The 271,716-nt window shown below is 44.6% G+C and overlaps 5 protein-coding genes, 1 non-coding gene and 1 pseudogene across 11 annotated transcripts; 2 read left to right on the forward strand and 5 right to left on the reverse strand.

The window, feature by feature from the left end:
• Window positions 1-19,175: 19,175 nt before the first annotated feature.
• Window positions 19,176-57,576, forward strand: SLC25A14 (solute carrier family 25 member 14). Of its 4 annotated transcripts, none has more exons than XM_023553827.2 (11): window positions 19,241-19,291; window positions 19,422-19,667; window positions 25,031-25,124; window positions 27,029-27,176; window positions 29,483-29,577; window positions 30,893-30,978; window positions 37,392-37,487; window positions 44,198-44,322; window positions 45,078-45,213; window positions 55,477-55,557; window positions 56,847-57,576. In XM_023553827.2, the coding sequence occupies exons 2-11, from the start codon at window positions 19,593-19,595 to the stop codon at window positions 56,886-56,888; spliced, it is 978 nt and encodes a 325-aa protein (XP_023409595.1). In that variant the 5' UTR covers window positions 19,241-19,291; window positions 19,422-19,592; the 3' UTR covers window positions 56,889-57,576. The 4 variants fall into 4 exon arrangements, with proteins under 4 accessions (XP_010592947.1, XP_023409595.1, XP_064133652.1 ...); XM_064277582.1 differs by lacking the exon at window positions 19,422-19,667 and adding an exon at window positions 24,368-24,481 and having other exon boundaries at window positions 19,276-19,291; window positions 56,847-57,573; XM_010594645.3 differs by lacking the exon at window positions 19,422-19,667 and having other exon boundaries at window positions 19,176-19,291; window positions 56,847-57,572.
• Window positions 47,886-49,491, reverse strand: LOC104846311 (pre-mRNA-splicing factor SPF27-like; annotated as a pseudogene).
• Window positions 57,577-69,630: 12,054 nt separating the features above from the next.
• GPR119 (G protein-coupled receptor 119) lies at window positions 69,631-71,291 on the reverse strand. Its single transcript, XM_003414834.4, has one exon. The coding sequence runs from the start codon at window positions 70,636-70,638 to the stop codon at window positions 69,631-69,633; it is 1,008 nt and encodes a 335-aa protein (XP_003414882.1). The 5' UTR covers window positions 70,639-71,291.
• A 16,366-nt stretch (window positions 71,292-87,657) lies between these two features.
• RBMX2 (RNA binding motif protein X-linked 2) lies at window positions 87,658-107,402 on the forward strand. Of its 3 annotated transcripts, XM_064277585.1 has the most exons (7): window positions 87,658-87,708; window positions 87,905-88,020; window positions 89,175-89,226; window positions 91,343-91,472; window positions 93,770-93,947; window positions 103,093-103,133; window positions 104,733-107,402. In XM_064277585.1, the coding sequence occupies exons 1-7, from the start codon at window positions 87,704-87,706 to the stop codon at window positions 104,751-104,753; spliced, it is 543 nt and encodes a 180-aa protein (XP_064133655.1). In that variant the 5' UTR covers window positions 87,658-87,703; the 3' UTR covers window positions 104,754-107,402. The 3 variants fall into 3 exon arrangements, with proteins under 3 accessions (XP_064133655.1, XP_003414881.3, XP_023409594.1); XM_003414833.4 differs by having other exon boundaries at window positions 95,519-107,402; XM_023553826.2 differs by having other exon boundaries at window positions 103,093-107,402.
• On the reverse strand, window positions 107,396-156,220 carry LOC100666784 (fibrous sheath-interacting protein 2-like). Its single transcript, XM_064277583.1, has 8 exons — window positions 147,262-156,220; window positions 136,778-146,178; window positions 134,450-134,947; window positions 133,354-133,454; window positions 132,274-132,323; window positions 130,034-130,077; window positions 109,421-109,487; window positions 107,396-107,592 (listed from the first exon to the last, which is right to left on the reverse strand). The coding sequence occupies exons 1-8, from the start codon at window positions 156,218-156,220 to the stop codon at window positions 107,411-107,413; spliced, it is 19,302 nt and encodes a 6,433-aa protein (XP_064133653.1). The 3' UTR covers window positions 107,396-107,410.
• On the reverse strand, window positions 156,008-207,168 carry LOC111748067 (fibrous sheath-interacting protein 2-like). Its single transcript, XM_064277584.1, has 15 exons — window positions 204,952-207,168; window positions 204,429-204,554; window positions 201,736-201,897; window positions 200,721-200,810; window positions 200,214-200,353; window positions 198,979-199,120; window positions 198,169-198,279; window positions 197,646-197,766; window positions 170,121-170,195; window positions 167,292-167,389; window positions 163,180-163,271; window positions 161,270-161,330; window positions 159,392-159,428; window positions 158,276-158,312; window positions 156,008-156,259 (listed from the first exon to the last, which is right to left on the reverse strand). The coding sequence occupies exons 1-12, from the start codon at window positions 205,048-205,050 to the stop codon at window positions 161,327-161,329; spliced, it is 1,260 nt and encodes a 419-aa protein (XP_064133654.1). The 5' UTR covers window positions 205,051-207,168; the 3' UTR covers window positions 156,008-156,259; window positions 158,276-158,312; window positions 159,392-159,428; window positions 161,270-161,326.
• TRNAG-UCC (transfer RNA glycine (anticodon UCC)) lies at window positions 169,856-169,926 on the reverse strand. Its single transcript has one exon. It is a non-coding gene; the product is annotated as a tRNA-Gly (tRNA).
• Window positions 207,169-271,716: the final 64,548 nt, after the last annotated feature.

The following is a 271,716-nucleotide window of genomic DNA, read 5'->3' on the forward strand; positions in this document are numbered from 1 at the left end:
AAGATACACACAGGAACATGGAACAGAGAGATGATTATTCATTTTACTTGGTTAGGTATACTGAGTTTTTAAAAAGTGTTCTCTGTAATCTTTAGCTCTTTGGTTTTGATGTTTTACGGTGTTTGACAGTTCTTTTTTCCTTTTTCTTCTGGCCTCTGAATTTGGGTTGATTTTAGTATAAATGCATGTTTTTATAAAAGATGGAATTGTAAAAAGGGAAAAAGTTGTTAAGTATAGGAAGAACCATTAGGGGATATCTCTTTGAATCTGAAAGTAGTATTCGTTTAACCCATCTAAATGGCTTAAGTTCTTAGGATAAAAATACTAGGGAGGAGTAGAGAACTCTTTGTATCTACCAGTGTTCAGAGAAAAAAGGTAAATAAATTTTCTACCAGGAAATCCCAGAGGTGGGATATTCTTGCTGGCTGAGAGAAGAGAATGGGGAGAGTAGACTGTTGGGAATTGGTAAAACCTGGCTTATGATAGCATGGAAGATCCCCATCTTGAGTTTCAGTTCACAGGGGCTTGAGGGGTACAGAGAGGGGCACTTGTCCCTGGGCAGAAGTGCAAGGGGGTGCCAGAAGAGGCACAGAATGACATTCCGAGGCGCCACAAATATGAAAGGCGCCTGAGGCAGCCGGACAAAAAGCAGGCAGGCGTTTCTGCTGAAGCCTTGCGGCTATCAATGCCTATTCGGCTTGAAATTGGGGGGGGGGGGGAGGACACAATTTAGAGATGGCCTCTGGACGCCCTCACCCTTGCTACACCCCTGTCAGTTGAACCATGATGCAGATGCCATAAACTGAAGGTACTGGTTCTTATTAAACGAATTTTCAATCAAATTGTTCCCATTAGTCCCAAGGGGACCACTGTGGGAAAGAAATGCTGACTCCCGCCGCCCTCCTCCGGAGCAGAGAGCTACCAGGGAGTGCTTTAACCATACGCCTTGGCTCTTTATACTAGGAAGCCAGTCATTTCACCCAGATAGTAAGTCCGGGGGGGAGTTGGGCTGTGTGACCTAGGCAGCGGATCCAGATGAGTTCTTAGGTGTGTCTCCCTCTTGCTTCGCTTCAGGCCGGAGGCAGAGTAGGACAAGCGGAAGAAGCACAACGGTGCCCTCTGCCCCTTGCTTTGCTCTCCGGGGAGCCTGGCCTGAGCAACCCTGGGGGGCGTCTGGTCCAGTACTGCTTCTTGGAGTGCCTGTACTCCTCTCCCTGTTCACCATAACTTCAGCCTGCCTAAGTCCACTGGGGTTTTGTCCTCTGGCAGCTCAGCACCCCCACCTGGTACCGCCGTTTCCTCTGCAATCCCCACTTCCTGGGTGCATATGCCAGGTGTGGGCTGGGGGACCAGGGGTTAACTCGAGGATGTCCTTGTGGTGGTGGGTATGGGTTAGGAGTAGGGCCAAACACTGTGTTAGAGCACTGAGCGTTGGGGATGGAGTGGGAGCCGGGGCCGATGGTGAGGCGCATCATTGAAAAAATTGTCCGAGAGGCCAGGCTGGCGGAGAGCTGCCTCTCCCCCGGGATCCAAGAGCCCATACCGGACAAAGTGACCCGAGGCCCTGGGTGGCGTAAGGGGCAGCCCTAGCCCGCTCTCCCAGCCAGAGTGAATTTTAAACCGGGTGCTTGGAGTCGGAATCAACTCCACAGCGAGGGTTCAACGGGTTTGGCTGTAGAGATGGAGCGGCAGGTAATTGCAGGCGGCCAAAAGTGAAAGGGGTGGCCGGGCTAGGGTCTGTGGGGTACCAACCTGCCCCGACACCCATGCCACTTTGCACAGCGTAGAACCTAGGGTCCTCTCCAAGGCGAGGCACAGAATGGGAGTGCAGGTTTGAGTCCAGGGTCCCGAGACCGCAGGACGCGCTCTCGGCCTGTGAATCTACTCTGGGACTCAGCAGCGGGCAGGGCAGTAAAAGTATGAAGAGGCCGAGCGGGGAGAGGAGGACGCTAGGTGAGATGGGAACTAAGTTTTGTTTTCTTTCCAACAACGCATCTTGGACATGCAGAAAGGTGCCTTCTGATACCCCGCGCCCGACTCCGGGCCCTGCTAGGGGCGCTCTGGAGCTGGAAGCCATGGACACGTCCCTGCCAGAGGCATGTGTCCTGTAGCTTGTCAATTCTTTAATTGCCCAGCGAGTGGGTCGCGTCACGTCACTGTTCGCGGCCTCCGCCGCCGCCCTGCTGGATGGTCATGGAATTGCCCGGGGTTGGGGCCCTGTGCTCTGTACAGTGGAGGACATGCCGGAAGAAGGCGGAGACTCGGCAAGGATATTTGGGGGAGGGGCGGTGGCAAGTTGCTGAAAATGCGGAATCTTCTCCAGGCAGCAAGAGAATGGCTTACATTCTCAGTCTGGCACGGGCACTGCGTGCACTATCACACCACTTGTCTTTACCGCTTTGGGAACAAGTGGGGGGTATTGAAAGGTAGCCCTGCGACTCTAATCTTCTTCCCTAACGCCCACCCTCATCCTTCCACACACTTTGGGCCTTCTTGATCTCTCGCCGAGCTCATCTCCTGTGCCTTACAGTCGGCCAGAGGTGGCTGGAGATAAATCCAGCAGAGACTCCCTGGCAGCAACGTATGGCTGCTATAGGGATCGACAAGGAGCTGAGCGACCTGCTGGACGTCAGGGAGGTATGAAAGCTTTCCGCGGGATCTAAGGGTTCTTCTGAGGTTTACAAAAAAGAAAGGAAAGAGAAGGGGTGGGGGGGGGAGGGCAATGTGGGGATTCGGCAGTGTGAACTCTGCCTGCGTGGAGCAGTAGCTCGGGGCTGGAGTCCATCTCTCCTGAGTGAACTTTGATGTGATGGCTGTTATTGTTAGGTGCCATCCCTTCGATTTCCACTTCGAGCGACCCCATGTGACAGAGTAGAACTGCCCCATAGGGTTTTCTTGGCTGTAATCTTTACGGGAGCAGATCGCCACGTCTTTCTCCCGCGGAGCCGCTGGGTGGGTTCAAACCGCCAAGCTTTAGCAGCCCAGTGCTTAACCATTGCGCCACCAGGGCTCTTTGTGCTTACTTTAAATAGGTTGAATTTCTTACTAACTGCTGTTAGGAGGCAGGACCACCACCTACTCTATAGAAGAACTGTGTTATAATGAATTTTTCTCTAGTAGTTCATCGGAATGCAATTTTGTATGTAGATGCAATGTAAATGTAAGGTGTGGAAATGAAATGCAGTTCACTAGTTCCAAAGTGAAGATCATGGGCAAAAACTGATAGTTTAAATTTAATAATCCTGGAGTCTGTCATGTAAATGGCTAGTTTTCCAGAACAGTACATAACTAATACTTCCAAGTATTGTTAGGAAATAGTTTCACTTATTGTATTTGCCTTATACTTATAGACTATTATGTAAAATGTTAATGGAATAAATGTCACAAATAGAAACTTAGATTTATCTTCCATTGTGACCTATTAGATGACTGAATTCTGTCCCATATTCAGATTACATTCTGAAAACATTTAGAATAAAATTAGACTCCTATTTCTAGAGTAGTGCTGTCTTCTTTAAATTTACTTTCTGTATATTTATGACTCCACCACTCATCTGTCAGCTTGTCTTACTGTGGTGGCTTGTGTGTTGCTGTGATGCTGGAAGTTATGCCACTGGTATTTCAAATACCAGCAGGGTCACCCATGGAGGACAGGTTTCAGCAGAGCTTCCAGACTACTACGCACTAGGAAGAAGGGCCTGAAGATCTACTTCTTTAAAAATGAGCCAGTGAAAAACTTGTGAACAGCAGTTAAACATTGTCTGATATAGTGCTGGAAGATGAGCCCCTCAGGTTGGAAGGTACTCAAAATACAACTGGGCAAGAGCTGCCACCTCAAAATAGAGTTGACCTTAATGGCGTGAATGGAGTCAAGCTTTGGGGGCCTTTACATTTGCTGAATGAAGGAACAAATCTGTCTCGGAAGGAGTACAGCCAGCGTGCTCCTTAGAAGCGAGGATGACGAGACTTTGTCTCACATACTTTGGACATGTTATGAGGAGGGACCTGTCCCTGGAGAAGGGCATCATGCTTAGTAGAGGGTCAGTGAAAAAGAGGAAGACCTTCATTGAGATGGATTGACACAGTGGCTGTAGCAGTGGGCTCAAACATAGCAGGGATTGTGAGGATGGTGCAGGACTGGGCAGTGTTTCCTTGTGTTATACATGGGGTTGCTATGAGTCGGAAGTGACTGGATGGCACCTGTTATGGATTGAATTGTGTCCCCCCAAAAATGTGTATCCATTTGGCTAGGCTGTGATTCCCAGTATTGTGTGATTGTTCACTATTTTGTCATCTGATGTAATTTGCCTATGTGTTGCAAATCTACACCTATGATGTTAATGAGACAAGATTAGAGGCAGTTATGTTAATGAAGCAGGACTCAATTTACGAGATGTAGGTTGTATCATAAACCAGTCTCTTTTGAGATACAAAAGAGAGAAGCAAGCAGAGAGATGTGGGACTTTATACCACCAAGAAACAAGACTCGGGAGAATAGCATGTCCTTTGGACCCCTGCCAGCTGAGAAGCTCCTCGACCGGGGAAAAATTCATGACAAGGACCTTCCCCCAGAGCCAGCAGAGAGAGAAAGCCATCCCCTAGAGCTGACACCCTGAATTTGGACTTGTAACCTACTAGATTATGAGAGAATAAATTTCTCTGTGTTAAAGCCGTGCACTTATGTTATTTCCATTGTAGCAGCACTAGATAACTAAGACTGCACCTAACAACAACATTTATGACTGATTTGCTCTGTTAAATGAAAACTGAACCAAACCCGTTGCCGTCGAGTCGATTCTGACTCATAGTGACCCTATAGGACAGAGTAGAACTGCCCCACAGAGTTTCCAAGGAGCGCCTGGTGGATTCAAACTACCGACTCTTTGGTTCAGCAGCCATGGCACTTAACTACTATGCCACCAGGGTTTGCTTTGCTTCATTACTGAATGTTTATCTCATTTACATATTCTTGTTTTTGAACTTTTCAAAACTCATAATTTTTATAAACATTCCAGAATCAAGGTCCATATTGAACGTTTATCTCATTTAAAATATTCTTGTTTTCTAACTTTTCAAAACTCATAGTTTTTATAAACATTCCAGAATCCAGGCCATTTTATCTCTTAAGGAGGATGTGAGGATTAAATAGTGTAATATTAATATTTAATAGTATAAAACCCAACCCAGTGCCGTCGAGTTGATTCCGACTCATAGCGACCCTATAGGACACAGTAGAACTGCCCCATAGAGTTTCCAAGAAGCGCCTGGTGGATTCAAACTGCCCACTCTTTGGTTCGCAGCCGTAGCACTTAACCACTACACCACCAGGGTTTCCATTTAATAGTACAGTGGCTGGAATTTATAAGCATGCTATGTGTTTGTTCCTCTTTTTACTTCTGGTTCCGTGAAAAGTTACAAATCCATTCTGATAGGGAACAATCTTAGGAATTCTTACAAGCTTTGGGTGCTCTTTGAAAAGGCAGCTGCTTTGAATTCTTAGCATATGTACTGAATAAAATGATGGATCCTTTAGAGTTTTTAAATGCTTTTTTAACAGGGGGTTCTGTAAAAAAAATTTTTTTCTGTAAGACAGGAAAATTAAATTCTGTATACAAATGCAGTAGGGATACAAATGGGAGTCATTGGAAAAGTTCACAACATTAAAAAAAACCTTGGAATTTGGAGATGATTGGGAAAAAGAAATGGTGCAACCCAGATTCTTATTACAGAATGCAGCAGAGTCTCAGAAGAGAGTATCCTTGAGTCATGATGAATTATCCTTTTTATACATTGTTGGATTCAATTTGCTGTGATTTTTGTCAAGAATTTTTGCATCTAAGTTCTTGAGGGATACTAGTCTTTGGTTTTCTTGTAATGTCTATCTGATTTTCGTATCAGGGTAATGCCAGCCTCATAAAATGAGCTGGGGAGTATTCTATTCTCTTCTGTTTTCCGGAAGGGTTTGTGTAGAATTACCATTTCTTCCTTAAAGGTATGGGAGAATTTACCAGTGAAGCCGTCTTTACCTAATGTTTTCTTCGTGGGAATGTTTTTCTTTCTTTTTTCAAACTGTACTTTAAATGAAGGTTTACAGAACAAACTAGTTTCTCGCTAAACAGTTAGTACATGTATTGTTTTATGACATTGGTTAACAACCCCATGACATGTCAGCACTCTCCCTTCTTGACGTTAGGTTCCCTATTACCAGCTTTCCTGTCCCCTCCTGCCTTCTAGTCCTTGCCCCTGGGCTGGTGTGCCCCTTTAGTCGCATTTTGTTTTATGGGCTTGTCTAATCTTTGGCTGAAGGGTGAACCTCACGAGTGACTTCATTACTGAGCTAAAAGAGTGTCCAGGGCCCATACTCTCGGGATTTCTCCAGTCTCTGTCAGGCCAGTAAGTCTGGTTTTTTGTGAGTTAGAATTTTGTTCTATATTTTTCTCCAGCTCTGTCCGGGACCCTCTGTTGTGATCCCTGTCAGAGCAGTCAGTGGTGGTAGTCAGGCACCATCTAGATGTACTGGACTCAGTCTGGTGGAGGCCGTGGTAGTTGTGGTCCATTAGTCCTTTGGACTGATCTTTCCTTTGTGTCTTTAGTTTTTTTCATTCTCCCTTGCTCCTGAAGGGGTGAGACTAGTGGAGTATCTTACATGGCTGCTCACAGGCTTTTAAGACTCCAGATGCTACTCACCGAAGTAGAATGTAGAACATTTTCTTTATAAATTCTGTTATGCCAATTGAGCTGGATGTTCCCCGAGACCATGGTTCCCACAGCCCTCAGCCCAGCAATTCGGTCCCTCAGGGAGCTTGAATGTGTCTGTGGAGCTTCCATGACTTTGCCTTGTACAAGGTGTGCTGGCTTCTGTGGGAATGTTTTTTAACTACAAATTCAATTTATGTGATAGTTAAAGAGGTATTCAGGTTATTAATTTTTTTTGTGAGTGAGCTTTGGTAGTTTACATGTTTTAAGAAATGTGTCCTTTTCATCTAAGTTGTCAAATTTATTCACATAAAATATTATCATTTTCATATTTACATTAGGTACCTTTTGCTGTATAACAAATTATCACAAACTTAAGTGGCTTAAAACAACACACATTTATTATCTCACCGATTTTTTGGGTCAAGGATCCAGGCTGGGTTTTCAGCTTCTGGGTTTCTCACAAGGCTGCAAACAAGTTGTTAGCCAGGACTGGGGCCTCATCTGAGGGCCTGACTTCTAAGGTCCACTTCTAAGATCACGTGGTTGTTGGCAGGATTCAGTTTCTTGCAGGTTGTTGGACTGAGGGCCTCAGTGCCCTGTTGCCAGTTGGCTAGAAGCTGCCCTCAGTTCCTTTCCACATGGGCCTCTCCAACATGGCAGCTTGCTTCATTAAAGCCAGTAATAGAGAGTATAGCAAGATGACAGTTACAATATTATGTAGCTTAATCATGGAAGTGACATCCTGTCACCTTTGCCATATTGTGTTGATTAGAAGCAAGTCACTAGGTCAGTTCACCTTCAAGGACAGAGGATTACACAGGGGCTCAGATACCAGGGGCTGGGGATAAGTGGTGGTGCAGAGGTCAATAAAGCACTTGGCTCCTAACCAAAAGGTTTGCAGTTCAAACCCACCAGCTGCTCCATAGGAGAAAGATGTAGCAGTGTGCTTTCATAAAGATATTCAGCTTTGGAAACCCTATGGAGCAGTTGTACTTTGTCCTATAGGGCTGCGATGAGCAGGAATCAACTCAATGGGGATGGGTTTTTTTTTTTTCCTTTGAATCTATCTGCCACAATATTTATAAGATATTGATGACCCCTTTTTCATTCCTGTTAGTGATTAATTGTGTCCTTTTTTTCCTGAGTAGTCTGGCTAGAGGTTTGTCTATTTTATTGATATTATCAAAGAAACACCTTTTTTCTATTGTTTTTGTTTTCAATGTGTTTGCTTTCTGCTGTTATCTTTACTTTGGTTTTAAATTTACCTACTTTAGGTTTGATTTGTTCTGTGTTTTCTCGTTTCTTAAGGTGGAAGTTGAGGTCACTGTTTTGAAATCTTTAATCTTTTCTAATCTAGGTATTTCCGTGCTATAAATTTTCTTCTGACCATGGTTCGCGGCATCCCACAAATTCTGCTGTGCGGTGTTTTCATTTTCATTCAGCTTAAAATATTTTCTAGTTTTCCTTTAGATTTTTTCCTTGACTCATGGGTTATTTAGAAGTGTTATTCAGGTTCCAAATATTTGGGAATTTTTCGGAAATCTAATTTAATTTCCTTGTGTTCAAGAACATCTTTAGATGATTTTCATGCTTTTAAATTTGATGTGAATTGTTTTATGGTCCAGAATATGGCCTATTTTGGTAAATGTTCCCTGTGCAGTGAAAAGAATGTTTATTCTGTTGTTGAGTGGAGTCCATTACCAATGTCAGTAAGGTCAGGTTGATAGATAGTGTAGTACATATAAGTCTCTTATATCTTTACTGATTTTTGATCTACTTTTTATATCAATTATAGGGAAAGGAGTGTTGAAATCTGTAATTGCGTATTTGTCTTTTTCCATCCAAATTCTATCAATTTTTTGTTTCGTGTATTTTGAAGCTCAGTTATTAGGTTCATAAATATTTAGAATTGTATGACTTCTTGTAATATGTACTCTTTTATAATTACATAATGCCCCTCTCTGTCTCTGGTAATATTCATCTTTTAATTGGGTTGTTAATGTTTTGTTGTTGAGTTGTGAGAGTAATGGGTACTAGAACTTAACAGGCGTATGCTTTGCAATGTTTTCTCCCATTTTGTGGGTTGTCTTTTCACTTTCTTTTTTTAAAAAATTTTTATTGTGCTTTAAGTGAAAGTTTACAAACCAAGTCAGTCTCTCATACAAAAACTTATATACACTTTGCTATATACTCCTAATTGCTCTCCCCCTATTGAGACAGCATACTCCTTCCCTCCACTATTTTCGTGTCCATTTGGCCAGCTTCTGACCCCCTCTACCCTCTCATCTCTTCTTCAGACAGGAGCTGCCCACATAGTCTCATGTGTCTACTTGATACAAGGAGCTCACTCTTCACCAGTATCATTTTCTATCCCATAGTCCAGTCCAATCCCTGTCTGAAGAGTTGGCTTTGGGAATGGTTCCTGTCTTGGGCTAACAGAAGGTCTGGGCACCATAACCTCTGGGGTCCTTCTAGTCTCTGTCAGACCATTAAGTGTGGTCTCTTTACGAGAATTTGAGGTCTGTATCCTCTCTCATCCCACTGCTCTCTTGCTCCCTCCAGGGTTCTCTGTTGTGTTCCCTGTCAGGGCAGTCATCGGTTGTGGCCAGGCACCATCTAGTTCTTCTGGTCTCAAGCTGATGCAGTCTCTGGTTTATGAGGCCCTTTCTGTCTCTTGGGCTCATAATTACCTTGTGTCTTTGGTGTTCTTGTCTTTTCACTTTCTCGATAGTGTTCTTTGAGGTACAAATTTTTTAAAATTTGCTGAAGCCTAATTTATCCACTTCTTCTTTTTGTTGTTTGTTGTTCATAGTATTTCCTTATTGTCCTTTTGATTCCTGGAGAATCTGTGGTGATATCACCTCTCTCATTTCTGGTACTGGTAATTTGGGTCTTTTTTATCCTGATCAGGCTGATCAGGCTGGCTACAGTTTTATAAATTGTATTGATCCTCTCAAAGAACCAGCTTTGGTTTTATTTATTGCCTCTATTTTATCTTATTTTCTATTTCATTCATTTCTTTTCTTTATTATTTCCTGTTTTCTGCTTATATTGGGTTAAATTTATCCTTCTTTTCTAGTTCTCTAAGATCAAACTGAGGTCATTGGTTTAAGGCCTTTCTGTTTTTCTTCTTTTTTTTTTTTAATTGTGCCTTAGGTGAAAGTTTACAGCTCAAGTTAGTTTCTCATACAAAAATTTATATATACATTGTTATGTGACCCTAGTTGCTATCCCTATAACATGTCAACACATTCCTCCTCTCCACCCTCTATTCCACATGGCCATTCAGCCAGCTCCTGTCCTTTTCTGCCTTCTCATCTTGCCTCCGGACAGGAGCTGCCCATTTAGTCTCATGTATCTACTTGAACTAAGAAGCATACTTTTCACGAGCTGCTTTTCTAATAAAAGGGATTTAGTACCTCTAAGGACTGCTTGAGGTGCATCCTACAGATGTTTAATGTTTTTTGCTTTTCATTCAGTTCAAAATATTTTCTAATTTCCCTTTTGATTTATTCTAGCAGCAAACTACAGGGATATGTATGGAATGTCTCAGCCCTGTTTTATGTCTCAGGTTCTGAAGCTCAGATGAGGGATGGTCACATGTGCACATCCTGGTAACAACTGGCCATGGCACCTGCAACTTGGGACCTTGACAATGAAACCAGGTTCACGTAAACAGTCTTGATGTTTGTGCAAAGCGACCCTGACAAGATGGTATGGAATGATTTATTGCTTCAGATGTACACAGCAAGGTCATCAATCCATTAGTTAAAAAAAGACATCTGAGGGTCACATTCCTAGGGGTTAGCTAAGAGTCAGTCATGGTTCTCTTGGAGACATGCAAGGGATAAGCAACCAGACCTGATGCTTTAACTCTTTCCTTACAACATGCAGACATGAGATTTCCCTTTTGCTAGCCCCTCACCACTGACGTGAGGAGCCCTGGTGGTGCAATGCTTAAGTGCTCGGCTGCTCACCACAAGGTTGGCAGTTCGAACCCACCAGCTGCTCCGAAGGAGGAAGATGTGGCAGTCTGCTCCCATAAAGATTTTAAAAAAAGCCTTGAAAACCCTATGGGACAGTTCTGCTCTGTCCTGTAGGGTTGCTATGAGTTGGGATTGACTTAGTGGCACACAACAACAACCACTGAGGTGCAAATTGGAGTTGAGGAACAGGTTGCAGGGATGGGGCAGTGAGGGATGCTTAGGGATTGGGCACCATAGGGTCTACAACCACGTATACCCAGGAGTCATTTTTTTTAAAGGAAATTACTTTGTCATTTAAAAAATATAAAAAGAAAAAACACCTTTTTTTTTTGGTAATCTTTCTTTCTGATAATGACAACTTTCCCAGTCTCTTAGAATAAATTTCAAATCTTTACCATGGCGTATACACAACCCTACACAATCTGCCCCCACCTCTGTTACCTCTCCAACCCTGTCTCCTACTGCTCTCTCCATTAATCCCTCTGCTCCAGCCACCCTGGTGGCCTCAAACACACCAACCTCAAACACATTCCTGCTGAAGGGCCTTTGCTGTTGTTGATCACTTTGCCTGGTGTGTCCTCAGCCTCATTGCTCAACCCCTCACTTCCTTGATGCCTAAGTATTGCCTCATTAGAGAGGCCTTCCTTGGCCATTTTATCTAAAACAGTAGCCCCCGTCATTCACTATGCCCTTTCCCTGCTTCATTTTTCTTTATACCTGACATTATATGATTGACCAGAAAATTGATTTATTTTTTTGCTGGCTCCTTGTTTATGGAGGCAGGAACTGTTCCTGGTTCACTGCTAGATTCCCATACCTAGCACAATGCCTGGCACACAGTAGGTGCTCAGTAAGTACTTGTCAAATAAATGAATGAGTTGGATATACAACGCCACTGGGTGGAGGTGGAGAAAGAAGATATTTGGAATACAGTAAGATTCTTTATTCTCATTTCCAGACTATAGAGGAAATACTCAACTAAATTCTTAACATTTCGCTTGGGATTCAAGTGCGCAAATATTATATTTAATATCAGAGCATTTATAAGATGATTTTGATTTCCCTTAAAGGCTAACCCTGTCTAACAGATTTTTATATTTAAAAAAATTTTTATTGTGATTTAGGTGAAAGTTTACAGCTCAAGTTAATTTCTCATTCAAAAATTTGTATACATATTGTGTGTGACCTCAGTTGCAATCCCAGCTATGTGACAGCACTCTCTCCCTTTCCACCCTGGGCTCTCCGTATCCATTCGTCCAGTTTTCTTGTCCCTTCCTGCCTGCTCATCTTGCTTTTGGGGCAGGAGTTGCTCATTTGGTATATCTTTATTTTTTTCTGATCACAAGTAAACATACTTGTAAAAGAAAATTTAAACAACACAGAAAGGAATAAAGTGGAAGCTGAAAATTCTCTGAACTGGAGGTTAAGGGCAGGGGAAGGGCCAGGGTTTACCCATTTTGATAAGACAGTGCGGCTGTAACTCGTTGGCTGCTGTATCATCACAGCTGTGTCAATAGTGCCCATCCAAATGCCCCCGTGGAAAAATTGGCCCCAGCAAACTGTCTTGCTCTGCTGCTTATGTCCTTTGTCTGTTTTTCAAGAAAAAGAGCTTTAAGCGTATTTTTTTTATTTGTAAAGCTCTTTGCATATTAAAGAAAAATCTTTTGTCTGTCAAATATGTTTCCATTTTTTTTTGTCTCCAAATTATCGCTTATCTTCCAATTTTGTGATATCTTCTGCCATTCAGGAGGGATATTTATTGTGTAGTCAATTCTATCAACCCTTTGCTTTTATTGTCTCTGCCTTTGATGTCATGCTTAGAAAGTTCCTCCCCACCCCAGGATTATAAAAGTGTTTACTAGTGTTTTTTTCTAGTACTGTCATAAACCAAAAACCAAACCCACTGTCATCGAGTCAATTCCGACTCATAGCAACCCTATAGCACAGAGTAGAACTGCCCCACAGAGTTTCCAAGGAGCGCCTGGTGGATTCGAACTGCTGACCTTTTGGTTAGCAGCCATAGCCCTTAACCACTATGCCACCAGGGTTTCCAGTACTGTCATACTTTGATTTTATTTTTGTTATGTTTAAATTTTCAAGGGATCTGGAATTTGGTGATAGAAGAAATTTACTGAGTGTCTGCTGTGTGCCAAGTTCTGTTCCAAGCTCCTTGCATTGATCATATCATTTGAATATTTAGTAACTATAGAAGGTAGGGAAACCCTGGTGGTGTAGTGGTTAAGTGCTACGGCTGCTAACCAAGAAGTCGGCGGTTCGAATCTGCCAGGCACTTCTTGGAAACCCTATGGGGCAGTTCTGCTCTGTCCTATGGGGTCGCTGTGAGTTGGAATCGACTTGACGGCAGTGGGTTTTGGTGGGATAGGAGGTAGGTGCTAGTAGGACCTTGTTTTCACAGATGAGGAAACTTAGGGACAGGGAAGTTTGGTATTTATCCAAGACCACATAGCTGGTGAAACCTGGTCTGTCCAATGGTACAATTGTATATGTAAAGTATCTAGAACATACGAGACAGTCAAAGGATGGTTAGGCTTTTTATTACTGGTAGTCCCCAACTTACACAATATATTCGAGTTAACAATGAACTGCACTTAATGACTGTCTGTTTTGTTTTTTGTACGTCTTATCAGTACATCTTCATTGGAGGAAGTTACAGGAAAATGCATGCAGGGGATATGGAAAAAATTGCTGAGTTATGTGAACATGCTCCAAGCGTTTAATCAGGATGGTATGATGGAAGAGATCAGTGGAAAGATTGTCCATATGGCAAGAGTGCTGAGTTTATAACTTGATATCACCTATAGGGTCACTATGCATTGAAATCAACTCAGTGGCAACTGGTTTGGTTACAGGTTTATCACCAGTGTGAAACAGCTCATAGATCACAAAGAACGGGAGTTGACAGATCAGGACTTAATGGATTCTGAAGAAGAAAGTAATAATGAGGAAGAGGAAGGAGAGAAGTTAAAACATTTTACAGCGAAAGGATTAGCTGGAGTTTTTTTTAAAAACTAAATCAGGGGCTTCAGTTGCTTGAAAACATGCACCCAAATGCTAATCTCTTTGCTAAAGTTGATACGCAGATTTGGGAAGCAGTGAGATGTCACTACAAAATATATGAAGAAAAAAAGAGAAGGACCATGCAGACAACTCTCACTAATTTTCTGACTGGAAGCACTATCCCCATTCCCAGGGATAATCCAGATGATCCAGCACTTTCCACAAGTGGAATTATTACCACAACTGACAAAATGCCAGTGTTGTCCAACTCTTCTTCATTGTCAGCATAAATTTTTATGGTTTGTGTGTTTTTTATGTATGTATTAAAATATATCTGTAGGTTTATATGTAATGTTTCTAACCCCCAAAGACAAATAGAGATTGGATTTATAATGATACTGATAAAATAATAAAAGACAACAGTAATGAAAACTAAAAAAAAGAAAATAAGGTATTCAACTTCAGAACTGTTGTCTTATGATGGAGTCATTGGAATGGAACCCTTTCATAAGTCGGAGACTACCTGTATTATTGCATAATTTCTAATGGCTGCATTTACCTGAAAAAAAATGCTAAGTACATTTCTAAAATATTATTCATCACAAATATGTTTAGAATTCCATAGGAACAAGCAAAACCTTTATTTGAAGAAACAATGGCCATTAAAAAAATTCTGGAAGGTCGTACGCTTAACATGTGAAGAATTTCATTGGATAATGGGATCGTTGCTGTTGTTGTTAGGTGCTGTCGAGTTGGTTCCGATTCGTAGTGACCCACGCACAACAGAATGAAACATGGCCCGGTTCTGCGCCATCCTCACGGTGGTTATGCTTGAGCCCATTGTTTCAGCCACTGTGACAATCCATCTCATTGAGGGTCTTCCTCTTTTTCACTGACCCTCTACTTTACCAAGCATGATATCCTTCTCCAGGGACTGGTGATTACAGGGTTTTTTTTTTAATCTTCTTTATCTCTATATTTTATATAAAAGCATTTAAGAAAAAAAATTCCTGATCAGAAAAGTAGGCACAATAATTCTATATTAAAAAAGGGGTATGAATGGAAGGAAATCAGGCAATATCTAGAGGGTGACAGAGGGTTAGAAGAGGGTTTGTCATTTTTGGTAACCTAGGAAGAACATGAAGTTGACAGAAAGGATAAATTGAGAGGGAGAGGTGGGCTGTTTAGGACCAGCAAGGGGAACTGGGTGAGAGAGCAAGTTCGGTGAGGAGGAGGAGGAGGAGGAGGTAAGAGAATGTTTATGCAGCATATATATGATTATACAAAAGATTGAAAGACTGGAAGGAGACACATGAAAATGTCAGTGGTGGTATCTGGGTAGTGGGAATGATGGTTGCATCTTATTTTTATTTTATATTCTTGTGTATGTTTTTTGAAATTTCTTTTGTATTTTTCTTTTCCTTCCATAAAGATGCATAACTTTTAAAATCAGAGAAAAAATGTTATTTCTCATAAAATCAAAAACATAAGATCTGTTTTCCAATGTAGGAAGTTCATGAGTTGGCAGTAGTTGGGGGCATGGACTCCAGTGCATAAGGCCACCCCGCAGGAGCATGTGGCAGGGACATACACATCACAAAACTTAGAGTATAAGCGTGTGTGTATGCATCGAGAGAGGACTGGGAGGCTGTCCAGACTGTTGAGAGAAGTACTCTTTGCATGTCTGGATTTGAGGTACTCTTTATCTTCTTCATGCTTTTGTGTACACTGTAAATGTTTTATAATGACTATGTATTTCTTTATAATCAGAAAAAAAGAATAAAGCTATTGTGATTTTGAAAAATAAGTATCATCTTCATCACAGGAAACAATAGTCCCACTATATTTGTGTTGATAAAACCACATCTTAGGCCCCCGCTCTCCTGCTGGTCTGGAGGAAGCAGGTGGCCATGTTATGAACTGCTTGTGGAGGAGGCCACATGCCTGGGAACCATGGGCAGCTTCAGGACAGCCAAAAAGACGCTGACTGAAGCCCTCAGTTTTACAGGAGAGCGGCACAGAAATGAATTCTGCAATAATCCAAGTGACCTTTGAAGCAGTTTCTTCTCCAGTCAATCTCAAGATAAACACAGTCCTTGATAATAGCCTTGTAAGACCCTGAGCACAGGACCCAGATAAGTCCTGCCTGAACTCCTGACCCTCAGAAACTGTGAGATAGCAGATGTTTTAAGCTGCTAAATTTGTGGTAATTTTTTGTACAACAATAGAAAACTAATACATATGCCCACCAGAATTGAACAAGAGTTTGGGATGCTTTGCGTTCTTGCCAACCCGTGGTCTTGTTAGTCCTTTTAACTTTGGTCATCTGGTGGGTGTGTAGTGGCATCTCATTGTGATTTTATTTCCCTGGTGACTAACATTGAGCACCTTTTTATATACTTATTTTTAATTTGGATATACTCTTTTGTGAAGTGTCAAACCCATTGCTGTTGAGTTGATTCTGACTCACAGTGATCCTGTGGGGCAGAGTAGAACTGCCCCAGAGGGTTTCCAAGGAACGGCTGGTGGATTCAAACTGCCGACCTTTTGGTTAGCAGCTGTAGCTCTTAACCACTGCGCCACCAGGGCTCCTTATGAAGTGCCTTTCAAGTTTTTTTTTTCCCCATAAAAAATTGAGTTGCTTGTCTTTTTATTATTGAATTTTGGAAGTTCTTTATATATACTAGATATGAGATTTTGTAGAACACATTAATTAAAAATCTCTTCTCCCAGTCTAGGGCTTGTTTTTTCACTGTCTTATTAGTGCCTTTTAAAAAGGAAAATGAGAATGTCTTCAATTTTAAATTAAAAAAAAATCATGTCAGGTTTAGTGTCCAATCCGGGACATCTAATAGATTCCTCCCCCTCCCCTCCCCATCTTCAACGTTAATGAAATATTCACAAATGTGCTTTAATTTGTCTTCTTCTTGAAGCAGGGTAATAAGATGGTGGGAAATGTGGAAAGCAGGCCAAATGAAGATTGAATGAGGGGATGTCAAGCTTGTGGAAGAAAACATTGCTGGGGTGGAGGATATATGGAAGGGCTGTTAAGAAGAAGAAAGGAAGGCAGGTAACATTGGCTAGGCATATGTTAAGGGCCTGCCACTGTGCTGGAAGTATGGTCATACTTAATCTTTAGATAAGGAAACTGAGGCTCAGAAAAATTAAGGGACTTATCCAAAGTCACAGAGCTAGAGAGTGATGGAATTTGGCCTCAGAAAGGTCTTCTGGTTTCAAGTACAGTGCTCTTCTCATTTTTTATGGTCAACTGTTTCTCTGGGGCATGTAGAAAGTGGAAGGCACATTTGGTTTGATATAAATGAGAACTTTCTAACAGAGCTATCCAGTAGTGTAATTGGCTGACTCCTGATGTATACTCACACTGGAAATATTTAAGCAGACACTGCGCAACAGTCTATCCTGACTGTTATAAAAAAAAATTTTTTTTATAGAAAGGACTTTTTCATTTGGACTAGCCTCAGTGACCTCTAAGTGTCCTTCTAACTAGAAGATTCCATGATTCGGTCCTCTTGAAGAGCTAATCACTTGGAGATCAGAATTCAAGGATAGCACAAGATAGCATAAGGAAATACTAATCTGTGTGGTAGAGACTACAAACAGAAAGAGATTACAAAATGAAATGACCTATTTTAATAGTGAGGATTAGACTTTCTTCTGTTGTAGTTTTGGAAAATGTTGAAAACTAAATAAGCAATCAAACTGCAAATGTGTTAAAAAAGTGGTAGGTTTTATAATTTTGTTGTGACAAAGCTAGTTTGCTATTAATTTACTGTAGAACTTTTAAAATAAATCATTTGAAAACAAAGGCCTTTTTAACAAAGTTTACCTAGTGGTCAGTGGAATTAGCTGGTGGTCGCAGCAGTAGCTGAGGAAGCAAAGTGCAGTCTTGTAAAAAAATTAAGATAATGATTTGCTCAAGGGGAGAGCCATGGTTCTACAAGGCTGAGGACCTGGAATGTGGGGGACATGCACAGGCCACACATATGTGCATAGAATCCATGTCATTGAAGAGCAAATTTTTCCAAATGAGAACTGAGCGCTACAGCTTGGCTTCCGTGAGATGTGAATTGAATTCACATTTTGGGATGCATGCGTGTATTTTTTATCACTTTTTTTAGTAAGGAAGTTTCTGAAATTAAGGATATTATTAAAGTTGAGAGGCACTATAGCATAGCAGTTACGACTGTGGGCTCTAAGTCAGTCAGACCCGTGTTTGAATCCCAGCTCTGCCACTCACCAGATTACTATTTTAACCTCTTAAGGCCTCAGTTTTCTCATCTGTCAAAAGGGGAAAATAATAGTACCTGTTTTATAGGGTACATGTGAGCACATAAAACTCCTGGCACCACTCTTGGCACGTGGCAAGTATTCCATAATGTGAGTGAAATATTCTTATGTATGTGGCCTGAAGAAATTTTTAAATGAAAGAAAAAAGATATGAAATAAAATGAGAAGGATCTGTTTGGAGCAAAGGTATTCTGAGTATTTATTCATTCAGCAAATAATTATTTAAGGCCATGTGCCTTGCACTGTTTTCGTCACAGCAAACACTAACAATTATTGTAACTCCTGGGTGAGTCCAGAGCCTTCACGCGAGAGGCTTAACAGCCAGATGTAACCCAGAGGCTAACAGGATCACCCAGGGGGCTTTGTGGCACTCCTTCCTCAAGCCAGAAGCAGGCCGCCCCGCTAGCTCATCATTTTTTGGCTGAATGTGAGGCAGAATCACTCGGACTCCTCCCCGGAACGTTTCACTCTTCTGTTTTTCTCGCTCTTTCTCAACTGAAGTCCTAAGCTTTGAGGACAGGGCCTGAGTCTACCTCTTAAGTCACTAACTTAGATGCCCACTAGGTGCTGAGGTTTATTTGCTTCATTGATCTTTATTTCCACCCTCAGGCACCTCACTAAATACTGCTTACCCTCTTTCCCTCATTCTCCTACTTGGGTCTTAAGCTCTTCGCCCCACCCCGCTCGCTTTCCCTCCTTTTTCGTGCTCTGTGCGTGCGGGGGGGCTCACGCCATCACTCCATCACAGCACTTGCCCCACCCGTCGTAGCTCTCTAGCCACGCCCCTGGTACCTCTCGCCCCGCCCCACCACTCAGTTTGCCCCGCCCCCGCCCCGCTAGCCCCTCTCTTCTTACCCCGCCCCTCTGGTCCCCCAATCCTAGTGCGTGCGGGCCGGGTGGGAAAAGCCGTGCCCAAGCGACACGTCTGCCCCCCGCCGGCGAGCATGTTAACTGCAGATGCCGCCAAACCCTCACGCCTTAGCTCCCTCTCCGTCCACCTCTCGAAAGTCAGGTGCCCCCTTTGGGCATTTCCACCATCAGCCGGCACTACCCTCCTCTTCGGGCACTGTCGTTTCCACCTCCCACTTCGCGTCTTTTTAAAAAAAAAAAAATTTTTTTTTTTTTTTTTTTAGAGAAGGTGGAGTTGGCACGGCTGCGCCAGTGTTGCCCGGGCGACGCCTTGTTACTTCCGCTGGTCTCAATGCTTCCGGGTTGGCATTGCGGTGGCGTTTCCGACTGTGGGAGCCTCGGCTTCCCAGTCATCCGATGAGGCCGAGCAGGTGAGGGGGAGCTCCTGGATTTCCAGGCCGGGGAGCGGGGCTGGGCCGCGCCAAGCCGCGCGGGGCCGGGCTGGCCTGGTTCCCGGCCTGGGAGGGGCTTAACGGTCCTCTGGTCTCTCTCTCCCCTCAGCTGAGTCCCTTCCCTGTCTTTCACTCTCCTGGCATCGGTGGTTTTACTTCTTCGATTGAACCCTGCTTCTCGACCCCCCTGGGAGGCCGCCTCCTTCAGGCGCCTCCCTTCTCTCCACGAACTCGCTCTGACAGCTGAGGAACTGGCAAGATCCGGCTACCCAGAGGGTGAATGGGTATCTTTCCCGGAATAATCCTAATTTTTCTAAGGGTGAAGTTTGCAACGGCGGCGGTGATTGCAAGCGGAGTAAGCAAACACCTCCATTGTATTAGTGTGAGGGATGCTGTTGAAAGATGATGCCCCCTTCGGTTTCTCCCTCCTGCCACTCCTTGAGGTTGAGGCATTGAAGGCATCTATTAAAATGCAGTTCAGTTACTTAATTGGGATGACAGCCATTACCAAAGATGAATTAGTTTTTCATGCAAGGAAACGGCAGACATTTGTAGTTGTCTGTCAGTGATTCCTTGTGTTTTTCCAGGCTAGGGATGCGTAGAATCTTCAAGAACTCTTCCCTGGCTTTCATCCCCTACATCATCAAGTTCCTTTCTGTCTCCATTTAAGAAGTTTAAATCAAACCTCACCGCCTGCAAACATCCCTGTCTGCTTTACTTCCCACCATCTTAAGCCGTCCCGGCCTTTCCCATGTGTAATCCACTGTGCTTGCTGCAGTCCTCCTAGGCTAACTAAAATGTGAATTTCCTCGAGCCACTTTCCTGTTCAGCCACTTACAGTGGCCTCCCCCCCCCCTTGGTTTCAAGCCTTTCAACATAAGCTGTTTCTTAGATATTTCTTGTCTCGTATTGTTTCAGTCAGTCAAGGGAATTCTCTGTACCTCTTAGGTTGCTTTCTTCCTTCTCAGCACAAACCGTGTTGACACCTGCCTCCACATGCTATGCATGTTCCCACATTCTTGTCCTTGTTTATCCTGTTGCCCTCCCCTCTCCCCTCCCTTATCTATACCTGTCCATATCCTGCCTGCCCTCTGTCAAGGCCCTTTTTCAGTTCCATCATCTCCATAAGCCGGTTCAAAATATTCAAGGCCATACTGATTGTCTCTTTTTCTCTAATGAACTACTTTGATTTCTTCCACCAGCTTATAAGCTCTTGAAAGGCAAGTACTATATTTCATACGACTTTTATCCCCACCACCCCCATCTCCTTGATTATCCAGGAAAGACAGGTTGAATGGTAAATATTGTCATGGTGTTAGAACATTTGTTCTGAGTTTGTTTGTTTGTTTGTTTTGACATGATGGTTATACCCATTGCAGGTTTGGGCATTTCATGAACCTTCAATAAATGTTTGGCTCTCCTTTGTTACCTCCTAAATCTGAGAATCTGTAATGTTTACCCTTTCTTAAGGAGAAAGCCAGAAAGGCACCCAGGTTTTCCTGAGCAGATCTTTGGAGTAGTGTCCAAAACCAAACCAAACCCTTTGCCGTCGAGTTGATTCCAACTTATAGCAACCCTATATGACAGAATAGAACCGTCCCATAGGGTTTCCAAGAAGTGGCTGGTGGATTCAAACTGCTGACCCTTTGGTTAGCAGCCTGAGCTCTTAACCACTGCACCACTAGAACTCCTAGAGTAGTGTAAAAACTGTTGCCATCAAGTCGATGCCAACTCATAGCGACCGAATAAGACCCTGTAGGAGTAGCGTAGGGCTATGTAATTTGTATTCTAGGACATTCTTATTCTCATTTTTAGGCTATCATTTTGTTTATTCAGATATTCAGAATACATATCTGCATTTTGAAAACAATCTTCATTGGCTTCTTTATATAATAAAAATATTTAAGTACTCTATTTCTGTTTTAACTCAGATATGACTTCTTTCCTTTGATCCATATCTGGGTATAGCCCCCACAAGTCACAATCGTTTTTAGAGGGATTGGGCTATTTTACACAAGTAATTCTCTGCAACAAAAGCAAGGGAAGGGGATAAACAGAGAACCCCTGGGGATGAGGAGCCTGTCCTGTTTAACACAGTGTATAGTGTCATTCAGGTCCAGCAAGTTAGCTTTGTGGTTTCCCCTATAGTCTTTTACATATAGGCTGTATGCACGGATAAAGGATGTCACCGTGGAACACCAACCACTTACTTAATGTGTACTCAATTCCGTGCAAACTATTCTGAGGGTTATAAAAAGTACTGTGAGACATGGTGTCTGCCTTCAAGGATCTTACATAATTAGGAGAGGAAATAACATGGGGCAAATAGGGGATAAATCTCATTCTGGTCTTTTTTTTATGGCTGGGATTAAGATAAGGGATAACTGAAGGTTTAGAAAACCATTGCACAATTGTAGAATAGGTGAGACGTTAACATCATGCGTGCATATAGCCGTATGTAAAAGACTTGGCAGTTTTAGCTGACAGCTTAATGATTCAACAGTGTGATACGGTCCCCCAAAATCTGCTTCAGATTCCAGTTGTAGTCATTGGAATATAATAGGATGAAGAACATGATTGTGGATATTTAGCCCGAGAAAGATAAGACATGATAAAAAAGAAAAAATCTTTTTTTTTAAGACATGATAAAAAAAAAAAAAAGACATGATAGCTGTCTTTAAATATTTGAAGGATTCCCATAGGAAAAAAGAATAAATTTGTTCAATATTGCCTCCCAAGAATGAAGGAAAACTAGAGAAAGGCAGATTTTTGGCTCATAGCAACCCTATAGGACAGAGTAGAACTTCCCCATATGGTTTCCAAGGAGCGTCTGGTGTATTTGAGCTGCCGACCTTTTGGTTAGCAGCCATATCTCTTAACCACTGCACCACCAGGGTTTCCCAGAATGAGGAAGGACTGTCTGAATCAGACCTACTGTATGATACAGAGCTGCTTCATAAGATGGTTCTTTCCTAGCGTTGGAGGGCAAGGGATTTTACTTCTACTATCAGATGGGGGTAAGGAGGTGGTGGTAGTGGTGGTAGCAATGTTAGGTTTAGCCAGTGGTCCCCAGACTTTTGGATATTATGGACTAATAAAATTTAAATGTAAGTGTGGGGAGGGGGTGCAAATATAGTGTAGTCAATCTTATTTTGCCAAGTAAGGCACTAACCTGCATCAACTGCCAGCTACTATTACCATCATTTCATACAGAAACGTAATATTTTTTAATGCTCGAGGAATAGGAAGAACATAATTTCATAATAATACTCCTTTAAATTAAATACATTTAACTGATAAAAAGGCACCGGATGCCTTTATTTTTTTCCATTTTGCCCCAGAATTGTGAAAACTTTACTAGGGAACCACTTGGCTGGCTTACCTAAGATTCAGTGACTAGTCTTTGTGCTCCCTGCCATGGTCCAGCCCCCTGCCTTCCTCTGGTTCATTATTGCTCCCTGAACCCTGAGCACATCTTCCTTATTATAAGGCTGGTACCAAACCAAAAAACCCACTGCCGACGAGTGGATTCCAACCTGTAGCAACCCTATAGGACAGAGTAGAATTGTCATATAGGGTTTTCAAGGCTGTAAATTTTTACAGAAGCGGAAGCTCTGATAGAGGCTTTCTCTGTAATGAGAAGAGTTGAAAGAAGACGTAAAGAGAAAGCTTTGGAGAGAAACACAGCAGCAGTCCGAAACATTTAAGACTTTGGGAGAATCTCTAAATTGGTGAATGAAGAGTGCATTTTCTCCCTCAAACTCAAAGAGGGCATACGCTATGACCCTTGCTTTATCATGGCTACTTTCTTATGTGTCACGTTTTACTATTGATCCTAATGTTAGTATGTGGACATGGCTGAAAAGTTGAGAAGATAGCAGTTATTACTCAAGACCATTTCAAGCTGCAGCTGATATTGACGCAGTGGTTAAGATGTTTTCCCCCCCTTTTGGCTTTATTCCTATTTTGCTTTTTAGAGTTTCTTTCAACAACTTTCCTCCAAAAGGGCTATGTATTCCACACTCTGTATGTCAAATGGACTGGCCGATGACACTATTGAAAGCAAATTTCCTTAATTATTTTTGTGCCCTGTAACTAAGGCATTAGCCTGCATGTTTGCTGATCTTTCTGGAAAATTGTTCTGTGCTTAGTTACAGAGAATTCCTTATTTGGAAAGAAAGCGAAATACTGTGTCTCCCCTAAAAAGAGACTGTGACTCAACGGCACTAACCCCTAGATTGGGCGGCGGCGGTGGGAGGGAGTGTAGGCAGCCAGTAAGATGTTAAGATGTAAATTTGGGCACTTAAATTTTCAAAAATGTAGTAATAATAGCCAAGATTATTGAGCAAGATGTCAGGTACACTTTTCTAGGTGTTTCACATATATATTATTTAATTTTCAAAATAACCCTATAATTTTTATTATTATTCTCATTTTACAGTTGGAAAACAGAGGCACAAAGAGGTTAAGTAACTTGCCCAAGGTCACAGAGCTAGTAAGTGGTAGAGTCAGTATTTGAACCCAGCCAGTTTGACTTCACAGTCTCTATTCCTGACCATGAGCCACTTGAAGTTGCTTTTGAAATTCAGAAGTATGCATATTGTGAAGCTGTGAAGGAGGAATATTTAAAAGAAATCTGAGAGTCCATCCCAAGAAAAGAGATTACTTTTAGCTGGACCAGGATTCAGTCGGCGTACCTGCAGCAGTGGTTCTTAACAGTGTAGAAGCGGCAGCATTATTTGGGAACTTCCCAATTATCAGGGCAAGACCCAAACCACCAATCAGAAACTCTGGAGGTGCGGCCCAGCAGTCTCTGTTTTGATAAGCCTTCTAGGTGTTTCTGGTGCACACGAAAATTTGAAAACACACTGGCCTAGAGGCTAGAGCTGTGGGAAAAATAAAATCCACCAGAGAAAGAGCTGGGAGTGGCAGGAACAGAGGAAACTACTGAAAAGATGGAACATGATAAGTCTAATGGGGAAGGGGAGCAGAATATAGTGTTAAAGAACCAGAACAAAAAAGAAAAACAGGATTTGTACGTATGTGTTTTAAAAGGCCACGGAGACGGACAAGGACATCCACTAGATGCATTATGTTAAATGTTGGAGAGAAGAGAGACATCATCCATATCGCTGTCATTTCTGTTGGGCCAAGAAGGAAGATGGAAAGGTGCTTAGCTCAGCCTGGGCCTAGTGGGGACAGGTGGGGTATAGCTAGAAGTTGCTGGAAGAAACTAAAACCCTAAAGTTTAGTGGAGAGTCGAGAAGGCTAAGAATGAAAGGGTACGTGCAAGCTAGTGCTTCGCACCGGATTCAAGCTAACTGAATACTATGAACTGCTTTTATGAGATGCCTCAGCCTGTATAATTTGAACTCCTGGTTCATTCACTTGTAATTGTCTGGTTGAATGTCTAAGTTCAGTGTGTTGGATGGACTGAGCCTCATCTGTGGGTGGGAATGGGGTAACTGAAAGTAGAGAGAATGAAGGGCAAAGGGTTTGAGTGAAATCTCACGCCTGTCCCTGTAGAATGGCAGTAAAGACAAATTCATCATTATCTAGCACATAAAACAGGACGCGCCATTTTGTGTCATCACAATTGGTGAGCTTTTTGCTCTTCATCTGTTTTATTTGCCAATTTTGTTGATATAAATTATACGATCAGACACTAACAAATGCTCCTTGCTCTTGTGCCTTGTTCTGATGTATGTTTATTTTTAGCACCAGAAAAGTACCACTGTAAGCCATGAGATGTCTGGTCTGAATTGGAAACCCTTTGTATATGGCGGCCTTGCCTCTATCGTTGCTGAGTTTGGTAAGAATTGGAAAAATGACAAATCTGCCCCTTGTGGTATAAATGGTAGCTAACAGTGACAGTTATCTTTTGTGAAAACTAAAGAAAAAGTAAGAAGTTCACCCTATTTGTTTCAAAAGTTATTGTCTCAAATATTTTCTGAGAAAATACTACTAATGATAATAACAAGTGAAGCAAGAAAAGTCAAATGTAGGGAGCTTTTTTATTATTCTAATGATTGGTTAATTTGCCAGGCTTAAGTAATATGCATGAAGATATAGAAGGAGTTGGACACAATAAGGAGTTCTGCTGTATTCCTGTACTAATAATCTCTCTTTGAAGTTGTTTATAAGCTCCTTAGTAATTATCCAAACTCCTTTTTTTCAAACCTCTGCCCCATTTTAGAAGAAAAATGAATTATGAGCCCCTTCTCTGTTTTATTTTAGTTTCAAAATATTTTAAGGATTTTTTTCCCCCATCTCCCAAATTGTCTCTTTCCTGGATTATTGAGAAATGACTATAAGCCATCAATCTTTGTGGACTTTCTTGGCATATGCTCTGGTGTTGGGATACCAGGGTTATCAGTGACCAGAGCTACGTAATCATCTTGTTAGCTTGTAGACCCTGAAATACTCCTTGAAACATATTTTGACAATGTAATGACCATTCTGTGTGGTGACATAATGAGAGAAATACATTTTAAGAATGTATTTTAAAAAATACCTCAAAAAATGCATGCTGAATTGAGTCACCTCAGATTCATGGAGGCCTTATTTATAACAGAATGAGATGTTGCCCAGTCCTGCAAAAACATGCTGAGTGAAATAGTGCTGACTGTCTCAGTAATACATAAAAGAACAAATATCGTAGGATCCCACTTGCATGAAATATCTAAAACGGAAATGCATAGCAACAAATGTTTATTAGTGGCTACTAGGGGCTGTGGGAAGAGGGAAATGGGGAATTATTGCTGAAGGGGTGTTGAGTTTCTGTTTAGGGTAATAAAAATTTTGGAAATGGATAGCGGTGATGGTTGTACAAAATGGTACATGTAATTAATGTCACTGAATTGTATATTTAAAAATAGCTAAAATAGAAAATATTATGTTATATATATTTTACCACAATATAATTTTTTTAAAGGGAAAAAAGCTACATACTAAAGAGATACATTTTTTTCCACAAGCGCTCTGCCAGTATTAGTTCTGAATTACCTAAGGAACCAGGATGAGTGGAGCCAAATAGAACTTTACTATTATCTTTCATAGTATTAGGGACCTGTTTGTTTCTTATTAATGGATAAAACAAAACTTTGTAATACTGTATAAGAGCAGCTGGGGCAGCAATTCATTGCTTTCCTATCCTTGTGAAAATTTTGGGAGATTTTATGAGGGAAAGGTGGAGGGGGTTAAGGTTGGGGGTGGCAGAAGAGACAGAATAAATGCCAGATTGTACATTACAGGAAAACACTAGTGGTGTAGTGGTTAAGAGCTATGGCTGCTAATCAAAAGGTCAGCAGTTCAAATCTACCAGGTGCTCCTTGGAAACTCTATGGGGGCAGTTCTACTCTGTCTTATAGGGTCGCTATGAGTCTGAATCGACTCGACAGCAACGGGTTTTTGGTACATTACAGATGAAATTAAAACAAAATTGAAATGATTTTGAATTATATTAGGACCATCTTAACTGAAACTATACCAGTTTCAGTTATATTGTGTGTCAAATCATGCTGATGGGTACAGTATGGTACATTTCACTTTACCGTGTATGACTCTTGTTCTTTGACAGTGATATTCTAGTCGGTATCTTCTGTTTGTTACAAAAAGGACTTTGTCTTACCTTTCAAAAATTGTCTTTGGCTTAAATTCAGCCAAAATTTAACTGTTACTCTTTGGAAATACTTCTAAAAGAGTGTTTTTAAATAGGAACTTTTCCTGTGGACCTTACTAAGACAAGACTTCAAGTTCAAGGTCAAAGCATTGATGTCCGCTTCAAAGAGATAAAATACAGAGGGATGTTTCATGCTTTATTCCGAATTTATAAAGAAGAAGGTGTGTTGGCTCTGTATTCAGGGTAAGATTGGATTCTTTCCTTACATCATGAATAGAAATTTTTAAAAAATCTATTAGATGAGTTTTTTTGGGGAAGGATTTTCATGAAAGCAGGTAGCACCAAACCACATGGAGAAAGGTACCCCACCAAGTATCAACAGTAATTGGAATAGAAATTTTTTTTAGAAGCCATTATCCAGTCTGTGTCCTTCATATTCACCATCTGAACTTGTAATTCAGTATCGATGTGCCAGTTTATATTTTACCTGCTTGCAAGTTGTGAGCTTTGGATTTTACGTTTATCTGGGCTGTAAGTGATACACGTAAAATGAGTGTATCGGTGTAGCCTGAAGGTCATTGATAGCCACTGTTAATAGCAGCACCGGTTAACTGTTTATGTTTTTTTTGGTATTGTTCCTGAGTTGGCAGATACTGAACTTCTTATGAAATTTTCCTTTTTAAATAAATACAGTTTTGGCAGTTTAAACAGAAAATGTAGAATGAGAGAGACCCTTTTTTTCCTGAGGGCCAACTTTTGCTTGGCCATCAGTTTGTGGCTTGTTGTCCAGTCTGTAGTTTACCTGCTGCCAGATTCCCAGGCTACCAGTTTATGTGCTCAGAGAGTGAACATCAGTTTCATTATTAGCTTGTGATACTTGTGAGGAAAAAAAAAATCAAATAATACATCCTGAAGCTAAAAGTAAGTGATTCATGGATCGTCTGTTTTACCTTTCTTTCATAGGCATAGGTAATCACAAGATATTTTTTTTTTTCTGATAGCAAGTAATAAAATCAGAAACACGCATATTTAGTCATCATTTTTTAGTCCCAACTATCTGAGCTGCCACTGTCTTCCTATTTATAACTCCTAAAGTATAGTTCTGCAGTTTGGAGGAATCTCAAAGAAGGTATCAGGGAGAATGCCTCCAGTTTATAAGCAGAACTTAAATAGGGTGAGATCTTGGCTCCAATACCTCCTTATTGTTGGCTTGAAGATGCATCTGTAACTGTTAGGAAGTAGAGGTTGATTTAAAAAAAAAATCTCTATGAGGTGGTGTATAATTCTTTTTATGTATCTCTGGATCCAATTTGCTAATATTTTGTTGGGGATTTTTGCATCTAAGGTCATGAGAGATATTGTTCTGTAATTTTCTTTTTTTCTAGTCTTTGTCTGGATTTGGCATCAGGGTTCCCTCTTCTGTTTCTGGAAGAGATTATGTGAGAGTGGTGTTAATCTTGAAATGTTTAGTAGAATTGTCTAGTAAAGTGAGCTGGGCCTGGAGATTTCTTTTTTAGGAGCTTTTAAATTATGGATTCGATTTCTTTAATGGTTGTGAGACGATTCAGATTGTCTATTTCATCCTTGAGCTTTGGTAGTTGGTGCTTTTTGAGAAATTAGTCTATTTTATCTAAGTTGTTGACAGTTTATGAGCGTAAAATTATTTATAATATTCCCTTATCCTTTTTAATAGCTGCCCCATAGTTTTTCCAAGGAGCATCTGGTGGATTGAAACTGCTGCCCTTTTGGTTAGCAGCCGAGCTCTTAACCACTGAGCCACCAGGGGTCCTTAATAGCTGCAGGATTTATGATTATATCCTCTGTTACATCCTGATATTGGTGATTTGTGTCTTCTCTCTTTTTATCATTATGAGACTTGTTAGAGGTTTATCAATTTATCGATTTGTTTCAGAGAGTCAGCTTTTTGTTTCACTGATTTTTCATTGTTTTCTTGTTTCCAGTTTTATTGATTTATGCTCTTCATTATATCCTTCCTCTGCTTGCTTTGGGTTTATTTTGTCCTTTTTTCTAATTTCTTGAGGTAGGAACTTAGATTATTGATTCGAGATTTTTCTTCTTTTCTAATGTAAGCATTTCATGCTATAAATTTCCCTCTCAGCCCTGCTTTGATTGCATCCCACGTGTTTTAATATGTTGCGTTTTCATTTTCATTTGTTTTTTTTTTTTTTAATTTGAGACTTTCTCTTTGACCCATGGATTGTTTAGAAGTGTGTTGTTTAATTTCCGAGTGTTCGATGATCTTCTTGTTCCCTTTCTTACTGATTCCTAGTTTGATTCCATTATGGTTGGAGAACATACTGTATATGATTTCAGTTTTTTTCAATTTATTGAGGTTTGTTTTATGAGCTAGGATATGGTCTATCTTGGTGAATGTTCCATGAGTGCTTGAAAAATTGCATATTCTGCTGTTGTTGGGTGGAGTGAGGTGGGTAATGGAGTGAGGTGGGTAATGAGTAAGCTGTCTAGATATGTGTATTCTTCAAATGTGTATTGAATATAACTGACTTTCCTTTCTTTCTTTTTGGCAGAATTGCCCCTGCTTTACTAAGACAGGCATCATATGGCACCATTAAAATTGGCATTTACCAAAGCTTGAAACGATTATTTGTAGAACGTTTGGAAGGTCAGTATAGACCCCTCCCTCTCTTTTGGAGTGATACTCAAAGGGATTATTGAAATCATGCTTAGATTCAATTATGGGGTGCCTGAGGATGGCTGGCAGTCATTGTAAAGACAAAGTGTGCTTGTGCTGACTTGAGAGAAATCCTTGCAGAAGTGATGTATCGGTTAGAGGGACCTATTCTTCAAGTTTGTCCCTTTTCCCAGCATTAAAAAAAAAAACGGTTCTGGCCACTCCAGAGGGAACATGGAATAACCTTGTCCAGAAAAATTAATGCTGTCTTCATGAGCAAGAGGATTTCAACTATAGCAAATTCTCTAGCTGCCAATTTTGATAAGCTTTACTTGAGTGAAATCATTTTAGGCGGTTATATGCTAGATTCTGATGTACCTGTGGCCACCCTACCCACACTCAGCATTATCATATGCCTATTTGCTGCCGCAGCATTTCCAGCCTGATACTATACTAAATGCTCATCTTACCGCAGGCCTGGGGCTGCTGGATGGTTGGGAACAGCTGGAGAGCCTTTTGGTTAGTAATGTTCTTTGCATCACTTTACTGTCCTAAATCAACTTTTCCTGGAGCCTCTTCTTTGAGGAGCCTGAAGGGTTCCCCTCCAAATCTCTCTAAAATAATTTCCTTTCACAGATTCTTCACTTGTGTTTACCTGGTTTCTATTTGTAGGCTCCTCATGGTAAGAAGTAGTGAAGATTTAATTTTCACTTTAGAACAGTATGCTCTGTGGTTTCTTTGTTCTTTTTTCTGAGGAGATTTAGTTCCAAATGACTGCTTTGTCACATTTGACTACAGAAGCCTCCTGTAAATCAACAGAGGCTTGGATAGACTTACGGCAGTCAGAATTAATATTTAAATTGTTCTGTTTAGACATAAGAATTTATCTCTTCAACATTCAGTTCCTGAGTCTTTAGAGTTGATGTTTCTGCAGAAAAAGACAGAAAAGGTGTTTTTTTAGATGTTTGAAATGGTTGAAGGGGAAATACCAAATTCTAAGTTTATGGAGGGTATTAGCAGTTACATGGATGACTAGGACAAGTTCCAGTGACCTTTAGAAATAATGGTATTTTTTTTTGAAATAATGAGTTATATTTTACCATTTTTATATATTTCAGTGCTGATTTGGGGTCTGAAAATAATTGGGTTTCTTTATTTTCGTAAACTTTGTAGTTCATTTCTAAAGCTTTCTCTATGCCTAAGATTTCCTTCCTCTGATAGCTCAGTACTCTGTTCTCAGAAACTGGTACCGAACACAAACAGACCTTTCGTGCTTGTTTTTTTTTTCCCCCTTTCCTTTTTACAGATGAAACGCTTCTAATTAATATGATCTGTGGGGTAGTGTCAGGAGTGATATCTTCCACTATAGCTAACCCCACCGATGTACTAAAGGTAAGAAAGATATGGTGGTGGGTGTATGGAGTGTGATGTGAAAAGGACAAGAGCTCTGATTCAGATTTGAGTTCATCTCCCCACTCTTTCACCTGCCAGCTGTAAAGCCTTGGGCAAATCATTTAACCCCTAAAGCCTTCCTCATTTGTAAAATGAAGATAATGCCAGTCACATAGGATTGTTAAGGGTTACGGATAGTATATGTAAACTGCCTGTTATTCACTTGGTGCATAGTAGATAATCAATAGTAGTCAATCTATTAAGTTATGCATTTATCCGGTGGTCTTCATCCCTATAGGTTCTTAAAGACTTGCCAAGGTGTATGCAGTTTTAAGGGAATCGATTTGCAGATCCCCTACTTCAGTTTGTACTGCAGTAAAACCTGCAAAAGCCAGAACTTGTGTAAGGCGGAACCCTGTCAGAAAAGGAAAACTCAAATGTTTTCTCCTAAAAGAGAGCAATAGAAAAGTGGTGAGACTGCACTCTGCCAAAGGTGGAAAACACCCAGGTGTCAAATAAGGGGGTAAATCGAAATAATAGTTTTGGAAGAAGCCTCTTTTAATAATTAATTGATTATAACCAATGTCATGGAACAGTTTGTGTAAGAATCGTTGATTGGAAAACTAATTTGCTATATAAGCTTTCACCTAAAAAGCACACTAAAATGTTCAACACATAATAATAAATTGATGCTGTTAAGTGCTGTTGAGTTGGTTCCAACTCATAGCGACCCTATGTACAACAGAATGAAACAATGCCCGGTCCTGCACCATGCTCACGATCATTGTTAAGCTTGGGCCCATTGTTGCAGCCACTGTGTGAATCCATCTTGTTGACGGTCTTCTGCTTTTTCGCTGACCCTCTACTTTACCACGCATGATGTCCTTCTCCGGGGACTGGTCCCTCCTGATAACATGTCCAAAGTATGTGAAACATAGTCTTGCCATCCTTGCCACTAAGGAGCATTCTGGTTGTATTTCTTCCAAGACACACTTGTTTGTTCTTTTTAGCAGTCCGTGGTATATTCGATATTCTTCACCAACACCACAGTAGAAAGGCGTCAATTCTTCTTTAGTCTTTCGTATTCATCCTCCAGCTTTCACATGCATATGAGGTGATTGAAAACACCATGGCTTGGGTCAGGTGCACCTTAGTCTTCAAGGTGACATCTTTGCTTTTTAACACTTTTAAAAGAGGTCTTTTGCAGCAGATTTGCCCAATGCAATATGTTGTTTGATTTCTTGACCGCTACTTCCATGGGTGTTGATTGTGGATCCAAGTAAAATGAAATCCTTGACAACTTCAATCTTTTCTCCATTTGTCATAATGTTGCTTATTGGTCCAGTTGTGAGGATTTTTGTGTTTTTTTTATGTTGAGGTATAATCCATACTGAAGGCTGTGGTCTTTGATCTTCATCAGTAAGTGCTTCAAGTCCTCTTCACTTTCAGCAAGCAAGGTTGTGTCATCTGCATATTGCAGGTTGTTAATGAGTCTTCCTCCAACCCTGTTGCCCCATTCCTCTTCACATAGTCCAGCTTCTCGTATTATTTGCTCAGCATGCAGATTGAATACATATGGTGAAAGGATACAACCCCGACGCACACCTTTCCTGACTTCAAACCATATAATATCCCCTTGTTCTGTTTGAATGACTGCCTCTTGATGTATGTACAGGTTCCTCATGAGTACAATTAAATGTTCTGGAATTCCCGTTCTTTGAAATGTTATCCATAATTTGTTATGATCCGCACAGCTGAAAGCCTTTGCATAAAGCATAAAAAAAGCATAGTCAGTAATTAATTGAGGTACCTTAAATCCATAGTGCCTCTGTCTTTCCCTGTCTTGGCTTTAGAAATGGTATTTTTTGGTCTGTATTGGGATGTTCTGAATTCAGAATAGCCAGAACAGTATAGGTTAGTGGCTCTGATTCTTTTGAATATAAGTGGAATGTTTTATGGGGCTACCAGATTTCTGAAGTTACAATGGGTAAAAACTCATGGATAGAAGTTTTATATGATTTCTTTCAGATTTTATTGAATTATAAAATGAAACATTTATTTTAATAATATAAATCTTTATCTTTTATCTCAGTGGTATTTTGTTTTTATTAACTTACTTAAACTTATGATTAAGTAAAGCATTAAATATATAATTAAAATGTAGGAGAGGATCCAGGTTTTTAAAAATTATTTTAGGGGGAATGTGAGAAAACAGTAAGAGGACAAACGCTTTATTTATTTGAGCACTGTAGAAACCACAGGCGACTAGGTTAGTGGAAGAGATTTATTTCAGTTCAGAGAGTTTTGAGAACTGAGAGAATGACTTAATAAACAACATAAATGAAAGAAACCAGTGGTGGTTGATGGAGAACAGATAGGAAATGATCTTTTTGGGCTAAAGTGAGAGTATTTGGCTACAGAATGTATCACTCTAGATTTACAGAATAAGCATTTATGAAGAGAGTTGACGGTATCCTAAAATGCTAGAATATCTGCAATACTTAGACTTGTTTAACTGTGCTTTTTAAAGAATAATAATACTTAACTCCCTAAAACTTTCTTTTCCATCTGGATCCTAGACTTACTCACCTAAAGTACTCTTTTATCATTCATTTTAATTTTCTGTCCATTTGACTTGTTGGCAAAATTACAACCATTGACTAATGCTACCGTCTGCTTTTTACTTTCTTATACCTATGTAGGATTGAGTGCTGCTAGGGGGAAAAGTCACAATCTTAGACTGTGACAGTACAGATAGAAGATTTCTAATCTCAACTGGGCTTTTTGATCCTTTTATTTCTACTTGGGCGGCTCCTTTTCCTATCCTCAGTGATATTTAAACCTTCAAGTTTTCTTTTAGGTCCTCGTTCTTCTTACTCTCAGCAGACAGCTCCATTTCCTATGACCTCATCTTCCACTCTCAACTTCCCGTCCTTACTACCCTTCACCTCTAAACTTAAACGTCTGTATCTGTCCTTACTTTGTCTCCCCTGTAGTGGCTCTTCAGGAGTGGTACCCCAGGCCAGCAGCATCAGCATTACTAGGAACTTGTTAGAAATGCAAAATCTCAGGCCCCGTCCCATACCTACTGAATCAGAAGCTGTGGGATGGGGCCCAGCAGTCTGGTTTGACAAGCCCTCCAGGTGATTCTGATGCACTATCAAGTTTAAGAACTGTGGCTTGACTCTGGTCTCATGCCCTTCTGTTTCATTAGGGACATTTCTCTATCATTTACCCTCTTTCTTTCCTGTCTTTAGCCTCTTCCTCTCTACTGGTTTGTTGTTGTTAGCTGCTGTTGAGTCAGCCTCCAACTCATGGCGACCCCATGCACAGTGGAACAAAATGGTGCCTGGTCCTGTGCCATCCCCATGATCTGTTGTGGATCAGACCGTTGTGTTCCATAGGGCTTTCATTGGCTGATTTTTGGAAGTGGATTGCTAGGCCTTTCTTCCTAGTCCGTCTTAGTGTGGAAGCTCTGCTGAAACCTGTTCAACAGTATAGCAACAAGCATGCCTCTACTGACACAGGGTGGTGGCTGCGCGTGAGATGCGTTGGCAGGGAATTGCACCCAGGTTTCCCGCAGGGAAGGCAAGAATTCTACCACTGAACCACCAGTGCTCCCTCTACTGGTTATAAAGAACCCAAACCTACTGCTGTCGAGTCGATCTGACTCTTAATGACCCTGTAGGACAAGGTAGAACTGCCCCATAGGGTTCCCAAGGCGGTAGGTAATCTTTAAGGGAGCAGACGGCCACATCTTTCTTCCAGGGAGTGGCTGGTGGATTCAAACTGCTGATCTCTCAATTAGCAGCCAAGTGCTTAACTACTGCACCATGAGGGCTCCTCTCTACTGGTTAAAAAAACCTGTTTCCATCAAGTCAATTTTGACTTAGAGCGACCCTATAGGACAGAATAGAACTGTCCCATAGGGTTTCCAAGGAGCAGCTGGTGGATTCAAATTGCTCACCTTTTGGTAGCAACTGAACTCTTAACCACTACGCCAGAGTTTCCCTCTACTGGTTACCTCCTGTCAGATTATAAATATGTTCACGTCTCCCTATCCTAAAATAACTTCAGCTGACCTTCTTGCTTCCTCAAAACACCACCTTTATTCTTTTCTTAAGAAGGAACTAGATTTCACAAAAGTAGTTCTGACCTTTCATTCCCTCCGTAATCTGCTGCAATCTCCCCTGCTACTTGATTGAAACTACGCTGCCCAGCGTCAACAGCAATGTCCACGTTATCCAATCCAACAGATACTTTGGTTCTCATCTTAACCTATTGTGAATAATTCCTCCTGCTTAAAGCCCTCCTTTAGTTTTTTTTTTTAATAATTTTTATTGAGCTTTAAGTGAACGTTTACAAATCAAGTCAGTCTGTCACATATAAGCTTATCTACACCTTACTCCATACTCCCACTTACTCTCCCCCAAATGAGTCAGCCCTTCCAGTCTCTCCTTTCGTGACAATTTTGCCAGTTTCTAACCCTCTCTACCCTCCTATCTCCCCTCCAGACATCTCCTTTAGTTTTGACACCACAATATTTAGATTCTTCTCTTACATTTCATACTTCTTGGTTTCATTTGTGGGCTCTATGCCTGAAATGTTTCTGTCCTCCCACCCAAGATTCCATCTTTAGCTCTTTTCTGCTTTTCAGTCTCATGATAAACAAAATAAAAATTTTGTGTGACTCAGCTTACTCACCTCGCCCTAATCCTGGCCCTGCTGGATCCTGTCTTCAGTTAAAATTTTGATATATAGTTCTTCATGGATTTTTTTTTTTACATTAATTTTGATTTTTTTTTTTAAGGACGATTTTCATCAGCCTCACATTCCTCATACTAAGGTCATTATTTGCGGAGTTGGAAGAAAATTTGGGGAAAAGGAAAAATAAGTACTGCTTGGGCATAGAAAGGAGCCCTGATGTCTCAGTGGTTAAGAGCCCGACTGCTATCTCACTCCAACAAGGCTGGCATTAATCCAAAAAAACACAAAATAATAAATGTTGGAGAGGTTGTGGAGACACTGGAGCACTTATACACTGCTGGTGGGAAGGTAAAATGGTACAACCACTTTGGAAATCGATTTGGCGCTTCCTTTAAAAACTAGAAATAGAACTACCATACGATCCAGCAATCCCACTCCTTGGAATATATCCTAGAGAAATAAGAGCCTTTACACGAACAGATATATACACACCCGTGTTCATTGCAGCGCTGTTTACCATAGCAAAAAGGTGAAAGCAGCCAAGGTGCCCATCAACGGATGGATAAATAAATTATGGTATATTCACATAATAGAATACTACGCATCGATAAAGAACAATGATGAATCCGTGAAACATTTCATAACATGGAGGAATCTGGAAGGCATTATGCTGAGTGAAATTAGTCAGTCCCAAAGCCAACTCTTCAGACAGGAATTGGACTGGACTACAGGATAGAAAATGATACTGATGAAGAATGAGCTCAAGTAGACACATGAGACTATGTGGGCAGCTCCTCTCTGGAGGAGAGATGAGAGGGCAGAGAGGGTCAAAAGCTGGCCAGATGGCCACGAAAAGAAATAGAGGAGGGAAGGAGTGTGCTGTCTCATTAGAGGGAGAGCAATTAGGAGTATATAGCAAGGTGTTTATAAATTTTTGTATGAGAGACTGACTTGATTTGTAAACTTTCACTTAAAGCACAATAAAAATTAAAAAAAAAAGAATTAAGCAGAAAAAAAAAAGAGCCTTGCTGCTAACCAAAAGGTTGGCAGTTCAAATCCACAGCCATTCCTTGGAAACCCTATGAGGCAGTTCTACTCTACCCTATAGGGGCGCTATGAGTTGGAATTGACTTGATGGCAATGAGTTTGGTTTTTTTGGGAGGTAGAAAATAATTCATTTAAGACATGATTCCCCCACCCACTGCTGTCGAGTTGATTCCAACTCATAGTAACCCTATAGGACAGAGTAGAACTGCCCCCATAGGATTTCCAATGAGTGGCTGGTGGATTTGTACTGCCGACCTTTTGGTTAGCAGCCATAGCTCTTAACCACTGCACCACCAGGGCTCTAAAATTTGATAAGCTTCATGAAAAATTAGAAAGAATCTAAATGTCCAAGAACAACAAAGGATTGGTTACATAAATTGTTACACCCATCTAATGAAAACTATGCAGCCATTAAAATTTTTTCTAATAGGATATTTGTTGACATTGGAAAATGTCAAAAATTAATTTCTCCGTAGAAATATACTGTGTCAGAAATTACGTTTTTAATATATATACAGTTTAACTCATTAATTTTGTCATAGTGGCAGGTCAGTTTTTCTGATAGTTCTCAAATAGTATCTTCTTAACTTTGAGCGAGTTGAAGCATCTCATTTTGGTTCTCTCTGTCAAAACAAAATATTCACCATTTCTTACCTTAGATTCGAATGCAGGCCCAAGGAAGCTTGTTCCAAGGGAGCATGATCGGCAGTTTCATCGATATATACCAACAAGAAGGCACCAGGGGTCTGTGGAGGGTGAGTACTCTTTTGTTATATTGTTCTGTACTCTTCAGTTCCTAGAATTTGCGAAGAATAATTTTTATAGAAAGCCATACCATTGTGAATTGTCACCTTATGCTATGTAAGATTCTTGCAGAACCCAAAAAATAAGGTAAGGAGCTCCTCATCACTTGTGTTATTATTGTTAGTTGCTGTCAAGTCGATTCTGACTCCTGGCGACCACATGTGTGCAGAGTAGAACTGCTCCATAGGGTTTTCAAGGCTGTGACCTTTCGGAAGCAGATGGCCAGGCCTGTCTTCCAAGGTGACTCAGGGTGGGTTTTAACCACCAATCTTTTGGCTAGTAGTCGAGCACTTAACCATTTACGCCACCTAGGGACTCCCTATCACCTGTGAAAGAACCAAATTTATAAGTGGTCTTTGTCTCTGCTTAATATTCAGGGATTGTATGTGTGGGAGAAGTAATTAAATTATTTGACATAGCCGTCTTGATTTGTTCAAATTCACAGTGGATTTAGTTCTTCAATATGTTTTTGCCAGTTTTATACTAGCACAGCAATGCGTGACTATGATAGCCTCTGTAGTTCTTATGTAGTTACCTAAAACTACTTTTTTACCTCATAAAAAGTAGAAGATATACTATAAAATATTGAGAAAATAGAGAAAAGAAAAAAATCCGGTAGTCCCACTACCTAGAGATAATAACTTTTAACATTTTGTCACATTATCGTTCAGTCTTCTGTCTATTCTTTCCTTTTTGTAGGAAAACTTTTTATCTTGATTTAATCACTTAACATAATATTAAATGAGAGTACTAGGAGAATATGCAGACAGAATGGAATGGGAAATCCTTTAATAGACTTGTAAATATAGGAGACTGTCTTAGTCATCCAGTGCTGCCGTAACAGAAATACCACAAGTTGATGGCTTTAACAAAGAGAAATTTATTTCTTCACAGTAAAGTAGGCTAAAAGTCCAAATTCAGGGCATCATCTCCAGGGGAAGGCTTTTGCTGTCTGTCGGCCTTCTCATCAGTCTTCTCCTGGACTAGGAGCTTCTTCGCCCAGGGACCCTGGGTCCAAAGGATGCGCTCTGCTCCCGGCACTACTTTCTTGGTGGTGTGAGGTCCCCCTGTGCCTCTGCTAGCTTCTCTCTTTTATATTTCAAAGTGATTGCCTCAAGACACAATCCAATCTTGTAGATTGAGTCCTGCCTCACTAACGCAACTGCTGCCCATCCTCCCTCATTAACATCATAGAGGCAGGATTTACAACATATAGGAAAATCACACACTACTGGGAATCATGGCACAGTGATATTGATAAACACATTTTTGGGGGGACATAATTAATGCATGACAGAGGCCTTTTTTTTCTTCTAATTTCCCCCAGCTTCTTATTATGAAAATTTTCTAACATACAGAAAAGTTGAAAGAACAGAGCAATGAACACCTATATACCACATCACCTGGATTAAATAACTATTAAAGTTTTGTCGTATTTGCTTTATCTATCTGTTTTTTTTCCCTCTCCGTCTCTCTTTTGCTAAATCATTTGAAAGTTGCAGGCATCACAACACTTCCCTAAAAAAAAAAACCAAACCAAACCCACTGCCGTCAATTCCAACTCATAGTGACCCTCTAGGACAGAGTAGAACTGCCCCATAGAGTTTCCAAGGAGCGCCTGGTGGACTCGAACTGCCGATCTTTTGGTTAGCAGCCGTAGCACTTAACCACTAAGCCATTTCCTAAGAATAAAGACATTCTTCCTCATAATCACAATGCCATTATCACACCTAAGAAAATTAATGATAAATACCTGATAATTAATATCCACTCCATATTCAAATTTCCACTATAGATGAGAGCAGGCCAGTTGTCTTATAGAATGTTTCTTACAGTATTTAACTTGTTCCTTTATTCCCTCTATTTCCTGTAATCTGGGAGTTAAGTTTGTTGACTTAGACTCATGTTAAACATTTTCGGTAAGAGAGTTTCACGGGTGATATTGTGGACTTCATATTGCATCACAGGAAGAGGCACGTGAAGTTAGGTTGTCCCATGATTATTGATGAGATGATGCCCACTAGATCTCTCCGTTGTGACAGGTATGTTTTTTCTTTTCGAATTAGCAAGTAATCTGTGGGGTGATATTCTAGCAACATGCGTATATCCTATTCCCTAATAACTTTTCACCTAATGGTCTTAGCATCCCTTAGTTGCTTTTTGATAACAGCAGAGTGCAGTTTCTTAATTACTCTAATTTAAAACCAGAAAATGGAACTAACTAGGACATTTTTACAGACTGATGTCAAGGAAAAGACAAAAAGCAATAAATAGAGTTGGAGATTTCATCAGGGGAACACAGCTGTTTTATACTTGGCTGCTGCTATGATCCAGGCATGTAACATAAAGAATTGAAGTGTATTGTACTATGTGTTCTTTTAACACACATTTTGTTTGCATATTAAAAATACAAGGAAATATGTTACATTTCTTTCTTCCAACACATGGTCCTCTCAGTCTGTATTTTATTTTCCTGCTTTGATTATAACATGGGTACTGAAAACCTTTCACTTTTTTCCTAACTCCATTGTAAGAAAAACAGCACAAGTATGAGGACAAAGCATAAAGTGACACTTGTCTCAGAATTGGGAATACAATAGAGTAGCAGGGACCGTGGCGAACTGGAAAGCAGATGTTCTTTTTAAAGGGGACAGCTCCAGCCTATAGCTCCAGCCTATAGCTGCCACACACTGAATGAGCCCATCGTTGCCAAATTTTCTGGACTCTCAAGAGAAGCTAGAAATCTGCATTTCTGTATGAAATACCCAGATTTTTTTTATATGTTCACAACAAATTCGGCCTTCTGCAAACACTATGTGAGCCACACAAAATATGTCTGAGGCCTGAATTTGACCTATGGGCCAAAGCTTGTGCCCTTACTGTTCACCAGAGTACAGCCTTCTGTGACTGACAGTCATCATTTTTAACAGAGTGAAGCAGGTGGAGGACTTGGGGAGGAAGGGACTGTTCGGCTGGCCGGCCAGCCATATCAGCGGAATCAAGCATTTCTTGATGATCAGGGTGATGACAACACGGCTACATCACCTTCCCTTTATAAATTGGGAATTTAGAGACAATTGAACACCTTAATATAAGTTATCTCAGGAAGCAGTTGTCCCCATGGCATATTATTTTCAATTTTAAAAGACTTTTAAACAGAATTATAAAAATAAAATCTTCGTTGTGAAAAAAATTTTTTAAATATACAAAGATATAAAAATGAAAATGAACTTATATGCTATCCTAACCCCAGATGAAGAAAAATATTTCAATGTGTTTCTTCTAATCCTTTTTAAAAGTTTGCATGTATGTGTATATATGTAGTATGTGTATATATACACATACATGCATATTCATATAATATACATATATATTGTATTTTTTATTGTATTTTTTATGCAAATAATGCACACGTTATACATTATACATTTTTTGCGAACCGCACAACCCCCTCATCTGTTATTTTCCTAAACGCACTGTACACATCACATGCGTGGGCACATTACTTACGTGGGTGCGTTATTTGTGAAAAATATGTTATATATGTACATACACACATATATGTGCATTTCCACTAAACTTAGAATAATACTACATATAATTTTATGTCTTGCCTTATTTAACATTATAGCATAAGTATTTTCTTGTGTCGTTAATACTCTTCAAAAACATTTTAATACCCTAACAAACCTGTGTTGTAATGTAAGCAGTGATTGTGATATTGTGCTATTGAGTGAAACACTGCTAATGTTACTACACGAGGTCATGTAAGAGAAGGACCACTTTGTCTTGACCTTTTCCCTAGCAGCTTCATACCTTTGCTGCCATCCTAGTGTATGTCCTTTCAGGACATCCTAAAATTCTGTGAGATAAACCTGGAAGCTCTCTTCTCCCCACTTTTTGTTTCTTGATTTTATATTTTTAATAACAACTTTACTGAGATATAATTCACTTACCATAAGATTTACTTTGTTTTTTAAAAAAGCATCTCAAAGTGTATAATTCAGTGGGGTTTAGTATAATCACAGAGTTGTGCAACCACTAAGTTTAGACCATTTTCATCATCCCAAAAGGAAACCCTATACCTATACCCATTTGCAGTCCTCATTTTCCCCCAGCCATCCCATCCCTAGGCAACTACTAATCTACTTTCTGACTCTAGATTTGCCTGTTCTGAACATTTCATATACATGGAGCCATACAGTATGTGACCTTTTATATCTTGTTTCCCTCACTTAGTATAATGTTTTCAAGGTTCATCGATGTGGTAGCATGTATCAGTATTTCATTCCTTCTTATGGCTGAATAATATTCCATTCTATGGATATACCACAGTTTATCCATTCATCTGTTGATAGACATTTGGGTTGTTTACACTTTTTGGTTATGATGAATAATGCTGCTGTGAACATTGACGTACAAGTTTTTTTGTGAATATATGTTTTCAACTCTCTTGGGTGTGGAATTGCTGGGTCATATGATAATTCTGTGTGGTGAAATGAGTTTCTTTAGGTGGCCTTTTGCCTTGATTTTCTGGAAAAATAGCTTTTGAGAGACTTTTCCCCAAATTCTGAGGAGTTACCTTCGCTCTAGTTTTCTACCCTAAAGAGTTTGTTACTTTTGTTCAGGTTGATTGACATTTCCTGGGTAAGTTGTAAACAACTGGGTTTGATTTTTGATTTTGTCTGGTCCTGGGCTAATTTTTTTTTTTTTTGGGCTATAGCCTGCCCTGTGATCGGTATGCACCTTGCAGGGAGTTGTCAATAGACTATGCAAATGAGGTGAGTTGTAGCCTGGGTACGCCTAACTATGCAAATGAAGTATCTGTGCCTACCATCAGGGGATTGGTCAGTTTGTGGCCCCCACTGCGAGGGGCCGTGCCTTGAAACTTATAAGGGGTTGTGTATATATATGCAGTCAGTCCCACAGAAGTTGGAGTAGACAGAAAGAAGCGAGAAGCAGAGAGAGAGAAGAGGCAAGGAACGTCCTAAAAGAGCTGTAACACTGGTCAAGGGCTGTTACACTGAAGACAGTGAGAGGCCTGGGAGGGGCCCAGTGGCAGAGCCAGTAGCAACAAGCCTGGAAGGGACCCAGTAGCAGAGTTAGTGGTGACACGCAGCAGGACCTAGAGGAGCCTAAGGGGGGTCTAGAGGGGCCTGTCCTCAGGGGACTGAGAGGAGCAGAGAGAGCTATCCTGCACTGAAAAGGGGAGACTTTGCCTACATACTTCCTGATCCTGATCCCTGAGTTGTAGCCTGTTGATCCTGATCCCAAGTTGTACCATGTTCCTTAATAAACCACTTAACTGTAAATATGGCCTGTGAATTGTGTGTGGCCATTGCAATGGGTTATCGTACCCAGCAGAGAAGTAGAGAATGCCAACGGAGGGATGGCTGGTGTCAGAATTGGCAAAAAGGTTGGAGAGTGGAGGTATGTCCGATCTCCACCTCATAGGAATCAGCCTTGGGCTGATCTTAATTCTCATCATCCCCCCTCGTGAAGTTAGACAAGTTCAGATGCCACCACTATGCCTCCCACCATTTTACACTCTGTTTAACATTCTGAGAAACAACCACAGTCACTGCCTGCACCATTTTACATTCCTGCTAGAAGTGTATGAGGGTTCCGATTTCTCCGCATCCTGACCAACCAATGCTTGTTTTTTATTACAGCTGTCCTAGTGTGTGTAAAAGGAGTCCTGGTGACACAGTGGTTAAGCCCTCAGCTGCTAACTGATAGATTGATGGTTCAAACCCACTAGCCACTCTGAGGGAGAAAGATGTGGCAGTCTGTTCCCATAAAGATTATAGCCTGTGAAACCCTATGGTGCAGTTCTACTCTGTCCTATAGGGTTGCCATGAGTTGAAATCAACTAGATGGCAATGGGTTTTTGGTGAGTGTGTATGAAGCGGGATTTCATTGTGGTTTTGATTTGCATTTGCCTAGCGACTAATGATGTTGAGCATCTTTTCATATTGACCATTTGTGTGTCTTCTTTGGGGTAATGTCTATTCAGATCCTCTGCCCATTTTTTAATTGAATGTTTATCTTCTTTATTGTTGAGTTGCAAGGGTTTTTTTTTAGTGCATTCTGGATACTAGACACTTACCAGATAGATGATTCGCACATATTTTCTCCCATTCTGTGGGTTGTCTTTTCACTTTCTCGATGTTATTCTTTGAATCACAAAGGTTTTTTTATTCTGATGAAGCCCAGTTGATCAATTTTTTTCCGTCTATCACTTGTGCTGTGGGTGTCAAATCCATGATTTTATTTTTAGTACAGTAAGTTTGTGCTTGACTACCAAAAGGTTGGTGGTTCGAATCCAACCAGTGGTGCCTCAGAAGAAAGGCCTGGCAATCTACTTCCATAAGATTAAAGCCATTGAAAAGCCTATGGAGTGCAGTTCTACTCTAATACACCAGGAGTTGCCATGAGTGCCAAAAGGCAACATTAAAGAATCTACTTGACAGCAACAGATTAAGTGAACTGAGGATTTGTAAGTGTCCCAGTATTAACCATTGATTTGAAAAAGTGACCTCAGTACTTCACACTTGGATTTTTCTAGTGATTTTCAACTTCTGACCTATGTTTTTGACTTTCAGGTTTATGTTAGTACATGTGTATTTCCTTGGTGTCTATTGTCAATTGTGTTTTGTAGGGTGTGGTCCCAACTGCGCAGCGTGCTGCCATCGTTGTGGGAGTAGAGCTTCCAGTCTATGATATTACCAAAAAGCACTTAATATTGTCAGGGATGATGGGAGACACAATTTTAACCCACTTTGTGTAAGTATGATAGGTGGCGCCCGTTCTGTATTTTCAGCATTTTGAGCAGAAAAAGCCTCTTCCTGTGGAATTAATAAGTGATACATATGGCCTAGATACCGCGTCTCTCCCATTAGCAGCACGGCAAGCCTCTGATAAACGTGTACTTCAGAGGTCCCGGATGCTGTGGGCACTTTTGTACTTGGGGGCACCATGTAATGCAGCAGCCTACCAGACATCTATAGTATTTGTACCTATTCATTCACAGTCTCTATATATCTAATAAACACACCTTTTATTTGCTTTGGCCTAATTTTGGATCTGGAAATAAACTTTTCTCAATGAGAATCAGAAAAAAGGGTGAAACTTTATAGGGCCTGTGGAATGAAACCATAGTTTTCAATTGAAAACTGACACTAGTCTCATCCTACATTTTATTTGTTTTGTGACCTTAATGGTGTTTTGCTTCTCAAATGCATTTGGCATATGGTGCTGTGGTTTGAAAAATGTGTGCATCTAATAGATGTCTGATACTTGCTGCTTGGAGATCTTGTTAGGCTCATAAACTGAGTTTCATATTGAAAAGTGAAGGAGACAGCTTTTTAATAGTGTCTCTTTAGAAAAGACTTCCTTTGTCTTTAGATTGTAACGAAGAGAAAGTGTCAGGTTTTATCTGATGGGCCAGAGCTACTGTACATTTATTTATGTTTGGCCTAATTTCTGTTTAAGTGGGCAGTGGGAAGAAGTGGGGGAAATCTAAATGTTTTCATCTTTAGTTCCAGCTTTACGTGCGGTTTGGCTGGGGCTCTGGCCTCCAATCCAGTTGATGTGGTGAGAACTCGCATGATGAACCAGAGGGCGATCGTGGGACACGTGGACCTCTACAAGGGCACTTTGGATGGAATTTTAAAGGTACGCACACTGCGGCCTTGGGTTGGATTTTTGTTATCTTCTATGTCTCAGACCTTCTTTCAGTCCTTAGTTGCTACATATCATCCTGAAGATGGAAGAATCATCTTGTATATTTTTAGTAGCCTCTTAGAGTCATTCCCAGGCAGAAAAGCTGTCTCCTTGGCAATTTGCTGATGCACAGTGGTCCTTAATATCGTTATTGCAATTTGAATGCCTGAGAATGTAAGATACTTTTATTAATAGGACCATGTAGCTTTATTGACAGAATAGACGTAGCATACCCTGCGGTTGCCCACTCAGACCAGAGGCCCTGGGATAGAAAACCCAGTACTTGTTTTCGGCTCAGGGTTGTGCTATTGTTCATACCTTGGCTTTGAAAGTTTCTGTTTGTAGGATGCCTGAGTATCTTAAATATATTAAATAATCACTGCTGATATTACTGCTGAAAAAAATGGAGGTTAAAAATATATCATTTCCATATGGTTTCTCTGCTGTTACCAGTTTATTTTAACAATTATTTATCATATACCAGGCACCAGTCTAGTAGGTACAGAGAAATCATAGGTATATAAACAGATCATCAATACAGCCTGGTGAGTGATAAACTCAAGGTGCTATGGAAGGAAACTTTAGCCCAATTTGGGAATATGGGATAGGCTTCCTATAGATGTGGCATTTTGAATATCAATAAAAAAACAATAGCATATATATTTTACATGCTTTGCTGTGTATCGAGAACTCTCCTACTGAGACTTACATTTAATCCTTACCATTTCCTTGTAAGGTGGACAGTAGAAGCACTGAGAGATGAACTTGCCCTAGGTTTCACAGCTATTAAGTGGCAGAGCTGGGATTTAAACTCAGACCATTGGCTTCACACTACATTCTTAACCTCTACACTATGGCATCTTCCTCACATTGGTGGCTAAGGGTTAGTTAGGTTATAAAGGGTATTTGTAAGCACTTGGACCCTTTTTTTTTTAATTGATGGGGAGCTAATGAAAGACTTTAATCAGGTCAGATTTGTATTTTAAATGGATCAGTCTGGTGTTATGGAGAATGGAGCTGAGGCAGTGGTTCTCAGCCTTGGGTGCACATTGGAACCACTTGGGGAACTTTCATAGCGCCTTTGTCTGCTTTTGACCTATTAACTGAGAACCTCTTGGCCAGTTATCGGTATTTTTAAAGCTCCCCAGGCAATTGCAGTGTTCACTCGAGGTTGAAAACCACCAATCTAAAGGGATAGACCCACAGCAGTGGTTCTTAAACTTTAACATGTATCAGAATCATTTGAGGGCTTGTTAAAATGCAAATGGCTGGGCCCCATCTCCAGAGATTTTGATTAAGTAGGTCAGGGTTGGAATCTGAGAATTTGCATCAATATGCTTCTAATCTGGGGACTACACTTTGAGAACCACTGACCTTGAAAGTAATTCTCTGTTCTCTGAGACAATTTACACAATGGCTTTGCCCTCTAAACTCTAGGTATTGGCCACACTCTCTGGATTCTAAGTAGAGGCCACTTGGCCCTGGGCTTCAGCTCTGCCTTCCAGGCCCACTGGGACGGCACTTTGGCTTTCGGCCCACCATTCTCCTAGTTCATCTGAGTGGTGACTCACCCTTAGAAACACCGGAGACCGTGGACACACCCTTTGAAACCCCAGAGGTCCTGGCCATACCTTTTGAGATTGAGGCAGCTCGTCTTCTTGTGTTCCTTGTCTCTTCAACTTCTGCTTCCTGGTTTCTTGGCCTCTGAGCTCCTCGGGCCTCACACCCACATCTGCCCTGCTAGGGCAAGTGTTCCAAAGCTCAGTAGCTCCACTGATAAGTGCCCAGAGGCACTCCACTCCGCCAGGAAACCTCCTGCTCACAGGCACTCAGCTCTCTCACTCCGTGGGTCGGCTCCAGTGCTGTGTTGCACTGGTCTCCTGGTTCTGCTGCTGCTGCTTTTCTGCCACTGCTGGTTCTCTGTCCATCCACAGCTTCCAAACCACTTCCACATTGTAGGTATCTGTTAAAGCAGCACCCCATTCCTGGTACCAAATTCTGTCTTGATTATCTAGTGCTGCTATAACAGAAATACCACAAGTGGACAGATTTAACAAAGAGAAGTTTATCTTCTCACAGTAAAATAGGCTGAAAGTCCAAATTCAGGGTGTCAGCTCCAGGGGAAGGCTTTCTCTCTCTGTCAGCCTTCTCATCAATCTTCCCCCAGACTAGGAGCTTCTCTATGCAGGGACCCCGGGTCCAAAGGACGCGCTCTCTGCTCCCAGCACTGCTTTCTTGGTGGTATGAGGTCCTCCACTCTCTCTGCTCACTTCTCCCTTTTATATCTCAAGAGATTCCCTCAAGACACAATCCAATCTTGTAGATTGAGTCCTGCCTCGCTAACACAACTGCTGCCGCCCATCCTCCCTCATTAACATTATAGAGGCAAGATTTACAATATGGAGGAAAATCACACAATACCAGGAATCATGGCCCAGCCAAATTGATACACACATTTTTGAGGGGACATAATTCAATCCACGACAAGGGGGTTGACCAAGCAGAGCAGGTAGAGGAGTTCACAACCTTTTTGTCTTCCCAGCACACTAGAGTGGTATAAAACTCCTTCCGATAATAGTGTTCACAAAGGCAGTGGTTCTCAGGCCCTGGGGAGTATAGTTTGGCAAAAGCCCCCCCGGTGTTTCTGATATGCACATCCTTCCCAGAGCAGTGGGCCAAGGAAAAACACTGGGGAACACTAATTTTTAAGAGATGGGCAGGTGAGGAACCCAGAAAAGGGATAGTTCAAAAGACATGAGGGAACTTTGAAAAGAGTGTTATCCTAGAAGCCAGGGGAGTAATGAGTTTTTTTTTTTTGGTAATCAAAAATTTGTTTAGAATTACCTCTGTATTAGACAAAGGTATAACCCAAAAGCTTCCAAATTCTTGTATGTGTTGAAAGTTTTTCATAAAGATCTCTTGGATGCAAAATCAGACCCAAGTGGTTAAAATGAATTCTGTGTCAGAGTATTATTCTAAAGTCATTTATCCGAAAAGCCTAAAGTTTTTTCTAAAGGCTATAAAAATACCAAGTTGAAATTTTTTATTTTGCTAAAATATACAGATAGAGAAATAATACAACAGTTCACACATTCTGTACATTTAACTACAAGATGCTGTCACCCTTCACAGTTCAGAAGTACTTCAGGTGCCTGATATTCTATGAAAGTTCAACTCTCCCTTCTTTTTACTCACCAAATTCATTTTTCTTTTCAGAAGTTTCATCAAATGTTTTCTGTTTGCCTCTCCATGTTGCTGCTTAATTTGATAGATTTCATTTTCTAGTTGTACAATAGTCTGTTCAATCTCAATTCTTACTAACCAGGGATACCTGAGTTGACTCCATTTCTCTCAATTTAGACCTAGCTGTTAGTTGCGTGTTCTTGCGCTGCCAGTTTAAATCATAAATATGTTTTTTTTTTAACTTCTGGAGCTCTTTCTGGGCGTGTTCAATCATGTGAACTAGATTTTCATTATACGCTTTCCAGGCATTGCATCCGTGCTCTGACATGAGTTCCAGATTATCAATTTGAACCACTTGATGTTCTAACTGGGCCATAGAATTGTTTACACATTCTTGTCACACAGTAATATCATTTTTCTGACCTGAGGAAGGCGCTGGAGCTCATATCATTTCATACTGAGTAGTTCAATTGGTTGTCAAGCAGCCAGTCTTTCAGATTCATTTCTCATTATGTCAGTTTCAAAAGAAGAATAATCTGGTGCTGTCAGGTAGCTCAGGTAGTTCTTTGTAGGTCAGTATCTGTAAGTTTCCTCCTCCACCAGTGCCATAGCCACTTCCTGCACACCAGCGCTTCATAACCTTGGTCAAAATAGGGCAGAACATCCACCACAGCCTCCCCAGCCACCAAACCTGTGCCCGCCATTCCGAGGACCTTAGGTTCAACTCGGGAGTAATGAATTTTAAGAAGGAATGAGTGGTTATTTAATATCACATGCGATAAAGAGGTCGAGTATGATAAAAACTGAAATACATATGTTGGATTTAACATTTTCTGGAAGAAGTTTCGTGGATTGATGTTCACAAAAGCCAGATTGTTGTGCGTTGAGGAATGTGTTTGTTCATTCATTGAATAAAAAAATATAAGTGTCCTATGTTCCAGGCAGTGTTCTAAGTTGTGTTCCACCTATACACTAATGGTTCCCCAAGATCTTATCTGTATCTCTGAATTCTCCACTGAGTTAAGATTAGCATATCCACCACATAAACCAGAGACTACATCATCCTGAGACCAGAAGAACTAGATGGTGCCTGGCTACAACCGTTGACTGCCCTGACAGGGAACACAACAGAGAACCCCTGAGGGAGCAGGAGAGTAGTGGGATGCAGACCCCAAATTCTCATAAAAAAGACCAGACTTAATGGTCTGACTGAGACTAGAAGGACCCCGGTGGTCATGGCCCCAGGCCTTATGTTAGCCCAGGACAGGAACCATTCCCGAAGCCAACTCTTCAGACATGGATTGGGCTGGACAATGGGTTGGAGAGGGATGCTGGTGAGGAGTGAGCTTCTTGGATCAGGTGGACGCTTGAGACTATGTGGGCATCTTCTGCCTGGAGGGAGATGAGAGGGTGGAGGGGGTTAGAAGCTGGCGAAATGGACACGAAAAGAGAGTGGAGGGAGAGAGCGGGCTGTCTCATTAGGGAGAGAGCAATTAGGAGTATATAGCAGCAAGGTTGGGTTAGCAGCAAGGTGTATATAAATTTTTATATGAGAGACTGACTTGATTTGTAAACTTTTACTTAAAGCACAATAAAAATAAAAAAGAAAAAGTTAGCATATCCAACTACGTCCACTGTTCTAACTTGGCGAGGATGCATTGGTAAACAAAAAGTTCCCTTGAAAGAGGTCCTTTGCAGCAGATTTGCTGAACGCGATACATTGTTCGATTTCACGACAGCTGCATCCATGGGCGTTGATTGTGGATCCAAGTAAAATGCAATCCTCATAATATAGCGATAGCATTTACTGAAGGCTTATTATGTGCCAGGCACTATCCTTTAACTGTCATGGCAATCCTATGGAGTAGGTATTATCTTAAAAATGAGGAAACCTAGTTTCAGAGCAGCTAAGTAATTTACCCAAGATTATACCGCTACTAAGTGGCAGACCTGCAATCTGTCTGATTCTAAAGTTCTTCTAACCACTGTGCTGTGTTGTATCTGCAGAAACATCTTTTAATGTTGGCCAAAAAAATCCATTGCCATCTAGTCGATTCCGACTCATAGCGACCCTATAGGACAGAGTAGAACTGCCCCATAGAGTTTCCAAGGAGTGCTTGGTGGATTCGAACTTCTAGACCTTTTGGTTAGCAGCCATAGCACTTAACCACTACACTACAAGGGTTAACCAGGTTAAACCAGATTTAACTGCCTGGTTTCCGTAATGTAGTGATTATCACGTTTGCTTCACATTCGAAAGGTCCCAGGTTTGAAACCAGGCAGAAACAGTTTAATGTTGGCAGTAACCTTTAATTAATTGCATGATAACATGAATTCATTGCTGTACTTTTAAAAAATTGTACCATTTATTGATTTGTTTATGTTGTTTCCGTTCTTCAGAGCTACATTGTGGGTGATTTTCTTATCCCCGTTTTATACATAAAGGAACTGAAGATCAGAGAGGTTAAGTAATTTTTCCGAAGTCACTTAGTTGGTTCATGACAGAGCCAGGATTCAAACCTAAGGTGGCCTTCTTTCCAAGATCCCTCCATTCTGCTTCCTCTTGACTACTCCTGTTGGTTGCGCTACCCATGGATAGTTAAGGTTTCTTGGCAGCAGCTGGAAACCCTGGTGGCTAGTGGTTAATTGCTATGGCTGCTAACCAAAGGGTTAGCAGTTCAGCTCCACCAGGCGCTCCTTGGAAACTCTATGGGGCAGCTCTATTCTGTTCTGTGGGGTCGCTATGAGTCAGAATCGACTCAAAGGCAATGGGTTTGGTTTTTGGCAGCAGCTTATTATAGTTGGTTCATTCAGCAGTGGTATCCATTATCTTCCTGAGGCCCTTGACAGTTCCGAGGGATAGTAGTTCTCAGTGGCCAGTCCCAGTGATTCGAGGGTCAACTTTATTCCAGTGACAGAAACTTTCAAGAATGGTGACTTCTAGCAGAAGTTTCTGATTACAATTATAGTAGATGTTCTCTGTTTATTCAAATGGCTCTTGAATCCCTTAACTACTGCTACTAAAGGATTACCTTTCTCAGCACCATCTCTTCGTAGTCGAATTCTTGTTGAACCTTCAGTAACTGTTATCATTGCTAAGATTTGTTTCTGTGAACACTGAGGTGAATGTAGATGTTTTGAAGAGAATAAGGTTCAGAAATATGTGACATGCCCGAGATCCTGAAAGTATTTCCAAAAGATTACTGTATAAAGATTTGGTAAAAGGGGAGTCATTTAAAATAAAAAAAAGTTTTGAAATTAGGTATGGGCGAGACAGGTATAAAAATTGGGGGAAATTGTAATCATCTAAAAGCATTCTGTACTTGTATTATTATGCATGTGTCTCTAAGTTCTCTCTCCACTGAAATAAACTGGAAATCATAAAGGATATACCTGTGGGTGTGTGGTTTATGCAAGAAAGACAATACTGAAATTCAGTCAGCAGACCTATTTGCAAAGAAGTCTTTAGCCCGCCATCAAAAGGTTTTCAAATTGATGTGCGTAGATGTTTTAAGTTAAAATATTTAAGATACATGTGACTCATGTTTATATTCTGTGCATTGATTAATTTTTCAAATAAATAACTAACTGCGTACCCTTATCACATTAAATAAAGTCTTCTATGTCATTGATTTATTCACACATTCACTTACCTGCTTTTAAAGTTCTTCAAAACTACTTTGCTCTATATGTCATAATATATAATGGCATTATAGTTTATTATTTTGCATTTCATCTTTAAGAGTCCCAGAATAGGTTGGTAAATGATGTCTGAAGCATGACCCAAAGGAGTCTATGGGTGTCATGGATGGTTTATCAGGTGTGGCATGAGAGATTGAGGCTCACTCAGGGAGACCGGAGAACAAGTAGAATTTAGAACTCACAGGTCCTAGAGAGAGAGCCATAGCACTCCCGGACTCAGGCCCACACAGGGGGTTGCACTCAGGGACAAGGTGACAGCAAGTTGGAACTGTGGGACAGGGCTTAGGTATGGCAAGCAGGGTTGGGTTCGAGGTTAGTATGTGCTGAAGTCTTATTGGTCAGTTTACAAGTTTCTAGTGTATTAGCATGGGAAAAGGGAGGCATTCTTCTCATGGGAAACCATATAGGGCATGGCCAGGAGGGGGAGGCAGTAACCACAGTTGTTGAGAGGCTATGTGACAAAATAGGAGTGGCCGTGTTGGATACGGTGAAAGGGCTATACTAGGCAGAATTAGCAGATGCCAAGGCAGCAAGCTATGCAGGCTGAAAATTGGCTGTATGACAAATGGGGATCATGTATCCATCTCTAACGTAGAAAAGAACAGCTGGAAATCTCATCTTGTCCTCTCATCTAAAAACTCCTTAATGGTTTCTCTTTGCCCCAAGGCTTTATATGATTTGATCCCTATTTACTTCTACAACCTTATCTCTGCCACCCTTATTTTTTATTCCAGGCATACTGAATGATTTCGGTGCTGGGCATTGTTTTATCCCCAAGCTTTCACCCACACTGTATACTTTGTTGTAGCCCTCTCCCCACCCCAAAGACACCTGTCGGTTGGCTAGCTCCTGCTCATTCTTCAGATCTCTGATTGAATGTTACATTTTTACCAAAGTCTTCATGACCACTGAACTAGGTTATGTGTTCATAGTTTTTTGGGTACTTTGTCATAGCATTTATTTAAAAAACATTTTTATTGAGGAATAGTTCACATATCGTAAAATTCATCCGTTTAAGGTGTCGTACAATTCAGTGATCTTAGTTTACCCACAGGGTTGTGCAGTTATCACCATGATCTAAGTTTAGAACGTTTGTGTCTATCACCCCAAAAAGAAATACACCCTTTAGCTATCACCTCACTGTGCCCCCAGCCCTAAGCAACCACTGATCTGCTTTCTGTCTCTGTAGATTTGCCTCTCCTGGACATTTTATATAAATGGAATCATACACTATGTGACCTTTTATGACTGGCTGCTCTCACTTAGCATGATGTTTTCAAGATTCATCCATGTTGTAGCGTGTATCAGTACTTCATGCGACATGCTGTATGGCTGAATGATATTCCCGTCGCATGGATATAACCATTGGGAAGCCATTGGAGGGCTTTAAGCAGGGAAGTGACACAATCCATTTATAATTTTAAAAGATTGTCTGGCTTCCAGGTGGAGATTTTAGACCAGTTAGAAGGCTATTGCGGTAGTCCGGGTGAGAGGCGATGGGGTTGAATTGTATCTCTGAGGTCTCTCGTAGTCTATGATTCTGTGTTGTTTATCTACATCTTGGTTTTATTTTGGCTGATTTTCACAATTTTCCTACAACAGTTTGGTCTAAGATCTTTAGTATTTGTTGAAGATCCATTGGGGGAAGCATATTACCACTGTTGTTGTTAGGTCCTGTCGAGTAGGTTCCGACTCATAGTGACCCAATAGGACAGAGAATTGCCCCATAGGGTTTCCAAGGAGCAGCTGGGGGACTTGAACTGGCGACCTTTTAGTTAGCAGCCGAGCTCTTAACTACTACGCAACCAGGGTTCCAATATTACCACTACCTATGTTTTGTATAAATATTGCCCTTATTGCTGTTTGCTTCAAAGAAATGGTGAATAAGGATAATTAATCTCTAGTGTTCCCAATTTGGAGAATGAGATAAGGGATATTTTCAAGTATTTAGGATAAGGGATATTTAACAAGCCTGGCTTTTCATATTATTATCTTATCCAAATATATCCAGTTTCTGGTATTGTGGTGAGTTTCACTTCACCAGCAGAAACTCAAAATAACATTTTTCAGTGCCTAACACAATGCCTGACATGTAGTAGTTACTTAATGGATATCTGTCCATTACGTATGAACTGTTTCTGCCGGTTGAATTCAGCACATGCCACCAGTTTATGATCTTTGGTTTACATAATTTATCATTTAACTCTCATAACCACTCAGTTGGTGTGTGCAGCATCCCCATTGTATAAAGGAGGGCACCAAAATTCAAAACAGTTCACATTGTTCCTCACTTAATCCTCAAAGCATTCCCATGAGGTAGGCCAAGACGCTATGCAGAATTTACAGTGATGAGACAGAATGATAGTAACTTGCCCAACTCCCTGTTCCCTTACCCTTCTTTAGTTTTCCTCATAGCACTTATTAATATCTATTTGTATATCTGTTGATTGTTTGTCAGCCCCACTAGAATGTATACTCCATGAGGACAGGTACTGTATGAGTTATCTGTCGCTGTGTAACAAATTACCCTAGAACTCAGTGCCATAAAACAAACATTTGTTATCTCAAACTTTCTGTGGATTAGGAATTCAGGAGCAGCTTAGCTGGGTGGGTCTGGCTTGGGCTGTCCTGTGAGGTTGCAGTCCAGAGGTCAGGCAGGGTTGCAGTCATCTGCAGGCTTGACTGGGGCTGGGAGATACGCTTCTAAGCTCACTCATGTGACTGTTAGTAGAAGGACTCAGCTCCTCACCGGCTGCTTGCTGGAGACCTCGGTTCACCACATGGGCCTCTTCTCATGACATGACAGCTGGCTTTCTCCAGAGCAAGTAATCTAGGAGAGAACAAGTCAAAAGCCTTATTATATATAAAATGTCTTTTATGATCTTGCATTGGAAGTGGCTTATGTTCACTACCACCATAATCTATTGGTCACACAGACAAATCCTGTTATATTGTGAGAGGGGCAACATAAGGGCATGAATTACTGGAGGTGGGGGTCATTGGGGGTCATCTTGGAGGCTGGCTACCACAGACACTTTCTCTGTCTTGTTCACTGTTACCTTTCCAGCATTCGGAAGGGTGCCTTCATATAGTAGGTGCTCAGTAAATATTTGTTGAATGAACGAGTGGATGGATTTAGATTACATATGAATTTAAAACGTGTATCTATAAAAACAAAAAGACCATTCATAGAGCTATAAATTGCTGGAGTGGGGGCTAGGGGTAGTGGTGGTGGGGTGAGGGTGGAAGATAAGTACTAAAATAAAAATGGTTGTCTGATGTAAAAAGAAAGGGGACTCACTCAATTTTCTGGTTGTCTCTTTCCCTCAGATGTGGAAGCATGAGGGGTTTTTTGCACTGTATAAAGGATTTTGGCCAAACTGGCTTCGACTTGGACCCTGGAACATCATTGTATCCTTTTCGAACATGAGAATGAAGGAAATGTTTTAAGCTCTCAGGTAATTCTAGGCCACGGGAAGGAGATTTTGATAATACGCAGCCCTGGCAACCCCCCCCCCCCGCCACCTTGGTTACAAACTCATACTTGCCCTTTAATTTTATATAATTTGCCCTCACTTTGAAAGGATTGAACCAGCAACCCCTACTCCAACAAAGTCTTCATCACAATCACCCTCACTTGCTGTTCATAGAACTCATCGAAAAGGCAAAGGCTTCGAGCCTTTTCTTGCACTAAAAAAAAAAAAAGTAAGGCTAAATGAGAACCAAATGCACCTGTTCCGACTTACCTACAAATTCGACTTAAAGACACGGTTAGGAACAGATCTTGTTCATAACCCGAGGACTGCCTGTATTGAATCTTTAGGCAAGTGAGAAACTCAGCATCCTAATGGTGACCACTGAAGATGAAAGTAGAGAAACAGCTTTCAGTTTGAAGCTAATACAAACTAAAGGGAGTAGAAAAGATGTGCCAGACTTTCCTCTTTAAAATAAAAGAACAACAAACATAGGCAGTCTAGAAGGGGCTATTAAGTTTTTGGAAGGTGTGATGGGGGAAGTGCCAATAGGAAAGTTCATGCTGGGGTGATCCTTATTTCCTACCTCTAACTTGGGACTCAAATAACTGAGAAATAATAACGGGGCAGGAAACATTCACAGAGTGAAGGAATCCAGAGCAAATTAGGGCTCCTTCCTGGTGGGAGACTCTCTCCCCTTTGTGTTTGAGTGCCCCCTATGTGCAGAGCCGTGTATTGGATGCTGCGTGTGGCTATGTGTATAGTGGTGAGCATTGCAGGGCTGAAAAGCAGTGAAACACAAGTTCCCTGCCCTGTAGGCTGAGAGATAGTGTCTCCTCTCCTTGGAATTGCTCTGATCACCTAATTCCTGTAACAATTATTCTAGCAGTAAGTTATATGGTGTCATTGATGTTCTGGGTTATTTTTGTGTGTATATGTCCTCTTTGCCCCTGAAGACTGTAAGTGTATTAGAGTTCCAATCTGTTGATATTGCTAAATGCCAATGATCATTATGGGCACATGGTGAGTACTCAATGCATGATGGATTTCACAGATATTTTTTCTTTTTTATTGTTGTAAGACAGATGTTGTTTTAAAGGACTTTTAAACAAGAGCACAGAATAAAAAAAAAACTAAGTACCTATTTAAGAGAATGCAGTATACAATTTTAGAACTGAGTTTGGCTTTTGGTATCAATCCAGTGATTTTCCATGACTTACTCCTCAGTTTTTTATTACATATGAGCAGCTCAAGAGGCTTCAGATCTAAGGACTGAATTATGTGTGAGCCCAGCCCTGGCAACCTGTCTATCCTTCCCCCCTCCCTGTTTTTTCTGTGTTCTAATGTATTTTGAAAATGTTTTAAGTGTTTGCCGAACCTGTGATCCCCCAAGGGCTTCCTGATCGAAGAAGGATACAGTGGTTCAAAAATGTTGATGTGTTTGTGTTACCATGGTAACTTTTCCCTGAGGAAGTGTTAACGTTGAGACTCTGGCCCCAGATCGGTATCTTCTGTGAAGATGGATGCTGATGGATAATTTTCAAGGTGGTTGTCTTTCAAATGTGGGTTAAATGTAGTTGGTAGCCCCAGATGTGGGCTAGAGCAGAAGGCGTAGGCCAGAGCAGTTACAGCTGTGGAGGTTACAGACCTCGGTTCTCATTAAAGTATTTATTGGCAAAATCACTTCGGCTTTGTTTTCTTTTACTATTCGCTCGTTTGCCAGCTTTTTAAATTCTAATCTCCAGAAAGTGATAAAGAAAAGGTGACTATGAAATTGAGAAATAGGCACAAAGCAGAGTTAGGGGTTTCATATCTGGACTTTTAAAGTGTACATTATGGGAATAGAATAAGTGCCTCGCGCTTTACCACTGCCATTCATTGTCATACTGCCATTCACTTCCAAACATCAGGCAAGTGGCTCTTTCCTGTTCCAGGGTTCTTCCCTGTTCTCTTTTTACCACCCCACAAAGATTTTCTACTTTTATCAGTCTTAAGTACTACCTTATTTATTTTTTAAACATTTACTACGCCAGTCATACTCATCCCCAAATAGATGAGCAAAAGGAAAGCCATTTTGTCACAGTGGCACAGGTTGGAAGATAGTTCCTTGAAGGGCTTATCTATATTGGAAACTGGCTCTCATTTACCTCAGCTTAAGTGTTGTTCTTTTCAGAGAAACCTCTCATTGAGTCCCTCTCCCCCAATCTAAATAACGTTCTTATACCATGTATCACAATTTATAACTGCATGTTATATTTATGTGATTATCTGCTTGATACCTATATCTCCTACCAGTCTGTAAGCTCCATAAAAATAGGGATTCTGTTGATTTTATTCACTGCTATGTGCACAGTGCCTAGCCCAGTTATATATACTCAGTAAATATTTGCTAAATGAATTGCTCTGTGTCCCAAGTATCTGGAAAAATGCCTAAAACATAGTAAAGGTTCATCAAGTACTGTGGGATTTAAATGGAATGAAATGAAATTTGAATTACTGGAAAAATTATGGGATGATAGATAAAAGAATAGATTATTAAGCGAAAATAGAGGTGTTTAGAGAGATATACCTTATCTTTTAGACTGTTATTTATTCATTCATTGAACAAATATTTATCGAGCTTTTATACAGGCACTGGGGATACAGCAGTAAACAAAACAGATAAATATCACTGCCCTCATGGAGCTTATATTCTACAAAAGGGAGACATGATAAAAGATTAATAAGTAAAATGTGTATTTGTTATTGTTGTGTGCCTTTGAGTTGATTCTAACTCATAGGGACCCTATAGGACAGGATAGAACTGCCCCGTAGGGTTTCCAAGGAGTGGCTGGTGGATTTGAACCACCAACCTTTTGGTTAGCAGCCTGAGTCCTTAAGCACTTTGCCACCAAGTTTCCGTATAGTATATTATTAGATGGTAATAAATGCTTTGTAGAAAAATAAAGTAGGGAAGAGGGTTGAGGAATGCCAGGGCAGGGTCATAGTCTTAAACAGAGAGGTCAGGAAAAGTCAGCATGGAGAAAGCAACATTTGATTGAGGTCTCTAGGGGATGAGAAAGCCCATCTAGGGTTAAAGCAAGTGCAAAGGCCCTGAGGTGAGAGTGTGTCTGGAGTCTAATGCCATGATTCAGGCAAGAAGTATTGGTGGCTTGCGTGAGGGTAGTAGTAATGGAGGTTGTGAGAAGGGGTTGGAATTCTAGATATATTTTGGAGAAGAACAGATATGATTTGCTGGAGGATAGGATGTGGGTTGTGAGAGAGAGGAAGTAGAATTAAGGATTACTCCAAGGTTTTTAGCCTGAACCACTGAAAGGGTAGCATTGCCATAGAGATGGGGAAGACTGTGGAAGGAACAGAGCTATTTGGGGGGAAATTAGGAGTTTTGTTTTGTGCACGTTAAGTCTGAAGAGCCTACTAGACTTTAACAGAGATGTGGAGTGAGCACTGGGGCAGAGAAATACGGTGCTCAGGAGGGAGGTATGAGTTGGGGAATGTACATTTGGAAGTCATCAGCATATCTGTGGCACTTAAAGATGAATGAGATCACCAAGGAAGTGAGTGTAAATAGACAAGAGTCCAATAACTGAGGCTGGGTCACTCCAACATAAAGCAGTTGGGGAGAAAATCAGCAGAGGACACTGCCAATGACTAAACACCCAGCCCGAAGTCATCTAAAAAAAAAAAAGAGACTACTATGTTCTGGCAATGGGAAAAAGAGTAAAGGAGGCAGTGAGGGTTAATTATTTTCCATATAAAATTTGGAGAACAATAGTTTGAAGCTATGAAATCTTTACCCAGATTACCAAAGACGTAAGGATTGCCACTTTTATTGTAGCTTTTTTTATAGTCATGGACAAAGTCCAAATTAAAGAACTTGACTTTTACTATTTTTATTTTTGGTATAGTAGTGCTGGTGGGCACAATGGTTAGGTATTCAGTTGCTAACCGAAAGGCTGGTGGTTTGAACTCACCCAAGCGGCTCTGCAGGAGAAAGACCTGGCGATCTGCTTCCATAAGGATTAGAGCCTAAGAAACCCTATGGGGCAGTTCTACCCTGTCACATCGGGTCGCTGTGAATTGGAATCAACTGGATGGCACCTAACAACAGCAACTACAACATCCTATCCTTACTCACGGGTTAATACAGCATCCCCTCAGGTAACCTATATGGTGAGTAGAATAGTTTGATTGAACACTAAGGGTTAACTGCAGTCCAATAATGAAATAGGCCACAGTAAGAGTGCCCCAGGCGGGAAATAAGGATCTACCTCTAAACACATGACATTTGAAGGGAATTATTTCACATGTCTTAAGAATTCACTGCTTCACAAAAGTATTCACCATAGGGTTCTCTTAGGCAACAAGCTCTCTATTATGCATTTGATTTGCAGGATTTTTAGATGAAATTACATAACATAAAATTAGCCATTTTAAAGTGAAAAATTCATTGGCATCTGGTACATTCACAATGTTGTGCAACTACCACCTCTCTCTAGTTTCAAATAATTTTCATCACCCTAAGAAAACCCCGTGCCCAGCAAGCAGTTGCTGTCTATTCCCTTCTCCACCCGCCCCCGCCCCCAGTCCCTGGCAACCAGCAATCTGCATTCTGTCTCTATGAATCTGCCTACTTTGGTTATTTCATATAAATGGAGTTATACAGTATTTGCCCTTTTTAAACTGGCTTCTTTCACTTAGCTTAATATCTTCAAGTTTCACCCATGTTGCAGCATCTATCAGTACTTCATTCCTTTTGATGGCTGAATAATTGTGGTATGTAGATACATAATTGTGATATGTGTATACCACAATTTGTTTATTCATTCCTCTGTTTCTGGATTGATTTGCCATTTTTGATTGAAAAATAACCTTTTAGGGGCACATCAGATATGAAATAGATCCACCTGTGTCTTTTAAAGGTAGGTTGGAAGAGATCTTTCAGAATCAATGAGCACAAGCAAACAAGTTTTAAAGGGATGAAGGACCTTGGTTGAACTCTTGTTTGTCAAAACAAAACAAAACAAGATGAGGTGAACTCTCTGTATAACCTGCTCAATTTATCTATAAACCTAAAACTTCTAAAATATAAAGTCTAGTAATTAAAAAAAGAAAACTGCTCACAAAGATAAACAGGCATCACTAATTGGGAAGAGAAATAATTCTTTCCCCAGTTAAAAAGCCCAGCATCTCAAAAAGACGGACAATAGCAAGTGTTGGTGAGGATGTGAAGAAACTGGAACTCCCATACATTGCTGGTGGAAATGCAAAATGCTGCAGCTACTTTGGAAAACAGTTTGGCAGTTCCTCAAAAATTTAAACAGTGTTACTATATGACCCAGCAATTCCACTCCTAGGTATATCGCCAAGAGAGTTGAAAATACATGTTCGCACAAACACTTGTACATGAATATTCATAGCAGCATTACACATAATAGCCAAAAGGGGGAAATAACCCAAATATCTATCAAATGATGAATGGATAAACAAATTGTCATATATCCATATAATGGAATATTATTTACCCATTAAATGAAATGAAGTCCCTATACATGCTACCACATGGGTGAACCTCAAAAACATTGTACTAAATAAAAAGCCAGGCACGAAAGGCCACATATTGTACAATCCCATTCATGAGAAGTATCCAGAAGAGGCAAACCTGTAGAGGCAGAAAGTAGATTAGTAGTTGGTTAGGCTTTGGGGGGAGATGGGGAGGGACTGCTAATGAGTACTAGGTTTCTTTTTGGGATGATGAAAACGTTCTAAAATTAGATCTGGTGTTGCTTGCGCAGCTCTGTAAATATACGAAAAACCATTAAATCGTATGCTTTAAATCGGTGAACTTTATGGTATGTAAATTATGTCTGTAAAGCTGTTCTTTTGTTTTTAAAGCCAGCATGTGGTTTGAATTGATTACACTGGTAACCTTAAGATGGCTAGTGAGGGATTTCAGTGAAGCTGCTTGGTAATAAAATACAGTTTGGTTCATATTAACTCCAGATTATTATTTGGATATTTTCCTTTGGAATGAGTAAATCCACCATGTTACCAGCAACCTGAAGATTAAACAACTGACATTTCTAGTCAGGAGAGCCTTGTGTATTATTCCAGGTTTGAAGGAATAAATGATTATCAAAGTCTGTAGGCTATAAGATGGGGAAACCCTGGTAGTATAGTGGTTAAGCGCTACGGCCGCCAACCAAGAGGTCAGCAGTTCGAATCCACCAGGCGCTCCTTGGAAACTGTATGGAGCAGTTCTACTCGGTCCTAAAGGGTTGCTATGAGTCGGGATTGACTCAACGGCAATGGGTTTTTTGGGTAGGTTATAAGAGGAAGAAACTTTTGATTTTTTTTAATAAGATGGAACATGAGACAAGTCAGTAATAATAGCTAACATATGACTTTCATTATGTACCAGGTTCTGTTCTAAGTGTTTTTATGTTTATAAATCTGTTTACATCCTTATAATCAGTCTATGAGGTAGGGATTATTATTCCCGCTTTCAAATGAGAAGCTGAGGTATAGAGAGGTGAAGTACTTTGCCATTAGGAAATGGCAGAGCCAGGTTCTAACCCAGGCAGTCTGGCTCATGAGCTCATGCTTATAACCACTAAGCTAGAGGTATGCTGACTTAGCCTTGCCCAGTAAAGAATATTGATTTCATTAATTCCCCTATCTTTATAGTACCCTGGGAGAGAAGGTCAATGGTTTTTGCGTTGGTCCTACTCTTTGACACTTACCTGTAATTCTGGATTTAGAGTCTTTTCCTGGAGAATGGCAACTGCGACTATATTGTTTTCCCCTTGCCCCTCTTCCTTCCGTGACCTCCTTCATCACTACTCCACTACCTTCATTACTCCTTCCTCCAGTCTTAAGTGAGCACAGTTGACCAGGGATCACACAGCAGGGTTCAGAAAGAGGGTCCTGCTCTGGGAGATGGCACACCAGAACAACACAAACATATTCCTATGGTACATTCTACCATTTACTGAATAACTTGAAATCATTGGTAGAGATGCCACTAGTGGAAATTTTAATAATTTGGACATGGGGCTAGACTTGGGGTAACCTCTTCTCACCCTCTCTTCTCCAATGCAAAGACGTGTTTTGTTGTGCTTGTGAACAAATTTATAGGAGGAATGATTAAATTATTACTAAGAACCTGATTGTAAATAATTCTCTATTCACTAAAGCCTATCACTTAAGGGATAATATTTTTGTCAGCCTAGCCCAGTTGGATATTACATGTAAGTTAAAGTAATAAAATTGCATTTTTAAAAAATGAGTATCTTCTCAGAGTGGCCACATTAATCTTAAATCCTGAGGTTTCACTATAAAGGATATTTCTTCTATTCAGTGTCTCAGCATCAGAAGACAGCCGTATTTTGGGCTGTGCCTTACTCACTACGAACACTCAATACATCCTTGTCTCCCCCATTTATTTAGGAAAAAAAATTAACAAGTTCATTGTCTAAGATTCCTAAAGGACCTGGTCATCTTAAAGTAGTGGTTGGAATTTTCTATAAGAAATGTTTGAATCGTGAGTCTTATTTTCACACTGGAAATAACCTGTTAGCCATTCAGCTCTAATTTCTGGGTTTAGTTTTCTCGCTTTTCTTCTTCTTCTTTTTTTAATCACCTCCGAGGTGAGATGACACCAGTTTGCATTTCTGTAGGAAATGCTTTTGTATTTGTTGACTGGCTCAGTGGGCAAGTCTGCAAAAATACTACAGGCGGTAAAAGCGCATCGAACGGGTCTGTAAGATAACATGACATTTTATGGGGCCAGTGACTGTGGTATCTCAGCGAGTTTATCAGCTTTTTGGTGCCTTAATGTCAACACAATTGAGACAGAACTGGAACAGATGTGGGTTTATTATAGTAAATGGGAAATATGATCCAATTGTGGGATTGTTGGGCAACATACCCCAAATGAGAATGAACCTGAGCAGTTAGATGAGGGGACGAGCTCAGGCTCTTGGCCCTGCATGATTTGAGGCCCTCCAGTGTGCTGGGGCAGATGAATCCCGCCTGTCCTACTGTGTAGAAGGGGTTTTTAAAGAAACAGGAACTGCATTATATACTAAAGCAGACTCTGAGACCCTTAGCAGCTGCACTGGTCGTTTCTAAGACTCCTCATGAGAGGGCCCTTGGAGCCTTGTGGCTGGTTATGGTCCCAACAGCTTGTAAACCCAGTGAACATATGGCTCCTTTGTAGCACGTTAAGCTCCCGTGCACTTTACCCTGCCACGATTGAGCCATTAGGTGGAGCCCATTTTCCCCTTCCAACAAGGCTTCAGCTGCATCAAGACCTGCCTCCTAGCTCCACGGGAAAATGTTTTCATAGTCTCGTGCCTACCTAGCATTTTGTGGTATTGCACAAAGCAACCACATCGGGGAATTTTAAGAGTAAAAATGGATACCTGGATATTACCGTGGTGTAGTGGTGATACAGTTGTACTGTGAGTGGTACTTTTAAATGACCGTGGCCCATTTGCCCAGATTTCTGTTTGCAGGAGGCAGATTTACCCAAGCAGCTGGACATATCAAGAGGTTTCCTTTTGTAACAAAACAGCCAGTTCACCCCCTCAGAGTGATTTATGCTTTCAGGAAGCCGTGCTCATGGACAGTGGTGGTCCTTTTTATTTCTCTGAGATATTCATATCAGTGTGGTCTGTTCATTTATGGCTGTCTTATGACTTCTTTTAGCAGATAGCCTAGGAAACATCACACTTCTAGAAATGCCAGCAAAAATATGAACCAAAATTCCTATAATGCTTAATACTCCTTGACCTAGTAATACTGCTTTGGAGAATTTATCCTAAGGAGTTAAACAGAGATGTGTCAAAGATTTACACCAGGGTATTTACAGTGCTGTTATAATGGTGAAAAATTGGAAATGACATAAATGCACAACTGTAGGTTAAAATATTATCTACTCATATATTGAAAAAACATGCAACCATTACAAGTTGTGTTTTTGAAGAAGACTTAACGGTATGGGAAAATGGGCACAATATAATGCTAAGTGAAAATAAATCAGATAAAGGAGACTAAAAGTCATCTCTGGATGGTATTACTGTGTTGTTAAGTGCTGTCGAGTTGATTCCAACTCATAGTGACCCTGTGTACAACAGAATGAAACACTGCCCAGTTCTACACCATCCAAAACAATCGTTATGTTTGAACCCATTGTCGCAGCCACTGTGTTAATCTATCTCATCGAGGGTCTTCCTCTTTTTCACTGACCCTCTACTTCACCAGGCATGATGTCCTTCTCCAGGGACCAGTCCCTCCTGATAACATGTCCAGAGTATGTGAGACGAAGTCTCACCACCCTTGCTTCCAAGGAGCACTCTGGCTGTATTTCTTCCAAGACAGATTGTTCGTTCTCCTGGCAATCCATGATATATTCAGTATTCTTTGCCAACACCATAATTCAAAGGCATTATTATAGGTACCTTTATGATTTTCTGCATTTTCAAAAATTTCTATAATGAACAAAAATTGCTTTATAATCATAAAAGAATAATACATATCATATGTGTATCTATGTCTATCTCAAAAAGAAATCCCAGTAAAGCTGGGGCAATTTTATCACCTGGCTCTCAATAAATTTTTGTAGGGTAGGTAGATGAATGGATAGATGAATGCATGACTGAATGAATGAATGACAGTTGACATTTGTAGACACCACCATTGAGTTTATAGGACTGCAGAAATAACAAATGTAGATTTGTTAGTTAAAAGGACATTCCAGACCAGTCATCAGTCTGAAGGATGGCATGGAAGTTACTGAGAGATTACAAAATAAGTGAGTGGCTGACAGTAGCCAAGGAGTTGTGGTCTGCCCTTGGGTTCCTTGCTGCTCGTTACCCAGCTCCTGACACCATGGCTCCTCTTGTTCTATGTGTGTTCTTGAAGTATTTCTTGTGCCTCTGTTCAGGTTAGCCAGTGACTGACCCAAACATGGTGAGGATGAAATCAGAGTCATGAGTCCAGTTTCCATTTGAACCAGTTAATACTTCTCCACATAGGGAGAAGGTATTCTAAGGCTAACTCTGGCTGGCCAGGTCTCAGAGAGGTGCTTATTGGTCATGTGGATAAGCAAGAGTGTGTTGGTAGGTCAGGGAACCCTGCCTCTAACACTTGCGAAACCATGCAAAGTACCCCTGTACAGAGGGGTACGTGTTCTTATATTTTACATAAGACTAGTTTTAGGGGCAGTTTTACTCTGTCCTATAGGGTCATCATGAGTCGGAATCACCTTGATGGCAATGGGTTTGTTTTGGTTTTGTTTTTTTTTTTAGTCCTCTGAAACAGGTATAATACGTCTAACTCTAGCTACCCAAGGAATTAATATAAAACTTAATCATGTCACAATTTTTATAACAAACTTCACTGTAAGCTGTTCATGAAAACTATAAATGGGATTGATTGACCTACATTCTATCATACAGGGTCTTAATATTGTTTGTATATCTTCATCAAATTGCTGAACCAAATCTGGCTTCTTTGCAAGTTCATTAGGAGACAACATTGAATGAAATCTAAGTGTTTCCCCACCAGTGCATTCTCTTATCTGTAAAGGAGCCTGCATCCAAGAAAGCCAATAGCATTTTGCATAACAGTCTGTATTTCTGCTCTTGGTAGCTTATTAAATGCAGCGTTCTTAATTATGGCTGCTCTTAAAGTCACCTGTATGATAATGGTGACTTGTTTGGTCTAGCTTGATGTTGGGTATTACGTTTACTGTTTGTCTTTTTCAACTTGAGTCACCTCTCATCACTCATTTTCCAAAATCCCAATTGTGGTTGAGTAATTCAGAGTTCTGGGCCTAATTGTTTTTGTCCTGAAGGTCTTAATACCTGAACGTGATAGACTCCCTGAAATTGGTCAGTTGGCCGTTTCATTCTTCAGGTTTTTCAAGGAAGAGAAAGAAAAGAGAACTAACATTTTCTGAGCACTGACAATGTGCTGTACTTTACTAGGTATGTTCACATACATTATCTGAGTAAATTCTCACTGTAATCATACATGGTAGGCATTACTACCCCACTTTTGTAAGTGAGGAAATGGTTAGGTTTGAGAACTTAAATGACTGACTCATAATTTGAACACTGGTCTGTTGGACTTCAAAGCCTGTGATTTTTTCCACTACACACACTGAACCCCAGGGATTAGAGGATTTCTTAGTCAGACTGAAACTAATAACACACTGATCAATCACGTAGCCTCCCCTCAGCACCTGCCTTTCTCCTGTAACCTAACTAATTTTCATTCCACTTTGCGTATGTTACCTTGGCAAGTCCCTTGCAGCAAAGCCAGGAAATTAAGCCCCCTTTGAGCTACCAATAAGGAGAACATTGGTTTGAGCCTGTTTTCAATTTTGTCTGAAACACAGTTACTATTTGTATTTTACCTAGTTTCCAGTGACTCAAAACCCAATTCAAGAGTGTTTCTTTTTCCTGGCATAATTGTTACTTGCTGGATGTTCAGCACTTCAAGGCATTGAGTTCCATCATCCACGTGAGAGCCAAGAAGTCTTCAGTTGTAGGAACATAAAGCATACTATGGCGAAGGCAAGCATGTTCTTCCTCTGGGCCAGAGTGGTAAGCAGAGCAGCTGCAAAAAGATCTACCAAAGGAGGGTGATGTATATTAGAATAGATCAGTGAGAAACAGGCCACTTGGGCTGAAGGTTCAGGGTGAAGAATAGTGAGAAGGGAATTTTTGAGAGTACGGACATTGAAAAGAAGGACCATTACCCCCTGAACAACTGACGAAAGAAAGCTGGCACTTAAGCTAAGACTAAAGGGAAATTAACAAAACCCAAGCTCAGAGTATCATGATGTAGTGACAATCCTTTGAGAAGAGATGGCTGGATTCCATCCAGTTTCTGAACATTATAGTTTGAGATTTGAATGAAATCTTTCAAGGGTCTCTTGGAATTAGCCATTACACGTTGGACTCAAATGCATCCTCAGGCCATCACTTTAGAACCTTGTTTTCTGCTTCTCGTCCTGTCACAGCAGCTCTGAGACCCCAGGGTCTGTAGCAGAAGCCTGGCTTTCCCTGAAGTTAATTACCAGCTTACTGTTTGCATCTCTCAGCTTAGCTTGGCCAATTCTACCAACGTTGTTTTAGCACCAAATCCCAGACAAATTAATCCATACTGTTTCTGTTTCTTCTTGCCCTCTTTTGTTGTCAACTCAGCAGCTTTCTAGGGAGATAATCCAGTGTAGGGCCTTGAGAGCCCAACTTGCTAGGGGTCTGTGAGGAGATCAGGGGGTTAGGGAAAGGGTTCCAGGGAAGCTCTGGAAGGCAGAGAGTGGTTCCCCGATTTCCTCCCCATTCTGTTCTCAAGTTTCTGCCGCCAGAGTTGCCCAGAGGGAGCCTGAGCATAGTTCTCAGCTGCCAACATCATCAGTTTCTGTACCCCACAGAAAGCAGAATGAGGCATCTGCTCCTCAGCTTATCTGTGGTGGCATCCTCCTGTGGGACAGTTTCTTAGGAAAATGCAAATTTATGAGTAAATGGAAGAAGGTCTAGCTCTGAGGAGCGAAGTGGGCCCAGTGTGGAGAACACAGCAGCACCTGTGTTGGTGCCTCCTACCCCTTCCGCCTTTTCCTTCCCTCCCCCGGTGTCTCAGGATTTGTGGTTGAACATTGTTATTAGCAAGTAGCTACAAAGGGTATATTAGGCCAACTGAGGGGAAGGAGCACCACTGAGTTAAAAAAAGTTGGTGGATTGGGAGGGGTAATCTAAAAACCAAACCCACTGCCGCTGAGTCGGAAGCGACTCAGTGACTCTATACGACAGAGTAGAACTGCCCCATTGGGTTTCTGAGCAGCGACTGGTGGATTTGAACTGCCAGCCTTTTAGTTAGCAGCCGAATGCTTAATCACTGTGCCACCAGGGCTCCAGGAGGGGTAACAGCAGAAATAATTGCAAGGTAGGATATTTCCCAAAGAAACACTGTTTTGAATACCATGAGGTGTGGGAGGAGACAAGCTTTGGAATCTAATTTGGGTTCCTACACTTTATGCAAACTCGCTATATAAAATCCCGATTTATACCACAGATAAATGGTGGAGGGCAGGAGGTACAGGAATCCCTCACTTTACCAAGGCAATCAGTAAACAGTTAAAAAGAGTCCGTCTCATTTCTCTAGTGCCGTGTGGTCCAGTACAGTAGCCACTAGCCACACGTGGCTATTAGCATTTGAAATATGGCTAGTTTGAACTGAAATGTGCTGTAAGGGTAAAATACACACTGGATTTCAAAGACTTAGTATGAAAAATAGGATAATTATACTGACTACATGTTGAAGTGATAATATTTTGGATATATTGGGTTAAAAAAATTAAACTCAAAAGATTAGATAGGAAACTTAGGGGGCAGCGAGCTTATGTTAATGAGGGAGGAACAGTTCAGAAAAGGAGGGTGAGCATGGTTGTACAACTCGAAGAACGTAATCAATGTCACTGAATTGTACATGCGGAAACTGTTGAATTGGTATATGTTCTGCTGTGTATATTCTCAACAACAAAAATTATTAAAAAAAAAACAACAACATTATTTTCACCTTTTTAATGTGGCCACTAGAACATTTAAAATTATGCATGTGGCTTGCATTATATTTGTATTGGACGGTGCTTCCCTAGTGTATTCTAAAATAGGATTTGACATAGAAGCATCATTTCAGTAGTACATTTCTACATTTCTGAAAGTAGAAATGTAGTACATTTCTTTAAGTAATCATACCTGTACAAGAGAAACAGGCTTTTTTCAAAAGAAGGACAGAGAGGAATGGAGGTTTGCAAACGGGGAAAGTGATTATAGAAGAAAATCGGGACGCTGCCTCAGTTGCCTCTCAACCTGGGGATGAGGGGGGTGGGGCAGAGGTCAATTGCCTGAAGCAATTCCCTTAGCTCCATCTGATCTCCTGGTTGGGGCCCAGAAAAGGGAGGGGGAAGGCACTTAGAAACTTCTCTGCTCTTACCGTTTTAGGCATCAAGCTGTGGGTGGGAGATAGTGACGATGTGACAGGAACTTTCCCTAGGCCCCTCAGGGCCACCATTCCTGGCAGAGAGAAGGAGGAGGAGTGAGGTGAGTCCCTTCTTCACTCCCAGGGCCATCTGGTAGAGCTGCTGCCTCACCTCCTTCTGCCAGTAGGCATAGATGAGTGGGTTGAGCAGGGAGTTGCCCACACCGAGGAGCCACAGGTACCGTTCCAGCACTAGGTAGAGGTGGCAGCCCTGGCAGGCCACCTGCACAATGCCGGTGATAAAGAAGGGGGCCCAGGACAGAGTGAAGCTCCCAATTAGAACAGCCACAGTGCGGATGGCCTTGAAGTCGTTGGGAGTCCGTGGGGGCCGGTAAGCTCTAGCCACGGCCCCCGCATGCTCCATCTTTCGGATCTGCTGGCTGTGCACGGAGGCAATCTTGAGCATGTTGCAGTAGAAGAAGACGAAGAGGAGCAGGGCTGGGAAGAAGCCAACACAGAAGAGGGTCAGCACGAAGCGAGGGTGAAACACAGCAAAGAAGCTGCAGGGCCCCTGGTAGGTGGTCTGCTGGAATACAGGGACTCCGAGTGGGAGGAAGCCAATGAAGTAAGACACCAACCACAGCCCAGCAATGCAGGCCCCAGCCATGAGCCCACTCATGATCTGGAAGTAGCGGAGGGGCTGCTTGATGGCAAGGTACCTGTCAAAGGCGATCAGCATGACCGTGAGGACAGAGGCCGCTGAGGAGGAAGTGACAAATGCCATCCGAAGGCTGCACAGGGTCTTCTGCGTGGACCGAGCAGGGCTGGAAATCTGGTCTGTGACTAAGCCAGAGATAGCCACGCCAATCAAGGTGTCAGCCACAGCCAGATTCAAGGTGAAGCAGAGACCCACACCATCGTTTTTGTGAATCAGCAACATCATAACCACGGCCACTAGTGCATTTGCAGCAATGATGAGGGAGGCCAGGACAGCAAGGACCACTCCGAAGGAGAAAGATGATTCCATGGCTTGAACTGTCCAGACTTGTGCTTACCAGGGCATGCCGGTTCTGCAGCTCAAATTCTCATGTGCCGGGGAAGAAGGAGCTGTGGAGTCAGAGGGCCAGCACAATTCTGCCCATCGCTGGCAGTCAAGGCTGGCACCTTGCCATCTTTGGAATCCTGCAGCTCATTGAGGATCCCTCCCTCTCTCTTCGTCAGTCCTCAGCCTCCTGCCGCTCCAGCTCTCTGAAGGCAGCAGTCCCAGTGCAGACCTCCCCCGTGCCCTGGGCTAGTCCCTCCCCCTCCAACGACAAAGTTACTAGACAACCCCCAAGGCCCTGGTGCACACTATCTTGCCGTGCTCTCTCCGTTCACTGATGCTTCAAGGACTTTGTTTGGAGGGACAGGTTCATTCATCAGGTCTCCTGTCTGGCAGAAGAGAGAATTGACTCTAATCACACTTTTTCTTCCTCTGTAGCTTGATATTAAATTTCCACTTCTTTTCTTCCTAAGTCTCAAGTGTTAGATTAATAACTAGTCTCAGCTTAATGAAGCATTTGCTTAATAGCTGATGGTCAGTTACTATTATGAGTGCTTTTAATCAAGCAAAATGATCATAATCAGTTGAAGTGGAAAGTGAGGCCAGGTAAGTTATTTCAGGGGCCTGGCCTCCTTGGGGCGGGGGGCGGTTAACCACACATGTAAGCTCAGATTCTAATTCTTTCAAATACGGTGTCCTGTTCCCTGGTTTCTTATCCCCTGGAACTCAATATGTTGAGGATTCAGAAGGGTTGGGGGAAAACAAGGAAAAGAATTGTTAATAGCTGTCAGCCTGCCCCTGGGTGGTGCAAAGGGTTAACTTGCTCGGCTGCTGACATAAAATTGGAAGTTTGAGTCCACCCAGAGACGCCTTGGGAAAAAACCCTGGCAATCTACTTCCAAAAACTCAGCTATTGAAACCCTGTGGAGCATAGTTCCACGCTGACACACGTGGGGTCGCCAGGAGTCGTCGACTAGTTTAGGCTAGAGCCCATTTTCCCAGCTAAAGCTGCTGTCTGTTGGGTATACTCACTGAGAACATTTTCTGCCCCCTGACCTACCTTGTCTCTGGTCAATGGGCCATGGCTACCAGGCTTGCCTTTCTCGATCCTTATAGATCCAAGATGTCTCTGGGAGAGGAGGAGAAAAGGAGAGGAGCTGCATTCTAGAAAATGTTCTAATATTTGGCTGTGGAATTTTCCATTTTCCAGAGATAGTACTTGTGGAGGTTAGGTCAAAGGGCAGCAGTGTTGCTGAGGCAGGGGAGGTGGGCTCAGGGAGGTTACTCCTATTTTCGGTTGTATATCCATCCGCCCAGGTACATTAGAACTAACCTTTTGCCTGCCACTCTTACCTTGGATACCAAGGAGAGACGGGTGGGGAGAAGAGCTGTTAGAAGATTATTTACTCAGTTCAGGTGAGAGCACAAATGGGCAAGGTTAGTGTTTTAAGTGAGGGAGTGGAGAGCAAGGTGCAGCATGGGAGGCAAATACTAGACTCTATTCCAGGATGTTTTGACAATCTGAGAGTGCCTTTGGCAGATGTCTCTCCCGCCAACCATCAGAAAGCCTGTGCTGTGGGGGCCTGGTTTTCTAGTTTCCAGCCTGAGAACTGTTCATACTCTGATGCACCCATTAGGTGGCTGGTTTCTGTTGCTTAGCATCTGGCCTAACTTTCTATCTGGACTTGAGGTGCACTTTGGTTTCCCAAGCCCAGCTTCTGATATGGAGTCAAGCTGGTCCTTTTCAGTCCCGTGTCTCAACGTTAGAGAACATCAGAATCCCCTGGAGGGCTTGTTAAAACACAGATCACCAGGCTCTACCCCCAGAGTTTGGATTCGGTAGGTCTGGAGCGAGCCCGAGAATCTGCACATCTAGTAAGTTCCCAGGTGATGCGGATGCTGCTGATTCGGGGACCACACTTTGAGAACCACTGACCTGGTGCAGTGGTTCTTAACCTTAGCCGTACATCAGAATCACTTGGGGAGCTTTAAAAAATGCTGATGCTTGGGCCACACCCCAAGACATCCTGATGTAGGTAGGCTGGAATGTAGCCTATGCCATTTGGATTCTTAAAAGCTCCCGGGTGTCTTAGTTAGTGCTGCTATAACAGAAATATGACAAGTGGGTGGCTTTAAGGAACAGAAATTTATTTTCTCACAGTTTAGGAGACTAGAAGTCCGAATACAGGACACTGGCTGTAGGGGAAGACTCTGTTCACTCTGGGGGAAAATCCTTGCCTCCTTTGGCTTCTCTCCTTGGCTCCTTGGTGATCTCCAGGTGGCATCAATCTTTCTCCATTGGTGTATCCTCTGTGCTTAGCCTGCCCTTTGTATATCTCAAAGGTGATTGGTTTAAGACACAGCCTACATTGATGTGCTCCATTAGCATAACAGTCCTATTCCCAAATGGGATTACACCACAAGTATAGGAGTAAGGATTTATAACACATTCTGGGGGGACACAATTCCATTCATAGTACCATGTGATTCTAATATGCAGCCAGGGCTGAGAAGCACCGTCCAAGACAAAGGCCCAGGATTTGGAGCCAGAACACCTGAGTTCCAACCCTGTGACTTCGGTTGGGCAAATGACTTCGCCTCTCTGATGCAGCCTTGGTTTCCTCGTGTGTAAAATGCCGATGATGATATCTGCATCACAAGGTTGTGGAGATGATAAAATTAGGCATGATGGATGTGAAAAGGCTTTGTAAACTGTCTTCTGGTCTCTTGTTAATCCAAGTGTGCATCAGATCACAATCATTGGCATGACCTGGGAGATTGTTAGAAATGCAGACTTTCAGGCCTTGCCCCAGACCTACTGGGTCAGAGTCTCCAGTTTAACATGATCCCCTGGTGATTCATATGCACGTTTAAGTTGTCCTTTCTCTCACTCTTAGGGGCCTGATTATTTCCTTCCTATTGCTTTGTAACAAATTACCACAAACTTAGTGGCATAAAACAACACATACGTATTCTCTTATAGTTCTTCAGGTCAAAAGTCCTAAATGGGGAGCAGAAAAACTTGGACACTTGTCTGAAATTAAAAGTTAAGAGGTTTTTTTAATGGATTTTGATGATTCAATTTGGGGTTGAACCGGGGCACAACATGGTCCGCTGAAATGGAACCAAGCGCTCGAACGAGGGGTAATTAGCTAAGGGTTTAAGTACAGACAAATGAGGAACTAACAGTGTATTCTAAACAGTCACTGGAAAATTAATGAATATTATAATAATTATACTTTGGATTTATGATAGTTATAGTTAAAACCACGTATATTAATAGGAATTTCAAGAAAAACTATGAATATACTAAAACATGCTTAAGTAGCTTTCGAGAAGAATCCACGATGAATTAACGTATGTTTTTGATTGGTTGATACCTTTACAGAAAACAACGTTTCGGTAAGAGTTTAGTCAGATCGATTTGTAATAATCTTATAATTACATTTTCTGAGAATACCAAGCAGAAGTTGATTTCTGATAAATGGTCAAGGGAATAAGATAGAGTCAGGCCTACATTGTAGACAGGAGCCTTAATCGCACCAAGCACCTTGGACAACATGATGAGCTTGAGCTGTCTGTCCAGAATGTAGTATTAGACTCATCTGTTAGGTGATTGGAAACCCTGGTGGTGTAGTGGTTAAGAGCTATGGCTGCTAACCAAAAGGTTGGCAGTTCAAATCCGCCAGGTGCTCCTTGGAAACTCTATGGGGCAGTTCTACTCTGTCTATAGGGTTGCTATGAGGAATCAACTCGACGGCAACTGGTTTTTTGGTTGTTGTTGTTGTCGTTAGGTGATTACAAACATTGGATGAACATTTTACAATGCATTTGACCAGGATCAGTGAGAATTAGGGAAGTAACTTACAGCGAGTATTAGAAAAGTAACTTATCAGACAGTAAAATGGATTCTGGATTTTATATCAAAGCTCAAGATGCAGCCAGGGCCTCAGCTGTAAGTTGCAGCTTTCCACAACCTAAGTGCCTTAAAAAATCTGTTACTCAGAGTCATATGGGATGTCTTAGGCTAGGTTCTCTAGAGAAGCAATACCAGTGAAGCATGTGTACATATGTGTATATGTGTGTGGGGGTGTGTATATATATGGCGAGAGAGAGATTTATCTCAAGGAAATGGGTCACACGGTTGTAGAGGCTGGCAAGTCCCAAGTCTGTGGGTCAGGTATCAGGCTGGAGGCTTCTCCTGACTCTCGTAGCTGCAGGGGCTGACAAACCCAAGATCAACAGGTCAGATGGCAGGCTGCTAGCTCATGGGCTGCAGAGGCAGATGAATCCAAGATCGGCAGGTAAGACGGCGGGCTGCTGACTCACAGGTTGCAGAAGCTGACAAATCTCAAAACTGGCAGGCAATACTGTAGGCCACTGGCTCAAGTCCCAAGAACCAGAGGCCAGATGATGGTGAGCCAGAGGCAGGATCCAGAGCAAGCAAAAGCCAGAGTTTTGCCAGAACTTCCATGTATATTGGATGAAGGCCACACCCCTGGAGAATCTCTTCCTACAACTGATTGGCTGATCACATAATGGAAGTGATTATATCACAAAATGGAGGATAACTACATCATTACATAACTGCCAAACTACATCATTACATAACTGCCAAGCTACATCATTACATAACTGCCAAACCACTGAGAATTATGGCACAGCCAAGTTGACACACAGCCTTAACCATCACAGGGGCTAAAATCAAAGTGTTGGCAGAGCTATTATCCTTCTGGAGGCTCTAAGGGAGAATCCTTTCTTTGTCTTTTTTAGCCTCTAGACGTTGCCCATATTCCTTGGCTTCTGGCTTCATCACTCCAACCTCTGCTGCTATCATCACATCTCCTTCTCTGACTTTGACCCTCCTGCCTCCCTCTTATAAGGATCCTTGTGATTATATTGGGCCCACCAAGATAATCCAGGATCATCTTCCCATCTCAAGGTCCTTAATTTAATCACCCTTCAAAGTCCCTTTTGCCATGTAAGGTAACATAGTCACAGGTTCTGGGGATTTGTAGGATGTGCACATCTTTGGGGAGATCATTATTCTGCCTACCACACTGCTCAGGTCTCTCTCCCCTTCACCCTGCAATAGATGTTCTTCTCAACCTGCTCTTCCTTTGCTCATGTTCTGAACATTTATTTCTTTCCTTTTAGTCATCAGAACTTACCTGTTTCTTGTCTTCTCAGGAACCCACAAGTTGATTCAGAGTAATCTGGATAGTCTTGTAAAAATAGTGAGCTCCCTGTCATTGGAAGTATGCAAGCGGAGACTGAATGCTCATCTATCAGAAGGGAATTCCTACTGTGGTGCAAGACCTTACTATTCCATCGAGTTGTCTTTAAGTTCCTACACAATCAGTTTTTCATGGGCCCCCAGGAGTCATTTCCTTCGCTGATTTCCCTCCCTTCTTTCTTACCTCTCCCACCTTCCCCATGTTCCCCTTGGTCTGTTATACGCCCTTCCCCACACCACAACAGGATCTCAGCTGTGTATCCCAGGGGCGTGCCCATGCTGTAAGGTGAAGATCACAGAGAGCATGGTCCCTGGCTGCTTCCTGGGAGGTCAGTGGTTGGTCCTTAAGCCTACCCCGCTGGAACAGGCTGAGGGCTTCCAGAGTCTTCAGAGTGGAGCATCTACAAGGCAAACAAACTGGGCTTGAGGAATGGAAGAAGATTAGAGAATAAGGAGGATTATTCTCTGGGCAAACTAGCCCGCAACGAATGTATTAAGCAGTTGCCGTTCAGTTGATTCCGACTCATGGCAACCTCATGTGTGTCAGAGTAGAACTGTTCCATAGGGTTTTCAAGGCTATGGCCTTTCGGAAGCAGACTGCCTGGCCTTATATTAGGGGGTGGGTTGGAACTGCCAACGTTTTAGTTAGTCGAGTGCTTAACTGGGCCACCCTAAATGAATATATGAAAGGCTGGTAATAGTGGTCTGTCAGCAAGATGCACCAGGGAGCTTTATTCACCCTGAGGACATGGGACTCAGGACCCACAGTTTCAGCCAGAATGGGAGTGGAAAAGAAGGTAGGCATCAGCAGAGCCTGCCTTGGGAGCTAGGTTCTTGGAAGAGGAGCTCCAGGAGTTATCCAGGACAAACCGCACCTGATTTCTTGCGATGCCTAGACTAGCTGTCTGCCTTCGATGGTTTAGCTGCAGCCTTGCCCAAGGACAAAGGCAGCGGTGACATTTAAAATCTCTTCCTGAATGACTAAACTGGTAAGTACATTAGTAGGAAATTTTTTTATCATGTAGCAGTTTGAAAAGAATGAGACAAGTTTATATGTACTGACATGGAGGGACCCCCAAGACATTATTGCTGATTGAAAAAAGCAAGTCACAAATCAATATGTAGAGTCCGAGCCCACTTATGAAAAAAAAAAACCTTCAAATATATTTGTGTATGAATGCATAGAATTCCTAGAGAGTGTTAGCAAATAGTAAATAACTTTAAAGAGGGGAATGAGGTTGGTGGGAGGTGAAGAGCGACTTACAGTTTAAATACTTGTTATGTGTTAAGTATTTTCACAGTGAGAATGTATTCGTGTAATTAAAAAAACAAAACTTTCCCTCCCTACTCAGCCCAGGCTCCATTTTGCAAAGGGCTTTTCCACACCACACACACACACACACACACACACACACACTATATATATATATATATATCAATCAAATCTGTTGCCGCTGAGTCAATTCGGACTTATGGTGACCCCGACCCCATCTGTTACAGAGTACAACTATTCCATAGGGTTTTCTTGGCTGAAATCTTTTCAGAAGCAGATCACCAGGCCTTTCCTCAGTGGCACTGCTGGGTGGTTTCAAACTGCCAACCTTTAGGTTAGTAGCCGAGAGCAAATCATTTGCACCACCCAGGGACCTTTTGGCGTAGTGGTTAAAAGCTACGGCTGCTAACCAAAGGGTTGGCAGTTCAAATCCACCAGGCGCTCCTTGGAAACCCTATGGGGCAGTTCTACTCTGTTCTTTAGGGTCGCTAAGAGTCAGAATCGACTCGATGGGAATGGGTTGGGGTTTTTTTTTTTTTTAGGGACCTTTTTATACACACACACGTATGTATACGTACACATATACATCAACAATATTGACATAATACACATATTAGAGAAAACAACAACAAAAAAACCCTTTGCCGTTGAGTTGATCCCAACTCATAGCAACCCTATAGGACAGAGTAGAACGGCCCCAGAGGGTTTCCAAGGAGTGGCTGATGGATTCAAACTGCCAACATTTTTTTGGTTAGCAGCTGAGTTCTTAATCATTATGCCACCAGAGATCCAATACACACATAGACATATATACATGCATACATACACACACATACTATTTTTAGTGCTACAGTTGTACAGAGAGAGCTATGTATAGATCGAGAGAAACGGTAGGGCAGGACAGGGTGAGAGAATCAGCATTTGAGGCTTCGGTCTCTTCTTGGAGAGAAAGACACTTTGAGAAAATAGCCCTATACTTCTGGGGCATCTGGGCCTTCTTGTAGCAAGGATGATCCCAGCTGCCATTTATGGGGTCTTAATGTGTCGGGTACTGTGCTAAATATACAACACGGATTCTCATAACCAATTCTGTTGGGTAGCTAATATACGTACTTAAATTTTATGGATGAAGAAACCAAGGCAGAGGGAGGGGGTGACTTATTTGCCCAAGGCTACACAGCTTGTAAGTGACAGATGTTGGATATCAGCAGACAGGCCATCAGCTTGTATGGAAGCTGTGGGCAGCCACCAAGAGTTTGTCCTGTCTCACATCAACCGTAAGAGACTACACGTTGTCTCCTTTGCTTGCCTGTTTGTGCCTCTGTGCCTTTGCATATCCGATGGCCTCTGACCTTCAAGTTGACACTTTCATGCTTTGGGTTTTTTTTCCAAGTTGGTTGGCGTCAGAACAAATAGAAGTTTTTCTTTGGCAAGAAAGCCCAGCACTCTGTGGAAAATGAGAATCGTTTTTACCCTGAGCCAAAGGAAATGTAAAAATCCAGACTCACATATGTCTCTTCATTTCTCTTTCCCATTCTCGCTTTCCATTCTTGCTCTTACTTCTCTAATTTTGTATTTTACTAACATTCATCCGCACTATTGTTGTCTACTAACTGCTCATCCTGTCTGTCCCAACACTAATACCCCCCCAGACTAGCAGGTTTATCGAGCACCTATCCTGTACTAGTTACTGCGCTAGGAAAGGGCTTTCCATAAATTCAAGGAACACCTTGTGATCCAGGTGTTATTATTATCCCCATTTTGCAAGTGAAGAAGCTGAGGCTTGGAGACATAAAGGGACTTGCCCAAGGTTACCCCACTAGGAAGGGGTGGCCAAGCTGGGATTGGAATCCAGTTCTCCTCACTCCTGGAAAAACGGTCTTTTTGTGACTTCATGTTGCAGAAGCCTGGGTGTGGTAGACAGAATAATGACCCCCAATAGATGCCCACAATCTAATCCACAGAGTTTGTAAATATGCTACCTTATATGGGGAAAAGGGACCTTATATGGGGAAAAGGGACTCTGTAGCTGTGATTAATTTAAGAATTTTGAGATGAGGAGATTTTCCTGGATTATCCGGATGGGTTCTAAATGTAATCACGTGAGTCCTTGTAAGAGGGAGGCAGGAGATCAGAGTAAGCATTATTAGATATGATGATGGAACCAAGAGGTTAGAGTGAGTCGAGGCAGGGGTCACAAGCCAAGGAGTACAGGTGGCCTTTAGAAGTTAGAAAAGGCAAAGAAACAGATTCTCCCCTTAGAGTCTCCAGAAGAAATATGAGGTGGTTGTTAGCTGCCTTCAAAATTGGCTCCAACTCATGGTGATCCCACGTACAACAGAACGGTCCTGCACCATCTTTGGTAGGCTCAAGTCCATTGTTGTGGCCACTGTGTATTTTGATTGCCTTCTAACCTAAGAGGCTCGTCTTCCAGCAATACATTGGACGATATTCTGTCATGGTCCACAGGGTTTTCAGTGGCTGATTTTTGCAAGTAGATCACCAGGCCTTTCTTCCTAGTATATCTTAGTCTGGAAGTGCCACAGAAACCTTTCCACTATGGGTGACCCTGCTGGTATTTGAAAAACTGGTGGCATAGCTTCCAGCATCATAGCAACACACAAGCCACCACAGTACAACAAGCTGACAGATGGGTGGTGACATGAGGAGTTAATTAAAAAACTGAGCCCTGGTTATATTGCTGGTTGGCAGTGGCTACTGCCCAAGGGATATTTGGTAGCAATACTTTACAAAGGTTCCTACTTAGCAGGGGAAGAGCAGGTTGCTGGCCTGAGACGCCAAATTGCAAGTGATCAGGAAGCCCAGCAGAGGGCACTCTGCAAGGAAAAAGCAATCCCTGGAAAGGCTTTGCCCTTAATCCAACTGCATAAAAGGACAGGAAAGGTCCTTTTAGGCCCTTCTGGGCTGCTCCGATTGTGCTGCATCTTAGTTGTGTTTTCATGCAGGCCAGAGGAGCTCTTGGGGGACCTAGTGCAGTGAGTATGAAGACCTTTTCATTCGTTACTCAGAACTCAGCCCTTGTGCTCCTTTTATTTATATTGTTGGGAGTAAACCTGAACCAAACCCATCGCTATCAAGTCAATGCCAACTCATAGCAACTCTATAGGACAGAGTAGAACTGCCCCACAGGGTTTCCAGGAAGCGACTGGTGAATTTAACTGTGTCAACCTTTTGTTTAGCAGCTGAGCTTTTCACCACTGCACCACCAGGGCTGAATTTTATATGGTAGCCTTCAAACTCCCCGACGGTCATCTCCAACTTTTTCCTGAGAAACTGCTTTCATTCACCAGGAGGTAAGATTTTGAGGTTGCAGAAGGAGCAGGGAGGGGGTCGTAAAAATGGCTGCGGTATTTGGATCCTGAGAAGAAGACTATTGTTATTAACAGTTATCAAGGTCTATGCTAAACGGCACTTTATATACATGATCTCATTTACCCATGCCAGGTGATTTTTCTTTTATATAATACAGTGAGACCTGTGAGAACCAGAACTTGCTGGAACTGCCTTGTTTTTCCAGGTCTCACAAGTTTTCTGCCTTTGACAGGATGCAGTCTTATCACTTTTACACCGCTTGTTTTAATGGAAAATATTTGACAGGTTTTTGGCTTACACAGGTTCCTGCTTTCACAGGTTTTCCTATATGATACTAATATTTTTCGATTAACATTTTATAGTTCTGGAAGCTGACACATTTTGAATTTCTAGTAAATGTGATTTGACTCCACTCGAACCAGAGCCATCCATCTACTCCTCCAGCCATTTCTTTTGACTCTCTCCTTTTCTTCCTTGAAACCTAATTTTGCCCCTTAGTCAGCTCATCAAGAGCCTTGGCAACTTCTGAAAAATGTTCTGCTTGAGGTATGGCAAGGTGATGCTTTGGCCTGGGCAGTGGCAAAAAGGCAATGACAGCCATGAGGTAAAAAGACATCTGTTGGGTGTTGGCTTAGTTACCTAGTGCTGCCATAACAGAAATACCACAAGTAAATGGCTTTAACAAAGAGAAATTTATTCTTTCACAGTCTAGGAGGCTAGAAGTCCAAATTCAGGACGTCAGCTCCAACGGAAGGCTTTCTCACTCTGTCGGCTCTGAGGGAAGGTCCTTGTCATCAATCTTCCCCTGGACTAGGGGCTTCTCCGAGCAGGGACCCTGGGTCCACAGGATGCACTCTGCTCCTGATGCTGCTTTCTTGGTGGTATGAGGTACCCCTGTCTCCTTGCTCGCTTCTCTCTTTAATATCTCAAAAGAGATTGATTTAGAACACAGCCTAATCTTGTAGATTGAGTCCTGCCTAATTAACATAACTGCCACTTATCCCACTTCATTAACATCATAAAGGTAGGATTTACAACAGATAGGAAGATCACATCAGATGACAAAATGGTGGACAATCACACAATACTGGGAATCATGGCCTAGCCAAGTTGACACACATTATTGGGGGACACAATTCAATCCATAACACCTTTCTTACCTTGGCAAAGGGTGTCACTATCCAACCAGTCTCTCAAACCAGAGTCCTAAGAGTCATCCTCAGATGTTTCCTCACTACCTACGTCCACTTTCATCAACATGTTGCCCTCTGAAATCTGTTGGCTTTACTCCTGCCCATCATAGCCAATTGGTCTCCAAACTGGTCTCCCAACATCAAGACTTGCGTGCCTTCAGTCCATTCTGCATACTGGTTCCAAGGTGATCTAAAATAAAATTGACCAAGTCTCTTTCATGATCAAGGGTATATAGTTGGATTATTTTCTTCACATATGTGTTTTCCCTCTAGATTGAGTACATTCACCTTTGTATTCTCAGTACCTAATGCAGTGTCTGCATATAGCAGGTTCTCAACACAAGTGGCTGGTTGGTTGGTTGGTTGGTTGAATGACTATAATTAAACCACATGATCGCTTCTCACTGACTGCAGGATAAAATCCAAACTTCTTAATTTCATCTACAAGGTCTTTCACAAATGGCCTGAACTTTTCCATCCTCACCTTCAGCCATTACTGGCCTACCCCATAGTATCCTCTCTTCACATCATATACTTTTCATACTGTGATGCTTTGCCTCCAGCAGTTCCTCTGCTTGAAATGCTTTCTCTGTGCGGCACCTATCTCCTGTCTTCCATCTGCATAGTGGCTGCTTTCGAGGCCCAGCTCAACTGTCATCTACCTCTCTGTAGCTTTCCCTGACAATCTGCTCCTTCTAGCAGCTCCTTCTCCCTCCAACGGTCAAAATTTATTGCTCCCTTATCTGGTTCTGGAAATCCTGGTAGCGTAGTGGTTAAGTGCTACGGCTGCTAACCAAAGGGTCAGCAGTTCGAATCTGCCAGGTGCTCCTTGGAAACTCTATGGGGCAGTTCTACTCTGTCCTATAGGGTCGCTATGAGTCGGAATTGACTCGACGGCACTGGGTTTGGCTTTTTTTTTTAATCTGGTTCCAATAGCATTTAATGCATACCTTCATTATGACAGTCATCACTTTGTATTCATTTATTTATCTATCCTGCAACATTGTGAGCTGCTCAGTGGCAGAGACTGAGTCTTGTGGTCTTGTTCACTGTAGTATCCCAAGCACCTAGCCCAGCGCCTGGGCACTAACAAACACGGGATATGCCTTTATGACATTGTCCTGTGGGTTCTTATTTATTTTTACTTAAAAATATAATATTTTTAGTTTTAAACAATATCAGCGTGGAACACAGCCTTCTTTACACCCTGAGGCAAACCACCATCATCTCTTGCCTGAATTATTGCAAGAGCTTCTGAACTGGTCTTCCCGCTTCTACCTTAGCCTCCACCACCACCACTCCCAGTCTGTTATCAACACAGCAGCCAAAGTGATCCTGCTTAAATGTAAGTCAAGTCAAAATCTTTCAGTGACTTCTCGCCTCACGCCAAGTAAAATCCAAAGTTGTTACCCAACATGTCCTGACATGATCTACTCCCTGTCTCCACACACTCATCCTATGCATAGTGGTTAAGAGTGCAGGCTTTGGAGCCATACTGCCTGGATTCCAGTCCTGACTCTACCATCTACTAGCTGTGTGACCTAGAGCAAGTGACTCAATCTCTCTGTACCTCAGTTTTCTCATCTGTAAAATGGGGATAATAGCATCTACCTCATAGGGTTGTTGTGAGGAATAAATGAGTTAGTGTGTGTAAAGTACTTAGGATCTTATTTAGGCACTAAATAAGATTTTTTTAAATAAACAAAAATCTTCTATCAGTCTTCCCCTTGCCTACTTCTCTCCAGCCACACTGGTATTGCTGTTTTTCAAACACTTCTTTCTCAGGACGTGTGCACTTACTGTTCCCTCTACCTGGAGCACTTTTCTCCCAGATACACACCTGGCTTACTCCCCATCTTCTCGCAGGTCTTTCTCAATGGCACTTTATCAGGGATGCCTTCCTTGACCAAACACGTTTTATAAAATAAGAACACTCCGTCACTCTCTATCCCTTTGCCTTGCTTTATTTTTCCTTCATAGCATTTATCAACTTTAGATGTATGTGTATATGTGTATTGTCATTCTTCTCCAACAAGAATGTAAGCTCCATGAGGGCAGGGACTTTGTTTGCCTTGTTTACTGTTATAACCCCAGCACCTAGAACAGTGTCTGGCGCATAATAGCTGCTCAATGAATACTTGTTGAAAGAATGAATAAAAGATAAAAGCAAAAAAAGAAAGGTCATAATCCATCTGCCAAGATAACGTGGCATTTAAAAAAATATCTGGATAAAGGTAAGAAAATTCTAACAGTATAGAAAGGTCCAAAGGGAAAATAAAAACTTCTTTTTCTACTACCCTCATCTGTTTCCCTCAAAAACAAAAAAACCCGGAAATCCATTGCCATTGAGTTGATTCTGACTCATAGAAACCCTCTAGGACAAAGTGGAGCTGTCCCATAGGGTTTCCAAGGGACACCTGGTGGATTCGAACTGCCGACCTTTTGGTTAGCAGCCTTAATGCTTAACCACTGCATGAAACCAGTTGCCATCGAATCAGTTCTGACTCCTGGCGACCCCATGTGTGTCAGAGTAGAACTGTGCTCCATAGGGTTTTCAGGTGCTGATTTTTCAGAAGTAGATTGTCAGGCCTTTCTTCCAAGGTGCCCCTGGGTGGACTCAACTGCCAATCTTTCAGTTAATAATTGAGTGTTTAACCATTTGCACCATCTAAGGACTCCTAAGGTAACCATAGTTGTGTGTGTTTTTCAACTTTATTAACCAATTATTGTATTGGGTATAAGTTATGTGTGCAGGAAAGTGCTTGAGGCTTGAGGTGCTGAGAGGTTATAAATGCAGAGCCTTTGCCTTCCAGGATCTCATGCTCTTTCTGGGAAGAGTGCATAAAGAGTTCTGTAGTGAAGCAGAGTTCAGAAGTGGGAGCCATCACTGTGGGCTGGTAAGGTCAGGAAAAGTTCCTGCTTGGAGGGACAACTTGATCCAGGTCTGCAGCTTGGGCAGGTTTCAATCAGACAGAGAGGGGGCTGGCTCTCTCAGGTATATGGGGCTCTTTCAGCAGAGGTGTCCAGGTTGGGTAATGAAAGGGGCCCTCGAGGGGAAGGCTCAAAGTGGAGCCTGACTGAAGTCGAGGGCCTGTGTCAGGGAGTGATGAGAGAAATCAAGACTAGGGGCTGGTATGAATTATAAGAGTACTGAGAGAGCTAAGAAGCATGTGATAATCACTGGGAGTAGGATTGTAGCCTGAAGATGTATGTGTTACAGACACTGCAGTGGTACAATTATTAGGACTTGGTGGGGCAAGGTTCTTACCTAGTGCCGCTGTAACAGAAATACCACAAAAGGGTGGCTTTAAAGAACAGAAGTTTATTTTCTCACAGTTCTAGAGGCTAAAAGTCCAAATCAGGGTCTCAGCTGTGTTGATTTCTTCCCTTCCAGTAGCCCCAGGCGTTCCTTGGTTCCTTGGTGATCCTCACATGGCATCTGTCTTCCCCCATGTGTGCATGCCTCTTTGTCTATCTGCTTTTTTTTTTAAACTCAATGATTAAATTTAGATCGGGTTCAATTTAGAACTCCCCCTGCTCAGGTAGGAGCCCAGGTGTGTAGTGGTTAAGCGCTCGGCTGCTAACCAAGAGGTCGCAGTTTGAATCCACCAGCTGCTCCTTGAAAACCCTGTGAGGCAGTTCTACTCTGTCCTATAGGGTCGCTATGAGTCCAAATTGACTCCAGGGCAATGGTTTTGGTTTTTGGTTCTACTCGGCATGACCTAATTAACATAACAAAAATCCCTATTTCCAAATAGGATTACATTGCAGGTATAGGGGTAAAGATTCCAACACATTTTTTTTTGGTGGGGGGACACAATTTAATCCATAACAAATGGGAAGACTGAAATATGAGAACCATTTTTTCACCCTGGGCAACCAGGAAAATGGTGATAGCATTGCCCAAAATAGGGAAAGCTGTTTTGGGGTGTGGTTTGGTGGTGAGAAGTAGGGAGCTGACTTTGGCTAGACAAATAGTTCAGTCTTTCTTTTAATGTGGGGACTACTTCAGCTTCCTTAGCATTGCCCAAGAAACTAGAGCTGAGTTCTGCATACAGTGGGTCTTAAATAAATGTTGGCGGAGATCACTGATAACCACCTTGGATGGCAAACCCTGGTCGTCTTCTCAGGCATTAAGTTCAGAGGGTCTTCTGGACCCCCATTGCCTTTCAACTCACACTTACAGAAATCACAAGGCATTATCTTACCTACCAGTTCTACCAATGGCAAGCACATCCATGGAGAATCTGCCTTTCTTGCTTCTTTATTTACTTCAGGTTCTCCTAAGGTGACCAACCATTCCAGTTTACTCTGGACTTTCCAATTTTAGCACTGAAAGTCCTGTGTCCTGGGAAATCCCTCAGTCCCAAGCAAACTGGGATGATTGTCAGCTCCCCCAGCTTCATAATACTTCTGCTGAACCCACCAGCTGGATAGCAACTGTCTTCTTATGTTCTCCTCAACCAATATCACCCTTCCCTTTGGTTGATTTAGTCACCTTTTCTGTTCTAGTTTCCTTCTGAATGCTGATGACTGGGACAGGTGTAGCCCCAAGTCTCTCATTTCATAGTCACTTGAAGAAGTCAACCAGATAATGCTACATGCTAGTTTACCACTTTGCAGTGGCTACTTCAACCCTACAACTAAGCAACCTGAGATTCCTAGAGGTAGATAAACCCGTATGCAATCTGTCACTGTTTAGTTTTTATTGCCAAGAGAATTCTACAAAGTTAATGAATAGCTGGGTTGGGATGAGGGAGGGGACACAGACACCGGATGTATGAGGAGATGCTGTCATGGATGGGCAGCCACTGTTCTGCTACTTGGCAGGACATAGGTACATGGTGAGCCACTTGAGAATACAGTTGTCATCATCATCAAAATACTTTTATAAAGGGCCTAATATCTGACTCTGAGCTAGGCCTACACAGAGAACTACATTGCTCTGGACTTTCACTTTTAAAACATCATGGTCCAAGACCAGATTTTGATGTGGAAAGATGCAAATGGGTTCAAATAGTGTTATGACTAAAATCACACATCATATGCCACCATGTTGTCTACTGGTTCCTGGATACTTCTGGAGTGACATCTATTAGGCAAATATATCTTGTCTCCTCAATTATATTATTAATTCCTTGAGGGGAGAGGACCAGCCTTAAACTCCTTTCTACAGATTCTAGCTGTACAGGACAAATATAGATGCTCAGTAAGCACTGATGAAATAAACCTCACCTGGTGGGTAGAGGCAGAGTACCTTTCAAGCTAATTAATTCCTTTGAACTTCAGTTTCTTTCTCTATAAAATGGGGATGATCGTATTATCTACTCCATGGGGTTGTTGTAAAGGAGAGACACGTAAATTGCTCAGCACATGATCTGGCATTGTTTAGCGCATTATCTGCTCAATTGTTAGCTCTTACTTTAACAACATTAATTTCTGCCTCCCACTCAAATAGGCGAGACTATGAGAAGGGTAAATGTAGCAGCTCTCACACAAACAGATTCAATTCAGCCTGTGGAGGCACAGTGGTCCATTGCCTATGCATTGGCATATTTTTTTTTACTTTTCTGCCATACTGCTGAACAAGAATACTAGGATGTGTGTTTGTGAGAGATGGTCTGGGAATGAAGGCCCGAGTGGGGGCTTGGACTGGGAGCGAGGGCTGGACAAATGTCGCCACATCGGGCACCTTTTTCATTCTTCATTCAGTAAATTTTTATAGCTAACCCAATCAGTGTGGGATTCTGTGACAAGCCAGCCTAGCACTCTTGCCCCATTTCACAGACAGATGGCGCAAGAGACTAGAGAAAAACTCCTTCCGGGAAAACGAACCACACGGAGCTAGAAAAATCGCTTTCACAGTCGTGCGCAGGCGCCACGCCCCTGGCGCGGTCGAGCTTTTCCGGCGCATGCTCCGCCGCCTCCAATGAGCGCGAAGTGCCCGGGCTGCGCATGTGCCGCGCAGCCTCACCCGGAAGACTAGGTTTCGGTGCAAAGCGGGGACCCACGAAGATGAAGTAAGGCCCGACTTTCTTCTGAGGAAGCGGGAGCTGGCCGCCGGGAGGTGGACCACGGGGTCTGGGATGGTAGAGCGTCTGCGGGGCGGAGGGGTGAGAGAGGCGCGGAGGCTAGAGAGTCCAGTCCCCCTAGTTTTGCTCTCCCTTAGCTCAGCCCGGACCTCACTTACTTGTCTCTCTTCCACCCTCTCTGCAGCCCTTTGACTAAGGTGAAGCTGATCAACGAGCTGAATGAGCGGGAGGTCCAGCTTGGGGTGGCCGATAAGGTTTCCTGGCACTCCGAGTACAAGGACAGCGCCTGGGTCTTCTTGGGTGAGTCTTCTGGCTGCTTCCTGACATTTCAGCATTCTAGCTCTTCGCCCCTGCCCACATTTCATCATCCGCTCTTACTGACCTGCTGTCTGCTGTTAATCCGATTTTATATCTTTTTTCGCCCTCATTTCTAGTTTGCTTTCCCTGCCAAATCAATGCTCGTGAGCGTTCCTGTTATTGTGTGCCATTCACTTTCCTGAGAGCCTTTCACGGGCTTCTCAGAGATCATTTCTGTACCCCCGCCTCATTCCCGTTATACAGCTGAGGAAACTGAGGCTCAGAGAAATTAACCGGCTTCCGTAAGGTCACATAACTAGCAAGTGGAAGCAGCCAACCGCCCTCCCACCCCAAACTATCACCTTTCAAAATTCGTTTTTCTTATCTAATTAGCTCCTGAAGAAACCCTGTTGGTGTAGCTGATAACCAAAGCGTCGGCAGTTCGAATCCGCCAGGCGCTCCTTGGAAACTCTACGGGATAGTTCTACTCTGTCCTATCGGGTCGCTATGAGTCGGAATCGACTCGACGGCACTGGGTTTGATTTTTTTTGTTTGTTTAATTAGCTCCTACCTTCTGTCCATGGCCATATCACCATCCCTAGATTCACTTTATGTTGTAACTATTAATTGTGCTAAGCACTTCATATACACTGTTTAATTTGTGTAACAATCCTGTGAGATAAGTACTAGTATCTCCATTTTACAGATGAGGAAGGAAACATGGGGGGCGGGATTTATTTCCTATGAAATGCCTAACAGTTATCTTTATAATCCTTAGTGTTTGTGTGGGTGGGGTTAATATGAACATATTTAAGCTGATTTTGGATCTTAGCTATAAAATTGTGGGTAAAGAGCAGATGAATTCAAAATAAGTTTGTGGAAACAGTTTTGTACTGGAAACTATCTGCTTCATGAATAGAATTTTGGGTGTGAGGACTGAGCTATCTGATCAGCCTGGTTAAGGGTGACACACACCTTTAATCGCTTCTTTTTCTGTACTTCTGCACCTTATACGTACTTCCATCTTTGCATCAGACTGTACGTTCTTTGAGGGCAGGGCCTGTGGCTTACTTTCCTTTGCACCCCAGTGCCTGGCTTAGTGCATGGTATGTAATAGACACTTGGTAAATGTGCTGAAATATGGTTTCCTCTTCTAGGAGGGCTTCCTTATGAACTGACTGAAGGAGACATCATCTGTGTGTTCTCACAGTAAGTCCCCTTTCATTTCCTGCCTTCTTTTTCTGTTGGTGTTTTCCTATTGATTTTATAAGAGCCCTTCACGTATTAAGGATATTAACTCTTTGTTATAATGCTTTATCATGTGTTATATTGCCGTGGACTCATTTTTAAATAATTTGATATGTTATAATACGTGACCATCATTATTCTTTCTTGTTGCTCAAATTGTTCCAATTTGAGGGTCACTAGGAACCCTGTTGGAGCCCTGGTGGCACAGTGATAAAGAGCTCGGCTGCTAACTAAAAGGTCGGCAGTTCACATACACCAGCTGCTCTTTGGAAACCCTCTGGGGCAGTTCTACTCTGTCCTATAGGGTTGCAGTGAGTTGGAATCAACTTGAAGGCAATGGGTTTGGTTTTTATTGGATAGGAGCCCCGTCAAGCCAGCTTCTGTATTCTTTTTTTTTTTTGACTTCTTATTATAACTTTTATTTTGAAATAATGTCAGACTTAAAATAGGAAAGTTGTAGGATAGTATAAAGAACGTCTACCTGTATCCCCTCCACCCAGATTCCCCAGATGTTACCATGTTATCCCATTGGTTTTGTCATCATTTCTCTATCCAAATCCGTCGCCACTGAGTCGATTCTGACTCATAGCGAGCCTGTAGGACAGAGTAGAGCTACCCCAGAGTTTCCAAGGCTGTCATCTTTACAGAAGCAGACTGCCACATCTTTTTTCCCACAGAGCAGCTGGTGGGTTCGAACCATCGATCTTTCATTTAGCAGCCAGGTGCTTAAACACTGTGCCAGCAAGGCTTCTTATTTCTCTCAATATGTATATACAATTTTATTCTGAACCATTTGAAAGTCACTTGCAGACATGGTGCTCATTTATCCCTAAATTCTTCAATATATATTTCCCAAAAAGTAAGGACATTCCCTTGTTTAACCTCAGAACAGTGATCAAATTCAGGAAATCAACACTTTGCATAATATTATTATCTAATCTATAGACTTTATCCAATTTCTCCAGCTGTCGTGATAATGCCCTTTATAGCGAAAAAAAAAAAAAGTTACTTTCTGGCCGTTTAATCTGTTAGATAAATTATAAATACGTTTTCCTAGTTTGTCATTTGCCTCTTGACTTTGCTTATGATTTGTTTTGCTCTGCAAAATTATTTTCCTTTTATTATTTTTTATTTCCTGCATTCATTTCTTTATATGTTTAAATTATATGGTAACATTGGTTTTTTGAGGCATGTACAGTTGTGTGAATTTTAGTACATGTTTAGATTTGTATAACTGCTCCCACAATCAGGATGAATAACAGCTCCATCCACCTAAAACTCCCTCGTCTTACTCCTTTCTGCTCATGCTTCAGTCTTCCCTCCTCATTTTTATTTGGTTACATTTATCAGCCTTTATTGTTTCTGGATTTTGCATCATAGTTAGAAAGCATTTCTCCTCACCCATCCAGGTTATAAAGGAATTCACCTGTGTTCTTTCCTATTTTACATTGAAATTTCTGATCCATTTAGAACTTATTCTGGTATGTGATGTGAAGTATGGATCCAATTTTACCATTTCCAAATAGCCATCCAGTTGCCCCAACACCGTTTATTTAAAAAGTCCATTTTTTCCCCAGCAAATTGGGATGCCATCTTTATCATATACTAATTTTTCCATATGCACTAGGATCTCTTTATCTTCTGCTTGTCTAGTCATGTGCCAGTACCACACTAGTTTCATCATAGAAGCTTTTTACTGTGTTAATATTTCATAGTGTTAATATTTATTTCTAGTAGTTTTTTTTTATTAAAAATGTTAATTTGTTAATTGATGCATGAAGTTCTGTGACTTTTTATGTATTAGGACTTTTTTCAATGTAAAGTAACGCTCTTCATCCCATTTAATGCCTCTTTTTGGTCTTGAATTCTTCTATGTTAATGTCGCCACCTAGTTTTTTGCTTGGGTGTTCCTGCTATGTCTTTGTCTAACTTTTTATTGTCAACCTTTCTGTATCATCCTGTTCTAGATGTGCCCCCTGTCTGGCCTATATTATTATTTGAATTTTGTTTTTTAATCCAACCTGAAAGGTTTTGCATTTTAAGTCAGCCATGTCTTGCTCTTTTATAAAATAAATAGATATGGAGAGGTTGTTAACATTAATCTCGTGAGGGACAAGAAGACTGGAAAATCCAAAGGGTTCTGTTTCCTCTGCTATGAAGACCAGAGGAGCACAGTCCTGGCCGTTGATAACTTCAATGGGATCAAGGTGAGTGTGCTTATTAAACAGATAGGCTGGTCTTTTCCTGTGTTTAGGGGTTAGGTTTTATTTTCCACCTGGTTCCTACTATGCTCAAGGATAGTACTGGTCAGCTGGGGAGAGAGATGTGGGGACACACTGGCAAGGAAACGATTCCAGAAAATTATCCCGTTGGCTCAGGACCTTGCCAGGGCTTGTTCCTTTTCCCCATCTTTGATCTGTTAGCAGACCCTCTCCTCTCCCCACCCCCAGCCCCCACTTTCATTTCTGGTGCATTGGAGAATGAATTGATTAACAAACACTGCTTTTCCATGCTGGCCTGTGTCAGGGAATTGTCAGAAGTGACTCATTCTTCATTTTTGCCTCCTCTGGCCCCTCTCACCTTACAAGTGAGGCACTGAGCTGAGAGAAGGGGATGGGACAAGTCAGGCTTATTTGTCATCCACACGGTCCCTGCACTCATTTAGGAAGAACACCGCAGCTGAGTGAGCATTGTCATAGGGTTGGGGTGACTCTTGACTTGGAGAGCTTGTCACTGATTGGACCAGAAATGGAACCCCCAGAGACTGTAGGACAGGGTGGGATAGAGTTCTGTGCTTGATTTTTAAGGGAGCCAGCTGGTTTCCTTTATGGCATATCACTGTGAAAGGAAGGTTTTCAAAAATACTTTGAAATGGGGAATACGATAGGTGACAGAAACTGCTCAGGCTTAAAGGTAATAATAAAAACATGTTTTTATATTGGAAAAATGGATAAAAGCCAGAGTTTTCAGATTCTGATAGGTTTACCTATAGAATAAGTCTGTGTCTGCCTGGAAATAGAATGTTTTTGTTTTAAGCAAGGAGTTGTTTTGTTGTTGTTGTTGTTGTTCACCTGGTGAGCTGTGATTTACAGCAGAGATAATCAGCATGAGCTAATTGTCCCTGTCTGGTGAGGGTAGAGGCAGGAGTGAGGGCTTATGAAAAGAGAATGCGGTCTTTTCTAGCTTCCTTCCCTGCTTCCAGCTATTGGTCCGACTGTGGCTCATCCTAATTGCTGTGCCAGTCAGCTGAGAAAGCAGCCATAGGTCGCATTGAGCTGGATTTTGGGGATCCCTTCTAGCACCCAGGCTTTTCCAGGGACTGTTTGTACTGTAAACAAATGTCGCAGATTAGGGTAACTCATTTTCCTGAGACTTATGCTTTGGAGCATGCATCCCAACCTTTTGCACTATGGCATGCGGGGGTAAACCTATGGAGGCTGCTGGGACAACTGTTCCTGGCTGCCTGGTGGCTGAGTGTATTAATATGTGGGTATACGGTGGTGAAGGAGCCCTGGTGGCGCAGTGGTTAAGCACTTGGAGGCTAACTGAAAGGCTGGCAGTTCAAACCCACCAGCTGCTTCACAGGAGAGAGATTCTGCAGTCTGCTTCCGTAAAGATTACACCTACTCCTCATTTATCGACTATATTGTTATCCAACACTGCACATTTATGACAATAGTGAAAATCAACTATCCAACTATTTAATGCGCTAACAACGTATGTCTGGAGATAACCCTTTCATGACCAGTGGGAATATAGTGCCCACCTATTATTTTCCGCCTCTTGGGTCCAGAGGGACATATTCCACATAATATTTTGTGGTGTGATATGGTCATCCGCCATTTTCGCATAACACCAATGTTTACATAACGACCTGGTCTTTGGACCCTTACCATGTCAATAAGGGAAGAGCGGAGTACAGCCTTGGAAACCCTATGGGGCAGTTTCTGCTCTGTCCTGTAGGGTCGTTATGAGTTAGAATTCCACTTGACAGCTGTGAGTTAGGTTATACAGTGGTGGTTGAGCGGTAGAATTCTCGCCTTCCATGCAGGAGACTCAGGTTCAATTCCTGGCCAGTACACCTCATGTGCAGCCAACCACCTGTCTGCTAGTGGAGGTTTGTGTGTTCTATGATGTTGAACAGGTTTCAGTGGAGCTTCCAGACTAAGATGGACTAGGAAGAAAGGCCTGGCCATCTACTTCCAAAAATCAGCCAATCACAAAAGTCCAATTGCAACCAATCACGGAGATTGCACAGGACAGGGCAGCATTTCATTCCATTGTGTGTGGGGTCATCATGAGTCAGGGGCTGCCTCGATGGCAGCTAACAACAAACACATGTTGTGATACACCAGTTAGGCAGGTCTGCTTTAGAGAGTTCCCCAGAAATATAGGTAACAGGAAGGTAATGGATATGGTTCAAACTCTGGTTCTCTGTGCTGGGGTCAGATAGCCTGTTTGCTGGGCAAGCTGTCTATTCTGAAACATTGTCCGTCTTGCCTAGATTAAAGGACGAACCATCCGGGTGGATCATGTGTCTAACTACCGTGCTCCAAAGGACTCAGAAGAGTTGGATGATGTGACCAGAGAGCTCCAGGAGAAGGGCTGTGGGGTGCACACCCCCTCACCAAGTTCGTCTGAGGGCTCTGATGATGACAAATCCACAAAAAAGCACAAAAAAGGTGGAGTGTTAGACCCTAGAGACGATTCTGGGTAGTCTTAAGTGCCTGTTCTTCCTAGCATGTGCTAATAGTTGAAAATCAACTCGTGTGGATAAACCGTATTTAACAGAGGGAGGGCCACAAAATGTGTCGTAGTCTAGGACTACCAGGGACAGACCTAATCCAGCAAAGTCAGGTTTACTGACTTGCTGCATCGAGGAAAGCCACACACCAGAGAAACTGCATTGTCTCACTAGACAAAGGACAAGTTAGAGCTACGATAGTATTTGAGGAAGGTGGTGGGGTTTAGGTGAAGTCTAAATGCAAGTGAGCCATAATAGGCTCAGAGCAGAGCGGAGCTGACCCAGGGGCCTGTTTCTCGGAAACTACAAAGTGAAAGCGAATGTGTAAAGTGTTCGGAAACCCTTTGTCTCTTTTTTTTTTCAATAATACTGTTTCCAGTGAAAGTTTACATAGCAAATGAAGTTCCCAACATTTTTCACAATGTGTTAGCATTCTCTTTAATTGCTTTCTGGTTGTTCCATTTCCAGTGCTCTAGTTTGCCTGCAGAAACCCTTTCTCTTAAGCTGTGCGCCTGGGCTGCTGCTGCTTCTGTCTGTCAAAGTGACTGAGCTCCTTCACCCTCATTGTATCATTTCAAACAGCGAATGTGTTGATGGTCTGTGCTTTTAGGGCACCAGGCTTCTCAGTGAGTGAGAAAGCAGGAGTCCCTCAAAAAAGGTGGGCATCAAGACGCTCGACAGCTTTACCATGTCCTGGCAAGAAATGTCCTTTAACTCTGCAGCTGGCTTGCTCTGGGCCTGTGAGCCTAGGCTGATGCATGGCAAGGCTGACTTTTACTTTCTCAGTCCAAGACAATTTTTACTTTCTCAGATGTAAGAAGCAACATAATTTAGGCTGTTTCCTCGGAGAAATAGTAAATGTTCAGTTCACCTACTTTTCAAACTTAAGAACGGGAACCACGAAATCGAGATTCTGAAGTCTGCAAGTAACTACTTTTGTCACGAGCTGTTTGATATTCAAAGTAATTTACTGCTACATCTGTTGATTTGGTTAACCACAGTCCGCTGTACTCCTGAGAGCTTGAGGAAGTTCTGTTCTGAACAGTATAACCAAAGCGGTATGCAGAGGTGGGATGGAGTTATATTTTGGGTGGCTGAATGTTGATAGTGGTCAGACCACTAATACCCCATAGATCCAGTCAGATAGAGAGCTGGATCGCAACTGGAGGTCAGAGGGTCCCTGCCTTCCGGCAGAGAGGCCAACTTACCTCGGTGCCTCTTAAGACGGGGGAATTGACTAATACAGCAGTGTTCCCTATCTAAGGTGACAGATAGCCAGCTTGGCTTTTCTGAGGCACTTTTCTAGAAGTATTGACTCTGGCTGCTACACACTGCTGCCAGCAATGTTTTCCCTTTGCATATTCCCCCTCTCCCAGTGCATGCACGGTTTTGAACTACAACACCCACATTTGACATAATGTACTCAGAGAAGAAAGGAACTTTCTTTTAAAAGGAATTCTTTATGTTTTTTTCTTTTCTTCTCGTCGATTGCTCTTTTTCCCCCTCCAGACAAAAAGGAAAAAAAGAAAAGAAAGAAAGACAAAGACAAGACTGACCAGGAGGTCCAGGCAGAGCCACTATCCTCCTCTTCATCACCCAGGAGCAAGATGATGAAGGAGAAGGAGGAGCCTGGCTTGAACAAGCACTGCAGCAAGAACTCAGAGAGGGCTCAGAAGGCAGAGTCCAGAGAGGGCCGGAAACACCACCCCAGCTCCCCTGAGGTCAGGACCACCTGGCGCGATGGAGCGGCAGACCCGGAGAGGGAGCCAAGGAAGGAGAAACCCAAGCAGGAGCTCAAGTCTTCGAGCAGGAGGGAGGAAAGAGAGGAGAAGAACAGGGATCGGGACAGAGGTCGCAGCTCAGACACACACTCTAGCTGGCCCAACGGTCGTTCTGAAGGGCATAGTCACAGGAGTAGAAGTAGGAGCCGAGAGAGATTCCGTAGGCACAAGAGGGCCCGGCATTCCCGAGACTGGGAGGCCTCTAATCCCAGTGACCGCAGGCATAACTGACGCCACGGCCTGCTCAGCCACTCAGGAGTTTGGGAAATGAACTGTGATTTAAAAATGCAGTTACGCTTTTTGCTTTTACTATTTCCTGTGTATAAAATCTCTGGGGCTGCATTTTTTAAAATTCCTTGACTATTAGTGGGAGAGGGCTGTAGTTTCAACAGCCGAGAATCCTGGGTTAGCACAATCCATTGTCCTTGGGAGTATACTTGTATTTATCAGAGTGTGCACCCTACGTTTTGGTTCAGAAATGTGGCCCCTGAGCCTGTAGAGCCCAGTTTATGATGAGATTGCCAGGAAAGGGAGAATAACCAGGCAGTTCTAGAATCCTGGTTTCTGCGCTAGCTGTTTAGAACCCAGCCTTTGCAGGGGGCAGGTAGAACTATAGAGAGGCGTGACTTACCAGGCTAGGACAGCTCGGTGCTAATGTTCTTGAGATCAGCCAGCTACCCTCCCCCTCTTTTTTTTTGTCAAACTTTTTTTCTGTTGATCTGTCTCTCTCCATCTTCTCTTTCCCCCTTGCAATTTATTTATTTATTTATTTTTACTGAGGGGAAATTTACTTAACATAAAACTGATATTTTAAAGCAAATACCGCAGCGGTATTTGGACAGTCACAGACTTGTGCAGCTACCACCTCTATCTAGTTCAAAACCTTTTCATCACCAAAAAAGGAAGCGGCTCATTAAGCAGTCACTCCCCGTTGCTCCCTCCCTCAGCTGTTGGTAACCAGCAGTCTGCTTTCTGCCTCTGTGGATTTCCGGGTTCTGGCTATCTCATGTAAGTGGCATCACACAGTGCGCAGTCTTTTGTGTTTGGCTTCTTTGTTTCACCCAAAGGAGCTCTAGTGGTTTAGTGCTCAGCCGCTCACTGATCGGACCCCCCAGCCACTCCATGGGAGAAAGCTGTGGCACTCTGCTTCCGTAAAGATCCAGCCTTGGAAACGTTATGGGGGTAGTTCTGCTCTGTCATATAGGGTTGCTATGGGTCGGAATCGACTTGAGGGCAGTGGTTTTGGTATTTGGTTCTTTCACTCAGCATGATGTGTTCGAGGTTCATGCATTTTCAGAATTTCATCTCTGTTTATTGGTAGACGAGACTTCATCTCTCCCTATGGCTGAATAATAAGTACTCCATTGTATGTATATACTCTCCATTTTTTAAAATAGTATTTTATAGTTTTCAGTGTGAGTCTGGTACTTTGGGGTTAAATTTATCCCTGAGTGCTTTATACTTTTTGATGCTATTTTAAGTGGAGTTGTTTTCTTTTTGGCTTATTCTGTGCTTTAGATATAGAAATAGAAATGTATATTTTTTCAGCTATACACAGGTATAAATCACTTGGCATATAATTTACACATTTAACGTGTACAATTAAATGGTTTTGAGTATATTCACAGATGTGTACAACCATCACCACAGCTAATTTTAGACTTATTCTCATCACCTCCAGAGGAAACCCTGCACGCTTTAGTTTTTACCCCCCTCCACACACATCCCCTCCAACCCTGATCAGCCACTGATCTCCTTGCTGTCTGTAGAGATTGGCCTATTCGGGACATTTCAGTCAAGTGGAATTACGATATGTAGTCTTTGTGTCCGGCTTCTGTCACTTAGCGAGATGCTTTCAAGGCTCATCCATGTGGTAGCATGTATCAGTATTTCTTTTCTGCATGTGTAGCATTCTAGTCGATGTTTCTGTCACAGTCTATCCATGCCTCAGTTGAGGGACATTTGGGTGGTTTCTGCCTTTTGCCTAGCCAGCTCCCTTCTTAGGTTCCAGATGGACCAGGCTACCTTCTGGGTTTAGTCTGCTTTTCAAGTAAGCTGTTCTTGCTGGGATAGGAACACTTTGCTGCTCCATTGCGTATCTTTCTGGTCTGCTTGGCATTTGTTTCTCATTTGAGAATCTTCTTCTATTTTATCAGTCCCTTATGAGCTTGGTAGAAGATAGTTCGCGGGCCCTTAATACCCAGGATGAAATGAAGATTGAATTTCTGACCCTGCAAAACTGAGGATCAGACCCTTACTGGTGAGCACCAAGTTCAGTGATCTTATGTGTTAGTTTGGGTCTTAGATTAGATGCGCAAGAATATATTGTGGAAAACACTTATGAAGGAAAATGGGGAGGAGTCTGGAGGAGGCAGGGAGAGCTGTCAGGCTGTCTGCAGGTCTAACCTCTGTGGAGGGGAGAGGGAAGGAATGAAGAGTGGGTAGGCAAAGTCTTGGACTGTGGTGCCATTCTGAGAACGTTGCAGCAAGATCATACACAGTTGCCTGCCAGACGAGTCCCGCTAGATCAGCCTTGGTAAGCACGGGTTCCTGTTGGTGGGCTTCCGTCTCAGCCACTGTAGCCACTCTGCTCACTACCTGTTGTACCAGTTCCGTGGTAGCCAGTGGAGAAGGCCTACATCACCTGGCTGCGGCGTTTTATTTGCATGGCCATTCAGTGCCTGTTCCATGGTAGGTGTTCTCTGGTGGGTGTTGACATGTGATCCTAAAATCACACACTGCCTACTCCCATATGCCCATCCACATGCCTGTACACCAGGCCTCCTTATCTCTGACACTCCAGTCCTTTTCCTTCCAGACTCCCAACTAGATGGCCAGACCATTGGCTCAGTCCCAGAAATGTGAGTGAATATATATATGTATATATCATGGGAGAAACCCTTGGGGGCAGTTCTGCTCTGTCCTATACGGTCACTATGAGTCGGAATCAACTTGCTGGCGTGCAACAAATATATATTAAATAAATGTCCTTACTTCAGACTGCTTTTTCCACACCAAGTAGATGGTCAAATGCACCACTTGCAGCTTCATCCACTGGACAGAGTTGCCCTCTCCGCCCTGAATGTGACTAATGCAGATACCAGCCATCTTAGTGTGTGGCCATATGCAGAGCTGACCCATCTGTAAACCAAGCTTGGGCATTTTCCTCCTTGAGCTGGTTTTACAGGAACCCCCCATATGGCCATAGATACAGAGATGTGATAGGGGCCGCCACCCCTGCATCCTGTTATCAGGAGTCGTTGAGTTGGTTCTGACTCAGAGACCCAGTGCACAACAGAATGAAACGCTGCCGGTCCTGCACCATCCTCACATTCGTTAAGCTTGAGCCCATTGTTGCACCCACTGTGTCAATCCATCTCATTGAGGGTCTTCCTCTTTTTCTCTGACCCACTCCTTTACCAAACATGATGTCCTTCTCCAGGGATAGGTCCCTCCTGATAACATGTCCAAAGTACATGAGATGAAGTCTCGCCATTGCTTCTAAGAAGCATTCTGGCTGTATTTCTTCCAAGACAGATTTGTTTGTTCTGGCAGTCCATGGTATACTCAGTATTCTTCACGAACACCATAATTCGAAGGCATCAGTTCTTCTTTGGGCTTTTGTATTCATTGTCCAGGTTTTGCATGCATCCTGTAGGTCTTTAATAATGGCATTAATCTTCTCCATCCCCCCTGGGATGTAGTATTGTCTTTGATTTATTTATCAGGGTTCTACCAGAGGAACAGCCAGTAGAAGGGGTGTGTGTGTGTGTGCGTGCGTGTATGTGTATGTTGTTGTTGGGTGCCATCGAGTCGGTTTCAACTTATAGCGACCCTATAGCACAGAGTAGAACTGCCCTGTAGGGTTTCCAAGGAGCGCCTGGTAGATTTGAACTGCCAACCTTTTGGTTAGCAGCCAAGATTTATTTCAAGGAATTGGCTTATGCAATTGTGAAGTCTTGCTAGGCAAGTTTAAAATTTAGGGCAGGCTGGCAACTGGACAGGAGCTGAGGGTGCAGTTGACAGGTGAATTTCTTCCTCGGGGAAGCCGTAGTTTTGCACTTTTGGCCCTCAGTGATTGGATGAGGCTCACCCAGATTATCGAGGATAATCTCCTTTATTTAAAGTCAGTGACTGTAGATGTTAACCACGTCTACAAAATACATGCAGAGCAACAACATCTAGATTAGCGTGTGGTTGAGTAAGTGGGTACTGTAGCCTAACCATAGCGATGCTGTGTATGTCAGAGCAGAACTGTGCTCCATAGCGTTTTCAGTGGCTGATTTTGGGGAAGCAGATTGCCACGCCTTTCTTCTGAGGCACCTCTGGGCAGACTGGAATCTCCCATCTTTTGGTCAGCAGCCAGTTGTGTTTACTGTTTTCACCAGTCAGAGTAGACTCCATGGCAGCTGGTCACTGGTTATTGCCTAGCCAAGTTAACACAAAACTAACCATCACGATTTACTGTCTTGTCCATGGGGGGTGGGGCAGTTTCAGAGGTTTCCCCTTGGCCTTCCTCACTGTGATAGCTCTTACCCTACAGGCCAAGGGCCCACGTGGGGGTTACTCCAATGACCAAGTGTATCAATTCCAGTCACACTTGGGGACCGGGAAAATGAAGAAGCTGAGGGAAGTGAGCGTGCTGGCATGGACATAGTATGTGGGGCCCAAAACCCCACCGGAGGCTAGTGTTCCACAGGAGGCCTAGAGGACACCCCATTTACCAAGGCCATGAGGAATGCACCGGTGCAGGGGGCCCTGGTATCACCGAGAGGTTCAGAGGTGCTCTCCTCTTCAGTCAGGCCAGGGGGTTAAATCCTGTGTCCTAAGGAACTGGTCCCCAGGTCTATGAATCCTTGTTTTTCTATCCAGCCTTGTATTTTGGACCTCTTGATATGCTGTGTGCCATCTAGTAGATTCGGATTCATAGCAACCCCAGCGGAGAGCAGCCCCATAGGGTTTCCAAGGCTGTCATCTTTCCAGAAGCAGACTGCCACATCTTTCTCCCATGTGGAGTGGCTGGTGGGTTCAAACTGCCGACCTTTGGTTAGCAGCTGAGCGCTTAGCCATTGTGCCACCGGAGCTCCTTCCTCTCTAGCTAAAAAAACCCAAACCTGTTGCCATGTAAGTTGATCCTGACTGATAGCGACCCTATAGGACAGAGTAGATCTGTCCCATAGGGTTTTGAAAGCTGTAATCTTTTTTTTTTTAATTTTTATTGTGCTTTAAATGAAAGTTTACAAATCAAGTCAGTCTCACAAAACCTTATATACACCTTGCTGTATACTCCTAGCTGCTTAAAGTGACATCTTTTCTTTTTAACACTTTAAAGAGGTCTTTTGCAGTCAGTGCAATATGTCTTTTGATTTCTTGACCGCTGCTTCCGTTGGACGTTGATTGTGGATCCAAGTAAAATGGAATCCTTGACAACTTCAGTCTTCCCTCTGCTTATTATCATGATGTGGCTTATTGGTCCAGTTGTGAGGATTTTTGTTTTCTTTATGTTGAGGTATAATCCATACCGAAGGCTCTGGTCTTTGATCTTCATCAGTTAAGTACTTCAAGTCCTCTTCACTTTCAGCAAGCAAGGTTGTGTCATCTGCATATCGCAGGTTATTAACGAGTCTTCCTCCAATCTTGATGCTGTGTGTTCTTCATATAGTCTGGGTTCTGGGATTATTTGCTCAGCATTCAGATTGAATAAGTACCATGAAAGGATATAGCCCTGATCACGTTCTGATTTAAATCATGCAGTATCCCCTTGTTCTGTTCAAACACCTGCCTCTTGGTTTCTGTGCAGGTTCCACATCAGGACAATTAAGTCTTCTCCCAATGTTATTAAAAATCCGACAAAACCCTGTTGCCGTGTAGTCAATTCTGATGCATAGTGACCCTATAGGACAGAGTAGAACTGCCCCATAGAGTTTCAAGGAGTGCCTGGTGGATTTGAACTGCTGACCCTTTGGTTAGCAGCCGTAGCACTTAACTACTACACCACCTGCAATGCTGTTAGGAAGCTTTAAATTTTATTTTTAATTTTTATTGTGCTTTAAGTGAAAGTGTACAAGTCAGACTCTCCTACAAAAACTTACACACACCTTGCTGTGTACTTCTAGCTGCTCTCCCCCAATGTGACAGCACACTCCTCCTCTCCATTCTGTATTTCTCCTGTCCATTCAGCCAGCTCCTGTTCCCCTCTGCCGTCTCATCTCCCCTCCAGACAGGAGCTGCCCACATAGTCTCATGTGTCTACTTGAGCCAAAACCTCACTCCTCACCAGTATCATTTTGTCTTACAGTCCAGTCCAATCCCTGTCTGAAGAGTTGGCTTCAGGAATGGTTCCAGTCTTGGGGTAACAGAGGGTCTGGGGGCCATGACCTCTGGGGTCCCTCCAGTCTCAGACCATTAAGTCTGGTCTTTTTATGAGAATTTGAGGTCTGCATCCTACTGTTCTCCTGTGCCATCAGGGATTCTCTGTTATGTTCCCTGTCAGGGCAGTCATCGATGGTAGTCAGGCACTGTCTAGTTCTTCTGGTCTCAGGCTGATGTAGTCTCTGATGTATGTGGCCCTTTCTGTCTCTTGGGTTCGTAATTACCTTGTGTCTTTGGTGTTCTTCATTCTCCTTTGCTCCAGGTGAAAGCTGTATGTAATCTTTGTGGAAACACTGCCACTTCTTTCTCCTGTGGAGCAGCTGGTGGATTCAAACTGCCAACCTTTAGGTTCGCAGTCAAGCGCTTAACGACTGTGCCAGCAGGGTTTCTTCCTCTTCATCTAGCACCCTTGAAATCCAAACCCGGGGCTCTCCATTGACTCCTGCCTGTACATGCCAGCTAATTCCTGCCACTCTTTGGTGCCTTTGGTTTTAGCCCTGGTTATCAGCTTAGTAATCAGGAGAGGAGCTCGAGACAGTTCCTTCAGGGGCACTGGCTGCCTTGTCTGGGAGTGGCCTCTGCAGAATCTTCTGGCACAGGGGAAGTGCTCGCTCTTAACTAAGGCAGAGTGGGCCACCTCTGCAAATTGAATGTTGGGCAGGAGTGTCTGCAGAGCCAATACTCTCAGGGGTGTCCATCCAGATGTCCCTATCCCATGTTTCAGGGTCCAGGTGTTCCCAGCCAAGGCCCTGACTTCAAAGAGCGGACCTGTGATGTATTCAGTGGGGAGCATCTAATGTTGGTCAGCTGTGTCGTCCGTCCCTCCCCCTCCACCCCGTGCAGAAGAGGGCCTCTGTCAGCTGCTGCAGAAGCCCTCTGGCTCTCATGTAGTCTTTAACCATGTGTTAACTGTCTCGTTATCCTCTGCAGGATATCAATACAAGTCCATGGTGTCCAGCCGTCTCCCTCAGGTTTGTAAGCCTTGTTCCTCCTGTATTTGTCAAGTCTGAATCAGTGTGCCTGCCAGTGCATTCTCCTCTGTTTTCTCAGGTCATCAGCAGAGAAATCTTTAGCAGCTGGACTGCCACCCTGGGCCTGGGGCTCTCCGTGCCCCACATACCCTACAGGATGGTACCCGTTCTGTCCACCAGGCAATGGGTGAGACAGGCCCAGAGCCCTGTCTTCCTGTCTCCTGTTTTCTCAGACCACCCCTGGTACCCCTTGGTATCTGAGGAGCAGGTGCCAAGATATGGGATTAGACATGCAAGAGCTTTTTAAGGGAAAATACCCAAGAGGAAACATGGAGAGGGAGCCAGAGGAGGCTGGGAGAGCCGTCAGACTTGATGCAGCTGTGACCTCTGTGGAGGAGAGAGGGTAGGAAGGAAGGATGGGCAGAAGTCAGATTGCTGTGCTTTTCTCAGAATGTTTTTGCAAAGCAAATGGGTGTGTGTGGGACAGGCAGTCCACCGGGGGCCTCGAGCACCCCTGCGTGTTCTTGGGGAGTGTCTTAAACCGGAGGGCTCATTCATCTCCCGCTAGGGAACCATTTCTGTAACTAGTCACATGAACAGCTAAGTAGGGCCAAGGTGACCCCAGTATGACTACTCACCAACTGCCTGCTTCTCAGGGGAAGGGGCTGGTTGGTTGGCTTATTGCTCAGAAAGTGCTAGACCCTGGGCTTCTCAGCTGCAGTGCAACCCCCTGTATGTGGGGTATCCATCTGAACCTGTCACATTGTCCTGGGGGGCTTGGGGACAGGGGAACTGGCAAAACTACACTGATGCTTCTGCTGGTTGTTGGGTTGTCAGTAATAAGCTGTCTTTGCTCTAACCCAGTCTGTCTACTTTCAACACCTATGGAACAGTGGTAGGCTTACTCCTTGCTGTCCTGCATGAGCCTGGGGGTCCTCCTGCCGGCATCCCTGACCCAAAGTTGCCTGTTTGGGGAGTCCTGTGTCTTCCAGGAATGGCCTGCTTTAGTACCTCTGCCACACTCAGTCACTGGCTGGGAGCAGTCTGGGGAAGTGTGGCCTGGGTGCAAACGCAGTGGTCGGTTTCAGCGGAGCTGGATGTTTGAGCTAAGCAGCTGGGGCCATCAGCCGACTGTAGTCCCTGCAGTCAGAGATCTGAGAGGGTGGCCTGGTCTGAAACAACCAACTAGCCACTGGTTTTCGTGAACCTTTGGGAACAGGGAATGTTTACTTGTTCCCTTCATGGGGTGGGGGGAGAGTTTCACTTCACAGAGGACAGTTGGAATCCACTGGTGGACAAATTCCCAGCTGAACAGCTGCATTGAAATGCTTATTAAGAATGCTTTTTTTAGTGCTTGTGTATCAGTATTTGATGTGGCCTAATTAACACATGGAAACCCTGGTGGCGTAGTGGTTAAGTGCTACGGCTGCTAACCCAAGGGTCGACAGTTCAAATCCGCCAGGCGCTCCTTGGAAACTCTACGGGGCAGTTCTACTCTGTCCTATAGGGTCGCTATGAGTCGGGATCGACTTGACGGCACTGGGTTTGGTTTGGTTTTGGTAATTAACACATAAGTCTGTCTCCTTTTGCTTCCTTTAGCCTTTTGGGAAAGGTCCCTAAGTGGTGCAAATGGTTTGAGCTTGGCTGCTAACCTAAAAGTTGGCAGTTCAAACCTACTCAGTGGTACCGCAGTCTATGGAGCAGTTCTGCTCTGTAACATATGGGTCGCCATGAGTTGGAATTGACTCCATGGAAACAAACAACAAGAAGCCTATTGGGGCATGTACCAAACTTGGCAGTGTATGGACTCATTGAATCCTAAACGGGAAAGAATCCTTATCTGGACTCCCTTCTGTAAACATGATTGAAGCTCCCTCTGAAAGGAATAACCTGCTCATTGTCTAAATGGTATGCCAGTGAACTGTACAGCATTCCACGCTGTGCTGTTGTGACCAAGGAACAAAGTCCACCATTTCCGGGTGTCTTATAATTGATCTGAAAATGTAAACTCCGAAGATGTAATTTGGGGTGTGATTATTTGCACTACGAAGGATTTAACCTGGAGTTCTTCCTGATTTTTGCAAGTGTTATTGGAAACTGCATCAGAGAATAGATGATAAAAGCAGGTCATAGTTTTCAGTAGGAAACAAGCAACAATTATATTTGCGATCAGCATTTGGTGTTCTATAAATTATGGTCAATACTATGTCAGGAAAAAGTGGTTGCAACATCAATCAGTAAAAATACTCAAATCATGTGCCAGGTCGTATAAAAAGGCAAAACCGAATGATCCGTGTTAATTATGTTACCTCTAAAGTATACACTTATCACACAAAGGTATAGATGTTGTAACTGCGTATTTAATCCAAAACCAGTATACTCTCTGTGATGAACATTAGTTAAAATTTTGGTTACTTTTGCCCAGTTTAGAATTTAGAAAAGTATTTGGGGGATGATAAAAAATGACCTAACCTCTTCAAGGAAACCCTGGTGGTGTAGTGGTTAAGTGCTACAGCTGTTAACCAAAAGGTCAGCAGTTCGAATCCACCAGGTGCTTCTTGGACACTCTGTGGGGCAGTTCTACTCTGTCCTGCGGGGTCACTATGAGTTGGAATCGACTCGACGGCAATGGGTTTCACCTCTTCAAAGAAGTTTTGAACTAATGGGTTGCCTTTTTTCTGTACTGGCTGTATATTTTTAAATTTCCTTGTGGTGAAATATATGTAACAAAACCTTTGCCATTTCAACCATTTTGTGGGTGCAACGCAGTGACATGAATTACATTCCCCATGTTGTGCAACCATTGTGGTTTCCAAATCTGGATGTATATTACTTATTAATAAAAAAATACTAAAAATTCAGATTAGTGTTTGTCATTAATTGTGGACCTTTAAAAAAAAAATGATGCTGCTGCCTGCGATGAACGGCAGTATGTAAGGGCAGGAATAAGAAGTGAGCAAATGAAGGCAGTCATGTTTTGGGATAGGTGGTATTTAGGCAGGAGAACTGCCTGCCACTCTATTTGCTAATATTCAGGTAACCTAACATTTATGGACTAGAAATACTGCATAAAGGGAGTTTACTTGTCTAGAACTGTTTCCCCAGGGAGTTCTGGATAAGGCTGGCACTTTACTCTGACCTAACTTCTTGGATAAAGCTGGGGCTGAGGGGATAGAGGGATTCCAGAGTGGTGGTGTCAGGACAGAAGTGGTGTTTCTGTCCACAGAAGCCGTATCTAGCCAAACACCATATTTGGGGCCAGCTGGTGCAGGTTTTGATCTGCAATTTGTGATTAGTTGCGTTAGCGGCCTCTGGTATCCTAGGTGAGGCCTATCCTCTCTCCATCAACTGAGTTTTGGCAAGTGCAGGGGAGCAAGAACGTCTAGAAATCAGGGCCTTCCCCTGGCCACACTGGTGGCTCATGTGTCTCCAAGGGGATAAGTGCGGATGCCTGGCGGCTTCAAAGCCCCTCTGAGAAGTCAGGTTCCTGGAATTTCCTAGGTGTTCTTTTTTTCAGGGCTAGGCTTTGGAAATGAACTTTCAGGGACCCCCTCAACCTAACCTGAACTGCCTAGTGCCTGTGAGGTGGTGTGGCCTTGTACTAACTAGCCCTGCACTGTCCCTTACAGTTGCCATGAGCCATATGTAGCTACTTAAATAGACGGACATTAAAGATTCAGTTCCTCACACTAGTGACTTGACAGCCATATGTGGCCAGTGACTACCGCATTATATCATGCATATGTAGTCTCTTTCTACCGTCACAGAACATTCTAGTGAACAGCGCTGAACTAGACCATTCAGGTATGAATTTTATATAGCTACGTGATCTAAGATGAAAGTCTCTCTGGGACTTTGCATGCCTACCTACATGCTACCTGTCCTTTGAGGCTTAACTCAATCCCAGTTCCTCCAGGGCATTTTTCCTGACCACTCCAGCTCCCAGTGAGGACTCCCCTTCACTGATCCCCCTAGAGCCCCCAGAATACTTGATGAGATGGTCTTACTGGTCTCAAATGTTTGCTTGTAAATTCATCTTATCTTCCCAGTGGGGCTGCAAGGCCCTTAAGAGCAGAGTTTAGACCCTACCAACCATGCCCGGTAGGCACACCTATCTATAAAGCATGGTCCTTCTTCTCATGCCAAAATGCCCATCAAAAGCACTTCTCAAACCCTCCTTTTCTCTGCTGCCTTTGTACTTTCTCTGCTCTAATTTTCAGTATTACAAGAATCAGCTTGTAGGACAAAGCATTATGCTTCAAAAACCATTTAATTTTTTAAGAAAGGTCGGCAGGCTTATTTAGGTCCGGTGTAGCCGTGTCATTCCTGGTTATGGGGTGTGAGGATGAAGAAGCTTTGGGTTTATTAGCATCTGATTTTGAAAACACTTTTGACAGAGTTGCTGATACCTTTTTCATCACTTCCGACCCCCGTTTGGAAGTAGTAGGTTTGCCAGAGTCTGTGAACAAAGCAAAGGAGAAACTGACGTTAGGCTTCCCGATTGCGGCAGTCATGCTAGGAGGTTGATAGCTTAGGATTCACACATCAGCTTTTTTCCATAGCAACTTATGGTTTTTAAAGTGCTTTCCCAAAGATTCGTTATCTGCTCCTTCTGACAGTCCTATGAGGGAAGCAGGAGAAGTTTCTGTGAGGTCAGGCGCCTTGCCTAAGGTCAAATGGTCAGAAAGTGGCCAAGCTGGCACCAGGGTCCAGACTTTTGAAAATTTTTTTACTGTTGTTAAAAATATATAACACAACGTTTGCCAACATATCGGTTGTCACGTGAAAATTTAGTGACATTAATCACGCTGCAACCATGGCCCATATCCATTGGAAGGCCCGGCTTTCTGACACACAGGCCGGCGCCGTCCTCACTGCACCGATGCTTCTCTGGCCAGCTCCGCAGAGCCTGCCTCTCTCGAATATTCTAGCAGATAACTGTCAGCAAAAAGCATAATGAGCAAGTTCCACATGAAGAGGGCACACGTCCAACTCTTGACAGCGTGGGTGTCGATTTCAGAATGTCTGGGCAGAAGCAGAGGTGCATTTTAAAAAGCCCATCACTTCTCCCCACTCTGGGAGAGTTTTCAGTTGATTGACCCCAAGGGACTGGCTTGCTGGGTGGGTCGTAAAGGACCTGTGTGGCCTGCAAGAGTCTCCATTTGGACCCATTTTTCCTGCACCACTGATTCTGCGCGTAGGGCTCTGAAAGTACACACTAGCTCGTTTACGTGGGGGTTATTCTACCGGAAGGACACAGGAGTGTTTCCCTACTTCGCTGATGCGCCAGGACAGGCTGTGCTGACACATGGAGACACACTGGGCAATAAAGCACACACCTGCTTTTCCCAGTAAAGGACAAATGCTCCTCTGTACCTCTTGCAGTTACCTAGTTTTTATCTTCTCCAACAATATAGCCTTGGGAACCTCGGCACTCTGGTTAAAGCTAAGGTTATTGCTGCTGCTGTTAGTTGCTGTCCAGTCAATTCTGACTCCTGGCGACCCCATGTGTGTCAGAGTAGAACTGTGCTCCATAGGGTTTTCAAGGCTGTGACCTCTCAGAAGCAGATTGCCAGGCCCGTCTCCTGAGGCATCTCTGGGTGGGTTTGAAGTGCCAACCTTCTGGCAAGTAGCTGAGTGCTTAACCATTTGTACCGCCCGGGGACTCCTTACAGGGCAATACCGTACTACCTTTACCATCTTGCCTTGGGGATCTTGTTAACAATGCAGACAGATGCCTGGATACCATTTCCCAGAGATACTAATGGGGTGGTGCAATTGGTTTCAGCTGTTAACCAAAAGGCTGGTGGTTTGAACCCACCCAGATGCACCTGGGAAGAAAGGCCTGGGGGTCTGCCTCCCAAAGGTCACAGCCTTGAAAACCCTATGGAGCACACTTCTACTGTGCACACATGGGGTACCCATGAGTCAGAACTGACAACTGGTTTTACTGGTTTAGGTCTGGGGGGGGCAGGAATCTGTATTGCTAATAAGCATCCCAGGCGATCCTGAGGCCAGCAGTCCCTAGAGGACACTGTGAGGCACTGCCCCCAGCCTGCAGTCACTTCCATCCCTGCATAGTGTTCAAGATTGGCAGGTAGCTGGGATCCTAGAATAACAGCACACACAGAGCTCAGCCTGAGGAGCATGTGACCCCTTAGGCTGCCAACTGGTATTGCTTTCAAAGCAGGACTGATGTGAGGAGAAATGGAGCAGTAGGTGTGGCATTCGCAGTGCAGTGAAGCGGGAGCGTTAGATTTTACGTTAACACGGCATCTATCTCGTACCTGATGTGCCCTCACTCGAGGAACATGCACTGGCAAGAATACTGTCACGTTGAAAGAGTGTGGTAAACTGCCAAGACAAAGGTGAAATACTACCTTAGTTCTCTGCTGTTTGTTGAACACTGGACACTAGAAATACCTAGGAATCCCCAAAGGATGGACCACAACCCTTGTAGCGTTGCACACAGTAATCTCTGTGCTCGGCAGTCTCAAAGAATGATTCTGAAACTGCTTATAGGTGCTACTTCTTGCAATTCTGACACCCAGAATGAGTCCCTGGCATGGATGTGGGCCTTGCCACCTCTGGAGGACAATTTCAAGGGCTCCTGTGTCCCAGGTCACAAAAAAATGTCAGTCCTGTCTGCCCCCTCCCTCCTTGGGCTTAGAATATTTAGAACATTTTGGATCCTTCTCTGAGGGAAGATGATGATAAAGGAAGTCTTAAGGGGAGAAGGGGTGCCCGCTCTACCACCCTAGTCTCCTTTTACAGAAACCTTAGCAATTGCAGGGTCTCTTGCAAGAAAATGGTGGCGTGAGGTTGCAGGAGGTGGAGGGCCAGGGCAGGGCTCATGGTGGCGATCCTGCCTGTCCTCTGTGGACCTTCATCACCCCTTTGAGTGCAGAAGCAGCGTGGTCCCAGAAGGGCATAAAACAGGCTGGGGCAAGAGGCCGGGCTGCAGTGTAGCTACTCTCTAGGGATGGCAGTTCAAAGAGGGAGAGGAAAGATCAATGCAGTAAGGCCTAAAAACATGCGTGATGAGACAGGTGTGGCTCGTACTGACTGTGTGGAGAGCAGAGTACCAGTGGAAGACTTCTACTTTAGTTCGTCCAAGAGGATTTGAGGCAGCTTAAGGCTTAAAAAAAAAAAAAAGCTTAAGACTCTGCAAAATAGGACACTTAAAGGGATGAACTGAGACAGCAGCAATCGAAAGCGCTGCTTCTCAACCCTGGCTGCACAAGAGAACCATCCAGAGAGATTTTAAAAATATGGACGTGTGAGCCCCGCTCCAGTTGAGCTGGGACCCCTGAGGGTAGAACAAGTGTTGGTATTTTGTAAAAGTGCCTCAAGTGACGCTAAGATGATCTGAAGGACGCAGGTGATGCAGGTGTCACCAAGTGCTGACATGAGCAGATTAGTGAAGTCAGTGGTTCTCAACGGGGGACTGGACTTCAAATCACCTGGGGAGCTTTTAAAACTCCCAGAACTGAGACTGCAACCCAGCCCGACTGAACCAGAATCTCTGGGGGTAGAGTTCACCAGATGGTCCCAGCATGCGTCCAGAGCTGAGAACCTCCACTCTGTGTCCTAGGTCACAAACATGGCTGCACCTCCGATTCACGGGGAGAGGCTTTCAGAGCTCCTGACTGATACACGGCATTTGGCTCTGATGGCTAAGGCACTGACCATTCACCACAGGTTTGTGGGCCATCTACTATATGTTAGTCACCGTTTTAGGTGCTGGGGATACAGTTCTGAACAAAACAGACAAGGCCCTTGCCTCTGTGAAGTGTATATTCCAGTAAATACGATCTACCCTCTGTCAGAGGGTGAGGGCAGTAAGTGTTGTCTGTTTTGTTTACTGCTCAATCTCCAGTGCCTGGTACATAGCTGGCACCCAGTAAATAATTGCTGAGTGAACGACCGATGGACTGAATGGTGACTTAGCTACTATGAAGAAAGATAAAGCAAACTAAGGGGCATAGGGTGTGGGTGTGTGTGCTTCTATTTCATATGGGATGGTCAAAGAAGCCCTCACTGAGAAGGTAACTTTTCAGCAAAGACTGGAAGGAAATGAAGGAGCAAGGCACACAGATACCTGGGGGTAGAGAATTCCTGGCAGAGGAAGAGCAAGTACAAAGGCCCTGAGGTGGGAGCATGCTTGACATGTCAGTGCAGCAGTAAGGAGGCAAGTACGGCTGGAGTGGAATGACTGGTGGAGATGGAATGCTGGGAAACCTGACCATGGCAAGAACTTAAGGGAAACATGGGGACTTCTTTTCCTGTTTCTGACACTGAGAGCATATGTATTTGTATATGCAGAGGCTAAAGTTTTCCTGGAGCCGAATACAAGCAGGACTTTCAGAAGGGATGCTCAGGAAGGGATGCTGAGTATCTTAGTGGATCATGCCTGTAATTACAGCTTCACCACGGGTGGGGCGGGGAAGGAAAAACCTCAGCAAGTGAGAAGGAAAATCAGCAAGAAGGGTCCCAAAGAGCCAGGGAGTTGGCTTGGCAAAAAGAATAGTCAGCCTGTCAGTTGGCCTCCAGACTGAAGATTGAGAATGGCTGGAAAATGGAGGCACCGTGTGTGTGTGTGTATCTGTGTACACATGCTGGGGGCAGAGGTTAGACTGAGCAGAGAAGAAAGGAAAGGTGACGCAAAACAGAGAAAAGGACGTGTGTGTGTGTGTGTGTGTGCGCGTGCGTACACATCCTGGGGGAAGGGGTTCAAGTGAGCAGAGAAGAAAGCAAAGTTGATACAAAACAGAGAAGAGGCCGTGTGTGTGTGTGTGTATGTGTGTACACATGATGGGGGGCCGGGGTTACAGTGAGCAGAGAAGAAATGAAAGGTGATGCAAAACAGAGAGGAGGCCGTGGGTGTGTGTGTGTACACGTGCTGGGGGGCGGGGGTTAGAGTGAGCAGAAAAAAAAGGAAAGGTGATACAAAACAGAGAGAAGCATGTGTGTGTGTGTGTCTGTACACATCCTGGGGGCGGGGTTAGAGTGAGCAAAGAAGAATGCAAAGGTGATACAAAACAGAGTGGAGGCCGTCTGTGTGTGTGTGTACACATGTTGGACAGCGGGGGTTAGAGTAAGCAGAGAAGAAAGCAAACGTGATGCAAAACAGAGAGGAGGCCGTGTGTGTGTGTGTGTGCGTACACATGCTGGGGAGCAGAGGTTTGAGTGAGCAGAGAGAAAGCAAAGGTGATGCAAAACAGAGAGGAGGCCGTCTGCGTGTGTGTGTGTGTGTGTGTAAAAATGCTGGGGACGGGGGTTAGAGTATATAGAGAAGAAAGCAAAGGTAATGCAAGATAGAAAGGAGGCCGTGTTTGTGTGTACACATGATGGGGAGCGGAGGATACAGTGAGCAGAGAAGAGAGCAATGGTGATACAAAACAGAGGAGGCCATGGGGGTGTGTGTGTGTGTGTGTTGTGTGTACACATGCTGGGGAGCAGGGGTTCGAGTAGAGAAGAAAGCAAAGGTGATGCAGAACAGAGAGGAAGCCGTGTGTGTGTGTGTGTGTGTATACACACATGCTGGGGGGCGTCGTGTAGAGTGAGCAGAGAAGAAAGCAAAGGTGATACAAAACAGAGAGAAGGCCGTGTCTGTGTGTGTGTGTACACACACACTGGGGAGCAGGGCTTTGAGTGAGCAGAGAAGAAAGCAAAGGTGATACAAAACAGAGAGAAGGCCGTGTGTGTGTGTGTGTGTGTGTACACACGCTGGGGAGCAGGGGTTTCAGTGAGCAGAGAAGAAAGCAAAGATGATGCAAAAGAGAGAGGAGGCCGTGTGTGTGTGTGTGTGTGTGTGTGTAAGTCTACACATGCTGGGGGGCGGAAGTTAGAGTGAGTAGAGCAGAAAGCAAAGGTCATGCAAAACAGAGAGGAGACCGTGTGTGTGTGTGTGTGTGTGTAAAAATGCTGGGGATCGGGGGTTAGAGTACGTAGAGAAGAAAGCAAAGGTAATGCAAGACAGAAAGGAGGCCCTGTTTGTGTGTACACATGATGGGGGGCGGAGGTTACAGTAAGCAGAGAAGAGAGCAACGGTGATACAAAACAGAGAGGGGGACATGTGTGTGTGTGTTGTGTGTACACATGCTGGGAAGCAGGGTTTCGAGTGAGTAGAGAAGAAAGCAAAGGTGATGCAAAACAGAGAGGAGGCCGTGTGTGTGTGTGTGTGTGTACACATGCTGGGGGGGCGGGGGTTAGAGTGCCCAGACAGGAAAGCAAACGGAATAGAAACCAGTGAGGAGGCCGAGTTTGTGTGTGTGTCTGTTTGTGTACACAAGCTGGGGGGCGGGGGTAGAGTGAGCAGAGAAGAATGTAAAGCTGATGCAAGACAGAAAGGAGACCCTGTGTGTGTGTGTGTGTTTGTGTGTGTATACACATGCTGGAAGGGGTTAGAGTGAGCAGAGAAGAAAGGAAAGGTGAAGCAAAACAGAGAGGAGGACGTGTGTGTGTGTGTGTGTACAATTCTGGGGGACGGAGTTACGAGTGAGCACAAAAGAAAGCAAATGTGATACTAAACAGAGAAGAGGCCGTGTTTGTGTGTACACATGCTAGGGAGTTGGGTTAGAGCAAGCAGAGAAGACAGCAAAGGTGATACAAAAGAGAGGAGCCCATGTGTATGTGTGTGTGTGGGGGGGGGGTACACATGCTGCGGGCAGAGGTTAGAGTGCGCAGAGAGGAAAGCAAATGGAATGGAAACCAGCAAGGAGGCCGTGTGTGTGTGTGTGTGTGTGTACAAATGCTGGGGGTGGGGGTCAGAGTGCACAGAGAGGAAAGCAAATGGAATGGAAACCGGAGAGGAGGCCGTGTGTGTGTGTGTGTGTGTGTGTGATTGTGTACACATGCTGAGGGGCAGGGGTTAGAGTGAGCAGAGAAAAAAGGAAAGGTGATGCAAAACAGAGAGGAGGACGTGTGTGTGTTTGTGTGTGCAATTCTGGGGGATGGAGTTTCGAAGTGAGCACAAAAGAAAGAAAAGGTGATACTAAACAGAGAAGAGGCCCTGTGTGTGTCTACACATGGTAGGGGGTTGGGTGAGAGTGAACAGAGAAGACAGCAAAGGTGATACAAAACAGAGAGGAGCCCGTGTGTGTGTGTGTGTGTACACATGCTGGGGGCTGGTTTTAGAGTGCACAGAGAGGAAAGCAAACGGAATGGAAACCGGAGAGGAGGCCGTGTGTGTGTGTGTGTTTGTGTACACAAGCTGGGGGGGCGGGGGTTAGAGTGAGGAGAGAAGAATGTAAAGCTGATGCAAGATAGAAAGGAGACCCTGTGTGTGTGTGTGTGTACACACGCTGGAGGGGGTTAGAGTGAGCAGAGAAGAAAGCAAAGGTGATGCAAAACAGAGAGGAAGCCATGTGCGTGTGTGTGTATGTGTGTACACATGCTGGGGGGGTTAGAGTGAGCGGAGAAGAAAGGAAAGTTGATGCAAACCAGAGATGAGGCCGTGTGTGTGTGTGTACACAAGCTGGGGGCGGGGGTTAGAGTGAGCAGAGAAGAAAGCAAAGGTGATGCAAAACACAAAGGAGGCTGTGTGTGTTTGTGTGTGCATGTGTACACATGCTGGGGGTGGGTGTTAGAGTGAGCAGAGAAGAAAGCAAAAGTGATACAAAAGAGAGAGGAGATCGTGTGTGTTTGTGTGTGTATGTGTGTACTCATGATGGGAAGCAGGGGTTAGTGTAAGAAAGGAAAGGTGATGCAAAACAGAGAGGAGGCCGTGTGTGTGTGTGTGTGTGTACACATGCTGGGAGGTGGGGGTTACACTGAGCAGAGACGAAAGCAAAGGTGACGCACAACAGAGATGAGGCCGTGTGTGTGTGTGTGTGTGTGTATACACAAGCTGGGGGCAGGGGTTAGAGTGAGCAGAGAAGAAAGCAAAGAAAATGCAAGACAGAAAGGAGGCTGTATGTGTGTGTGTGCATGAGAGTGTACACATACTGGGGGCGGAGGTTAGAGTGAGCAGAGCAGAAAGCAAAGGTGATGCAAAACAGAGAGGAGGCTGTGTGTGTGTGTGTGTGTACACAGCCTGGGAGTCAGGGGTTAGAGTGAGCAGAGAAGAAAGCAAAGGCGATGCAAAACAGAGGAGGCCGTTTGTGTGTGTGCGTGTGTGTGTGTGTGTGTGTACACATGGTGAGGAGCGCTGGTTAGAGTGCGTAAAGAAGAAAGAAAAAGTGATGCAAAACAGAGAGGAGGCCGTGTGTGTGACTGTGTGTGAGTGTGTACACAAGCTGGGGTATAGGGGTTAGACTGAGCAGAGAAGAAAGCAAAGGCGACTCAAAAAAAGACGAGGCAGTTTGTGTTTGTACACATCCTGGGGGGCGGGGGTTAGAGTGATCAGAAAAGAAAGCAAAGGTGATGCAAAACAGAGAGGAGACCTTGTGTGTGTGTGTGTGTGTCTGTGTACACATGCTGGGGGGCGGGGGTTAGAGTGAGCAGAGAAGAAAACAAAGGTGATGCAAAACAGGGAGGAGGCCGTGTGTGTCTGTGTGTGTGTGTACACATCCTGGGGGGCGGGGTTAGAGTGAGCAGAGAAGAAAGGAAAGGTGATGCAAAACAGAGAGGAGGCCGTGTGTGTGTGTATGTGGGTGTGTACACATGCTGGGGTGCGGGGGTTAGCGTGAGCAGAGAAGAAAGCAAAGGTGATGCAAAACAAAGAGGAGGCAGTGTGTGTATTTGTGTGTACACATCCTGGGGGGCAGGGGCTAGAGTGAGCAGAGGAAAGCAAAGGTGATGCAAAACAGAGAGGAGGCCGTGTGTGTGTGTGTGTGTGTGTGTGTGTGTGTGTGTGTGTGTACACATGCTGGGGGGCAGAGGTTAGAGTGAGCAGAGCAGAAAGCAAAGGTCATGCAAAACACAGAGGAGGCCGTGTGTGTGTGTAAAAATGCTGGGGATCGGGGGTTAGATACGTAGAGAAGAAAGCAAAGGTAATGCAAGACAGAAAGGAGGCCGTGTTTGTGTGTACACACGATGGGGGGGGCGGAGGTTACAGTGAGCAGAGAAGAGAGCAATGGTGATACAAAACAGAGAGGAAGCCGTGTGTGTGTGTGTTGTGTGTACCCATGCTGGGGAACAGGGGTTCGAGTAGAGAAGAAAGCAAAGGTGATGCAAAACAGAGAGAAGGCCGTGTGTGTGTGTGTGTCTGTGTGTGTGTGTCTGTGTACACATGCTGGGGAGCAGGAGTTAGAGTGAGCAGAGAAAAATGCAAAGGTAACGCAAACCAGAGAGGAGGCCGTGTGTGTGTGTGCATGTGTGTGTGTGTACACATGCTGGCGAGCAGGGGTTAGAGTGAGTAGAGGAGAATGCAAAGGTGTTTGAAAACGGAGAGGAGGCCGTCTGTGTGTGTGTGTGTGTGTGTATGTGTGTATATGTTCCGGGGGGCGGGGGTTAGAGTGAGCAGAGAAGAAAGGAAAGGTGAGGCAAAACAGAGATGAGGCCGTGTGTGTGTCTGCGTTCTGTGTGTACACATTATGTGGGGCGGGGGTTAGAGTGACTAGAGAAGAAAGCAAAGATGATACAAAACAGAGAGGAAGCCGCGTGTGTGTGTATGTGTGTGCAGATGCCTGGGAGGCTGAGAGAGCAGAGAAGAAAGGAAAGGTGAAGCAAAAGAGAGAGGGGGACGTGTGTGTGTATGTATACACACGCTGGGGGACAGGGGTTAGAGTGAGCAAAGAAGAAAAAAGGTGATGCAAACCAAAGAAGAGGCAGTGCGTGTGTGCGCATGTGTGTACACATGCTGTGGGGCGGGGATTAGAGTGAGCAGAGAAGAAAACAAAGGTGATACAAAACAGGGAGGAGGCCGTGTGTGTCTGTGTGTGTGTGTACACATCCTGGGGGGCGGGGTTAGAGTAGCAAAGCAGAACGCAAAGGTGATACAAAACAGAGTGGAGGCCGTCTGTGTGTGTGTGTACACATGCTGGACAGTGGGGACTAGAGTAAGCAGAGAAGAAAGCAAAGGTGATGCAAAACAGAGAGGAGGCCGTGTGTGTGTGTGTGTGTTTGTGTGTACACATGCTGGGGGGCAGGGGTTAGAGTGAGCAGAAAAGAAAGGAAAGGTGATGCAAAACAGAGAAGAGGCCGTGTATATGTGTGTGTGTGTGTACACATGCTGGCGGGTGGCAGATAGAATGAGCAGAGAAGAAAGCAAAGGAGAAAGCAGAGAAGAAAGCAGAGAGAAGGCGGGGTGTGTGGGTGTGTGTAACACACACACGGGGGAACAGGGGTTAGAGTAAGCAGAGAAGAATGCAAACGTGATGCAAAACAGAGAGGAGGCCGTGGTGTGTGTGTGTATGTGTGTACGCATGCTGGCAGGCGGAAATTAGAATGAGCAGAGAAGAAAGCAGATGACGCAAAACAGAGGAGGCCATGTGTGTGTTTGTGTGTGTATGTGTGCACACGTTTTGGGGGTGGGAGTTAGAGTGAGCAGAGAAGAAAAAAGGTGATACAAAACAGAGTGGAGGCCATGTGTGTGTGTGTACACATGCTGGACAACGGGGGCTACAGTAAGCAGAGAAGAAAGCAAAGGTGATGCAAAACAGAGAGAAGGCCGTGTGTGTGTGTGTGTGTGTGTGTGTGTGTGTGTGTACACATGCTGGGGGGCAGAGGTTAGAGTGAGCAGAGCAGAAAGCAAAGGTCATGCAAAACAGAGAGGAAGCCGTGTGTGTGTGTATGTGTGTGCACATGCTGGGGAGGCTTAGAGAGAGCAGAGAAGAAAGGTGAAGCAAAAGAGAGAGGGGGACGTGTGTGTGTGTGTATGTATACACATGCTGGGGGATAGGGGTTAGAGTGAGCAAAGAAGAAAAAAGGTGATGCAAACCAAAGAGGCAGTGTGTCTGTGTGTGTATACACATGCTGGGGGGCGGGGGTTAGAGTGATCAGAGAAGAAAACAAAGGTGATGCAAAACAGATAGAAGGCTGTGTGTCTGTGTTTGTGTATGTGAGTGTGTACACATACTGAGGGCGGGGGTTAGAGGGAGCAGAGAAGAAAGCAAAGGTGATGCAAAACAGAGAGAAGGCCGTGTGTGTGTGTGCATGTGTGTGTGTTTACACATGCTGGTGAGTAGGGGTTAGAGTGAGCAGAGAAAATGCAAAGGTGATTGAAAACAGAGAGGAGGCCGTCTGCGTGTGTGTCTGTATGTGTGTACACGTTCCGGGGGGCGGGGGTTAGAGTAAGCAGAGAAGAAAGCAAAGGTGAGGCAAAACAGAGAGGAAGCCGTGTGTGTGTGTATGTGTGTGCACATGCTGGGGAGGCTTAGAGAGAGCAAAGAAGAAAGGTGAAGCAAAACAGAGAGAGGGACGTGTGTGTGTGTATGTATACACATGCTGGGGGACGGGTTAGAGTGAGCAAAGAAGAAAAAAGGTGATGCAAACCAAAGAGGCAGTGTGTGTGTGTGTGTGTGTGTGTGTGTGTGTTCACATGCTGGGGGCGCGGGTTAGAGTGACCAGAGAAGAAAGCAAAGGTGATGCAAAACAGAGAGGAAGCCGTGTGTGTGTGTGTATGTGTGTGCACATGCTGGGGAGGCTTAGAGAGAGCAAAGAAGAAAGGTGAAGCAAAACAGAGAGAGGGACGTGTGTGTGTGTGTATATATACACATGCTGGGGGACGGGTTAGAGTGAGCAAAGAAGAAAAAAGGTGATGCAAACCAAAGAGGCAGTGTGTGTGTGTGTGTGTGTGTGTGTGTGTATACACATGCTGGGGGGCGGGGGTTAGAGTGATCAGAGAAGAAAACCAAGGTGATGCAAAACAGATAGAAGGCTGCTGTGTGTGTGTTTGTGTGTGTGTGTGTGTGTGTGTACACATACTGGGGGCGGGGGTTAGAGTGAGCAGAGAAGAAAACAAAGGTGATGCAAAACAGGGAGGAGGCCGTGTGTATCTGTACACATCCTGGGGGGCGGGGTTAGAGTGAGGAAAGGAGAATGCAAAGGAGATACAAAACAGAGTGGAGGCCGTGTGTGTGTGTGTACACATGCTGGACAACGGGGGCTACAGTAAGCAGAGAAGAAAGCAAAGGTGATGCAAAACAGAGAGAAGGCCGTGTGTGTGTGTGTGTGTGTGTGTACACATGCTGGGGGGCAGAGGTTAGAGTGAGCAGAGCAGAAAGCAAAGGTCATGCAAAACACAGAGGAGGCCGTGTGTGTGTAAAAATGCTTGGGATCGGGGGTTAGAGTACGTAGAGAAGAAAGCAAAGGTAACACAAGACAGAAAGGAGGCCGTGTTTGTGTGTACACACGATGGGGGGGCGGAGGTAACAGTGAGCAGAGAAGAGAGCAATGGTGCTACAACACAGAGAGGAAGCCGTGTGTGTGTGTATGTTGTGTGTACACATGCTGGGGAGCAGGGGTTCGAGTAGAGAAGAAAGCAAAGGTGATGCAAAACAGAGAGGAGGTCGTGTCTGTGTGTGTACACACATGCTGGGGGGCGCCGTTCAGAGTGAGCAGAGAAGAAAGCAAAGGTGATACAAAAGAGAGAGGAGGTCCTGTGTGTTTGTGTGTGTATGTGTGTAGTCATGATGGGAAGCAGGGGTTAGTGTGAGAAGAGAAGAAAGGAAAGGTGATGCAAATCAGAGAGGAGGCCGTGTGTGTGTGTGTGTGTGTGTGTGTATACACATGCTATGCTGGGGGGTGTCGTTTAGAGTGAGCAGAGAAGAAAGCAAAGCTGATAGAAAACAGAGAGGAGGCCGTGTGTGTGTGTGTGTGTGTGTGTGTGTGTGTGTACACATGCTCAGGGGTGGGGTTGGAGTGACCAGAGAAGAAAGCAAACGTGATGCACAACAGAGAGGAGGCTGTGTCTGTGTACACATACTGGGGGGCGGGGGTTAAAATGAGCAGAGAAGAGAGCAAAGGCGATGCAAGACAGAAAGGAGGCCGTGTGTGTGTGTGTGTGTGTGTACACATGCTGGGGAGCGGAGTTTATAGTGAGCAGAGAAGTAAAGGTGATACAAAACAGAGAGAAGGCCCGGTGTGTGTGTGTGTGTGTGTGTGTACCCATGCTGCCGGCAGGGGTTAGGGTGAGCAGAGAAGAAAGCAAAACTGATGCAAAACAGAGAGGAGGCCGTGTGTGTGTGTGTGTGTGTGTACACATGCTGGGGGCAGGGGTAACATTGCACAGAGAAGAAAGCAAAGGTGATGTAAAACAGAGAGGAGGCCGTGTGTGTGTGTGTGTGTGTGTACACATCCTGGGGGGCGGGGTTAGAGTGAGCAAAGAAGAATGCAAAGGGGATACAAAACAGAGTGGAGGCCGTCTGTGTGTGTGTGTACACATGCTGGAAAGCGGGGGCTAGAGTAAGCAGAGAAGAAAGCAAAGGTGGTGCAAAACAAAGAAGGCGGTGTGTGTGTGTGTGTGTATACACATTGGGGAGCAGGGGTTTGAGTGAGCAGAGAAGAAAGCAAAGGTGATTCAAAACAGAGAGGAGGCCGTGTGTGTGTGTGTGTGTGTGTGTACGCATTCTGGGGCGGGGTTAGAGTACGAGGAGAAGAAAGTAAAGGTGATGCAAAACATAGTAGAGGCCGTGTGTGTGTGTGTACACAAGCTGGGGGGTGGGGTTAGAGTGAACAGAGAAGAAAGTAAAGGTGGTGCAAGACAGAAAGGAGGCAGTGTGTGTGTGTGCATGTATGTACACATGCTGGGGGGAGAGGTTAGAGTGAGCAGAGTAGAGAGCAAGGGTGATGCAAAACAAAGAGGAGGCGTGTGTGTGTGTGTATGTGTGTACACATGCTGGGAGGCGGGGGTTAGAGTTACCAGAGAAGAATGCAAAGGTGATGCAAAACAGAGAGGAGCCCGTGTATGTGTGTGTATGTACACATGCTGGGGGACGGGGGTTAGAGTGAGCCGAAAAGAAAGTAAAGGTGATACAAAACAGAGAGGAAGCCGTGTGTGTGTGTCTGTATGTGTACGTACACATGCTGGATGGCGGGGATTACAGTGACCAGAGAAGAAAACAAACGTGATGCAAGACAGAAAGGAGGCCGTGTGTGTGTGTCTGTGTGTGTGCACACATGCTGGGGGGCGGAGGTCACAGTGACCAGAGAAGAAAGCAAAGGTGATACAAAACAGAGAGGAGGCCGTGTGTGTGTGTACATAAGCTGGGGGGCGGAGGATAGAGAGATCAGAGAAGAATGTAAAGCTGATGCAAGACAGAAAGGAGACCCTGTGTGTGTGTGTGTGTGTGTGTGTGTGTGTGTGTGTACACACATGCTAGAGCGGGTTAGAGTGAGCAGAAAAGAAAGGAAAGGTGAAGCAAAACAGAGAGGAGGACGTCTGTGTGTGTGTGTGTGTGTACAATTCTGGGGGACGGGGTTTCGAGTGAGCACAGAAGAAAGCAAATGTGATACTAAACAGAGAAGAGGCCATGTTTGTGTGTACACATGCTAGGGGGTTGGGTTACAGTGAGCAGAGAAGACAGCAAAGGTGATACAAAACAGAGAGAAGCACGTGTGTGTGTTTGTATACATCCTGGGGGGCGGGGTTAGAGTGAGCAAAGAAGAACGCAAAGGTGATACAAAACAGAATGGAGACCGTCTGTGTGTGTGTGTACACATGCTGGGGGGGCAGAAGTTAGAGTGAGCAGAGAAGGTATCAGGTGATACAAAACAGAGGAGGCCATGTGTGTGTGTGTGTCTGTGTACACATGCTGCCGGCAGGGGTTAGGGTGAGCAGAGAAGAAAGCAAAGGTGATGCAAAACAGAGGAGGCCGTGTGTGTGTTTGTTGTGTGTACACAAGCTGGGGAGCAGGGGTTAGAGTGAGAGAGAAGAAAGCAAAGTTGATGCAAGACAGAAAGGAAGCCGTGTGTGTGTGTGTGTGTGTGTACTTGTACACATGCTTGGGGGTGGAGGTTACACTGAGGAGAGCAGAAAGCAAAGGTGATGCAAAACAGACAGGAGGCCGTGTGTGTGTGTGTGTGTACACATGCTGGGGGCAGGGGGTTAGAGTGAGCAGAGAAGAATGCAAAGGTAATGCAAACAGGAGAAGAGGCCATGTGTGTGTGTCTGTGTGTGTTGTGTGTGTACACATGCTGCGGGGCGGGGGATAGTGTGAGCAGAGAAGCAAAGGTAATACAAAACAGAGAAGAAGCCGTGTGTGTGTGTACATGTGCTGGGGGGTGGTGGTTAGAGTGAGCAGATAATGCAATGGTAATGCAAACCAGAGAAAAGGCCGTGTGTGTGTGTGTGTGTGTGTGTGTGTGTGTGTGTGTCTGTGTCTGTGTACACATGCTGTGGGGTGTGGGATGGTGTGAGCAAAGAACAAAGCAAAAGTAATAAAAAACAGAAGGCTGTGTGTGTGTGTGTGTGTACACATGCTGGCAAGCGGGGGTTAGAGCGAGCAGAGAAGAAAGCAAAGGTGACGCAAAAGAGAGGAGGCCGAGTGTGTGTGTGTTGTGTGTGTACACACACTGGGGAGCAGGGGTTTGAGTGAGCAGAGAATGCAATGCTAATGCAAACCAGAGAAAAGGCCTTGTGTGTGTGTGTGTGTTTTGTGTGTGTACACATGCTGTCGGGAGTGGGATGGTGTGAGCAAAGAACAAAGCAAAAGTAATAAAAAACAGAAGGCCGTGTCTGTGTGTGTGTGGGTGTATACACATGCTGGCAAGCGGGGGTTAGAGCGAGCAGAGAAGAAAGCAAAGGTGACGCAAGAGAGGAGGCCGAGTGTGTGTGTGTACACATACTGTGGGGCGGGGTTAGAGTGAGCAGAGAAGAAAGCAGAGGTGATGCAAAACACAGAGGAGGCCGTGTGTGTGTGTGTGTGTGTGTGTGTACACATGCTGGCGGCAGGGGTTAGGGTGAGCAGAGAAGAAAGCAAAGGTGATGCACAACAGAGATGAGGCAGTGTGTGTGTGTGTGTGTGTGAGTCTACATATGCTGGGGGGCGGGGGTTAGAATGAGCTGAGAAGAAAGCAAAGGTGGTGCAAGACAGAAAGGAGGCTGTGGGTGTGTGTGTTTGTGTGTACACATGCTGGGAAGCGGAGGTTACAGTGACCAGAGAAGAAAGCAAAGGTGATACAAAACAGAAAGGAGACCATGTGTGTGTGTGTTTGTGTGTGTACACATGCTCAGGGGCGGAGTTGGAGTGACCAGAGAAGAAAGCAGAGGTGATGCAAAACACAGATGAGACCGTGTGCGTGTGTCTGTGTACACATGCTGGGGAGCGGGAGTTACAGTGAGCAGAGAAGAATGCAAAGGTAATGCAAACCAGAAGGGGGGCCGTATGTGTGTGTGTGCGTGTGTGTGTGTACACATGCTGGCGAGCAGGGGTTAGAGTGAGCAGAGAAGAATGCAAAGGTGATTGAAAACGGAGAGGAGGCCGTCTGTGTGTGTGTGTGTGTGTATGTGTGTACACGTTCCTGGGGGTGGGGGTTAGAGTGAGCAAAGAAAGGAAAGGTGAGGCAAAACAGAGATGAGGCCGTGTGTGTGCGTCTGCGTTCTGTGTGTACACATGCTGTGGGGCGGGGGTTAGAGTGACCAGAGAAGAAAGCAAAGATGATGCAAAACAGAGAGGAAGCCGCGTGTGTGTGTATGTGTCTGCCCATGCTGGGGAGGCTTAGAGAGAGCAGAGAAGAAAGGAAAGGTGAAGCAAAAGAGAGAGGGGGACGTCGGTGTGTGTGTGTGTGTGTGTGTATGTATACACATGCTGGGGGACAGGGGTTAGAGTGAGCAAAGAAGAAAAGAGGTGATGCAAACCAAAGAAGAGGCAGTGTGTGTGTGTGTGTGTGCGTGTGTGTGTGTGTGTATACATGATGGGAGGCGGGGCTTACAGTGAGCAGAGAAGAAAATAAAGTTGATGCAAAACAGGGAGGAGGCCCTGTGTGTCTGTGTGTGTGTGTACACATCCTGGGGGGCGGGGTTAGAGTGAGCAAAGAAGAATGCAAAGGTGATACCAACCAGAGTGGAGGCCGTCTGTGTGCGTGTGTGTACACATGCTGGGGGGGCAGGGGTAACAGTGCACAGAGAAGAAAGCAAAGGTGATGCCAAACAGAGAGAAGGCCGTGTGTGTGTGTGTGTACACACGCTGGGGAGCAGAGGTTTGAGTGAGCAGAGCAGAAAGCAAAGGTCATGCAAAACAGAGAGGAGGCCGTGTGTGTGTGTGTGCGTGTGTGTGTGTGTAAAAATGCTGCGGATCGGGGGTTAGAGTATGTAGAGAAAAAAGCAAAGGTAATGCAAGACAGAAAGGAGGCCGTGTGTGTGTACACATGATGGGGGGCGGAGGTTACAGTGAGCAGAGAAGAGAGCAATGGTGATACAAAACAGAGAGGAGGCCGTGTGTGTGTGTGTGTGTGTGTGTGTGTGTTGTGTGTACACATGTTGGGAAGGAGGGGTTCGAGTGAGTAGAGAAGAAAGCAAAGGTGACGCAAAACAGAGAGGAGGCCGTGTGTGTGTGTGCGTGTGTGTATACACATGCTGGGGTGCGTTGTTTAGAGTGACCAGAGAAGAAAGCAAAGGTGATGCAAAACAGAGATGAGACCGTGTGTGTGTGTGTGTGTGTGTCTACACATTCTGGGGGGCGGGGGTTAGAATGAGCAGAGAAGAGAGCAAAGGCTATGCAAGACAGAAAGGAGGCCGTGTGCGTGTGTTTGTGTGTACACATGCTGCGGGGCGGGGGTTAGAGTGAGCAGAGAAAAAAGGAAAGGTGATGCAAAATAGAGAGGAGGACGTGTGTGTGTGTGTATGTGCAATTTTGGGGGACGGGGTTTCGAGTGAGCACAAAAGAAAGCAAAGGTGATACTAAACAGAGAAGAGGCCCTGTGTGTGTACACATGCTAGGGGGTTGTGTTAGAGTGAGCAGAGAAGACAGCAAAGGTGATACAAAACAGAGAGGAGCCCGTGTGTGTGTGTGTGTGCGTGTTCGTACACACGCTGGGGGCGAGAGTTAGAGTGCACAGAGAGAAATCCAAATGGAATGGAAACCAGCGAGGAGGCCGTGTGTGTGTGTGTACGTGTGTGTTTGTACAAATGCTGGGGGGTGGGGGTTAGAGTGTGCAGAGAGGAAAGCAAACAGAATGGAAACCAGAGAGGAGGCCGTGTGTGTGTGGGTGTGTGTGTGTGCACGCGTGTGTTTGTGTACACAAGTTGGGGGGCGGGGGTTAGAGTGAGCAGAGAAGGATGTAAAGCTCATGCAAGACAGAAAGGAGATCCTGTGTGTGTGTGTGTGTACACATGCTGGAGGGGGTTAGAGTGAGCAGAGAGGAAAGGAAAGGTGAAGCAAAAGCAAAACAGAGAGGAGGATGTGTGTATGTGTGTGTGTACACATGTTGGGGGGCAGGGGTTAGAGTGAGCAGAGAAGAAAGCAAAGGTGATGCAAAACAGAGAGGAAGCCATGTACGTGTCCACGTATGTGTGTACACAAGCTGGGGTTTAGAGTGAGCAGAGAAGGAAAGGTGAAGCAAAACAGATAGGAGGACGTACATGTGTGTGTGTTTGTGTGTACACATGCTGGGGAGCACGGGTTGGAGTGAGCAGAGAAGAAAGCAAAGATGACGCAAAACAGAGAGGAGGCTGTGTGTGTGTGTGTGTGGGTGTCTGTGTACACATGCTGGGGAGCGGGGGTTAGAGTGAGCAGAGAAGAAAACAAAGGTGATGCAAACCAAAGAGGAGGCAGTGTGTGTGTGTGTACACATGCTGGGGGGCGGGGGTTAGAGTGATCAGAGAAGAAAACAAAGGTGATGCAAAACAGATAGGAGGCCGTGTGTGTGTGTACACATGCTGGGGGACGGGGGTTACATGAGCAGAGAAGAAAACAAAGGTGATGCAAAACAGGGAGGGGGCCGTGTGTGTCTGTGTGTGTGTGTACACATCCTGGGGGCGGGGTTAGAGTGAGCAAAGCAGAATGCAAAGGTGATACAAAACAGAGTGGAGGCTGTCTGTGTGTATGTGTACACATGCTGGACAGCGGGGGTTAGAGTAAGCAGAGAAGAAAGCAAAGGTGATGCAAAACAGAGAGGAGGCTGTGTGTGTGTGTGTGGGTGTCTGTGTACACATGCTGGAGAGCGGGGGTTAGAGTGAGCAGAGAAGAACGCAATGGTAATGCAAACGAGAGAAAAGGCCGTGTGTGTGTGTTTTGTGTCTGTACACATGCTGCGGGGCGTGGGATGGTGTGAGCAAAGAACAAAGCAAAAGTAATAAAAAACAGAGAAGGCCGTGTGTGTGTGTGTGTGTGTGTGTGTACACATGCTGGCAAGCGGGGGTTAGAGCAAGCAGAGAAGAAAGCAAAGGTGACGCAAAAGAGAGGAGGCCAAGTGTGTGTGTGTGTGTGTACACATACTGTGGGGCGGGGTTAGAGTGAGCAGAGAAGAAAGCAGAGGTGATGCAAAACACAGAGGAGGCCGTGTGTGTGTGTGTGTGTGTACACATGCTGGCGGCAGGGGTTAGGGTGAGCAGAGAAGAAAGCAAAGGTGATGCACAACAGAGATGAGGCCGTGTGTGTGTGTGTGTGTGTGTGTGTGTGTACACATGCTGGCGGCAGGGGTTAGGGTGAGCAGAGAAGAAAGCAAAGGTGATGCACAACAGAGATGAGGCCATGTGTGTGTGTGTGTGTGTGTGTGTACACACGCTGGGAGGAGGAGGTTACACTGACCAGAGAAGAAAGCAAAGGTAATACAAAATAGAGAGGAGGCCGTGTGTGTGTGTGTGTGTGTCTTTGTACATATGCTGGGGAGCGGGAGTTAGAGTGAGCAGAGAAGAATGCAAAGGTAATGCAAACCAGAGAGGAGGCCGTGTGTGTGTGTTTGTGTGTGTACACATGCTGGCGAGCAGGGGTTAGAGTGAGCAGAGAAGAATGCAAAGGTGATTCAAAATGGAGGAGGCCGTCTGTGTGTGTGTGTGTGTATGTATGTACACGTTCCTGGGGGTGGGGGTTAGAGTGAGCAGAGAAGAAAGGAAAGGTGAGGCAAAACAGAGATGAGGCCGTGTGTGTGTGTCTGTGTTCTGTGTGTACACATGCTGTGGGGCGGGGGTTAGAGTGACCAGAGAAGAAAGCAAAGGTGATGCAAAACAGAGAGGAAGCTGTGTGTGTGTGTATGTGTCTGCATATGCTGGGGAGGCTTAGAGAGAGCAGAGAAGAAAGGAAAGGCGAAGCGCAAGAGAGAGGGGGCCGTGTGTGTGTGTATGTATATACATGCTGGGGGACGGGTTAGAGTGAGCAAAGAAAAAAGGTGATGCAAACCAAAGAAGAGGCAGTGTGTGTGTGTGTGTGTGTGTGTGTGTGTACACATGCTTAGGGGCGGAGGTTAGAGTAAGCAGAGCAGAAAGCAAAGGTGATACAAAACAGAGAGGAGACCGTGTGAGTGATTGTGTGTACATATACTGGGGGCGGGGGTTGGAGTGAGCAGAGAAGAAAGCAACGGTGATGCAAAACAGAGAGGAGGCCATGTGCGTGTGTGTTGTGTGTGTACACATGCTGGGGGGCGAGGGTGTGAGTGACAGAGAAGAAAGCAAAGGTGATGCAAAACAGAGAGTAGGCCGTGTGCGTTGTGTGTGTAGACACGCTGGGAACAGGGGTTAGAGTGACCAGAGAAGAAAGCAAAGGTGATGCAAGACAGAAAAGAGGCAGTGCATGCATGCGTGTGTGTGTGTGTGCCTGTACACATGTTGGGGGGCGGAGGTTAGAGTGAGCAGAGAAGAAAGCAAAGGTGATGCAAAACAGAGAGTAGGCCGTGTGTGTGTGTGTGTTGTGTGTACACATGCTTTGGGGCGGGGGTAAGAGTGAGCAGAGAAGAATGCAAAGGTGATGCAAAACAGAAAGGAGGCCGTGTGTGTGTGTGTGTGTGTGCGTGTACACATGCTGCCGGCGGGGGTTAGAGTGAGCAGAGAAGAAAGCAAAGGTGATGCAAAACAGAAAGGAGGCCGTGTGTGTGTGTACACAAGCTGGGGGCGGGGTTAGAGTGAACAGAGAAGAAAGTAAAGGTGATGCAAGACAGAAAGAAGGCAGTGTGTGTGTGTGTGTGTGTGTGCGCGTGTGTATACACATGCTGGGGGGCGGAGGTTAGAGTGAGCAGAGTAGAAAGCAAAGGTGATGCAAAATAAAGAGGAGGCATGTGCGTGTGTGTTATGCGTGTACACACGCTGGGGGGTGGGGGTCAGAGTGAGCAGAGAAGGAAAAAAAGGTGATGCAAAACAGAGAGAAGGACGTGTGTGTGTGTGTGTACAATTCTGGGGGATGGAGTTTCGAGTGAGCACAGAAGAAAACAAAGGTGATACTAAACAGAGAAGAGGCAGTGTGTGTGTGTACACATGCTAGGGGGTTGGGTTAGTGTGAGGAGAGAAGACAGCAAAGGTGATAAAAAACAGAGAGGAGGCCGGGTGTGTGTGTGTGTGTGTACACATGCTGGGGAGCAGAAGTTAGAGTGAGCAGAGAAGAAAGCAAAGGTGATACAAAACAGAGAGGAGGCCGTGTGTGTGTGTGTGTGTGTGTACACATGCTGGGGAGTGCAGATTACAGTTAGTAAAGAAAACAAAGGTGATAGAACACAGAAAGGAGGCCATGTGTGTTTGTGTGTGTGTGTACACATGCTGGGAAGCAGGGGTTAGAGTGAGCAGGATAGAAAGCAAATGTGATGTAAAACAGAGAGCAGGCTGTGTGTGTGTGTGTGTGTACACATGCTAGGGGCGGGGTTAAGAGTGAGCAGAGAACAAAGCAAAGGTGATACAAAACAGAGGAGGTCAAGTGTGTGTGTGTGTATATACATTCTGTGGGGCGGGGGTTCAAGTGAGCAGAGAAGAAAGCAAAGGTGATGCAAAACGGAGAGGAGGCCGTGTGTGTGTGTGTGTGTGTGTACACAGGCTGGGGGGTGGGGGTTAGGGTGTGCAGAGAAGAAAGAAAAGTTGATGTAAGACAGAAAGGAGGCCGTGTGTGTGTGTGTACACATGCTGGGGGGCAGGGTTTAGAGTGAGCAGAGAAGAAAGCAAAGGTGACACAAAACAGAGAGGAGGCCGTGTGTGTGTGTATGTGTGTGTGTGTGTACACATGCTGGGCGGCGGGGGTTAGGGTGCGCAGAGAAGAATGAAAGGTTGATGTAAGACAAAGAGGAGGCTGTGTGTGTGTGTGTGTGTGTGTGTGTACACATGCTGGGGGGCGGGGGTTAGGGTGCGCAGAGAAGAGAGAAAAGTTGATGTAAGACAGAGAGGAGGCCGTGTGTGTGTGTGTGTGTGTGTACACATGCTGGGGGGCGGGGGTTAGGGTGCGCAGAGAAGAAAGAAAAGTTGACGTAAGACAGAGAGGAGGCCATGTGTGTGTGTGCGTGTGTGTGTGCGCGCGTGTGTATACATGTTGGAGGGCCAGGTTAGAGTGAGCAGAGAAGAAAGCAAATGTGATGCAAAACAGTGAGTAGGCCGTGTGTGTTCGTGTGTGTACACATGCTGATGGTTGGGGGTTAGAGGGAGCAGAGAAGAAAGCAAAGGTGATGCAAAAGAGAGAGGAGGCCTTGGAGCTTTTGCCCTCACTGGAGACTTAGTTAGAGGGACTGTGAGGAGGGGAAGCTCCGGGGATCTCCTGGAGGAGTCAGCGGGCCTTTTCCTGCCTGTGAAGGGTCAGTCCTCAGGAACACTGGGAAGTAACTGGAGTCTGCACATTCCGTCCAGCAGGTCCCCTTCCTCTTTGATGCATCTGTTGCTTTTTTGCCCCCACCAGTCCTCTCCTCTGGGCCTCCCTACCTTTCAGCTTTCCTTCAGGGGCTACAGGAATAAGGCTGGTGAGTGTAATTGTACAAAGTTCCACAACAACTTACCCAGAGGTAGGATTGGATTACGGGATTTTCAGGCCCCGGAGGGAGAGATTTGGGTGTGAGAAGTTGTGAACAAGAGAATATGTCCTGATGCCCCTCAAAGCATGCCCCACAGGCTGTTGTTCCTTATTTCACCTTGGGGCTCACTGGATCGCAATGAGGGGCTGACGAAACATACTTACCTTAATACTGCTTGGATTCTCTGAGTTGAAAACTTCAAAACTTCCTGTGGTCAAAACACAACATTGGAAAAGTTATTCTGGAAACGTGTACAAATCTTGGCACAAAAATAATCTCATCAAAGAGTCATAGCAATTAGGCCAAAAGAACAGTTTTACATTTTCAGTGTATAGACGCCAAGAACAAAGCTGAAAGAGGTGAGATCCCTAGGCTGCTGGGTACAGGTCTTGGCTCTTTACTCAGAAACTGGGAAAGATAGAGGATGATGTGGCAGAAGGAGCGCCGGCCAGGACACCAGAAAAGCAAGTTCGAAACTAGCTACACGTCCTTGCGCAACCATTCAGACTCTAGGAGTTTCTTTGCTCATCTGAAAAATGAGAGGTAGGCTGTGCACCTACTATGTGCCACTTTTCTAGGCACATGGGGATACAGTAGTCAGACAAAAATCCCTCCCCTTAAAGAGCTAACATTGTAAGTCAGGGAGATAGCCAATAAACAAATAATGGAAATACATAGTCTGTCAGATGGGGTAAGTTCTAGGGAGAAAAACAAAGCAGGGAAGTGGGTAGAGGATACTGGGGTGGCAGTGAGGTTGCAATTTTTTTCCTTCTAAATTTTATTTATTTTGTTGTTGTTGTTGAGAATATACACAGCAAAGCATACACCAATTCAACAGTTTTTACATGTACTATTCAGTGACATTGATTACAGACTTTGAGTAGTACAACCATTCTCAGCCTCCTTTTCTGAGTTGTTCCTCCCTCAACATAAACTCACTGCCCCCTAAGATTCCTATTTAATCTTTTGAATTGCTGTTGTCAATTTGATCCCATATTCGTAGATCTTAAAAGAGCACAATGCTCCAGGCAGACATTCTTTTCTAGTTAAGCTAAACTATTGTTTGGTTTTAAGACGGCTTCAGGGGATATTTTTGGTTTAAGATTTAAAGATTATCTCAGGGCAATAGTTTCAGGGGTTCACCCAGCCTCCATGACTCCAGAAAGTCTGGATTCCATGAGAATCTGAAATTCTGTTAAGATACTTATCTTGTGTAGGCTCTCCTCTCCCCAACCCCTTAGAATGTAAGTTCCGTGGGGCCCAGGGCTTTGTCTATTTATAGCTTTATCCTCAGCACTTAGAACAATGTTCAGCACAAAAAAAGGCTCAGTGAATCTTTGTTGGATGAATAAATGAATTGGACATTGGAATATTACCAAAGCATATAGGGAGCTAAGCATAATTCAGTGCAATGAAGTTGAGGAAAACAGTGACACTGGATTTAGGTTTAAAAGATGTGAGATCTATACTCTGACTCAGTGTATGACCTTGGACAAACTACCTCCCCACCCTGGACCTTAGTTTCTTGATCTCTAAAACGAAGGCGTTATACTAGATGGCCTCTTTCCTGCTCCAACATCCTATGATTTTAGAATGCCAGAAACACACCTGTGATATATTATGTCACCTTCTGGCATATTTGCAGAATTCTGGAATATTTACTGCTATTCTATGGTTCATCCTTTAATGACTGTTATTTCCACTCCTCAGTTGGCAGGAGAACTTTCTTGAGTAACTGCTTCAGTCGGTTGCAGGTTTGAAATAGGGTAAACTCTGGCCCTGTGGTGTGAGTTCCCAAGGCTGCCTTTACAGTAAACATGACACTCCTTCCTCTAGGCTAGTGCTGTCAGTGTTTAGAACCACACTGATCCTTTGAGGTTTCAACAAATAGTCAAGAAGTCAACTTACAAATGTTTTAATGGGCCAGTTCTAACAGAGACAAAAAATAAAGTGGGGTCACCCTAGTCAGGCTGGAGTATAAGCAAATAAATATAGGTTTAATCTTTAGCTTTAAAAGCCTTTTTATATATTTTAGTAGGGTTAAGCTATTTATATAAAGCAAGGATAAACTCTTAAAGAGATGATGAAATCCTTTAATCGTCTTTTAGCGTGGGCTCTGCTACATATAAACATATAAACTATTGTTGTGATAAATTCTTATTTCCTGGATATGGTACTTATAAACTTGTAATATCATACCACATACTCTATACCAAAATCATTACTGAAATCTTAACAGTGATTCCGACAAAGCAAACTAGTTGGCTCATGCTAACATCTGACTGACCTAGTACTCCCTCCAGAGTAGATCAACCTACTGTCAAACTCAGTATTAACTTCGGGATTGATGAAAGGAAAATAATCAATACTACCCAATTAAAATTAAGAAAAAAATCAATCAAACCTTCTGTTATTTTGGCACTTGGATCATGGGTACGATCGCCCTCATTGTCACTAAAAACAAAAGATAAAGGACATTTCATTTTCAATGCGTTTAATAAAGGATAAGCAAAAGAACAATCTGTCAAAGCCACATAGAAGCAAACCTGGGTGGGTATGTCTTTGAGTTCTCAAATAAGTGAAAATAATTGCTAGAATGACTTTTATTTGGTCTTACATGTGCCCTCTTGTCTTGTCCACTATAGAAATCACTGAGAGTTGCCTGCATTACTAATTATGTATGTTAAAACGACAGGCCAGGAGAAGATGTCCCAAACAGCACCAGGTCAAAAAGAAACAATAATTTCGGAGTGCCAAGTGGAAAAGAATGTAGGTACAACCAGGTAGATTTTTCTCCTTATACTCAGTTTCATCCATGATGCAATTTGTGAATCTTCTTATTAAGAACAATTTTAGTCAGCTATTCTAGAAAAAAGTGCTAATCAGACTTCAAGTCTACAGTGCACTTTGCTCTTCCCTGCTCCCTATAAATACCACATAGTCCAGCCTTTGCTCCTACAGTTTTCCCCAGCTTCAATGGTCTTCCTTTTATGTAAATCTTATCCATCCTTAAAGGCCCAACTCAAACTCCCTTGCCTTGGAGAATTCTTCTCTAAATGCTCCAACTTACACTGCCCCCTCCATTCTTTGGATTCCTCTGACAGTCAGTGACATACTTTTGAGCATTTAAGCAATCAAGGGAACTAAGTAGGAACCCATTTGGGTGGGTCATAAGTGTGGGGACTATTGTTGATCCAGGGCCTGTCTTCCAGGCTCAAAAACCAAACACATTAGCAAAGATTTGATCTAACTATATCACTATACTAGCAAACAGTCTCAGGAGAAGGTCATAGAGGCCAGGTAAACAAGAATGGGAGAAAAGATGAGAAATAACCACAGTGGGGAGCTAGGGGAAGGAGTGAGGGGAGGTTAAAAGGCTGAACACTGGTCTCCTTCCAGGTGTACTTGGGGGCCCAATTCTTCCCATAAGCATATTTTTCATTTCAGATTATTAACCACCTTGTATTGCTTTAACCAAATGTACCTAGAAAATGAAGTCAGATCCTCTTCGTCATATGAGGATGAACTCCTAATTTTGTGTAGTAAGTAGTGTGTCGATTCAGTCATAGCTCTTCCTTCTTCCCCCTGGAAAAAGTCAGGTATTACACATAGGAGAGTTTGAAGTAAGTAACTATATATAACATTTCCCGATTATCTATGTAGCTGGCATTTCTGACCATGCTGCCTAGGGAAAATGTCCTGCACACTGTGTTTGGTCATGAGATCAGAGCTTCCCTGTAAGTAGACTGGATTTTGTTAAGGCTATGGACGCCGGGCACTGTTGTCTAGAGTTGTATCTCTGTTTTGCTTTTTCTGGTTCACTGCAGCTTCTGGGTTAACCTTGGAATCAGCGCAAATGGATACCCCAGGGAATTGTCTCACCAGGAAATCCCAAATCATGTATATTTGCCAAACACATGGGATGACAGTTTTTGGGTAAGGGCCAACCCAAGAGGTCAGTGAGATTGAGATCATCACTAGAGGGATAGGGAACCTGAGCTGTATGTTAAAATGATAGTGGGGTTTATGGGCTAACTGTGGGAGGTATATTCAACTTATTTGACAAACTTGCTATGTTTGGACAAGTCGGCTAAGTAACTTACCCAAAGGTCGGAGCCAGAATTCAAACCCAGATGGTCTGGATCTGTATGAATCTTTTTACTCACTCCGGCCCATCTTCTCTTCTTGGCCACTGGGGCATGGGGTTTCCTTGCACAAAACTTTCAGTGCGTACTTACCAGCCAGAGTAAAAAAAAAAAAAAAAGTGTGGAATCTATCATCTTAAATAATCAGCTTGCATTTCTCCTAACTGGTTTTCATTTTGTTTTTCTTGTGCTTCTAACTAACCGAGGACTCTTTCCATCATCTTTTTTTCCTTGATTGAGGCTCCTGGCTTCATCTGCTAATCATTTCCCTTTTATTATAAATATCACCAGAGTTGAGAGAGACTTCCTGGGTCTAGTTTAGTACCCCTTCCTTCCTAACCAAAGCACTGTACGTTACTGGGACTGAGTCTGTGAAGCTCTCTACCCTTTCCATTGAAATCTCATCACTGACTGACAGTCACATTTCTCACTTACGCTGGGCTGTGTGTTTTTCTCCCAATGAGTAGAGGCTGTGCCAGTGGAGGACTGTGAGGTGGTCCTGTCTCTGCCAGAAAGAATACTTTTCATTTGCGTTTCCGCAGATTCTGTCAACTGAGTTGAATGCGTGGTAACACTTTTTGGAGTTGGAGTGGATTTGGGACAATATTTGCCAAGCGACAACCTTTTTTTCAGACTGCTCATGCTTGTTATAGGCTTGGGAGAGGTCGCTGCGCTTGCTCTTGGCTTCATGTCTTCTTTCACTTGATCTTCAACTAGACCTTCAAAGCATTCTCCTTTTACAACCTCTTGTAAAACAGCTTCATCTTCATCTGAAATCAGGTCCTTCTCTATCTTATTTCCTGTGCTTTTGTGGTCAATATCATGAGCAGACAACCGAATGATAAGGTCTTTTTTGTCCTTGACGTCTTTTAAAAGCGCCACCCTGGTGATGTCAGGCTTTCTCAAATTCGGAAACGAATTCCTGGTAGCTGGCTGAAATTGAAGAGACAATAAATATTAATAAAAACTGCCCCAATCATTTTTCCCTGTAGTTCTATTTTAATAAAGGCAACTTTCACATGTGTTTGGATACTAGTTTGAATTTGTAAAATACGTTATCTTCAAATGCCATTTACTTATATATTAGTGATATAAAAGAATAAATGAACAAAAATCATATGGAATTTTTTTTGCATTGAGAAATCATATTACTCCAATACAAAGAAGACAGCCCAACTAAGATTCTTTCTTTTGCTCCCAATTTTACTTTCTACTTGCCAAGAAATGCAAAGTGCACAAAAACGTTAATTACATTCTGTTTTCATCATTTACCTTGAAAGGGTTATAGCAGGCTTAAACATGGTAACGTGTTTTTTTAATACTTCTCAGCAGGGAACTAAGCATAGAGCAATCTAAGGACAGATATTTTCATGAAGAGACAAAGTATTGGTTGATCTGAATTTTTAAAAATGATGAATAATAGCCGAAATTGTGAAGGCCTCTGAATCTTCACTCCTCACCTCTCTCTCTACCCCTAATCCTTTGAACATATTTTCCAAAAGAAGCTTCAAAGAATGTTCATTTCCCCTCGCCTCCCTAGTCAAATGTCACTTTTCATTTTGCAGTGTTAAAAACAGATCAAGGAAAAGACAGTTACAATGAAATAAATGACTTTTCCCATTTCTATAGCCTTTGATGGTGCCACAGAAAATGAATTTATCAATCTCAGACCTCGACATTCCTTTGTAGCACCGTAAACCAGCTTTTCAGATAAATGCTGCCCTAAAGGGCAAATATCTTTTGTGCAAAGCAAAATGAAAGAAGAACTTCTGTAAGAAAGGGAAACAATCAATTTTGATTGTCTATGCTGGTGGAGGGGAGCAGTGGTTCAAAAAATCCTAAATCATTCGATACGGCTTTGGGATTTGTCTCTCTATGAGCTTTTAATACGCATGTTTCTGGTGTGATGGACATTTGGGGGACCTCAAAACAGCAAATACAATTCCTACTTGTGGAGTCCTGCCGGAGGAGGAACCTGTAAGAAACAAGTGAAATCTAAGCACCTGCAATCTAATGTTTGTTGATGACTGTTGCTTAGGAAAAGCAATACTACCAAGAGGCCTTAAGTTCGAAGATTTAAATCTCTAGTAGAGATTTTATCTGGTTTACCTGATATTCTATTAACTGGCCCCTTTGTATCCTATGTGGTCATTGTTGTTAGTTGCCATCGAGTCAATTCCGACTCATGGCGGCCCCACGTGTGCAGAGTAGAACTGCACTCCACAGGGTTTTCAAGACCGTGACCTTTCAGAAGCAGATTGCTAGGCCTGTCTTCTGAGGTGCCTCGGGGTGGCTTTGAGCCACCAGCCTTTTGGCTAGTGATCGAGTGCTTAGCCGTCTGCGCCACTCAGGGATTCCAGTTGCACCTAGACAGTACTATGATAAAGTATAGCCACCACAAACCGTGGGAGTGGTAAAAGGCTGCAGTTCTAAATCACTCAATGAGGATTACAGTCCTAATCAGTCTGGTCTGCAGTTAAGGGTACTTCCTGTACCTTCATTCTTCAAGAGATGGCAGTTCGGTCTGACTGGCTAATGAAAATTAGCCTGCTGCCTTTCCACTGAGCCACAGAGTTGATACGGTAAGCCCCAGGAAAGCAGGGGCGCTGGATGAATCAGAGGACCCAATTTTCCTACTGGGCTAAGCAAAAGAAAACTGGCCCAAAATTGGCTGTATTTTACAAATGCATTCCCACAGACCTACCTGAGGCAGGAAATCTCACTAGTCCCTCATTTCTTTTCACCACTGCCTTTTGCACTTACCTCAAAGGGCTTTACATCCAGTCGTCCACTCTTATCCAATGAAACACGCCCTTCTTTCTGTCTCTGGCCTGTACCAGGTGTATTTACTATGTAGCTCCTCCCACTGACTGCAGCTCTTCTCAGTTCTTCTATGCTATGTCCAGTTCTCTCTAAACATTCAATTTTTAGTTTCTCGAGAGGTTGTGTTTTAATAGAGATTACTCCTAGGTGTTCAGCAACAGTATCTGGGCCGATAGTTATTGGCTGCTTCCCACGATATGGAAGGATACACGTGGGAAGCCCAATCAATTCTCCATGTAACATTTCTTCCTCTAGCTGAGGCTCCATTTTGACAGCATGCTCATGTGCCTTTTCAACAATTCTGTCCACATTCAGATCACCAAAGAGGTCAGCACTCGAAGTTTTTGAGCCAGTTGTTTCTAATGGATAATTTGAAATTTTACTAGTAATTAAAGAAGCCACTTTTTGAGGAAAGAATCTGTTTGTACCTTTCATATCATGGTAAAGGTCTTCGTGTGTGCCAGACTGTTGTAGCACATGATTATAGACTGAATCAACCACCTGAGAAATCATTTCCATATTTTCTGGAGTTAGGTGGTGCTCTTCAGGATTAGTAGCTACAATGCTAATGTTATTTTTAGAAATTTCAGCTGTCACGGATTTTGTCAGTTGAGATGCAATTTTATTTAGCTCAGGCTTTGATAAGGTTTTTGCATCTCGGTTTGAGGCACATGGCAACTTCGCTAGTTTAGCCAAAAACAAGGCCAATGTTTCCTCTAAAAACATGGCATCTAATACAGAACCTTTCCTGGATGCAGGCTTTTCCTTCAACTTAAGGTCATCGATAATTTTAGTCACTTTGTCCAAAATTATGACAGCTTCCAGAAGTAATTCTGAACTTGAGGCTTCTTCCTCCATTTGTGGCTGCAATTCTGAGTTGGAGATTTCCTTCACCATTAAAAAACCAATTATATCAGCTAGGACATTGCTCTGACCCATTAAATCTTTAAACACAGAAGTATGTGAGCCAGAGTGCTTTAAAACACTGTTGTACACAGAACTAACTACCTTTTCAATAGTTGCACTATCTGCTGAAGATATGGTAGTATTTTCCTTGGCCTGTGGTACAACCTTAATCTGACTTTTAGAGATATATTCTTGAAGCGAATTTAAGATTTTTGAGGTTATTTTTTGCATTTCAGGATTTAGAGAATTGTTTTGTTCCTTATCTGCTTTTGGAAACATGGATAAAAGCTTTGATAAAAAGTTGACAGCAATTTCTTCTATGATGTTAAAAGGCAGTTTGTAAGTGTACGATGGCTGGGGCTGGACAACCTCAGTGTTTTGGATGACATTTTGAAGGATGTTTCCAGCCACAGAGTCTACTGCAGTGCACTGATGTGGACTCAGCATTTCAGAAAAATAGTTTTGCAGTTGATTGCCAGCCACTTCTCGTACAACTAAAGAGACGATGGTTTCAGAAAGGATTCTGCAACCCTTGGAGACACAATTTTGTATGATCTCTTGTGATGCAAATTGCGGGAGGAGATTGTTATAAATAGTCTGAGCCACTAATTGAATAATTTCATCATCATTAGGATGTAAGGAGTCTACGTATTGTATAATCATATCTTTATCTTTGGCGATCTGTGTCATAATTGTACTCACTAACTTCATTTGAAGGAAATCCAGTTCTGTGTACGAGTTGTTCTCAAATATTTCTGTTTCAGTGTTGGCTACTGTTGAGAAAATTTTTGATAGAAGAGAAGAAATGATATTCTCTAAAAATTTATGTGGCAGCATTATGGTATGTGGCAATGATGTTTGACATTCTTTGCATGCTGTTTCGGTCACCTTTTGGAGCTTTTTAATAACCTCCTTAGATTCTAGAGGTAAATATACTGAAGATGGAGCCACATCACAAAGTAGAAAGTCTAGCTGGTGTTGAAAAATTTCTTCTATGACTGCACTAGCTAGCCTTCTTGCTAATTTGTTGCCATTACTGTTTATGTCCCCACAAATGGAACCTTGAGATCCATACTCCAGCAGAATATTGCATATAGAGGAGTGGACAACCTTATTAACCAATGACTTACTGATTGATGGCATATTAGCAATAAAAGGTACTTCATCGGAAGGTACATCAGCTGCAGTGGCCATACTATACATGGCTGGTATTTTAGCCATAGGTATTATTGTTATTTTGGGTGGCGCTTTATCTACAGATGGTTCTTTTTGCCTGTGAGGTACTTTATGAACTGGTGACATTTTATCTATAGATGAAAAGAGCTGATTTCCCTGCTCTGGACTTAATAGTTTAATTTGAGCATCTGAAAACTCCTTTAAGAGTGAATCAATCAATTTCATAGCTGTGTCATAGAGCTCAGCTTGATTTACATCATTGGTTACATTCTGACATGCATCGTGTGTAGCCGGTAAGGAAGAAAAGATCAGTTTGTTAGCTATTTCGGCAATAATGTCTTCTAAAAAGTTAACAGGCAAAACCCCAGGTTTATTTTCTGGTGGGTTCTGAGGTCTATCTGGTTTACTTTTCATTTCTTTATCGTCACTCTTCTCTTTCTCTTCCTCATTTGACAGAACTTCCTGGCAAGCTGAGGGGGTTAAATCCCCCGTTGAAGCAGGCTGTGCAAAATTCCTGCCATACACCTGAGTTACAGATGATACTCTTTCACCTGGGGGATTTTGGAATTTTGAATCATCAGTTCGTCCATGAAGAAAAGATATTTCTAAAACATTGCTGTAAATGCTTTCAGTGACAGTTTGGACACATTTAGGATCCAAGATTTGTTTGCCATCCACAACTGCAGACTCTGTTCTCCTTTCTCGGGTCTCTTTATTTCTCACCATGGATTTCAAAGAAAGTATTTCAAGGGGTCCATCCTCTTTTCCTAATGTACTTTCTCTGGTATCGTCACACTGCTTTTTATCATCTGTTTTTAAATCCGGTTCCAATACAACCTTCTTGGTTTTTGTATCATCGGTAGCTGCTGAAATATGTTTATATATCCTATCACCAGGCCCTTCCTCATCTTTTCTAGCTGAACCATCATTCTTCTCGATTTCATTCTTTTTAAGCGTTGTGCTCAAATCTGGCCCCTGAATATCCTTACTTTTCACACTGGTAGTTGGAAAAGTAACTTTTGATACCTTCTCACTGTCTTTTCTAATTGAACATTTCTTTTTCTTCTTATGCTTTTTGTTTTTATTTGCCACATTTTCAGCTGACACCGATGCTAGGGGAATTACTCTGCTGCTCATAATGCTAGTTATAGCAGTATATACTGGCTCGTGGATACAGTCTTTTTCCATTGAGGTCTCTTCCTTTTTTAAATTCTCTTTTCTATTAGTTGCACCTCTATCTATTGCCAAAGTGTCAATTTTGGTTTTCGGGCCTGATGTTAGGACGGTGAGCTCAGATGACTGTTCTAATAGAGAAAGTGGGTTCTCCTCTAAGCTTCTGTCTCTCTTTGTAGAGGATTTAAATGGTAGATGTTGAACCCTTTGGATGATGCTATCCACATCTAGAAATGAAAAGAGTATGGAAGACCAATTTCCTGAAAACAGTGGTTGAATTTTGAAAGCAGAGATTGCCTTCTCAGCTAAAGCAGCAATTATCTCTATAACAATGTCACTGCTACCGTCTTTCTTTGTTAGATTGTTAGATCTATATATTTCCATGACTTCATCATATACAGAATCAGAGACTTTATCAACTGTGTCTTTATCAATTGGTGGAAAAGAAAACATTTCTTCGGCATTTTCTAGAACTTTAATTTCACTTTTCCTAAATTCTCCTGTCAGGGCATTTGCAAATTTTATAGCCATGTCCACGAGGTCTCCCTCTGATACTTCTTTGTCCTTAGGATCTTCAGAATTACTTGGGAGAGCATAAAATTTGTGGACAAGGTCAATTATAACATCTTTCAAAAACGTTGCAGAATACACAGAAGGCTGTGGGAAAGACAATGCTTTTTCTTTACCAGGAGTACAGAGCTCGACTGCATGGTCATTTTCAGGTAAGGTGCTGGCAGATGATTCTTCATTATGTAAAAATGGCTTCAGGTGATAATCCATGATTTCCTCCATAATGAAACCAGCTAGTCTCCTGATGAATGAGCCTTCCTGTTTGCTTGTGTCTTCCTGTGCTTCAGCTTGGAATTTAAACTTCGTCATAATATTGTTACATATGCAGTCAATGAAGTTCTCCATTGCTCCTAACTGCATACTTTCTGCATGCTCCTCTGCTGTGGCAAGTCGAACCTCGTGTTCAGAAATTTCGGTTATAATTTCATCCACCAGTTTCGAAGCTGCATTCACAGATTCATAATCTGGTGGTACTTCTTCCTCTTTCAGTTCGGTTTCCGTCTCAGACAAAGGGAATATATGTGCTAGAAGCTTGTAAATCACATCTTCTAACAGAGGACGAGGCAATACAGTTATGCATGATGGCAAGACACGGCTACCGTCGTTGACGATATGGAGCACGTTTCTGAGGATGTTCTCCTCTTGCAGGGAACAGTAAGAAGCTGCTAATTCTCCTGAAATCAATGACTCCATCTGATAGTCAAACATTTCTCCTAAGAGCAAATAAAATATTTTTCTTCCAAAATCGATCACATCACTTTGGATAGCCCTATAAACGTGAATTAGAGATTTGTAATCACCTAATATTTTCTCATAAATTAGGTTGACAGTTTTATGAACCATTTCTTTATACTGTTCTGAAAGGTACAGATTTTCATCCAAGTTATCTGCAACTAAAATTTCTGATGTGGAGAACTCCAGCACAATTGATCGTACTAATGTTGTAACAATGTCAGTTGTGCTGGCTTTTGCTTTGTATGGGTTTTTGGCAGCTAAGATATTATGTGAGAATGCATAAAGGATTTTGCATAAAAGCTCAGAAATAACTTCCTCCAAAAAGACAGCTGAATTCATGATGAAAGACAATTCTCTTTGTTTAGGATCGCTTGCTCTCTTTTTATAAGTTCGATCAACTGGACCTGAAGGGAGAGTTTTATCTTCAGATAAAAATGACTGAAGATGATGGTTAAAGATTTCTTTTATCATATAACTTGCTATTTCTGTAACAGGCATATTACTTATGCCTTTTTTATCTCTTTTAAGAGACTGGAATAAGTTAGAGTGAGAAAAGTCGGCGTAGATGGCATCGGCCATAGCCTGGATCTCTTTTTCTGAAATCACATTTTGTTTTCCATTTCCATGTTTAATAATACATATTGCATGCTTAGAAATCACTGACATGATTTCATCGATCATTCTCAGGACTGTGTTACTCAAATCTGATTGCGAAAGGCCTGGATCTTCTGCACTGCAGTACAATGGACTTATCTGTGATAAAATCTGACTGACTATTTTTTCCAAATGAGTATGGGATAATACAGTGGTATAGATGGTGGAAGTCTGTCTTTGGAGTCTTGACTTAATAATATCATATCGCACTCTCTTTGTCAAAACATCAGTATTGAGTTTTGAATCTAATTTAAAAGACCGGTTTGCTAGGAAATCTGGATGGATTTGGAAGTCAAAAGTTTCTGCGAGGATAACTTTAGTTATTCTCTTAGCCAACATCTTTGTGTCATGGAGAAAATCTTTATCAGGTTCCATCGAATATTCTTGTAAAACTTTGCTATACACTGTGCCAATAATTTTTATAACTACATCTCTAGCTACGGGTGGCAAACACAATTGTTCCTTAGCATTTTCCAGGATGCCAACTTGGGCTTTTGAGAATTCTTCTGTTGTCAGATACAAGAGTTTCTCAGCGGTTTCTAACAGTTCTTTTTGGGACTCTCTTACAAATTTTGTTTGTACAGTGCCCATCACCCTGTGAAATATCTTGCTTAAAACCCCAAAGATCACATCTTCCAAAAAGGCTGAGGAATAAACACCGATAAAAAACTGCTGCCTTCTTGCATCATCCAAGTACGGATATGCTGAAGGCAAGAGTAACTTTCCATACACAGATGGATTCAGATGTTGTTGGCAGATATTTTTAATGATAAAACCGGCTACTCTATCAATCAGAGCATTGCTACCGCTTATGAGATCACGCTCCACTGCATCTTGAGACTCGGAGTTTTGCAAAATATTTCTGAATACTGAGTCAACGAGATGCTGAGTATCATCCTCTGAATAAGCAAACTTGGTTTCTTCATCGTCTTTTGAAAATCGAATTTCATGTTGGGAAATTTTCACCTTAATATCACTGATTAGCTTAGAAGAGATTTCACTGAAATTAACTTCTGATCTATCCTTTGGGGTTTCTCTGCATGGAACCCTGTTATCTGCAGAAGGAAATATTCTAGACAACAGCATTCTGATTATGTCTTCTAAAAATGTGTATGGCAGCAAGGTGTTATACGGAGATAAACGGTGGCTTGGCTTGGTAGATTTACTGATGCCACCAAGGATGTTCTGAACAATGTCCTCCGCAGTTAAAGTAGAGTAGTAATAAGTGGACAAATCCCCAGAAAACAGTGGATGAAAAAGGTAATCAGAAATAGATCCTACAATTAAACTGGCAATATTTTCCATAAAAATATCACTGTCTTTGAATTCTTTATTATCAATATCGGGGATCAGCCCATGCTGTATCAGAAAGTTCCTATAAACTGACTCGACCAGTTCATCCAGAGTGTCTGTGCCTATAAGGGGTAAAGCTGGCTCTTTGCCATCACGAAGAATGCAAATTTTAGCTTTGTTAAAATGGTTATGTATTGAGTTTACTATTTTTTGGGTGATTTTTCCCAGTTCAAGTGCAGTTTTATATTTTGGATCGAAGATCTTTGGTACAAGCCTGGCAACAATTTCTTCCACAAATGCCTTAGGACAAATGCCCATACCTACTGATAATGGCTTCTGGGATCTCTGTGCCTCTGTGGCTTCAATGAGAACCTCTTTAACCATACTTGATATCTCATCCAGTGAAGTTCTTGAATGAGAGACGCCCTCTCCACACAAGAAGGGTTGAAGATGATTTTCAATAATCTCTTGAATAATAAGACTGGCCATTCGATCGACCATAAGTGGGCTCTGGCTTACTACACTTTTCTGAATTGACACAAGAGAGTCAGATATTTGCAAAATATTATTATAAACAGACTCCACCATTTTTTGGAGATTTTCTTCTGTATATAGATAGTGATGATCACATTGAGTGAGCCAGATCTTATGCTTTGAAATGGCTAACATAACCTTATTTATTATACAGGTCGATAGCTCATTAAAATCTGAAGTCATGAAATATTTCTTTCCCAGGCATGAAGCCTTACTGGGTAGAGGAATGAGCTGAGATAATAGCCTTCTGATGACATCTTCTAAAAATGAGTGTGACAGCATGGTGGTATAGCCTATTAAATGTTGAACTGGGTAATGAAGTTCTCTCAGGCTATTTTGAAGTTTCTGCAGTATATTTTTGGCTTCAAGAGGGTAATACGAATTGGGCGTGAGCTTTCCCACATAGCACACTGGGAGTTCATAGGCTAAAATCTCTATCAATATGCCATGAGTTATTTGCTGGGCTACTGAGGTGATAACATGTGCCAGATTATCACCATAGGCCACTTGTAATTCATATTTCCGTAAAATATCATTATAAACTGTGTCAACAATCTTACTAACAGTTTCTTTATAAACTGGTGGAAAGCATAGCTTTTCCTCAACATCCCGTAAAACAGTAACTTGAGCATTATTAAACTCATTCACTACAGAGCTGACACCTAATATACTCATTTCATTGAGTTGCACTTCAGTGATGTTGTCATTTTTGTTCCACAATGAGGTGAAAAGATGAAGAAAAACGTCTGAAATGATTTCCTCCAAAAACTTGGCTGAATAAACGCCTGTGCTGATGCCTCCCGGCTGTAGCATGTTATGCGTGGGTGCTGCATCCATTGTCTTTTCTCTTGGTCTTCCAATAGGTGATGAGGAGGGTTTTACTGTAAGTGACTCACTAAATGGGGCTTGTATTTTGGAACTAGTCACCCTGAGATTATTCACTGCCCTTGTCAAAGGCTTGCTGTCATAACTCATGAATCTTACAGGGTCTTTACCCTGTCTTGATTCTTTTAATTCTGGCCTTTTTGACCTTGGGAGACTAGGAAGTCTCTCTCTTGTTCTATATTTTAAATACGTGGGGGTAAAAGGTGGACTTCCGGAGGGCCGCTGTACACTGTGTGATAGCTTTTCCATTAAGGATTTCACCATGCTATGGGAAATAACACTAAGCATAGATTCTTGGTCTGTTTCCGCTAGATTTTCCAAAAGGTCTGACATGTCATGGTCTTGAGCTAGTGATCCGTAGTCTATGGTTCCCTTGGAATAACCAAATTCTTCATCCTCTACATTTTGAAGTATGTCGAACCGTTGACATTCTTCTGCTGATACTTCATCCGAAAAAGGGCCATTCGTAAAGAGGTTGTTGGCTGTGCATCCTTCCAAAAGTATTCGAATAAGTTTCTCACATACAACATTCAGAAGAAAAACAGATTTGGGGGAAAGACCTAGGTTATTTCCAGGTATGCTGCTACCTGGCTGGTTATTAGAGGATGGGAACAGTTTTCTTGCTATTTTACCCGAATCCATATCCCAAATTGGGCATTCATCTGGCAAAAACAAATCTAAAACAATATTAAAAATTTTATCAACTACTTCTTTGGATTCACGAGTTTTTAGGCTACTAACCAGACTGTCTAACTTACATACCAGAGAATTTAATTGATTTTTTCGTACGAGTTGATTAATTCGGCGAGTAGAAGCAGATTTCCAATTTCCAGGGCCCAGCTGTCTTTTTGTAGTTTTGGTTTGGTTGCCTGTGGGCAAACTAGGGCTTCTAAGCGTGGAAGAAGACTTATTTCTTCCTTTGCTGTCAAGCTGATGATTTATTCCTGTTTCTCTGGATAGAACCTGAGTCACTCCTATTAAGAGATCCTGAAAGAGGTCATCGATGTTAACCGTATCTACACTGGGGCAGTAAATATATTTTGTTTTTACAGAAACCATTTCTTGTGTAATGTCTGCCTTTAAGATGTCACTATTAAACAGGATACGAATAATGATTTCTGAAATGCTTAAAGCAAGTTCGCTGATAGGAATTGACCGGCTCTCACACTTTAAGGAATGAACTAAAATAACCTTGCTAAATGTGGCATCTTGACTGTCCAGTCCCTTCTGTTTTATCCCAGCCTCTTCAGTAGAATCAGAAATTCTTGCAAGCATATGAGAAAGAACCAATTTAGTGAGATGTTCACAAAGTTGATTAAGCGAAGAGTCACGGTGTGTGCTTCTTAGAGGATGTTCTGATTCATATTTTTGCCTTGATAATGTGGAAATAATAGGTACTTTTTCATCAGGAAGACCTTAAAAGAGAAAACATTGCTAATTTTAACACGTATTAAAAAAAATGCTGGCCATTCAAAATACTGGCAATAGAAAATAGAAAAACCTAGTCAAGAAAGGAACTGGGGTTTCTTTAAATCTGTATTTTCCACCTTGTGGAATCTTTACTTCTGCCAGAAAGTTAAGAAAATAGCCTAGAAGAATCCAAATCTCTAAGTCAGGTGCAGCTTTCTTCCTGGGATAGCTATGTTGCTCTAAGAAGCTAGAAATTCTGGGGCAGAAACACTCTTTCTAGCTTTACTGTTGCAATACCCTAGCGTGGCTCCAGTGATCTCGTAATTCTTGAAAAATTTTTCGGTTGTTGTGCTAAATGTCCAGTTCAGGGGGCTTTATCTTAGATTGGTGTCCAACAGCTCTGACATACAAAAATGGCTATTTCAAATGGTTCAACCCACTATATGCATGTAAGCATTCAAAGAAAGGGAGTGCAAATATCATCCTTGCAAGCATGGGTTTAGTGTATTATATCTAAAAAGAATCGAAGTTACAACACTGGGATGTGAACGGAACCAAAAGTTTAATGTTATGTTTTTATCAATTCTGTTCATAATAATGGCAAAGACTTCGACTGTATATCTCAAAAAGAAGTTGGAGCATCACCCTGCTGTCAATTAACTAGGCATGAATTGTGACTGGAACGGAAGACGTCTTTTGTCAAGAGCTTAATATCTCTTTGGAACTGCTTTTTTTGGGAATTGCCTTCAGAGCAATGCATGTACCACACAAGAAAACTGGTCTCATCATTTCATAGTCATACCTCATGCTCAACCCAAACCTCCAGCTTTAAATTACACCTATTTAATCTCATCTGTATATAAGGACAACTGAGCAGCACCCCTCCAAATAAAAATTATGCAAATGACTAATATTTTTTCTTTTAGCACACTGACCCGTTGAAAAACATGTAAGTAGATAAACAGTCATCCTGAATCTAAGACTATTTTCAGGGACGTGAGGGTAAAAATAAAACCCTTAAAATTACCATTGACTTTGTTTTCCTAAAACTGTGCCAACTCTTCACGGGTAAGTTATTTCTCACTCACCTCTGGTTTCGAAGCTCTTGAAGTATGTGACCACAGATGTAGCAACGTATCTTGCTATTACGTGGATTTCATTTGTACCCAGCTCCTGATTGGCAAAAGCCATTACTTCTGCCTCTTTAAGAGACTCTGTTTTCTCTCTGCTTGGGGACTTTTTATTTTTCCACTTCTTCAGTAAAGGGAAATCTTCCCCGCTGGCTTCGGAGCTTTTATTTTTTTCTTTGGTTTTATAGTTGACTCTTTTTCCCCACATTTTCAGCAAGTTTTTCTCCTCATCCTTTTGTTCTCCAGCCATTACGGAAAAAGGCCTCTCTTTTGATACAAAAAATGGCTTAATTGTTTCCACATTTTCATTAGTATTTGGCAGTTGCCCTGGAAGGCCGTAACTCAAAAGCATGGTATTAACGGTATTTTCTGCAGCTAAACATATTTTGAGTGGAGAAACAGTTGTCTGTATTTGGCTTACCTGAACAGCTGGTTTGGGGGGCTCACGGTGAACCACTCTTTGCTCTTCACCTTTTCCCATTTCGAAGAAGGACATGTCTTGTGTCAGCACTGCTTCAGCATAGTCGCTGGATTTCTTAGGTGGTTTGTGCAAGATGCTGTCTTCAGGCAGAGAACTATTTCCTTTCGTGGCTTGATCAAAATGGCTGAGGTCTCGGACTTCATTCCCGGAATATGACGGGTTAAGTGCTGATTCAAGTCTTCCCATTGCCTCTGAGGTGTTAGTGGTATTACCTACAGAGCACCTCAGGGGCACCTGAGGTAAATTTGAGGAAGCCCTACCCTTTTGTTTGACAACTTCCTCTGAACAAAACAGCAAGTTAGGAACTCTGATTTGTAGATCATCTCCACAGCTAGCTCCCTTTAACTTGGAAGCGGTCATTTCCATTTTGGATGCTAATTCAGCACAACTAACAGAGTAGGTGTTTTCAGTTTCTTCGATAAGATTTTCCTTTGCATGATTTTTAATCAATGACTCACAGAAATGGGTACACTGGTCCATCAATGTGCCGACAATCTGAATTGCTACTCTGCTTTGTTCAAATATGCTAACCGAAGATGGTTCCACTTGGTGTATTTCTCTGTCTAGCTTGTTCTTAATTATATGAAGCATGTCATTGACGGTATTGGCAGTATAGGTAAGCAATTCTGAATGGAATGAATAAAGCTGTCGAAGGGTATTCTGGATATTTTCCTGAGAAATCATCCTACTTGATTTAGATTCATCAGGAAACTTATTCAGTGGCTGTAATTTTGGCAATTTCGTTTTCATTAATGGTTTCTGCTGGGAAGGAAAAAAGCTTTTCACAGGTATTTTCACAATTTCAGAAAAAGCACAAGAAGAGACATGTTTAAATTGTAGGTCTGCGAAAGACTCCAAAATATGTAGAATTTCTTCAATGATATCTTGAGCAATTCGATTGCCAGGGCCTACCACGATTTTGTCTTTCAACTTCGTGTTACAGATTGGTACATTGTTAAGGTTGTTTCTTCTTAAGGAACCATGTTTACTTGCAGCAGTGGTTTCTTGCTTGCTTGCTAGAGTTTCTTTACTATCAGTTACACGCAGCTGTGTCAAGAAGCACAGCTCTAATTTTTCAAATAGCCTTTCAACAATTTCCCTGCTAAATATATTAATTTGGACTTGGGCATCTTCAGCTTTAGAAGAAGATCTTTTGAAATCATGGTATCTGATTTCACAAGTCTCAAGTGGTGATGGATTTAAAAGTGAGCCTGACTCTCCCAATTCTTTTGCTTTTATTAAAATTTCATTCAAAACAGTCTTGGCTATCATCAATAGCTTGTATTTCTCATTTTCCATGCCATTTGATTCTGTCTGCCATTTTCCAAACATTTGTTTAAAAACATTTTCTTTAGGAAAAATTTTTTCTAGTTGTGAGGAAACATTCTCCAACGAAAACTGTGCTTCCGAACTAGCGAGAGAGATGGAGCTTAAATTTTTTTGTGCAAGTTTGGGATCATCCGAATGTGAGCATTTGATCGGATGAGCCAAATTGCTGTTCTTGGTAGCGTATAATCCTTGCAAAACTCCATTAACGATTTCACTTGCTGTCGTGATTTGATCAGAAGGTAAAGCTTTTACACTCACAGTTGCTGTAGCCTGCCTCACTGTTTGAAATTCATCCATAATTGTTTCCAGAACATTACTTACTATATTCTTGGCATACATTTTTAGTTCTGCAGTGGGCAGTTTGGTTCTTGCCGAGTTTTTAGAATCTCCTGTAGCCAGTATCTGTGAGAGACCAATGGCAGTCTTGGATCGGGCACCTCTTGGAATCTTCTCTCCAGGACTTGACTTGGTCTTGTTCTTGGCCTTAGCACCACTAGGTCCTACCTGTGGTTTGGCTCCAAATTTAGGCAAAGAGGTAACTTTTGATCTTGCTTTTAAATTTGCTTTAAAACCTGGCTTAGGGCTGCCCTTAGGACTGCCTTTAGAACTACATGGCCTCAGAGACCGCATTTCATCAGATTGACTTTTAGGAGATGAGCCCTCTTCTAGATTTAGCAAAGCAAAATTTACTATCTTATTGAGAACCATTTGGACCAATTCTTCACCCACACGCAGTGGACAATGTTGGAACCAGACAGTTTCCAATGGAGTGACACTTGTAATGCCGCTGTAAGGATAAACTCGAGGAAGCTCAAACTCAGGTAGAATACTCCTTTTCTCATCTTTCAATCTCCTAAAGTGTGATGGAGTCACTGGTGATTTGTCCTTGCCGGGGGCTTCCAATTTTCCTTTGGTTTCATTATTTTCATACAAGGATGTCATAACTATGGAGAACATTTTTCCAAAAACGCTTTCAACTATATCATTTGCAACATTGTTTATATGTGATTGCAAGGTCTTTTTCCGTATGGAGGCTGATGTTTTACATTTCGAATCAGCTGTAAAGTAGGGCGGTTCATTAAATGGAGGCAAGTGGTCTACATCTTCTATTATTCTTTGATGCACCTTTTTTAAGACCTCCTTTACTACACTTAACAAAGCAGTCGTTTTTTCCTGCCTAGGTCCTTTATTTCTCATAAATACTTCATCCAAAATTCTCCTCTCGTTTTTTTTTGATACCATTTGGTTTTGATTTACACATTCTGAAAAGAGAGACACGTCAGTGTGGTCTTCCATCTTGCTTTGACCCGGCAATATTTCAGTATTTTCTTCCTCTTGTACATCTATTTGTGTAAAGAGGCTAGGGTTCTGTTTTGAGTAAAAACTGCTTTTCTGTAAAGATCTTTTATCACATAAATTCTTTAAGATATTGTTGACAGTTTCACTTGCAACGATGTTTTCTTGGAATGATGTTTTGTTTGGATACAGATACATCTTTTGCATTTCTAGGTCTACGTCATTTTTAATAATCATCAAAATGGTACTGGCAATTATGTCAGCATATTCCTTAAGACTAGCCTGTGATATATGAATTGCAGGCCTATGTTTTTGCCTGTAACTAGCCAATGTGTGGTCTGTGACTTGACTGAGAATGGTTTTAGCTGTCGATGTTTTCAGAATATTCACATCCAATGGCATTTGGTTTGATTCAAGAAATAGGCTGTCCTCTTCTTCATAGCGTGCAAATTTTGGGCTAACAAATGATTCCTCTCTAGTCTGAGAGTCAAAAGTTAATAGCAAATCTATTCTTTCTGTGACAAAAGATTTTAAGCTATTCAAAATAGCTTTAGTAATGAAGTGAGCATTTTCCTCACATGGGTCAGGAACAGTTTTCTTGGTGTCTTGTTTCTTAAGTATATTAGTCTGATTGTCATTCGAATAAGCTGGTATTTGTTGTCTGCTCTTTCCTTTTCTTGCCAATAGAAAGATCTCCCTATTCCTTTCATTAGTTGAGCCCACAACAGAAGGTTGTTGACGCTCTGCTTCTGGAAATGCATTAGAAAAAGTCACAGGCGGCCTCGCAGAGATAGAATTCTTTGCATTTATGCCAAGCACAACAATGGATCTGAGACTACGAAGAACAATATTTACCGTATCATTGGACATCATCATAACACATGACTCAGGAACCAAAAATTTTAGAATAGTTCTATTTGGACACTCAGTGCCCACTTGAGATTTTGGTCCTGAATCTCTCCCATCTATACCAGACTGAAGAGTGGATGCCACAAGTGGGAGGTTATTCTCATCCAATGTTTTTTCACAAATGTCACTTAAGATACCTTCAATGGTATCTAGTATTTGAAACTGCAGTTGTTTTTGATAATCAGTTTTATTGAACAGCTTTTCAACAATGCTTTCTGGCTGATTTATATCAGTCTCTCTGCCAGATATGTGTTTTTCATATTTGCCTTTAGTAGACATGATATCTAACATTGTGTTAACAATCTGACTTGGAATACTTTTGAAAGCCTCAACATTATGCGTTAAGAATGGACTTTTTATTTGTTCATCCAACTTATGTTTGATTCCTTGTAAAACTTGTCTAGCCACTTCTGTTGCATATGTATTTAATCTGGAGACAGTCATTTGACATTTTGAGGTGGTCTTTCCTGACTTACTATTACCCACTGAGCAACAGACAACTCGATCACCAGAATATGAATCTTTGCTAGATAACCACAGTTGGCTTAATGAACTCTCATTCTGCTGTACAAATAAAGCCACTGGAACGGTGACATTGATAGCAGGACAAAACAGAGATTTTACTTTTGAAGTAATGAAGATTTCTAAATTTGTTAATACTGACTGTACAATATCTTCAACTACATTTACTTTGGTCAGTTTATCAATAGTGAATCTAGACTGAAATGTACATGACTTTCTGTCCAATATGGTTGAAAACATGGAGTCCTTTCCTCCACTAGCACGTTCCGGGAAAGAGCTAGACCTGTTTTCATTTCTCTCTGTTACAGCAACTGCATAAAGCTTTTGAATTACGGTTCTAATAACCCCATCTGTAACAGCGATGACGTCAGCTTCAGATACTAAAGGACCCATTGTTTTACCCCGGAATGGAACAGAGGCTTGAGCAACTGTCTCATCACCAGCATGAGGGGTGTCACATAAATGAGGCCGAGGGAGAGGAGGCACGTTAAAATGATCGAGTAAATCATTCTCAAAAATTTCATTCAAAATCTTTCTTACAATGGGCACAACTGGTGATTTTTGTGGCTCTTTAAGTTCTACTTCAATTTTTTTTAAGGTCATCTCTAGTTCCCATTGCTTAAGTGAATCTGATTTAGTTTCTTCTTCTGTTGGTCTTTCCTCTCCAGTGTGTCCTTTCTCTGTATGTGCACGATCTTCTAGACTGGAGTCTGGTTCAGCTCCTCCAGGAAGAAAATTTCCATAGATTGGCCTGTATCTGTACTTTTCAATAGCTCTCTCTTCAAGTTCAGTTTCACTAAATATATCTGGAGGCATGGTATCTAAAATTAAATTGACTAGATTCTTAAGCATCTGTTTCTTTTGTACTAGATTCACACACAGCCCCGTACCTGGCAGGCTCACATTTAATTCCGTATGAATAATCTTCAGAATAGCACTTGATAGTTTCCTGGCATGCATGTGCAATACAGATTGCACTTGTTCTACAGATGTGCCAGTACAGATGTTGGTACTTTTGCTTTCCCAGACCATCGTATTGCTATTTTTATTTCCATTGGTTACAATGTCCAGAGTTTCTAAATTCCTCATGGCAAACCCTTCTAGTTTAGCAAAAACAGTTTTAAGGATATCAGAAGCCAGCGCTTTCAGTTTATTTGAATGATTTTCTTTTGTGCTTCCTATTTTGGGGGCAGCAGTTCTTGCCTTGCTGTTCGTCACCTCTTCGTTTGTTTCCTTGATCACACTGGACACCATGCTGGAGATTACATCAGTGCATTTAGTCATTTCCTCCATAAGGGAAGCAAATGACAGGCTGTCGGTGTCAAAATACTCTAAGATAGCTTTAAATTCGGAATTAGAGAAAATGCTCTCTCTCTCGACACTACATAATTTTGTAATGATATCTTCTAGAACTGTATTAGAAATAAGCTGAATATTAGACTGCAACACAGTGGTCATTCTTAGTTTCTTACTGGTCCATTCTCTGTTTTGATCATTATCAGATAAAGGAGCAGATGAATGGTCTTCCACAAGCTTACAAAGCATATTGTACAAAGTATCCTCAATTCTATTTAACACTTGAAATCTGGCATTTTTTTTGAAGTCCTTTTCATTAAAGACACTACCTCGAGTATGTGGAACAGTCAAACATTTGCGAATTTCAGAGGGAGTTGCCTCTTGCATGGGAAAGCAATGATAAGGTGAAATTTTTTCTTTATTAATGTTGGCGGTTCCGTATGGAATTTTAACCCCTAACTTATCTGAAGGGAGTGGAACACTACCTTCACCTGTAGCTACGCTTAGCATCTCACAAATACAAGTTACTAAGGAGCTTGTCATAATGTCGTTATTGAGATTTGTGACAACAGAGTCTAATTCCTTTTCAGTGTTGGCAAAATATCCTGTATCTATCCAGCTCTTGGGAGGACTACTCTCCCTAAGATTTAGATATTTCTTATTACGTTCCAGTTCATCGTGGATAGCGTCCAAAACAATGTTTACCACCTTAGTTGTGTAAGTACCAAGACAGAACTGAAATGACAATTTCATGGCCAGTGGATGGCAACTTGCCAGCTTCGAACTGGCAGCATGGTTTTCTGGTTTGAGGTACTTTTGCAATTTTGGAAAAATAAATGACTTCAGCCTTTTAAAAATTGCATGAGTGATCTTATCATTAACGTCAACTACACTTTCAGATGCTGAGTGCCTTTCCCCAGATTCTAACCAGGGAGGCTTTGTCAGGCCGACGCTGAGTGAAGATAAAAATTTCATTTTCTTTTTACTCTGAAACCACATTTTTAATGGGTCTTCATTTGATATGTCAGCATCATTCAGAGAAGTTTCATGTACCGATGAAGAACACATGGCATCTCTAGTGGCATCAATATCATGATTTAAAGTCACATGAAGTATTTTTAACACAGCATCTGCTATTTCTTGAGCCACTGCACGGATTTCTGATACAGGGAACATTTGGTCCACCCACTCTTGTTGTGACAGACCTCGAGGTTTTCCTGAGGTACGAAGTGAAGCGTCTTTATCATTTTTATGGTCAGAGTGTCCTGGGGACACAGAAGATATGTCTTTGAGTATTTCTGCTAAAATACTTGTAATTATGTTTTCTGAAGCTTTTTGTATTTGATGTGTTTCATCTTGGGTAAAAATCAAAACATCTTCCTTCGAACACGGTCTTTCCTTAAAAAAGTCCTCATTATTAAAAGTTGGATGGTCAGTCTTTGACCCCCAATCACGAAATGCTACTTTACTTCGAGAAGCAGGCTTTATAGGTGATTTGGTATTTCTTTTGTATTCAAAATCAGCATTCTCCCTTTTTAACCAGTGACTAGGAACTTGTAATTTTTCTTCTTCATCTTCGATAGATGAAATGAGCACATTTTCCACAATTTTGTCTATTTCTTCATTTTCGTCTTCAGAATAAAGGACCATGCCAGGAACATTAATAGGTGGAAATAGTCCTCTAGACCTAGGACCATTAGCTGCTCTAGTGCTGGCGAGCCTCTTCTTTTCTCCAGTACGAGAAGGACTTCTCAGTCTGGGGCATCTACCCTTTCGGACATTTGCTTTCATTGCCCCCTGATGCAGCTGAGTTAAGATATCATCAAGTAGCTGAAGGATGATTACAGTTTCTTCAGTGGCAATAAGCTTTTCGTTATTAAGTTCAATTTGTATATAACCTAGTATAGTGCTGATTGCATCTTCAATATAACCAACCAGAGAGGATTGGGAAAAAATGTTTGACACTAAATGTTCTATTTCTTCTTTGCCAATTAGATTGGCTCCATCTGGTTCAGTACTCGATTTCCTTTTGCTGGCTTTTTGAAGGAATGTGTATGTTGGATCTTTCTTATGTTGCTGATAACCAAGTTCAGCTGGGATTTCAAGCCCTGGGCATTCGTGTTGTTTAGAAGACGCAAGAGCCATCAGCTTTTCTAAAATCACATGCACAATATCCTCTGCAATGTCACTCGTGTTCTGCCAAGTATAAGGGAGTGGCACTTTTAAAGGTTTCTCTACTGGTGAAATAAACTGTTCTTCGATGGTTGCCAAATCTGGCTTAAAACAGGCTGACAAATCTTGTGAAAATGCCTCAATGCACTTTTTGTCAACTGCAGACTGTAGCTTCTCAAGCATATTTTCCACAATTTCAGCAGCTGCTGAGGAAATACTGGCACCGGACAGTAAGCCTCCTCTGTCAGCCTCGATCTGGTCAACTAAAATATCAGTGGTAACAGAAGAAAGGCAAGGGATGGCCTCAGTTAAATCACACACCATTTCTTGGAAAATGCTTTCTAAAATCAACTCGGTTTCCTCTTTTAGGTGACATTTAAAGTTGTCAAAAACATTCTTTACCTCTTCCACCTCATTTACAGCTTTTGCTTGTCTATCTGAAGACAATGGGTATTCTAAGCCATCCGTTTCAGTGGCAGCATCCTTAGATTTTTTCAGGCCTGTTCCAGTTAATGTGAAAAGGTGAGTATCTGATTTACAAGTTGTAGGCTCGGGGTGTTTACAGATGGTGCTGCATTTAAATTCAGAGCTTTCAGAGTGTCCTTTCCTGTGATATGCTGTTCCCACAACTGTTCTTTCCGTATGGGCAGAGGGAGGTCTTAAAGGTACGGCCAGTCGTGCTATTGACCTCTTGATGGCGTTTGCACAGGGCTCTGCCTGAAATGTCTTTGCAGTTGTAGAGGTGTAGTGTTCACATGTAGGTGTTTCAGTACATGTGCTGCAGAAAGTACAACTGTCTGAAGACAGAAGTGACTCATCAGACACCGGACGTGTGCTATTTCGTAATCTTTCTTCATATTTTGTGATGGCTGGGTATAATATGCTGGTTACTGATGCCACAACCCACATCATTACATTTTGGGTGATACTGTTCAGTTCTTCAGAAGTTACCTGGAAATGAGGTGAGCAGGGGCACAAGGAAAACCAGGTATGAATTTACTCTCCTTGGGGGAACACAGGCTAACCTTTAATTCCTTATATCAAACAATGCATAGCTATGATACCATCATGATGTATAGAGAGAATACAGGAAAAGATTTCTTTAGAACATCGATTCATGTCAAGTTGGTTTATCCTGTATGGCTGTGATCCATTTTTTAAATAAGATTCCCTTTGATTCAAAAATCCCTCCAAAGTTTTATTTTTAGCATTTATTGCTGGGGATATATGACTTTCTGGTAAAAATATCTAAGTTGGTGTCTAGGTTTATAGCAAACACATTAGTTTAGGCAGAAAAAAAGAACCAAGCTAGAACTGGGACTCAAAGCCAGGCTGAGCTGGAGAGGGAAGTTGGAGTCTCCCTCAGTTTAAGCTGAAGTAGAAACCCAGGGATCAGTCTTGAGTGACCATTTTCTCAGTGGTTAATGGTGTTCACTGTCACAGCTTAGACTGGACCAGGGGTAGATGCCAAGTGCACCTGCAAAACCATCTGGTTACGTATCTCTACTTATTGCAGATATATTTTGGGAATATGGAAACCCTCTTACCTATAAAAAAGCAGTCTCTGTTTTAAATTGTTGTTACTTTGAAGACAGCTAGGTCAAGAGTGCATGCTATCCACAGGAATTCTACTTCTTAAGGCTGTAGATGTAAGTCAGTGGCAGAAAAGGCTGCACACCTGGCATTTGGGCACCACGAGACATGACAGGATGCCTATAATGTGGATCTCAACCCCTCAATTATATCCAAAGCTAGTCCCCAGATTGTTCAGGTTTAGGGCCAACATTCAAAGTAGAGTTAACACCTTGCTGTATGTAGCGTACTCTCTCCTGGCCCATTAGAGAAGTTTTGAGGGTTCACCAGGAACAGCCATTTCATTTCACTCTAATTCCTAAATCTTTTAATGCATTTTCACCTACTTTACAGACCAGAAAATGGCGACTGAGTTTGAAAAACATACTTTAGAATGACGGCACTTCACTGTAAAACACTTGTGTTACATAAACGTGTCCTAAATCAAACACTTCTAAGAGTAAAATCAAAATATTAATAGACAAGGCACTCACCTTCTTGTTTTAAATTTATTCCAATATATTTGAACTAAGAATTTCAATATATATTATTTTCACATTAGCAGAGATAATGGACAGCAGACCTACATTACTACTTTTAGGCTAGCTGAGAAGAAACACTCTCAACCTTGATATATGGAACAGAGACATTCCTAAAGTTTTTAATGAAGTGAAACGTGATAAATACAATCCAATTTTTCAGCTTATTTTCACTATACGAGCAATAACCATTTGGTACCAGCATCTATCAAAGTCTTTGTGTTTGTTGCATGTTTTCTGAATCGAGCAGGTGTATGAGTGGAAAGTGTGTCAGAGTGTTTGCTGCTCCATGACCCTCTCTCTCATTCCTGACTGCTCTGTCTAGCCCAAGTTGCAGCTCATTAAATTTACCCTCTTACCTTTGCTTGGTCCAAGTCCCTTCGTGTGATGGAGTAGCCTACCTGTTTCTTCTTACTCGCAGGCGACTGAGACACAGATCCGGGCATCCTACCTCACCTGTAACTGAGTTCATCAGCCTGAGGGGTAGCATGTTCAGCCCTGAGTCAGGTCTGCAGCTGTCTGCAAAATCATTTCCCTTAATGGCTTCCCATTATGGAGCAGGTCAGTGGTATCTGATACTGTTTCTGTGATGGCTAGACCTCCTAAGGCTCCCCAATCTGCCCTCATGAGCCCCCTGCCCAAGCGACCAACATTCTCTCTCTTAACAATAACTTTGGAAAACTCTCCAAAAACCCAAGATTAACTGAGCGTGAAAGCCAAGGAAGAGAAAAAGGCAAAGAGGGAAACTGACTAATGTCAATAGACGATTGTTGGTTTTGTGATTCACAGATTTTCATCTTACAATACAAAATATCATCAATATGTTGCTTTCATCAGTGAATTTCATCATACATACTTTTTCTTGACAGCAATGGTGACCACAACTTGGTTCTCTGAAAAGGCAAGAGAGGTTGATTACTGTCACTTAGGTAAAAATTAGTTAGTGATTTATATAACTTTCCTAATCACTGAATTACTACTACTCATTGAATCAGATTACCCTCTCTGTGTCTGGGAGTTTTTCCTTCCCAGAAATTCACAAAGAATAGCTTCCTTTATTTCTTGTCTAATCCCCCTATTTTTGTCTCCTACTTAGATATTGGCCCCTGGATACAGAGATATGCTCTATTACTCAAAGAGGTAGACTAAGTGCTACATAAACGGTAAATCTGATATTCCTACTTTTGACCCACTTTAGCCATGCCTGCTTTGTAGTTAGCTGGGGAAGAACAAAGGGTTGAAAAGAGGGGATGGGCTAGTCCCTTCTTGCCTGCTTTCTTTGATCAGAGCTTTCTGATAATTAACTTTCTACCCACCTTCTCAAAAACTCCTAGTCCCCCTCTGCCCCCACACCCAAGTAGGGAAAGATCTGTGGATAGTTATTTGATAACGATGGGTTAAAATCATGGGTTTCTGATCATGTTCTGTACCAAATGAAATGTAGCCCGATTTCTAGGCATCATGCTATTTTATTCTGTGTTCTAGTCAGAAGTATTATCATATACTGCATAAAACCAAAAGTATATTTGACTAAATTGTCACAAATAAAAAAACAATGCAGTATAAATTATAGGATAATTAAAGTTAATAAAACAAGGCCTAACTGCAGTTCTGGTTTATTTTCATATGTTTCTATTAGCATGGCCCTTTGTCTCTCTCCTTCCCAAACTTCTTTAAGGAAAAATGGCACTCCATCTTCATTTATTCTTGACCTGTACCTTATGTTATCGAATTTACTTTTTTCCTCGAAGAACTAAAATTCAATTTTGAGAAATATAGCCAGACTGAGAAATTACAACCTAACTCCTAGCTTAGTTCAGAGAGGTTACAAAAGATGGGAGTTTCACTAAATACAAATAGAACTGTAAGAATGGAGGATATTCCATGGGAGAATTTGCTCTCAAACAGCACTCCTATAAAATTATTAAAATATTAATTTAAAGTGACACATTATATTTTCTTAGATACTTACTTTGTTGGTGAATTATGAGCAGGAACAGCTTCTTTAGCTGCAGGTAGATTTTCACAGACAGAAAAAGAAAATCATTATTTGTTCGTATCCTTCACAAGCTACTTGTAAAATGGTAACATTTACAATTAACATACAGGTACAATTCAATACATTGATGTGTACTGCACCTTTGCTGTGCTAGAGATTTACAGGCTACATCCTCTGAACATAATCTAAGAAACAGTAATTATAAAACTATGACCAAAAATATTAATTTATTAGTAATTAAGAGACACATATGAATAACTCTTAGATCAAAGAGGGAATTAAAAAGAGAAAGCATGATCTACAAAAAGAACACCTTTGATCAAAACCTATGAGAAATAACAAAAGCTGTTCCCACAGGTTTTGATATAAAATGTTATTCTCATTGCTTCTGCCCTAAGTCCTAAACTAGTATATATAACTGCCTATTTGGCTGTCCCACTTAAATGTCCCACTTGGATACCTGCAGACACCTCAAACTAAACAAAGCTAAACTGATGATTGTTTTCCAACCTGTTCTTCCTTCTGTATTGCCTACCTGACTGAATGGCACCACTATCAACTATCCACTTAGTTGCCCAGTGTAGAAACCTGCGAGCTGTCTTCAACTCCTTCATCTCCCAAATTCAACTGGTAATCAAATCTCATTCATTTGACCTCCTCAGCTTGGGTCAAATCTGTGCCCAGCTCTCCATCCTCACTGTCACTGCCTTTGTTCAGGACTTATCATTTCTCACCCTGACTACTGTAATAGTCTCCTCAATTATAATAAGAGGCAGTGTGGTATGTGGTTAGGATTAGTTGAGTAAGACAGACCTGGGTTAATATCCTGGCTTTGCCACATACTATGTGACCTTGGGCGAAACAATTTGCCACTTTAAGCCTTAGTTTACTTATATGTAAAACGGTAGATAGAAATAGTACTGACCTCCTTAAACTATTTGAAGTGTTAAATGAGAATGGTAAGGGTTTAGCATGGTACCTGGTACATAGTAAGTGTTCAATAAATACTAGCTGTTACTATTCTTACTGTCTCTTTGACTCTAGTCACTTCACCTCTAATTCAGTTTTCCCTCTTCAAAAACCAAAAACAAACCCAGTGCCATCAAGTCGATTCCGACTCATAGCGACCCTATAGGACAGAGTAGAACTGCCCCATAGAGTTTCCAAGGAGCGCCTGGCGGATTCGAACTGCCGACCCTTTGGTTAACAGCCGTAGCACTTAACCACTACGCCACCAGGGTTTCCTTCTTTAGAAAAGGCAAATTCTGATCATAGCATGCCCCTCAGCAGAAATTCTTCAACAGTTGCCTGTGGATAACAGGAGAAAAGGTAAATTTCCTAGCATGGCCTATCAGAATCTTCATGATCCCACCCTTACCTACCAGTCAGGTTTCATCTGCAATTCTCTAATTTGAGCTTTTAGCTAAAGCAATTCAGAAAACAATTCGTATTTCCACAAACACACCATGCTCTAATGTCTGTATCTTATTAAATGTTTTCTCTTTTCCTGAAAGGTTCTCCTTTCATTTGTCTGCTTAGAAAATTCTTTCGCATACTTTGCATCTCAGCTCAATTGTAGCCTCATCTGTAAAAACTTCCCTGGCTTCCCTATGCTTCCACTGGACCTTGTACATACCTCCATTACTGTACTTATCATATTGGGTTGTGATTATTAGCATGACTGTTTCTCCACTAAACTGTGAAATCTCAGGGTAGGAACCTTGGGTTTTCTTCTTTGTATATTCAGTACTTAGCAAGTGCATAGCATGTAGCAAAAACTCAGTAAGTGTCAGCTGAATGAATGAATCAATGGACTGCATTGTTTACTTAAAAACTGTTGCTGACACTTACCTGGTTCGTAGGAGGAACTTAGTTTCTTGGCCCTTTTTTCATGTGCTTCAGCACGTGTCAACTATATATGCCACAAGACAAAAACATACAAAGAAACAAAAATCCTCAAAGAATTGTTAAACGAATTTGAGCATTGGCTATTTTTCACATTTCAAATACCAAAATTTATGGAATAGCTAAAAGGATTACGTGTAGTTTTTAACAAAGCTAACTCCAGAAGGAAAGTTTTTAGAGAGCTGGAAGGCAGGGAGGAGGTTCTCTGCATATGTGGGGATGTGAGTCTTTTGACTTCGCCAAGAACTCTACCTGCTAAGGTAACAGATAAATTCAACAGAGTAGACTTCATTTATTTTTTTTCCAGTTCTGAGAGTTGAGCACAAGCCACTAGAAGTACATTTCCTGACACTGATAGGAAGGGTGAAACAAGTTGGAAAATAGTATCTTATTCAACCATAATAAAAGTGCTCCTGCTACTTCTCAAAGTAAATTAGATGTCTGTGATCATTTGACATACTCATATTGTCTAACATATTTCAAAGGACGTGACCTTAAAGAACTTGCTTTAAAAACTAATGGACTACATTTGTGTATTGACTTTTTGCTGTTTTTGTTGTTGTAAAGTACATAGTATTAAGTTTGCCACTCATGTTACACTCGGGGCCTTTTTTTTCTGGCTCTATTTTAATTCCTGATGTGAGACTACTAAGCTCTCTCAAAGTAATTAGGAAGTTTCTTTTATGAGATGCTAGTGTGCCAAATGTGGATGTTGACACCCATAGTGCCCTGCAGAGTAGGTGCTTGGTAAATGTCGTTTATGCAGAGAAGCATGTTGTGGCTAACATGCGACATTTTCGCAGTTACATAAAATCGAGTCCGTCATTTAACAGGACATAGCAAATGATGCCACTTTCTACCTTGTTGTTGTTGTTGTTGTTAGCTGCTGCCGAGTCGATTCCGACACATGGCAACCCCATGTGTGCAGAACAGAGCTGCTCCATAGGGTTTCCAGGGCTGTGAGAAGCAGATCGCCAGACCTATCTTCCAAGGTGCCTCTGGGTGGCTTCAAAGTGCCAATCTTTCAGCTAATATTTCAAGTACCACCCAGGGACTCCATTTGGGAAGATGCTAGCAAATTTCCTGCTTGATGAAATCTCTTTCAAACCATATTAACTTTTTAGAACACTTGACACAATTAACACCGTGTTACTAGAGCCAAGGATGTAGATTTGACCCTTATAATGATGAGTTGGTGACCTGAAGAGAAAAATCTATGCTGTGATCAGAGGCTGCACCCCTGTATTTCTGCTGCTAACCAGATTACTGACCACTGGTCACAAAGGGGAGAGGTGGGACAGTCTGGCTGTCTCTGTACAACCCTCAGCACCAGTAGAAAAACGATTCACAGAAGCCCAATCTGATGCTTCCTCTGAGGGCTCAGGAAATGGACCTTGAAGTTCTTTGTAGCTCACCATTTAGGAAGCCTGTAACCTAAGGGCTATTAGGTGGGAACACTCAAGTTGTAAGTGATTCAAGTAAATCACTTTTAAGAACCCAGGCAAATATAACTTTCAAATTTTGGATGCGTCTAACAATGTTTTTTCAATCTCAGGCCCACTACTTTGCTTTTGCTAGCTTATGAATTGTTACTGATCCCCCTGCGCTTATGGGACGGCAACACGGGCACAACCAAGAGCCACGAGCATCAGCAGACTGAGGTGGCACAGGGCTCTACCAGGGGTTCACAATTCAATTTTTAGAAAACCTTACTATGGGGTGATTAACTTCAGGGAATACGGCTGTGCTATCTAAACGGTCATTTCATGGGTGACACTGTTTTACAGCAATCATGATCATAACTACATACTCATATTTGTTCTATTTGCACCTGGGGCATAAGAAATGTCACTTGCCTCCTGTTTAGGAATTTCATGTATAGAATGTCTGAGGACACTTTTTTTAGGAGAAACAGGTGAAGTTGGTGCTGTTTTTGTATTTGTAGTTCCTGGAGGAAAGAAGAGGTACATTTCAATAGGAAGAAATAATATAGTTAAGACCAAGGTGAATGTCTAATGTATGGGATTGCTCCAAAGTTCTTGCTAGGCTGCTAGAAATATCACAAAAAAACACAAACCAAACCAAACCCACTGCCACTGAGTCAATTCTGACTCATAGTGACCCTGTAGGACAGAGTAGAGCTGCCCCATAGGGTTTCCAAGCAGCGCCTGGTGAATTCGAACTGCCGACTTTCTAGTCAGCAGCCCAGCTCTCAACCACTGCACCACCAGGGCTCCTAGAATTACCAGTCAAGGATTTATTTATTCAAGTTAAGGCAGTACCTCCAAGTGTAAGAAGGTTGTTTTTCAAGTCCCTTGCCTACAAATTTCCAATGGCTCACCACTGCCCCGAGGGACAGGCCTGAGCTTCCTAACCTCTAGCCCTAACTTACATCACCAGCTTAATTTCCTGCCATTCCCCCTGCCCCTCCAGAATGAGCTGTTTTGCACTTTATTCAGTAGGCCGCGGGAAACGGCTGAGGACTTTTGAGTAAAGGAATTATATGCCCAAAGCTGTATTTCAGGAAGATTCCTTTCATAGCAGAATGCAGGAAAGATTAAAAGGAGAATGAAGAGACTGGAGGTAAATTATTGCAATAGTTAAGAGCAGGGGTGGGGCACATGGAAAAGAGGGTAAGGCTATGGGAGAGTTTAAGGAGACAGATTAGACAGAATGTGGCAACTTCTGGATGTAAAATATGAGGAATAGGAAAGAGTCAAAGATGACTCAGGTTTTGTGCCTGGATAAAAATAGGAGGGGCAGAGCACAGGTCTGGGGGTCACAGAAAGATGATGAATTTGGTTTAGTGTATATTTGAATTCGAGGTGCTCAATCGCCCCCTGCCCAGGTGAAGATGCTTAGTGTTTGTTATGGATTGAACTGTGTTCCCTCCCCCAAAATATGTGTTGGGATCCTGACCCCTATACCTGTGGATGTGATCCTATTTGGGAACAGGGGTTTCTTTGTTACACCAACAGGGCCAAATCAGTGTGGGATGTGTCCTAAACCTAATCATTTCCATATGATACAAAGAGCATGACAGACATAGGAATGAAAAAGCACAAACAGGCGAAGATAGATGCCATGTGAAGTGAAGATTGCCAAGGAACTGAGGAACGTCAGGGCTAAAGAATCTCTGACAAGGGTCTTCCCATAGAGTCAACAGAGAAAGAGCCTTTTCCTATAGCCCATGCCCTGAATTGAGACTTCTAGTTTCCTAACTGGAGCCCTGATGGCTCAGTGGTTAAGCATTCGGCTGCTAACCATAAGGTCAGCAATACGAATCCACCAGGAGCTCCTTGGAAACCCTATGGGGCAGTTCTACTCTGTCCTATAGGGTTGCTATGAGTCGGAACTGACTTGATGGAAATGGGTTTGGTTTTTTGATTTTAGTTTCCTAACTGTGAGAAACTAAATCCCTGTCCTTTAAAGCCACCCACTTATGGTATTTCTGTTACAGCAGCACTAGGCAACTAAGACAGTGTTGCTGATGCGTGCATGTAGAATCTTATGCAGGGACATGGCTAACATCTAGTCCAGCACTGTGGAGATGGGATTTCTGGAGAAAAACGATTGCAATTAGAGGACAAGGACCTTCCTGGGGGAGAATTCTCTGCACTGGGACCTCCTAAATCACAGTATGTCAGGAAATTACTCTGCCTATCAGTATAGGCAGTCATGGCATGGACTCTAATACTGTCACACGCTGCATATCCCAAAGGGCCCATGCACTCAGCAGTCACTGAAAGCTTTGGGCTAATAACATTTATATTCATGAATAGTTTTTATATCTTCCTGTACCAGAATAAACACAGATTTTATAATTGGGGGAAAAAACATAACTTGAAAAAGTATATGATAAAATTGTAATTATTTACTTAACTGAAAAATAATAGGACAATTATGAATACTGTTCAATTTCTTACCTCCACTAACTAAAATACACGATGGTTTACTCAGTTCTCTGCTTCTACGGATAGTCTACCATTTCAAGAGAAAAACATTCATTAGTAATTAAGTTTCCAAAAGAGATTTTTGCCTTCTCTATGGCAAAAAAAAATTTTTTTTTTATGGCAATAGAATTAATACAGTATCCCCTGTCCCCACTCTCTACCTGTCTCCTAAGCTCTGGTTTCAACACTGGTCTCTTACCGGTTATCGTTCACAGGGCCCTAAACTTAACTAGTTCAAAATGAAGTTTGTTATGTTCCCACGGACTCCCATCCTTCCAAACTCGCTCCTCCTCCTGTGTTCCATATTTTGGTTAAAGGCATGGTCATCCACCCAGCCCTCCATTCTTAAAAGCTTAGAGTCAGCCCATTTATTTCAGATAAGGCCAATCCAATCCAACCTAATTTTTAGTGAGTATGCTGCTTAGAACTGAAATAAGATATGTAATTCCTGACCTCAGGGAACTTATAATCCAGTAAAAAAAAAAATCCAGTAGAACAGACAAATATGATACAGTATGAGTTCTGAGCTGGAGGTAAGCCAGAGTACTATGGGAGCACAGAGCAAAGACATCTCACTTCAGGAAAACCTATACATGAGAATTGTACCATCATCATCATCACCTTCTGCCTCTCTCTGAATCCATGCATCTATTGAGTCACCACAGCTCTGAAATACCTGCAATCTGTGGCCTCTTGTTAATCTTCATAGTTGAGGTCCTTATCATTCTTCTCTGGACTATCGTGGTAGCCTCGAAACTATTTTGCCTCTAGTCTCTTCTCTCTATGATCTATCTCGGATATCGAATACAAAGTATCTATTTTAAACCCCAAATCATTCTTATTGTACACTCCTGTTGAAAAACCTTCAATGGCTCCTTACTAGAGGATAAATTCTACTTTAGCAAGGTATGCAAGGCTCTGGCTTCAATTTTCCTTTTCAGTGTCACCTCCTGCACTGCTCAGGCTATGCCAGTTTACACCTCCATGCTTTCCCTTACACTTCTGCTTGTCTGGAATACTGCCTCACCATGTCCTGTGCCTATCCATCTTGAAAATTCCCACTCACATTTTAAGATCCAGTTCAATTAAGCCCTCCCTTAACAAAGCCTTTTTAAAGCCCTCTTGTTGTTATTTGCAATTGAGTAGATGCCAACTCCTGGATGCAGAGCAGAACTGTTCCATAGGGTTTTCCAGGCTGTGACTTTTCAGAAGCAGATCACCAGGACTATTTTCCAAGGCACCTCTGGATGGGTTCGAACAGGCAACCTTTCAGCTAGTAGTCAAGACCTTAACCTTTTGCCCCACCCAGGGACTCCATAGACCCCTCTAGTCAGGATGAAAGCAGCCCCTGGGTGGCACAAACGGTTAAGTGCTCAGCTACTAGCTGAAACGGTGGTGGTTCTAACCCCCATCCAAAGGTGCCTTGGAAGACAGGCCTGGTGGTCTGCTTCCCAAAGGTCACAGCCTTGAAAACCCCATGGAACAGTTCTACTCTGCACACATGGGATCGCCATGAGTCAGAATCGACTCCATGGCAACTAACAACAAGAAGTCAGTATGAGTCCCTACATCTCCTGTGCTCCCACTGCATTTTGTACAAAACTCTCCTCTCATTTTCTTATAAGGAGTTTTGTCTGTGCTTGTCTGCCCCCTAGAGGATGAGCCCTCAAAGCCAGGAATTATGTCTTCCTCATCTTAATATCCTGTCACCCACTTTCTTCCTTCTCCTTTCCTTCCGGCTTAGCACAGGGACTGGCCCACAGCAGGTTCTTGATAAATGTTACCTATTATTATATTATTATTATCATTATAAATCATTATTAAATATTTGTGTAAGTTGGTTTCAGCTAAACTGTGTATTTTAAGCCTGAAACACCTTCTTTGCCAGGTAGAGGGTTTAGACTGCCTGTGTAAAACCCCATTATCTCTGACCAGTCAGTACCATGAGTGAAGGGGATATTGCATAGCAAGAAAAGGCAACTGGATAAATTATCTGCAACATACAACTTCTATACCTTTGGTTCTGTTCTGTTACCGTGAACGCGTTGAGGAATTAATGCTGGTGATTTTTTGAGAACAGTCTTTGGACCATCTTGAGAATGGTGAACTGCCCCTAAAAGTATAATTTTAAGCAACTTTAGTGAAGTACAATTGAATTACAATAAACTGAACATATTTATAGTATAATACTTGACCAGTTTGGATATATGTAGAAACCCATAAAAACCATAGTCACAAGCAAGATAACAAACATTTCCAAAACCCCTCAAAAGTTTTCTTGGGCCCCCTTGAAAGCTCTCATCCCTCTCTCCACTCCTGTTCCCCAGGCAACCATTGATCTGCTTTCTATCACTATAAATTAATTTGCATTTTCTAGAGTTTAATGTAAGTGGAATGAACAGGACATACTCTTTTTGGAGGGGGGGCTGGCTTCTTTTACTCAGCATACTTTGAGATTCATCAACATTTTTGCCTGTATTGATAGTTAACTCTTTTTCTACCGCTAAGTAGCATTCCATGGTATGTATGTACCACAGTTTGTTTATCCATTTACCCATAAAAGGACATTTAGGCCGTTCCCAGTTTGGGGCTATAATGAATAATGCTGGCATGAACATTGGCATACAAGTCTTTGTGTGGAATACCAAGATAAACACCAAGGTCATAATCAGGTCCTATCATTCAAAAATAGGATGATGCAGTAAGACAGTATGCCTTGCAAGCCATGCAACTGTCTCAAGAATTTCCCTAAATTTTATGAATACTAAGTTCAGAAAATACCCCTTAAGTATACTGGAAATACTCTAGCCCATAATTTAGAGTTATCTGGGATTAGGAAGAAGGAGGATATTACTTAAGGAAAGTTAAAAAAAAATGTCCACTGCTTTAGCAGCTCAGAGATGGTGAGAAGATGAAAAAGTGGTGAGAGGGCAAGGCTGGAGAGCAAAGCAGTCAGACGAGGCTTCAGAATTTCCTTACTCTGGGCCTTGGATCCATTGGATAAGTGAAGTTGAGATGGAGAACAAAGAAGAGGGACTATTGCTGTGCTTTCCATTTAGGAAAAGATCTCCTCTTGGGCTACCCCCTACTCCTGCTTCCTCCTTCTCAGCTGAGGCATGGCCCATCGACTTGGCATTACAGTGTGGTCAGGCAGAGGGAGGCTCTCTCTGAGGTTTTGCTTTTTTAAGCTTCTCTTGGTTCCTATGTGGTGTAGACATGGTCCAGAAAGGCCTGAGAGTCCATCTCGGGAGCTTGCCAGAGGGAGTCGCTGTGATGCAGGTGAGAGAGCTCCACCCTGAGTGCGGTGGGGTGGAACGGGAAAGCCAGAAGGTCTACTAAGCCCAGGGAGACCAAGATCGAGTCACTGCACCAGTGGCAGACTTCAGCTGTGAATGCCAACAGGCTAAGCAGTATTTTAGTAGAGACAGAGACATCTCTCTGGAGACCAGAGGAGGTACACAGGATTTCATCCAAGTACCCCACCTTTATTCTGCCTCCATGAGGTCATGGAAGCCAGTGCATCCCAAACTTTGATATGCGTATGAATTACCTGGGGATCTTGCTAAAATACAGACTCTGATTCAGTAGGTCTGCGGTGGGCCTCAGATTCTGCATTTCTAACAAGCTCCTAGGCAATGCCCATACTGTTGACACTTCAAAGAGTAACAACATAAGCCACAGCTCTTGTCCAGGCATCTGGCTACCATTTTTGGAAAATAAGTAGAATGATGGGGAGGCTTCCTGTAAGCCTGGGCCATTTGAGGGACCCCAGAAAGACAAGATCTAGAGGAGTATGTTAGAACAACCAATGACTGAGCCAGAAAACAAAAAGAAGACACTTAGATCTGGCAAATAGTACTAGCCCTATGTGTATTAAAAAAGCCTACTCAAGAAGTAGGCTGAAGTGTTAATACAACTTGGGTGGGCCTTTTTAAGGAGGGCAGGGGAACAACAGTGGGAAACGAGAGAATACTGGAGGCATACTTCCCTACAGCAGAAAAATATGTGGCAGAATAAAATATTTCAGCTGCCAGTAAGGGATACAATTTAGTTCAGGAAGGAAGGGCAGAGTTTGGAGAAAGAGCATTGGCAGGGGTCTTGGTCCTCACTAGGCCCACTGGGACTCACTAGGACCACAGGCTTCAGAAACATCAGTAGCTGCTCCAGTCAGCAATCTGCAAATGAGATGCAGGGAAAAATTCCCCCCTAGAAGGCAGAACCGCCAAGCAAGAGGGGGCAGCACTGGCAGCAGCAGCTACTGAGGTATAGACTAGCAAAAAAAATGTCTCGGGTTTGTGGTGGTGCCTGTTATTGTTAGGTGCCACCAAGTTGATTCCGACTCATAGCAACCCTACGTACAACAGAACGAAATGCTGCCCAGTCCTGCGCTATCCCCATGATCAGTTGTGTATTGGACCATTGTGACCCACAGGGTTTTCACTGGCTGATTTTTCAAAAGTAGATCACTAGGCCGTTCTTTCTAGTCTGTCTTAGTCTGGAAGCTCTGCTGAAAAACCTGTTCAGCTTCACAGCAACATGCTACCCTCCACTGACAGATGGAGGGTAGCTGTGTGTGAGGTGCACTGGCTGGGAATTGAACCCAGGTCTCCTGCATGGAAGGCAAGAACTCTACCACTGAACCACCACTGTCCCCAAATGAGTAATTAGGGAATCTAATCCAGTCAGCCATAGAAACTAATTCATTGGTAAGGATTATTCAAAATCAATCATTTGATTAAAGAGGATAGAAGATTTTGTTGCATTATAAACAGAAGAGGTCATTCCCAAACTCAGTCTTTTCCCAAATTACTATTTTAGTAATTTAATCATAACATTTGACTTACGTTTTTCTCCATGATGTGTACTCTGGTCAATGGTATCAGCAGCGAAACTCGTTCTCTTTATCTTTGGAAAAGAAGCTTAAAGAAACAATGGAACATTTATTTTTTAATAGTGGAGATGACAAAATTATCCAAGATAGATTATCCTTTCACACCCAAGAGGAAGACAGCCATATGCTAATCTGTTTATGGGGTTATGGGGAGGAACTGGAGAGGACAGGTAGTGGTTCTCAATGGGAGACGATTTTGTCCCTTAGGGAAATATTTAGCAATGTCTGGAGACATTTTTGGTTGTCACAGGCGGGAGATGCTACAGGCATCTAGTGGGTAGAGGCCTGGGATGCTGCTAAACATCTTCTAATGCACAGGGCAGCTCCCACAACAAAGAGTTATCTGGATAATTAAAGGATAGAGGGAGAGTGATAGGGAGGAAGGACAATTACTTTTATATGTTGTTTAGTGAAAACTACACTTGAGGGGACAGAGTTGTCTTCTGGGTAAAAAGAAAAACTACCTTCTGCTCAATTCCAGTTGCTTTAGAGATGGTTCTGACTCCTAGCAACCTTTTTTTTGTTCTACCTCTCTGCATTTTTTTCTCTGCCTGCCTACATGCCCGCCTGCCTGCCTTCCTTCTTCTTATCCCTCCCTCCATTTCCCTTTTTCTTTCTCCCTCCCTCCGCTCCTCTATCCTTCCTTCCTTTCTTTTCTTATCTCCTTTTCCCATCCTTCCTCCCTCCGTCCCTCTCTTGTTCCATCTTCCTTCCTTCCGACCCTCCCTCTCTTCTCTCCCTCACTCCTATGTTCTTTCCTCCTCCCTTCCTTTCTTCTTTCCTCCCCCCTTTCCTGCCCTTTCTCCCTCCATTCTCTTTTTAAATTCTTTTTTCTACCAACTCATTCTTTCTGAACTTCCTTCCTTCCTCTACCTTCCTTCCTTCCTTCTTTTGTTCCATTTCTTCCTCTTTCTCTATGTCTCTTGCTTTTCTCCACCCTCTGCCTTTCTTTTCTTTCTCTGCCTGCCTGCATGGCTGCCTTCCTTCATTTCTTCCCTTCCTCTTTTACTGTCTTACATGCTCCTTGCTTTAAACTTTTTTATTTCAATCACTTTATTCTCTGTCCTTCTATCTTTTTCATCCTGTCTTTATTGCTGGCTTCTCTTTTAAAGTTTTTTTTTCTATATATATGCCTAGCTAACTATTACTCATCTACCTACGTTTTATTTTTTTTTAATAAGTGACAACTACTTCTAAAGCTCTTTTCCCTGGCTCCCAACTGTACATGATTATCTTACTGCCTCTCTCTTTTCAAACTACACTCTCTCTTACATTCACTCTCTCTCCATCTCTTTTGTTCTTCCTTTTCTCTTTATTCCCTTACTTTATGCCTGTTTTTTGCTTCTTTTCTTTCAATCTTTGTTTCTCTTTCTCCTCCCTCCCTCCTTTCACCTCACTTTTCCTTCCCCCGTCCCTCTCTCCCTTCTTTCCTTCCTTTCTTCTCTTCATTACTCCATTCCCTCCCTCCCACACTATATCATCCTTTCTTCCTTTTTCCTCTTTCCTTCCTCTCTCCACCTTCCTTCTCCTTCCCTCCCTCCATCTCCCATTTCCTTCCCCCATCCTTCCTCCATCTTACTTTTACTTCCTCTTTCTTCCTTTCTTCTCTCCTTCATTATTCCCTCCTTCACTCACTTCCTATATCCATCCTTTTTTCCTTCCTTCTTCCTCCCTCCCTTCTCTCCTTTTTCTCTTTTCACTGACTTCTTTTTAAAACATTTTTCTTTCTTTTCGTTTAAACTCTGTCTTCTTATCGTTTTTATTGTGTATTTATACTGCCTTCTTTTAGTCTCCTCTCTCTCTCCACACACACACACCTCCCCTTCTCTCTCCCTCCTTCATTTAACTCTTTTTCCAACTGATTCATTACTTCTGAATTCCTTCCTTCCTCCCTCCCTCTCTCCCTCTCCATTCTTTCTCCCTTCCTGTCTCTCCTTTTTTTTCTTTTTACTGATTCCTTTTTAAAACTTTTTCTTTCTTTTCCTTTTAAATCCTGTCTTCCTATCATTTTCGTTTTGTGTTTATACTGGCTTCTTTTTAAAGTCTGTTTTTTCTCTCTCTCCATCTCTACACACACACACACACACACACACACACACACACACGGCCCCCCTCTCTCACGTACATATACACGTATACTCTTTCCTTCATTTTACTCTTTTTCTTATTGATTCATTACTTTTGAGTTCTTTCCTTTTCCTTCCTCCCTTCCTTCCTTTCCTTTCTCTAGCTCTTTGTTATCTTTTTTTTTTAGGTTTCTTTGCCTGCATATCTACTTTCCTTCCCTCCCTCCCTCTTTTTATTCCTTCTTCCTTTCCTTCCCCCTACTCATTTGCTTCTTTCCTTCCCCTCCCTACCTGGCTCTTCCCTCTCTCCATTTTTTATTGGATCCTCTCTTTCAATGTTTTTATTTCCGTCTCTATTTTTCTCTTTTCCTTTCTATCTTTTTTACTCTTTCCAACTAGCTTCTCCTAAAGTCTCATCTATCTATCGATCTATAATTTTATTTTTTCACTCTTCTACTATGACATCAGTATCTCCCGCCTCCCCCATCTCCCTGATTATGCTTGATTACATTGCTTACTCCTTTTAAATTTCTTTCTCCTTCACAGTCTATTTTCCTATTTTTGTACCTACCTATCCTTTCCCTTTTTATTATTTCTTCCTCCTTCCCTACTTCTTTCCTCCCTTCATCTATGTCTCTCTCCTAATCCTTCTCACTCTCTTTTTCTCTTTGCCCACATGCCTGACTTCTGCGTTTCCTCCCTCCCTCCTTCCTTATATCCTCTCTTTCCTTCCCTCCTTGTGTTTTACTCTTTTATAAGTTCTTATCCTTAAGGTTCTCTCTCTTGCTCACTCCCTCTAACTTTCCCACTGACTCATCCTTTTAAAATTCTTTTCTGATTCATTTGTTCTTCCTTCTTTCCTTCCTCCCTCCCATTCTCTTTTCTGTCTTCCATCCTTCATTCTTTTTCCCTTCATTCCCTTTCTCTATCTCCTTCTTGCTCCCTTTCTTTTATCCTCCTTTTCTCTTTTATTCCCTCCCCTCCTCACTCCCTCTCTCACTTCCTCTATTCATCCTTTATTTCTTCTTTCTTTCCTTCCTCCTTCCCTTTATCTCTATGTCTCTCCCTTTTACTTCCTCCTCCCTTCTAGCCATCCTTCCTTCTTCTTTTTATCCTTGTTGTCTACTTTTACTCTTTTGTATTGACCCTTCTTTTTAAACTCTTTTCTTCTCTTTCTCTCATAATAATTCTACTTCCTTCTTTACATATTTTTTTGTAGTATGTTTATTCTGGCTTCTCCCATTGAGAGTCCATTTTATCTACCTTCCTATCCACTTACCACACTATCAATCTCCTATCTACCTATCTTTATTCTTTGTTTGCTGGCTTCTACTTTTTAAATCTGCTAATTTTTATGATTCTTTCTAGCTCCTCCTTTTCAATATTCTCTCTGTAACTCAGTCTCTGTTTATTTTATTTTTACTCCTTACTTATCCTCCCTCCCCCTTCCTTTTCTCTTGATCTCTTTCTCGTTTTCTTTGCTTGCCTGACTTCCTTCCCTCATCCTTTCCCTCTCTCTCCACTCCCTCCCCCTTTCCCCTTCTCTCCCTCTTTATTCCCTCCCTGTTCTCACAACTTCCCTTCTTTCCTTCCTCTCCCTCCCTTTCAGTTTCTCTCATTCTTCCTCCCCCTCTCCATTTTTTTACTCATTTTTTGCTCTTCTCTGAATTCTATTTTCATCTGTCTTTCTACCTCTTTTGTACTGTCTTTTAAATTAGCTTCTATTTTAATGTTCTGTCTATCTATATCTATCTATCTCTACCTACCTATCTCACTACTTGTTATGGATTGAATTGTGTCCCCCCAAAATGTGTGTTAACTTGGCTAGCCCATGATTCCCAGTATTATGTGGTTATCCTCCATTTTTTGATCTGATAATCCTATGTGCTGTAAATCCTAACCTCTATGATGTTAATAAGATTATGTTAATGAGGCAGGACTCAATCTACAGGATTAGACTGTATCTTGAGTCAATCTCTTTTGAGATATAAAAGAGAGAAGAGAGCAGAAAGGAGGGGGACTCATTACCACCAAGCAAGAAGAGCCAGGAGCAGAGTGGATCCTTTGGACCCAAGATTCCTGTGCTGAAAAGCTCCTAGGCCAGGGGAAGACTGATGACAAAGACCTTCCTCCAGAGCTCACACAGAGAGAAAGCCTTCCCCCAGGAGCTGGCACCCTGAATTTGGACTTCTAGCCTCCTAAACTGTGAGAGGATGAATTTTTCTTTGTTAAAGCCACCCACTTGTGATATTTCTGTTATAGCAGCACTAGATAACAATGACAGTATTAATCCTCTATTTATCTATCTGAATCATCTAAATTTTACTTTCCTTTTTTACTGTCTTGTACTAATGAACCAATCTCTCTCTGTCTTTCTCTCTTGCCTTCCTTCTTGTATATGCTTATACTACTTGTTCTTCCTTTTCAGTTTCTCTCTTGCTCTCACGATCTTTATTTTACTATTTCTATGCTGACTTATCATCTTTTTTTCTTCTCTTACTGTCTCTTCCTAACTTCTTTCCTGCTTTACTTCCTTTCTTCCCTTTCCATATTTCTTTCTCATGCTCCTTTCATTCTTTTTCCATTTGCCTCATGCCTGCCTTCTTTCCTCCCTCGTTTTCTGTCCCTCCCTCCTTTCCTTCCTTCTTTCTTGTCTTTTCATTGTCCTTACCTCCTTCCCTCCTTCCTCCCTTTCCTGTATTTTATTCTTTTACAGCCTCCTGTCTTTAGGCTTCTGTCTCTCTTGCTCTCCTAGCTTTCTTGCTCTCTGTTACTTTTTCCCCACTGACTCATCCTTTTAAAAACCTTTCTTTCCTCCTTCCCTCCCATTCTCTTTCCTATCTAACTGCCTATCACCCTTCCTTTCTTCTTCATTCCCTCTCTCTACGTCTCTTTCTTGCTCCCTTTCTTTTACCCATACTTTTCTTTTCCTCTCCTTTCTTCCTTCCTTCCTCCCTCCATCCATCCCTTTCCTTCACTTCCTCTGTCCATTCTTTTTAATTTCTTCCTTCTTTCCTTTCTTCCTCCCTCTCTTTATCCCTATGTCTCTCCCTATCACTCCCACCTTCTTTTCACCTTGCCTTTCTTCATCTTTTTGTCCTTCTCTCTTCTTTTTGCCCTTTATTGGCTCTTTTTATTAAACCTTTTTCCCCCCTTATCTTTCTTTATAACTCTCTCTTTTTCATTCTTTATTTTTTGTACTGACTTTATTCTGCCCTTTCCTAAAGAAAGTCCACTTTGTATGTCTGTCTATCCAGCTATCCATCCATCATCTATCTTTCTCTATCTACCTACCTACTGATCTATCCCTATCATCTACCTATGTAGCAATCTCACTATTAATCCTCTATTTGAATTATTCATCTTAATTTTACTTTCTTATTTATTGTCTTGTACTAACATCAATCTCTCTCCCCCTCTTCCCTCCCCACCTCTCATCTCCCCAACTGCACATAATTATATTATTGCTCCTTCATTTCAATTTCTCTCTCTGTCTCACAATCTCTATTTTACTATTTTCATCCTGACTTATCCTCATTTCATCTTTCATTCTTTTTTTCTCTTACCTCTTCCTTTCTTCCCTCCCTCCCTTCCTTTATTCCCTTTCTCTAGGTCTCTTCTTCTGCTTCTTTACACTCTTTCTCATTTCCTGCATGTCTGCCTTCCCTCCTTCCTCCCTCTTTCTTTCCTCCTTTCCTGTTCCTCCCTTCTCTTTTTTCTTTTCTGTCTTCTTTCCATCCTCTTTCCTTCCTTCCTTCCACCCTCTTTTCTCATTCCTTCTTTCCCGTATTTTACTCTTTTATAGGCTCCTATCTTTATGCTTCTCTCTCTTGCTTTCTCTAGCTTTCACCCCATTGCTCCCTTGCTCCCTCTCTCCTCTGATTCCTTTTTCCGCTGACTCATCCTTTTAAAAATCTTTTCGTCTTTCATTCATCCCTCCTTCCCTCTTCCCTTTCTTCCTCCCTCCCACTCTTTCCTATATACCTGCCTTCCATCCTTTCTTCTTAATTCCCTTTCCTATGTCTCTTTTTCTCCTTTTCTTTCTCCCACTCTTTCTCATTTCCCTCCCCTTCTCCTTAGGTCCTTTCTTCCTTCCCCCTTCCCTCCATCCCTCCTTCTCTTTTCTTCTTATCTCTAACTTCTTCTAATTTTCTTCCTCCCTCCCTTTCTCCCTAAGTCTTTCCCTCTCACTTCCTCCTTCTTTCTAGTCATCTTTCCTTCTTGCTTTTTTGTTTGTCCTTATTTTACTCTTTATTGACTTCTCTTTTCAAATATTTTCCTTTCTTTTTCTCTCTATAACTTTCTTGATATATTTGTACTTTTTATGTCCTCTCTTATTAAAAGTCCTTTTTCCTCTGTCTTTCTGTCTGCCTATCTACCTATCTGCTTACCTCACTATTTGAATCATCTATCTTAATTTTACCTTTTATTACTTTTACTATTCTCTCTGTGTGTCTCCATTGTTCTCCCTCTCTCTTTCTCTCATCTCCCCAACTGTACCTGATTATATTACTTTGCTCCTGCTTTTGTTTATCTCACTCTCACAATCCATATTTTACTATTTTCATACTGACTTATCCTCCTTCTTTTACTTTCATTCTTTCTTCCTCCCTCCCTTCCTTCCCTCCATTATTCCCTTTCTCTATCTCTCTCTCCTGCTCCCTTTCACTTCTTCTCTCTGCCTAATGTCTGCCTTCCTTCCTTCCTCTATCCTACCTTTCCTTATCCCTCCCTTGTTTCCTTACATCCTTCCCACATTGTTCCTCCCTGTATTTTACTCTTTTACAGGTTCTTCTCTTTAAGCTTATCTCTCTCTTGCTCTCACTGTCTAGTTTTCTCACTGCCTTGCTGTTGTATTCTCTTGCTGTGTTGCTCTTACTTTTTCCTACTGATTCAACCTTTAAAAAATCTAATCTCTTTCATTTTTTTCTTCTTCTCACCCTCTTTCCTATATTCCTGCCTTTTGTCCTTCCCTTTCCTCTTCATTCCCTTCTATGTCTCCTTGCTCCCTTTCTTTACCTGCTGTTTTCCTTATTTCTTTTCCTCTCTCCTCTCTCCCTCCCTCCATTTTTTCCTTCCTTCCCTATCTCTTTTATTCTTTTACAGGATCCTGTTCTTTGAACTGTTTTTTTCCTTTCCTCTCTCTTTATTATTGACTCTTTTTCTATCCTTTTGTCTTTTTTTTCCTGGTTTCTTTTTAAAGTCTGTTTTCTATGTATTTATATCATCTGCCTAGCTCTGTATCAGTGTCTTTTTTTTTTCTTTATTTACTAACTTCTACTTTCTAAATCCCTTCCTTTCCCTTTGTCCCTTCCTCTCTCTCTCCCTCTTTTACTCCCTTCTTGTCTTCCTTTATTTTTTCTCCATACTCATCCCTTTTGAATTTCTCCTTTGTTCCTTCATCCTTGCTTTCTAGCATTCCTTTATTTCTTCTCTGTCTCTTACTTGTTTCCATTCTTTCATCCTGTCTTTCTCATTACTTTTCTTCTCTCCTTAGTTCTTTCCTTCCTACCTACCTACCCACCCACCTATCCTTCTCCCTCCCTCACTTCCTCCTTCTCTTCTCCCTCACTTCCTCTATCCATCCTTTCTTCATTTCTTCTTCCTTTACTTCTTTCCTCCCTTTCTCTTTTCCTTTATCCCTAACTCTCTTCCACTCACTCCCTCTTTCCAGCCTTCCTTCCTTCTTCATATTTTTTCTCTTCATATACTCCATTTTACTGACTCTTCTTTTTAAACCTCTTCCTTTCCTTTTCTTTCTTTATAACTCTGTTTCTTTACATATATATATATATTTGTACTGATTTTATTCTGGCTTCTGTTGAAAGTCCATTTTTTTCTGTCTGTCTGCCTGCCTGCCTGCCCGACTACCTATCTACCTACCTATATTTACCCTTCCTTTACTGACTTCTGCTTTTTAAATCTCCCCCTTCTAATTTTTAGGATTATCTTTCTGGCTTCTCCTTTTCAATATTTTCCTTCTCTCATTCTCACATTCTCTATCTAGTAGTCTGTCTATCTCTCTCTTCCTCCCTCTCCCCCCTTTCTCCTTCCCACTCTTGCTCCCTCCCTCTCATTCTCTTTATTTTATTCATTTTTCTACCGACTCATCCTTTTGAACCCTTCCTTCTTTCTTTCTTTCCTTCCTTTCCTTTCTCTATGTCTTTCTTGCTCCCCTTTTTCCACTCTGCCTTCCTTTTTCTTTTCCTTTCTTGCCTGCATGACTACCTTCTTTCCGTCTTCCCATCCTCCTTTTTTTTCTTCCTTCTGTCTTTCCTTCCCTTCCTTTTACTCTTTACATGCTCTTGTCTTTAAACTTTTTTCTTTCTTAGTCTGTCTTTTTCATGCTGTCTTTATTACTAGCTTCTGCCTTTTAAAATTTGCTCTGTCTATCAATCCATCTAGCTTGGCTGCTAACCAAAAGGTCAGCAGTTTGAATCCACCAGCCGCTCCTTGGAAGCCCTATGGGAAAGTATCTATGTAGCTAGCTAGCTAGCTATCACTCATATCTCTATTTTTTTTCTTCTGTCTTTTGTTACTGACAACTACCTCTCTTTTCCCTGGTCCCCAGTTGTACGTGATTATCTTAATGGATCTGCTTTTTCGAACTATGCCCTCTCTGCCTCTTCCCTCTGTCTGTCTCATTGTCACATTCTGTTTATTTTTCCTTCTGACTAACCCTTTTTCTTCCCTTCCTCTCTCCCTTCCATTACCTTTCTATGTGTCTCTTCCTCTCTCTCAGTCTTACTGCCCTCATTTCATTTTCCTGGCCTGCATGCCTGCTTACCTGCCTCCCTTCCTTTTTCCTTCCTTCCTCATGCTGCCTTTCTTCCTTCTCTCCCGCTTTCTCTCTCTCTCCTTTCCCCTCCCCAACTCTCCACATCCTCCTTCCTTCCTCTCCCTTCCCCTCCCTCTCTAATTTTCACTCACTTTTTATTGGCTCTTGTCTTTGAACTTTTTATTTCAGTCTCTCTCTCTTCCCCTTTCTTTCTATCTCATTTTACTATCTTTTTAACTAGCTTCTCCTGTTTAACATGCATTCTGCCTGCCTGCCTGCCTATCTATTGGTCTGTCTGTTCGTCCATCCATCCATCTATCTATGTATTTCCTTATCTAGGTAGCTAGCTAGCTATCACTCATCTCTCTGTCTTTACTATATTCTTTTGTTACTAACAATTCTAAATTTTTTCTTTTCCCTGGATCCCAATTGTGCATGGTTATCTTACCGGATCCCCCTTTTTGAACTATGCTCTGTCTGCCTCTTATATTATCTTCTCTTTCTGTCCTTCCCACTTACTCTTTCCTCTTTTTCCTGTCTCAGTTTGGTTCTTATATATTCTGTGTTTATTATTTTTCATTCTAACTTACCCTCCCTCCCTCCCTTTCCTTCCCTCCTTACTTCTTTCATTACCTTTCTCTCTGTCTCATTCTCACATACTGTTTATCTTTTCCTTCTGACTTATCCTTTTATCCATCCTTCCCTTCCTTCCTTCTCTTTCTCTCAGTCTCACTGTCGTTATTTCATTTTCTCAGGCCTGCATGCCTATCTTCCTTCTTTCCTTCCATTCTCTTTCCTTACTTCCCTTCTTTCATCCACCTTCCTCATTCTTTCCCTCCTTGCATTTTAGTCTTATGGTGTCCCCTCTTTAAGATTCTCTCTCTTGCTGTCTCTAGCTCTTGCTTTCTCTAGCTCTATAGATCCTTTGTCCTTACTCTTTTCCCACTGATTCATCCTTTTAAAAACCTTTTCTTTCATTCTCCCTTCCTTCCCTGCTCCCTTCCTACCTCCCACCCTCTTTCCTATCTAACTGCCTCACAGCCTTCCTGCCTTTCTTCTTCATTCCCTTTCTGTCTCCTCCTTGCTCCCCTTCTTTCACCCTATCTTTCTTTCTCTTCCTCTTTCTTTAGTTATTTCCTATCCTTCCTTCTCTCCTTCCTTCCTTCTCCCCTTTCTCCTTCCCGCTGTTCCTTTATTCCTTTCAACCTTCCTTCCATCCCTCCTTCCCCCTCCCTCTCCTCTTTCTCCCAGTTCTTCTGTTTCCCTCCTTATTGCCTTCCTCCACTCCATCCCCTAATTCCTTCCTCTCTTTCCCCCTTTCAGTCTCTCTCACATTTTATTGGCTATTCTTTGAAATCTTTAATTTCCTTTTCTCTGTCCTTTTCTATTTCCTTTGCACTGTCTTTTTAAGTAGCTTCTTTTTCTAATGTTCTATCTAGATAGCTATCCATATATCATCTCCTCTCTCTATATACACACATATACACACACACCCACACACACACCTAGGAGCCCTGGTAGCACAGTGGTTAAGCACTTGGCTACTAACTGAAAGGTCTGTGGTTCAAACTCATCAGCTCCTCCATGGGAGAAAGACGTGGCAGTCTGCTTCTGTAATGCTTTACAGCCTTGGAAACCCTATGGGGCAGTTCTACTCGAACTGACTCGATAACAAATGGATTTGGCATATATATATATATATATGTATATATATATATATATATATATATATCTTTCCTCTTTTATATCTGTCTACCTATCTACCTACCTACCTACTACCAATCTACCTATTTCGTTACTAATTCTCTATCTGAATCATCTATCGTAATTTTACTTTCTTTTATTACTGTCTTTTACTAATCAATCTCTCTCACTGTCCCCATCTCTCTCTCTCTCTCTGAAAGTCTCTCTTTCCTCTCTCATCTCCCCAGTTGTACATGATTATATTACTTGGTCCTCCTGTTCAATTTCTCTCTCAAACTCTAACAATATTTCTTTGTAAAATTCTTTTCATACTGACTCTTCCTTTTTTATACTATCAGTCTTCCTTATTTTTTCCTTCCTTCATTTCCTTTGTTTGTCTCTTCTCACCCTTCTCACTCTCTCTTCCTTGTTGCTTGCATCCCTGTCATCCTTCTTTGCTCTGCCCTTCCCTTCCTCCCTTATTCCCTCTTTTCCTCTCCCTTTTTCTTTTTCTTCATTCATTCCTTCTTTCCTTCCTTCCCTGCTTGTATTACTATTTTAACCAATCCCAGTTTTTAAACTTTTCTTTTCCTGTGTCTTTCCTATTAACTCTCTTTTTTCTTTCTGTATCTTACTTTTTACCAGCTTCTTAAAATCTGTTTGCTATCTTATTACTATCTATCATCTATATATCCCCATATCTACCTTTGTTTTATTGTCTTTATTTACTGATTTCTACTTGGTAAATCCACTGCCCCTGTAAAAATTCTTTGTATATTTTTAATGGTTTCTTTTTAGAACATGTTTGTTATCTATCTATCTACCTACCTACCTATCTCTCACCCTCCCTCCATCTTCTTTCTCTTGCTTCCTCCCCTTCTCTCACTCACACTTTCTCTATTCTTTTGCCTACCAACTCATCCCTTTGATCTTTCTTCCTCCCTTCCCTTTTTCTTCCTTCCTTTTTTTTCCACTCTCTGCCTTGCTTTTTCTTTCTTCTATCTTCCTTCTTCCCATTCCTCCTTTCTGCTTTTCCTTCTTCTTTCTACACTTTCTTCCCTTACTTTTACTGTTTTTAATTTTTTTCTTTCTCTTTCTGTGTCTTTCTTTCTTAGTCTCCCTTTTTATCTTTTTCATCCTGTATCACTAGCTGTGGCTGGTCTATCTATCTCCATATCTATCTAGGGTTTACTGTCTTTATTTACTGACTTCTACTTTTTAAACTCGCAGCCTGCGCTCCCCCCCCCCGCGCCCAGAAATTACAGGAGTTTATTACCAGTTCTTCCTTTTTAAAAATCGCTCTCCCTCCTTATCTTCAATCTATCTTTCTAGAGCTATCTATTTACTTTTCTACCTATCTTTCTTTTTATCTATCTATACTATCTTTCCACCTATCTCTTTTTCTATATCTATCATCTGTCTACCTGTCTGTGTTTTTTATCATCTATCTGTCTGTGTATCCATCTATCATCTATTTATCTATATATTGGTTTATCTAGCTAGGAATGTAGCTAGCTAGGTAGCTACCACTCATCATTTCTCCATCTTTAAGATCCTGTCTTTTGTTACTGACAAAAACAAAACAAAACCCAAACCCACTGCCACCGAGTCAATTCCAACTCATAGGGACCCTACAGGACAGAGCAGAACTCTCCTATACGGTTTCCAAGGAGCAGGTAGCAGATTCGAACTGCTGGCCTTTTGGTCACCAGCTGAACACTTAACCACTGCCCCACCAGGGCTCCCTGTTACTGACAACTACTTGTAAATTTTTCTCTTTTCTCTGGCCCCTAATCGTACCTGATTATCTTACTGGATCCTCCTTTTCAAATTATGCTTTTTCTGCCTCTTGTATTTGCTTCTCTATCTCTCTGTCCCTTGGCCTCTCTCCCTCCCCCTTTTCCTCTCTGTCCTATTCTCACATACTTTCTATCTCTCTGTCCCTTGGTCTCTCTCTCTCCCCCTTTTCTTCTCTGTCCTATTCTCACATAAAAATTTTTTTTCTGTGTTTATTATTTTACCTTCTGACTTAACCTCTTTTCCTTCTTTTCTTCCTTCCTTCCTTTCCTTTCTTATGTCTCTTTCAGTATCACTGTTGTTCTTTCATTTTTTTCTGGCCTGCATGCCTACTGCCTACCTGCCTATCTTCCTTCATTTTATCCTTCCCTCCCTCTTACAGCATCTTCTCTTTAAGCTCCTTTCTTTTTCTCTCTCTTTCTGCTCCTTTTTCCCATGACTCATCCTTTCACAAATCTTTTCTCTTTCATTTTTCCATCCTTCTCTCCTTTCTACTTCTCACCCTCCTTCCTTAATTCCTTATGTCTCCTTTTTGCTCCCTTTCTTTCACCCTCCCTGACTTTCTCTTTTCTTTTTTCCTTAGCTCCTTCCTTCCCTCCTTCCCTGTTCCTTCCTTTCATCCTTCCATTAATTCCTCTATCTCCCTCTTCTTCTCAGTCCCTCTCTCCTTCTCTTCCTCCTTACTCTCTCCTACCCCCAACTCCATTTCTTCTTTGCTTCTGCTCTCCCCCCTTTCAGTCTCTTTGTCTCCCTCTGCTTGTCCAATTTTTATTCTCTTTTTATTGGCTACTCCCTTTGAAATTTTTTTATTTCATTTTCTACTTTTTAAAAAAACAATACATGATTATATTACTTGGTCCTCTTGTTCAATTTCTCTCAGTCACACAATCTCTTTTTATTATTTTCATAGTGACTCAACCTTATTTTTCCTTCCTCCCTTTCCTCCTTTAGTCTCTTTTGTATGTCTTTCTTCAAATCCTCCTCACTCTCTCTTCCTGTTTGGTTACATGCCTGTCTTCCTTCTTTCCTCTGCCCCCCTTCCTCCCTTCTTTCTTCTTTTCCTGGCTCTCTTTCCCTATTTTCCTTCCTTTATTCCATTTTCTTTCTCGCCCTGCATTCTCCTTCACCATTGATTTCATACACCTGAATTTTACATTTTTAGACTCCTCTCTTTAAGCTTCTCCCCCTCTCTGGCGTGCTCTCTCTCTGTAGCTCTCTCTTTTTCCCACTGACTCATTCTTTTAAAAAAATCTTATTTTGTTCTTCTCTCCTTCTATCTTCCCTCTCATCCTCTTTCCTATATACTTCCTTCTATCCTTCCTTCCTTCATTTTTTATTCCCTTTCTCTGTGTCTTCTTTCTTTCACCCTACTTGTGTTTTTTTCTTTTCCTCTCTCCTTCCCTCTCTTCCTTCCTTCCCTGCTTCTATTACTGTTTTATAGGTTCCTGTTTTAAACTTGTTTTCTTTTCTTTCCTATTTCTTATTAACTCTCTTTTCGTTCTGTATCTTTCTTTTTACTGGCTTCTTAGAATATCTTTGCTATCTATTTCTATCTATCATCTGTCTCTTTCCCTCCCTCCCCTCATCTCTCTCCTTCTCTTGCTCCCTCCCTTTCTCACTCATTGTCTCTATTTTATTTTTTCTACTGAATCATCTTTTTTAACTTCTTCTTTCCTTCCTCCCTCCTTTCTTCCTTTTTTGTCTTTCTTGCTCCTTTTTTTCTACTCTCTGCTTGCTTTTTCTTTTCTTGCCTACATGGCTGCCTGCCTTCCTTTTCCCCATCCCTCTTTTCTTCCTTTTATTTTCTTTTTACATGCTCATCTCTTTAAATTTTTCTCTTTCTATGTCTTTCTTAGTCCCTCTCTTACTATCTTTCACATCTTGTCTTTATTGCTAGCTTCCCCCTTTAAAATATGATCTACCTTCCTTCCTTCCTTCCTCATTCCTTTCCTCCCTGTATTTTACTCATTCAGGCTCCTCTCTCTCAGCTTCTCTCTTTCACTGTCTTGCTTTCTTGTTGTCTCACTGTTACTTTTTTCCCACCGACTCATCCTTTTAAAAGTTTCTTTCTTTGATTCTTCCTTCCTTCCCTCCTACCTCCCACCCTCTTTCCTATGTAACTGCCTTCCATCCTTACTTTTTCTTCATTTCCTTTCTCTATCTCTTCTTGCTCTCTTATACCTTCCCAGTCTTGCTCTTTTCTTTTCCTCTTTAGTTCCTTCTTTCCATCCTTTCTTCTTTCCTTTTTCCCTTTCTCCCTCTGTGCCTTCCTTCCTTCCTGTCATTCTGCCTTTAATCCCTCCTTCCCTCTCTCCCCTGCCTCCTCATCCCTCTCTCTCTTCCTCCTTATTCCCTCCATTTGTCCATACCACCCAGTCATTCCTTCCTCTATCTTCCCTTTCAGTATCTCTCCATTCCCCTCCCCCTGTCCAGTTTTACTCACTTTTTATTGGCTACACTCTGGAAGTTTGAATTTCCCTTTCTTTTTTCTCTCTCACTCTATTTCTTTTGTACTCTCTTTTTAGTAAGTTCTTTTTCTAATGTCCATCCATCCATCCATCATCTAACTTTCCTTATCTACCTACCTACCTACTAATCATCTATTTATCTATCTGAATAATCTATCTTAATTTTACTTTTTTATTACTGTCATTTACTAATAAATCAATCTCTCATTGTATCCTTTCTCTCTCTCTCTCATCTCCTTAATTATACATGATTCTATTTCTTGGTCCTCCTTTTCAATTTCTCTCTTTTTCACTCTTACAATTTTTATTTTACTATTTTCATACTGACTCATCCGCTTTTTTCTACTTTTAATCTTTCTTTCTCTCCTTCCTTTTTTCATTTTTTCTTTCTGTACACCTCTCTCCTGATCACTCTCACTCTCTCTCCTTCTTCGTTTTATCTGCATGCCTGTATTCCTTCTTTTCTCAGTCCCTCCCTTCCTCCTTTCCCGTCCCTTTATCTCTCCTTGCCTCTGTTTTTTTCCTTCCTTCCATCCTTCTTCCTTCCTTTTTACTTTCCATCCTGCTTCCTCATTAGGACCCTCCTGCATTTTACAATGTTATAGGCTCCTATTTCTTTTGCTCCTTTGCTGTTACTCTTTTTCTTACAAACGCTTCCTTTTTAAAGTCTTTTCTATTTTTTCTTCCTTCCCTCCTCCCCTACTCCCTCCCACACTTCTATCCCTCCTTCCTTTAATCCTTTTCTGTCTTCTTGCTTCCTTTCTTTCACCCTACTTGTATTTTTTTCCTTCCTTCCTTCTTTCCCTGCTTCTATTACTGTTTTATAGAATCCTGTTTTCAAACTTTTCTCTTCTTCCCTGTCTCTTTTCAATCTCTTGTTCTTTCTAAATTTTTATATCTTCTTTGTAATATTTTTTGTTCTGTCCATCCAATCATCTTTATACCTCCATATCTACCTTTGTTTTACTGTCTTTATTTACTGATTTCTGCTTTGTAAATCTGCCTCCCTCCCCTCATCTCTCCTTCTCTTGCTCCTTCACTCCCTCTCACACACATTGTTTCCATTTTATTTTTTCTACTGAATCATCTTTTTGAACTTCTTATTGATTTCTCCTTTTAAAAAAATTTCTCTCCTTATCTCTTTTTCTGTCTAACTCTATCTCTGTTTCCCTCTCTTGTTCCCTCCCTTCTCCCTCACGTTCTCTCTCCTTTATTTTATTCTTTTTTCCACTAACTCATCCTTTTGAACTTCTTCTTTCCTTTCATTTCTCCCTTACTCCCTTCTTTCTGTCTATTGTTTTCTCTAGGTCTCTACCTTGCTCCTATTTTCCCCACTCTCAGCCTTGCTTTTTCTTTTCTTGCCTGCATGGAAAATTGTCTTCTTTCTTCGTTTCTTCCTTCTTTCTGTCCTTCCTTTGTTTTATTTCCTTTTAACATGTTCCTGTTTTTAAACTTTTTTCTCTTTCTTCTCCATCTTTTCATCCTGTCTTTGTTAGTAGCCACTCCCATTTAAAATCTGTTCTATCTAGCCGTCTGTCATCTGTCTGTCTATGTATTTATCAAAACAGGTAAGTAGGTAGCTATCACTTATCTCTCCATCTTTATTATTCTGTCTTTTGTTACTGACGATTACTTCTAAATGTTCTCTTTTCCTGGCCCCCAAATGTACCAATTATCTTACCGTATCCTCCTTTTCAAACTACATTCTTTTGACCTCTTCTGTTCTCTATTTCTCTTCTCCTTTCTCCTCCTCCTCCTCTTCCCCCCGCCCCAACCTTCTCTTTGTCTCATTCTCATATACTCTGAGTTTATTTTATTATTTTTACTTCTAATTTATACTTTTTTTCTTTTCTTTCCTTCCTTCCTTCTTGCTTGCCTTTTTCCTTTCCTCTTTACCCTTCTCTATGTCTCTTTGTTGCTCTCTTTCTCTCACTATCATTTTTTCTGGCCTGCAGGCCTGCTGCCTGCCTGCCTACTAACCTTCCTTCCTCATTCTTTCCCTCTTTGTATTTTACTTACAGCCTCCTCTCTTTAAGATTCTTTCTCTAGCTCTCTAGATCCCTTGTCCTCTTGCTCTCTTTTTCTACTGACTCTTCTTTTTTAAAAACTTATTCTTTCATTCTTCCTTCCTTGTTGACTGCCTGCCTGCCTACTTACCTACTTACCTTCCTCATTTCTTCCCTCCTAAGTAAAAAAAAAAACTTTTTTTTACTTTGTATTTTACTCTTACAGTCTCCTTTCTTTAAGATTTTTTCTATAGCTCTCTAGATCCCTTGTCTTCTTGCTTTTTCCACTGACTCTTCCTTTCTAAAACCTTTTTCTTTCATTCTTCCTTTCTTCCCACCTTCCATCCTCTTTCCTAACTGCCTTCCATCCTTCCCTTTCTGTCTCCTTGCTTCCTTTCACCCAGTCCTTTGTTTTCTCTTCCCTTTCCTTAGTTCCTCCCCCCATCACTCACTCAATTTCCTTTCCTTCTTTCCATCCCTCCTTCCCTCTCTCCTCTCCCTCCTAGTCCCTCTCTTTCCCCCTTTCTCCCTTAGTCCCTCCCACCCCCATATCATCTCCTCATTTCCTCCTCTCTCCCCCTTTCAGTTTGTTCCCCTCCCCTATCTAGTTTCTAGTTTCTACTCACTTTTTATTAGCTACTCTCTGAAAATTTGAATTTTTTCTCTTTTTTTCTATTTTTGTACTATATTTTTAACTAACTTCTTTTTTAATGTTCTATGTATCTTTGTATCTATCATCTACCTTTCCCTATCTGCCTATCTCACTATTAATACTCTATTCTTAATTATCTATCTTCATTTACTTTCTTTCATTACTGTCTTTTACTAATCAATCTCTCAATGTCTCCATCTTCTCTCTGTCTCCATCTGCATCCATCTTTCTCTCTTACTCATCCTTTTCAATTTCTCAGTCTCTCATTTTCATCCTCTTTTTACTTTTAGTTTGCTTTGTCTCTTCTTTCCTTCCTTTCCTCATTTATCTCATTTCTGTATGTCTCTCCTGATCCCTCTCACTCTTTCTTCCTCTTTACCTACATGTCTGTCTTCCTTCTTTCCTCTTTTACTGTCTTTCTCTTCCTCCTTTCCTTTCTTCTTTCATTCCTTCCATCGTTCTTTTTTCTCACTTTCCGTCCTCATACCTCATTCCTTCCCTATCTGTATTTTATATTTCTTGGCTCCCCTCTTATAAGCTTCTCTCTCCCTCTAGCTCCTGTTCTATCTTTTGTTCCTTTGCTCTCTTCCTCTCTCTCTCACTTTTCCACTGACTCATCCTTTTTTGACATCTTCTGTTTCTTTTGTTCTTGCTTCCTTCCTGCCTCCCATCCTTCCTCTCACCCTGTTTCCTACATACCTGCCTTCCATCTTCCCTTCCTCTATGTCTTCTTGTCCCTTCTTTCACCCTCCATGTTTTTTTCTTTCCTACCTTCCCTCCCTGCTTTTATTACTGTTTTACCTGATTCTATTTTTAAAGTTTTCTTCTTTTCTCTTATTAAGTCTCTTTTTTGTTCTATCCTCTGGTAGCTTTTAAAAATGTTCGCAATCTGTACCTATCTATCTATTCATCTATCTTATCATCTGTATGTTCTCATAACTATTTTTACTGTTTCTACTTATACTGACTTCTATTTTTTAAATCCATGCACCCACACACATAAAATCACACACACAAAATTAGTTTCTTACTGGATCCTCCTTTAAAAAAAAAAAAAACTCTTATCTCTTTATCATCTACGTATCTATCCATCAATCACTCTCTCTCTTTATCTGTCACCCTCCCTGTCTCTCTCTCTCTCTCCTTTTGCTCCCCTCTTTCACTCACATTGTCTCTCCATTTGTTTTGTCTACCAATTCATCCTTTTGAACTCCTCCTCCTTTTCTCCCTTCCTCCCTGCCTTCCTCTATGTCTCTTTTACCATTTTCTGTCTTGCTTTTTCTTTTCTTGTCTTGCCTCCATGGCTGTCTTCCTTCCTTCTGCCCATGCCTCCTTTCTTTTCTTTCTTCCTGTTTTCCTTCCCTTCTTTCACTTTTTACATGCTCCTCTTTTTTAAACTTTTTTCTGTCCTTGTCTATGTGTTTCTTTCTTAATCTCCCTTTCTTTTTCATCCTGTCTTTATTACTACCTTTTCCCTTGTAAGGAAACCCTGGTGGTGTAGTGGTTAAGCGCTACAGCTGCTAACCAAAGGGTCAGCAGTTCGAATCCACCAGGGGCTCCCTGGAAACTCTATGGGGCAGTTCTACTCTGTCCTATAGGGTCACTATGGTCACAACTGACTTGACGGCACTGGGTTTGATTTTCCCTTGTAAAATCTGTTCTATCAATTTATCTACCAATGTATTTGGTTATCGAAGTAGGAATGTAGCTAACAACTACTTCTAAATCTTTTTCTTCTCCGTGGCCCTCAATTGTACATAATTTTCTTACTGGATCCTCCTTTTCAAATTACCCTCTCTCTCTTGCTCTCCCTTCCCCCCTCCCGTTTCTGTATCATTTTCACATACTCTGGGGTATATATTTTTTCTTCTTCTGACCTCCTCGTTCCTTTCCTTCTTTCTGTTCTCTTCCCTTCTTCATTCCTTCTCTCCCGGTATTTTACTCATTCAGGCTCCTCTCTTTTAGCTTCTCTCTCTTGTTCACTCTCTCTAGCTCTCTTGCTTTCTCTAGCCTCTAGATTCCTTTTCTTGCTGTCTCTCTTTTCCCCCACTGACTCATCCTTTTAAAAATATTTTTCTCTTTCTTTCATTCTTCTTTCCTTCCCTATTCAGTTCCTACCTCCCACTCTCTTTCCTATCTAACTTAACTGCCTTTTACCCTTCCTTCCTTCTTCATACTCTTTTTCTATGTATTCTTCTTGCTCTTTCTCTTTTCTTTTCCTTAGTTCCTTCCTTCCTGTCTCCCTCCCTCCTCATCGCTCCTTCTTTCTCTCCCTTTCTTCCCAGTCCCTCTCTTCCCCCTTCTCTCCCTCCTTTTCCCTCCCCCCACTCCATCTTTTCTTTCCTCTCACCCCATAGTTCACTCTTTCTCTGTGCCTACATGTCTGCCTTTCTTCCTTCCCTACCTCACTGTCTATTCCTTCTTTTCATCCTTCTTTCCATCCCTCTCTCTTTCCCCTTTGTCCCTCCTTTTTCCTCCCTCCCCCCACTCTAGCCCTTCTTTCTTTCCTCTCTCTCCCCCTTTCAGTTTCTCTCCCTCATGCTGTCCAATTTTTTCCTTTTTATTGGCTACTCTCTTTAAATTTTTGAATTTCCTTTTTTCTTTCATTCTCTCCCCCTTTCTTTGTATTTCTTTTGCACTGTCTTTTTAACTAGGTTTTTTTTTTTAATGTTCTATTACCTATCTATCTAGAAGCCCTGCTGGTGCAGTGGTTAAGTATGTGGCTGCTAACTGAAAGGTTGGCAGTTCGAACCCACCAGCTGTCCGTGGGAGAAAGACGCAGCAGTCTGCTTCTGTAAAGATTACAGCCTTAGAAACCTTAAAGGAAGTTCTATTCTGTCCTGTAGAGTCACTATGAGTCAGAATTGACTCAATGGCAACAGGTTATCTATCCACCTAACCATCCATCTGTCATCTATCCATTCTTCCTTTTCTACTATCTACCTACCTCTCTATTAACTCTCTATCTAGCTGAATCATTCATCTTAATTTTACTGTTATTGTCTCTTGCCAATAAATCAGTCTCTCACTCTCTTTGTCTCTCTCATCTCCCCAGCTGTACATGATTATATTGCTTGGTCCTCTTGTTCAATTTCTCTCACTCTCACGATCCCTATTTTATTACTTTAAATCTCTGTTTTTCTATTTTCCTACTGACTCAATCTTTTTTACTTTCAATCTTCCTTCCAACCTTTCTACATTTATTCCCTTTCTGTATGTCTCCCTCCTGACACCTCACTAATTTTTCCTCCTTGCCTGCACGTCTTCGTTTTTTCCATCACTCCCTCCCTCTTTCCTCTGTCCCCTTCTCCTTCCTTCCCTTCCTTCCACTGCTGTTCATTCCTTCTCAACCTCCACCATCATTTCTTATTCCTTCCCTACCTATATTTTACTTTTTTAATTGGCTATTCTTTTTAAGCTTCTCTCTCCCCCTTGTTCTCTCCCTTTTTTTTGTCCCACTGACACATCCTATTTTGAAATCTTTTCTAATTCTTTCATTCTTGCTTCCTTACCTCCTCCCATCCTCCCTCCTATCCTCTTTCTTATATTTCTGCCTTCCATACTTCCTTCCTTTCTTCTTCACTTCCTTTCTCTGTCTTCTTCGTCCTTTTCTTTCACCCTCTGTTTTTTTTTTCTTCTCTTCCTTCCTTTCCTGCTTCTGTTACTGTTTTACAGCAACCTGGTTTTTAAAATTTTTCTATTCCTTCCTGTCTCTTTCTTTTTAACTGTCTTACTCTGTCTTTTTAATCTTCTTTCTTACTAGCTTCTTTCTAAAACCTGTTCACTCTGTCTCTCCAGCCATCCATTCAATTTATCATCTATATATCTCCATATTTATCTTTGTTTTATTGTCTTTATTTACTGTCTTCTGCTTTTTAAATCCCCCCACCCTGCACATTTTTATAGGAGTTTCTTACTGGTTCCTCCTTCAAAAAACTCTCTCTTCTCTATCTGTATCACTGTCTATTTATGTACCTACCTCTGTACTTAGATAGCTATCAATCATCTTTTATCTTTATCTTACTGTCTTATTTTAGTTTTCTATTTTTAAATCTCTCTCTCTCTCTCTCCCAAACATAAAGGATTATATTAATGGCTCCTTCTTTTCAATTTCTCTTAAAATTTTTTTTTCTCTTACTCTCTATTATTTCTTTTTATCACACTCTTTTCCTCACCGAATTATCTCTTTCTCCCTTTCTTTTGACTTTCAGTACCTTTTACTTTCTTTTTTCCCTGCCAGCATGCCTGCTGCCTGTCTTCCTTCTTCTCAACTTCTTTCCTATCTTCCTTCCTTACTTCTTAAATTACTCTTTTTACAGCTTTCTCTTTTTTCTATCTCTATCTTTTCAGCTTTTTTCTAGTTTATAATGACATGTGCAAAGAGTTGGAGATGGAAAACCAAAAGGGAAGAACACTCTTGGCTTTTCTCAAGCTGAAAGAACTGAAGAAAAAATTCAAGCCTCAAGTTGTAATAGTGAAGGATTCTATGGGGAAAATATTAAACGACACAGGAAGCATCAAAAGAAGATGGAAGGAATACAGAGAGTCATCATACCAAAAAGAATTAGTCGATGTTCAACCATTTCAAGAGACAGCATATGATCAGGAACCGATGGTACTGAAGGAAGAAGTCCAAGCTACTCTGAAGGCACTGGCGAAAAACAAGGCTCCAGGAATTGATGGAATATCAATTGAGATGTTTCAACAAACAGATGCAGCGCTGGAGGTACTCACTTGTCTATGCCAAAAAATATGGAAGACAGCTTCCTGGCCAACTGCCTGGAAGAGATCCATATTTATGCCTATTCCCAAGAAAGGTGATCCAACCGTGTGGAAATTATAGAACAATATCATTAATATCACACGCAAGCAAAATTTTGCTGAAGATCATTCAAAAACGGCTGCAGCAGTATACTAACAGGGAACTGCCAGAAATTCAGGCCAGTTTCAGAAGAGGACATAGAACCAGGGATATCACTGCTGATGTCAGATGGATCCTGGCTGAAAGCAGAGAATACCAAAAGGATGCTTACCTATGTCTTATTGACTATGCAAAGGCATTCGACTGTGGGATCGTAACAAATTATGGATAACATTGCAAAGAATGGGAATTCCAGAACACTTAATTGTGCTCATGAGGAACCTTTACATAGATCAAGAGGCAGTTGTTTGGACAGAACAAGGGGATACTGATTGGTTTAAAGTCAGGAAAGGTGTGCGTCAGGGTTGTATTCTTTCACCATACCTATTCAATCTGTATGCTGAACAAATAATCTGAGAAGCTGGACTATATGAAGAACAGGGCAACAGGATTGGAGGAAGACTCATTAACAACCTGCATTATGCAGATGACACAACCTTGCTTGTTGAAAGTGAAGAGGACTCGAAGGACTTACTAATGAAGATCAAAGACCACAGCCTTCAGTTTGGATTACACCTCAACATAAAGAAAACAAAAATCCTCACAACTGGACCAATGAGCAACATCATGATAAACGGAGAAAAGACTGAAGTTGTCAAGGATTTCACAATCAACAGCCATGGAAGCAGCAGTCAAGAAATCATTGCATTGGGTAAATCTGCTGCAAAGGACCTCTTCAAAGTGTTGAAGAGCAAAGATGTCACCTTGAAGACTAAGGTGCGCCTGACCCAAGCCATGGTATTTTCAATCGCATCATATGCATGTGAAAGCTGGACAATGAATAAGGAAGACTGAAGAAGAATTGATGCCTTTGAATTGTGGTGTTGGCGAAGAATATTGGAATGTACCATGGACTGCCAAAAGAACGAACAAATCTGTCTCAGAAGAAGTACAACCAGAATGCTCCTTAGAAGCAAGGATGGCGAGACTGCATCTTACATACTTTGGACACGTTGTCAGGAGGGATCAGTCCCTGGAGAAGGACATGATGCTTGGCAGAGTGCAGGGTCAGTGGAAAAGAGGAAGACCCTCAACGAGGTGGATTGACACAGTGGCTGCAGTAATGAGCTTGAGCATAACAACAATTGTTTTAAGGATGGCTCAGACCAGGCAGTGTTTCGTTCTGTTGTGCACAGGGTCGCTTTGAGTCGGAACCAACTCGATGGCACCTAACAACAACAACATCTTTTTGGCGCTGTCTTTTTAACTGACATCTTTTTACAGTCTGATCTATTTATCTTTTCTTTAAAATGACCTCCTACCCACAAGTATATTGATTTCCTAATGGCTTGCCTTTCTAAACTACTCTCTCCCATTCTCTTCAGTTTATTCCTTTATCTGACTTACCCTTTTAAAATGTCTCCTGTCCTTCCTCCCTTCCTCCGTTTTAATTTCCTTTCTTTCTCACTCCTTTTCTTTCACTATCTTTCCTTCTCAGTTCTTTCCCTTGTTTCCTTCCTTCTTCTAACCCTCCCTTCCTCTTCCTCCCTTGTTCTCAGTCCTTCCTTCTTTCCTTCCTTTCCATTCTCTATATATCTTTCTTGCTCCCTTTCTTTCACGGTGTCTTTCTCTTTTCTTTGCCTGCATGCCTGCCTGATTTTCTGTCCCTCCCTTAGCTCCCTCCCTCCTCTGTCTTTCCCATTTTCTCCTCCCCCCCCACTCCTTCCTTCTTCCCTTCTCCCTTTCTAGTCTCTCCTCCCTCCCTTCTCTCTGCTTCCCTCCTTTTTATACTCATTTTTATTGGACCCTCTTGAAACTTTTCTCTTTTCTTCTATTTCTATCATTTTTGTACTGGCTTCTCCTTTTTAGTCCTATTTATTATCTGTCCATCCATCCATTTCATTATTCTCTGTCTCATTCTCATATTCTCTGTATTTTACTATTTTCCCTACTGATTTATTTTCTTTCTTCCTTCTTTCCTTTCTCCCTCCCTCCTTCTTTTACTGTTTTTTCTTGGCTCCTTTTCCTTTTGTTTCTCATTATAGCTTTCTTATCTTTTGTACTGTCCTTTTTACTGGCTTCTGCTTTAAAGTCTGTTCTACCTTTCTACCTGTGCACCTACCTACCTACTTATCAGTCCTCTTATTTTGCTCTGTGTTTTGACTGTTCAAATTCTTCACTGCCCTGTCTTTATTTTACTATCTTTTCTATGATTTATCTTCTTTCTTCTCTTTCTTTTCTTCATTCTTGCCTTTCTCCCTCCCTGCTTCTTTTACTGTTTTTTTCCTGGCTCCTTTTAAAGCTTCTTTTCCTTTTGTTTCTCTATCGTTATAGCTCTATCTTTTGTACTGTCCTGTCCTTTTTACTGGCTTCTCCTTTAAAGTCTGTTCCAGCTATCTACCTATACACCTACCTACCTATCAATTCTCTTATTTTGCTTCCTGTTTTGACTGTTTAATCCCTCACTGCCCACCGCCACCCACCCCGCCTAATTGTACTTGATTATATTATTGGCTCCTTCTTTTTGAACTCCTGTCTCTTTTTTTTCATACTTTCTCCTACTGACTTATTTTTTCCTTTTCTTTCTTTCCTTTGTTTCTCATGCCTTTTCTTTTACTGTCTTTTTTTCATTTGCCTGCCTGCCTGTCTCTCTCCCTCCATCTCTCCTTCACTTCTTCCTTCCTTCCATCCCTCCTTCCTGTTCTCATTCTTTTTTTTTTCTTTTTAACTGGTTTGTCTTTTAAATTTTTTTTCTTTCCTTTTCTATTTTTTTTTAATCTTGCCTTTATTACTGGCTTCTCCTTTTCACAATCTGTTCAATCATCCAATCTACTTACTTTCCTGTCTAGTGATCTAGATATGAATCATCTACTTTTATTTTACACTTTTACCACTTTATTTACTATTTTACCATTTCATTTATTTACTTTGCCACGTTCTCCTCTCTCCACAACTGTACCTGATTTTCCTACTGGCTCCTCCTCTTCAAACTTTCTTTTTCTCTCCCACACTCTTTCTCTCCTTTACCTTTTACTACTTACTCATTCCTTTCAAACTTCTTTCTTGTATTCCTTCTTTTTCTCCATGACTTTTTTCAATTTCTTTCACTCTTTTCTTTGCCTGCCTACCTGCCTTCATTCCTTTCCTCCTTCCTTTGTTCCCTCCCTCCTCCCTCATCCCTTCCTCTCTTCCTCCTCCCTCCCTCTCTTTCTCCCTCCCTCTTTCCCTTGTCCCCTCCCTCCATCACCCCTCCCTCTCTCCCTCCCTTACCTCCCTTCTTCCCTCCCCCTCCCCTTCCTTTTTCTTGCCCCTCCTCCTCCTTCCTCCCTTTCTCCCTCCTTTTCCCTTTCCCACTACCTCCCTTCTTCCCTCCCCCTTCCCCATCCATTTTCTCTTCCTCTGTCCTTCCCCTTTCCTCCTTCCATCCCCCTTTCCTCCTTCCATCCCCCTTTCCTCCCTCCTCCCTCCCTTTTTTACTTACCTTTTATTGGCTCCTCTCTTAAACTTTTTTCTTCCATCTCTTTATTTCTCTCTCTCTTTTGTACTGTCTTTATAACTACCTTCTATTTAAAGCCTGTTTTATCTATCTGGAAACCCTGGTGGTGTAGTGGTTAAGTGCCATGGCTGCTAACCAAGAGGTCGGCAGTTTGAATCCGCCAGGCGCTCCTTGGAAACTCTATGGGGCAGTTCTACCCTGTCCTATACGGTCGCTATTGGGGTGGGTTTATCTATCTATACATCTTTATTTTACTCTTTTTTTTTAACTGATTTCTACTTTTTGAATTCCCCCTCTGCAATTCCATGTGATTATCTTACTGGCGCCCCTTTTTCAAACTCCTCTGTCTTTCCCCCTTTCTTTACTTTGTTTTACTACTGACTCATCCTTTTCAAACCTCTTCTCCCTTTCCTTTATTACCTTTCTCTGTGTCTCTCACTCTTCCTTTCACTTGCTCTCCTTCTTTTGCCTGCCTGCCTGCTTTCCTTCCTTCCTCTTCCTTTCTTTAATTATGTCTTTATTAGTGCATTTTCCTTTTTTGTCTGATAGATCTACCTACCTATGCATGTACATTACCTACCTACCTATCTATTTAGCTATCTATAGTTCATCTATGTATCCACCTATATATCTAAGTGTCTTCTTTTACTGACTTTGCAGCTTTAATTTTTCTCTCTGCGCGCGCTCGTGTGTGTGTGTCTTACTGGCTTCTGTTCAATTTTCTTTCTTGCCATTTCATTCTTTCTATACTTTGTACCATTTTGTTCTTACTGCCTACTCCTTTTTGAACTTGTCATTCTTATCTTTTTCTTTCTATTTCTTGCTTTCTGTATTTTTTAACGTCTTATTTTAGCTCCTTAAAAAAAACTTTTTTCTTTCTCTCATTCTCTCACTTGTTCTCTGTTTTATATAGTCTTTCCTTACTGGCTCATTTATAAATTTTTCCTCTCTCTTTTTTTTATATTTCTCTTTTTTTCCTTTGTCTCTCTTTTTTCCAGTCTATTTTTTGGTGATGTTTTCTCTTACTGGTTCTTATGTCAAACTTCTTTCTTCCCTGCTTTGTATCATTTTGTAGTATTTTTCTTACTGGCTCCTCCTCTGAAATTTCTTTCTCTATTTTTTCTCTCTCTCTCTATGTATGAAAACCCTGGTGGCATAGCAGTTAAGTGCTATGACTGCTAACCAAGAGGTTGGCAGTTTGAATCCACCAGGTGCACCTTGGAAACTCTGTGGGGCAGTTCTACTCTCTCCTATAGGGTTGCTCTGAGTCGGAATCGACTCGATAGCAACCGGTTTGGTTTGCGTTTTTATATATGCATATCTTGCTGTCTCTCTTTTGCTCTTTCTTTATATTTTTTTAAAATGTTCCTCTTACTGGCTCCTTTTTAAACCTTAGTAAATGCAGTTTTGTCTTCTGAGCCATTCTGTGTTTAATTTGTTATAATGCATATGATAATAATAATAATAATAATAATAATAATAATAATAATAATAATAATAATGATGTGTGTGTGTATGTATGGATGTGTGAGCTCCTAGGACCTCTCTTTGCAAGGGCTTTGTGACCTCACTGTATTAGCACACAGAGAGGTTTTGCAAAGCCACCAATATGTAATATGTAGACATGCATCTTCTGCTTAGCTGCTTTACCTTTTATTTTCTCTCACTCACCTTCTGCTCCATCTTCTCCTTTGTTTTCAGTTGGACTGTCTTCTGGTACTTCTCTCTTAGAGCCATTCTTTTGTATTTTTTGCAGATGATAAGCAACCTTTTTCTCTATAAGAGCCTGTTTCTAAAATATTAAAGGAAGTATATTGTTTAATATCAACTTATCATTGGAAATGCAAAAAATGGTATATCTGGAGTGAGCCCTCATTTCCATCTTCAGATTTCTAAAGTCAAAATGAGGACAAAGCTAGGAAGATAGTAAGGTGTATGTTCCCTTTGGTGGTCCAGTAAGAAGAAGAATATATTTTAATAACTAGATCCAATTTAACTTACTGCCCACTTTCTGGAGACTGGTCCTATTTCACACCAGCCCTTGAAGTATAGGTTCAGGCCAAACTGGGTCTTTCCACGCTAGCTATCCTGGTGAGGTTAGGCCACTTCGGACAAATTACACTTTTAAAAAATATCAAAAATACCCAAAGCCTTTCCTCAAACACCCCAAGTTATTGGTAAAAGCTCATTCTACCTTCCGATCGATTTCTTCTCGGCGTTTCTGACGTTGTTCCTCAATTCGAGCTTCTCTTTTTACTTCTTCCCCAATCTTTGTCAGAAGTAACATTTCTTTTGTCTTCCATTCCTAAAGAGCACCATGTTACAGTACTCAGTATGTTTTCTCTTTCATAGTATATTTTTGTATTGTGTCTATCTACCACCAATAAGCAAATTAGATCAAATCAAGGGCCTAACAGAAATCAGGTCAAGCATAATGAAAATCATGCATTGGCTTTAGAATGGACATACCTTACAGCTTTTCTGTTGGGAATGTATAGATGGATGCAGTAAATGGCAAAAGGAAAGAAATTATTTTGCTATTGGAAGCTTAATCCAAGCACAATCCTGGCTCTAAAGATGAATCTAAAAGGATGCTGGCAAGAGAGTTTCTTCTTATGGACTCAGGGGGTTATAGCATATACAACTTGCTGCCCTTAAATGTATTTTAACAGAGAAACCAAACAAATAATGGCCTTATCCTGAATTTTGGGGGGTGAGAATGCAGGCATGATTATTTTTCACTAGAGCTAAATTTGAAAACTTTAAGGATGAGATGAGGTGTGACTATAATGTAATGGAAGTGCATGTCAAATGTAATTTGTGGTATCAGTCTCACTATATTAAATGAAGGCTTATTTCATATAGCAGTTGTAGAAGATTAATGAAGTTTATTTTTTAGACCTGAAATGACTTCAAGTAGTATGACAGGGCTGCTAAAAATGTTTTCAAATAAAACAAGCATACACAGTTTTCCATTCCATTTTTAAAATTTGGTGTTTCTCACCTCTTCAATCTGTTCACGGAGACTAAGGTTTCTTCTTATGTGGTCCCGGTGTCGTCTCTCTTCTTCTGTCTTCTGTAATGTGCTCTGTTTGTCTGCTGTACATTTATCTTTGTCTAATTCCTTCCTAATCATATCTAAATATCTAAGCAGAAGTGCAAATATAAATGAAGGTAAATCAGGTGTTTCCCTTATGATGGCATTATCTGCTCTGATATTCCCAAACCACCCTTTTGATGGCTTTTTATTTCTTGAACTACAGGAAATTTAAGAGCTTCTCCTGGACCTTTAAGCTAGCCTGATCCACCAACTCACCATGCTGTAAAAATTGTACCCACTGTTTTATCAGTCTCTCTGTTATACAAGTCTCTGTTATTGTGGTTGGGACAATGGCAAAATGTAGAACAGAATGATTAAAAGCATTTTACACAGAAATTATTCATAACTCTCTAGGTTTGTGAACATGAGTTTCTAAGAGGGCTAAAATCAACTACAGCTTCAAAAGTTCAACAGATTTGAAATTTCACTTAAAAATAAGTGGCTACGAAGCTCCCTGTAATTCTCCAGTCCTTGACCAGGCCTCTCATCTGTAGATCTGCAGACTACCAGTTTGGGACTCTAGTGGGTCATTATGTATTGAGGCACTATCATAAGATGAATCAATGGAATATAAGAGCCAGGTAATGGGGAACTAACTTTCACCCCCGATAAAGGAGAAAGTCCCTTCACCTCCTGAGGATGGGCTTGGCCTTTGAATGATAATAACGAATATGTGCGGATAATTGCAGAATGAACACACACGGTTGGGGGATGACACAGGTTTCTTATAGCGTCGAATGTTATAGCAACCCTCCCTTTTTGACCTTACGGTAATTCCCTTAAGCTTAAATTTGAGACATGTACTAAAGAGACTTTCTCTCCTTCTGCTACTATGGACTTGTGTTTCTCAAGATCAGGGATTTGTACACTGGATTTCTCCCTCAAATATCAGTTTGACTTACCTCTTCAGGTCCCGGCAGCCTTAATTTCTCAGGTACAAACTCTCCTCCCTAGTTTTGATACCAAAGTTCCCAATCCCTGTACTTCTTGATCTCCCTCCCTTTCCCTCCACATTGAAGAATACAGGGGAGTCAAATAGTGTCTAGTACATTTTTCATCCTGCTTTAAATTCTTTCTAGTACTTCCAACTTTTTCTGTCCACAGTATTTACATGAAATATGCATTAACTCCTATCATACCGGTACTTCAGCAGCTGGTCTTGCTCTGGAGTTATTGGTGAGTCTTTGTCAAATAGCCATTCTTGGAACTGTGCAATGTTAGGACATTTAAGGGCTCTCCTGCTCTCGTACAATGTATTTATTTGTTTTTCAATCATTTTCTGAAAGAAAAAAAGAAAGTTTTTATATGTGCCAGAAATAAACCTGTCCTTTGGTACACCTTCTTGTATTTAGGGCTAAGTAAACTTATTATACTTTACAAATGGTTAATTCTGTTAAGCTGCATTTAAGTGTAGTTTGGCTCCATCTCAGACAAGTGAAAATTTTTCTCTCTGTAAATGAAAGGCAAATGTCTCATTTTATCTCTTATAGATCTCTTACGGCAATCTTTTTTGATTTGTTACCTCGATACTTCTAGGTCAGAATATTATGAGAACTATTCTGCATAGGACCAAACCTTTCTTCCAAACCTTACATAAAAAATTTCTTATAGGCCACAAATAAAACGAATTTAAATATTTCACTTACTTGCTCTCTTATATAGTTTCTTTCAAAGTCCAATTTCAAACTTGTTAGGTACTGCCTATACTTATTTAGTTCCTTTACGGTACATACAACCTAAGAACAAAAAATTCAAATGTATAAATATGAAGTTGTTATAATCATAACAATCACTTTCCAAAGAAAAAAATAGTAAGAACTTTTGGTATCAATTTGGGATCAAGGGTAATATACATTTTGATAACAATTTTAAAAGTAGTAACTCTCTACAATTGCTGTATCACCAGGAAATTTCTATCCAAAGCTTCTCTCTAAATGATATTACTTCATTAATGTTTCACATCCTAATGAGAAATTTACTACACAAGTATAGGGTCAACAAAAAAGAGGAAGACCTCAATGAGATGGATTGACACAGTGGCTGCAAAAATGGACTCAAACATAGCAACGATTGTGAGGATAGTGCAGGACCAGGCAGTGTTTTGTTCTGTTGTACAGAGAGTTGCTCTGAGTCAGAACCAACTCAATGGCACCTAACACTACCACCGTCCAATCAATTTGAGTTATGAAAATAAAAAACCAACCTAATAATGATGTTTAATCCCAAAAAGAATGTATTCTATCAAGCTGTATTCTGCTAGGTTCCCATTGTGTCTCTGTTATTCTCAAAGAGTATGGAAAATACTCCTTGACAGGTGTACAGCATCATTACCACTTTCAGATCCAGGGAAAAGGAACTATAATGCAGCTGGGGAAAGTACATAAATAACGGTGTGTGTATCTTTATATACTCAAATCATTTGGTAATTATCTTTTGCTATTATCATAAAAAAAAGGTCAAGTAGTAACAAGTAGTTTTATTTAGAAACAACAGTTGCCTAATTTCCTTTGACCCGAATACTGAGTAATCGTGAAGTTTTCTATTAGGTATCCTCTATTACTCAGCTAAAAGGTGATACAGGCTCCCAGTGATGTACAGAGGCAAGCCATCTATCAAGTCCCTAGGTTTTTGCTAGTTAACAGGAAGTAGTCTTCAACTCACTTTATTATCCCTCGTTATGTAGCCGCCTTCCTTTAAGTGCCTCAAAATATCTTTTCTCCTATGATATGATTTTAAATGTGGATCGTGCAGACTTTGATAGCTCGTCTCCAAAAGTCGACAGTAAGGATCAGTCAGGTTAAAATCATAAGAAGGTTGATAAAGCTGCAAACACACAGAATTGAAAAGTATTACGAACATAAAATTAATGAACCCACACTTTTACACTCCAATTTGTTGAAATGAGTAGGCTGTTCCTTAAAAAGTGAAACATGTAAGCAGAATCCTAAATGGAAGAATACAGACAATGGAATGATTTGGGTAAATCTAACTGACTTTATGGAAACCCTGGTGGCGTAGTGGTTAAGTGCTACAGCTGTGAACCAAAGGGTCGGCAGTTTGAATCCACCAGGCACTCCTTGGAAACTCTGCGGGGCAGTTCTACTCTGCCCTATAGGGTCGCTATGAGTCGGAATCGGCTCAACAGCACGGGGTTTTTGGTTTGGAACTGACTTTATCTTCCTCTCTTTATCTTCCTGAACTATGCCAAAGATTTTCCTTTACTTCCTTTGTTCCTGTTCTGATCCCCACAGCCCCTGGCCCTGAGCCAAAGAAAAGAGAAGGAAAAAAGGGGGATAAGCTCTAATTTGTTTTAAGGTATAAAGCAATGCTAGGCTTCTCCCTTTCTTGCCCCCTTTACCAGCTCAGGCACTGCATCAAAGGATGAAGAACACTACTAATTATGATTATTATATCTTAACCATCTGAAAATATATATCTTAATCATCTGAAAATGAGTAAAAATAATGGAAACTCTCAGTGAGACTAGACAGTAAATCTTATCTTTCCTGGAAGGAAAACAATAATGATGACGATTGAAATGATGCTGCAATTAGTGGGCTCTGTTGCTTCTTTTAGATGCTGATTTTTGTTGGTGACAGGCATATGTTGATTCAAGACCAAACCTGGACTACTGACCTATCAAAAAAGAACAAATCCATTCATTAAGGCAAGGGTGAGTCTTCTCTTGTCAATTAAATGAATCGGTTTTCATGAACTCAAGGGTCTCTTTATTATATCATCACTACCTGCCAGAGGGAGATAATGGAGGAGACATTTTCCCCCCATAATGCTCTGCATATTCAGGAAAGCAGCAAGGTCAGGTGAAAGAGTGTGGTCTAAGAGTCACGAGACAGTGGTTCTGGTCTGCACTCCGCTACTAGCTACCTGTGACCTTAGATAAATTATGGTTTCAACTCACAAGGCGGTCAAGAGAGTAAAACGAGTTGATAAATTAAAGATGTAAATATACAGTCTTACATCCTTGAGGAAATCATGCTACAGACAAAGAAGGATCCCACAAAATTAGTCTTCAGGGAACTTGAACGTGGTGTCTGATCATGATTAAATGCACACATTTTGGGGGAATCAATATAATATAGAGGGAATTAATGCAATTGAGTACAAACAGAACATCTAGAAACAAGAAGCAGCTGACAAGTGAATAGGATGGAGACATTATGTATTTTAGATAAGTACCAGAAATACCAAGGAGCCCCTCCTCATCCTTGACGAGTGGGAGGGTTCTGATGTCACAATTCTTCCTGTAGAATCTTTTACTATTGTGATCAAAGCGCACAGGCCAACCAGAAGGCACTGGACCTCCTTTAGGCTTGGCCCAAAGCTAAGGGCTGGTGGGGGCAGGGCGCAGAGGACTTCAAATGGGTAGCACTGTGACTGCAATATACACTGAGTGCTGAGTGAGATAGTACAAATCAAAACCCCCCAAAAACAAACCCATTGCCGTTGAGTCAATTCCAACTCATAGCAACCCAGAAAGAACTGCCCCATAGGGTTTCCAAGGAGCGCCTGGTGGATTCCAACTGCGACCTTTTTTTTAGTTAGCAGCCAAACTCTTAACCACTACACCACCACAGATCAAGGTTAACACAAATTCTAAGGAAAGATGAGATAATTGGGGGGTTTAGCACGTGGGAAACCCTTCATGTATTGGCTCTTGAAGAACGGCTCAAATTGATGGCTAGGGAAGAGAGGAGAGCACATGCCAGGTTTTGGGAGCCAGATGGACTCGCTGCCGTGGAGTCCATTCCGACTCATAGCGACCCCATAGGACAGAGTAGAACTGCCTCATAGAGTTTCCAAGGAGCGGCTAGTGGATTCAAACTGCCTTAACAGTGGAGCTCTTAACCACTGCGCCACCAGGGCTCCAAGTAGGAATTAGTAAACTATGCTTGGAAACCCTGGTGGCGTAGCGGTTAAGTGTTACGGCTGCTAACCAAAGGGTCGGCAGTTCGAATCCGCCAGGTGCTCCTTGGAAACTCTATGGCACAGTTCTACTCTGCCCTATAGGGTCACTATGAGTCGGAATCGGCTCGAGGGCACTGGGTTTTTTTTTGGTTTTTTTTTTTTTTGGTGTGGATAGGCAGAAAAGACCCCAACCTGTGGGAACCGAAGCTCTGGGTTGGAGATAAGGCTGGATGGGGCAGCTGAGGCACGTCATAGAGGCATCTTGCCGGGGTTAATAAAAACTGAGGCTCAGACATTAAACATTTTATTTAACTCCACTTACAATGTGAAACTGAAACTGGCTCAAAGCAAAATCACAGGCAACTGTTCCAAATTTTACAGCAAGTTTAAAAAAAACTACTTTTAAACACCGTTAAATATTAGTTTACCTTTTCGTTTAAATCTGTCGTATAGAATACATTAGTGCTTCCTGGAATTACAGGTAACTTGACTCCAAGAGGCAGATCCAATAAATTAGCCGCTCCGATCTCTGGAATGGGTTTCTTTTGCAAGCCCTGTCAGGTACAATTGGAAAGTTTGCCTTTTTTTCCCCTAGGAAGTACTCATTTAGTTTAGAACAATCTACTCACACTTCATCGGACCCCCGCATAAACCTCCGAATAAACCAAAGGAATCCTACACTCGAGGTTTAAGAAACCCGCCGGCCGACAACGGGAAGACCTCCCCGCCTCCTCGGGTCACCAGCCCTTCCTCTGGACCCATCCAAGATTAGTTCCGATCTGAGGCTGCTCCAGTCAGCGGCGGCCCCGGGCCAGGGGGCCGGAAGTTGGCGGCTAAGGGCCCTCCCCTTTCCCGCCCCCTCCCCTGAGGGCTCCGCCCCAGCGGTTCTCCCGCCCTTCCGAGCCCGAGCCCTGGAGACTGGAGGAGGACGACGGTCTGGCCGCCACTCACGGTGCTGCATTGCTCTTTTTCGACCTTCAGGCTGCTGGCAGCCGCCTTACTGGCGGCAGCTTCAGCAGCCTTTTTGCTGTTGCTGAGGTACAGCTCCATGGCCACCCGTCAGCCCCCGGGGGCCGGGGGCTGGGGTCGCTGGCTGCCCACGTTTCACCTCCTCACCCACACCTTTACCGCTCCAAGGCCTGACCAAGTCTGAGCCGCCAGGCCGGGGTGGCCAGGGTAGAATGTCCGGGAGGCCACGCCCCTCACTATGTCGTAATACAGGCCGGAGCGTCGGGGGGTCTTCAACGGTCGACACCCTCAACCGGCGTCGCCTCCAAAGGTCGTCACTCTAGGCGAGGGGAGGGGGAGCGGTGTTCGCTCGCGCAGCCTCCCTTGGGCCCGGGGCGCTCCGCGCATGCGCGGGACCCTGGCCTGGAGGCTTAAGTGCCCAAGCTGGGGAAAGTGGCCCCAAAGGCCATTAGTAAGAGGCCACACTCTAGATTTCATTTCTCTAAAACCAACATCTCTCGTTTAAACCAAACCAGAATGAGTCAAGTTTTGTCAGTGCGCACCAAACCAAATGAAATCCACTGCCTTCAGGCCGATTCCAACTCATAGCAACCCTATAGGGCAGAGTAGAACTGCCCCTTAGGGTTTCCAAGGCTGTAATCTTTACCAAAGCACACTCCTGCAAAGCAGCTGGTGGATTTGAACCACTGACCTTTAGGTTAGCAACCAAGCGCTTTAACTACTGTGCCACCAAGGCTCCTGTGAGTGGGTAAAGCTACCTGTAATTCCTTTCATTTTTCCTGGCCCCCAACGAGCTATGATTCCGTTCAACCCATGTCCAGGAGCAATTGTATAGTTGGTACTAGGGCCAGAGGCCTTGCTTGCTACCTATCTCTCTTTTATAGACCCTGTAACCTACCCCCGCTCTTCCCTAGGCATACCACCCCCCAGGTCCCACTTAGGATACTTTGGTTTCTTCAAGAATATTCCTCCCTTGTCTTCCTCTTTCCTGCCTTAGGCTCTTCATTTCCCCCTCCCCTCCTTTCTTGCTTTCTCCTAGTTCCTTCTTTCTATATTCTCATCCATTCAGCCAACATTTCTCTACACCAGACACTGTGCTGGGTGCTGAGGGCACAGCAGTGAGTAAAACATAGTCCCTGTGCCGGGGAGTTTACTAGACTAAGTACATTGAGGGCTGAGTGTGCACCTGACTTGTCAGGAGTTTGTACTTTGCCTCCATGTTTTTAGTCCACTTCTCTGTTATCTCTTGGCCATTTGGTGACGATAGGTACCATTTATTGAGAACTTATAACTGTCAGGTACTATGCGAAACACCCATCTCATTTAATTCTCACAACGACCTCGTCTATATTTACCCCATTTCTGTAGATATGGGATTTGCCTACAGCGGCAGTGGCTAATAAGCAGCAGAGCTGAGATTTTTATCCAGCTGAACTGACTCCAGAAGCTGCGTTCTTAATATACTTCACTCTTACATGTGTTCTTCTTGTAATACCACATATATCATTAGGACTCCTACATTTAAAACCCTAGCCTGCAGCCAGCCAAACGTCTTTACATGGATGTTTGACAAGTACCTCAAAATCGACATGCTCAAAACTCAACTAAACCCACCCCCTCCAAAGCAACAAAACAAAGGCCTCATTCTTCTGCCTGTATTTCCTGTCTGAGTGACTGATACCACTTCTGCCCTAGCCTGAAACCAGGGAATTCTAGGTGCCTCTTTCCCCTCACACTTGACATTCAATCCATCCCTATGTCTTACTGATTTTACCTCCTTAATATTTCCCATTTATTTCCCCTCCTTACCACTGCTATTGCCATAGCCTCCTGGCATCTAACTGCCACCTTTCACCTCTCTAATCCATCTTTTATTCTGTCACCAAAGTGATCTTTCTAAACTGCAAACTGACCATGTCTCTCTCGTACTTAAAATGTACCTACTGACCCTCAGGAAGAATGAAAACAAAGCATACACTGTCTCTGTGACTTAGTCCCTGTCTACCTCTCCAAGACACTATGTCTATACCACCTCTCAAACTTGACCCCTCCTTAATACAGAAGTGCTTTTTAGTTAGTCTTTTGCACACAGCCTACTGCTTCGTGACTCTGTGCCTTTGTACATGCTGTCTTCTCTGTCTGGCATGCCTCTTCTTTGCCTGGCAAATTCTGGGGCCTCTGCTGGGATGACTGGAATGTTTGGACATCTCTCCCCACGAGTTTTTTCATCCTTCAGGAGATAAGGCCATGCTTCTTCACATGGTGGTCTCAGGGCCCCCAGCAGTGAGAAAGGGCAAGGTCCGATGTGCAAGTACTTTCAGGGTTTTGCTTGCATCGCATTTGCTGTTGTGCCATCGGCCGAAGCAAGTCACATAGCCAAGTCCATATTCAATGCGGGAGAAGATTACCCAATGGCATGGGTATAGGGAGGCATGGTTCATTGGGGGGTCACTAGTATAACAATGTAGCGCAGTTTTTTTTATCCCCTGGCCCCTATGATTCATGTTCTTCCCACATGCAAAATACACTTACTTCTCCCAAGACCCCAAAAGTTTCATCCAATTCCAGGATTTTCTTATCAATAATCATATCCAGAGGCAGCGTCTCAGATGGTGCTTTTATTATTCCAGAGACCTATGAACTGTAAAACACATTGCATTAGTAATGTATTGCTGTGTCACAAGTGATCCTGGCACTTAGTAGCTTAAGATAATAACAATCATTTTTTATCTCTCGTGGTTTCTGTTTCAGAGACGGCATAGAGGATATAGCTTGTCTCTGCTCCATGATGTCTGGTGCTTCAGCTGGAAGACTTGAGTTGGAGGCTGGAATATTTTAAGGTTTGTTCACTCACTTGTCTAACAATTGATGCTAGCTGTTAGCTGGGAGCTTATCTGGGATTGTCAGCCAGAACACCCACACTTGACCTCTCCATGCTGCCTGGACTTTCTCATAATGTGATCTGTATCTGGATTCCAAAGGCAAGGAGGGCAGGGAAGAGAGAGGAATTTTCATCCCCACTGGGCAGTAACAAGTGCCCCCTGCCCCCTGCAGTGTCAGTGGAGCTTGTATTTTCACCCCCACTTGGTGGTAACAAGGTGCCCATCTTCTTCCCCACTTTAGTGGTGTCAGAGGAGGTCTAGTGGAGAGTTAGGACTTTCAACACAGCCTAGTAGTAATGAGGCCGCTGCTCCCAGTGTTGGTAGAAGACATATGGGGAGCAATAATGAGACACCCCTCACACTTCCAGCCAGGATGGTATCAACAGAGGCTTAGTGGGGAGCTTGAACTCTCACACCTGCCCAAGAGTAACAAGGAACAACCCCCCCCAAAGGTAAACCCAAAACATATCATAACTAAACTTCTAAAGACTAAAGACATAAAAAAAATTCTTGAAAACTGTCTCAGTTATCTAGTGCTGCTATAACAGAAATACCACAAGTGGATGGCTTTAACAAACAGAAATTTATTCTCTCACAGTCAGGAAGCTAGAAGTCTGAACTCATGGTGCCAGCACCAAGTGAAGGCTTTCCCTCTCTGTCGGCTCTGGGAAAAGGTCCTTGTCATCAATCTTCCCCTAGCCTAGGAGCTTCTCAGCACAGGGATCCCAGGTCCAAAGGATGTGCTCTGCTCCCAGCATGCTGTCTTGGTGGTATGAAGTCCCCCTGTCTCTCTGCTCACTTCTCTGTTTCATATCTCAAAAGAAATTGACTCAAGATACAACGTAATCTTGTAGATTGAGTCCTGCCTCATTAACATAACTGCCTCTAATCCTGCTTCATTGACATCATAGAGAAAGGATTTTACAACACATAGGAAAATCACATCAGATGACAAAATGGTGGACAACCACACAATACTGGGAATCACGGCCTAGCCAAGTTGACACACATTTTCTGGGGACACAATTCAATCTGTAACAAAAGTGGTCAGAAGGAAATGACATATTACCTGTAGGGGAACACCAATTAGAATGACAGAGGAATTCTCATCTGAAACCCTGGAGGCCAGAAAGAGCTGGCACAGCATTTTTCAAGTGCTGAAAAAAAAAGAACCGTCATTGTGAATTCTATAGTTAGCAAAAATATCCTTCAGACTGAAGGGGAAATAAAGACATTCTCAGACAAAGGAAAACTAAGAATTTGTCACTAGCAAGCCTACAATGGGCTCACACATAGCAATGATTGTGAGGATGACCCAGAACCTGGCAATATTTTGTTCTGTTATACATACAGTTGTTACGAGTCAGAGCTGACCCAGCAGCACCTAACAACAACAACAAAGGAAGTTCTGTAAACAGGAAATATAACAGAAGAAGGCTTAGAACGTCAGAAACGAAAAAAATAGCAACAGAATTGGTTAGAATGGGGTAGATATAATAGACTATCATGTTTTTATGAAAACACTGGTGGTATAGTGGTTAAGAGCTATAGCTGCTAACCAAAATGTCGGCAGTTAGATTCCACCAGGAGCTCCTTGGAAACCTTACAGGGCAGTTTTACTCTGTCCTGTAGGGTTGCTGTGAGTTAGAATCAACTCGATAACAACAGATGTCATCTTTTTATCTGTTTCTTAAATAGTATTTGAGGGTTGAAACAAAAATTATAACACCATCTGGTGTGCCCAATGTATGTAAAGGAAAAATTAAGGCAATTATATTTTAAAAGTGGGAAAGGTAAAGGGACCTAAATGGAAGTAAAAAAGTTTCTCTACTTCACATGAAGTGGTAAAATATCGATACCAGTAGACTGTGGTAAGTTATGTATGTATATTGTAAATCCTAGAGCAACCACTAAGTAAACCATACCAAGTGATATACTCAAAACAAATAAATCAAGATGGATTCTTAAAAAATGTTCAAATAACTCACAGGAGGGTAAGAAAAGAAAAATAGGAATCAGAGAAAACAGAAAACAAATAATAAAATGGCAGACTTAAGCCCTAACATAACAATAATTGTCTTACATGTAAATGATCTAAACACGGTAATTAAAAGACAACAGATTGGCAGAGTGGATGAAAAACATGATTCGACTACATACTGTCTATAAAGAACACACTTCAAGTACAATGACATAAGTAGGTTGAATATAAAAGGATGGGGAAAGGTATTCAAAGCAAATATTAATTTAAAAAAAGCAGGAGTGGCTATTATTAATATCAGATTAAGTAGACTTCAGAGCAAAGAAAATTGCTAGACACAAAGCTGGGCGTTACATAATGACAAAAGGCTCAACCCACCAAGGAACATAATGGTTCTAAATGTGTATTCACCAGAAAACGGAGCCTTAAAATACATGAAGCAAAATATAGACATGAAAGGAGAAATAGACAGCTACACAATTATAGTATGGGACTTATTAAATGTCTGTCAATCAGAGATTGAATAAATAAAAATTATGCTACACTTATCCCTACACAGCACTTTAAATGAAAGACTTGGAGCTACACTTATTAACAAGTATACCTCAAAAACATAATGTTGAGCAAAATCCTGCATGAAAAAGAGAAAAATAAATTTAGGATAGGAGTAGCTCTGGGGAGAAAGGGAGGTGAATGAGATCATGAAGGAATATGAAGGAGACTTCAACTTCATCTCTGATATTTTATTTCTTAAAACCGTATCTGACTCTTCCTTTCCCCGTTCCTGTTCTTTTCCCTTTTTCCCTTCCCATTTCTTCTCAAACAATTCAGTCGTAAAGTCAATAGGTATGGCAGAACAAGATAGGCATCTGTGCAGAGGGGTGCAGTGCTCAAGCGGGATGAGGAGGGCAACCACGCCTAAAGGCAGCCTGGAGTGGAGTCAGAGCCTGAGGAGAGTGAAAAGGACGTTCCCTATGAAGGTATGAAGGTCAGTTTAGCACAAAAAATTACAGCCCCTGAAGAAGGAGGAAGGAGGAAGGCATCCATGTTTATGGGCACCCCTATGTGTGTGTCAAAGCCCAAGCCGGTCAAAGAGGGCATTTACGTGGAAGGGTGGTCTAGCATAAGGATTCAGACCGTGAGCAGGGTGAGGGGGGCATCCACATGGGAGACAGCGTGAGATGTCAGAGACTAAACAAGGTGAGGACAGGCTCTTTGTGTGTGGGCAATGACAAGCTGGATGTAGGATCTGGAGGGAGGAAAAGGCAGCAGGCAAAAGCCAGCGAGCTTTGCTAGAACGTGCATATATATTGGACGCAGGCCACACCCCGAGGAAACTCCCCTTACAATTGATTGGTTGATCACATCAGATCACATTATGGAGGTGATTACATTATATCACAAAATGGAGGATAACTACATCATTATATATGTGCCAAATTACATCATCACATAACTGCCAAACTGCATCATTATATAATTGCCAAACTACATCATTATATAACTGCCAGACCACTGAGAATTATAGCCCAGACAAATTGACACGCAACCTTAACCATCACACTGAACTTGATGGGATATGCTTTTGAAGGGATGATTTTTTTAAAGTTAAAATCACATAGGTAATTTTCTTTCACTTTTAGAGGAAAAGCTGGAATTGCTCAAGTTAGTGTGTCCTGACTTAAAAAGTCCCTGTTCACTTGTAAGTCGTTGTTGCAGTCACTAGAGGGCGGACTCATATCAAAGACCATACAAAGTTCTGCAGATAAACTACTGTAACAGTTTTGAAACCTGAAAAAAGAACAAAAGAGCTTCAAATAAACTCCCATAGATCTTTTAAAACACCCACATGGTATTACCTGGTATCCTTTTATTTATTTTTTTATCTGCTTACCTCTTTGCCCTAGGTAGTAGCATGAACCTCTTGAGGGTCTATGGGTTCTCCCTACAATTTTCTCATACTCCACAGAGGACTTGCTTACACAACTTTACAAAAGCATGTACATACATATAGGCCTAAATTTGGAGGGAAAAAATCCATAGGGTTAGAAACAACCTATTTGGCCATGTGGTTTAATGATTATAAACCAAAAAAACAAACCCACTGCTGGTGAGTCGATTCCAACTCATAGTGACCCTAGAGGGTAGAGTAGAACTGCCCCGTAGGGTTTCCAAGCACCTGGGGGATTCAAACTGCCGACCTTTTAGTTAACAGCTGTAGCTCTTAACCACTACGCCACCAGGGTTTCCTTAATGGTTACAGACATTAATAAAACCCATAAGCTCTAGAATATTTTCCTGTAACTGTGGTTCCTTTTAATGTTAATTAAAAAATGCCATACTGTCACAAACAAAAAAGAATACATGCCTGTCATGGTTATCTAGTGCTGCTAAAACAAATATCACAAGTGGATGGCTTTAACAAAAAGAAATTTATTCTCTCACAGTTTAGGAGGCTAGAAGTCCACATTCAGTGCGCCAGCTCCAGGGGAAGGCTTTCTTTCTTTGTCGGTTCTGGGGGAAGGTCCTTGTCATCACTCTTCCCTGGTCAAGGAGCTTTTCAGCACAGGGACCCCACGTCCAAAGGATGCGCTATTCTCCTGACTCTTGTTTCTTGGTGGTATGAGGTCCCCATGTCTCTCTGCTGGCTTCTCTCTTTTTTATATGAAAAGAGAATGATTTAAGATACAACCTAACTTGTAGATTGAGTCCTGCCTCATTAGCACAACTGCTGCTAATCCCACCTCATTAACCTCATAGGGATAGGATTTACAACACATAGGAGAATCAATCAGATGACAGAATGGTGGGCAAGCACACAATACTGGGACTCATGGCCTACCCAAGTAGACACATATTTTGGGGGGATACAGTTCAATCCATAACAATGCCCATAATCCAACCATTTAAAATTTATTATATACAACTTATAAAGAGGAAAAAGTCTTTCTACCCTCCAGAGGTAACACTTCGATGAATGCCCTCACCAGCTTTTTTCTATTATTATACAGAGTTTAGTGTTTATTTATTTTTTAGATAACAAAACTTAAGTAATTGTAAAAATTCAAACAATGCGGAAAGACCTATAGAGTGTAAAAAGTGAAAGTTTCTCACATCCTCACCCTGAGTCCCAGTCCTTGGGGGTAGTAATCATTAACATTTTGCTGCTTATTTGGTGTGAATGTCTTCAGATCCTTTTCTGTGCATTTACAAACACACACACACACACACACACACACACACACACACACACACACACGCAAGCTAAAGGGACCCTTTACATTTTGTGTTTTAAGCCAGCCGTGGTTGGAAGTTTAAAGTTCAGAAGGTGAGGGTACATTCTTGTGTTTTTAATTTTTTACAAGTAGAACAATGCAGCCATATGCCAGTCCCTCTCTGGATTTAGTACCCAATGTTTGGAATGTGAGCAGATGCTGAAGGCTATTAACTAAGCCCTTGAAGAGAGGCCCATTTGTGTATGTTGTAGACAAAAGGCCAAAGTTGAATGTAGTGGCCAACTGAGCAGCTGGTGAGGGGGTAGGGAAACGAAGAACACGCAAACATTGGTTGTAAGTTGATGGACCATGGGAACCACATCATTTGTAGTGTCCTGAAATTCCTCTCATTCTGAAAATGAAGGCAGTACTTAGAGCCTTAGAGCCTTTTAACTAATAGCAACGCAATAGGACAGAGTAGAACTGCCCCATAGGGTTTCCTAGGCTGTGACCTTTATGGAAGCAGACTGCCACGACGTTCTCCGAAGGAATGGCTTGTGGGTTCAAACCACCAACCTTTCGGTTAGCAGCCAAGCACTTTAAGCACTGTGCTACCAGGGCTCCTTAATTGTTAAGTTAGTGTGTTGCAAATACAATAGGGAAAGAAGAACACATCCAGAAAAAAAAAAAAAAAACCTGATGTGGTCTAAATGAGACTGGTTTCTATCATGCCAAAAATTGGACTCCTTTAAGAAATTGGAAAGCTCAAAGATTTTTATTTTTTTAATTTCTCAGATACACAGAATAAGCCATAGTAATGCCAACTGCCTAAACTCTTTAAGATCAACCAGCTACTCTTCATTACCAAATACCCCACATGCCCTTCTTTCAGCTTAGGTATACTGGCTCAGCTACAGAAGACACGGTAGTGATCTCTATCCTGCCAACTGTCAGATATTTGTCATAATAGCCTTCTAATCAGATTGTGTAAGAAACCTCAATGAAGTCGTTATAACCAGACATGAAATAATTAACCTTTTCTAATTTAAAAGGCCTAACAGGGAATGGTCTCTGTGACAGGTGTAAAATTCCATTCCTTCCAGAAAATTACTCACCTAGCAGATGCTCCTTCTAACTGAAAAAGAAATTTCATTAAAAAAAAATAGTTCCCTTTTATCATGAATATTGTACAAGCACATCCTATTAAGGCAATGGCTTTCCATGTAGCAATTCATGATCTTGACCCTCTGATCGCTAATATTCAATGTTCACATATCAAAAAAAAAACCAGATTATAAATATTCACCTTATCCATTCTCCATCAGTAAATTGCAAGAACACTCGAATTCTAGTGCTTAGGACCCCTGGAAGTCTGATAATGCATCACAGTATTAGGCTTTCTCAGAGAAGTAAAGTCAGTTAGTACGTCAAAGCCTTGAATTGACAATTGAGATTGTTCTGGGAAAAATATTCTACTTCCACTGTCAAAGAGAAGAATCAAGATCAAGAGAAAGAGGCTGTTTTTAACCTTTGACTTATCATTTGATTGTGACCCTTGACTTACTTTAGTACAACTTGAAGCAATTTTTTGAAGTTCCTGTCATTCTTCCCCTACACTGACCCATACACATACATACAAAATTTCTTCAAGTCAAGCCCCACATGAATGTTGCATGAATTCAAAAGAGAACTCTGGGTGTTAAAAGGCAGGACCCAGTGTCCTGAGATGATTTTTGAGAAGGCAGAGACAGTTTGCACAGAGATCTAGTTTTCAGGGCGAGGAGTTGGGTGGGTAATGGCAATGGGAGAAGTGAGAGTCCAGGCCACTTTTGGGCTGAGGCTGGTTAAGTTTGGGAGGAGATTAGCGAAGGTGGGGCTGCTGATCTTGGGTATGTTAAGCTTTCTGAGTGCTAACTGGGAGGTAGCATGAAGGTGGCAAAGCTGTAAGGGGCATAGGAATAAAGGCGTCTGAAAACAGTGGCTGATATGGTCAGGCAGGGTGTGCTGGCTTTCTTTCTACTTTTTTTTTTTTTTCTCTCTCTCTCATCTCTGTTTCTCTCCTTCTCTCCCTGGCTTGATTTTATTCTCTTTCCCTCTTCTTCCTGGGGTAGAAACGCCAGGGATGGGCTTCAGAGAGTCTATGAATTTCTTGAAATTTCAACAAAGGAAGTGTACCTGTAGTTTGTGTAAACTTCTCAGAGTGGTCCAGATCCAGAACTCCCAAAAGACTAAGGGCTGCTTTTCCTCCTCTCTGCTCTGCCTCCCGTGTAGTCTGAGGTCTCTCAACCGGCATCTTTACAGTCCTCTTCTCCCTCTTTGAAAGTCCCCCTTCCTTTGAGTCTTTTCTTTCCCTTAGTTCCTCTCTCCATTATTTAGACATAAAATGGAATTAAGGTTTTCTTTATTCACTTTTATTTATTGAGCAAAGCTTTACCTTCTATTTAAAAAGCAACTTATATTTCTTGCCCATGAAACCTAACCTTGTTAAATTTTTTTAAGTTGGTTTATACTCCCTTTGGGTCAGTTGCCCTTAATAGAAAAAAAGATTACCCACCCCTTCTGTGGGGGATTTGTAGTTTGCAGACCTATTGAGGAATGATATTCATAATAATAACTAGCAGCTAGTAAGCTATGTGCAAGGAACTTAATATACATTATCTCATTTGATAATAGTACCCACCCCACAGGGTTGTTGTATTGAGTGAGCTCATGTATGTATTAGTGAAGCACCTGGCATATAGCAAGCACTCAATAAATGTTTAAATGTTAGTTATTATTACTGTCGCTACTACTACTATTACTATTAATGAGTTACTAGAATAAGACACAGTCAATGGCTTTAAAAAATAAAGTTCTAAGTCTAGAACCAAGATTCTTGCTAGATAGCAAGATAGCTGGGCATAGGATAGTACACGATTCTTGGGATATGGCAGAGGAACAATGGTCTGGAAGCAGTAGAAGGAGTAAGGAACAGGCTGACAACCCTCAACATTCGCAGCCCTGGGGGTAAGAAAAAACCAAACCCGTTACTATCCAGTCCTTTCCTATTCATAGTGGCCCTATAGAACAGAGTAGAACTGCCCCACAGGGTTTCCAAGAATTGGCTGCTAGATTCAAACTGCCAACCTTTTGGTTAGCAGCCTGAGCTCTTAACCACTGTGCCACCAGGGCTCCCTGGGGATAAGGCGTGGCTACTATTGAAGATGGTCTCTAGCAACGCTGACTACTGTAATGAGTAAGGTAACACCTAGATTTGGGTTTCAGTCCTAGTGCTGCCATTCACTAGCTGTAGAATAGGACTTAACTATCCAGAGCCTCCATCTTCTCATCTGTAGAGTGAATGAGCTAATAGAACCTAGCTCAGAGGGTTGTGTGATAATACATGTGCGATAATTATATGAAGTAACTTTAGAGTGCTTGTAACCTAGTAAATGGTGGTGTTATCCTTCCAATCACCCTGCAAAGTAGGCATGATTACCCATATTTTACAGTTGAGAAAACTGAGGCTTAAAACCAAAAAAAAAAAAAAAAAAAAACAACCCCAAATCCCATGCCGTTGATTCCAACTCATAGCAACCCTATAGGACAGAGTAGAACTGCCCTATAGGATTTCCAAGGAGCACCTGGTGGATTCGAACTGCCGACCTTTTGGTTAGCAGCCGTAGCTCTTAACCACTACACCACCAGGGTTTCCAACTGAGGCTTAGAGGGGTTAAATAACTTGCGCAAGGTATAGAAAGTAAGGCCAAAGCTAGAATTTGAACCCAGATCTGTCTGCTCCAAAGCTTGTGAGCTTTCTACCACTCCATGATATCTCCCAGAAACATTATCCTAATTCCAGAAATGAGAAGCATAAGGTTAGCTATTGCCTTAAAATAATAACAATAATAAACTACAAATATGCTCCCTTCCCCGTAAGATACTCTGACTGCTCATTCCACTCGCTTTCAAGTCCAGGGAAAAAGAGCTGCCTGTTACCTACGGTTTGGCAGAGTTTTTTTTTTTTCTTCTCCAAAGCCAGCTTCCCCTTTTCACTAAATTAGTGTTATTTTTGTGAAACAAAGGTGTTCACTGATGTCTCAGCCTTTTCATCTTCTGCTAATCATCTGCTTCCTGGCAGCTTTTTCTTTTCAGGTAGATCACTGCTCCCCCAAACACAAAGGCCTCATATCTAAGCATTTGCTGGAGCTTCAATATCGTTGTGAAAATTATGCTAGTGCTGGGCTTGGGTTATATAGGAAGTTCTGTTGTTGTTGTTAGGTGCCATCGAGTCGGTTCCGACTCATAGTGACCCTATGTACAACAGAACAAAACGCTGACCAGTCCTGCGCCATCCTCACAATTGTTGCTGTGTTTGAGCCCATTGTTCCAGCCACTGTGTCAGTCCATCTCGTTGAGCGTCTTCCTTTTTTTCTCTAACCCTCTACTTTACCAAGCATGATGTCCTTCTCCAGGGACTGGTCCCTCCTTATAACACGTCTAAAGTACGTGAGATGAAGTCTCGCCATCCTCACTTCTAATGAACATGCTGGTTGTACTTCTTTCAATACAGACTTGTTCGTTCTTCTGGCAGTCCATGGTATATATTCGATATTCTTCACCTGCATCATAATTCAAAGGTGTCAGTTCTTCTTCGGTCTTCCTTATTCATTATCCAGTTTTTGGATGCATATGAGGCAATTGAAAATACCATGAAAGTTCTAGACATCACATTTTCAGAAGACCTATATGCTTTTCTCATCCCCTGCATGATGCTGCACCCACACCTTTGGCTTCAATATTTTGGCATATGGCATTATTGGCTCTGGCACCTGGTAATCTCTATGGCTTTGGTATTGCTTCTTTTTCTGAAATACCATGCATGCCCTTTTAGGTGTTGCTCACACATGCCCTGTTTAGTACTGTTTGACATGGTGCTCCTAGAGCCTCACTATTCTTATCCAGCAGAGGGGTGAGAACGGACACATTTATCTTGCTGAACTTGAGGGGAGCAAGGATTCAGTAGAATTAAGTCACCGGGAAATTACTGGAATTGTGACTGGGAATTACTATTAATTGCCTGGTATGAATTTATTTGACAGAAAATATTGAATGTATATTATGAAGAATGTGTTGTGGTGAGTACTGTAAGAAATACAAAGACACAGTCTGCCCTTACCGATCTTAAAACCAAAAACCAAACCCGTTGCAGTCGAGTCAATTTCAACTCATGAGTTACTAAAGGGCTAGAACAACCTTTAAAACTCCACAAGGGAGAAAAAAAAAGGTGCTATGGGAATCCAGTGGCTGTAGGACCAGGGAAAGCTTCACAAAGGAAGTGACATGTGATCTGGCTCTGGTACACAATAGGTGCTCAAGAAATATTTATTAAATTGATGTTGGACAGATGAAATATGAGAAAGGGCACTGGGAGGACAAGGAATGGTAAGAGCAATTTTGTGGCGGCTAGGATGGTCACAGTGTGTACTGCAAACAAAGTGGTCTCCTGTTGCCATTGCTGTCGAGTCGATTCTGACTCAAAGTGACCCTACAGGACAGAATGGAACTGCCTCATAGGGTTTCCAAGGAGTGGCTGGTGGATTCAAACTGCCAATCTTTTGCTTAGCAGCTGAGCTCTTAATCACTGTGCCACCAGGGCTCCGAAAGTGGCCTAGACCAGAGTAAAAAATCTATGTCAGGGAGGAATGGAAAGTGAGGCCAGGAAGAATTGTAACCTGGAATGCCAGGGTAAGGAGTTTACAGTTTTATTTAGCAGGCACTAGTTAGGGAGCGTTGGCAGAAGAATGGTGCCATAGATTTATTTCCTAAGATGACACTGATGGCAGAATTGATGAAACAGAGCCTACAGCTGAGGAGGATGATAAGGAGGTGACTGCAACATTCTAGGTGAGAGGTAATTAGAGCCTGAGCTAGAGTGGAGGCAGGGAGAATGTATTAGGGAGGGTTGCAAGAGATGTTGGTGAAGAAGAATTGGCAGGGCTTGACAATTGATTGGATGCCTGAGGAGAGGAGGCATTAAAGAATACCCTGAGACTTCGGGCCACAGAGATGGAGGGACTGGGTGTTCCCTTCACAGAGTGGAGTACTTGTCTGAAGGGGGCAGTATGTTTGGTTTTTACATATTCGGTGTGTAGAGAAATTCAACAGGTGACTGGAAATTAGGAGCCCAGAGCTTAGGAGAGAAGCCAAGGAAGAGATCAAGATTTGGGAGCTAGCTGTATAAATGGAGGAGATAAAGCCATAGGAATGAGTGACATTGGCATGGGCGAGAGAAAATACACATGATAGTTGATATACATTGTGCCGTATATAAGCTCTAGGCCCTTTACATGCATTAAGTCACTTAATCCTCAAGGCAACTCTATGAGGTAGGTACTATTGTTTGTATCATATTTTATAGATGAGGAAACTGAGGCACAGAGAGGTTAAAGTAATTGTCTAAGGTCACACCACCAGGAAGTGATGGGGCCAGGATTTGAATTTAAGTAGCCTGGCTCGTGCATTTTGCTCATAACCACTAAAGGTTAAAGAAGTATTTACACATAATGGGCAGAAGGAGGATGAGACCCCAGCAGAGAAGGAGCAGTGAGAGGGACAGGAGGGGAGTGAAGGGAAACCAATGTCACAGAAACCTTCGGGAGGCGTGTTTTTTTCCCCCTCTTGCATCAGCTTTTCCCACTTTGAAAAATCTAAGCATGACAGACATAAAGAAAAAAGCATAAATCATATTGTACAGCTTAATGAATTCTCACAAAGTGAACACGTCTGTGTATCCAACACCCAGCTCAAGAAACAACATTACCAGCACCCTGAAGTTCTTCTCATGCCCTCTCCCAGTCACTACAGTGTAGAGAGTTACTTTTTTTTCTTTAACTATAATTGGAGAGAGGTCACAATAATGAGCTTGAAGAAAAAGGTCAATTTTTTTTAACAACAATTGGAGAGAGGTCCTGATAATGAGCATGAAGAAAAAGGCCACTATATTTGGTGACTAGGATACAGTCAAGGCCTCCCCAAAGAATACTTTTGGTAGAATGGTGGGAGTAGAAGCCAGATTTCCAAGATTTAAAGGAATGAGTGTGATGGTAGAAGGAAGGTGAGTAAGCCTCAGCACCTCCAGGGCCCAGGGGCCTGAAGGAAAGGCTCAAGGAGTCCTGGGCATCTTTGAAGGCAGAGAGGAAGGGGTCTGTGGAGAGGGAGACATTGGAAATGCAGGAGAGACTGGCTATTTCTCACAAAGAGATTGTGGAGGAGGAAGGCAGAGATGGGAATCAGTGAAAGAGTTTACCTTGGAAAGGAGGATTTTTTTCTTTTTTAGAGATGGGACTAAAGGAAGAAAGATGAATGGAAATGTTTTGAGGAAGAGAATGAGTCACAAGCAAAGGTTGTTGTTAGTTGCTGTCGAGTGGACTCTGACTCATGGCAACCTTGTGTGTTACAGAGTAGAACTGCACTCCATCAGGTTTTCAAGGCTGTGACCTTTCAGAAACAGATTGCCAGGCCTGTCTTCCGAGATGCCTCTGGGTGGGTTCGAACCACCAACTTTTCAGTTAGTAGTCAAGAGCTTAACCGTTTGTGCCACTCAGGGACTCCACAAGCAAATGAGAGTGTAGCAAAAGTTTGTTTGGGGCTACAGATAGAGACATGCTTTCTCAAAAAAAATGCTGAGAACACCCTTTTTCAAAGCCTGCACATCACCCAGGCTTCTTCCAAGAAATTTACGACTTGATTGATTCTCTTCAGCTTAAGTCAGAGACAACCTGACAGCTGCAGTCTGCTCAGCCCTTCTTGCAGCGAGTTGACACTATTTCTGGTGGGTTTCAGAGACAGTTCAAATGGCTCTCCCGTGAGAGCAGGCTACGCCCGGCACCTGGGCAGCCTCATTACCCAACCAATTAAACCGCTATCACTTGAAAGGAATCAATGGCAGTTCAAGGTCTGCTTTAGTAGACTTTGCGTTTCCATGTTCACACATATCAAACTCTTAGAGTCAAGGAGTTCCAGACCACTGCAAGGGGAAGATGTAAACATGACCTTAGACAGAGTAGATTCTTTCACTTTCTCTAGGAAGGAGTCCCAGGTGATCTTACTCACTAGATGGTAACCAAGATCCCTTTAATCTTTCTGGATAGAATCTTTCTTCAACAGTGGAAACTCAAGCTTTTTGCTCTCTTGCAACCATCTGGACACAAGTGTGTCAGCTGCTCAGTATCTATTCTTCTTGGAGATCCCTGGGTGTTGAGCACAGTGAGCCAAAGTCTGGGCTTTCCCACACAAAAGGGCTGCAGCCCTCTTGTAAATACATCTTCCAGAAACTAATTTCACTGGTTCCACTTAAATGAACTGGGAAATGACCCAACAGAAGGAGTGGAGTGGGGGCAGAGGGACGTGTGCCAGTTCTACCACTGCATTAGGAGAGGCCACATTGAGCCTTTTACTTCTGGCAAGAGAATGTTGGCTTTCTGATTGCAACACACTTTCCCATCTACTAAATTGTGTTATTTGAATAAATTGCTTTGCTCTTGAGGGACCTTCTACTCTTTGGCTCAGTGAGAAGCTGGTAGATTGGAGTCAGAAGGAGCTGTCAATGTGGAATCTAACAGAGTTTCAGTGTGGGAATATTAGGGGTCAGGAGAAACCTCACATTAGTTATCGCATCTTGTCATTAGATGACATGGATATGACTATAAAGAGTAAATCTGTGGGGAGCACAAAGATGAAAGCTATAAAGTGGCTGGAAGAACTTGTAGGAGATTTCAATGTGAAAGTGAAGGTTTCTGTTCAAGATGTGACCACCAAACCAGACACTCTCCAGACTGCTGAGACTCCCTGTTGCACTCTAACCTCAGATCACCTTTTACTCTTGCAAGTACTGTCATGTTTGGATTATTCAGTGGTTCTTTTAAAACAAGGTCAGGACTTACTCCTTTGTGCTCCCAGCTGATGAGAGTTCAGCACCAGCAGACTAATTTCCGTGCTGGCCTAAACAAACTTAACTAGGGAAGCATTTCTGCTGCTAAAAATCGCCTACTGCATTCCAAAGCCAAATCTAAAGGGCTTGTGGCTTTTCTGTTGTTTTGTGTCACCTGTGTTAACTGCTTTCCTTCCTTCATGCAGGGCAAGGCACACAGGAGCTTTTTATTACCCTGGCGCTACTACCACTGTGTGACCTTGGCGGAATTGCTTAACCCCTCTGAGCTTCAGTTCCTCACTGTAAGATGGAAATGACAACGGTTCTTACCTTTGAGGATTGTTGTGAATGTTCAATAAAGTAATGCATTTGTAGTGCTTAGCACAGTGCCTGACAAACACATAGTAAGCACTGAGTAACTGTTGTTTAATGATAATAATAACAACTGCTTAAAGCAAATATGTAATGAGTTGGGTGTGTATGTGCTTGGGAGTTGATTTATTGTATTTTCCCTGATTTAGAGTGTGAAAAGGAAAGGGTAAATGTGGGGTCAGAGGGATGATTAAAGAAGCGTATGTCCCACATGCCCATTTTCCTTGAACCCGAGGGTTTCATAATTAGGATTTTAAGCTAAGTTAGAATGAAAAGGGTGCAATAATCTGCCATCGCTAAAATCCTCAAAACTAAAGAAAACAAAACAAAACCATAAAGAACCCCTGTGTTTTGTCACCCATAACTTACAACATCACTATTACTATTGATAATAATGCATATTTTTTAAAATATCAAGTGCTGATATATGCTGGGTATTAGCTGAAGTATGCAGAATCCCATTTTTCTTTGATCCATCATTCTTTCTGATGGACACATCAGAATTGGCACCTCGATATCCCCTTAAAATGCAGTCTCCTGGGTCCCCATCTCCAGAGGCTTGGGTTCAGAAGGATTGGAACGGGGCCCAGAAATCTGTACTTCTAACAAGTCCCGCAGGTGATTAAGATGCTAAAGGTCCAAGAGTCAGGTCCTGAAAAATGTGGGTTAATGGGACCCAGTCTCCCACTACCCAAATGGCAGCCTGGCCATCCCATGCTGCCCAAATCCCTCTATGATCTGAGATCCCTTAGTATCTGTTACAGGTTGAATTGTGTCCCCCAAAAATGTGTGTCAACTGGTTAGGCCATAATTCCCAGTATTGTGTGGTCATCTACTGTTTTGTGATCTGATGTGATTATATGTGTTGTACATCCTAACCTCTATGATGTTACTGAGGCAGGATTCGAGGCAGTTATGTTAATGAGACAGGACTCAATCTATAGGATTAGGTTGTATCTTGAGTCAGTCTCTTTTGAGATATAAAAAGAGAGAAGCAAGCAGAGAGGAGAGGGACCTCATTACCACCGGTGCAAAAAGAGCCAGGAGTGGAGTGCATCCTTTGGATCCAGGGTCCCTGCTCTTAGGAGCCTAGACCAGAGGAAGATTGAAGACAAGGACCTTCCCCCAGAGCCAACAGAGAGAGAAAGCCTTCCCCTGGAGCTGGTATCCTGAATTTGGACTTCTAGCCTCCCAAGCTGTGAGAGAATAAATTTCTCTTTGTTAAAGCCATCCATTTGTGGTATTTCTGTTACAGTAGCACTAGACAGCTACGACAGTACCCTTTAGTTAGCACAGCTTTAACACTCCAGTTCACCTCTTCTTATCTTCTGCAGAGTGGGGATGAGACCTTAAGCAAGGATTGCTCTCTCTTCCTGATATGAGCCCCCACCCCCTACAATATTATCATAATTGTCTCCCAACTTCTGATTAGACGAAAACATGACAGCACCAATCATGTTTCATCTTCAGCTTGTAATTGAATGCAGTATGGTAATTATGCATCCTGATGGAAGGTCATTTCCATGGGATAATAAGTGCTCACAATAGCAATCTCCTTGGGATGTTTTTGCTTTTGCCTTATAGCTGCGTGTCCTGTTCCAACTTCCCTCCTCCCAAAGGGAGAGCCGGACTTTAGCGTCTGCTTCTGATTTTGCTTTGATTTTTTGTTACCACACACACCGTCTCATTTGGTGTGTCTCTTGTTAATTGGCTATGTCTCATGGCTAGTCCCCCTTCCTAGGCTTTCCTTCCGCCAACAATCCCTCTAATCCTCAGTCACTTAGAATGGGATTGAGAAAAATTATCCTTGAAGCACTTCTCTCTCTCTCTCTCAATTTTTTCACCTGTAAATGGGAAGTTTCCATGGTGTAGTGGAAGGAGACCAGGCTTAGAACTGAGGTAGTCCAGTTCTGTCATTTACTAGGTATGTAAAACTGGTCAAATTAGCTCACCTTTCTGTGAGCCTAAGATTCTTCATCTGTAATATGGAAATCATTGTGCTTATTTTGCAGTGTTGCATGTGCCAGGCTCAGAGTGAGCCCTCAATAAATGTTGGTTATTATTTTTAATACCTACCATATAGGGTTTTTAAAAATGAGATATTTTGTGTAAATGGCTCAAAGCAGAGTATGGGTAATTACACAATTAATTGCTCTCTCCTGTTTGCTTTTTTTGGAAAATAGGATTCAGAAATGGGGAGGAGGAAGAAACACCATTAGATCCAGAACCAAGGATTTAAGGATTTCTCATAACCAGGCCACCCTGTATTGATGCAGCCAAATTGTCAAATGTTTCTGGGGTACCTGACCTAATTAGTGCAACAGACAACACTTGCCACTACTCCCGATGCTTCCTCAAAGGCTCTTTGTCTTCCCCACTGTATGGTACAGGCCCACTTCTGGCAACCCTTACATTATATTCTATATCGACTTTTACGTGCCCTGCTCCAGTGCTTGGTGACAGTTGACAAAAAAAAAAAATTGTCTTTGGGAATCATTGTCCACCCTCTACCTTTTTCTTTTCTTATCCTTGCCTCACTTTACATAACCCCACTGGTGACATTCAAGACTAGAGAAGGTACTAAACCAAGGACTGTGTTCCTAGGCCACCCATCATGTATTTTATTGAATTTGATTTTTACTTTACTTTTCTCTAATTGAAAAAAAAAAAAAAAACCCATAGCATTTCAGTTTGAAGGGCATTTAGAGACCATAAATCCAAGCCACTCATTTTAAAGTTGAGGGAATTGAGACTCAGAGATGTCAACTTATTTGTTCAGGGCCAGGCAGGGAATTCATGACAGAGCTGAGGCTAGAGACCAAGTCTCCTGACATCTAGTCAAGTGCTTATTCCTCTATGTCACACTCCTTTTTTAGATCCTTTTGTTTATTAAGCGATAAGTTATAAACAGTTCTTCTCTTTTATCTATCCCAAAGTTCTCCCATTTTATTTATTTTTAATTTTTATTTGTTTTATTTTTTCTAGCTCCCCTACCTTGGAAAGCTTTGCAGTCCCCAAAGGGTAAATATTATTAAAGCCAAAGAGAGAGATTTGTCAAAAGAATGAGCGTTTAGCACACAAGACTTGTCTGTTTTAGCTTACATTATACTTGTACGCTTGGAGCCCTGGTTAAGAGCTCGGCTACTAACTAAAAGGTCAGCAATTCGAATTCACTAGCCATTCCTTGGAAAGCCTATGAGGCAGTTTTACTCTGTCCTTTGGGTCGCTATGAGTTAGAATTGACAGGAATGGGTTTGGTTTTTGGTTTTGGTATACTTGTACTTGGGAACCAAATAAAACATCCAAAGTTGTCAGTGTTGTGATTGTTGTCCATACCTTCTACTGAACCTGTAAGATGACTTTGTTGTTGTTTTGCTACTTGTGCTTATTCTGAACTTGGAAGATTTTTGAGGACTGTGTTTTGATTGGTGGCTGCATCAGGTAGGTGTGCTGGTCAGCAGTGTTCTTCTAGGCATAATTATAGTGTTTGAGGATTGTTATAGGCACCTTACTTGTATGGTGCTCCCAAGATACGCCTTTGTTCGCTCATCTTCCTTTCAAGACAATGCATCTGGACAATGCTAACATAAGGTCCTTTATATTATTGCCTTGGTGACACAGCTGTGACTGCAATCTCACAGGACAGTGACAGGATCCAGGGATGATGTGTTTTTGCCAAGCATCAAAGCCAAGAAATTCATACTGATAACTACCCTCTCCCCCATCCTGGCACCAGTGCAGTTACTAAGAATTGTCAGTGTGTATGTACTGCTAATCTACGCTAGGACATACCCAGACCAGACTTCCTGACAGATGTTTGGTAATTTTCATAAACAGGGATTGTTGCTTTTAATTCTCTTGATGGTGTTTTCCTAGGGCTGTGTTTATAGTGCTGCTGAAACTTAAAGGGACAACCAAGTGCTACGAAGACTGCCTTGAGGTCAAGGAGAAGAAACGGGGGTTATCTGGCAAGGACTAAAGGAATCAATGATAAAAGTTAGTATAGCTTTATTGTTGTTGTTTTAACTGTTGTCAAGTTAACTCCCAACTCATGGCAACCACATGCACAAAGGGATCAGGTTGTTGTGATCCATAGGGTTTCTACTAGTTGATTTTTTGGAAGTAGATTTTCAGGCCTTTCTTCCTAGTCTGTCTTGTCCTGGAAGCTCTGCTGAAACCCATTCAGCATCATAGCAACATGCAAGCCTCCAGTGACAGATGGGTAGTGGCTACATTTGAGGTGCTTTGGTTGGGAATCGAACCTGGGTCTCCCACATGGAAGGAAAGAATTCTACCATTGAACCACTACTGTCCAAATGATATAATTTTATAAAGGTGCATTATTAGTAGGTGCTGTGGGGCAGAATGAAAATAGCATGGGCTTTGGCATCACCCAGACTTGGGTTTCAATTCTGCATGACCTTGGAAATATGACCTAAAATTACTGAGCCTCAGGTTTTAAAAAAAATATGAAAAAAATCTAAATAATCCAAAGGTAAAAAGAATACTATAGTACTCACCACCAAGTTTGAAAAAAATTACGTATTACGGTTGTAGCCTCATGTGTATCCTTCCCCAATCACATTCCCTTCCCTGCCACCCATCCTGCCACTCTCCCCACAAGCACTCAAAGTAATTAATATGAAAATGCAAAAAGGCACTATAGAAGGTAAAATTGCTTCATGCATGCAACGGTTGGTAGAGACTTTGCAGGATTAATTAATACATTTAAGCCAAAGAATAGTAAAAGGGCTTGTTTAGGAATATCATGGAAAGTATTTCTCCTTTTTAGATATAAATTAGAATCTTCCAGGAAATTTTTAGATTTCTGGTAGACTGCATGGTTTTCTGAACGAGACCAAAAGAATTAGTCTCTGCAGCGAGTCTCGGTGTACATTGGTTCTGCATGGGTTAGGCAGCCCCTCTTTTGTTTTCCAAAGTGTGAAATGGTGGGCTCTTATTAATAATACTGTTGGCTTCTTTGCTTCTAATATATATGCACAGCTGTACATACCTTATTCCTTATGTTATTCTTCAGCACAAAAACTCTCCATGGCTCCCTCTGCTTACTAGGTTGGTAAAAAAATGCCTGTACTTGAAATAAATGGTATCAAACACTGATGCATGAGACTTCTCTTAAACTTGACTAGGTATATTCCTCTACCCCCAGCATATCCCAGACTTAAGCACAGAGAAACCCTACTATATTTGAGGTTCTCTTCTAGGAGCTGAAAATTTGTGGGGAGTAAAACAGATAAGGTCCCGTCTTTCATGGAGCTTACATGCTGGTGAGGAAGACAAACAACACACGAATAAATGAATATGATACTTTCAGATAATGATTAGGACTTTGAAGAAACTGAAACAAGGTAATATGTAAAGAGTAACAGGGAGTGCTACTTTAGATTGGTGAGCATGGATGGCCTCACTGTGGGGGGGGGGTTACATTGGAGCAGCTACTATGGTCCCTGCCCTCATAGATCTTACAATCTAGTTGGAGATACAGGGAAATAAACAGAAGTTATAACTCAGGGGCATGAGTGCTACCGTGCGAGAATACAAGGAAGGGGTACCTAACGTGGACTGGGGTGAGGCAGAGAAGCCATCTGGGAGGAAGTAACGTTTAGGCTGCGATGAAAAGCATAAGTAGGAGTTAGGCAAAAAAGGGAAAGAACATTCTAAGCAGATGCAATAGTTTGTGTGAATATCCAGAGGTAAGAAAGAGCCTGAAATTTGGGAAACTAAAAAGAGTTCAATAGGCTGAAGCCTAGATATGCACATAGGAGAGTGAGCAGTGAAGCTGGAAAACGAAGCCAGGCCAGATCATAAAGGGTTTTGTAGGTCCCACCACTACAGACTGAGGTCCTATGGTAGGCTTTAATGTCACTATTGTCTTCATTCTACTTGTGAGGAAACGGAGGCTCAGAGAGAGTAAATACCTTGCCCATTGTGTCAACAGCTAGTAAGTGGCAAAGCTTAGATTCGAACCCAAGTCTGTGTACTCTATTATGCCATGACACCTTGTTTGAATTTAATTTAATTATTCAGTTCTTCATAGGGAACAGTTAATAGTTATAGTCTAGTTTGGCTTGAACATAGGTTAACATAGGGTAATAGTGGGACAGGAAAGTAGAAAAGTATGCTGAAACCAGATTATGGGGATGGGGGGCATTAAGTGTCTGTTTAAGGAATCTATACTTAATTATCTTGATATTACAGATGAGGAAACTAAGGCTCAAAGAAGCTAAGAAAGTTGCCCATAGTTGCCAGGTTAGTAAGTGGTGGAACTGGAATTTAACTGAGGCTTAACTGATGCCAGAGTCTGAGTTCTGTACCATTTAGTCAAAATTATCTCCCTACTGTACCTCCAACTGCTTCCTCTCCACTGGCTCTATCTACTCAGCCACTGCTCCCCCCCCCAAAAAAAAGGTTACTCAAATATTGAGCACTTACTGTGTACCACAAACTATACAAATCACTTTGCGTTCAGTAGCTCATTTAGCCCTCACAGCAGTGCTAGGAAGAGGGTACTATATTTACTCTCCTTTTATAAATGAGGAAACTGTGCTTTAGAGAGATAAAGTAACTTCCTTAAGGTTGTACCGAGAGTGCATCACACAGTTGTGTACTGTGTGATGGTGGATAGTTGGCAGGTGATTGTTGAAGTTCCAGGAGTAGATGAGATCAATGAGAAAATGATGGGGTGGGGGAGAAGAGAGAGAGAGAGGAAGGAGGAGGAGGAGGAGAAGACAGAAAGAACTGAGAATAGAACCTGGAAGAATGCCTACATGAGAAGAGAGAAGGCAGAGGAGCCAGTGGAGACAGAAAAAAAAAGTCAGAAGAATGCAGTGCCCTTGAAGCTGAGGCAGAATAGGGGTTTATAGGAGGTTGGGGCCCAAAATATTAAATGTTGCCGAGTGGAATAGTCATATGAAAGTACCCAAATGTTGACTTTGGTTGTTCAGGAGGTTTCAGAGTTGTTGCAGCAGGCAGAGTGGTGGGAGCTGAGGACAGATTGCAGAGGATGAAGGAATGAGAGACCAGAGTGCAGGTGAGTACAAAAGTTTGGGGGTGATGGGACATGGAGGAAAGGAGAAATCTCTGGTTAAGGAAAAGAAATTTGGGATGGGGCATACTAAGTGCTTTTTATTCTGAAGGATTGACAGGAAGGGGAGAATAGAGGAGAGACTGATGATTCAAGCAAATCAGTGAGTGTGGGGTGGGGGTGGTAAATAACCACCTGGAGCTCCTCGGCTTTGGACAGGAGGACATGTGTGGTACAATGGACACAGCACAGGTTTTAGAGTATCACAGATTTGGGTAGTGTAGTGGGTTGAATAGCGTCCCTCCAAAATTCAGGCCTACCTGGAGCCTCAGAATGAGACCTTATTTGGAAATAGGGTTTTTGAAGGTGTAATTAGTTAAGTATAAAATCATCCTGGATTTAGGCTAGGCCCTAAATCTAATGAACGTGTCCCTATAAGAGACAGAAAAGGACACAGAGAGATAGAAGAACGTGGTGTGAAGATGGAGACAGATTAGAGTGATGTATCTACAAGCCAAAGAACGCCAAGGGTTGCTGGCAACTACCAGAAGCTAGGGGAGAGGCATAGAATGGATTCTCCTGAGCCTTCAGAAAGGAACCAACCCTGCCAACACCTTGATTTTGGACTGTTGGCCTCCTTAACTGTTAGAGAATAAACTTCTATTGTTTAAGCTACCCAGTTTTTGGTAATTTGTTATGGCAGCTGCAGGAAATTAAACTAACACAGGTGGCAATCTTGGTTCTGTTAGTTTTGAGTTGGCTCTGACTCCCAGCGACCTTACATATAACAGAACAAAATGTTGCCCAGCCCTGAGCCATCTCTATGATCTTTAATATGTTTGAGTCCATTGTTGTGGCTATTGTGTCAATCCACGTCACCGAGGATTTCCCTTGTTTTTGCTGACCCTACTACTGGTTCTACTACTTACTAATTTACGACCTTGTTCAAGTCACTTAATCTCTCTCTGTCTCAGTCTCAATAATTGTCGAATGGGAATAATAATAGGACCTAATTCTTAGGATAGTGGTGAGAATCCAATGAGATAGTGGGTAGGAAAGCTCCTAGCATAGGGTCTTGAACCTAGTAGGCACTCAGTAAATGCTAATTGTATCTCCTCTCCATTGTGTCTTTTCTTTTTTTGGAGACCTGATTGAAGAAAGGGATGATGTAGAAAAATGCAGAGATATTGTGAGGAATGAAATTTGAGTGAGCATATTTGAACTGGGTTCATAATTCAAGAGGTAGCCTAGGGGAAGTTGTTTCTTGCCTAGACTGGGTTCGATTGTGCCCCACTGTGCTAGATGTTAGTGCTGTTTACCAATATTGCTGGTCCTTTATGAGTTGAAACCAAACAGGTATGGTTTTGGTTTGTTTTTGTGCTTCTGGACACCAAGTAAGACCACACTTTTGTCCCTTTTGAAGTTGGATGTGGTCACGTGACTTGCTTTGGCAAATGAAATATGAGCAGAAGTAACACAAGTCATTTCTGGGTAGAAATATTTAATTGTTGGTTCTCAACTCTCCAGTGCTGTCTTCTGTCTTGTCAAATTAGAAAGCACTCGCTAATAATAGAAGTGTAACACTAAGCCATCAAACGGAGGACAGCTGCCCTAGACAGTCACCCAGGCCCGCAGGAGACTTTGTATGCAGAAGAAATGAACTCCTGCTGTTTTAAACCACAGAGGAGATCTTGAAATCATTTGCTATGGCAGCATGATCTAGCCTATCTTGATTTATATGCCCAAGAAAGTAAAAGCAGAAATGTCCCCTAACTTTATACCTACTAGTATCTTCGAGGACACAGTATAAAAAGTGAGGATAAAGTTAATATGACTGATTTTTAACAACTTGCCAGAATTTATAATCCCCCAAATTAATGTTCTTGCCTTCAAAGTAGTCACTCTGGGATTATATAATAATTTAAATGTTAAAAATAGTTGTGAAATTCCTTTTACAACCCAATTTCAAAATTGATTAACTTAGTCATTTACTGTGTGCCAGACACTGGAGATACAGAGATGAAAAGACATATTCCTTCCCCTTCAGAAGCTCATAGTGTTGTAGCAGAAAATATGTAAGTGGTCTAAAGTGTTCCAGTGTATGGGGGAAGGGCATAGAGTTTCAGAAAGGCTTCATCACTAGACAGATAGACGGATGGGGGCAGGGGCAGATTAACCAGTAAGCAAGGCACACACAAGCTTAATTGTGTTTTCTTACTAATCTGTGTTATACAATTTCATATAAGTTTTACCACATCTTTGGGTAATCCATTCCTGGGTGGGGCTGAGGTCATTCCAGGCAGAGGGACCAACAAGTGCAAAGGCCTGGAGGTTTGAAGTAGGATGGCACATTTGGATAAATGCAAATGCTTCTGTATGTCTGGAGCCTACGGTGAGAAGACAGCACTGGAAGACATGAGGCTGGGAAAGCAGGTAGGGGGCAGAATACAGAGGGCCTGCGATGCTGTGCTAAGGAGTTTGTACTTTATTCTGTAAGAGAATGAGGACCAATTGAGTTTTCAGCAGGGAAGTCACATTATTATTGTTATTATTTTGCACCACAACAGGAAAATGTAATTAATATTGTGGTAGGAAAACTTGGTCTCATTAACTTCTAAGGATTGTGGATCCCAATCACCAGAGAGTCCCCTATTGATGCAAGTTTGAAGCAGCCTGGAGATTGCTCGCGTAAGGAAGGAGGAAAGAGAGAAATTGGTTCATGGGTGAGGGAAGAAAAGGAAAGGGAAGGAGGGTGATGGAGAAACTCGAGACAAAGAAGAACTTACAGAGAAAGAGATGTCTAATGGGGACTTTGTAGGAAGGCATTTGCTGTTTGATGTGCTATATAAACCCTCTTTTCTCCACAAAATTGACAGTAAAACCTGCATTGCTCACCTATGCTTTGTAGAGGGGAATTCGCTGTTTAGAGATTCAGTCAAGTGTTACTTCAAGGTTGGTGTGGAGCAAAAAATAGAGGCTGCATATGGAGGTAACCAATGTCCAGGTTATCTTTCTACATTTTAGAAAGGTTCTGCCTGCTGTGAGAATACATAGAGGGAAGCAGCTTGGAGGTGAAAGAGTATTCAGTAGCCCGGGGTAGATGTAATGAGGACATGGCAGAGGTAATGACAGTGAGAGGAGGGGATGGATTTGAGAGATGCCGAGGAGGAGAATCAACAGTACTCACTCAACCAGCATAATCCTACCTCACAAACTTTGCACTTGCATTTCCTTTAGTACAGAACACTGTTCCCTAAGCTATTTCCAAGGCCCATTTTCTCTTAATTCAGGTCAACTCCTCAAAGAGGGTTTTCTGGACTACCATGTTTGAATAAGGGCTCAGTTACAGATAACAAAGTTACGTGCAGAAAGAAATCTAATACGGGGAATTAGGTGGTTATGATATTGAAAGGCCCACAAGAGCAGGGTCTAGACAAAGCTTCCAGGTACAACTCATGTAACACTCTCTGGTAGATTGATTGCACTAATAGCCCCAATTTTCCCACCTCCCTATGTCTATTCCCTTTGGTAGTGCCCTCCCACACTGACTCTGGCTTTCCCTTGTGACTTTCTTTGGCCAGTGAGACAGTAACAGACTTGATACCAACAACCTGCTGCTGTCAAGTCAATTTCAACTCACAGTGACGCTATAGGACAGAGTAGAGCTGCCTCATAGGGTATCCAAGGAATGGCTGGTGAGTTTGAACTTGATACCAGCAGAGACTTGGAAAAACACTTGCACCTGTCCACTTTCCCTCCTGCCTTTTCCGTGAGAACATACTTGGGCTAGACTTTTGGATGATGAGAAGCATGTGGCCCAGTCACCCCTGTTCCCTCAGCTGACAACCAACCAACTGCTAGATACGTGAAGTGAGCCTCAGACAAGATCAGAAGTGCCCAGCTAACCTAGAGACACATGATAACAAATAAACGGTTATTGCCACTGAGTTTTGGGGTGGTTTGCCACACAGCATTATTGTGACAATGGCTAGCTGATATACATGTTATAAAAGTGACCCACCCAAAGAGCTGTGCCTCTGCCACAATCACGAAACTGGAGAATCAGGAAGCTCCCACTTCAGCCACTGTCTCCTGGTCCCAGTTTTTAAAATCATAGGTGTCAAAAGCACAACACAGGTCTTCCATTGTACTAGCAAAGATCATAGCATAGGCAGTGTGACCTGAAACCAGTGGTACAAAATCCTCTTCTGCAGAAGAAAAAAGACAATGGCACCTGTGTTTGTTCAGCTGGATAGTGATGATGGATATCTTGGTTTTCAAATGCCTCAAAGTTTCTCACTATTTCTGTAAACTGTTACCTTGATATTTGTCTCCTTAGGTTTCTGATGAGAATGAGTCTCTATACTTCCTTTATGGTCTCTGTTCTGATGTCATATTTTTGTCCTATTTTTGCATTTTCATCTTAAAACTCATTTAGTTATTTGGAAAGTATGGATGAATACCAAATCAGAGAACCATAGAAACATTGATTTCTAGAGCTTGTAGATAATTGGGGGCAAGGTGTATGAAACATCAATAGAGCCTACTCTTAGAGGTGGGGCTTTGTCCTAAGGTCCTCCTGAATATCTTCACTTTCCTATGTTGTAAGTGTGTGTGGGTGGAGGGTGGGTGGGTTGGGGCTTGGGAATCCACCTAAAAACCATACTCTAGTTTCAGATCTCTGAATCTAGGAGTCTAGTTCTCAAATACAGCGTATGGGTGAATGCTTGGAGCAACCAACCCCAAATGTCCAAATTAGATTTCAGTTCAGATGCTTGCTGTCCTTGCTTTTACATTTTGTAGAGTTTACTCAGAGCTCTTTTCTTGTACTATATACGTAAGGATGGGAAAAATGTTCTTGACATTTAAGACAGAATAGTAATTTCAAAAATCATTTTAAGCATGCATTGGGTCAAGTATCTTAATGCCCAAATCTTAGTGAAAAATGCCAGAGGTTTTGCCATTAGTTCATATGGCAAAAGCATTGCAGTTATCAGTGGCTGCTTAGGATACCCAATATAAGAGTTGAGTTAACTTTCGCAGTGTCTTCGTTGCTGACATGCTGTGTTCGTAAATCAAGTGCTGGGAGCTCAAGTGTCACATGATAGGAAAGGGGTAATCCCCCATTAGAAACCTCATTGTAAAGATTAAATGTTAATGTAAGTTCTCATCTTCAGAATTATATTTGCATATCTAGGCACAATTAAAATTTTGATAAAGAATATGCTGTTCTTAGTGATGGTCAGTGCAGTATTTTTTATAATTCTGAAAATTTGGGATCAAGTTAATGACATATAATAGGAGATTTGTTAAATAATTTGTGGTATAATAATAGAATGAAATATTATATAGCTGAGGCTGGCAGAATCCTAGAATGGCTTCCAAGATTCTAGCCCCTAATGTCCACACCTGGCATAATCCCCTCCCCAAAGTGTGGGTCCCAAAAACCAAATCCATTGCCGTCGAGTCAATTCCGACTCATAGCAGCCCTATTGGACAGAGTAGAACTGCCCCCATAGGGTTTCCAAGGAGCGGCTGGTGGATTTGAACTGCCAACCTTTTGGTTAGGTAAGATATATAAATATGATAATTGCTCCTTTGATTAGGTTATGATATATGGCAAAGGAGATGAAATAGTCACTCCTGAGATTATATTACATAAAACTCTGTTGTAGCAGCCTGGAGAGAGATTCTCTTGCTTGTTTTGAAGAAGTAAGTTTCCATGTTGTGACAGGGCTACATGCTAGGACCTGGGGAGTGGCCTCTAGTTGCTGAGAATGACCCCTGGCAGACAGCCAGCAAGAAAACCGCAAGGAACTCAATTCTGCCAACAACCTGAATGAGCTTAGAAGTGGGTCCCTAGGCTTAGATGAGATCACAGGCCTGGCCAACATCTTGACTCCAGCCTGGTGACATCTTGAGCAGATCACTCAGCTAACCCATGCTTGAACTCCTGATGAACAGAAACAGTGAGATAATAAATTTGTGCTGTTTGAAGTCACTGAGTTTGTAGTGATTTGTTATGCAGTTAATAGAAAACTAACAGAATAACTATTTAAAAACAATTTTTATGAAAATTTTTCAATGATTTTAGGAACTGTTTACAAGATGAAAAATCAATAGCAAAATTTTATACACAACATGCTCTCAGGAGTGCCAAGGAAAATATACAGACAAAAGACTGGAAAGAAATAGTCCAGTTTGTCAGAAGTGGTTGTCTCTGGGATTTTGGCTGATTTCTTCTTTTGCCCTTTTTACATGTTTCTGTGTACATGTATAGAGTGCGAATAGATTCCTTTGATACCAGAAATAATTTTTTTTTATGGTGTATTATGGACCCCTGGCGACATAGTGGTTAAGAGCTCGGCTGCTAACCAAAGGTTGGCAGTTCAAATCCATAGGGTCCTTGGAAACCCTATGGGGCAGTTTTATAGGGTCCTATAGGATCTCTAAGAATAGGAACCCTTGACGGCACCTAACAACAACGGTGTATCAGAGTTCTGGGCCCACCGTGACAAAGTACCACAAACTGGGTGGCTGAACACAAGAGAAATTTATTCTCTCACAGTTTTGGAAACTAGTAGTCTGACTTCAGGGTATCAGCAAAGCTACCCTTCTCCAAAGGCTCTAGGGGAAGATACTCCCTTGTCTATCCTAGCTTCTGGTAGCCTCAGATAATCCTTGTTTTGTGGCAGCATAACTCCACTCTCTGCCTCCCTCTTCACATGGCCAGCTTCACTCTGTGCCTCTTTGTCTCTTCTCCTTAATCCACCTACTGGTCAGGCAGAGGACCCATAGACCCCGGCCTCTCAGTACCATAAGGCCCCATCTCTGAGCCAACAGGGCTGAGGCAGCCCCAAAGCCTCCTCCAAGGGTAGCCATTCCTTCTGGAACCAAAAAGGTGGTGGCCCAGCCCCTGGGATCCAGTAGGCCGTGACCCCTCCCCTGGAGGCCAGGAAGTGGTCGGCAGCCTTGTCTTGCTCTAGGAGGCAGTGACCCCACCATCTGGAACTCAGGAGGCAATGGCTGAGACCCCTGGACCTTAGGAAGCCGTGACCCCACCCCTTACAGATCAGAAGGGCTTGGCCCTGCCCTCTGGTTCTCAGGGAGGTGGTGGCCCTGCCCCTGGGACCTAGAAGCCGGTGGCCTTGACCTCTGCAACCCAAAAGGCCTTCTCCCTGACTCGTAAATCAGAAGGGCTTGGCCCCGTCATTTGGTACTCAGGTAGGCCTTGGTCCTGCTCTTTGGAACCCAGGAGGCCACGTCCCCAAGTCCTGGAAATCGAAGGGGATTGGCCTTACTTTATGGTACTCAGGGAGGCCGTGGCCATGCCCTCTGTAACCCAGGAGGCAGTGGCCACACCCTCCGGAACCCAGGAGGTGATGGCCCCGCCCTCTGGAATCCCGGAGGCCGTGTCCCCAACTCTTGGAGATATGAAGGGCTTAGTCCTGCCCTCTGGCACTCGAAGAAGTGGTGGCCCCACCCACTAGAATCCAGGAAGTAGTACCCCCACCTATGGAGCCCGGGTGGCACAATGGTTAAGTGATATGGCTGCTAACCAAAAGGTCGGCAGTTCAAATCCACTAGCAGCTCCTTGGAAACCCTATGGGGCAGTTCTACTCTGTCATTTAGGGTCACTATGAGTCGGAATCCAATGATGGCAAGGTATTTTTTATGGCACCTGGGAGGCATTGAACCCTCACTTTGTAACTCAGGAGGTAGTGGCCCCGCCCCTGGATCCTAGGAGGCAGTGGCCCTTCAGTCCGGAATCCAGGAGGCCACATTCCCACCTCTTGGAGATCAGAAGGACTTGGCCCAGCCCTCTGGTACTCGAAGAGGCAGTGGCCACGCCCACCAGATCCCTGGAGGCAGTAGTCCCACTCCTTCGACCTAGGAGGCAGCGGCCCCTATGTCTGGAACCCAGGAGATCATAAATCCACCTTTAGGAGATCAGAAGAGCTTGGGCCCGCCCTCTGGTACTCAGAAAGGCAGAACGCCTACTAGATCCTGGGAGGCGGGGGGCCTCCTCTCTGGAACCAAGTAAGCTATGTCGCCGCCTCTGGACCTGGAAGGCCATGTTCCCACACCCTGGAAATCAGAAGTGCATGGCCTGGCTATCTGGTACAAAGGGAAGCAGTGGCACAGCCCTCTGGAACCCAGGAGTCCATGGCTCCACCTCTTTGCAATCACAGCTGATTGGAGCAGCACTCTAGAGCCCAGGTAGATGATAGCCCCACCCTCTGGAACCCTCTCCCAGGAGCTTGTTACTTTTGCCCAGGGAAAAGCCAGTCCCAGCCAGCAGAAAATGTCAGTTGTTACGCAAAAGATGGAGCTGCTTGCAAAGGGATTGGCTAGTTTAGTCCAGAGATGGGGTTGTTCAGTTATTATGCAAGTATGGTGCAAAAAATCCACCCAATAAGATTAAGCCACTTGTCTATATAAGCACCCAATCCACAGTTTGGTGGGACCACACTATCATCAAGCAGAGCCTGGAGGGGAGTGTGTTCTTTGGATCCCGGCTCTGGTTCTCTTGCTGACAACGTCCTAGACCCAGGAGACAGTGGTTAAGTGTTCGGCTGCTAACCCAAAGGTCGGCAGTTTGAATCCACCAGCCGCTCCTTGGAAGCCCTATTGGGCAGTTCTGCTCTGTTCTGTAGGATCTCTGTGAGGAGCACTCCAGGTGACAGCATCGGGTTTTGGGCATTTTGGGCCTATGCTTGGTCAGGTACAAAAGACAGAAAAAGAAAACAGCTTGGCATCTTTTCTTCCCGCCCTGGGCCCTGAGGAGTTGCGACAATTGCCCTCGTTACGCTGGCCCTAGTCCTTGGAGACATTTGTTACTTTTGCCCAGGGAAGAAGCCAGTCCCTGCCAGCAGAAGACCTCAGATGTTATATAGAAAATGGGGAGCCACTGGCAAGGGGATTGTCCAGTTCAGTGCAGAGAGGGGATTGGTGGGGTATTATGCAAATGAGGCGCAAAAATCAGCCCAACAGGATCAAGACACTTGCCGAAATAAGCACTCATCCCCACAGAGGAGGTAGTGAACCTCGCTGTCCTCCAGAAGAGGAAGCTAGGGTGGAGCATGTCTTTGGGCAGGAGGTTTCCTGGCTGAGAACGCACTGCCCCAGGGAGACAGAGCTGTAACACTGGGGTGGTGGCAGCTGAACCAGGATACTGGCGCGAGGACGGCCTGGTGGGCTGCCTCGCAAACTAGCGAGCGAGTCGTCTACAGTAGGCTTGAAGACTCACAGACCAAGAGAAGGCGAGCACCTTCTTACCGGAGGCTTGCTGGTGCAAGCGGGTTCCCCCGCGCCTTCGCACAGGAGGCTTGCTGGTGTAGTCGCGTGCCCCCGCGCCTTGGCACCAGAGGATTGCTTGTGCAGTTGTTTGCTCCCCTGCCTTCGCACCGGAGGCTTGCTGGTGCAGTCGGGTGCCCCCGCGGCTTCGGACCAGAGGCTTTCTGGTGCAGTTGTGTGGCCCCGCGCCTTCGGACCCGAGGCGTTCTGGTGCAGTCGAGTATCCCCGCGCCTTCGCACCAGAGGCTTGCTTGTGCAGTCGCGTGACCCCGCGCCTTCGTACCGGACGACTGCTGGTGCAGTCGGGTGTCCCCTCGCCTTCGCAGCGAAGGACTGCTTGTGCAGTTGTGTGCTCCCGTGTCTTCGCACTGGAGGCTTGCTGGTGCAGTCGGGTGCCCCCGCGCCTGCGGACCAGAGCAGTTCTAGTGCAGTCGGGTGCCCCCGCGGCTTCGGACTACAGGCTTTCTGGTGCAGTTGTGTGGCCCCGTGCCTTTGGACCCGAGGCGTTCTGGAACAGTCGGGTGCCCCCGCGCCTTCGGACCCGCGGCCTGCAGGTCCATTCGGATGCCCCCGCGACTTAGGACTGGAGGCTTTCTGGTGCAGTCGGGTGCCTCGTGACTCCTGTCCGCTGAGTTCAAAGAGATGGGACACTTGCCTGAGCAGGGCAGGACCCGAGAGGGAGCCTCTCTCCCCTCTCCTGGAAATCACGACCGCTTGGATCTGGTCTCCGGTACTCAGAATGGCGGTGGTCCTTCCCTCCGGAACCCAGGAGGCCTTGGCCTTGGCCTTGCCTCTGGGCCTTGGGAGGTGCTACTCCCGCCTTCTGGAACCCAGGAGGCCAGCTCAGGTCCCCCCTTCCCTCCCCCCTCCCCCGTGTTGGGAATTGAGTGTCTTTCTGTGGCCTTTTGTCTTGGTTCTGTGAAAAAGAGAGAAGGGCTTGGCAGATTTCTCTCCCCCTGGGCCTTGAAGCCTTCTGACAATTGCCCTCCTTACAGGGGCCCTACCCCATGGAGGAGTTTGCTATTTTTGCCCAGGGAAGAAACCAGTCCCCAGCCATTGGAAAACCTCAGTTGTTTTGCAGATAGATGCAGCCACTGGCAAGGGGATTGGCCAGTTGAGTGCAGAGAGGGGGATCCGTCAATCAGTATCCAAATAAGTTGCAGGGAATCAGTCCCATAGGGTTAAGCCACTTACCCGTAAAAGCAGCCATCTCAGAGATGTTGGGGTTGGGGGGACCGCACTATCCCCAAGAAGAAGAGCCTGGAGCAGTGTGTCCTTTGGACCCGTGGTCTTTTGCTGAGAACCCTCCTCATCCAGGAGACAGAGAGCTATAGCAGTGCAGTGGCGGCAGCAGAAGCAGGACAGCATTGTGAGATGGCGTGGTCGGCTTTCTGGCCCATGGGGTGAGGCAGCTAAAGTGGGCTTGCGGACCCACAGAGCAAGAGAGTTGAGTACCTTGGGCCGGAGGCTTGCTGGCAAAGTTGGTGCCTTCGGGATCACGTCAGCAGAGCTCAAGGAGCTGTAGCACATGCCTGAGCAGGGCAGAGGCCAAGAGAAGGCCCGTCCTGAGGTGCTGAGAGGAACCTCTCCTGCGGGAGCAAGAGAACCCTGTCGTGTGGGGTGTGAGAGGAGGCCTGTCCTCAGGGCCCAAGAGGGGGTCAGTTCTGCGGGGGCAGAGGGAATGCATCTCCTGATGGGGCTGGGAGGAGGCTGTAAGGTCTGCTAAGAGAGAAGAAAGAGAGATGGAGGGAGCGAGGGAGCTGTCCTACACCGAAGAAGGAAGAGATGTGCTCTTCACTTTTGGGCAGTCCTGCAGAGGTTGCCTGCGTGGTTCTGGACATTGGTCCTCTTGCTCTTACTTCCGTAAATCCTGATCCCATGTTACTTCCCTAATAAACCGTGTAACTCTGAGTATGTTCTGTGAGTTGTGTGTGGCCATTGCAAGGAATTATTGAACCCAGCAGAGAAGTAGAGAGTGCCAAGCGAGGAGGGCAGCTGGTGTCAGAATCGGTAGGAAGATTGGAGAGTGGACGTATGCCTGACCTTCACCTCATAGGAGTCAGCTTGGGCTAATGGGGATTCCCATTCTCCTGGAAGTCAGACGAGGCCCAACACTATTGCTACTGCACCTCACCCCGCATCTTGGAACTGAGAAGGGCTAGGGCCCCCCCCTCTGGTACTGGAGGAGGCGTGGCCCGGCCCACTGAATCCGGGGTGGAATAGCCCTGCTGAAGGGACCCGGGAGGTTGGGGCCGCCCTCTTGAGGCCAGGAGACCGGGTCCCCGCCCTTGGAAATCCAAAGGGCTTGGCCCTGCCCTCTAGTTCTCCGGGAGGCGGTGGCTCCGCCGTCTGGCCCCTGGAGGCCGTGTCCCCGCCCCTGAGATATCAGTAGGGCTTGGCCCCGCCCTCCGTTACTCAGGGAGGTGTTGACCCCGCCCTCTGGAACCCAGCAGGCTGCAGCCCCGCCTCTTGGAGATGACGAGGGCTTGGCCCCGCCCTCTGGCACTGGAGGCGTGGTGGCCCCGCCCGCTGGATTCGGCGGCGAAGGTGGGGGCCTTCGGGGAGAGCGTGGCGGGACAGCAGCGCCGCCCATGGGACCTGGGAGGCGTTGACCCCGAACTCTGGAACCCAGTAGGCAGCGGCCCGGTCCCTGGGACCTAGGAGGCAGCCGCCCTTGGGTCGGAACCCAGGCGGCCACGTCCCCACCTCTTGGAGATCAAGAGGGCTTGGCCCGGCCCTCTGGTACTCGACGGGGCGGTGGCCCCGCTCACTGGATCCCCGGAGGCAGTGGTCCCACCCCTTGGACCCAGGAGGCAGTGGCCCCCGTGTCTGTTACCCAGGAGATCCTAAATCGGCCTCTAGGAGATCCGAAGAGCTTGGCCCCGCCCTCTGGTACTCAGGAAGGCGGGCCTGTGAACTGGATCCCGAGAGGGAGGCGGAGGACCTGCTCTCTGGGACCCAGGAGGCTGTGTTGCAACCTCCGGACCTGGGAGGCCTTCTGACCCGCCCTCTGGAAGCCCTGGGGCCATGTGCCCACACCCTGAAAATCGGGAGTGCTTGGACCTGCCAGGCACCCTGGCCCCCCAGCAGGCTGTGGACCCGCCCACCAGAGACCAGACGGCAAAAACCCCTCCCGTGGGACCTGGGAGGCGTTGGCCCTGGACTCCTCAATCCAGGAGATAATGGGCCCCATCCTGAGACCGGGGAGACGCAAGCCAGGAGGCCATATTCCAGGCTCTTGGAAATCAGAAGGGCTTGGTCCCCTCCCCCTTTTGCTTCTCAGGAAGGCCATAGCCTGGCCCAGGGGACCTGGGAGGTCTTGGCCCCTGCCTTGGGACCAGGGAGCAGGCGCCCCACCCTCTGGAGGCCAGGAGGCCATATCCTGGATTCCTGGAAACATCAGAAAGCCTAGGCCCCGTCCTCTGGTACTCCAGGAGTCGGTGGTCCTACCCATGGGATCTTGGAGGCGGGGGCCACCCTCTTGAACCAAGAAGGCCCTGTCCCCCTCCTTGGAAAACGGTAAAGTCTTGGCCCTGCCCTCCAGTACTCCGGGAGGCAGTAAGTCTGCCCTCTGGACCCCAGCAGGTCTTGTCACTGCCTCTTGGAGATGAGACCGGCTAGGCCCAGCTTTCTGGTACTCGAGGAGCTGGTGGCCCTGGCCGCTGGATCTCGAGTGGCAATGGTCCCTGCACTCCTGAACCCAAGGGGCCCTGTCCCCTCTCTCAGAAATCAGAGGGGCTTAGCCCTGCTCTCTGGTACAAAAGGGAAGCGTGGCTCCGCCCTCTGAAACCCAGAAAGGCCATGGCCTCATCTCTTTGAGTTCAGAAAGCCACTGGCCAAGCCCTCTAGCGCTCAGGTAGGTGGTGGCCCCCTTCTTTGGATCCCTTTCTGAGAAACGTTTTACCCTTGCCCAGGGAAAAGCCAGTCCTTGCCTGCGGAAAATGTCAGCCGTTATGCAAATAGATGGAGCCACTTGCAAGGGGATTGGCCCGTTTAGCCCAGAGAGGGGGACCGGTCAGTTATTATGTAGCTACGGTGCCAAAAGCCCACCCAATAGGCTGAAGCCCGTTGCCTGTATAAGCACCCATCCCACAGAGGTTGGCGGGACCTCCCCAGGATCACAAAGAAGAGCCTGGAGCAGAGTGTGCCCTTGGAACCCGGAATCCCTCGCTGACAACCTCCTAGACCCAGGAGACAGAGAGAGCGGTAATCCTGGAGTGGTGGCAGCAGAACCAGGAGAAGGGTGCCAGGTGGCACGATCGGGTTCCTGGCCCCCGGAGAGAGGCAGCTCTGGTGGGCCTGCGGACCCGTGGCCCAAGAGAGCTGAGCGCCTTCGGGCAGGGGGCTTTCTGGTGGAGTTGGCACCTGCCAGGAGCCTCGTGTCGGTGGAGCTGTTACAGTTGCCTACACAGGGCAGGGGCCCGAGAGGAGACCGTGTCCCTGCCTCCCGGGAATCAGAGGGGCTTGACTCCGCCCTCTGGTACTCAAGAAGACAGTGGCCCTGGCCCTGGGACTTGAGAGGTGTTGGACCTGCCTTCTGGAAGCCAGGGGGCTATGGCCCCATGTGGCGATGTGGTTTTCTTTATTTGGGGCCCCGGTGGTGCAGTGGTTAAGTGTCCGGCTGCTAACCCAAAGGTCGGCAGTTTGAATCCACCAGCCGCTCCTTGGAAGCCCTATTGGGCAGTTCTGCTCTGTTCTGTAGGATCTCTGTGAGGAGCACTCCAGGTGACAGCATCGGGTTTTGGGCATTTTGGGCCTATGCTTGGTCCGGTACGAAAGACAGAAAAAGAAAACAGCTTGGCATCTTTTCTTCCCCCCCTTGGGCCCTGAGGAGTTGCGACAATTGCCCTCGTTACGCTGGCCCTAGTCCTTGGAGACATTTGTTACTTTTGCCCAGGGAAGAAGCCAGTCCCTGCCAGCAGAAGACCTCAGATGTTATATAGAAAATGGGGAGCCACTGGCAAGGGGGTTGTCCAGTTCAGTGCAGAGAGGGGATTGGTGGGGTATTATGCAAACGAGGCGCAAAAATCAGCCCAACAGGATCAAGCCACTTGCCGAAATAGGCACTCATCCCCACAGAGGAGGTAGTGAACCTCGCTGTCCTCCAGAAGAGGAAGCTAGGGTGGAGCATGTCTTTGGGCAGGAGGTTTCCTGGCTGAGAAGGCACTACCCCAGGGAGACAGAGCTGTTAACACTGGGGTGGTGGCAGCTGAACCAGGATACTGGCGCGAGGACGGCCTGGTGGGCTGCCTCGCAAACTAGCGAGTCGGCTACAGTGCGCTTGAGGACTCAGAGACCAAGAGAAGGTGAGCACCTTCTTCCCAGAGGCTTGCTGGCGCAGTCCGGTGCCCCCGCGCCTTCCCACCGGAGGCTTGCTGGTGCAGTAGGGTATCCCCGCGCCTTGGCACCGGAGTCTTGCTGGTGCAGTCGGGTGCCCCCGCGCCTTCGGACCAGAGACGTTCTAGTGCAGTCGGGTGTCCCCGCGCCTTAGGACCGGAGGCTTTCTGGTGCATTCGGGTGCCTCTGTGCCTTCTGACCAGAGGCTTGCTGATGCAGTCGGGTGCCCCCGCGGCTTCGGACTAGAGGCTTTCTAGTGCAGATGTGTGTCTCCGCGCCTTCAGACCCGAGGCGTTCTGGTGCAGTCGGGTGTCCCCGCGCCTTTGGAGCAGAGGCTTGCTGGTGCAGTCGGGTGCCTTCGCGCCTTCTGACCAGAGGCTTGCTGATGCAGTGGGGTGCCCCCGCGCCTTCGGACCAGAGGTTTCTGGTGCCGTTGTGTGCTCCCGCGGCGCCTTCGGACACGAGGCGTTCTGGTACAGTCGGGTGTCCTCGCGCCTTCGGACCGGCGGCCTGCAGGTCCATTCGGATGCCCCCGCGACTTAGGACTGGAGGCTTTCTGGTGCAGTCGGGTGCCTCGTGACTCCTGTCCGCTGAGTTCAAAGAGATGGGACACTTGCCTGAGCAGGGCAGGACCCGAGAGGGAGCCTCTCTCCCCTCTCCTGGAAATCACGACCGCTTGGATCTGGTCTCCGGTACTCAGAATGGCGGTGGTCCTTCCCTCCGGAACCCAGGAGGCCTTGGCCTTGGCCTTGCCTCTGGGCCTTGGGAGGTGCTACTCCCGCCTTCTGGAACCCAGGAGGCCAGCTCAGGTCCCCCCTTCCCTCCCCCCTCCCCCGTGTTGGGAATTGAGTGTCTTTCTGTGGCCTTTTGTCTTGGTTCTGTGAAAAAGAGAGAAGGGCTTGGCAGATTTCTCTCCCCCTGGGCCTTGAAGCCTTCTGACAATTGCCCTCCTTACAGGGGCCCTACCCCATGGAGGAGTTTGCTATTTTTGCCCAGGGAAGAAACCAGTCCCCAGCCATTGGAAAACCTCAGTTGTTTTGCAGATAGATGCAGCCACTGGCAAGGGGATTGGCCAGTTGAGTGCAGAGAGGGGGATCCGTCAATCAGTATCCAAATAAGGTGCAGGAAATCAGTCGCATAGGGTTAAGCCACTTACCCGTAAAAGCAGCCATCTCAGAGATGTTGGGGTTGGGGGGACCGCACTATCCCCAAGAAGAAGAGCCTGGAGCAGTGTGTCCTTTGGACCCGTGGTCTTTTGCTGAGAACCCTCCTCATCCAGGAGACAGAGAGCTATAGCAGTGCAGTGGCGGCAGCAGAAGCAGGACAGCATTGTGAGATGGCGTGGTCGGCTTTCTGGCCCACGGGGTGAGGCAGCTAAAGTGGGCTTGCGGACCCACAGAGCAAGAGAGTTGAGTACCTTGGGCCGGAGGCTTGCTGGCAAAGTTGGTGGCCTTCGGGATCACGTCAGCAGAGCTCAAGGAGCTGTAGCACATGCCTGAGCAGGGCAGAGGCCAAGAGAAGGCCCGTCCTGAGGTGCTGAGAGGAACCTCTCCTGCGGGAGCAAGAGAACCCTGTCGTGTGGGGTGTGAGAGGAGGCCTGTCCTCAGGGCCCAAGAGGGGGTCAGTTCTGCGGGGGCAGAGGGAATGCATCTCCTGATGGGGCTGGGAGGAGGCTGTAAGGTCTGCTAAGAGAGAAGAAAGAGAGATGGAGGGAGCGAGGGAGCTGTCCTACACCGAAGAAGGAAGAGATGTGCTCTTCACTTTTGGGCAGTCCTGCAGAGGTTGCCTGCGTGGTTCTGGACATTGGTCCTCTTGCTCTTACTTCCGTAAATCCTGATCCCATGTTACTTCCCTAATAAACCGTGTAACTCTGAGTATGTTCTGTGAGTTGTGTGTGGCCATTGCAAGGAATTATTGAACCCAGCAGAGAAGTAGAGAGTGCCAAGCGAGGAGGGCAGCTGGTGTCAGAATCGGTAGGAAGATTGGAGAGTGGACGTATGCCTGACCTTCACCTCATAGGAGTCAGCTTGGGCTAATGGGGATTCCCATTCTCCTGGAAGTCAGACGAGGCCCAACACTATTGCTACTGCACCTCACCCCGCATCTTGGAACTGAGAAGGGCTAGGGCCCCCCCCTCTGGTACTGGAGGAGGCGTGGCCCGGCCCACTGAATCCGGGGTGGAATAGCCCTGCTGAAGGGACCCGGGAGGTTGGGGCCGCCCTCTTGAGGCCAGGAGACCGGGTCCCCGCCCTTGGAAATCCAAAGGGCTTGGCCCTGCCCTCTAGTTCTCCGGGAGGCGGTGGCTCCGCCCTCTGGCCCCTGGAGGCCGTGTCCCCGCCCCTGAGATATCAGTAGGGCTTGGCCCCGCCCTCCGTTACTCAGGGAGGTGTTGACCCCGCCCTCTGGAACCCAGCAGGCTGCAGCCCCGCCTCTTGGAGATGACGAGGGCTTGGCCCCGCCCTCTGGCACTGGAGGCGTGGTGGCCCCGCCCGCTGGATTCGGCGGCGAAGGTGGGGGCCTTCGGGGAGAGCGTGGCGGGACAGCAGCGCCGCCCATGGGACCTGGGAGGCGTTGACCCCGAACTCTGGAACCCAGTAGGCAGCGGCCCGGTCCCTGGGACCTAGGAGGCAGCCGCCCTTGGGTCGGAACCCAGGCGGCCACGTCCCCACCTCTTGGAGATCAAGAGGGCTTGGCCCGGCCCTCTGGTACTCGACGGGGCGGTGGCCCCGCTCACTGGATCCCCGGAGGCAGTGGTCCCACCCCTTGGACCCAGGAGGCAGTGGCCCCCGTGTCTGTTACCCAGGAGATCCTAAATCGGCCTCTAGGAGATCCGAAGAGCTTGGCCCCGCCCTCTGGTACTCAGGAAGGCGGGCCTGTGAACTGGATCCCGAGAGGGAGGCGGAGGACCTGCTCTCTGGGACCCAGGAGGCTGTGTTGCAACCTCCGGACCTGGGAGGCCTTCTGACCCGCCCTCTGGAAGCCCTGGGGCCATGTGCCCACACCCTGAAAATCGGGAGTGCTTGGACCTGCCAGGCACCCTGGCCCCCCAGCAGGCTGTGGACCCGCCCACCAGAGACCAGACGGCAAAAACCCCTCCCGTGGGACCTGGGAGGCGTTGGCCCTGGACTCCTCAATCCAGGAGATAATGGGCCCCATCCTGAGACCGGGGAGACGCAAGCCAGGAGGCCATATTCCAGGCTCTTGGAAATCAGAAGGGCTTGGTCCCCTCCCCCTTTTGCTTCTCAGGAAGGCCATAGCCTGGCCCAGGGGACCTGGGAGGTCTTGGCCCCTGCCTTGGGACCAGGGAGCAGGCGCCCCACCCTCTGGAGGCCAGGAGGCCATATCCTGGATTCCTGGAAACATCAGAAAGCCTAGGCCCCGTCCTCTGGTACTCCAGGAGTCGGTGGTCCTACCCATGGGATCTTGGAGGCGGGGGCCACCCTCTTGAACCAAGAAGGCCCTGTCCCCCTCCTTGGAAAACGGTAAAGTCTTGGCCCTGCCCTCCAGTACTCCGGGAGGCAGTAAGTCTGCCCTCTGGACCCCAGCAGGTCTTGTCACTGCCTCTTGGAGATGAGACCGGCTAGGCCCAGCTTTCTGGTACTCGAGGAGCTGGTGGCCCTGGCCGCTGGATCTCGAGTGGCAATGGTCCCTGCACTCCTGAACCCAAGGGGCCCTGTCCCCTCTCTCAGAAATCAGAGGGGCTTAGCCCTGCTCTCTGGTACAAAAGGGAAGCGTGGCTCCGCCCTCTGAAACCCAGAAAGGCCATGGCCTCATCTCTTTGAGTTCAGAAAGCCACTGGCCAAGCCCTCTAGCGCTCAGGTAGGTGGTGGCCCCCTTCTTTGGATCCCTTTCTGAGAAACGTTTTACCCTTGCCCAGGGAAAAGCCAGTCCTTGCCTGCGGAAAATGTCAGCCGTTATGCAAATAGATGGAGCCACTTGCAAGGGGATTGGCCCGTTTAGCCCAGAGAGGGGGACCGGTCAGTTATTATGTAGCTACGGTGCCAAAAGCCCACCCAATAGGCTGAAGCCCGTTGCCTGTATAAGCACCCATCCCACAGAGGTTGGCGGGACCTCCCCAGGATCACAAAGAAGAGCCTGGAGCAGAGTGTGCCCTTGGAACCCGGAATCCCTCGCTGACAACCTCCTAGACCCAGGAGACAGAGAGAGCGGTAATCCTGGAGTGGTGGCAGCAGAACCAGGAGAAGGGTGCCAGGTGGCACGATCGGGTTCCTGGCCCCCGGAGAGAGGCAGCTCTGGTGGGCCTGCGGACCCGTGGCCCAAGAGAGCTGAGTGCCTTCGGGCAGGGGGCTTTCTGGTGGAGTTGGCACCTGCCAGGAGCCTCGTGTCGGTGGAGCTGTTACAGTTGCCTACACAGGGCAGGGGCCCGAGAGGAGACCGTGTCCCTGCCTCCCGGGAATCAGAGGGGCTTGACTCCGCCCTCTGGTACTCAAGAAGACAGTGGCCCTGGCCCTGGGACTTGAGAGGTGTTGGACCTGCCTTCTGGAAGCCAGGGGGCTATGGCCCCATGTGGCGATGTGGTTTTCTTTATTTGGGGCCCCGGTGGTGCAGTGGTTAAGTGTCCGGCTGCTAACCCAAAGGTCGGCAGTTTGAATCCACCAGCCGCTCCTTGGAAGCCCTATTGGGCAGTTCTGCTCTGTTCTGTAGGATCTCTGTGAGGAGCACTCCAGGTGACAGCATCGGGTTTTGGGCATTTTGGGCCTATGCTTGGTCCGGTACGAAAGACAGAAAAAGAAAACAGCTTGGCATCTTTTCTTCCCCCCCTTGGGCCCTGAGGAGTTGCGACAATTGCCCTCGTTACGCTGGCCCTAGTCCTTGGAGACATTTGTTACTTTTGCCCAGGGAAGAAGCCAGTCCCTGCCAGCAGAAGACCTCAGATGTTATATAGAAAATGGGGAGCCACTGGCAAGGGGGTTGTCCAGTTCAGTGCAGAGAGGGGATTGGTGGGGTATTATGCAAACGAGGCGCAAAAATCAGCCCAACAGGATCAAGCCACTTGCCGAAATAGGCACTCATCCCCACAGAGGAGGTAGTGAACCTCGCTGTCCTCCAGAAGAGGAAGCTAGGGTGGAGCATGTCTTTGGGCAGGAGGTTTCCTGGCTGAGAAGGCACTACCCCAGGGAGACAGAGCTGTTAACACTGGGGTGGTGGCAGCTGAACCAGGATACTGGCGCGAGGACGGCCTGGTGGGCTGCCTCGCAAACTAGCGAGTCGGCTACAGTGCGCTTGAGGACTCAGAGACCAAGAGAAGGTGAGCACCTTCTTCCCAGAGGCTTGCTGGCGCAGTCCGGTGCCCCCGCGCCTTCCCACCGGAGGCTTGCTGGTGCAGTAGGGTATCCCCGCGCCTTGGCACCGGAGTCTTGCTGGTGCAGTCGGGTGCCCCCGCGCCTTCGGACCAGAGACGTTCTAGTGCAGTCGGGTGTCCCCGCGCCTTAGGACCGGAGGCTTTCTGGTGCATTCGGGTGCCTCTGTGCCTTCTGACCAGAGGCTTGCTGATGCAGTCGGGTGCCCCCGCGGCTTCGGACTAGAGGCTTTCTAGTGCAGATGTGTGTCTCCGCGCCTTCAGACCCGAGGCGTTCTGGTGCAGTCGGGTGTCCCCGCGCCTTTGGAGCAGAGGCTTGCTGGTGCAGTCGGGTGCCTTCGCGCCTTCTGACCAGAGGCTTGCTGATGCAGTGGGGTGCCCCCGCGCCTTCGGACCAGAGGTTTCTGGTGCCGTTGTGTGCTCCCGCGGCGCCTTCGGACACGAGGCGTTCTGGTACAGTCGGGTGTCCTCGCGCCTTCGGACCGGCGGCCTGCAGGTCCATTCGGATGCCCCCGCGACTTAGGACTGGAGGCTTTCTGGTGCAGTCGGGTGCCTCGTGACTCCTGTCCGCTGAGTTCAAAGAGATGGGACACTTGCCTGAGCAGGGCAGGACCCGAGAGGGAGCCTCTCTCCCCTCTCCTGGAAATCACGACCGCTTGGATCTGGTCTCCGGTACTCAGAATGGCGGTGGTCCTTCCCTCCGGAACCCAGGAGGCCTTGGCCTTGGCCTTGCCTCTGGGCCTTGGGAGGTGCTACTCCCGCCTTCTGGAACCCAGGAGGCCAGCTCAGGTCCCCCCTTCCCTCCCCCCTCCCCCGTGTTGGGAATTGAGTGTCTTTCTGTGGCCTTTTGTCTTGGTTCTGTGAAAAAGAGAGAAGGGCTTGGCAGATTTCTCTCCCCCTGGGCCTTGAAGCCTTCTGACAATTGCCCTCCTTACAGGGGCCCTACCCCATGGAGGAGTTTGCTATTTTTGCCCAGGGAAGAAACCAGTCCCCAGCCATTGGAAAACCTCAGTTGTTTTGCAGATAGATGCAGCCACTGGCAAGGGGATTGGCCAGTTGAGTGCAGAGAGGGGGATCCGTCAATCAGTATCCAAATAAGGTGCAGGAAATCAGTCGCATAGGGTTAAGCCACTTACCCGTAAAAGCAGCCATCTCAGAGATGTTGGGGTTGGGGGGACCGCACTATCCCCAAGAAGAAGAGCCTGGAGCAGTGTGTCCTTTGGACCCGTGGTCTTTTGCTGAGAACCCTCCTCATCCAGGAGACAGAGAGCTATAGCAGTGCAGTGGCGGCAGCAGAAGCAGGACAGCATTGTGAGATGGCGTGGTCGGCTTTCTGGCCCACGGGGTGAGGCAGCTAAAGTGGGCTTGCGGACCCACAGAGCAAGAGAGTTGAGTACCTTGGGCCGGAGGCTTGCTGGCAAAGTTGGTGGCCTTCGGGATCACGTCAGCAGAGCTCAAGGAGCTGTAGCACATGCCTGAGCAGGGCAGAGGCCAAGAGAAGGCCCGTCCTGAGGTGCTGAGAGGAACCTCTCCTGCGGGAGCAAGAGAACCCTGTCGTGTGGGGTGTGAGAGGAGGCCTGTCCTCAGGGCCCAAGAGGGGGTCAGTTCTGCGGGGGCAGAGGGAATGCATCTCCTGATGGGGCTGGGAGGAGGCTGTAAGGTCTGCTAAGAGAGAAGAAAGAGAGATGGAGGGAGCGAGGGAGCTGTCCTACACCGAAGAAGGAAGAGATGTGCTCTTCACTTTTGGGCAGTCCTGCAGAGGTTGCCTGCGTGGTTCTGGACATTGGTCCTCTTGCTCTTACTTCCGTAAATCCTGATCCCATGTTACTTCCCTAATAAACCGTGTAACTCTGAGTATGTTCTGTGAGTTGTGTGTGGCCATTGCAAGGAATTATTGAACCCAGCAGAGAAGTAGAGAGTGCCAAGCGAGGAGGGCAGCTGGTGTCAGAATCGGTAGGAAGATTGGAGAGTGGACGTATGCCTGACCTTCACCTCATAGGAGTCAGCTTGGGCTAATGGGGATTCCCATTCTCCTGGAAGTCAGACGAGGCCCAACACTATTGCTACTGCACCTCACCCCGCATCTTGGAACTGAGAAGGGCTAGGGCCCCCCCCTCTGGTACTGGAGGAGGCGTGGCCCGGCCCACTGAATCCGGGGTGGAATAGCCCTGCTGAAGGGACCCGGGAGGTTGGGGCCGCCCTCTTGAGGCCAGGAGACCGGGTCCCCGCCCTTGGAAATCCAAAGGGCTTGGCCCTGCCCTCTAGTTCTCCGGGAGGCGGTGGCTCCGCCGTCTGGCCCCTGGAGGCCGTGTCCCCGCCCCTGAGATATCAGTAGGGCTTGGCCCCGCCCTCCGTTACTCAGGGAGGTGTTGACCCCGCCCTCTGGAACCCAGCAGGCTGCAGCCCCGCCTCTTGGAGATGACGAGGGCTTGGCCCCGCCCTCTGGCACTGGAGGCGTGGTGGCCCCGCCCGCTGGATTCGGCGGCGAAGGTGGGGGCCTTCGGGGAGAGCGTGGCGGGACAGCAGCGCCGCCCATGGGACCTGGGAGGCGTTGACCCCGAACTCTGGAACCCAGTAGGCAGCGGCCCGGTCCCTGGGACCTAGGAGGCAGCCGCCCTTGGGTCGGAACCCAGGCGGCCACGTCCCCACCTCTTGGAGATCAAGAGGGCTTGGCCCGGCCCTCTGGTACTCGACGGGGCGGTGGCCCCGCTCACTGGATCCCCGGAGGCAGTGGTCCCACCCCTTGGACCCAGGAGGCAGTGGCCCCCGTGTCTGTTACCCAGGAGATCCTAAATCGGCCTCTAGGAGATCCGAAGAGCTTGGCCCCGCCCTCTGGTACTCAGGAAGGCGGGCCTGTGAACTGGATCCCGAGAGGGAGGCGGAGGACCTGCTCTCTGGGACCCAGGAGGCTGTGTTGCAACCTCCGGACCTGGGAGGCCTTCTGACCCGCCCTCTGGAAGCCCTGGGGCCATGTGCCCACACCCTGAAAATCGGGAGTGCTTGGACCTGCCAGGCACCCTGGCCCCCCAGCAGGCTGTGGACCCGCCCACCAGAGACCAGACGGCAAAAACCCCTCCCGTGGGACCTGGGAGGCGTTGGCCCTGGACTCCTCAATCCAGGAGATAATGGGCCCCATCCTGAGACCGGGGAGACGCAAGCCAGGAGGCCATATTCCAGGCTCTTGGAAATCAGAAGGGCTTGGTCCCCTCCCCCTTTTGCTTCTCAGGAAGGCCATAGCCTGGCCCAGGGGACCTGGGAGGTCTTGGCCCCTGCCTTGGGACCAGGGAGCAGGCGCCCCACCCTCTGGAGGCCAGGAGGCCATATCCTGGATTCCTGGAAACATCAGAAAGCCTAGGCCCCGTCCTCTGGTACTCCAGGAGTCGGTGGTCCTACCCATGGGATCTTGGAGGCGGGGGCCACCCTCTTGAACCAAGAAGGCCCTGTCCCCCTCCTTGGAAAACGGTAAAGTCTTGGCCCTGCCCTCCAGTACTCCGGGAGGCAGTAAGTCTGCCCTCTGGACCCCAGCAGGTCTTGTCACTGCCTCTTGGAGATGAGACCGGCTAGGCCCAGCTTTCTGGTACTCGAGGAGCTGGTGGCCCTGGCCGCTGGATCTCGAGTGGCAATGGTCCCTGCACTCCTGAACCCAAGGGGCCCTGTCCCCTCTCTCAGAAATCAGAGGGGCTTAGCCCTGCTCTCTGGTACAAAAGGGAAGCGTGGCTCCGCCCTCTGAAACCCAGAAAGGCCATGGCCTCATCTCTTTGAGTTCAGAAAGCCACTGGCCAAGCCCTCTAGCGCTCAGGTAGGTGGTGGCCCCCTTCTTTGGATCCCTTTCTGAGAAACGTTTTACCCTTGCCCAGGGAAAAGCCAGTCCTTGCCTGCGGAAAATGTCAGCCGTTATGCAAATAGATGGAGCCACTTGCAAGGGGATTGGCCCGTTTAGCCCAGAGAGGGGGACCGGTCAGTTATTATGTAGCTACGGTGCCAAAAGCCCACCCAATAGGCTGAAGCCCGTTGCCTGTATAAGCACCCATCCCACAGAGGTTGGCGGGACCTCCCCAGGATCACAAAGAAGAGCCTGGAGCAGAGTGTGCCCTTGGAACCCGGAATCCCTCGCTGACAACCTCCTAGACCCAGGAGACAGAGAGAGCGGTAATCCTGGAGTGGTGGCAGCAGAACCAGGAGAAGGGTGCCAGGTGGCACGATCGGGTTCCTGGCCCCCGGAGAGAGGCAGCTCTGGTGGGCCTGCGGACCCGTGGCCCAAGAGAGCTGAGCGCCTTCGGGCAGGGGGCTTTCTGGTGGAGTTGGCACCTGCCAGGAGCCTCGTGTCGGTGGAGCTGTTACAGTTGCCTACACAGGGCAGGGGCCCGAGAGGAGACCGTGTCCCTGCCTCCCGGGAATCAGAGGGGCTTGACTCCGCCCTCTGGTACTCAAGAAGACAGTGGCCCTGGCCCTGGGACTTGAGAGGTGTTGGACCTGCCTTCTGGAAGCCAGGGGGCTATGGCCCCATGTGGCGATGTGGTTTTCTTTATTTGGGGCCCCGGTGGTGCAGTGGTTAAGTGTCCGGCTGCTAACCCAAAGGTCGGCAGTTTGAATCCACCAGCCGCTCCTTGGAAGCCCTATTGGGCAGTTCTGCTCTGTTCTGTAGGATCTCTGTGAGGAGCACTCCAGGTGACAGCATCGGGTTTTGGGCATTTTGGGCCTATGCTTGGTCCGGTACGAAAGACAGAAAAAGAAAACAGCTTGGCATCTTTTCTTCCCCCCCTTGGGCCCTGAGGAGTTGCGACAATTGCCCTCGTTACGCTGGCCCTAGTCCTTGGAGACATTTGTTACTTTTGCCCAGGGAAGAAGCCAGTCCCTGCCAGCAGAAGACCTCAGATGTTATATAGAAAATGGGGAGCCACTGGCAAGGGGATTGTCCAGTTCAGTGCAGAGAGGGGATTGGTGGGGTATTATGCAAACGAGGCGCAAAAATCAGCCCAACAGGATCAAGCCACTTGCCGAAATAGGCACTCATCCCCACAGAGGAGGTAGTGAACCTCGCTGTCCTCCAGAAGAGGAAGCTAGGGTGGAGCATGTCTTTGGGCAGGAGGTTTCCTGGCTGAGAAGGCACTACCCCAGGGAGACAGAGCTGTTAACACTGGGGTGGTGGCAGCTGAACCAGGATACTGGCGCGAGGACGGCCTGGTGGGCTGCCTCGCAAACTAGCGAGTCGGCTACAGTGCGCTTGAGGACTCAGAGACCAAGAGAAGGTGAGCACCTTCTTCCCAGAGGCTTGCTGGCGCAGTCCGGTGCCCCCGCGCCTTCCCACCGGAGGCTTGCTGGTGCAGTAGGGTATCCCCGCGCCTTGGCACCGGAGTCTTGCTGGTGCAGTCGGGTGCCCCCGCGCCTTCGGACCAGAGACGTTCTAGTGCAGTCGGGTGTCCCCGCGCCTTAGGACCGGAGGCTTTCTGGTGCATTCGGGTGCCTCTGTGCCTTCTGACCAGAGGCTTGCTGATGCAGTCGGGTGCCCCCGCGGCTTCGGACTAGAGGCTTTCTAGTGCAGATGTGTGTCTCCGCGCCTTCAGACCCGAGGCGTTCTGGTGCAGTCGGGTGTCCCCGCGCCTTTGGAGCAGAGGCTTGCTGGTGCAGTCGGGTGCCTTCGCGCCTTCTGACCAGAGGCTTGCTGATGCAGTGGGGTGCCCCCGCGCCTTCGGACCAGAGGTTTCTGGTGCCGTTGTGTGCTCCCGCGGCGCCTTCGGACACGAGGCGTTCTGGTACAGTCGGGTGTCCTCGCGCCTTCGGACCGGCGGCCTGCAGGTCCATTCGGATGCCCCCGCGACTTAGGACTGGAGGCTTTCTGGTGCAGTCGGGTGCCTCGTGACTCCTGTCCGCTGAGTTCAAAGAGATGGGACACTTGCCTGAGCAGGGCAGGACCCGAGAGGGAGCCTCTCTCCCCTCTCCTGGAAATCACGACCGCTTGGATCTGGTCTCCGGTACTCAGAATGGCGGTGGTCCTTCCCTCCGGAACCCAGGAGGCCTTGGCCTTGGCCTTGCCTCTGGGCCTTGGGAGGTGCTACTCCCGCCTTCTGGAACCCAGGAGGCCAGCTCAGGTCCCCCCTTCCCTCCCCCCTCCCCCGTGTTGGGAATTGAGTGTCTTTCTGTGGCCTTTTGTCTTGGTTCTGTGAAAAAGAGAGAAGGGCTTGGCAGATTTCTCTCCCCCTGGGCCTTGAAGCCTTCTGACAATTGCCCTCCTTACAGGGGCCCTACCCCATGGAGGAGTTTGCTATTTTTGCCCAGGGAAGAAACCAGTCCCCAGCCATTGGAAAACCTCAGTTGTTTTGCAGATAGATGCAGCCACTGGCAAGGGGATTGGCCAGTTGAGTGCAGAGAGGGGGATCCGTCAATCAGTATCCAAATAAGGTGCAGGAAATCAGTCCCATAGGGTTAAGCCACTTACCCGTAAAAGCAGCCATCTCAGAGATGTTGGGGTTGGGGGGACCGCACTATCCCCAAGAAGAAGAGCCTGGAGCAGTGTGTCCTTTGGACCCGTGGTCTTTTGCTGAGAACCCTCCTCATCCAGGAGACAGAGAGCTATAGCAGTGCAGTGGCGGCAGCAGAAGCAGGACAGCATTGTGAGATGGCGTGGTCGGCTTTCTGGCCCACGGGGTGAGGCAGCTAAAGTGGGCTTGCGGACCCACAGAGCAAGAGAGTTGAGTACCTTGGGCCGGAGGCTTGCTGGCAAAGTTGGTGGCCTTCGGGATCACGTCAGCAGAGCTCAAGGAGCTGTAGCACATGCCTGAGCAGGGCAGAGGCCAAGAGAAGGCCCGTCCTGAGGTGCTGAGAGGAACCTCTCCTGCGGGAGCAAGAGAACCCTGTCGTGTGGGGTGTGAGAGGAGGCCTGTCCTCAGGGCCCAAGAGGGGGTCAGTTCTGCGGGGGCAGAGGGAATGCATCTCCTGATGGGGCTGGGAGGAGGCTGTAAGGTCTGCTAAGAGAGAAGAAAGAGAGATGGAGGGAGCGAGGGAGCTGTCCTACACCGAAGAAGGAAGAGATGTGCTCTTCACTTTTGGGCAGTCCTGCAGAGGTTGCCTGCGTGGTTCTGGACATTGGTCCTCTTGCTCTTACTTCCGTAAATCCTGATCCCATGTTACTTCCCTAATAAACCGTGTAACTCTGAGTATGTTCTGTGAGTTGTGTGTGGCCATTGCAAGGAATTATTGAACCCAGCAGAGAAGTAGAGAGTGCCAAGCGAGGAGGGCAGCTGGTGTCAGAATCGGTAGGAAGATTGGAGAGTGGACGTATGCCTGACCTTCACCTCATAGGAGTCAGCTTGGGCTAATGGGGATTCCCATTCTCCTGGAAGTCAGACGAGGCCCAACACTATTGCTACTGCACCTCACCCCGCATCTTGGAACTGAGAAGGGCTAGGGCCCCCCCCTCTGGTACTGGAGGAGGCGTGGCCCGGCCCACTGAATCCGGGGTGGAATAGCCCTGCTGAAGGGACCCGGGAGGTTGGGGCCGCCCTCTTGAGGCCAGGAGACCGGGTCCCCGCCCTTGGAAATCCAAAGGGCTTGGCCCTGCCCTCTAGTTCTCCGGGAGGCGGTGGCTCCGCCCTCTGGCCCCTGGAGGCCGTGTCCCCGCCCCTGAGATATCAGTAGGGCTTGGCCCCGCCCTCCGTTACTCAGGGAGGTGTTGACCCCGCCCTCTGGAACCCAGCAGGCTGCAGCCCCGCCTCTTGGAGATGACGAGGGCTTGGCCCCGCCCTCTGGCACTGGAGGCGTGGTGGCCCCGCCCGCTGGATTCGGCGGCGAAGGTGGGGGCCTTCGGGGAGAGCGTGGCGGGACAGCAGCGCCGCCCATGGGACCTGGGAGGCGTTGACCCCGAACTCTGGAACCCAGTAGGCAGCGGCCCGGTCCCTGGGACCTAGGAGGCAGCCGCCCTTGGGTCGGAACCCAGGCGGCCACGTCCCCACCTCTTGGAGATCAAGAGGGCTTGGCCCGGCCCTCTGGTACTCGACGGGGCGGTGGCCCCGCTCACTGGATCCCCGGAGGCAGTGGTCCCACCCCTTGGACCCAGGAGGCAGTGGCCCCCGTGTCTGTTACCCAGGAGATCCTAAATCGGCCTCTAGGAGATCCGAAGAGCTTGGCCCCGCCCTCTGGTACTCAGGAAGGCGGGCCTGTGAACTGGATCCCGAGAGGGAGGCGGAGGACCTGCTCTCTGGGACCCAGGAGGCTGTGTTGCAACCTCCGGACCTGGGAGGCCTTCTGACCCGCCCTCTGGAAGCCCTGGGGCCATGTGCCCACACCCTGAAAATCGGGAGTGCTTGGACCTGCCAGGCACCCTGGCCCCCCAGCAGGCTGTGGACCCGCCCACCAGAGACCAGACGGCAAAAACCCCTCCCGTGGGACCTGGGAGGCGTTGGCCCTGGACTCCTCAATCCAGGAGATAATGGGCCCCATCCTGAGACCGGGGAGACGCAAGCCAGGAGGCCATATTCCAGGCTCTTGGAAATCAGAAGGGCTTGGTCCCCTCCCCCTTTTGCTTCTCAGGAAGGCCATAGCCTGGCCCAGGGGACCTGGGAGGTCTTGGCCCCTGCCTTGGGACCAGGGAGCAGGCGCCCCACCCTCTGGAGGCCAGGAGGCCATATCCTGGATTCCTGGAAACATCAGAAAGCCTAGGCCCCGTCCTCTGGTACTCCAGGAGTCGGTGGTCCTACCCATGGGATCTTGGAGGCGGGGGCCACCCTCTTGAACCAAGAAGGCCCTGTCCCCCTCCTTGGAAAACGGTAAAGTCTTGGCCCTGCCCTCCAGTACTCCGGGAGGCAGTAAGTCTGCCCTCTGGACCCCAGCAGGTCTTGTCACTGCCTCTTGGAGATGAGACCGGCTAGGCCCAGCTTTCTGGTACTCGAGGAGCTGGTGGCCCTGGCCGCTGGATCTCGAGTGGCAATGGTCCCTGCACTCCTGAACCCAAGGGGCCCTGTCCCCTCTCTCAGAAATCAGAGGGGCTTAGCCCTGCTCTCTGGTACAAAAGGGAAGCGTGGCTCCGCCCTCTGAAACCCAGAAAGGCCATGGCCTCATCTCTTTGAGTTCAGAAAGCCACTGGCCAAGCCCTCTAGCGCTCAGGTAGGTGGTGGCCCCCTTCTTTGGATCCCTTTCTGAGAAACGTTTTACCCTTGCCCAGGGAAAAGCCAGTCCTTGCCTGCGGAAAATGTCAGCCGTTATGCAAATAGATGGAGCCACTTGCAAGGGGATTGGCCCGTTTAGCCCAGAGAGGGGGACCGGTCAGTTATTATGTAGCTACGGTGCCAAAAGCCCACCCAATAGGCTGAAGCCCGTTGCCTGTATAAGCACCCATCCCACAGAGGTTGGCGGGACCTCCCCAGGATCACAAAGAAGAGCCTGGAGCAGAGTGTGCCCTTGGAACCCGGAATCCCTCGCTGACAACCTCCTAGACCCAGGAGACAGAGAGAGCGGTAATCCTGGAGTGGTGGCAGCAGAACCAGGAGAAGGGTGCCAGGTGGCACGATCGGGTTCCTGGCCCCCGGAGAGAGGCAGCTCTGGTGGGCCTGCGGACCCGTGGCCCAAGAGAGCTGAGCGCCTTCGGGCAGGGGGCTTTCTGGTGGAGTTGGCACCTGCCAGGAGCCTCGTGTCGGTGGAGCTGTTACAGTTGCCTACACAGGGCAGGGGCCCGAGAGGAGACCGTGTCCCTGCCTCCCGGGAATCAGAGGGGCTTGACTCCGCCCTCTGGTACTCAAGAAGACAGTGGCCCTGGCCCTGGGACTTGAGAGGTGTTGGACCTGCCTTCTGGAAGCCAGGGGGCTATGGCCCCATGTGGCGATGTGGTTTTCTTTATTTGGGGCCCCGGTGGTGCAGTGGTTAAGTGTCCGGCTGCTAACCCAAAGGTCGGCAGTTTGAATCCACCAGCCGCTCCTTGGAAGCCCTATTGGGCAGTTCTGCTCTGTTCTGTAGGATCTCTGTGAGGAGCACTCCAGGTGACAGCATCGGGTTTTGGGCATTTTGGGCCTATGCTTGGTCCGGTACGAAAGACAGAAAAAGAAAACAGCTTGGCATCTTTTCTTCCCCCCCTTGGGCCCTGAGGAGTTGCGACAATTGCCCTCGTTACGCTGGCCCTAGTCCTTGGAGACATTTGTTACTTTTGCCCAGGGAAGAAGCCAGTCCCTGCCAGCAGAAGACCTCAGATGTTATATAGAAAATGGGGAGCCACTGGCAAGGGGATTGTCCAGTTCAGTGCAGAGAGGGGATTGGTGGGGTATTATGCAAACGAGGCGCAAAAATCAGCCCAACAGGATCAAGCCACTTGCCGAAATAGGCACTCATCCCCACAGAGGAGGTAGTGAACCTCGCTGTCCTCCAGAAGAGGAAGCTAGGGTGGAGCATGTCTTTGGGCAGGAGGTTTCCTGGCTGAGAAGGCACTACCCCAGGGAGACAGAGCTGTTAACACTGGGGTGGTGGCAGCTGAACCAGGATACTGGCGCGAGGACGGCCTGGTGGGCTGCCTCGCAAACTAGCGAGTCGGCTACAGTGCGCTTGAGGACTCAGAGACCAAGAGAAGGTGAGCACCTTCTTCCCAGAGGCTTGCTGGCGCAGTCCGGTGCCCCCGCGCCTTCCCACCGGAGGCTTGCTGGTGCAGTAGGGTATCCCCGCGCCTTGGCACCGGAGTCTTGCTGGTGCAGTCGGGTGCCCCCGCGCCTTCGGACCAGAGACGTTCTAGTGCAGTCGGGTGTCCCCGCGCCTTAGGACCGGAGGCTTTCTGGTGCATTCGGGTGCCTCTGTGCCTTCTGACCAGAGGCTTGCTGATGCAGTCGGGTGCCCCCGCGGCTTCGGACTAGAGGCTTTCTAGTGCAGATGTGTGTCTCCGCGCCTTCAGACCCGAGGCGTTCTGGTGCAGTCGGGTGTCCCCGCGCCTTTGGAGCAGAGGCTTGCTGGTGCAGTCGGGTGCCTTCGCGCCTTCTGACCAGAGGCTTGCTGATGCAGTGGGGTGCCCCCGCGCCTTCGGACCAGAGGTTTCTGGTGCCGTTGTGTGCTCCCGCGGCGCCTTCGGACACGAGGCGTTCTGGTACAGTCGGGTGTCCTCGCGCCTTCGGACCGGCGGCCTGCAGGTCCATTCGGATGCCCCCGCGACTTAGGACTGGAGGCTTTCTGGTGCAGTCGGGTGCCTCGTGACTCCTGTCCGCTGAGTTCAAAGAGATGGGACACTTGCCTGAGCAGGGCAGGACCCGAGAGGGAGCCTCTCTCCCCTCTCCTGGAAATCACGACCGCTTGGATCTGGTCTCCGGTACTCAGAATGGCGGTGGTCCTTCCCTCCGGAACCCAGGAGGCCTTGGCCTTGGCCTTGCCTCTGGGCCTTGGGAGGTGCTACTCCCGCCTTCTGGAACCCAGGAGGCCAGCTCAGGTCCCCCCTTCCCTCCCCCCTCCCCCGTGTTGGGAATTGAGTGTCTTTCTGTGGCCTTTTGTCTTGGTTCTGTGAAAAAGAGAGAAGGGCTTGGCAGATTTCTCTCCCCCTGGGCCTTGAAGCCTTCTGACAATTGCCCTCCTTACAGGGGCCCTACCCCATGGAGGAGTTTGCTATTTTTGCCCAGGGGAAGAAACCAGTCCCCAGCCATTGGAAAACCTCAGTTGTTTTGCAGATAGATGCAGCCACTGGCAAGGGATTGGCCAGTTGAGTGCAGAGAGGGGATCCGTCAATCAGTATCCAAATAAGGTGCAGGAAATCAGTCGCATAGGGTTAAGCCACTTACCCGTAAAAGCAGCCATCTCAGAGATGTTGGGGTTGGGGGGACCGCACTATCCCCAAGAAGAAGAGCCTGGAGCAGTGTGTCCTTTGGACCCGTGGTCTTTTGCTGAGAACCCTCTCATCCAGGAGACAGAGAGCTATAGCAGTGCAGTGGCGGCAGCAGAAGCAGGACAGCATTGTGAGATGGCGTGGTCGGCTTTCTGGCCCACGGGGTGAGGCAGCTAAGTGGGCTTGCGGACCCACAGAGCAAGAGAGTTGAGTACCTTGGGCCGGAGGCTTGCTGGCAAAGTTGGTGGCCTTCGGGATCACGTCAGCAGAGCTCAAGGAGCTGTAGCACATGCCTGAGCAGGGCAGAGGCCAAGAGAAGGCCCGTCCTGAGGGTGCTGGAGAGGAACCTCTCCTGCGGGAGCAAGAGAACCCTGTCGTGTGTGGGGTGTGAGAGGAGGCCTGTCCTCAGGCCAAGAGGGGGTCAGTTCTGCGGGGGCAGAGGGAATGCATCTCCTGATGGGGCTGGGAGGAGGCTGTAAGGTCTGCTAAGAGAGAGAAAGAGAGATGGAGGGAGCGAGGGAGCTGTCCTACACCGAAGAAGGAAGAGATGTGCTCTTCACTTTTGGGCAGTCCTGCAGAGGTTGCCTGCGTGGTTCTGGACATTGGTCCCTCTTGCTCTTACTTCCGTAAATCCTGATCCCATGTTACTTCCCTAATAAACCGTGTGAACTCTGAGTATGTTCTGTGAGTTGTGTGTGGCCATTGCAAGGAATTATTGAACCCAGCAGAGAAGTAGAGAGTGCCAAGCGAGGAGGGCAGCTGTGTCAGAATCGGTAGGAAGATTGGAGAGTGGACGTATGCCTGACCTTCACCTCATAGGAGTCAGCTTGGGCTAATGGGGATTCCCATTCTCCTGGAAGTCAGACGAGGCCCAACACTATTGCTACTGCACCTCACCCCGCATCTTGGAACTGAGAAGGGCTAGTGCCCCCCCCCCTCTGTACTGGGAGGAGGCGTGGCCCGGCCCACTGAATCCGGGGTGGAATAGCCCTGCTGAAGGGACCCGGGAGGTTGGGGCCGCCCTCTTGAGGCCATGGAGACCGGGTCCCCGCCCTTGGAAATCCAAAGGGCTTGGCCCTGCCCTCTAGTTCTCCGGGAGGCGGTGGCTCCCGCCCTCTGGCCCCTGGAGGCCGTGTCCCCGCCCCTGAGATATCAGTAGGGCTTGGCCCCGCCCTCCGTTACTCAGGGAGGTGTTGACCCCGCCTCTGGAACCCAGCAGGCTGCAGCCCCGCCTCTTGGAGATGACGAGGGCTTGGCCCCGCCCTCTGGCACTGGAGGCGTGGTGGCCCCGCCCGCTGGATTCGGCGGCGAGGTGGGGGCCTTCGGGGGAGAGCGTGGCGGGACAGCAGCGCCGCCCATGGGACCTGGGAGGCGTTGACCCCGAACTCTGGAACCCAGTAGGCAGCGGCCCGGTCCCTGGGACCTAGGAGGCAGCCGCCCTTGGGTCGGAACCCAGGCGGCCACGTCCCCACCTCTTGGAGATCAAGAGGCTTGGCCCGGCCCTCTGGTACTCGACGGGGGCGGGTGGCCCCGCTCACTGGATCCCCGGAGGCAGTGGTCCCACCCCTTGGACTCCAGGAGGCAGTGGCCCCCGTGTCTGTTACCCAGGAGATCCTAAATCGGCCTCTAGGAGATCCGAAGAGCTTGGCCCCGCCCTCTGTGGTACTCAGGAAGGCGGGCCTGTGAACTGGATCCCGAGAGGGAGGCGGAGGACCTGCTCTCTGGGACCCAGGAGGCTGTGTTGCAACCTCCGGACCTGGGAGGCCTTCTGACCCGCCCTCTGGAAGCCCTGGGGCCATGTGCCCACACCCTGAAAATCGGGAGTGCTTGGACCTGCCAGGCACCCTGGCCCCCCAGCAGGCTGTGGACCCGCCCACCAGAGACCAGACGGCAAAAACCCCTCCCGTGGGACCTGGGAGGCGTTGGCCCTGGACTCCTCAATCCAGGAGATAATGGGCCCCATCCTGAGACCGGGGAGACGCAAGCCAGGAGGCCATATTCCAGGCTCTTGGAAATCAGAAGGGCTTGGTCCCCTCCCCCTTTTGCTTCTCAGGAAGGCCATAGCCTGGCCCAGGGGACCTGGGAGGTCTTGGCCCCTGCCTTGGGACCAGGGAGCAGGCGCCCCACCCTCTGGAGGCCAGGAGGCCATATCCTGGATTCCTGGAAACATCAGAAAGCCTAGGCCCCGTCCTCTGGTACTCCAGGAGTCGGTGGTCCTACCCATGGGATCTTGGAGGCGGGGGCCACCCTCTTGAACCAAGAAGGCCCTGTCCCCCCTCCTTGGAAACGGTAAAGTCTTGGCCCTGCCCTCCAGTACTCCGGGAGGCAGTAGTCTGCCCTCTGGACCCCAGCAGGTCTTGTCACTGCCTCTTGGAGATGAGACCGGCTAGGCCCAGCTTTCTGGTACTCGAGGAGCTGGTGGCCCTGGCCGCTGGATCTCGAGTGGCAATGGTCCCCTGCACTCCTGAACCCAAGGGGCCCTGTCCCCTCTCTCAGAAATCAGAGGGCTTAGCCCTGCTCTCTGGTACAAAAGGGAAGCGTGGCTCCGCCCTCTGAAACCAGAAAGGCCATGGCCTCATCTCTTTGAGTTCAGAAAGCCACTGGCCAAGCCCTCTAGCGCTCAGGTAGGTGGTGGCCCCCTTCTTTGGATCCCTTTCTGAGAAACGTTTTACCCTTGCCAGGGAAAAGCCAGTCCTTGCCTGCGGAAAATGTCAGCCGTTATGCAAATAGATGGAGCCACTTGCAAGGGATTGGCCCGTTTAGCCCAGAGAGGGGGACCGGTCAGTTATTATGTAGCTACGGTGCCAAAAGCCCACCCAATAGGCTGAAGGCCCGTTGCCTTGTATAAGCACCCATCCCACAGAGGTTGGGCGGACCTCCCCAGGATCACAAAGAAGAGCCTGGAGCAGGAGTGTGCCCTTGGAACCCGGAATCCCTCGCTGACAACCCTCCTAGACCCAGGAGACAGAGAGAGCGGTAATCCTGGAGTGGTGGCAGCAGAACCAGGAGAAGGGTGCCAGGTGGGCACGATCGGGTTCCAGGCCCCGGAGAGAGAGGCAGCTCTGGTGGGCCTGCGGACCCGTGGCCCAAGAGAGCTGAGCGCCTTCGGGCAGGGGGCTTTTCTGGTGGAGTTGGCACCTGCCAGGAGCCTCGTGTCGGTGGAGCTGTTACAGTTGCCTACACAGGGCAGGGGCCCGAGAGGAGACCGTGTCCCTGCCTCCCGGGAATCAGAGGGGCTTGACTCCGCCCTCTGGTACTCAAGAAGACAGTGGCCCTGGCCCTGGGACTTGAGAGGTGTTGGGACTGCCTTCTGGAAGCCAGGGGGCTATGGCCCCATGTGGCGATGTGGTTTTCTTTATTTGGGCCCCGGTGGTGCAGTGGTTAAGTGTCCGGCTGCTACCCAAAGGTCGGCAGTTTGAATCCACCAGCCGCTCCTTGGAAGCCCTATTGGGCAGTTCTGCTCTGTTCTGTAGGATCTCTGTGAGGAGCACTCCAGGTGACAGCATCGGGTTTTGGGCATTTTGGGCCTATGCTTGGTCCGGTACGGAAAGACAGAAAAAGAAAACAGCTTGGCATCTTTTCTTCCCCCCCTTGGGCCCTGAGGAGTTGCGACAATTGCCCTCGTTACGCTGGCCCTAGTCCTTGGAGACATTTGTTACTTTTGCCCAGGGAAGAAGCCAGTCCCTGCCAGCAGAAGACCTCAGATGTTATATAGAAAATGGGGAGCCACTGGCAAGGGGATTGTCCAGTTCAGTGCAGAGAGGGGATTGGTGGGGTATTATGCAAACGAGGCGCAAAAATCAGCCCAACAGGATCAAGCCACTTGCCGAAATAGGCACTCATCCCCACAGAGGAGGTAGTGAACCTCGCTGTCCTCCAGAAGAGGAAGCTAGGGTGGAGCATGTCTTTGGGCAGGAGGTTTCCTGGCTGAGAAGGCACTACCCCAGGGAGACAGAGCTGTTAACACTGGGTGTGGTGGCAGCTGAACCAGGATACTGGCGCGAGGACGGCCTGGTGGCTGCCTCGCAAACTAGCGAGTCGGCTACAGTGCGCTTGAGGACTCAGAGACCAAGAGAAGGTGAGCACCTTCTTCCCAGAGGCTTGCTGGCGCAGTCCGGTGCCCCCGCGCCTTCCCACCGGAGGCTTGCTGGTGCAGTAGGGGTATCCCCGCGCCTTGGCACCGGAGTCTTGCTGGTGCAGTCGGGTGCCCCCGCGCCTTCGGACCAGAGACGTTCTAGTGCAGTCGGGTGTCCCCGCGCCTTAGGACCGGAGGCTTTCTGGTGCATTCGGGTGCCTCTGTGCCTTCTGACCAGAGGCTTGCTGATGCAGTCGGGTGCCCCCGCGGCTTCGGACTAGAGGCTTTCTAGTGCAGATGTGTGCTCCGCGCCTTCAGACCCCGAGCGTTCTGGTGCAGTCGGGTGTCCCCGCGCCTTTGGAGCAGAGGCTTGCTGGTGCAGTCGGGTGCCTTCGCGCCTTCTGACCAGAGGCTTGCTGATGCAGTGGGTGCCCCCGCGCCTTCGGACCAGAGGTTTCTGGTGCCGTTTGGTGTGCTCCCGCGGCGCCTTCGGACACGAGGCGTTCTGGTACAGTCGGGTGTCCTCGCGCCTTCGGACCGGCGGCCTGCAGGTCCATTCGGATGCCCCGCGACTTAGGACTGGAGGCTTTCTGGTGCAGTCGGGTGCCTCGTGACTCCTGTCCGCTGAGTTCAAAGAGATGGGACACTTGCCTGAGCAGGGCAGACCCGAGAGGGAGCCTCTCTCCCCTCTCCTGGAAATCACGACCGCTTGGATCTGGTCTCCGGTACTCAGAATGGCGGTGGTCCTTCCCTCCGGAACCCAGGAGGCCTTGGCCTTGGCCTTGCCTCTGGGCCTTGGGAGGTGCTACTCCCGCCTTCTGGAACCCAGGAGGCCAGCTCAGGTCCCCCCCTTCCCTCCCCCCTCCCCCGTGTTGGGAATTGAGTGTCTTTCTGTGGCCTTTTGTCTTGTTCTGTGAAAAAGAGAGAAGGGCTTGGCAGATTTCTCTCCCCTGGGCCTTGAAGCCTTCTGACAATTGCCCTCCTTACAGGGGCCCTACCCCATGGAGGAGTTTGCTATTTTTGCCCAGGGAAGAACCAGTCCCCAGCCATTGGAAAACCTCAGTTGTTTTGCAGATAGATGCAGCCACTGGCAAGGGGATTGGCCAGTTGAGTGCAGAGAGGGGGATCCGTCAATCAGTATCCAAATAAGGTGCAGGAAATCAGTCGCATAGGGTTAAGCCACTTACCCGTAAAAGCAGCCATCTCAGAGATGTTGGGGTTGGGGGGACCGCACTATCCCCAAGAAGAAGAGCCTGGAGCAGTGTGTCCTTTGGACCCGTGGTCTTTTGCTGAGAACCCTCCTCATCCAGGAGACCAGAGAGCTATAGCAGTGCAGTGGCGGCAGCAGAAGCAGGACAGCATTGTGAGATGGCGTGGTCGGCTTTCTGGCCCACGGGTGAGGCAGCTAAAGTGGGCTTGCGGACCCACAGAGCAAGAGAGTTGAGTACCTTGGGCCGGAGGCTTGCTGGCAAAGTTGGTGGCCTTCGGGATCACGTCAGCAGAGCTCAAGGAGCTGTAGCACATGCCTGAGCAGGCAGAGGCCAAGAGAAGGCCCGTCCTGAGGTGCTGAGAGGAACCTCTCCTGCGGGAAGCAAGAGAACCCTGTCGTGTGGGGTGTGAGAGAGGCCTGTCCCTCAGGGCCCAAGAGGGGGTCAGTTCTGCGGGGCAGAGGGAATGCATCTCCTGATGGGGCTGGGAGGAGGCTGTAAGGTCTGCTAAGAGAGAAGAAAGAGAGATGGAGGGAGCGAGGGAGCTGTCCTACACCGAAGAAGGAAGAGATGTGCTCTTCACTTTTGGGCAGTCCTGCAGAGGTTGCCTGCGTGGTTCTGGACATTGGTCCTCTTGCTCTTACTTCCGTAATCCTGATCCCATGTTACTTCCCTAATAAACCGTGTAACTCTGAGTATGTTCTGTGAGTTGTGTGTGGCCATTGCAAGGAATTATTGAACCCAGCAGAGAAGTAGAGAGTGCCAAGCGAGGAGGGCAGCTGGTGTCAGAATCGGTAGGAAGATTGGAGAGTGGACGTATGCCTGACCTTCACCTCATAGGAGTCAGCTTGGGCTAATGGGGATTCCCATTCTCCTGGAAGTCAGACGAGGCCAACACTATTGCTACTGCACCTCACCCCGCATCTTGGAACTGAGAAGGGCTAGGGCCCCCCCCTCTGGTACTGGAGGAGGCGTGGCCCGGCCCACTGAATCCGGGGTGGAATAGCCCTGCTCAAGGGACCCGGGAGGTTGGGGGCCGCCCTCTTGAGGCCAAGGAGACCGGGTCCCCGCCCTTGGAAATCCAAAGGGCTTGGCCCTGCCCTCTAGTTCTCCGGGAGGCGGTGGCTCCGCCGTCTGGCCCCTGGAGGCCGTGTCCCCGCCCCTGAGATATCAGTAGGGCTTGGCCCCGCCCTCCGTTACTCAGGGAGGTGTTGACCCCCGCCCTCTGGAACCCAGCAGGCTGCAGCCCCGCCTCTTGGAGATGACGAGGGCTTGGCCCCGCCCTCTGGCACTGGAGGCGTGGTGGCCCCCGCCCGCTGGATTCGGCGGCGAAGGTGGGGGCCTTCGGGGAGAGCGTGGCGGGACAGCAGCGCCGCCCATGGGACCTGGGAGGCGTTGACCCCGAACTCTGGAACCCAGTAGGCAGCGGCCCGGTCCCTGGGACCTAGGAGGCAGCCGCCCTTGGGTCGGAACCCAGGCGGCCCGTCCCCACCTCTTGGAGATCAAGAGGGCTTGGCCCGGCCCTCTGGTACTCGACGGGGCGGTGGCCCCGCTCACTGGATCCCCGGAGGCAGTGGTCCCACCCCTTGGACCCAGGAGGCAGTGGCCCCCGTGTCTGTTACCCAGGAGATCCTAAATCGGCCTCTAGGAGATCCGAAGAGCTTGGCCCCGCCCTCTGGTACTCAGGAAGGCGGGCCCTGTGAACTGGATCCCGAGAGGGAGGCGGAGGACCTGCTCTCTGGGACCCAGGAGGCTGTGTTGCAACCTCCGGACCTGGGAGGCCTTCTGACCCCGCCCTCTGGAAGCCCTGGGGCCATGTGCCCACACCCTGAAAATCGGGAGTGCTTGGACCTGCCAGGCACCCTGGCCCCCCAGCAGGCTGTGGACCCGCCCACCAGAGACCAGACGGCAAAAACCCCTCCCGTGGGACCTGGGAGGCGTTGGCCCTGGACTCCTCAATCCAGGAGATAATGGGCCCCATCCTGAGACCGGGGGAGACGCAAGCCAGGAGGCCATATTCCAGGCTCTTGGAAATCAGAAGGGCTTGGTCCCCTCCCCCTTTTGCTTCTCAGGAAGGCCATAGCCTGGGCCCAGGGGACCTGGGAGGTCTTGGCCCCTTGCCTTGGGACCAGGGAGCAGGCGCCCCACCCTCTGGAGGCCAGGAGGCCATATCCTGGATTCCTGGAAACATCAGAAGCCTAGGCCCCGTCCTCTGGTACTCCAGGAGTCGGTGGTCCTACCCCCATGGGATCTTGGAGGCGGGGGCCACCCTCTTGAACCAAGAAGGCCCTGTCCCCCTCCTTGGAAAACGGTAAAGTCTTGGCCCTGCCCTCCAGTACTCCGGGAGGCAGTAAGTCTGCCCTCTGGACCCCAGCAGGTCTTGTCACTGCTCTTGGAGATGAGACCGGCTAGGCCCAGCTTTCTGGTACTCGAGGAGCTGGTGGCCCTGGCCGCTGGATCTCGAGTGGCAATGGTCCCTGCACTCCTGAACCCAAGGGGCCCTGTCCCCTCTCTCAGAAATCAGAGGGGCTTAGCCCTGCTCTCTGGTACAAAAGGGAAGCGTGGCTCCGCCCTCTGAAACCCAGAAAGGCCATGGCCTCATCTCTTTGAGTTCAGAAAGCCACTGGCCAAGCCCTCTAGCGCTCAGGTAGGTGGTGGCCCCCTTCTTTGGATCCCTTTCTGAGAAACGTTTTACCCTTGCCCAGGGAAAAGCCAGTCCTTGCCTGCGGAAAATGTCAGCCGGTTATGCAAATAGATGGGAGCCACTTGCAAGGGGATTGGCCCGTTTAGCCCAGAGAGGGGGACCGGTCAGTTATTATGTAGCTACGGTGCCAAAAGCCCACCCAATAGGCTGAAGCCCGTTGCCTGTATAAGCACCCATCCCACAGAGGTTGGCGGGACCTCCCCAGGATCACAAAGAAGAGCCTGGAGCAGAGTGTGCCCTTGGAACCCGGAATCCCTCGCTGACAACCTCCTAGACCCAGGAGACAGAGAGAGCGGTAATCCTGGAGTGGTGGCAGCAGAACCAGGAGAAGGGTGCCAGGTGGCACGATCGGGTTCCTGGCCCCCGGAGAGAGGCAGCTCTGGTGGGCCTGCGGACCCGTGGCCCAAGAGAGCTGAGCGCCTTCGGGCAGGGGGCTTTCTGGTGGAGTTGGCACCTGCCAGGAGCCTCGTGTCGGTGGAGCTGTTACAGTGCCTACACAGGGCAGGGGCCCGAGAGGAGACCGTTGTCCCTGCCTCCGGGAATCAGAGGGGCTTGACTCCGCCCTCTGGTACTCAAGAAGACAGTGGCCCTGGCCCTGGGACTTGAGAGGTGTTGGACCTGCCTTCTGGAAGCCAGGGGGCTATGGCCCCATGTGGCGATGTGGTTTTCTTTATTTGGGGCCCCGGTGGTGCAGTGGTTAAGTGTCCGGCTGCTAACCCAAAGGTCGGCAGTTTGAATCCACCAGCCGCTCCTTGGAAGCCCTATTGGGCAGTTCTGCTCTGTTCTGTAGGATCTCTGTGAGGAGCACTCCAGGTGGACAGCATTGGGTTTTGGGCATTTTGGGCCTATGCTTGGTCCGTTACGAAAGACAGAAAAAGAAAACAGCTTGGCATCTTTTCTTCCCCCCCTTGGGCCCTGAGGAGTTGCGACAATTGCCCTCGTTACGCTGGCCCTAGTCCTTGAGACATTTGTTACTTTTGCCCAGGGAAGAAGCCAGTCCCTGCCAGCAGAAGACCTCAGATGTTATATAGAAAATGGGGAGCCACTGGCAAGGGGATTGTCCAGTTCAGTGCAGAGAGGGGATTGGTGGGGTATTATGCAAACGAGGCGCAAAAATCAGCCCAACAGGATCAAGCCACTTGCCGAAATAGGCACTCATCCCCACAGAGGAGGTACGTGAACCTCGCTGTCCTCCAGAAGAGGAAGCTAGGGTGGAGCATGTCTTTGGGCAGGAGGTTTCCTGGCTGAGAAGGCACTACCCCCAGGGAGACAGAGCTGTTAACACTGGGGTGGTGGCAGCTGAACCAGGATACTGTGCGCGAGGACGGCCTGGTGGGCTGCCTCGCAAACTAGCGAGTCGTGCTACAGTGCGCTTGAGGACTCAGAGACCAAGAGAAGGTGAGCACCTTCTTCCCAGAGGCTTGCTGGCGCAGTCCGGTGCCCCCGCGCCTTCCCACCGGAGGCTTGCTGGTGCAGTAGGGTATCCCCGCGCCTTGGCACCGGAGTCTTGCTGGTGCAAGTCGGGTGCCCCCCGCCGCCCTCGGACCAGAGACGTTCTAGTGCAGTCGGGTGTCCCCGCGCCTTAGGACCGGAGGCTTTCTGGTGCATTCGGGTGCCTCTGTGCCTTCTGACCAGAGGCTTGCTGATGCAGTCGGGTGCCCCCGCGGCTTCGGACTAGAGGCTTTCTAGTGCAGATGTGTGTCTCCGCGCCTTCAGACCCGAGGCGTTCTGGTGCAGTCGGGTGTCCCCGCGCCTTTGGAGCAGAGGCTTGCTGGTGCAGTCGGGTGCCTTCGCGCCTTCTGACCAGAGGCTTGCTGATGCAGTGGGGTGCCCCCGCGCCTTCGGACCAGAGGTTTCTGGTGCCGTTGTGTGCTCCCGCGGCGCCTTCGGACACGAGGCGTTCTGGTACAGTCGGGTGTCCTCGCGCCTTCGGACCGGCGGCCTGCAGGTCCATTCGGATGCCCCCGCGACTTAGGACTGGAGGCTTTCTGGTGCAGTCGGGGGCCTCGTGACTCCTGTCCGCTGAGTTCAAAGAGATGGGACACTTGCCTGAGCAGGGCAGGACCCGAGAGGGAGCCTCTCTCCCCTCTCCTGGAAATCACGACCGCTTGGATCTGGTCTCCGGTACTCAGAATGGCGGTGGTCCTTCCCTCCGGAACCCAGGAGGCCTTGGCCTTGGCCTTGCCTCTGGGCCTTGGGAGGTGCTACTCCCGCCTTCTGGAACCCAGGAGGCAAGCTCAGGTCCCCCCTTCCCTCCCCCCCTCCCCCGTGTTGGGAATTGAGTGTCTTTCTGTGGCCTTTTGTCTTGGTTCTGTGAAAAAGAGAGAAGGGCTTGGCAGATTTCTCTCCCCCTGGGCTTGAAGCCTTCTGGACAATTGCCCCTCCTTACAGGGCCCTACCCCATGGAGGAGTTTGCTATTTTTGCCCAGGGAAGAAACCAGTCCCCAGCCATTGGAAAACCTCAGTTGTTTTGCAGATAGATGCAGCCACTGGCAAGGGGATTGGCCAGTTGAGTGCAGAGAGGGGGATCCGTCAATCAGTATCCAAATAAGGTGCAGGAAATCAGTCCCCATAGGGTTAAGCCACTTACCCGTAAAAGCAGCCAATACTATCTCTCTATG

This window comes from Loxodonta africana, chromosome X (genome assembly GCF_030014295.1).
Source record: "Loxodonta africana isolate mLoxAfr1 chromosome X, mLoxAfr1.hap2, whole genome shotgun sequence".
Lineage (NCBI taxonomy): Eukaryota > Metazoa > Chordata > Mammalia > Proboscidea > Elephantidae > Loxodonta > Loxodonta africana.

What these genes read in the sequence shown, in the direction of transcription:
- GPR119 (XM_003414834.4), bottom strand. Translation starts at nt 70,638, where the DNA reads ATGGAATCATCTTTCTCCTTCGGAGTGGTCCTTGCTGTCCTGGCCTCC.
- LOC100666784 (XM_064277583.1), bottom strand. Translation starts at nt 156,220, where the DNA reads ATGATGTGGGTTGTGGCATCAGTAACCAGCATATTATACCCAGCCATC. An exon ending in AGAAAAACACACAGCCCAGC is followed by an intron (nt 133,455 to 134,449) that starts GTAAGTGAGAAA and finishes GACTTTTTCCAG; the next exon opens with GGGGAAGAAGGAAGAGCTAT. An exon ending in AAGTGCCAAAATAACAGAAG is followed by an intron (nt 130,078 to 132,273) that starts GTTTGATTGATT and finishes TTTTGACCACAG; the next exon opens with GAAGTTTTGAAGTTTTCAAC.
- SLC25A14 (XM_064277582.1), top strand. Translation starts at nt 24,398, where the DNA reads ATGCATTATGTTAAATGTTGGAGAGAAGAGAGACATCATCCATATCGC. An exon ending in CCAAGAAGGAAGATGGAAAG is followed by an intron (nt 24,482 to 25,030) that starts GTGCTTAGCTCA and finishes GTTTATTTTTAG; the next exon opens with CACCAGAAAAGTACCACTGT. An exon ending in TTGGACCCTGGAACATCATT is followed by an intron (nt 55,558 to 56,846) that starts GTATCCTTTTCG and finishes CTTACTCCTCAG; the next exon opens with TTTTTTATTACATATGAGCA.
- LOC111748067 (XM_064277584.1), bottom strand. Translation starts at nt 205,050, where the DNA reads ATGGAGCTGTACCTCAGCAACAGCAAAAAGGCTGCTGAAGCTGCCGCC. An exon ending in GAAACTATATAAGAGAGCAA is followed by an intron (nt 200,354 to 200,720) that starts GTAAGTGAAATA and finishes TTTTTCTTTCAG; the next exon opens with AAAATGATTGAAAAACAAAT. An exon ending in AGGAGAAGATGGAGCAGAAG is followed by an intron (nt 170,196 to 197,645) that starts GTGAGTGAGAGA and finishes TGTTTCTTTAAG; the next exon opens with CTTCTTTTCCAAAGATAAAG.
- RBMX2 (XM_003414833.4), top strand. An exon ending in CAGCGCCTGGGTCTTCTTGG is followed by an intron (nt 88,021 to 89,174) that starts GTGAGTCTTCTG and finishes TTCCTCTTCTAG; the next exon opens with GAGGGCTTCCTTATGAACTG. An exon ending in ATCATCTGTGTGTTCTCACA is followed by an intron (nt 89,227 to 91,342) that starts GTAAGTCCCCTT and finishes TAAAATAAATAG; the next exon opens with ATATGGAGAGGTTGTTAACA.